General features: G+C 41.6%; 1 protein-coding gene across 10 annotated transcripts; it reads left to right on the top strand.

Moving 5' to 3' along the window:
- The first annotated feature begins 32097 nt into the window (after positions 1-32097).
- CHD7 (chromodomain helicase DNA binding protein 7) lies at positions 32098-215223 on the top strand. 10 transcript variants are annotated; one of them, XM_070630536.1, is made up of 40 exons: positions 32133-32449; positions 40883-41097; positions 88525-89341; positions 90155-90360; positions 130915-131345; positions 145000-145141; positions 150790-150927; positions 151979-152044; positions 157864-157919; positions 164917-165031; positions 168231-168314; positions 169802-169939; positions 170036-170157; positions 170531-170774; positions 171947-172123; positions 176784-176927; positions 178109-178364; positions 184327-184537; positions 185068-185263; positions 185566-185733; positions 186236-186415; positions 189357-189467; positions 189557-189762; positions 193037-193236; positions 193407-193566; positions 197676-197765; positions 198222-198325; positions 199666-199795; positions 200190-200262; positions 200417-200474; positions 201398-201626; positions 201865-202073; positions 202196-202867; positions 203742-203902; positions 206311-206538; positions 206773-207216; positions 210223-210444; positions 211486-211626; positions 211857-211961; positions 213252-215223. In XM_070630536.1, the coding sequence occupies exons 3-40, from the start codon at positions 88699-88701 to the stop codon at positions 214164-214166; spliced, it is 8175 nt and encodes a 2724-aa protein (XP_070486637.1). In that variant the 5' UTR covers positions 32133-32449; positions 40883-41097; positions 88525-88698; the 3' UTR covers positions 214167-215223. The 10 variants fall into 10 exon arrangements, with proteins under 10 accessions (XP_070486636.1, XP_070486634.1, XP_070486635.1 ...); XM_070630531.1 differs by lacking the exon at positions 40883-41097 and adding an exon at positions 86304-86530 and having other exon boundaries at positions 32119-32449; positions 88525-90360; XM_070630530.1 differs by having other exon boundaries at positions 32124-32449; positions 88525-90360.
- Positions 215224-225391: the final 10168 nt, after the last annotated feature.

Here is a 225391-nt window from a genome sequence, read left to right as displayed (position 1 = left end):
GTCATTATGCACTTGTCAAAACCCACAGAATGGACAACACAAAGTGCAAACCCTGAGGGAAACCACTGACTTCAGTTAATAATAATGTATCGATATGTATTCATAAGTTGTAACAAATTATCACACTAATGCAAGATGTCAATATTAGGAGGAATGGGGATGGGTGAAGGGATATATGAAAACTTTTCTATAAACCTAAAACTGCTAAAAAAAAAATAGCTATTAACTTTTTTAAAAACAAATCAAAATGCCTGAAGATTGAGGATCATGCTTCTCAGTTAATCTCCTGATGGGCGAACCCTGGGCAGAGCCTCAGTACTTTATCACAGCTCAGCTGCTGCTCCGGCTCAGAGGCGTGCCCAGAACCTTGGAGAAGGGAGGAAGCATTCAAAGGGCAGACAGCTTTAGCTGGTTTCTTTGCCTGAACAGAAACCCCATCAAAAAATTTAAAATTACTCTCTTCTCTGCTCCTCGATATTCCCTCCACACACATCCTTGCCACGCATCTCTTGCATTTTTACTCACACCTGGACCAAATTCTACTGTCACACTCTGCTTCTCTAGTCCTGTTCAGACCCGGGCACAAAGACCTTCAGTGAGTCCTACCGGCCCAACCACTGATCAGTCCTGGGCGAGGCAGGTGGGCTGTTTCTAAACTCATGCCCGTGTTCGTATCCCATGTGCCTGGAGTACAACTGAGTAACTCCCAGCCCACTGAGGCATCCTCTTCCTTTAGCTTCTGTCGGCTTTTCCCAGTTCATTTACCTGGACTTCTGCATCCCAATATCACATTCAGTTCCCACAAGAATGTAAAGTCCAAGAGGGCAGGGAACAGTGTTCTCACTGTTTCGTTCTCTGCTGTAACTCCTGCTCCTAAAATAATGCCTCATTTATAAAAGGAGTGTAAAAAATACTTGTAGAAAATAAATGGACGAATAAAGAAAGGAAAAATATATACATAAAATTTTCCCAACTATTCTATTTTTGGAAAAGGCTTTTTCTCTAAGATTAAGTCCTTCCTACTTTGGTGTTAAAAATGGCTTTTCTTGGGCCAGCGGGTGGCGCAGCAGTTAAGTGCGCATGTTCCACTTTGGCAGCCTGGGGTTTGCCAGTTGGGATCCCGGGGACAGACATGGCACTGCTTGGCAAGCCATGCTGTGGCAGGTGTCCCACATAAAATAGAGGATGATGGACACTGATATTAGCTCAGGGCCAGTCTTCCTCAGCAAAAGGAGGAGGACTGGCAGCAGATGTTAGCTCAGGGCTAATCTTCCTCAAATAAATAAATAAAAATGGCTTTTCTCCAGTAATAGTGGTTGCCTCTGTGAGAGGGACATTTACTTTTCACTGTCATCCTTCATATCTTTTGCTATTACTTATTCAAAAATAAATAAATAGGAATTCAAAATAAAATAATTTAAGTGTTTGCTTTTATGATGACTTTTTTTTAAATGTCCATAACTGCCAAAATAAAAAAATGTTAATTGCAATCTTATATTTATTTCCTAAGTTTATTTGTTTTGTTCTGGTTTGTTACTAATAGCAAAACCTCCAAATACCAAGCACTGAGTACAATGTTTTGCACATCCTTGGCACTCAAATATTTGATGAGTGAATAAACCACCTCTAGTTTGAAATGCTTGAGGTTGTATATGGACTTCACAACAATGAAAGTGTCCCTCATGACACCGTTAAGGGCCCTTGTCACCTGTCTCTGTACTCTAACAGCAAACTCCTAATTGCTTTCTCCACGACTTTGTGCTCTCTGCTGGATCCATTCTCACACTGCCCGCATGGGCCACAAGCACACTCGGGGGCCACTCCGGCAGGGTGCAGGCGCAGGCTGGGAGGGATAGAGACCTCCGCAGCCATCCTGATGCCTATGACAGTGGGTTGCAAGGAAGATTGTGTCTGCCTGTGTCAGAATCCCTTGGGGCTTGTTACAAACACAGGTTCCAGGGCCATGGAATCAATGGGAGTGGGAGGTGGCCCAGAGTCTGCTTGGAAAGACACCCTGAAAGCCCCTCCTGCTGCTACACCCTCCCCCTGACTTGGATCCCCTCCAGAGGCCACGTCTTCCTCATCTTAGGATCCCCAGGTCTAGCAGAATGCGACCTTATTTGGAGATAACATCGTTGCATGTGAGGTCATACTGGAGTTGGGGGGAGAGGGGACTTCATCTGATATGACTGGTTTCTTCACAAGAGGAAGAAAACACCATGTGAAGAGGCAGACACCCAGGGAGAGTGCCATGTGCTGCCACGGCAGAGACTGGAGCGCTGCAGCTGCGGATGCAGGACCCACAGAGCTAGGAAGGGGCAGGAAAGAGTTCTCTCCGGGGTCTCAGAGGGAGTGTGGCCCTGCCGACACCTGGATTTCAGATGTGGAGGCTGCAGAACGAGAGAATGAACTTCTGCTGTCCCCAGTCTGTGGTACTTTGTTAGGACGGCCCTTAGAAAACTATATAGACAGAAAATACAAGACTTCACTGAAGGACAATCACCCCCACTATAGTTTTTCGTTTTATTGTGTTTTGTTTTTACCTTGAAGGTGATATTATTTGAACTACATGTATTGACTCAGCTCTGTGAGGTAATACTCCTTTTTGATTCCCCCCCCCCCCCCAAATCTTCCACTCCCTGGAAACTTATGCTAAAATGATATACACAATACACAAGGCGGTTCCCAATTCAGCTGCTGTGGGCGCTCCTGCTGCATCTTAATCTGGACGTTCTAAGCCAGGCTTCTCATGCCATGTGAGCCCACAGTGCCTGAGGACCTTGTTAAGATGCAGATCAGATTCCAGAGGTCCAGGTACAGCCTGAGCATCTGCATTTCCAATACGGCCTTTGGACACCTGGCTGCTGCTGGACCTCAGACACACTAGGAGCAGTGAGGCTATTGGTTCACAGCCCATCCAGGTCCTGCGGAAACAGGGGGCTCTTTTAGAAGAGAACGAGGTCCGGATTCGGCGAAAGGAGGAAACTGGCTTTCCAAGCCTGGGGTGTGAAACAGGGCCTAGACCCTGGCCAGCTCTGGGATGGTCGCTTTCCCAGTGACGCAGGGATTACAGCCCTTCTCCAGGGTATTTATTTTTTACTGCCAAGGTCTTATCTTCTGGTTTCCAGTTTCCTGATGAAGAAACAGTTAAAATGCCTTGCGTGAAATCATGGAACTTTTGTCATCAGCTCCACAGTCACCTGCTTCTCAGTGCCTCTGACTTCTCTCTGGGATTTTAAAGCTCTTCCTAAGTCCGGGTGCTCTCAACATTTAGGGAAACTTTAATAAGAACAATCATAATATTTAAATTAAGTAATAATTTAAAGGGAAGTCTGAATTTTTTTTCACTTGTCAAACATCTAATTATTAAAGCAGAGAAATTTATTGTTGGGACCCTTTACCGCCTTCTTAGGAGTGATGGTGGGGTAGGATAAAACATAAGCTAACGTTGCTTTTTTATGTTAACCTTTGACAATGTGAGAAATGGATTTCCTCAGATCAAGAACAGCCTTGCCGATACATGAGAAGCATGTACCTCGAATAAGCTTTTGTTCCCTCTGAGGACACAGCATTAAATTCAACCATAACCTCCCACTTACATCACTAGTGAGGAGTGCTGGCCGCGGAGATGGCCACACTGTCCTGGGACGGCCTCTGTGCAGATAAGGCTCGCTGTGCAAGCCATCGATTGCATTTCTTCAGTGGGTTTTATTACTGTGAAGAAAACCTTTTTATTTCTACCACATGATTTGACACTAAAAATTATGAAAAAGAACTTAATGAAACCAAAGCCACAACAAGAAAGCAATGTGTTGTGTATGTATCACTTTTATGCTTGGGACTGGTTTTATTATTTTTGGAACTAGTACAAGACTTCTGTTAAACATGTTGAATGGTAAGAGGAAACAGACTCTTGGCAAATGTGGAAAACCAATTACAGAAAACGTCTCTGCTAGAGCTCGAGAAACACAAGGGAGGGCCCGGAGAAGCCTGTTCTCCCTTCTCTGACCGGTGAAGACACGGACGGCGGAGTCGCCTTGAACAAAAAGACAACTGTTACATCGTTGTCTTTATTTTTATATTTACAGGCAAAAGACAGTAAAATGATACTTCTTGGTTAAATCTACTTATAATATAGTAGAGTACAACATAGAATTACTTTCCTTAAGACAAATCTGATGAAAGAAAAGTAGTATTTCCGAAATAACCTAAAGAATGACTATTTGCTATACAAAAAAAAAAAGCTTCACCACAAATAAAGACATCAAAAGACATCAAATTACCTCAAATTTTAAGCACTTGAATTAGAAATATTACTCAATTTTTGAGAGCATATCTGTTGTATACAGTGTGGTAAAAGCATGCTATCATGTAAATATTAATTAAATGATATAATTTTATCTGTGTAAATACTGACAAGATGGGGATAAATGAAACTTCAATTTGGAACTGATTAAATTTTGAAAAACTAGAAAGTTGGGGGTCAGCCGGGGGCTGAGGGATTAAATTCACACGCTCTTCTTCAGGGGCCTGAGGTTCACTGGTTCAAGTCCTGGGCACAGACCTAGCACCACTGATCAAACCATGCTGTGTTGGTGCCCCAAATAGAAGAACTAGAATGACTTACAACTAGAATGTGCAACTATGTACTGGGGCTTTGGGGAGAAGAAAAAAAAAAAAGAGGAAGTTGGCAACAGGTGTTGGCTCAGGGTCAATCTTCCTCACCAAAACAAACAAACAAACAAAATCTAGAAAGTTGATCTAGAAAAAGAATCAATAGAGGAAATAAAACTTATTTTCAATTATTATTTAGCTATTATTTCGTGATGTTTTCCCATGTGTGAGGCACTGTGCTAAGCACCAAGACGTACAGCCGAATAAGACATGACCTTTGACCTCAAGGAACTTCTGGTTTGAGAAAGCAAAGCAGCAATTCAAATACAATGTGGTAAATGCAATAAACGAGGCAGCCCATGTGGAAGGAGCCCGGGGAAGTCTTCATGCAGTCTTCTTGACAGAAAGGACAGCATCCTCAAGGGTCAAAGTGTATGAGGCGGAAGGGAGGAGTCTGCTGCATGAGAGAACAAGGAGGCAGAATGGAAAGGCCACAGCCTGACCTGGAGGTGTGGGTGGGAGCCAGATCAGGATGGGTGTCTGAGGCAGGTGCCACAGAGGAGGAAAGGAGAGGCACATTCACCTGGGCTTTTCAAAAAGACTTTTAAGAAGCGTAGGCAAAGTGAAAGGAATCAACAAAATAAGGCATCCGAGGACCAGCCAGCGTGGGAAGCCACCACCACTGCGGGGCTGAGGATTAGAGGGAAGATGGCATTACCAGAATCTGGTGGCCTGCTGGAGCCAAGGAGAAGAGGTGGCCACCTTTTGAGTACAAAGATAAACAAGAGTAGGTGCTTATCATTAAAGTATTTTTACACATTTGTAAAATCTTTTAATATTTGGATTTGAGAAATATTAGATGGTAAAAGCTCTATTATGGAACTTGGTAAAACAAAATAAAAAGACAACCACTGGTTAACAAGAGGCCATGTAGTTCTCTTTAGTCGGGCCTGCCTCTCTGGGCCCCTCGGGTGTTGAGACACCGCGCAGCCAGGGCTGTCACCCACTGATGGCAGTGGGACTGAGTCAGGCTTGCCAGATGCTGTCCTGTCCTCCACGCTGCTCTGGGGGCTTCCCTGCCAGTGTTTCACGCGATGGAGAACCACTTGTTGGCCAAGGACAGAGCACTCAGTGCTAGCGGCGGGTGTGGGTGGGAGTGGGAGGATGGCCGAACACAATCCTTTTATTTCTCTCAGCCCCCAGAACATCAAATCCTAACGCTGATCCTTAATCACAAAAGTTAAACAGACTTAGCCAACTCAATTTTCAGTGATAATGAGCATCAGAAATCACATGGATTAATGAGTCACAAATGATCCTCTTCAGAATAATTTTATTTCTAATTTCTTAACCCTCCTGATTCTGGCACTGCGAACCAGCAGTGACAGGGATGGATTTGAGACTGACTGCCCTCTTGCCCCTCTCTGGCAGAACTACAGATGAGCATGATAAGGGCCACCAACTACAGAAACAATGGCTAAAGGGACCAAGGTCAATATGAGGGCAGCAACCTTTACCCTTGATCGTCATTAAGGGTACGCCGCTTCTCAGCCGAAGGTACAGACTGAAGAAGAAAAGCAAAAAAAATGTGTGAAGGGCACAGTCCTTTGTCTCAGCTTTATGCTACTGAATCCCCAAAATTCCTGTCTTGCATTCTTGGTCCCTCCTCCCTTCTCGATCTTCTGATGGACCGGGTCTTGTAAGCCTTCAGCCAATAACTGAATGACTGAGTACGCCAGCACCTCTTCTGGGACTGACACTGAATAGATGTAGAAAACACGGCCAGCAGGTATTATAAAAGTCCTATGCAGCGATGTGTCTGAAAGAAGACAAAGAGGGAAAGAGAAAAGACGGAAGAGCGGAGGGCCAGAGGACCCACGCAGCGCTCTGTCCGTGTGCGTGTCTGTTTAAAAGAGAACAGAAGATGTAAATTTAAGGGAGTGTTTCTGTTAAAAAATTATAGGCACGCTTGACTTTCTGTAGCAAAATAAACACAGACAGCAACCTCATATCCACATGGCCACCTGAAATGGAAATGAATGAAAGGGCGAATGCAAAAATATGTAAATTTGCAACTGTCGAAAAGATCCGATCAAAAATGGATTAATAATCACATCCATAGAAATAAGTAAGTCTGCTTAGTGAGTGATCAAGAACCCAGACACAGGGCTGGCCCCGTGGCCGAGTGGTTAAGTTCGCACGCTCCACTGCAGGCGGCCCAGTGTTTCGTTGGTTCGAATCCTGGGTGTGGACATGGCCACTGCTCGTCAGGCCACGCTGAGGCAGCGTCCCACATGCCACAGCTGGAGGAACCCACAACGATGAATGTGCAACTATGTACCGGGGGGCTTTGGGGAGAAAAAGGAAAAAAATAAAATCTTAAAAAGAAAACAAAAAACACAGAAACATGGCTTTGAACAGAGTCAGACAGAATTAAAGGCCTGATTCCCAGCTCTACACCCATCAACTGCCTGACCTTGAGCAAGCTACCTAACCTTTAGAGCTTCAGCATCTGACTTTAAAATGGGGATGAAAATTGTGCCTGCTCCCTCGGATACTTGTGACTCTAGAAGATACTGAGAATGATATTTGGCATATACCGAGAGTTCCATAACTCTATACAGATTAATACACAGCAATTTATTAATACAGTTCCATTACTCTGTATAGATTAATCTATAGTTATAGTATACTGAATACCAACGCAAAAATCCTAAGGAAAAGACTTGCTGGAAAAGTCTCAAACTTCTCTGGCAAGACATTTCCTACCTTATAGACTATATTAGATCACCTGCTGCTCATATTTACTATCAATAACACTTTTAGTTCCCTCAGCTTAATCTCTAAGTTTTAATCATTTATTCAATAACTTTTAAGTAAAATCCGTTGAACGGTAAAAATCAACAATTTAAACGCTAAAAGTTTAAATAATCAAAACTAAATTTGCTTCACTCACAGACATCCACACAACTATGCACGTTTCCCTTCCAGAGACAGCTGGAACCTGTCTGCTGATGACTTCTGCTTTTTACTCCTATATTATGCTGGGCGAAGACGAGGAGCCTGGAACCACCGTCATTTGAGGAAGCTGCAACAATGTTTTAAAATTTTCCTTGTATCCCTTCCCTTTTTCATACCCCCCTACCAAAAGGACATATCAAATTAGTATAATTTTGAGGAAAGTCTGTAAGATAAATTTATTTAACATCAAATCTGGTTTAGTGGAAATCCCTCTAATAAGGAGTGAGGTCATGTCTCTTGCAATGAATCATGTCCATTAAATTTATCTTCTTTTCTGGATGCTTTCCTTCCTTCATTTATTTGTCATTTCCAAGTCTCTAATTCTTGTTGATTGCTCAATTAAATGAAATCACTGATTTTTTTTTTTTAATTTTGAAGAGGGCATGAAACTGAAGCCACAAAATATTATCTATAGCAACACAAGTCTGCTTTTAACTCCACAATACTTTCTCCTACCCAATTTTTTAAAAAGCAAATGCCAACTTTATTTTATTCAAAACGCTCCCAATATTTGCATTTGTATATCTCTTATTTCATACGCGTCTTCTCTCCTTTGCCATCTTCCTACCCCTTTGATACTGGGAACAAAATAGGAAAGATGGCTATTCTTTATTATAATATTCCACTACCTGGAAAACTTCTTTAGGATGAAAGAAAACCCTCCTCTCCACATTGACTAATTACTGATTGATCTTAGATTTCTCTACTGCTCTCATTTTCCTTTACTCCAAAATTATACACTACAAGATCACAACTCTACTCAACTCCCACATATTTGCAAAGACAATCTGAGGAGATCTATAATCTCCTCAAGGGCTCTTTAAAAAGTCTCATCTATTCCAGGGCCTTGAGATACGATCCGATATAGGATATATCAGGATTTGAAGTCTAGAATCAGAATCAGAGTGAATTTAACAATGGAAGCAAACTTGGACAGCTCTCCAGTCCAGCGTCCTCCTTTTACACACGTGGAAACTAAGACCAGAGGGGCTGGACTGTCTAGGACGTTATTTTACTTAAAATTTCATAAAGGATATTCAAACGAACAATCATAGATCCTAATTAAAGAAATCTTGAAGACAAAAGGTAAGCCGTGTTTATAACAGTTGGCCTTTTTCAATTACTTTAAAATATTTCTCATCTCAGAGGAAACCTTTAAGTCAAACACAATGATTTCATTTCCTCGTTGAGAATGATTTCGTATTTTGAAACTGCACCTTTATGCCCTTCTCAGCATCCGTGATCTGTAAAAGTTACGCTCTCCCACCGCGGTGTGCCCACCGTGGACAAGACCCCCGGGCCGGGGGAGCGGGCGGGCCCGGGCCCTCGCTCCGCACCCATTTTGATCCGTGCGAGGGTGGCGGGCAGGGACAGAGACGGCCGCGACCAGACAATGTCCTGCATTCACGGCGGCCTCGGCCAATCACAGGCCGGCGCCTCCAGGCCCCGCGCGGCGCCACCGGCCACGGCTCGGGCCAGAGGAAAACCTGGCCTCTGGGCGGCCATCTGCGGCCATCCGGGGGAGGGCGCGCCGCGCTCCGATGACGCCCGGCCCTGAAGAGGGGGCTCGGGGCGGCGGCGCAGCGGCCCCTCGGGGCAGGGGTCGCGCACGGAGGGCAGAACGCAGCGCCCCCTCTGCCTCGAACGGGGCGCTGTCCCTTTAAGACAAGCCTCCTCCCGGGGCCGAGAAGCGCGTCGGCGGCCCCGCCGCGGGGGGCAGCGACATCCGGGCTACCGGGCTGGCGACGACGACGGCCCTCGGGCAGCTCCCAGTCCTCGCGGGACGCCCAGCTGGCCGCGGCTGGGGAGCGCCGCCGAGGCCGTGGCAAGAGGGGGTCCTCGGCGGCACGCGACCCCTCAGCCTGGGGGCGCCCAGCCGCCGCCTGCCCCCACCTCGCGGACGCCCGGGCCGGGACGCCGAGGCTGGCACGCGGGTCACGGACGCTCCGCCCGCGGGCCCGCGCCGCGCGCGCCTGCCTCGGGCCCGCCCCGCCTCCTGCGCGTGCACAGGGGCGGGGCGCCGAGGAGGCAGCCAATCAGCGCTAGCCGGCCTGGGACCGCCCCTAAAGTCCTCGCGGGGGGCGGTGCGGGAGGGAGAACTTCGTTGGGGGCGCGGCGGGGTGAGGCGGGCGGGGAAAAGCTGGGGTGCCCGAGGGGCTGGGCAGCTGGGCGCGGGGCGGACCGGCCCCGACTCTGAAGCTCCGCGGAAGTGAAAGGGGCGGGAGCGGCGGGGAGGGGCGCGGGCCGCGCGTGAGAACCGGCGCGGGCGGGCAGGCGGGAGGAGGGGGGAGGCGCCGGGAGCAGGTGGTGCGGCTGGAGGGGGGCGGGGAGGAGGGGGAGGAGGGGGAGGGCCGGCAGGGGCGAGCAGGCGAGTCCTGGAGATAGGAAAACCAGGGATGGACAGGCCGAGTTAATGAGCGTAAAGCCAGAATCTGTCAAGGTTAATTTATGCAGCACAGAGAACTTAAAGAAGTTCTATGCTTACTGGTAGAGATTTATTCTAAGATTTTCGTCTGTCCAAGTGGTTTTTTTTTTTCTTTAAAGGAGAGTGGTTACATATTTTTAATGTCTGGTGATATGTATTAAAATTGAAAGTTGATCACTTAAAATTTTTCGTGAGGCTTGGAGAAAGAGGAACAAAAGGCATTTAAAAAGCGAAATCCATTTCTGTGCTCTACCAAATATATGTTTCAGCTATCGGGTATATTGAGTTAATTTGTAGGGAGTAGGGGGTGTATTGGCTGGGAGACGAGTTCAAGATTCACTGCCGGGTGATCATGAACAACCCCCAAAGTCTCATTTTCCCCACCTGCAAAATTAGATCAATGAATTCCCCTACCTACCTCGCAGCATGTTTTGTGATTCAATGGATATTTGAAGAAAAGTGGAATATAAGCATTGTCTCGCCATATGGGTAGGGTTCCCTGGGGAACTGTCCTGGGCCGCCTTCTCCTCTGTGCACGCTCTGGATGGTCTCGACCACTCGCAGAGCGTCATCCTGCTTTCCAGACCACCCTGCCCTGAGGTCCAGGCATATTTAACTTGAATGCCACAGAAATCTCATAATTTGTGTGTCTTAAACGGAACTCTGCACCTTCCCTCCAAACTTCCCGGGTTTCCCCTCTCAGTAACTGCATCACTACACTTAGCCATCAGCCTCCCACCCCATCCTCCAGTCATTAAGCCCAGGATCAATTTTACTTCCACAGTTCTTGTCTGTTGTCGCTCCTGCCACTCTCTGACTACCCGAGTGCAGGCCACCAGCGTCTTCCACCTGGATTAACGCAGTTACCTGCTCACTGGTCTCTCGGCCTTGGGTTTTGCCCCTCCCCCATCTCGACATTGCAACCAGATAGATTATTTTAAAGTAAATCCGATCATGTTACTCCCGTTTAAAATCTTTTAGGGGATCTCTGTTGCCCTCAAGATAAAATCCTCTCTCTTTAATTTTGCTTTATAAAGCCCTGCTAATCCTGTTTCCGTTTACGTCTCCAGCTGGGTCTTGTACCACGGGCCACTCCTCCCTGAGTTCCAGTCTACCTGATTGCTTTCACTTCTCTAAACGTGCCGAATCCTCTAACTTCTGCAACACTGCCCTGTCTCCTTTCCTGAGAGGTGACTTCCTTCCTTTCCCTCGCCTCTCTCTCCAAAGTGGGGATGAGGGGCGCCCATTGCATTCCTTCCTCTACAATGCACCCTTGCCTTGCACCGCGGTCGCCTGTCATCCTGCCTGGGTGTTACATCCCACGCCTTCGGAGGAAGCAGGGACTGCATCCTGCTCACCCTTGTTCCCAGTTCCCACGATGGTCCTGACGATGTTGGTTGGAGCCCAATAACCCCCTTTTAGAATACACATTCCTGGGTGCAGGAAGCCAAAAATAACAAGCAGCCTTAGATGTCTACTGAGAGTCATTTTATGTATTGCTGTACTTTTCAGTTTTGTATTCCTCCTCTCTTAGTTACGTTTCTCTATAAGAATAATGTATTTTAAATATATATTTATAAAATAAATTTTACTTAAACCAATCTGGTGTTTTTGTCACAATTAACTATAAATCTCTTTTTAGCAGAAATAGTGTGTGTGGTTTGTGAAGCGAAATTCTGGAACAGTGGCTGGCTGTTCAATGCAAATGGGCAGAAATGTGCATTTTAAGCTCAGACTCTCAAACTTTAAAACTGAGCTGAAACTAATGCCCCAATAACGACTGAGGGAAAGAGTGGAAGGAAAGAGTATTAAGCCAAGAGTTCCGATTCCTTGTTTATTATTATTAATTTTTAGGGTGGCAATTATCAATATGTTAAGAAATTGCTCTGATACGGACTTTGAAAAAATCCTGATACTCTTGATATTTTTCTTTTGTTTTTCTTAATGTTATTCTTTGTTTACATGAGATGTCAGTGTAACAAATTGAAATTCTCATTTTCCTTGTGGTCACTCACGGCTAGCAGTCCTAACATATGTACATTTAGATCTGTAGTATTTCTAAACACCACTCTTTCCAATAAAGTTAAACAAGAATTCTTTGTTGAGAGATGTAATATTTAGAGGGGAGGATAGGGGAATAAATCTTAACTACTACAAATTGTTTCCCTTCAGCCTCACTCTGAAGGAGATCCTTGTTGGTTTTCTCATTACTGTACAACCAGTGTGTTGACTTTGTTACACTTTGGTGGAAGGGAGTAGAATTTAGTAAGAAATAAAAATTTTTGAAAAGAAGGGAGGGAAAGTTTGTTTATCTAGCAAAATAAGCAAAAGCTAGATGAGATTATATAAAAGTAAAAGCAAGTAATGTGTTTAAAGTATTTAAAGCAAAATATATGCATTATAATTACTTACTGTTTCTACAGAGAAGTATTCTCCCAGTGTGTATCACATCTGTTTACAGGACCTGCCAAATGATTATTATAAACAAATGATAAGGGAAAAATAAATGCTGGAGAAATGGTTCCTCTTGTGTATGTAGGCTTGGATAATTTCGAGTTTAGAAAATATTTTAGGAACTGTGATTAGGATAAAGTCCTATTGTACACTTTACTTACATTTTAGCTAACTGTATTTCAGTTTTTAAAGCTTTTTCAAAATCTTATTTCCAAAGTTTATGGAGTGGTAAAGGATTTTTCAAAAAGTTTTAGTAAACATTTTTTTAAATAGTTGATTTTAAGAGTATGTCTACAATGAAATACATTTCAGCCTTAATTAAACCCGTTTAGGTGGCCACTTGAAAGAAACACACATTTAAGATGAGATCTAAGATTGCCGTTTGCTACATTTGTTGGTTTTAGCGGAGATTTCGGGTTAATTGGGCATTGAAAATAAACTGCCAGTCTAGTAGAGATATGCAGATAGTGATGACGAGCACATTGTAGAGTGGAAAGAGGGTGAGATTTAGAATTAAAAGACTCATGTCTAAATCAGCTAGGTTTATACCTTCTCCAAGTTATATCTGAGACTACGTTTCCACATTTATGAATTGGTCCACTATTTGCCATCTTAACCACCTCGCAGTGCTGAAGTGAGCATCAAATGAGGATAATGTATATACTGCCAACCTTAAAGTGTTGGACAAAGAATAGCTATCAGTACTCTTCCACACATTCTGCTTTGGACTTGGAGACATTTGGTTTTCATGGAAATCATAAAAATAATATCTATATATATAAATAATATGCATATAAAATATAAGCAGTATGAAAAAAAATCTAAGAAGTTATTTCCTTCTTCATAGTTATTACGTTTTCATATTCTGATTCCCTAAGGGGGATTCATATGGACTTGCTTTTGTTCATAGGTAATAGCTGATGTTAGAGACAGTAAATGCACTCTCTATAAAAAATAATCATTGTAGTAAGTTTACAGAGGATTCTGGGATAGTCTAGATTTTGTTATGCTCTACGTGTTATACAAGAGCAAGGTGACATTTGTGTGCGTATAAAACTAATAAAAGTGGATATAGAAAAATAAGGCAAATATTTCATGAAGGATATCTTGTTCAGTGCTCACTGTAGAAGGTTGAGAGTTGAAGATATTCTTCAATGACAATATTTGTTTGTTATTATTGACCAAGGATAAATCTGAAGGATAAAGTAGCAAAGTAGCAACAAAAGCACTTCTATCATCCTTGACTCCTTCACCCAAGTTTGAAGTATTTGGCCAGCAGCTTTTCACCCTCCCAGGTTTGACTGAGAACTGTATTACGTGCAGAAAGCTTTGGTGCACGCTGTATGGATGGTAAAATAAATACAAGATGCATTTTCTCTCAAGGAAGCTAAAATCGAGTTCTGAGAAAGAAAAAAACACAAAGCCCTAATACGTTTGTGAGCAAGCCTTCAGTCTGCAAGAGGAGGAGAGCTTGGGGGATGGGGGACAGGGGGCAGGGAGGCAATTCCCCAGCTGCCTCTGTTTGCAGCCTTCTAACAAACCCCACCAGCAAGCAGAGGAGGTGACTCCTGCCTGAACATCACCCCACCCTCTGCCATTCTACCATTAGAGTCTCATTCTCTGAGGTCCTAAAGTTTTCAATTTTCTAAAGTTGCCCCTTAATATATAAATCTCCCTGGAGGGGGTGTAATGTGGTACTTTAAGCTAAGACCTGAATAATCTTTTTACCTGCTCAGCAGAGACTGTTCTTATCCTGCTGAGATGAAGAAAGGGAGCAAGATGGATACGTAAGAGAAGAGAATGTGAACAGCAAAGGGAGAAAGGGAGAAAGGATCAATGACTCCGTGAGGAAGGACCCACAAACGCTTACACAGTTTTGCCTGGAAACAGTCTCTCCAGCTCCATTTCGGTGTCCGTGTGGCATCATGCCGTGGGATTCCAGCCTCTGCTCTCAGGCTTCCAGGAGCTCTTCGTCTGGCCCTACCCATATTCCTTGTGTGTTGTGGAATTCAGTTGAATTCAGACTAGCCTGGTGAGGAACATGGTACTAGAAGGAAAAACCCTCCAAAGGTTAGTAGACTTGAGTTCTTTGTGAACTGAGCCATTCAGACCTTCTACAGACTTCCATTTTCACACTTGTAAAAGAAGAGGGTGGATTACATTTCTATTTTGCTCTGAGTTTCTCCCTTTGCCTGCTAACTTCTCTCCCAACTCTTTCTGGGATAATTAAGCCTCCACCACAGGTGATAAAAAACATGGCAGCTCCCAAAAGGTGGAAACCACCCAAATGTCCATGGAATGAATACATGGAGTGAATACACAAAATGTGGTATAGACATACAATGGAATATTATTCAGCCTTGAAAAGGAGAAATTCTGACACATGCTACAACATAGATGAACTTTGAAAACATTGTGCTAAGTGAAATAAGCCAGACACAAAAGGACAAATACTGCATGATCCCACGTATATGAGGTACATCAAGTAGTCAAATTCGCAGAGACAGAAAGTGCAGCAGAGGTTGCTGGGGCTAAGGGGGCGAGGGAATGGGGAGTTAGTGTTTAATGGGGACAGAGTTTTAGCATGGGATGATGAAAAAGTTCTGGAGATGGACAATCGTGATAGTTGCACAACAATGTAAATATAATTAATGTCACTAAACTGTACACTTAAAAATGGTTAAAATAGTACATTTTATATTATATATATTTTACCACAAAAAATATTTTACGCAAACAAACCTGAAAGTCCACTGTGGGAACCCTGGCTGAAGACCTGTTTTGTGTGGTCTGCCTAATGCCTTGCTTTACCTGACTTTTCCGTGCAGCTGTTTGAGTTATGACTCATCCTCAGTGTCTCCCTGTGTGACAGGATGCCCTCCATGGTCCTCTGCAGAGAATGCTCCTCGTTCTCCCTCCACATACACCCTCCAGAACCTGGTCTAGTATCTGCATGCCCCCAGCTTTTCTCAAGCAAAACTCTCTGCTATGGCCCTCTGCTGCCCCTCTGGAGCTGTCGTTCCAACCCTATGTCTTGCTCTCCCACGTTCCCTAGGGAGAGTGCCTGGAACTGCCCCACTTCTGAGGTGCATCCATGTGCAGCCTATACCCACAGCTTCCAGCCTTCCCCATGACTCTGATTTTGTTACACCTGCTCTCCAGCCTCACAGGGACCCCATTCCTTCAGCCTCTCCCTAGGACCTGCCCTGTCCTGCTTCCCCACCATTTACTCCTCCCTTCTCTGTCCAGCCTCTTTTTGCTCCTAAACGCTACAAAGTGGTCACACAGTTGTGTGCACTGGCGCCCCTGCACATGTCTTATTGTCTGCAACCCAGACTAAACCCAAAGTGAAGTTAGCAGTCCTTTTCTGTAAGTCTAGTGGTCACTTCCTCTTATGTTCTTTAAAACTTCACTTCCTTTAAGCCTTATTCCCTATCGCTTTAGGCTGCTACGAATGCCATGTAATAATAGCACACCGGTTTGTCGTGTTCCAGCATAGTTCTGCTTGAACAAACCTTGTTTCTAATTGTCTTTCTTGCAGCCCTCCAAAAGGACTATGCTTCTCTGTTCCAAGTTTCTGCACCAGCAGATCCCACTGCCTGGCATGCTGCTTCTCTCCTCTTCTTTTTCTGACAAACTCCTATTTGTGATTCAGGTCTCAGCTGGGACCTCCTCTCTGAGAAAGTATTCCCTGGTCCCTACCTCAGCCTGCAGGAGGAGGGGACGTGTGCCCGTAGCACCCTCTGCTTCTTCCTACTAATTGTCTTACAATTTCCCCAGATGTGAGATTCCTACTAATTGTCTTACAATTTCCCCAGATGTGAGATTCATGAGAGCAGGGGCTGTGGCTTACTCCTCATGGCATCCTCAGAGTCTGATACAAGGCCTGATGCAGCAAAATAGGTTCAATAAGTCGCTGAATTTACTTTTAAGAATGCATTGTTATAGATTTGGTCTAATTGATGATAATTTGGCTTACAATTTTACTTCTGTGATTTTATTATATTCTTATAAACATCAAGTCATTACCTTTTATCTTATCTCTTTTTTGTTTTTACCAACAGCTAGTTAATTTTACTACTTTGTACATCAATTAGGATTAGGTTTGGCTGCACATAACAGAAAATCTTCAAATGGCATTGGCATAAAGAAACCCGAAGTTTTATCCCAATCTTGTGCAAGTTCAAGGACAGACAGTGTTAGGCTAAAGTGTGTCTCACTCCAAATCTTCAGGGATCAATTCTCTTTCAGCTTCACTTCCCCATCTCGAAGCTGTGCTACCGTCTTTGTGGCCTAAGATGAAAGCTAGACTTGAATTCCAGGCAACAGGGTGGAGGGAGGAAGAAAGGGTAAAGGGCAAGCACGAACTGTCTTTCTGGAAGTTCCTCAGAAGCTCACATCCAGCATTTTTGCTCACGTACTATTGGGCTGACTTAATCACACCCGTCTGCGAGCGAGGCTGAGACACACAGTCTTTCTTCAGAGCAGCCACATACCCAGGGAAAGATTCTATTAATGTCAAAGAAGAGGAGCAATGAATACTGGGGAGCAAAAAGAAGGCAGGCCATAGCTAAGTTGAAAAAGAGATATATATGTGTCACCACCATAATCCAGATGAATCTAGATTTCACGTGTATTCTTCCCAACTCTTAAGCTCCTTTGTCAGAATGTTATGACATTTAGACTCAGGAGTTTTTATACCAAGCAAGTCACTAAATTTCCAGGTTTTTTCCTATTATCAGATAATGTAAGAAATAACTAGTCCTTAGGATGAGGCTCAGAGATGAGGTGATGGGCAGTGGAGGTGGAGGTGCAAGCAGGGTGAAGGGCTCAGTAATGGCAAAGAAGGATTTGACATTTGTGTACTTCTAGTGTGACAACCCTTGAGACTCGCTGGCTGGGTTTGCTTTGTCCTGTGTTTTTCCCTGGCTCTCTGGGGAGTGGTCATATCTCTTCTCTTCATCTAGCACCTGCAGTTCCACCCCGGGAAGCTGGAGGTCTCTATTCCACCACGGGCCACTGGGGATGCAGATTCAGCACCGGGTGTCAGTCGATGCCCTTCTCTGATCACCGAGAGGAGGTGTCATCCAGGCTACAGAACAACCTCTGCAACAGCACAGAGTGCAGGTGCTGCCTGCTCAGGACCCCAGGCTGCACCCCATCATCTTGCTCCTGATTAAACCAGCCTCGTCGTCCTTATCATCCTCAGCCACGAGCCCAAATGTCAAGGCCTTTACTCACCCATTCTCTCTTTTCCCCTCCTTCCCATACTTCTCTGTGCTTCTCCCTTCCCCATCTGATCTTTTTTCCTTCCGTTATTTTTCCTCCTTCACAATCCCTTCCAGTGTTCTCGGAAACCCTGATTCCTCTCGTGGCTTTGTCCTGTTTTTATTCTCTAAAGCTATTCCACTGTGCATCAACTTCCCCAAATCTCTAGCCTCACCACAGAGCTGGCCCTCCATCTCTCTTCCTCAGCTGAGGACACTCTCCTCCTGGCTAGCGTCCCCCATCGCCCCCTCTCCATGGCTTCCTGCTCTCTCCCTGCAGACTTGCGAGAGCTCCCTTACTTTGAGAAAGGGCTCCTGTGTCTCTGCTGCTCTATCCCTGTCCTTTCTTTCATTGCCAAATAAGGAAGTACACAGTATCCCCTGCTCCCATTGCTTCACCACCGCTCCTAGCTCATCCTGGTCATCGGGTTGCACTCGTCTCATCTTTATGAAACTAGCATGTTGACATCGTCATTGACCTCCAAATTACCTAATCTGGTGAAGGCATCAGATTCCTTGATAATAATGTGACATGTGACACCATTGTCCTTTTATCAAACTTTTCTCTTGCCTTCTGTCACGCTACATGCTCTGGTTCTTTTCTTACCTTTTATGACCACTCTGACCAATAATAAAACAACAGTGCTAATAGCTAATGTTTAATGAGCACTTTTGTGCCAGGCAGAATGTAAGGTGCTTTATATGCATTATTTCACTTAACCCTTGTATTAACTCTATGAGGCTGATGCAATTATTATCGCCACTTTACTGATGAGGAAACCGAGGTTTGTAGGCTTACAGAGGTAAATGATGTGCTCAAAACGACAAAGCTAGTAAGAATTAGAGCTGGACTCAAAGCCAGGCTTGTTGAATTCCAAACCAGTGCTTTTTTGCCAGCAGAGCATACTGCTTCCACTCTCCCTGCTGTTCCTCTTTTCGTGATTTCACCTTAAACATGAGGCCTTCCAAGGATCCTCTTCTGCACTACCTGCTCACCCGTCTATAGACATTTGCTTTCACAAGAAAGTGTTTGACTTTCATTGGGTAAACTCCCTCCTTTATTTCTTTCTTTATTTCACCTATTTATTATGTAACATTTTAAACATACTCAAAGGTAGAGAGAATTGTGTAATGACCCTTCCTCGCCCCAGAACCATCACTCAAGCCCAGCAACCATCCATTTATGGCCACTGTTGTTTCATCTGTACCCCGCGATTCCTCATGCCCCAGCCCCTCTGGATTATGTTGAAGCAAATCTCAAAAATCATATCAGTTTATCTATAAATATTCCAGTATGCATTTTTTAAAAAAGAACTCTTTTTTTTAAAAAAAGGCTTAACCACAAAAACATTAGTATGTCTAAAAATGAAAAAGAACCCTTAATATCAGCAGGCATCCAATCAGATCAAATTTCTTCAATTGTCTCATAAATTTTTTAAAGAATTGGTTTGTTCAGATGAGAATCTAAATAAGGTCCACAAATTGCACTTGTTGACGTTACTTTTTAAATTGCTTTTAAACTTTAGATTCTCTTTCCCTCTTTTTTTCCCTTGCAATTTATTTACTGAAAACACCAGCTCCCTTGTCCTGTGTAATACTCCATATTCTGGATTTTGCTGATCACATCTCCACGGTGTTGTTTAAGGCATTTGTTTCCCCTCCCCACCAAATTTCCAGTCAACTATAGTTAGATCTAGAGGTGTGATCTGATTTAAGTTCATTTTTTGGTAAGAAGATTTCATAGGTGAAATTATATATTTCCATAAGAAATCTTGTTTATTTAGATCGCTTCTAAGTCTGTATTCAGCTTCATTCCTTTATCTTTAGCTAACTGCTAGATCATTTCGCTTCTGCCATCATCTCAAAATCAAAACGTCTAAAAACAAATTTATCTTCCCCTACACAAGCTCTCCCTCTTGACACCTTCTCTGTTTCTGCCATTTCTATTGTCCTTCTTAATCACTTGCGCTCCAGATCTCAGAGCCATCCTCCACTTTTCCTCAGCTCCCATATTCAATCAGGAAGACCAGTTCTCTCTCTATGGTTTAGCATCCTTTCCTTTTGATTCTCACACCTGTTACCCTAGTACAGGCTTTAAAAGTATTGTAATACTCTCCCCACACTGGTCTCTTTTTCCTCAGTTCCACTCTGTAAACTGCAACTGGATTAACTACCGATACATCGTGTGCTCCTTTTTATATGCTTTCTACTCACAAGCCTTCAGTGGTTACCCATTATTTATGGAATAAAGTCAAACTTCTGAGAGTATTCCAGCACAATCTGGTCCCAACCTACGTTTCCAGCCTGCCTCACACAGTTCATATTGCTCAGCATTAGATGTTTTCTCATAGCTGTGGAAACCAATTGACTTGAAGATGTTTAGAGCAAAGTCATATCTGATGTCCACTTTTAGTGTTGAATATTTAAGAGTCAAATGAACAGTTATCTAAGCACTGGAATAAGGCAAAACTTCTGAGATAATCCTGGATTTGTGTCAAGGGACACCTGTGGTCTCACACTGGAGGAAGGGGAAATTGCCTGTCACCCTGGCAAAACACGGTTTGCTAGCTTTCTCAATGTTCCTAGTGAGATGTTCACACATCTACCTGTTTGGTCCTAAACGTGTGACTGGCCCTCAACCAGTAATACAGAACGTCAGCCACCAAGGCTCTGCCCTCAGGTCATCTGCTCTCTGGCTCTCATGATAAGCCAACTACACCAACACCCAACAACACAAAGCACTCTCAGCTGGGAGACATGATATTCATCCACTCTTTCAATAACTTTGCTAAAGTAGATCAGTGAACATGAGCATCCTGGATGACCTTCATCTAAGATGCCCTTGAATGTTATCCTGGCTTACACTGATCCTGCCCAGCGCCATAACTCACTGTCTCCTATGTGAATTCCCATGCGACACTTTCTTACAAGATTTTACAGAAAGGACTGGTACTCAAAGAGCTGGTCTGCCAACCCTTATTTCACAGGAAAAAACTATGTATTTCTAGTTTTCCTTTTTACTCTGGCCATCAGGAGGGTCAGATACAACTGCAAAGCTCAGTAATTGGTTAATCCTTTTGGATAGAAATTTTATATTTTCCCATAGGTCCTGATTTCAGGTTCTATTTCTACTTTAATAATTTTGTGTTGTTATTCATCTTATAAACTTCTTTAAATGCATTTTGGAATGAGCTGGTGTATACATTAAGCAAATAAAATACTACTACATTCCTCCACCCAGGCAAAGGTCAATTGATTTACCCCATACGACTCCAAGTTTGCTTATTCTGTGCCTTCTACTTGGAATACTGTCTGGCCCTCTCTCCCACCAGCCCTCCCTCTCCTCAGAGGCACCCAATCTGTATAGCTCAGTTCGAAGGCTCCCTCCTTCTCCATGAACCCTCCTGACTGCCCCAGCCTAGAGCAAGCCTTCCTTTCTCTGAGAGCCTTTCATGTTGTTTGTATACTATTCATTTACCACTTCCCACACACTGTCTTTTACTGTTAGTTTTATAAACATTGTTTAAATTTGAAAGTAATGTGTGCACACAGTAGAAAATTTAAACTGTACAAGAGTGCTTGCACAGGAAAATGTTCTGTCATCCACAATTGCCTCAGAGGCAACTGCTATTGCTAGTTCTTTGTGTATTATTCCATACATACCTATGCATTTACACACACACACACACACATGAATACACATATAATACATCATTAAAACATATACATGTAGATACATGTGTGTGTACTTGTAAATCCTTCCATCTTTTTTTTCCACAACTATCAACATACTGTATACATTCTTCTGCAACTAGATTTTTTAAAATATATATGACAGTATAACTTGGAGATTATAGCACATTAGTACATAAATATCTACTTCATTCTTTCTAATACCTGTATAGCTTCTATTGTAAAGATAAGCAATAATTTATTTGGTTAGTTATGCCATCATGGTCCACATCTCTCTGATTAAATATGCTCTTCTGAGGGCAATGGAGGGACTGTGTCTAAATTTAGCACATTCTCCCACAAACCCATAGTGCTATAGACTACAGTACTTCCCACATAGGAAAAGCTTGAGAGATAACTAATTGTCAATTTTTGTCAGTAAATAGTCAAGTAATTCTATTTTATAAAAGTATTTTAGGAGTAACTGGAGGAAGTCTTCTAGCTTGTCTAATCAGCCATGTCTGTCTTTCACTGGAATTCCCCAGGTTATAATGTATCTTTGTTATTATGCACAGCACGTTTCGAAGGGCTCGACAAAGTTTCAGCTCATGAAGACGAGGGCTGAGGGGGCCCGATCCTGTGGCAGTGGCTCCTAGGGAAGACACTGGGTCCAGCCAAGTTCCCACAGCTAGAGACAGGAGCAGAGGATGTGCAGGACCAAGAGACCCCCTCCAAGGAGAGAGCACAGCAGCGCACAAGGAAGCTGGCCTCAGTTCTGCCTACAGGAGGTGAGGCCTTCACCATGGAGTGGGCAAAGGGACAAGGGGAGCTGGTGTGGACCCGTCTCAGGGAAGGAGGTGTTATGAAGTGCCAGGACCTTGGTTGGATGGGTCCTAGTCTTTGAAAGGATGAGGCTACATCCATATGCATAGCAGCATTATTCATAGTAGCTACACGGTGGAAACAGTCCAAGTTTCCATCAACAGATGAATAGATAAAGAAAGTGTAGTATATAAAGGAAGGAAATTCTGACACATGCTACAACATGGATGAACTTTGAAAACATTGTGGTAAGTGAAATAAGCCAGATACAAAAGGGTAAATATTAAGTGATTCCATCTACATGAGGTACCTAGAGTTAGCAAATTGATAGAGACAAATGGTAAAATAGAGATTACCAGGGGCTGGAGGGAGGGGAGAATGGGGAGTTCATGTTTAGGGGGTACCGAGTTTTTGTTTGGGATGATGGAAAAAGTTGTGGAGATGGACAGTGGTGATGGTTGCACAACCTTGTGAATGTACTTAATGCCACTGACTTGTGCACTTAAAACTGGTTATAATGGTATTTTTATACCATGTATATTTTATCACAATAAAAAAAGAGAAGGCAAGGGAAATATGTACACTCCAGAACGTGGTGTTGTTCCCCCAAATCCAGTCATTCTTGTTCTACTACTGTGATTGGTGCCATCTCTGAGCCCATATGTACTGTTTTACCCTTGGTGACTCAGGTCTGGTAATATTACTTTTTTTTCCCCCTGAGAGAGGTACCAAATAGGCTCTTGGCGAAACATGTGAAACCATACTGAATCAACTTGAGACCCAGGTGACTTAGGAGTGCCTCAAGGTCAATGGCTTGTGAGGGCCCCACAAAGCACTGTGAGGACAGGAATGGGAACAGGGTGGACAGTGGGCAGCTCTGCATCCAGCCAGCCTGTGTCTTTCTGATCCCATGCAGCTCCACGCTATGAACCGAAGTTAGCAGCAGCATTCCATCCTGGAGAAACTCCAGAGAGGAGCTTAGGAGATGGGTTAATATGAATTCTTGCTAGCTTTCTAAATGAAGAGCCCCAGGATAGCAGCTCAATCATATTATAAACACATTATAAACATATTAAAAAGTAATTACTTTGGAGGAAGTTAACTGTGTTAAAATACAAATGAAGATAAAATTAAGAATGTTTCTCCTTCCAGATTCAAGTACGCAGAATAGTTTTTAAAAATTATTTTTGCCTTTCTGTATCCCGTCATCGAGTGTCTTAAATACAACACTCATTCCACGGCCGTTTGCCTCCTATATGCCAGGCGCTGCTGGCGTGGAACCAACCACTCGCGGATCTGCGTGGTGTGCTGAATAGGTGGGCCGTGTGACTCCCATATTTCAACGTGGAGCAGCCAGGCAGAGTGGAGTTAGTGTTTCCACCCAGGAGAAGGGATTAACCATAAATGGTTGCATAATTCTCAAGTCAGTCTCATCCAGAGCTGCAGCCTAAGGCAAGATCTTATGAAAATCAGGGTGCAGACTTGTCAGTCAAATGTGACTCTTTCCCCTTTAATGCAGAGGAGAGTGTAAACAATTGGATGTAAGGGAGTTCAGTTCCCAGTGGATCCTGAGAAAGACAGCTAGCCTTTTGGCAGTTAGTAGATTTCCTTTTGGGGAATAGCACTGATCAGGGGTTGAGAAGACCTCGGTTGAGATCCCATCTCTGTCACTCACAGCAGGGCCCCATCTCAAGCCTCAGATTCCTCATCTGTAAATGAGGGTTGTATGTACACGATCTGCAAAAACCACATCTACTATTCTATCTCCTGTGAATATTTTGACTACGGAGGAAGAGGACTGGAGTATCACCTGCTAGCAGTCGTTATTGGCAAATACCTAAACCAGAGTTAAGTGTAGGAGCATCATGAGTTCTCCCGCATGAGATATGGAATTAGGCAACCTTAGATTATGACCTGTGCTCTTTTTACATATCGAAGTGCAACTTTGAGTTTGATATAGTTTAGCGTAGAACTGTCCAAGAACTTGCAATGATGATAGTCTGTCCCACCGTATGACACTGACCCTACTAAGATCACCAGAAGAAAAACAGCACCCAAAGCCTTGGCCTGGTTAACCCGGGAATCCAACCAAATGAGCCAACCAGCCACCTAGGGATCTAATGGAATAGAAGGAACAGGAGACATGCTTAGTTACTTCTTTCTTGTTGCTGACATATTTATTTCCAAAAAAAAAAAGGATGTAAGATGGCCAGAAATCTCTATATATCATGTTATATCCACATACAACTCATGTCCTGCATTTAAATAAAGAACCTGTGATTGTGGCTACTTCGTGGCTCCAGGTAACAACACAGCCTGATCTTGCCTGGTCCCTGGCCAACGATGCTTCTGTGTCTCCCCAGAAGTGAATGACTCCCCTGGGTGAATCTGGTAATTCACCATTTGTACCCCTTTTTCCCAGGGGTGAACATCACTTAAGAAAGTTGCATAACGGGCCGGCCCAGTGACACAGCGGTTAAGTTTGCACATTCTGCTTCAGCAGCCTGGGGTTTGGATCCAGGGTGTGGACCTACGCACTGCTTGTGAAGCCACACTATGGCAGGCGTCCCACATATAAAGTAGAGGAAGATGGGCACAGATGTTAGCTCAGGGCCAGTCTTCCTCAGCAGAAGGAGGAGGATTGGCGGCCAATGTTAGCTCAGGGCTAATCTTCCTCAAAAAGAAAAAAAGAAAGAAAGTCGCATAATGACTTAGTGCTGCTACAATCTCAGCTTAGGACTCCAGGAGTCTCAGGACTCAGTGTGAGTTCTTTCACTTTCTTTTTGCAGCTTCTTTCTTCCTCAGGGGGACTATTCCAAAACTTGAACACTTTCCTCAAAACTCTTGACCATCCATGAACATTTCAATCTCAGTTGATGATTAACTGCTGAATTAATAAGAAAAATAGAAGCTATTATAAATGAGTTTGCTTAACTTTCTGTCATCTCTCTCTACCTCAACCTATAAATTGACTGCCATCTTCACCAGCCTCTCCTGGGTTTCAGAAAAGCAGGTGTCACTCCCATCAACCCTGTGCTTGACCACGTCCTCGCCCAAGCCTCGCTCTCCTGTGAAGCTACCCTCTTCCTCTCCCAGCTCCTGTCTCTTACTCTAAAGCAATGCCTATCACCCTATTTTTTTAAAAAAACAACTACTACCCCCTCTTTAATGTGAGTTCTCCTCTAGATATTACACCATCTCTTTCATTTCATAACCAGCTTCTAATAAAAGTGTCTGAAGTCGACACCAGCTGCTTACACTTCCTCAACTCCCATTAACTTTCTCACCCTGTGCGTCCCAGCTTTGACCCTCAACACTTGAAACTGAAAAGGTTAACAAAGAGCAAATCCAATAACCACTGTTCATTCCTTCCCTACTTGTTCTCTCTGTGACATTTGACACCGTTGCCCCTTCTTTCTGGAAACTCTTCTCCCTTGATGTCTTACTTTTCCTTTCCGACTGATCTTCGTGAGTTTTCTTCAATGGCTTCTCTTTGGATATCTCCCTTTATTATTTTTTCCGCCTATCTCTTAAACTTGTGTTTTACATGGATAAGTAATGTTCCCCATTGAATCATTCCTCTGGGCAGTCATGCAGTTTCCTGCTCCTGTCACATTGATTCTGGGCTTGACCATGTGACTTGCTTTGGCCAGTCGAAGATGAGCAAACATGAAGCCAGCAGAGTCTTGATAAGTGCTTGTGTTTTGGGGCTTGCCTTGTTGGAATGCTCCTCAGCGTTTGCTATGTCATCCGGATGACTAAGATGAAAGACCAAGTGGAGAGAGAGAGAGAGAGTCAACTAACCCAGGTTTTCCAACTGAGCCCCACATCCAGGCAACCCACCATATGAATAATAAATTTTTGCTTTAAATGACTAAGTTTTGGGGTGGTTTGGTATACAGTAATAAATAACTGAGAAAACATGGTATTTTAAGGATTCCTGTTATCAGCCTGCTTTCGTTTCATGTTGCATGTTTTCCCAAGCAAGGTCATCCATTCCAATGGATTTAAGTACCATTCATACCTGTAACTCTTACACCTACATTTCTAGACTAGATCAATCTTCTAAGTTCCCATCTTACTTAATGGGCATCCCCAATGAATATTCCACAGACCACCTCGAATTTCCCCACCAAAGCACTGTGTTCTTCCACAAACTGGTCCTGCCCTTTATTCCTTATCTTGGTTAATAATGCAACTAGTTAACAGTCACTCAAGGAGGAAACTTAGAAATGAATCTTCACTCCTTCCTTCCATTCACTTACCAACAATTAATCATTCACCAAATCTTATCAAATATGTCACCTAAATATCTCTCATTTTTATTCCTTTTATCTCCATCACCTCGAATGCTGCACTGGTCAAGAGCCCTGCCTGTCATGTTGTCCTTTGACCATCACTCATGTCTATTCACTGTCTCCTTGCTCTGAGGTTTGGTCCACACAGCCAACACATCCATATTTGTCTTGATCATTTTCTTGCTGGCTATCTTTTCGGGGCTCCTTATCACCTATGGAATAAGGTGAAGGTTTCTTAATATGCCACAAACCCTTCCTGACTTGGCGATACTTACATGTCCATCCTCATTTCCTGCCCTTTCCCTGTGTATGCTGTGTTCTGGGTCAAATTACTTACAGTGCGGACACTAACCATCTGCCCCATGGGTGTCTGGGACAGTTTTCCTGCCTGGTATACCTCCCCACCTCTGCCATCTGCAGAGTCCTTGAAGACTCAGTTTAAATGTTACATCCTCTGTGAAGCTTCCCCGTCTATCTGGGAAGGAGCAAAATTAGTAGTCCCTTTTTCAGAGATATCACTGTAGCCAATAATACCTCTCTTGTCAATATGTCAATGTAATCATGTGCTTAAATGTCCGTCACCCATAATGAGCTCACAGGTCTCCACCAGGACAGGGGTTTGCTTCAGTTTTGTTTTTGTAGCACCCAGCACAGTGTGTGGTGCACAGCAATTGCTCAATAATTATCGAATGAATGAGACACTATATTTTCCCACTTTAAATGTCTTGTAAAAGCATCTTATTGTAATTAACTAAGTTAGCACTATGAATTTCCATTTATTAGTCTAGAAATGGAGAAAATGAGAGATTTTAGGTATTGCCTAATATTACTCAGGATAAGTTTGGTGACAACAAGTCATGGAATATTGGAGCTGGGAACTGAGGGGAGAAGAGGCGAAGTGGCTGTTTCAGGTTGGCAACAGGGCCACGTTGGAACCATGCCTTTCCATCCCCATCTGTCCTCCTTCCAGATGGAGCACTGCCTTCCTCCACCACAGGGCAGAGTGGTTCTTCAGTTCTGCCTTGTCTTCCCTGTGGGATGACAGGCCACGTGACAAGCATTTAGTAGTGTCTTGAGTCTGAACAGTACAAAGAAGTGGTAATTGCTTTTGTAGCCGCCTTTTTCTTCTCTTAGGAGGTTCTCCTCACCCCTCTCTGCTTCAGGCCTAGTTTCCCACACTGTTCACCTTATCACAGAGCTTTCTAAGTACACATCTGACTTGTCACTGTCTTGCTGAACTCTTCAAGGACTCTCCAAAACCTTTGGGGTGAAGTCTAGAACTTTCCTTATCTCTATCTACTTCTTCAGTCTAATCTACTATCTCTCCACCCTCACCATTTATATAAGTATGGAAGCATTTACCAAGCATCTTATCCATGGAAGGCTCTACACCAACTGGAGGTACTAAAAGACAAGACACAGTCATTGTCCCCAAGTAGTTCACAACCTAATGAGACGATAGGACAGGACTTAATTATAATTTAATGTAAACCAGTACAGATGGAGATGAGCACCTTTGGGAGGACAAGGGAGGGACAGCCAACTTATTCTGGGGGGAATCAGAGAAGACTGAGGAGAGAGATTGGCTCATCCTCCACGTTCCACTCAGGGGGTACTCACCAGGCTTCGAAACCATGGACCTCTTTGTTGTGTGTCGGGAATGCCTCTGGCCCTTCCTGTTCTCATGAACTCCTGTGCCTCAAGATCCAACTTAAGGCTCCCTTCTTCTAGGAAGCTTGCTCTGCTGTCCCAGGCAGCAAGAATCACTCCTTTCTTTATGATGTCACAAACCATGAGCTCCTTGAAGACAGGGAGCTAACCTTGTCCTCCAACGCTAACAGAGAGCCTAACACTTAGTAGGCATTCAATAAATGTCGCCTGAAGAGAAGTAGGCATTCAACAAAATGTTTGCTAAACCTTAGCTAAACATGCTGTCTTTGGGAGGGGTGGCCTAACTGTAGCCCTAGTGGCTGTTTTTTCACCTGATAACTTGACCTTACCAATCCTGACAGTTGCCAGCAAAAGCTCACGGCAAGCGGTTCCATTACAAGTGGAAAATGGAGGGTGAGCTTACATATCGAACTGGATTCCTTCCATTATGAAAAAATTACAGAGGAAGGTTATGCTTTTATTCCATCGATGGAGGAAATGCTTTTTAGACTTTTCTTTCTGGTGCTTTCTTCAGCATTTATAGCCCACTAAATGTCTATACATTTCTTTTCTAATATTTTCAATGGCAGTAAATCTTCATCAGTTAAAGGCAAAATATATTGTTTGGAGCATGCTAAAATGATTTGGATGCAATTGGTAAATGACAAAGTAGGATAATACAGGTTTTAGTGGAAAAAAAGAGATATGGCTCTAAAGAGAGTTATTTTCTGACTTGCGAACTGATTCTGAACACAGTTTCAAAAGATGAGTTCCAAAAATGCATCAAAGTACAATCTCAACACTGGAATTAGTGTAATTTATGTAATATTTTTAAGTTCATAACATTTGGAAGAACAGATAGGGCTCCAGTTTTAAATAGGAGGTATTCTAAAGTTTGGGTAATTTTCGGTTATGTTGGATGTACAACTTATCCTCCCCTTTCCTCTTCCCTCTCCCCTCATGGAGTATTCTAGGTTGATACATTTTGGCTGTGTTCCCAAACAGAGACAAATATTTATTTGTCCAGGCAGTAATGTAGCTGAACTATAGGTCAGTTAGCATTAGTTTGAGTTCTTGGAAGAGACTGTTTTCATTCATTTCATGGCGCCTAGAAAACCTGTCTGTAACAGATCAAGTTATCTTTGGTATTTTTCTCAATTGCTTTCTGCTGGCGCCCCCTCCAGCCTTTAATGCCCCACCTCTCAGGTCCCTATTACCTTTCCATGGCCCTCTGGCTACAATGAACTCAGACCTATCCTGTTTCCCAAGGGCTCAGACTCCAAAATTACCATTTTCTCTTATTACTAAACCAAAACTAAACCAAAACTACAGTAGACTGTAAACTCCAAGAGGGCAGGAATTTTGGTTTGTTTTGTTCTCTACTGTATCTCCAGCATCTAGAGCAATGCCTGAAACCCCTTAGGCACTCAGTGTTGAATGAATGAATAAATCTCTAAATTTGTTAGTTTCAGCTAGGTGTTGGGAGGAAAACAATCCATTGAACTAATTTACACTCATCTGTGAATGACCAGGAGCCCCTTATCTCTCTCTAAGGTATTTACATACTTAAAGGGAAAGCTTGTGAATTCAAATTATTCTCATTTAGGAAAACTTCAATAGTGAAGCAAATGGAGAGAAAACATTGGAGGCTAATGGGTTGTGGGGGCTGGGAGTTAGGACTTAAGGAGGCCAGAGCCGCCCAGGAGTTTGCCCCTTGGCTTTCTGCTTTTCAAGGCCCCTCAAGCTCTGCACTGGTACGGTACAACTTCTAAAGGCTTACAGACTTCTCCATCATGGCCGTCAGGACAGTGGTGGGGATAGGGAGGGAGAAGGAATCAGAGAGGGGCTGCAGGACTGTTTGTTTCCACTTGGAGTTTTATCTGTATTATTTTACCATTTCTCATATGTTTCAAAGGGAAGTGTCCTAACTTTCCAGTTAAATATACAAGGGCACAGGGGAACCTCCTCATAGTCACTTAATACTATTTGTTGATTAAAGGTTAACTAGTATACTTTCACTATATGTAGATGTCATTGTTTTAGATCATAAATTGCCTTGAAATATATGCACATCTGACAATGAGCTGGGCTATACTGCAAAAGATAAGAAATAATTCCTTTTATGCCACTTTTACCTCCTCTAATATAGTCAGGTGCTAGTGATTTCTTTGTAGACATCGTGTCCTGTCTTGAATATCTGTCTTTCTCTCTCTCTCATACACCCCCCCTCCCCGGTATGCTTTCATTGAGAGATATAAACTTAATGGAAATGTAAACCTAATGTCAGAGTTCTGATTCTTGGTTCATGATAGGGGACTACAAAAAAAGGTAAAAGTTGATTTTAGTGTTTTCCAATTTTTTCATGTCAGAATTTTCTGTAGTGTCAATCTTCTTTCTGCTGTTTATCTGTAAATCCCTTGAATGAAACATTTATCTCTTTTAAAACACCATTCAAATATATGAGGAAAGAAAGTCAAAACCAGTGCATTTCAATAGACGACAATATAACGTAACAAATATTTACAAAATTATTACTGATATTAGGAAATGTTTTAGTGATTAAGTCCAGGATAATAAACAGTTATTGAATAGTTGTAGAAGTTAAATAAAATATTTCTGATTAATCTTTTGTTCAAATATAAATATTGTGATTATAGTCTTAGCACTACAGGAGGCGAGTGTGGAGAAAATACAATTTGCATAGTTTTGCAATTCTCTCAGTTTATTTTGGAGTCCAGTAATAGCAAGTAGCTTTACTCTGTATCTATTATAGGACTATCCTTGGTTCATATAATTTCCTTCCTCGATTTAAAAATAAACGTAATCTTTAACTTAATGAAATCATCATAAAGTGTACAATTATTGATGGGTTAAAGGAATTACAATTGCTCAATATTTTGCACATAGAAGGTGCTTGATAAATATTTGTAGATTTCTCTCCTAAAAGGAAAATTAGTAAAAAACCAATCTCTCCATGTTTAATATTCCTATTTGTACCGGGAAGAGAAATAGAATAAGAGGCTGGGATATTTAAGGCTAGGATATATAAAAGTGCCATTTTGGCCAAAGAATGATTAAAACATTCTAGTCCTGACACGTTTAATAATGGGCACACAATCTATTTCTTTGTTTCATAACCATTGCGCTCTCTCCCTTTTTTGGCACGGGAACAAATTCAACACGATCAACGCCATCTAGTCAAACTTTTTGATTTAGTAGTGGATCCGGCTGTCCTGTCAACGCGGAGGTAGGAAAAGCAGTGTGGACAGGCAGGAGAAATCTATTTGAAATGGAACGTGTCCATTCGAAATAATTTCATGTGGGAAAATCATTCCAAGTTGAAGGATAATTACAGAACAGACATCCAGCCCCTTCGAGCCGCTGCCGTCCGCGTCGCGTTGGAAGCCCTCGCCGCGGCCGAGGGGACCGCAGCCGGCTCCGAGCCGCCGCTTCCTGCCCCGGGGCGGCGCACCCTGACTCCGGGAGGGCGCTGCGCGGGGAAACGTGGCACCCTCTCCAGCCTGCGCCCCGGGCGCTGCCGCGGCGGCCGAGCGCTCCGATCCGCCCTGCCACAGAGGCGGCGCGGCGGCCGCGCACCGGCCGGCGGCGAGTACCGCCCGCAGAGCCGGCGCCCGCCCGGGGACGGGAAGTGGCGCCCGGCCCGCCCTCCGCGGCCCGCGGCCCCGCAGCCCCGCGCCGCCCCCTTTCTCTCGGCCTCTCCCTCGGCCTCCGCCACCCCGGCCGAATTCTTGCATAAATTATGCCAGGCGCGCCTGACGTCAGGTGGCGGCGCGCGGGCGCGGGCGCGGCGCGCAGGGAGCCGGCGGCGGGCGCGCGCGGCCCCGCGGCCTCGGGCGCGCGCGGCGTGCCGGGCGCGCGCAAGCGCTGGCGTGCTGGGGCCGCGGCGGCGGCGGCGGCGGCGGCGGCAGCGGTGGCGGCGGCGGCGGCGGCGCGGGGGTTGAGCCGTGGTAGTGCGGACGCGCTCGTGCTCGGGAACTATCGGATTAAACTTGAATCGAGTGAAATTACACAAAGGAGCGCCGCTGAGGAGGCGGCCCGGGGACCTGGAGACCCTGAAACTCGCCAGAGCCCCGTTCGCCCCCGGCCAACTCCGCGCCCGTGGATTCAGCCCCCTGGCCGCGGCCGCCGAGCCAACTCCGGAGCCCGCTCTGCGTTTTGTTTTCCCCTCGGCACAGGGCAGCGGAGGAGCCCGACCGACCGACCCGGTGAGCGCGAGAGTTCGCCGGGCGCCTCCGGGAGGGGCGGCGGCGGCAGGAAATCGCTCCGGGCCGGGGCCGGGGCCGCGCGAGGAGTTGGGAGCGAGGAGTTGGGCGTGTGCGGGGCGCGGGGCGAGGGGCGAAGGCGGGCGGGGGCCCCGGCCGGCGCAGGAGCGCAGCGCCGCCCGTGCCGTGTCGCCGGCGTCGCCGCCCGCGGGGCCCGAACCCGCGCCCCGAGCGCCGCCCGGCGCCCCAACTTTTGCCTGCGTCCGCGGGGCCGGCGGCGGCGGGGGCGCGCGGTCCGGCCGAGGGTCACTTCCTCGCATGTAAATGGCTTTTTGTTGTGCTGCCGGCGTGGGGGGGGACGGGGGACAGGAGGGAGCGTGTCTGCGCGCAGGGGAGCGCGAGCGCGTTTCCTCCCGCCGGCGCCGAGCACGAGTTGCCGGCTCCATTCGAAAGAAAAAGGAAAGAGGAAAAGTTGGGCTCCAACTCAAGAGCGAGTGGGCGATGGGCGCGCGGGCGCGGGGCGGCTGAGCGGCGGCGGCGGCGGCGGCTCGGGGACGGCGGCGACCCCCGCCTCCCGCCCCCGCCCCCCGCTCCGGACCGACCACGCCGCGCTCGCCGGGAGCGGCGGCCGCACCGGCGCGAACAAAGTGCGTCCCTCCTGGCGCGGCGGCGCCGGCCCGCGCGGGGACGGCCACCGAGCGAGGTGGGTCGGCGGCGGGGAAAGTGCGCGGGGCGCCGCGTGGGGCGGGGGCGGCGCGAACACGCGGCGCGGGGGGCGTCCCGAGCCTAGCCCGTGCCGGCGGCGGGCGCGGAGTTGCGAGCCCGGCGCCGGGGGCTCCCGGGGCTCCCCGGCGGCTCCCAAGTGCGCGAGGACGAGAAGAAAGGGAGCGGGGCCGGGGAGAGCGCGGGGAGGCGCGGCGAGGAGGGGACCCCACCTTGCCGAGCTGGCCGGCCAACGGCGGCGTCGGCTGCATAATAAAGACTTTAACCCCCCGGAGGCAACTCGGCTTCCCCGCCCCCGAGGCCGCCGGGGGTCAGCGCCGCGGGGGGAGAGTCACCAGGTGGCCCCCGAGGTGGCCCGGGTGCGCTCTGCCCCCGCAGGGCTCCGCGGTTCGGAGCGTGAACGGCCGAGGTGGCTGGAGGCCAAGCGGTCAGCGGGGAGAGGAAGGAGGGCGGCGGGGGACGCCTTGTTTGTTTGGTTCGCACCGGGGCTGGGCTCGTCGGGGTGCGGGGGCGCGGGCACCCTGTGGGCTGCGGTGCGGGGCGGCTGCGTCCGCGCGGGGCGAGCGCGGCCCCGGGAAGGGGGGCCGGCGGATCACAGGCGGGCGGGGTGGGGGGGGGGGTGTCGGGAGGCTCCGGGGAAGGAGCCGCCGGCCCCGAGCAGCCATCATTACCGAGCCGCCTTTCTCCGGATGGCTCTGCCTCGAGGAGCCCCGCGCCGTGGGAGCGCACCCCAAACTCGCGGCCGGCCGCCCGCTTTGTGAGCGCCCCCGTAGAGCGGGCGGCGCGGGGAGTGCTCCTGCAGTGGGTCGGACGGTTTTCCCGGAGGTCACTTTTAGAGACTGTTCACGCCTCGGTTTTAAACTAGTTTTTTTTCCCCCCTCTTCTGAACAGACAATGGACAAAAGAAAAGTAGCAACCCACATGGAGAGTTTCCTTTTGAATTGCTAGAATTAGATACACTATCCAGCTCTCCACTTGCGAAGTATACTTTTTAGTTTCCCATTGTACATTATCCAGCAATCGATTTAAATAACTTATCTTGAAATGTGTCCATCCTCTGGGCTTGGTTTCTGGGATATATTAAACATTTTAATTTGTTTTTAAGGGATTCTGTGAAGGCCTTGCTTTTTATTTTCTAAAAATACTAATTTAAGCCGTCTTTGCCGTGGGCAATACCTTTCGAAGAGGTTGAGTGTATTTCCCCCGAATTCTCTCCCCATAAGGGTGGGGGGAGTACTCACTATACGTAATAATCAGATAGAGAAAAGAAACTTCCCTTTATTTCCTTACACATCTTTTCTAACGATGACAAAAAAATCTTAGTGACGATGACCTTAGCAGCATGGGAACCTGATTTATCACAGTTATAATTCCATTTAGATTGTAGTAATGTGTAAGTAGTAGCAATTCTTATTTCAGAAATAACTTGAGCCGTGATTTTATGAAGTTGAATCCGTCTCCCAGCCCCCGGAGTACATCTGTCGCAGAGTGTTTTTGTCTTGCTGTTGCACAACAGAAGCCCTCCAGTCTTTACCCTAAAATGGCAGCTTTCATTTGACTGGGGCCCATTCATTGACAATGATAATAAAGAGGCTGAAAGCTAGATGCTTGGGGCACCGAGCAGGACTCGGTTTGCCTTTCTAGGTGATAATAAGTAGGAGACATTTTATGTCTTCCAGATTTACTCGGGAAAAGTTTATTTTTCCTGAAAAATCTGTGCTGTAGAAAAAGTTACAAAGTAAACAGCATTTGGAAGTAGAAAGGGGCTTGCAGCAAATTTTAGGCACTAAATTTTCTTATTTTGGGTAACAGTGGAAAAATAGCATTCCCCCCTTTTTGGTAACCCGATAGAGGGACATAATGGATTTTTGTGAAGCTTGTAACAGGTGAATTTCCTCACCGTAGCACTCAAGAATTGTTTCTAGCCCTATGAGTTTTATTATTTATATTCTCTTGATATTTTCTATTTTTTTCTGCCTCTGTGCAAGCCAGTAAATTGAAGCTTGATGAATTCTCTTCTGAGGTTTCCAAGATTCAAATGAGTTTCTAGATAGGAAATGATTAATAATGAAAAAGACTGGCATGTGAATTCCAAACTCTAGTTAAATTGGTTTAATCAGTGGATTTATTTTTAAATTAATTTTAAAAGTTACTTCCTTTTCTATCAATGTGGAAGTCAGGATAGAGAAATGATACAGGATGTACAGGTGACAGTGATGGTTAAAAACTCAAACATTATTTTCCTCTTTTGAGGAAAAATTACACTTTTTTCTCAAGTTGAAAATATAGAAGTCAAGTTTAAAATAACGCCTCTAGTAACTTAGTTTTAAAATGGTGCTTTTATAGGTTCACCTGTACTCAGTCTAGTTTTTAATCAGTTTGACTTATCGGACCATTTCCAAAACTTTTTTCATGAGAGTCTTAACTTTTATTGCATTAAAATGAATACCATGAAGAGGACCTTTATAGTACTGTAGCAAAGAAATGTGACAACTTTTTTTCATACAGATGCAGTCAATAATGTAATATGTATAGCATAGTTTTTAAGCCATTAGGTAAAAAAAAGAATATTTTCATTTATGTGAGAATACAATCTGAGTGTTTCTCTGTACATGCTGTGTAACCCACATGAACAACGTAAGTGCCAAGTTTCGAGTAATTTCAAACCTGGGCTTACTGCACTTTATTCCCTGTGCTTGAGAAAGTTTGCTTTCCATACAGTTACCATGCCTTTAGTTACTTTTGATTCAGCAGTCTTTGGCAAGCACTCAGTGTGTAAAATGACCAATAAGAGGCAGTGCTTTCCCTCAGTTTACCAGCTAGTAGGAGAGAGAGTTCTTTTCGTAACTAAATACTCACATTTAACTTCTAAGATTAACTTTGGAGGTAATGGTTGTCTTTCTTCTTTTATTATCCATGTATGGCCTTTCAGGTTTGATAGTAGACACCATGGCTAGCTTATAAACATCTCCTATAAATAAGGCATTGCAAGAACAAAAATGCTTAGTCAGGCCTGGGCGAAGTGTGTGACTACAAAAAATGGCCCTTAAAACTTCAGCTTTGTAATAAAGTGAATCACTTCCAGTATTCAAATGGTTTCTAGATGTAAACAAACAAACGCTTAAGTAGATTTAGGTCACGTGGCTAAATCCACTAAAAAGATGTGGAGGAGGAACATTTTGGGTGATGTTGCGATGATGTCCGGAACATGTTGGCCCTGGGTGACTCTTTGTCTTCATCATTCACTTGGACACATTTATGTACTTTTTTTAAAAAGCTATTTTTTTATGCCATAGAAATTCAGAATTTAGTATTTTTATATCTTAGGTTTGTGAAACCATTATAGCTTTATTGGTTTGATAGAGAAAATTTTCCTTTTTCTCTAGAAAACTATTATTTTGTCTTAGTTCTAAAACAAACCTTTGACATTCAAAGGTGGTAGATGATGTTAAAATATAAGCGGGATTGAAAGTAACCAATCACTTAATTTTTCTACAAAAAATATGAACATGTAATGATTTATTTTAATTTGGATATTCACAGGTTGGGTTGCAATTATGGCAGAAGTCCATAACTGATTATGATGGTAGTTAAGAGCGGGGAAGGTAATTAAAAACATTACTACTGCCCTTTTATATTTTACTTTTATCAATATATTAAAATTTTTAAGTGAAACCACACTTGTGTGATAAAAATAATAAGTAGAAATAGGAAATCATAATGGTATTGTCAAGTTGAAATTCATCTTACAGTCATTATTGAATCTTTGGCTATTTAGAGCGTGAGGACCTTAGAGAGCTAGTCTAACTTTCTCATTTTGCAGCTTAAGAAACTAAAGCCCAGAGAGATTAATTAAGTGAGCTCCCTCTGGCTGGTCACCCGGTTATCGCAGAGCTGTCTTGGTCATGACTGTCTCCTTGGTGCCTAGCTCGGTGTGGCTGTGTGGGAGTTACTGGGTTTGTCTCTGTTGGAGGACTGAGCTGGCTCTGGAAGGGTCTAGCTCTCCCTCTTATGTTCTGACTCAAAAGTGTCTTTTGGCTTAAGAATCCTACAGCATATGCTCACATAGCTCTTAAAGGTGTTCTTAAGCCAACAATAATTTATTTGCCTCTACTGTGTAATGGTTTGGAGGTTTTTTTGCGGGGAGTGGGGAGCTATGATTATCCATCTAGAAAAATGCAGAGATAATTATTCCAAGATTTGATTACTGTTTTCATTTTGGAAGCATGTATTCATTACCATAGCTAGATTCCTGTGCTTTTTAACTAATGTTAGGTGACTGCAAACATGATTGTTTTCCCAGTGAAGTACTTTTGGAGCGTTCTGTTTTGTTTTTACTTTGAAAATTAAAAAGTGTCTTTTAAAAAGTAGAAATAACGTAGAATAGTGATGAAGAAGCATGACTTGTAGTAAAAGGCTGCTTGGTCCTTGGGCTTGTTTGCTCATGCCAATATGGAATCACAGACACCTTCCTAGTGGCCCTTTTATTTTAGCCTCACACTACTGCTGTCGGTGTCAGGCTTGGCTCTAGTGCAAGTGACTCTGGACTGCGATCACTTTCTTGTTTCATCTGTTTTCTTGTTCATCGATTCAAGTATTTATTGGGTACCTGCTACCTGAAAGGTGCTGTGCTGTGTATGAGTTAGGAATACAGTGGTGCCATGAGAAGACAGGGTAGACCCATACAAAAAAATAAACAGCTTTTGCAGTGTCGTAGGTGCTATGTGGTGGGTACCGGTAGGACTGAGAATGGCTTGGAGATTCAACCAGTGGTGTGGCACATCACCTCTTAGGAAGTGGCCTTAGCACTGCCATCCAAATAATGGTAGAAGAAGGGGCAGCAGTAGCCAGCCTGGAGGGAGGCAGCACATTTGAGGTCTACAGAGAGCAGCTAGATGAGAGTCAAGAGGCAGGCAGAGGCAGGGCTTACAGGATATGGAATTTGGGCTTTTTAAAAAAGCAGCAGAGCCACTGAGGAGTGTTAAGCAGGGCTTGACATGAGTAGACTTGTGTTTTGAAGAACGTTGAATTGGTGGGTGAGGACGAGGAGCGAGAACAGGTTGGGAACAGCATCCTGCCTGCTGCTGTTGTGGTCCAGGGATGGGGAGATAACATGGTTTGGACTAGATTGGTGGCCATGGGGATGGAGAAGAGTGGACAGATTTGAGAAGTATTTACGAAGTTCAATGAATAGAACTTGAGGATAGATTAGTTCTCAGGGAGAGGAAGGTGTCAGGGAATGTAGGTTTCTAGTGTATTCCCTGCCTGGCTGGCTGGTGATGCTGTTCACTGAGGCAAGGAGCATCTGACAGGGACCAGGTTTGAGGAGGAGGTTCATAAGTTCTTGTAGCATGTGACTGAAGTAGCTGATAAGGGACCCTGATACCATTGTTTCAGCCTTCTTTCCATTGCTAGTGGTATTCCAGAACTTTCCAAAATAATCTGCTAGCTTCCCCCAAAAGATATTGGTGTATGGTGAGCCCACCAAGGATTGCTTGCTGCTGCTGGTGGTGGAGGTCAATGAAATGGAAGAGGGAGGGAACGTTTGTTTCTTGCCTAATATGTAGCACTTTGTATGAGTTTGTTCATTTTAGACTGAGAAGAGAATGCCGTAGTAAGCAGACTCTGCCACGTTTTGTTCTTCTGGATCTCCACATTCCCGACGCTTCTTTCTGTTGCTAGTTATGTACTGAGACAAGGTCCTTCAGCTCCCAGCAGATAGCTGGTGAGTCCCCTGTGCTCTCAGTGGAGGGAGTTAGCTGTATTTTGGGAGCTGGGTGCAGTCATACGTGGGTGTGGTAGAAATGAATACATTACTGAAATAGTTGTGGAGAAAAATACCATCATTGGTCAGAATACTTACCTGTTTTTTAGTGGAGTGTGTGTAAACTAGTTTAATATGTAAATTATCTTAAAAATCACCTTGTTCAATTATTATAAAAAGTGGTTTATATAGCATGGTTGGGAGCAAATGAGAATGCTAACTGATAAATCCAGAAAAGCTTTTAAGTTCCTCACTTTAATAGTATATGAGATCAATTATGAAAACCCTGAACATTTATCTTGAAACAGTTTTGGGGGAGAAGTATTTGTATTTTTGTTTTTTGCCAGTTGATAGAGGTAATGATATCATCCGTTTATTTTTGTTATAGGTCAGGCTTTGATCTTGGTGTGCGTAAAGATATTCTTCTGGGGCCTCGTTGTCTTTGGTTAGGGGGTCTGTTCAAAGGTGCTTTTATTGACGTTGTTCCTCATAGGCCTTTCTGGTGGCCATTGTGTCTTGGTCAAGTCCACCAGGGTCCTTCCTGTCTCCTTCAGGGTAGGCAGGAATGTGTGGCTTTACAGGTTAATTCAGGGACTTCCATTGGCCGGAGGTTCATCTGAAAGTCTTGCTCTCACCTCTAGTGGTTTTGAGGGATTATGTGGATAAACTGAAAATTCAGGAGTTCCCATGTGGTGCCAACTACTCTGGCAATTTGCTTCTAATACTGTTTCTTCAACTTGCTAGTTTTAAAAATATGTTCTCTTGTTTGGCCCTATCAACAGTATATTCTTCGGTTTAGGAAATCATTGCCTGCTCAGAGGTGTAGACACTAAGTGGAAAGCTGCTTGCAGGTTCCTGTGATGTGGGTTTTAGTGGAAGAATAAAGAGGATGTTTATTTGCCCCCCTCCCCCACCTCAGCAGTGGCCTGTGAGGAAGCAGATTTGAGTTTTCCACCATGTATCTCATCAACATGGGGGGCAGGGGCGGCGAAGAGCCGCTCTTGCTGAGCACATGGGACCTGGGTTGCCACACCAAGCCTTTGTGTAGGGAAAGGCAGGGAATCAGACACGTGTGTTAGTTTTGATATGTCTCGTACTCTCCCTGGTATCCACCACTTAGAAGAGGTTTCTACACTGTATTTGCAGTACGTCTAATAAAGGGTACATGGTGCCTCGGTGATTAATTTTTCCCCTAGTTCTGCAACAAGTTGGGGGGACTACTTTAACCAATTGAAGAGTCCGCTTTGTTTTCTTTTTATCCTTCTGAAAGAAACCATAAACATTTTAGAATCTGTTCCGTTGATATTTAAAACATAACTAGCAGATATACGTATTATTGCAACACACCTAAAAACTATCGTCTTTAACATGATACTAGGCAGACAAATAGTGAGAAGTCCCTTGTAGAGTTATGAACATGCCTTTAGTTTCCAAGGCAGCGCCTGCCATGGCACTAAGTGAATAATAAAATCAATTTGAGCACAGTTAGGTGTACAATCAAAAATATGCCTCAGTTGGTGAGTATTTTAAAGTGAGTGGGTCCAGAAATTACTTTATTTATGGATGGGGCTAACAGAATATTGAAACAGTTAAGCCTAGATCCTCAAGGTGAACTTTTTTTTAAACATCTCTATTGCAGTATTTTATAGTCTTGTATATTTGACCTTGTTTGTGCTTGAAATTTTGCTTTGGCCAATTGCAGGTGTATTGATCTTGTCAGAAAAATTATGCAGACTCATCTTGAGAGTTTAAAGTCTTGATTAGATTTAGAAAGGGTTTATTTTCTCTATTAGGTGTATGTTAGGGCAGTCAACTAAAATAGTGCAGAAATAACACAACGTTAAAAATAATGGTAATAGCCATAATGCCTGACAGTTAGTTATTGAGCATTTCCAGTCAGGTAGGTGTTAAACTAAGTGTTGTGATGGGTTGTTTCATTCACTCCTCAGAACGACTCCAGGACGCAGTAGACTTATCAGCCCCGTTTTGCAGATGAGGAGACTTGGGCTGAGAGGTGAAATTGCCAGGGCCGTACAACTCTCGCAAGTGGTGGAGGAGGAATTTGACTCCAGATTGGCCAGTCTCCGGAATCTGCCTGCATAACCCCTGTGCTACCTCACCACCTAGAGCAGCTCTCAGGCTTGCATCATTGCTGTCTTAATAGGTAAAGGTCCATTAAAAATACTGGCAACACCCTGCAACCCTATTTCACACTCTCTTACTATATCTCTCAGCCCTGGTTATTTCTGTCTGCACCTCCTTGTTTGCGCCTGCTGTATTTGTGGGACCTTATGTCTTGGGATGTCTTCCACCTAAGATGACCAGGTTCCATACCTTTCGCTCTTAATGCCCTTTCTCTTCCATCGAGATGAGAACAGTTGTTCTTGTGGAAGTTTTCTTCTGTGGTGGCTGAGAACTTGAGTTGTGACATCAGACAGATCAACAAGTGAATCCTAAAAATGGAAATAATAATACCATCAACTACCCAGGGTTGTGGCGAAGAGTGAGTGAGATATTCCACCTAAAGCATGCAGTGTAGCATTTGGTATCATATTTGAGTAGTTGTTATGATTATTAGCTCACTCTTAATCATTGAACTTGCCAAACCAGGTATCTTAATTTTATTTTTAATTAAAAGTGTTTCCATAATCCTAAATTATGACTAGGAAAGGATGAGTGGCCTGAAATGGTGATTGGCTACACAATTTCCACTTTTTCTCAGGCGTAGACATCAAAATGAATGTCTGTATGTGCGTTTGTCCAGGTGTAGATGTGAATTATCTAATCTGCTTGTTGCTTATGCAGAAGTCATTCAGATATCCCAGATACTAAAAATGACAAATTTCAGGGAGCACTTCTTCATTTCTAGCTGTAAAGATATTCGTCTGCTAACTGAATTATGGCTGTCTTGCTGGTGGACCAGTCATTCCTTCTTTTCTCCAGACCTGCAATTTTCCAAAAATGGTGGGTGCTGTTATCCTAGGTGATCACTGGTGGGGCATATTCAATCAGTTCTGGAATATTAGAACTTTCCTGTATAGATCAGAGAGGCACAGAGTGTTCTGAAAATCTGTAACTGTAGGTCCTCAAACCTCTGAACGTTGGATTTCGTCCTTTCCTCCCAAATTCCATTTACTGCTTGAGGAAGAGACAAGATGGGATCAAAGTGAGAGTAGGTGTGGGGTTGGATCTGGGATATGAGGAGCAACTAGAAGATGAGAAGGTGCCCTTCCTCTGGAAAGTTGAGACTCTGGGGTACCTTCTTTGGAACTTCGCCTCCATCCAGATTGGCATGAAAATGGAAGAGAGGAAGTGTGGACAACTTTCATCTTATTTTATTATATTTTATTTTCACTTAAAAGTGACTTTAAGGGGAAAAAAATGGGGCACAGTGTAAACAGTTGATAAATATGGATATATGAGATTTTCTTGTACTGTTCTATCTTTACTCCAAGTTTAAAAAATTGTGTCAAAATCAAAAATTTCTTAAACAACAGTGACTGAGGGCTTGATCTCAATAGCTAACATTTATGGAGCATAGACTTTATGTGAATTTGCATTTTGCTAAACTGGTTATTTACATGAACTGTTTTCACTGAATACCAAAGTAAGATTAATCAAAATGCTGAAGTAGGAGCAATAATTGATATTTTATAGGTGAGGAAATGGAGTTTTAGAAATTGTTTAATAAATTTACCCAAGATCACAGCTATTAATGGTGGAGTCAGGACTCAAATCAGGACAGGCTCGTTTAATAGCCTGTAGCATTAAACTCTGCAGAAACTGCTTTGGATGGTCTCATCAAAATGACCTAGGCCTTAGAAGGGTAGGAAGAGCATATATCAAGATCTTACACACCTGTGCTTTCAAGGGCTCGCTCCTGGGGAGAAACTGAGAAGCTCAAAGGGGTCTATTAATGGATTATAGTCCAAGAGGCTTCTTTTCCTCATATGTTGTATCTTATCCAGTGCAAACATTTTCAACCTAAAAGACACAAGACTTACTGTGTTCCAGCGCTGTTTTCGTTTGTCAATCCAAGGAATAGCCAACATCAAAATAGCTTGCTACAGAATTGGCTTTCCTCGAAGTTTCTTTCTAGTTTTTATTCACTTAGCATCTTTTTCTCACTACACAGGACTTGAGTTGCCCAGGAAAGAACCCAAGATGGTGCTTAAGGTCACAGTCATAGCACTCGTTCTGCATAGATACAGTAACTTGGGTGAACATGCAGCCTCTAGGAAGTACTTGCAAACTGCTGCTGCTGAGGCGAGGCTGCAGGCCCCCTTCCACAGCCATGCTCGATGTGCTTTAAGTAGTGTAAAATCTGAAGTATAAATCAGTAGACTTACATGTTATGGGGTGGACATATCCTTTTTCAGAGGCTTTAAAAAAATGATAACATCCCACCTCCTAGTACTACTTTGCCTCATAGAAATATTCTGTAGTGTCTAGAATTTGTATATGTTTATGGTTTTTCCCTTTACAATTGAATAAGCTGTCAACTAGCCTGAGTACAGTGAGCTTCTAGTTAAAACTTCAGTTTTGCTATTTTTGGCACTAAGAATTTTAGTTTTTCTTTTGATTTAGAGCTAGGTTTATCACCAGAATTAGCATTTTAAGTTTTCCATTTTCCCTCTCATTAGAAAACAAAAATAAAAATCTGGGCTGGTGTTTGTAACAAACTTCAAGTTTATGAAGAACTTCGTGGCTAATATGGGCTGCTGAGAGCCATTGCATTTAGGATCCAGCAGGATAAGGACAACTCTGTCCTATGTGCTGTCAGATACTTTCATCAGGACTCGATACAATAACGTAGTCAGGTAACTTCCCCACAGGTGCTGACACTGCTATAACTGAATTGCTGGCTGGCAGGCTGTGCCACCATGCTACAGCTGGAAAATATGTCGCAGTGTTGTTGACTGTCTCGGTGTGGTGGACGAAAGGCAGTGTACCGTCTGAGTTGCTGCACAGAAACCCAGGCTTTTGCTGGCAGAATGGTTGACATTGAGGACGGGCTGTCGTCCTCTGCAGCTCAGGCTTTCAGGGCTTCGGGAGATGCGCACATCAACGGCATTATCCTCTATGGGTCACTGCCATGATAATAATAACATTAATAATAATATCTTCACTTGGCAAGCCTGAAAATGACTCTTTACTACCCTCACCTCCTCTAAGAAAGACTGCTTGGGCTGGCTGTTGAGTTTCGTGAATGATTTGATTTGTTTCACCTACCAGCTCTAAACTAGAGCTGAGAAAATGGGTCTTTGATTCAAAGAATTACAGCGCTAATTCGTATCCTTATGAAATTTTTTTGTATATATCTCTTACTCTTCCAGTATTCTTTTTTCTGAAAGGAACTCCAGCTTCCCCTTTTCTCTCTGTTGTGAGACAGTAGCATAGAAAATGCTTGTCCGTCATTCCCGGGGAAGAGAAGCTAGGGGAATAGTGGCTGCTTGTTGCTGGGGGAGGAAGGAGCAGCCGGCGAGCTGGGGCGTCTCCCTTGATCTGCAGCTTTTCAGCAATGTTCTTATCCCTCTCCCTTCCATCTCACCAGGATTCAGTAGGTTCAAGGGGGTTTTGCAGATATAATGCATCCATTGGTCTTTAAGGAAGAATAGAATGGTGAGCTGAACTCAGATAGCTTTTTCATCTGTTGTCTCTGAGGGACCTGTAAAATGGGTCTGTTTAGATGCCTTTAAGGATCTTATGTAATTATTTAAAAAGTTCATTTGGTAAAATTAGAGTAACTAATAAAATAGATATTTATTGGGCCTTAGACTTAACATAGTCAGCTGGGGTACTTGTTAAAAATGTAGATTCCTCAACTCTGCACCAGGTTTGCTCTGTGGGCCATCTAGAATCTGAATTTTCATCTAGGTGCTTCTCATGTACTCTAAAGTTTAAAAAGCCAGATGTTTAGACCAATATGTTGGTTATATGATAAGCATACTCCGGAAATACAGAACAATTTAGAAAAATGGTAATTCATATTTTTGCAATATTTCTTGGAATTTTGCAAGTAATGTTATTCTTTTACATTGTAAATGAGTGAAATGTAGCTGCTATTTGGCATGCCAATTAATGTAAAAGGTAAAAATGGACAAACGGTTAAGAGTTTGAAAGCATAGTCCACTTTAAAGGTGGTGTTAAAAGGGATGGAGAATAGCATGTTTTGTATTTATTAAATTTTATTTTCATTTCTGCCACAGAATAATTAAAAACTTGTTTTATGTGTAGTTCTAGTTTATGTGGTGTGAAAAACGAGTAGATTTAACATGCAGCAGTAACTGTTTTCGGGCCACTCATTTCAAGCCGATATTCCTTCCAAGGGCATGTCATAAATTTAAAATGAGAGTCGTCTCAAAGGTAATTTGGTGAGGGGGTTAGTGCTGTCTTTGAAGACTTGGTAGCATAATTCTCTGTAAGAGACAGGATGCTCCTGTGGAAGGTAAAAGGAAGCATTTACGCGGAGCTCTTTTCTCAGCTCTCCTTCTCCCTCCCTTTCTGATTTATTCCTCATCACCACCCCATCCTCGTGACACTCGTCTCCCTGGACCTTGGCACCAGGCACTGTTAGGGTCCTGTGCCCTCCCTCCGATGCTCTCTCAGTTGCTCATTCCTCTTCCTAATCACTAAATGCAGCCTTGACTCAGGGTTGTGATCTCGGCCTTGTCTGGGGTCTAGTTCGGGCTCACAGCCTCAGCTCCTGTTTCCATGTGGTTAACTCCTAAATCTGTATTTTCATTTCCAGTATCTCCCCCGCACTTCTATCCTTAACGTTCGCAACCTAAAACCCAAGTCTTCCTAGCACCTCCTCCTTCCTGCCAAAGCGTAACAAAAGCCGGAACCGCCAAGCCCAGCTCTGTCTCTTGAACCTCGGCTCTGCTTCTCAAGCCTGCACTGATGTCGTCGCTTCCTGGCTCCCTGGGTTCTGGCTGTTGCTGGTCTGTTGCAGGCTCCTTCTCTCCACTGGACACCACATCCTTGTGTCCTGGCTTCCTTGCTCCTTCCATTACATTGCACCCTCCCTGACACCCGCTTGGCTACTAGAACGCAGTCCCAGGCCTTCTGGGCCATTGCTGTCATTGTTATTTGCACTGGAGGAGAGTGGAGCAGTGACCAGTGTCTGGGGCAACCTCCCGTCCCTCCCTCCCTGCTCTTCTGTGTCCTCCTTCAGTGCCTGGGCAGTCACTACCTCCCCACCCTGACTGTGAGTTTAGAGGGACCCGAGCTCCTGCACCGCAGCCCCTGTTGGACGCGCTACTGCTTGTGGGGCAGCCTCCGGGAGCGGGGCCTTCGCCTGCCGCTGAGCCTGACCAGGTTAATGTTGAGGCTCTGTCTTGGGCAGTGCAAGGTTGCCCCGTGCCTGAGGCCTGCTCCTCTCCCTGGCTTCCTCAGTGACGGGTCCAACTCCTACTTGGCTGTCTCCCAGTTAGTTCAGAATGTGGGTGGGAAAGAGGAGGTGAAAGTTTTTCTGGCCTTCTCAAACCCCATTACCATGTTCCTGGCATTCGAGGCGAACGTATTTTCCCATGGTAGCATTGTTTTGATAAGGTACTTAAGATGTACTGTGGCTTAATCCACTGCTTTTGTAGGTTAGCACAGTAATGTCTATATTATAATATTGTGTTGGACGGCAAAGTATTAACTTGCAACTGAAATCCTTTTGGGAGGGAATCACTTGCTGAAGAAAGCATGACCTAAGGAACCGTTTGGTGACACTGGAATTGGGGCAGATGCCTGCCTTACAAGCCCGCTGTAGTCCAGCAGGTTTTCAGGAAACTGGACCTATCCAAAGTCATGTCAGAGTGAGCTTTTCAGAAAGGGCCATACCCAAGGCAGCCCCAGGAAGGACTTTGTGAATGCAAAGACATGGCCTGTAATGACAAGGAAAAGATTCGATGATGTTTTCAGATTTACATCTCTAAGGAGTAAATGGCATTCAGTGTGTGAGACTTATAATAAAATCTTTTTGGTATTTGGAAACGTGGATGTGCCTGGTGAAAGCTGTTATTTTATTAACTCCTTTCAAAGATAGGCAAGAATTAAGAGTGTGCTGATCTTTAGAATATTCTTGCTAACTTTTGGGTATGACTTTAATGTTTGTGATGTTGTGCTTGTGTAAAACTATAGCTGCTAAGTTCTGTGGCAGATACTAAAAATGTTACCACAGCTGGGAGATGCAGGTTAATACACGTGACTGTGGAATAGGGCAGCACAGTATGTCATCAGTGCTGAAAAGGGCGATGCTCTCAGTATGTTGCAGCAGGGCTGGGTATTAGAGAAAGAAATCAGGAAGTATGACTTACACTCTCTTTTGATAGGTGGGAGAAACTGAAAAATAACATGAACAAAATTATGGAGATACTGTGGGCTGAGGGTCCTGGTAGGAAACAGATGGCCAGGCCAGAGCAAACTGCGGGGCCAGGACAGGGACCTTCTTCTGCAGTGCCCTCCCAAGGAGAGCGGGAGCTGGGGGAGAGGCACTCAGCCACTGCCACACACTCGCCCCTGCCTCCTCTCAGCCTCCTGGGACAATCAGCCTGGGCTCAGGCAGGATCAGAATTGGCTGGGAGGCAAGGGGCAGGAGTTGGAAAAACAAGAGAGGGTGGGCTATGGTGAAATTGGAAGTTCAGACAGTGATATCCTGACTTACATTACGTGATAGAAATGGAGTTGAAAGGTTAGTTTGGCAACGTGTGATGAATTGCAGTTGAAGAGGCAAAAAGTCAGAGGCTGTTGAAGGAGCCCAGCCAGCAGGCAGGGAAAGTTGAAGAAGAGAGGGAGAGACTCATGGAGAGCGTGGGGAGACGGGATCAGGAACAGGTCATTCTCAGGGGCCCGGCATGGCGCTGGGAATGGTTTCGAAAACTCTTTTCAGGAGAACTAAGGTCTGATATTTTGAACTTAGATTAGATCCAAAAATAGAACACATCTGAGGAGGGTAAGATGGGTAAAAAGATAAAAAGATCACTTTAGAAAGGTTCCAAAATAAATCTACTTCACTGATGAATTTGTGCAACTTGCAAGTCAAGAAATAGCAAAACATTAAACTCTTAAAAAAAGATAAAGTCAGGATCTTTTAGAAATGATTTTGGAACTCTTTGAAAATGTAGTTTTACTTTATTTTTATAAATATCCTCAGAACACGGTCACAGTCAGAATAGTTTGACAGAATTCTGTAGAATATTAACATTACTCTTTTGGAATCAAAACAGCATAGTAGTGACCAGATTGGGAGTATGTATGAGGGCTTTAGAAATACAGTTTCTACAGAGTTTATCAGTTTATTACAGTTCAACTTTCTTTTAAATGTGCGTATTCTGATATTAGGAAGACGTGTCTCCTGTTTTATACTTCAGCCACTCTCCTGTGTGCATGTGGGTCTTTTAAAAAGACACATCTACATGTTCTGTGAGAGAATACAGTCGAGAAACAGTTGCCACCCAATAGAAAAGCAGGAAAGGATATAGGTAGATAATGTATAGAAAGAAAATTTAATTGCCAATAAACATGAAAACTTACAGATTATGGAATAATAAAAGAAATGAGAATTAAAATGAGACACTTTTTTTACCTTATCAAATTAGCAAAGATTTAAAAAAAAAATTTTTTTTTGAGGAAGATTAGTCCTGAGCTAACATCTGCCACCAATCCTCCTCTTTTTGCTGAGGAAGACTGGCCCTGAGGTAAGATCTGTGCCCACCTTCCTCCACTGTATATGTGGGACGCCTGCCACAGCGTGGCTCAACAAGCAGTGCGAAGCTCTGTCCCTGGGATCCGAACTGGCGAACCCTGGGCCGCTGAAGTGGAATGTGTGAACTTCACTGCTGTGCCACCGGGCTGGCCCCTTAAAAAATATTCTTGGTACTGACAGAATATGATGAGACTTGTCCATTCACTGGTGTCTGAAGTTCAATAAGTGCAAACATTTTGGGAAGAAGTTGGAGATAATATGTATCAGGATCTTTATAAATAGTTATTCCAGTTGTATCAGTCATCTGTGCTAAGGAAAAATCTGAAATCTAATCAGCTATTATGAATAAGAGGTCACAGCCTTTTTTCTGACAGTGAAAAATTGAGAATGGTTAAATTTGTGCTATATTCATATCGTATGTTAGAATATTTTGCAGGCATTACAAATCATGTTTTTTAAAAATATAAAGCTTAAAAGAATAGAGGACAAAATAATATATTAACTATGGTCTCAATTTTATGCAAATTAAGTCATAAGCCCAGGAAAGGACTAGGGAAAAATACACCAGTTTTAAAAATGAGTAGTTTCAGGGATTAGCATTTTCACTTAGTTAAAAGCTCTGCTTTCAGAGTTAAACAGATCTGGTTTGAATCCCTGCCCAACCACTTACTGGCCATGTGACTTTGGACAAGGGTTTCCCAGCTCTGTGACCACTGGCCAGTGTTTTAACTTCTCTGAGCTGTAACGGGGATGATAACAGTCCGATGTCTCGGGCTTATTTGGATTAATGCAGCAAGGCATCTGACTACTTCACCCAGTGCTTGTGGCATGTTAGCACTCAGTAAGTGTTAGTTATTTAGATTTCAGGTCGTTTTTATTTTAATCTTTTTTTAAACAGTATTTTGTAAACGTCACACTGGAAGGTACTTTTACAATCAGGAACACCCCCACCCCCGAAGCTCTCTGGTACCTTATGTGGAAGGAAGGACTCTGACAGTTTTCCAGTATTTTGTAAGAACAGGGTCATCTTTTTAAAAAAGTGTTCTTAACTAGTTCTATTTCTGAAACAAATACTCTCAACTTTTACCTCTTAGGATTTTCTTTTTTCTGGATCACTTAGCAGTTCTGGCTTCTTTTTTCTGTGCCAAAGAAATTTTGTTCTACAGTAGGTTGAATTTAAAAGACACCCCCCCTTTTGCTTAAGTTTTCTGAAGTCAAAGAAAACAAGAATCGTCTTTTTAAAGATTTCTGTAGATGAAATCTGAATTTGGTTAATATTAACTGCACATTTAGCACTCAAATTTCAGACATATTTAGTGCTAGCTTCTGTACATCTCACCTAATTGTTTAAATATGTGAGCATGATTTTGATATTTGGGAGGTAGGAGAAAACCCCGTGAGACTTTCGAGCTTGAGTTAAAAGGCTTATTGTGTCTTGGAGTGAGTTGATGTAAGCTGGTAGGAAGACTTTAGCATCTGGAACTCTTTCACCTTGGAAGTGTGTCTTTCTCATAGAAGAAACACATTTGGGCTGCATACAGCCTGGAGAGACTTTCAGGCTATATTTTCTTCACAGGAGGGTAACAGCTTTGCACTTATAATAAAATAGCTTCAAAGCTTTTGTTTCCTTGAAGTTATGTTACCTTTCATTTTTCTCAAACATTCTTTATTATATCTTCTATGGCAAACAGAGGAGGATAAGGAAAGGAAAAACAGAGATGAGCTGTTAACGTTGTCCCCTAAATCAATTATGAATGAATGGATTGATGGTAGTATAAAACTTGGAAACCATAGAATCCAGATTACATGTAACTACATTATTATATTTCTTCAAATCTAAGATGATATCAGTTGTAACATAGATCCTTTTAATGATATATTGAAATGTGAGAAAAGTATGTCTTAGAATCGATAACATATAGTAATGAGTAAAAAATCAAGAAACCTTCAGTTTGCAGTCACTTGTGTTTTTCAGTTTTGTTTACTGAACAAAAAGGAAAATCACCAGAATGCACCTGAAATTGGAACTTAAGCCTTTAATCTTTATAGAAAAGATTTCACAGCTGTGTGTCACTTTAATCACACCCAGTGCCACCCCTTACACACCTTGCTCCATACCTGGTGAACTGCACGTAGAATACAGCGTAGATGGACTCATGAATCAGGAATTTCAGCATTGGACCTAATGTAAGCAGACAGTGGGCAACTTTAATAGTGTTAATCTGCCAGACTGCTGTCAACACACTGGGTGCCGTAAAGCAGTGTCACCAAGACTGTTTCACAAGAGTCATGCCAAAATCTATTAAAACTCATAGTAAAACGAGAAATGTACTGTAGCCACTGAGAACCTGGTGACAAACAATCAAGTATTTGAGTGTAGATTCTGAATTTAGTACCATGCTAATGTGTACATTGTCCACGTGCAAAAGCAGTGAAACGGATGGTTCTTGTTTATAAGGAGTTTAAAACCTGATTACTCAGTGATACAAAGCAAGCAAGGGTCCCCTTTGTTTATTTGTATCCAGGATAATTTGAGAGGATTTTGCATCAGATAGTGTGAGGCCAGTATGGAAAGAGTACAGGGTAAGTAGGCTTCTCCAGACCCGAACGTGGACCTCTTATAATGAACTCAGAGATTCCTCCTCCACCAGCCATAGAAGGAAAAATTTCAGATAAAATGATAGAAATTTAAAGAATCCTTAAATAGAGAGAGTCAGAAAGGTAGCATGGTGTAAAGGTGAAAGCCAGGAGCTCTGGAGTCAGATGGCCTGCGTTTAAAGCTGAGTTGCAACACTTCGGGACCTTGTCAAGTGAATTAACCTCTGTCCCTCAATCTCCTCACTTATGACATGGGTTAATAATAGTGCCTTCTTCAGTGCCTGGCACATAGCAGTCACTCATTAAAATGAGCAATTATTAATACTGTTATGGCTTGCCTTGTTTCTTGGTAAAGAGAATATGAAAGTGAGAGGTGTCAAGATTTGAGCGCCTTGCTGACTATTAGTATGACTGTGGCGGTTTCAAATAAAGATGGTAGATAACGCCTTTCTTGGCGTCATGGTGAGCATTGTGCAACTTGAGAGCAATTAGTTATTAACATCTTTAAAAGAAAAGGTGGAAAGTATGATTGTGGCAACTACCTGTAGAACATTTTGCTGGTAATATCTTGGTCAGTGTATTCTGGATTTCCTCGTGTGTCGTGTAGTTAAACAAGGAATGGTTTTAGCATGGCAGTGTGGATTTAGGTTATGATGATGTGTAGGAATTGCCCTTCGTACAACATAATGGGCTTCTCTGTTTTATCCCATAGATTCCTAAATATATCTTAGGTCATATAAGCAAATATTTTAATATAGCCAAAAACTTATGGAAGAAAAGTCAAGAAGAACTGAGATGATTTGAAAATTGCCAAGTATTGGTATTTCAGTTGTTTTGTTTCTAGTCACCTAGAGTCAGCCAGGGTTATGTAATAGGTCCTGTTTTATGAAAAAAGCCTAGGATAGCCTGTTCTGCTGTAGCCAGCACAGTGTCTCCTTCCTTGCTGTGGAATATGTCCCAGCTCCTCTGTTTCCTTCCCAAGAGCCTCGTCTCCCTTATTGGATGGGGGGAGGGCAGAAGAGGGAGAGCATAGAAAACTAGAATAAGAAATAGGGCAAGACTTTAAGGAGCTTATGGTTGGGTTAGCTTTCATCTCCTCTTTACTCCTGTGCTCCACTAACTTCTAGGATCGTCTCTCACATTAGACTCAGCCACATCATGGGTTACATGAAGTGTTGTTTTTTTTTTCTTGTTTGCTGTTGTTTCATAGCTAGAGATTGTTTCTGTGGAAATATTTAGATATCGAACAGCCAGATTTGAAAAGAATAAAACTAAATACTAAACTGATACTTGGTGATTGCTTGCTTTAGGCTCTTTCCAGCCATACCAGCAGTTTTTCACCTTCACAAATTGAAGCTAGGACATTTCTAGAAGCTTAGCATCTTACAGTAATTATAACAGTTAATGGCCATTCCATAGTAGATATGTGCTATCTAACAGGTTATGGACCTTTTCACTTAATGCTGTATGAGACTGGATAGTGACCTGACGAGAACCAAGGGTCCATGTATATCTCAATCCAAACTAGATGAAGACAGCATTAAACCCAAAGGAATCAGAAGCATAGAATTAGGAGAATACTGTGTTTGACCTAACATGGTGAGCTGATGCCACATGAGGTGACTGAATAGTTGTAGAAACTTAAGAATATTGCCAGCTTTGGTGCTGGCTAGGTACCCATTTAAACCAATCAAATGGTCTGTGAATACAAGAGTTTCAGACACTAGGTCTGCTGTCGATAACCATTGGAGGCAGTATAACCTAACAGTTAAGAGCGTGGGTTCTGGAGTTAGAACCTGGTTCTAATTTAGACTCCTCGCTGTACCATGTGACCTTGGGAAAGCTACTTACACTCTCCAGGCTCCGTTTCTGAGGAGAGGCCAGTGCCTGACGTATGCGCTCCAAGCAGAGCCACGGGGATGATGACGATGAGGATGACGGAGTTGCAGTTTTGGCAAGTCTGTCATTGCCTCAGAAGGCAGTGCTTTCCGGAAATGGTGGGCTGGTTTCACAGATTAGAACAATCTGTTCATTTGAATCTTGAGCTGAGTGAGGCTTGTGAATAATGTATGTTTGGGCTGGAAAATAATCTGATGGAAAGTGAGCACACATATGCATGCAGACATAAACCTGAGGTAATTCAGAATATCTTCTGTGATAGGACCAGATATATAGCTGCCGTTCACCAAGTCGGCAGACTGTAGGTAAAATTTAAAAAGTCACAGTTATGCATCTGTATAAGCAGCAACCATGGTTTAGTCCCTGTATGTGGGACAGCATGTGTACGATGTCCATGAGAGTATCCAGCCCCAAGGACTCGATAAAGTGCTCGGGAAACGGTAGTCACGGTGGAAAAGATGGGCCTAGAGAGCCAGGCTTTTCAGCATGGATTCATTAACCTGGAGGAAGTCTTACCTTCTCAGTATCTGCAAATACCTAAAGAAAAAATAAAAGGGATAACTGTCCCTTTTATTTCCTCAAATAAGTGTAAGTCCCTTAAGGTGAAGTGGGTTATTTTTTCCTTCTTCTATTTCTCTGTGTAGTTATATTTGGGTAGGTGGTTGGGAATGAATGGGATTTGCTAGTTAGGATGGGGCAAGTGCTTTTCACCCAAAGATGATATTGTGGCTGCTCCACATATACAGTCATTACAGTATGGACTATATTATTGTATCATAGTTCTTTCTTTTGTGTAGCTGTCTACACTATATAATGGGACTGTTTCTTAATATAGTGATTCTTGGAACAACTTTTTATAGGTAATTACAACTTTTAAAGAGTGGGTTTTATTTGGAAAGGTGGGTTTGGGTGAGAAAAAAACTCTTCTCCTTTGAAAGGTATTTTGTTTAAAACAGCTCCCTGGGAACGTATGAGATATTTTTAACATTCCTTGGGATTTTACAAGCTGCCCCCACCCCCACTCTTTGGAGAGGAGGCGCCCATCACCACGGTGGCTTGTTTGGCTTCTCTGTAGAGGATGTTTACCCTCCCGTAGGGTTGTTTTCTGCTTGTGCAAATCCTTCAGCCGCTGGTGTAGGGCTCTGCACGGAGTCAATGGGAGCAAAGACTTGTGCTTTCCCCCCTGTGATGTGGGTTTTGGAGACAGGATAAAATAAAGGAAAAAGCAGCTCCTCCACTCCCTAGTTTTGTGGTTTGGAAATTGCTTTACTTGCTTTGATTTTGTTTTCCTCACCTACAAAGTATGGGCAGATAATACTTCAGAGGTAGTGTGAGGATTATATGGGTGGGGGGGGGGTGTGGTGTGTAAAGCACTCAGTGAGCTTAGTGCTTGGGCCATAGTGAGCACTTAATAAATGGTAGTTACTTTTTTCACCTGCTTTAATGCTAATTTTCCATATGTGGTGGGTGTATAATCCGGGAAATATAGGATTTTTTAATTCAAATATTAGGCTTTTTTTTAGACTAGGTATTCCTCCTGATTTCTACACAGATAAACATGGTTATTGTATCCATATTATACCTCGCCGCTTGTAGCTCTTACTTTGGTTTCCTTTTCAACTTGACTGTCCATTCTAACTTTATGGAATAGCTGGAATCTGTTTAGTCCCCTAACTAAAGGAAGCTTTTTATAATAAGACTTCCCAGCCACAAGCTTGTGAGAAGGTGGAAACTGTGGTTTTAGTTGTAAACTTAAAATCTCCTATGTGTGTCCTTTCTCCTTGAAAGCTTTTCATTTGTTGTGAACAAAACGTGAAAGTGGCAAGGAATTAGCTTATCCTCTTAGATGCCTCTAACTCGAGTCTCATAGTGAACCTGTCAGTATCCTCCCCCATGGCCAGGCAGTGTGGGAGGGACTACTCAAGGGAGGTGTGAACAAATTGGGGCCATCACTGCAATTATCTTCCACAGTGAATGTGTATATCTCTTAATTCTTTTATAAAATGCCTTTGGCCAATTGACTGGTGATAATACTGAAATGAAAGGACTAGAGGAGAATGTGCTAGAATTTCATTGCTTTCTCTTCCTCTCTCATTGGTCAAGGTAGGGTTATGGGTAGGAAGCAAAAGAAGAAAAAACAAGAACAGGAGGCTGTTTGTGCTTTCATCACCACCTCCCCCCAACCCCCGGCCCTCCATTTTACTTAAATCCTAGAAGCTGTTTTAGGATAAGTTCTTGAAATCCTATTTGGTTAAAACTCTTGTCAATTCAAATTACAGTCTCTACTCCATTTCCCCCAAGGAAAAAGATAAATTCAGGATGCTTTAGTAACTGAAACCACTGCTTCAGCTCTCATTTTGTTTAGCTGTGTCATAAAATTTATAGTGTGAACTGAATATTGTATTGTTCCACCCCTCCTAGAAAGGCTGTCCCACCGTCCTGGTGCCATGTTGGACAACTTCAGATTTTGATCTCCCAAGCTGCTCTCCTTCCTTACATTTGGCCAGTTGTTGAGCGAGGTCTCTTGTTGTTCTGCCTCATCTCTGCAATAGCTCATGACTCCTACCCCTTCCTGTATCTGACTTCATTCTGCCAAATTAGTCTTGATTTAAGCATGTCTCAGCTCCTGGATCTACAGTGTAAATTTTCACTTACTCTTTCAAGGCCCTCCTCTTCTGTCCTTCCTTCTGTTCCGTTCTCCCTTTCCTTGCCTGCACGGCCCCACTCCACTCGCCACTCATGCTGTTCTCTGAACTGTGCCCAGCCTTAGGGCCTTTGTTCCTGATGCTTGTCTCCCCTCCCCCCCCTTTTTTTATTTATTAAACCCACTCATAGTGAAAGTTCTCCCTTGTCCGAGTTTCTGCAGTACTCATGTACTTGATTGTATGTTTTATTTCACTCTCCCTAAGGTACTGGCTATAGAATTAGTTGTTTCATGTTTATTTACTGATCCAAAAAGTGATTATGCGTCTTTGAGGGCTGGGCACCATGCTGAGTGCTGGGATAGGGAGGTGAGCAAAACTATACTAGGTGCCCGAGGCTAGTGAGATAGGTGGATATTAGTCAGATGATCATACGAACATGTAAAAGTGCAACTGTAACAATTGTTTTAAAAAAGGAGCAGAATGTGATGCTATGGAGTGGGTAACAGGCATTTTACTTAGATGCAGAAAGACTGACTCACCTGAGGAAGGTAAGCTTGAGTTGGGGTCCTCCTGCCTGAAGACTCAGTGGCCGCACTGGGGAGAGCTTGGTCTGTACCCCAAGAACAATGGGGAGCAGTTACGTGCACATGGATTAGAAGGGCTGGAGGTGGTGGGGAAGACTACTACCTAGTCCACTGAGAGGGAATAGTGATTCGATCTAGTGTGGTGGTCATGGACATGGACAGAGGTGGATGAGTCTGAGAAAGATTTAGCTGATAAAATCAGTATGATTTGATGACAGCTTGGATGTGGGGAGCCGTAGGAGGAAGAAGGTGTCCTGGAAGACTCTTGGGTTTCTGGTTTGCCTAAATGGCTAGCTGGGTGACTGATATTCATGGGGCCACTCCTAGCTAGCCTACAGGGTGCCTGCGCAAACTAATAAGAGATGCCCTTTCTCTAGGACATGTGGCTTGGCTAGTGGAGTATTGGCTAGAATTTTACATCCACTTGCTTCCCCAAGTCCCTTCTCTGGTCAAAGGACTGTACAATATCACACCTGACTGTCGCAACCCCTGGCCAGTTAACAAGAGACAGGCTCACGAGCTTTTTTCTCCCCTCCAAACTACTTTTTCTTTTTTTGATCAAATAGCAGAGACTTAAGTGTGTAAAAGCAAGTGGGAAGGACCCAATTGAGAGATGGGCTATGTGGGTCTGTATGGGAGAGCAAAGGATAATTGATGGAATAAGATTCTTGAGAGGGGGAGAAGGGAAGAGTCCAAAGGTAGAGGGACAGGCCTTAACTGGGAAGAGCATAGCTGCTCTGTGGTGGCAGGAAGGCAGGAGCAGTGGGTGGGTATAGATGTTAGGGGGCATATTTAGCCTTTGGAGGGCTTCTATTTTCCCTGTGAAGTAGGAAGTGAGACTGCTTATTTATGCCTTGCCCCTCCACCCAGAGTGTAAATTTGTTGAGGAAAAGAGGCATTTATGTATAAACATGCTTATTTGTTTCTTTTGTAGCACGCAGGTTGGTAGTTAAAATTGTTGAGTTTCACTGAAAAATTGGACTTCCTGAAAATTTAGACTTGTTACTTAGGGTTAAATATGAAATTATATGTGAAAGATAACTCATTATTTTATCAAATTTGCAAAAATATTAAATCTGTAAAGATATGCCGTACTACATTATTCTTAACTACTTCTGAATGTTGCCAACTTAGTTTCTAATAAGGTATCCGTGAATAAACCTCATAGAGTAAAAATGGCAGGATCTTGCTAATGGTTTGATGCCTGGACTGTAGAGAAATTCACACCACCCACTCTCTGAGATTTAGATATAAAGTACAAAGATAATGGGGACACATGTAGAAGAGACAAGTTACATGGGATAATCGTTCTTTGCTGGAACCCCTACGCACTGATCAACATCATATAGTAAAGTGAATCACATTTGTACCATGTTGTATTGCTTACCAGGCACTTTAACACTCATTGGCACTGTAATCCATGTGTCATTTTATAGAAGAAATTTAGGATTTCTCCAAAGCCATATGCATAGTCAATGGATGAGATATACTTGATTCCAGTCTTTATGACTCCAAAACAGAATCAAATGCCTTTCCACCATGGGCATCCTGAAAGGATGAATTACCCTTTTTCTTTGTAGACTCTAGCTGTGCAGTTCCAAATATCATAGAGTATCTAATACACACACACACACCTTTTTATACTGTGGTGATTATGCTCATTTGGTCTCATTGCTGTTGAGTGATGGAGCAAGTTTTCTGATTATTTTCTAATTATGCCTGTGCAGAATTATTTAAAATGGTTAAAATTTGAATTCAAATTAGGTTGCTGAGCTATTATGAATTGTTTAAATTGGTAACATTCAGGAAGTAGTGGGAACAATTTAGTATGGCACATATGTATAGTTTTTAATATTTTTAAACATTTGGTAAAATAGTTTTATGATACCAGGGAGTATTTTTGTGCTTGACTAGAATTTCACATATAATTCTATAGAAATAATTTAAACAGTATGCTAAAATGAATGCTGAGCAATATAGGTGATGGAAGAATAAAGAGTGATAGATCACTTGCTATGTGACTGCATGTTCTGGAACTTCTTGTTAATAGAGGGTCTTACTTTAATTGTTGAATAGTCATAATAAAAAGTCAGAATTAGAGTTGTAACATGTGAAAAGATAAATTAGAGAGGTAAAGATTTATCTTCAAATTATGAGGACAAAAGTATAGTAATTTAGCTATGATTTGATGATTTAAGAAGTTTTAAATGTATCAGTTAAAATATTTTGCCCTTTACAAAAAGTCAACATGCCAAAAGTTAATCTTCATATATGAAGAAGAGAGAAGTTCTTTTTTTTGAGGAGGATTAGCCCTGAGCTAACATCTACTGACAATCCTCCTCTTTTTGCTGAGGAAAACTGGCGCTGAACTAACATCCGTGGCCATCTTCCTCTACTTTATATGTGGGATGCCTGCCACAGCATGGCTTGCCAAGTGGTGCCATGTCCGCACCTGAGATCTGAACCGGCGAACCCCAGGCCGCTGAAGTGGAATGTGCAAACTTAACTGCTGCCCCACTGGGCCGGCCCGGAGAGAAGTTCTTTTAATATTGTTTACTAATCTACAAAGATCTTTAAAAGTACATATTAATATATTAGGATTCTGTATAGGAGCTCTGAGTCTATGATATAGAATCTGGTAAATGTTAATAAAAAACACCTTTGATGCTGTCTAGTATCATCTTGGAACTTGATTATTCCTGCATCCACACAGGCTGAAATATGCAAATATTGACAAAACTAGATTTATCGATAGTGATTTCAATTACAATATTGTGAGTCTGTGCCTCCAGGAGTCTCCCTTGACTGGCAGCTCTCTCTATGGAAAGAAATTTGACTGCTTTCCCCGAGTGACTCTTCTCTAGTCCTGCTAAATTTGAAGATTGTGATTTACTGTCTTAGTGTTATGTCAAACACTTGTTCCCCCTGACGTGGTGCAACTTAGATACATCTTTCACCATAATGGCTGTCTCATAGACTGATTAATGTATTAGATTAATGAAAAAAGTTTCCAAGTTACCCTTCTATAAGAGTTCGCTTTGGGGGATTTTAATAGGAATCATGAAGAGTTGATTATCGGAATTGGGTATCTATTGATAGATAACTCACCCAGTACTTATTGACAGCCTGCTGTGGCAAGGCCAGGTGTATACCAATTCATATTTGAATTAGACACTAAGGGTATAGTCCGTCAAAGCATTAAGACCTTAAATGTTTATAATGTTTAACCAGTTAAAGTGTTGGGGAGAGGTCCTGGAGGAATTAGCTTTTGTGCAGCATTTAAAGAATGGATGGTAACTGGGGAGAGTGGTGGTGGAAAGGGGAGGAAGAAAAACGTGAGGAAAGCTGCAAAGCATTGTATTTAGGACACAGGAAGAGTTTGGTCTGGAGGAAGTAGAGGAGATGTGAAGATTAGCTTAAGGAGGGCTTTTTGAGTGAGCCTGGCTTTATTTCATAGAGGGATCCCTCCAAGTTCTTCACACTAGGGTGGAGGACGTCAGACCTGTGCTTTGGGTCAGAATCACGTCTGGCTGAACCCCCAGTGTGCTCTGAGTCATCCAGGAATACTGTCTGCCTTTCGCTTTCTTCCACTTTGACTTTGTCCTTGCAATCCTCCTTGTGCAGAACGTTGGCAAAGTTTGTGGATTTGTAGATTCTATCTCCCTGACATGGCTTCTCAGACCCTGCCCATATTTCAGTGTCTCCTGGCCTTCTGTGTCGGACTATTGGAAAGACTTCTTACATGAATTCTTTGCCTGTGCATGCTCCGGAAGGCTCTCTAATGCCCACATCTCCTCACTTCACTCTTCTGTATACGCTTCTTTGTGTTTCCCCCTTGAAAACCAAATTGACTGCCTCCGCCTGGCACTCAGATCTTCGATTCTTAATGCCAACCTAACTTTCTAACCATAGTATCTACTCTTCTTTAAATGTATCCTGTAATCAGACTTAACTGGATTGCTCATGGTCCCTAAACACCCAGTAGTTTCCCTCTTCAGTGCCTCTGCTCTTGCTTGCCCTATTTCGAGTACCTTTTTGTCCATTCAAACCCTTTTTGCCTCTCAAAATCCTGCTCATCTTCAGATTCAAAGTTTCAAATGTTACCTCTTCTGTAAAGCCATTTCTAGTTCTTTTCAACTGAATGCAACTTCCTTACTTTATATTGTCTTCTCTTTCTAGTTATTTGGGGCGCATGTCCCCCTTGTAGGCTATTCAGTCAGCAAACACACAAGTGAGGTGCAAAGGTAAATATGGCAACATTTTGCCCCCGTGTCACCAGGGTGTCCTTGTGGAGTCTTTGCTGGCACTTTCTTCTCCTGGCAGGACTCCTAGGCATTGCTCTATCCTTGGTGCTCTGTCTCTGCCAGCAGCAGAATTCTACTGCTTTTGCAGAATTTCTAAGATTATATTGCCCTTAAGTATCTACATTCTTAATTTCTTCTTTTACATCATAAGCCCTTGAAGGCGTTCTAGGGCTATTTTAATATTTCTTGTTGGTATTTTCCGGATTATGCCTATTAAGGGTTAGGGTCTGATTTCTGAAATGGGTAGTCATATAGTACATTCTCTAATAGATAACCAAGGAGCTTTTGTATAGCTTGTAATATTTTAACTTGGTAAAATGGTGGATTCCTTTAAAGGAGGGAACCCTGTGTATGCTTGACTAGAATTTAGCGTAAAGTTAGAGGAAGGTGGGCAAGGTCAGTATAGTGTGAAAATCACCAAAGCTTATTCCTTATTTTTGTATCCTCATAGCAGCCAGCAGGCAGCCTCTAGGAGTAGATTTACAGATTTTGGTGTAATGAAAAGTTAAATAAAAACTCTTAGGTGGCAGGTGTTATCTTATAATTCAGTTATTCTGGTGCTAAGTCACATTGTGTCACTGTTATTTTCTCTTGTTTGTGCTTTTGATGAGATTGAGTGCATCAAGATATTCTTCCTTCCTTTTTATTCATAGGGCCTAGAACAGTGTCTCTCGCATCCTATACACATTTGAGTTTTTAAATAGAAATTGAAACTGTATTTAAGGGTGAAAGGAACCTGATTACAATTCTTGTGTCTAATAGCAAGGATAATAGAAATTGACACTTAAAGATGTAATTTTTTTATAGAGGAGTTTAAAAGGTGTCTCATAGTAATCATTTGTATAAATTCAAGTATTTTAAATTTGTTATTAGTAGTAAGGTATTTAAGACTGGAAATTCATAAATAAAGGTTGGTAGAAATTGTTTTGGAGATTCTTTTAAATCTCAGGTTTTAATTCCCTTAGTAACGTTGCTTATGGTAGTTCTTGAAGTGATTACAGAAATTCACTCTTTAGTTTTTGTGAGAGAATTCTCCAAATAGCAAAACAAGGTTCTTCTTTACATCTTGTGTAGATGAAAGGTTCTCTTATGTTCATAAAATGGAGGGAGAGGTGAGATCCTTGAAAGAAATTTTAGATATCAGAATACATGTTCTTTATTCGTTATAACCACATAGACGTTTTAATTGTTAAAATTTATCTTTGTCTTACTGATGATGTTAGTTCCAGCAGCAAGATTCTTTTCAGTAACACAAAACAGCACTCATCCTTGAAGCGCTAACCTGGTGGAGGGCTGGTGCCATGCCTGCCACGTGGTTAGCCAAGTGATGAGTTAACTGCACTCCAGATGCACCGCGGAGCTCCTTCGCTGCCTTGTGGAAAATGACGTCTTGTCTTTCTTCACGGCACCAACTGCACTAAAGTTGGTGAATTACCGTTCTAACATACAGTTGATTTTGTCAAGTTTAACATCAAGTTCTAATGAAGACTCAGAAACTCAGTGTCTTCTTTTGTTGAGAACATAGATTTGTTTTTATCTGTTCTCCACTCTTCTTGACATTGTTTTAAGAATCATATAATGCCATACCTAAATCCTTAATCTTGAGGTATTTTAAATGGGAATATTTGTGTCATGGATGATTAGCCCAAAACTTTCAGGATTTAAGTGGTGCATTTTTCTAAGACTAGAATGAAATATGTCCCTCAAAGAACGGTGTGGTTGCAAGAAGGCGACACTAAAACTTCACTCAGAAACGGCTCCTTCTGAGATGTTAGTAGATGTCTCTCATGTCCACCTCCTAGATTCCTGCTTAAAAAAGGTTGGAAAAGTATGTGATGTGTGCAGACACATCTGTGTGTGCTCATGTAGACGGGAAAGGATACATAAGAAACTATTCGGTTGATAATCTTTGGAGAATGAGACTAGGGTTGATGATGGAAGAGAGAAATAAAAACTCATTTTTCAGTTTTTACTCTTCTCTGCATAGCATAGGTTATTTTTACACTAAATAAAACCAGTTCACCTCTGGTGAAAATGATCAGTGATAGCGCAGTGTCTCTTCAGTTCCGCTCCATGTAGTCCCTCCAAATTCTTGTCAACAAAGGGGAACTGTGAAAAGGCTGCTACTGTTGAGCTTTATGGTAAGGTGTAAAAATTGAATGCTGTTTACGTTGCATTAAGGACTTACTCATAGACTTATGTACAGTCCCACATAACAATTTTAAAGGAAAAAAAGGTAGCTCCTGGGGAAAGCATCTCTGAGGCTTGCCGAATTCCGTTTACGTGTGGCTGAGACGAGGAGGTTATAATGGAGTCCAAAGCAGTTTCAAGGCAAAGTGTGGCAGCCTCATCAGATACAGCTTTGTGGCCTAGTGACTTATAATGAGGGTGGCATGTAATTAGAAATTGTCCCTGTCTTTTCTGAGTGCTGATGAAAACCATGGCGCAGAGGTTAATTCAAATAATAATTAATATTGGTCTCTGTCAGCACAGGGTGGTAATGAAATCTTTCGTTATTTGATGACTTTGACTTTAAATGTTGGGCGAGGAGTGGAAATGGTTTCATTCCTCACATTAATTGTGGGGAAGCTCCAACAACTGAACACAGGATGGTAAAGTACGCTGTTGGGAAGGTGTTGAGCACAAAATTTCTTTTTAGCCTGTAATTGCCTACAATAGAAGCGCTAACATGACCCAGAGATATTGGCGTTATTTTATTTCCTAAAGTGATAATTATTGAGAGTGAGATATTAGGAAGGCACCAGTAACTGATCTGCCACCGTGGGCTGAGGATGCTTTCCTGGGCCTTCACATTTCCGACTGTATGGAGTGTACGTGGAATGCAGAATTAAATCACCTACTAAATCTTAACAGATTACATATGCACGTTAATCTAAAGACAAGAACATCAAGTGGCTGGTTGACTAGAGAACCTCAAATGTCCTTTTCAGCCTTGAAAGTCAATGATTCCATAAGTCGGTGCACCACATTTACTGAACATTTTTCATATTTCCGGTTGGGAGTCACAAATGAAGTAGAAGATATATTGTTGATGTAAGAAGATTATTTGGAAATGGGTAAATATCTGTGAACACAAATCAATGGTAGCTTACAAAGCTGTAAATGCCAAGTAGAATTATTTGACTGAAATAATTTTGGTGGAAGGAAGATGTTTAGGCAGGACTGTTTTTAAAAAATAATTACAAGTGCTTCATTGAGCACCTTGTCTAAAATCTGAGTTTTCTTTTTTGAAACGTTTGTTGATGAATAACTCTAGCCTAATCTCTGAGGGTTCTGTTTGGCATCATTCTAAGCAGCAGCATCTTTTATACGGAAAAGTCACGGAACAAAGGAAGAGAACTTTATACAAAGTTTGGGGGCTCTGAGATGCTTCAGCTGCCCGGGTAGTAGAACCTTTCTGCTAACACTGTCTGTCACACAGAGGTGGACAGAATAGTGGAAGCAGCCGTCGTGGACCCTTCACCGGCTTCATGAACTCACAGCCTGTCGTGTTTCATTCCCATGCTCGCCAGCCTCCGCCATGTTCTGTATTATTTAGAAACAAATTCCAACATGTTATTTTATTTTGAAATATTTCAATATGTATCACTAAAAGGAAATGATTCTTTCCAAATTAAACAGCTATAGAAGTTTGTGTGAACATTTTAAGCCAGTTTTTTTTGTTTTAATTTAAAGGCAGTGCTCTATTTGAGGAGCGATTTGTAAGGATGTTTTCTTAGCTAGAATATAGTGGGTGATAGGCAATTGTTGTACGGTTAGTAGGTTTAATTTGGTTTCAGGAGCAATCACAATTCTGAAATGAAAACGACAGGGTCAAAGCCTTGTTTTGTTTATAAAGGCAGTGTTACAGAGGGTGTGGGAGGCCAGGGGCTCTGGGGGAGCTGCTGAGAGTTGAAGGGGAGCTATTCTGGGGCTGTCGCTATGTGGGGTAAACCAGCAGAGGTTCTAGGAGGGGGAATCCAAGAAGGGGCATCACACTATCATCAAAGTGACCTTTCCCAGAAAACCCTGATCTTACCTCTTCTTTGCTTGATGCCCTATGTCAGCTCCTCATTGCCTTCATACAGACCAGGAATTTTGACGTGATTTCTAAGGCGCTCTCACTCTTAGCCCCTCCAGGACCCTCGTCTTGTCCCTTGGCCTTTCTGGTTAGCTGCACTGCCCTCTTTTCTCATTCTGCTGTCTCTCTGCCTCAGGTGCTATACAGGGCACTTCTTCCGCTTAGAGCCCTGCCCCCTGCCTTCCCTCACCTGCTGGCTCCTGCCCCTCCTTCTCACCTGGTCATGGCTCAGGGAGAGCCGCCCTGGCTGCAGCCTGGTTAGGCCCCCTTCTCTCAGCCTCAGCTGTCATAGTCCTCATCCCGCTTGTAACTATGTTTTCCATGTCTGCCTGAGGGGAGACGGAAATCTCAGTGCCTAGAACGGGCTTCGCTTGTCAGAGATACGCTCAATAAATGAAGGAATGGAAGGACTTAACAGGCTGGTAAGGGTGGTGAGGGTGCAGGTTGCACAGTTTTGGGGAAGGGAAGGCAAATTCTTCTGGCAGCAACAAAAGAGTCAAATATTCTGTCTAAAGCATTTGTTTTTTGTGTTTTTGGGATAGCTAAATGCATTTCTTACGTGATCAGTGAGAAATGTGACTGGAGGAAGACATTAGAGTTTTTTTACAGGTGTTAAGAAACAGAAGCAACATTGACGTGATTTGCCTCCGAAAAGAGATCAGGGTGAACAGCGGACAGCTTGCGGCTAAACTTTGGAGTGCTTTTCTGATTAATAGGGATGGACGAACCGTTACTGTTCTTCTAGTTGAGTGTTTCCGTTATAGAATCAACTAGTCTCCAGCCGAGTGAGAGAACTCCTCAGCATACAGATGGCCCCACAATGACCAGCTTCTGTCTGGTAAAGGGAGCTTTCCAACCCCTGGCTGCAGATGAGTTCACATTCCAAGCTCTTGGGAGCAAGGTAGCCTTTGTAACACCCTAGAAAAAGGCTTCTGCATTTTCTCTATATGGGAACCCTCTATCTTACGAAAATAAATGGAAAACAAAAAAACAGCCATATGATATAATGGAAAAAACCCTAAACCTGGGAGGGAACCTAGGCTCCCGTTTTGTTTCAAACACTACTGCATGTGGACAAAACACTTACCCCTTCAAGCGTCCTTCCTGTGTTTGTGAAAGGTGGGAACACTGACCCTTCACGCGTCTCGCAGGACCGCAGTGCAAAGTGAGGTGGCGTCGGATAAAGTGCTTTCCGACGTCAGCATTGCTCTCAGAACCTTCTCACACTGCAGGCCTAGATGGAAACCTTGGGACCTCTTTGGCACCTCTCTTTCTCTCACGTGCTGCATCAAATTTGTCCTCAGATCCTATTGGCTCTACCTTCAAAGTATGTCCAGAATGCAACAACTTCTCCCTCCACTTCTACCACCCTGTCCGGTGGCCTGCTGGTTTGCCTTGCTGGTCTTGCCGCGGTAGGTCCCTCGTTGGTCTCCCCACCTGCCCTTGCTCCCTTCAGCTTTCCAACGGAGCAAGGTGTTGAAGCTGAGTCAGATCGTGCCCCTCCTCTCAAAGTGCCTCTGGAGACCTGCTCCCTCAGGGAAAGCCTCAGGCCTCCCAGAAGAGGCCCTTCCTGCACCCTCTGCCCCTGCCGCCCTCGGGGACACTCCTGTGGGTCCTTGGGATATGGGAGCAAGCTGTCCCCTGGTCTCTGCACTCACTATTCTCCGGGAACGTTCCTCCCGGGCCTCCCTGCTCAGCTCCTTCCATGGCTTTGGAAGAGCCTTTCCCCTGGGAGCCTTCCCCGAACCACCCACTTTAAAATCGCATCCCTTCCTTCAAACTTCCTGTCCTCCTTTCGTGCTGTAGTTTTTCTCCTGTTTTATGTTCTAGTTACTTATATTTTACTTATTTACTCTCTTTGACTCTCTCCTCACTAGAATGCACTTCAACTCCAGGAAGGAGGGCGTTGTTGTCTGTGATGGTTACTGATGCATCCCCAGTGCCCAGAACAGTGTTTGACACGTGGCAGATGCTCAGTAAATATTTGTTGCATGAGAGTATATGGAAGTTAATCATTGGGAAAACATCATCAGTTTGCTTCTTTCTGGTACATATCCTTTGGCAAGGTACAGCAGATGAAACTTTATGAAGGAAATTAAATACTGTTATACGATAGTGGCTTTCAGAAATTAGACATCTTTTCTCTTTGAGATGGTCAAAATAGCAACCTAATTAGCAAATTAGACTTTTCTCCCTCCTGTCTTGCTTTAGGTTAAGCCTTTTCTTGCCTGAGTGATGCACAGGTGATGGTGTGTCTTTCTTCCGGGCAGCATCTCGGGGTGCATGACGTCTCTGTCCCGTTGACTGGTGATGTTTAGTTTGATCATTTGGTGAAGGTGACACATTCTGCCTTGAAAAGGAAATTGTTAGAATTTCACTCATAACTTTATTGTCAAATTAGAATTCTGGTGATTTGCCTGCTTGAAAATCAAAGTGTATCATTCTGATATTTTCATTTAGCTACTTGTTGGACATAATGTAAATGGTTTGGTTAGTTATTAGACTTGGCAGTATCTTTGTGTAGAACTTTTTCAAGAGCTCAAAATTATTTCACGTTTGTTATTTCACTGTATATTTTTTGTTTCTCTAGAGAGAGAGTTACTATGGTCTTGATATACATGGGGTCTTGGCAATCGTACAGGAATTAGCCCCAACTTCTTCTCTTGGTCATGCTGTCATTCATGTGGTTATGTAGTTAAGTCTTAGCTATGTTGGCGATGGGTGGGTTGGATGAGTTGAAAAGTGTAAAGTAACTAGGTGTAAAAGTTGACTGATTTAGGTTTGATCTTATGTTCATGTATAGCATCTTGCATTCTGCACTGTCACTTGAGTAATGCATACCACTATTTGGATATGGGAAAGAATTTGTCACCCATGGGGTAGGGAACTTTAGAGATGACAGACTTCCTTTTTGATTCAAATAAGTCTGAATTATTATTTCAGATGAGTGGACTGGAAAATATGGACATCTTTCATTTTGAACTTCCACAGTTGTTAGGAAATTTAGGTAGGTAGATCGATTTTATACCTTTGAAATATTTGGAATGTGTGTGGGGTTTCAAAGATTCATAAACTTTTTTCCAAAATTCCCTTGAAAGACAAATATATATCAACGTTGTCTGACACATTATTGTATTGATTAAGTATGCTAGCTATAGATTGTCTTGTTCATAAATTACTTGATCAACTCTCTGTACTAGGCACTCTGGGGGGCCCTGGGATAATGAGGGTGCACAGGGCACAAAGCCCCGCCCTCAGGGAGCCCCCATCCCTGCAGAGCCTAATCACAGCATGCAGGGTGTGAGTGCAGCTCGGGTGAGCGCTGTGAAGGAAAGCAGAGAATACATTCCAAGAGCAGACAACAGGCGTCCTCCTCCCATGGTTGCTCCTGCTTACCTTTAAGGAAATCGAGGCTTTGTGAAATTTCATCACCCGGCCAGCGTTACCAGCTAGCAGAACTTGGATGGAAGCTAGATAGTTTGACATAGGAAAAAAAAATTGCGATAAATTATTTTTCTGACATCTGGCTGATTGTAAGTATGCTTATTCCAAAACATTCATACTGTAAAACGTGTATAAAGTGGGAAGTGAAAGCTCTCATCCCCAACAAACTCTGGAACATTAATTATTCCTCTAAGCTTTTTAGCGGGAGAAATGTTTTCAGAGGGCGAACATATACGTATGTAACTCCCCTTTTTCAGAATACTGTGGCTGATCTTTTCATATCAATACATAGAGCTCTATGTTACATTATCTTTTCAAATACCTCAAACAATGACATCTTGTTTCCTATAACGTCACTAACCTGTCCTCCTTTAACAGACATTTAGGTCATTTCCAGTGTTTCACTATTGAAGACGGTGCTGCCGTAAAGGTTAGCCCTTTAAATACATCTCCTTGGGCCTTTAGGATACATTTCTAGAAAGGGGTACTATGAGTCACAAGCTGTGTTTGTTTTCTGTATGGTGCATGTTCCTGGAGTGTCCTGAAAGGCCATATCAGTTCACAGTTCTTTCAGTGGGGTGGGAGTTGCCCCTTTTTTCTGGACTTGCCAGCTTGAGACATTATTGTCCTTCGCCAATTTGGTAGGTGCCCTAATTTCGTTCTCAGTGAAATCGAATATCTTTCCAAGTATGCGTTGGTCTCCTGTGTTTCCTTAACTCCTGTCCTCTACAGCATTGTGCTGTCTGGCCTCCAGCGCCTGGAATTGCTTGCTCTCTGTGATGGAGGGTTGACATGAGCTTGTGCTCCTCTTCTCTCCCTTCTGGTAGAGAGTAGAGGTTAAGACGGTGGCTCTGAAAGCAGTCTCGGAGATTATTCCCATTGCTGCCGCTTGCCAGCAGTGGCTCCTTGGCAGGCCACTTAACCTTTAAATTCTTCGTTTCCATTCCTGTAATGGGGGTAACAAGGGTTAAACGAAAGAGTGCATTTGAAGCCTTAGCACAGGGCCTGGCACAGGAGGAAATGCTCAGTGTTTGCCACTCTCAGCATCAGACACCAGTGTGGGAAGTGACTTTCCCTCCTTCCTCTTCCTGTGGGAATCTCCTCAGTCCTGCTCAGCTTCTTTGGATCCCTGTCCGTGCTGGAATTCCCTTGACAGAGGGGGAATTCCCTTTCTCTTTGACCCTCCATGTCATGGGTTCTGCAGGTAAGGTCCTGGACCAGCAGCAGCAGCCTTGACGTGGGGCCTGAGCATTTTCCTTCTGAAGTTGGTTAGGGACAGTGTTCCACCAAATTCCTATGTTGAAGCCCTCATCCCACTGTGACTGTATTTGGAGATAGGGCCTTTATGAAGATAATTAAGGTTAAATGAGGTCATATGGGTGGGGCCTTAATCCCATAAGATTGATGGCTTTATAAGAAGAGGAAGAGAAAGGTTCTTTTCCTCCCCCCTTGTGTGCACAGTAAGGTCCTGTGAGCACACAATGAGATGGTGGCCAGTACAAGCCAAGAGAAGAGGCCTCAGAATGAAACCTACTTTGCTACTTCCTTGATCTTGGACTTCTAACCTCCAGAACTGTGAGAAAGAAATTTCTGTTGTTTGAGCCACGCAGTCTGTGGTGTTTTGTTATGACAGCTTTAGCAGACCAATTAGTTGTCTTGGTGGATGGGTGCCTGCCTGGGGTATCATTATTTCTAGGCCAATGGTTCATACATCAAAATGACGTGGAGGGCTTGGTAAAACACAGATTGCTGGGGTTCACCCCAAGAATTTCGAATTTAGTAGGTCTAGGTTGGCCTGGGGAGTCACATTTCTAATAAGTTGCCCCGTGGTGCTGATGCTGTAGCAGCACACCAGGAGAAACTGCTGTCTAAGTAGTGTGTGGAAGAGGTTTCAAACAGGAGCCCAGAAGACTTGGGTTAGGGGTATTGGTTCTCCCACCCAGCAGTGGAAATCTTTGAAACACTTAGAGACTGTTTTGCCATCTGTACAATGGGAATAATATTTATACTGCTTGTCTCATCAGGTTATTCAAGTTCAGATACAGAAATAAAAGCTGTTGAGTTTTCCTCTGATCTTCATACAAAGTGGTGAGAGTGGGGATGGGGTGGGGGATGTGGCATTCTCCTAAAAAGAGAAGAACAAATGGGTGGATAGCAAAGTATTTTAATAGTAAACTACAAAGCAAAGCAAAAGTAAGCTATTCCCTTACTTTCTCCACTGAACACTGCCTGGCCATTTGATTTGCTGGCTGCTGGAACTTTTTCTTTACCCACTTCTCTTCTGTTTGTTCCCCACCCCAACTTCTTTTGGAAGCCAGATGTTTTAGCCAAGTAGCCTTTATCATAGAGTCGGTGGCTCCTTAGAATGGCTCTCCCCGTCAAGGGTGTCTGTGGCTTTTTTGGTGGTTGCGGCAGTGGAAATGACTGAGTTTCTTGTTCTTCATGGGTAACTTGTGGCCCTGTTTTCGTGTCCAGGGTAATGTGTTTTTTGGTTTTATTTTTTTAGTTTTATTTTTTGTTTTGCCATGTTTAAAATGTTTTATGATGTAAAAGTTTTAAGCATATATATAATTATAGATATATTACATTTTCAGCAATGTTGTCAACCAATAATCAGGATGCTAATCATTTAGAGCTATGGTTCTCAAATTTTGTGATCCCAGGGCCACTTTATACTCTTATTGAGAACCCCAAAGAACTTTTGTTTATGTGGGTTATATCTATTGCTATTTACTGTATTAGAAATTAAAACTGTTTAAAAATTTATATAAAAATAACATTAAGTCCATTAATGTTAATATAAATAATGTAACTTTTATGAAAAATAAATATTTTCCAAAACAAAAGTTTAGTGAGAATGAAGGGTATTACTTTTACATTTTTGTAAATCTTTTTAATGCCTGGCTCAAGGGAAGACAGATTCTGATAGCTGCTCTGCCTTCCATCTGTTGTAATATGTTGTTTTGGTTGAAGAATGTGAAGAAAATCTGGCATGCAAATTTATAATTGAAAAGGGAAGAATATTTGAATAGCCTTTTCAGATAATTTGATACTGCAGGGAAACTGTAAGGACTAGTTTCTTAAAGGTTAGTTGCAATGTGGAATCTGAAATCATAGCAGTAAAATTTTTGTACTTGGTTTCATTAAAATTCATTGTGTATCTTGCACTTTGAATGGATCTTTTCTCCATGCATTGTTTTGTAACATCATGCATTGATAATTTGGAAAATATTAGTTCAGTGAGTTACATAAATCTTTCAAATGTTGACACATTTCATTATACAATATGTTAAAAAATCACAGTTGTGAATATTACCTCTTATCTAATCAGAAAAATCTTTTAAGTATTGTCACGTTCATGATGGATTCAGATTTTCCAAAATTGTGATTTTTGCTTGAAAGCTCAAATTTCATTATTGGCAACAAAACTGTCAATTGTTTTCCTTGAAGTGACAGACTTATTTTGTTCATTTTTGAGAAAATGCCTGCCAAATGCTCAAGTCTGAATAACCATAGCTTGTTGGTCGTTTTTTTTCCCCCAAGTAAATATGGTGTTCTTTGAAAAAAGTTTGCAATTCAGTTGCACAGCCTGTTGCTCCATTTACCTTGAATCAAATGGTTTCTGACATTAACCACCATCTAAAAGGATGCAGGCATAGAGGAATGATGGCAGAAAGGGCATCTTTGTGTGTAGAAGGGCTACTCAGAGACATTTTGGGGAAGCAAGTACTCTGCTGGTTAAAAGAAAAAAATTTTCATAACATAGTTGACTTAATACACCAGAAATTATGCAAATGAATGTTGTTTCCTTCAGCATAGTGACCTTGGAGACAGAACACCACATTCAGTGATAACACCAACGGTTAGAATGTTTTCAGAATGCCACCTTATTTGGAACTGCTTCAAGTTGTGACTTTTGCTTACTCCATAGATTGTTTTTGGATGGTACTGTTTTAAAATTGTATTGCTTCAAATATCTGTTAACATTTTCCCAGTGATAAATAAATACAGTTGTCTAGTCTGAGAGGATGCTGTTGCCTAACTGAGAACAAGTAAGATACATTCTTTAGCAGTTTCGGGTATTTATTACAGTAGGACCCGGTACTAGTCTTGAAGTCTGAGACGTGTGGCTGAGTCTTTGCTGGAGACGTGTGGCCGAGTCTTTGCTCTCTCTCTGACTAGCTGGATAACCTTGAACAAAGCATTTACCTTCTCACTGTTTGTCTGTAAGGTCAAGTACTTGGATTAGGTCTTGAGTCTTTTAGTGCTCATGTTCTGTAATTCCCAGATTGTGGAGGCATGAAAGCAAGATTCCCCTCATTGTCCTGGAAGGTGGCTGCTGAGGGACTGGCTCTGCACTCTTCCCATCCCTTCCTGCTAGCTGTGTCTCTGCCCTAGCAAGGTAGCAGGCTTCCTATGGTTGTGAATTTTAAAAGGAGTTTTGATTGTTAGTAGGGCAGAAGAGTCAGACCTTGGTATAACACCCTTTGGGTTTTGTACTGTCAGCTCCTGTAGTGATGTGCAGTATATTTGGTGAGTGAAACTGGGAGCAAGGAAAACTAGATGACTGGGTTGAGGTCAGTGCAGAATGGGGGGGAGAACAACTGACGTTACCCTCTGTCTTCTGTGTGCAAGGCATTCTGTAATGGCCCCTGGTAACAGTTAGATGAAATCACTATTAAGCAGCCCTTTGAGGGAGGTGATGGGTTACTTATTTTCGTAGGTGAGGAAACTGAAGTTCGGAGAGTTGCTTTAATTTGCCTGAGGTGGAATGTTTGAGCCAGGTCTAGCCGGCTTCGTCACTGTCCCCACGTTTCTAGATGCTGTTCTCTTCTACCCTCCTCCCCATCATGATGTTTCTTTCTTCATTTTTTCTCTATGACCATTGTAAGCTTTTCTAAAGTGTTGAAGAGATGTCACAATTAGACATTAATCTTTGATGAGAGGTGGTGACTTTATAAATAAACTTTTAACTTTTATAAACTTAATTTTTGATATTGGTCAATAAAAGATAAAGAGGAGAAAATGCTGATGTGACATCGTAAGCTTGTGTTGAAATAGGGTCTGCACAGGCTTTGTGTAAAATTGAGGGCAAATAAGCTTTGGGGTGAGTTCAGAACAAATGTGCAAATACAGTAATCACGTATGTCCAATTTGCCTTTCCAGAACTGGAAACTCAAATTTTTATGGATTATTTATTGAAAAAGAACTCTTATTTTTTATTCCTTCAGCAAGCGTGTTCATGCACCTGCTTTATCTTAGCCACAGCGAGAAGTACTGGTGATAAAAAGTGGAGGTGTGAGCAGACCTCGAGGTGCACAGAGCCCAGGGGCAGCGGGCACAGGGTCTTGTTGGCGGTGGCAGAGGTCTCCCAGCTCCTCGCCGTCTCCAGGGAGGCCCTCTCCCGTGGGCTTGCGTGCGGAATCCTGCAAACCACAGATGCGGGCTCTGCATTCCACATAGGGGGTGATGTGCTGATGGTGGGTTGTTAGGGAGGGAGATGTTTTAAAGAAATGTTCTGTGATCTCTTCTGAAAGTTTTTAAAATTGTGGAAGCCTAGATCAAGGACGGTTTGAAGATGAAGTGTTTTGTGGTTTCTGATGAGAGAGCTCTTCATCTGCACAGTCAGGAAGTCTGAGGAAAGAAGAGTCCTAAGCTAGACCTTCAAGACTAATCATAGTGGAGGGTAAAAAATTTATATATATATTTTTTATGTTACGAAGCATATTTTTAGTAGGAATTAGAAGTAGTTAAGTCATCCTCACAGCATCCCTGAAGATGACAGTTGACATTAACCTATCATGTTGTTGGAAAAGGAAATAAAAGAGATTACTTCCCACTCCAGTTTGTTCGGCAAATAAATGGGAAATGGAAAGAGTATGTTTAGCGTCCAGTTCTTACTTCGGAGCTTTATAGGATGCCTTGTAGCTATGTTCTGAACTCTTCAATTGTGAATTTAATGGAACGATTCTAGTTGTGTGGCCAGGAGCTTGTATTGTTGGTGATTAAGGAGAGATTGTTCACTGCCAGTCCTGTTTAGGAGCAAAGGTAGCATGAGGTTTTGCTCTTCTGAGAAAGTTGCGTCAGGTGACTGCTTGGTCTTGGACCACCGCTCCCGACATTGAGGAAAGGGCCTGGGAGGCGTCTGAGGCCTGTTTCATAGAGGTGGTGCCTGCAGGTGTCCCACTGCCCTGACTTCTTTCTCGGTGGGCTGAAGCAGAGGGATTTCCTGTGATGCCCCTTCGTAGCGTTACAAATGAACACGTTCTGAGGAATGATGGTTTCATCATCTGTGTAAACCAGGTGCTCATTTACCTTTCTGAAGAACAGTTACTTTACACTTACCAGCGGTTCCTTGGTAATTTTACACTTAAAACTGAAGCTTCACTGAATTATTTATGTGCTATATGTGTTCAGTTTGTGTAATCACTTTTTATCAATTATCTCTGCTACTTGAAATTGTGGTTATTTTTCTGTCATTAGAAGTGTGGATTCCAGAAGAGGACAGGTATACTTTGCATACTTCTAAGTGCAGAGCTACTTAGGTTAGTGTCCTAGAGTGGAGGGATATTCGCCATTTTGTGCAGCCTTCTCTCCACCTCCTCACTCTACAGATGAGAAACCAAGACCCAGAGAGGCTGAGTAACTGCATCAAGGCCTCACAATCTGGTCGACATATTTGGCATATTTAAATTTCTCAGGTTAAAGGAAAAAAGTGTTTAGTCATCTGCATTGTGTACTAATTATGTGCCAGGTGCTGTGTTTAGTGCTTTATCTATATCTAAATCTAATTTAGTCCTCATGAATTAGAAGTGGATGGTATTATCTGTATTTTACAAATGAGAAAAGGACATTCTAGAACAGGATGCCATTTCAGAGTTGGTCTCGGACCTTAGTGGGTTCATAGTGCCCTCTGTTTATGCCACTTTGTTCTGTTGATTCTTGGGGTCTTTTGTGGTTTTATACAAATTTTAGGGTAGTTCTATTTCTGTGAAAAATGCTGTTTTTCTTATCTTGGAAAGATAGAGGATGCTTTTATCTTCTTTCTCTATAGCGTTTGAACTTGTTGATCACTTCCTTCTTAAAGCTCTTTCTTAGTATTTGCTTCTGTCTTGCTGGCTGACTCTTCTGCCTGCCCTCTGTGCTGGTATTCTTCAGGATTCTGTCCTTGTTCTTTTCTCTTGTCACTCTAATTGTATTCTCTGGGTGATCACATCTACTCCAAGACTTTGCCTTCCTTCTGTTTATCAATGAGTTTAATAGCCATATCTTCAGCTCAGCTTTCTCTCTTGAGCTCTTCACTTTTATATTGTACTGCTTAGTGGATATGTCTATGTGGATTTTCTCTACAACTCTCCTCCACCCCTCATAAACTCTACTGCTCTTCTCCATGTTTCAGTGAATGGTGTTACCATCTGCTCAGTTACCCAAGCCAGAGTCTTATCATCCTAGACTCTTCTTTATCCTCCAATATCCAATCAGAAACCAAGTCAGATAGTTGGGTAGTTCTGTTTCTTGAGGGCCATATCTCTGCCTTCTTCTTTGCTGTACCACTGTCTCTTACTCGAATTCTTGTAAGAGTCTTCAAACTGGTCTTCTTGGCCCTAGTCTTGTACCATTCCCACCCCTCCCAATCTGTGATCAGTATTTTAGAAGGGGAAATTCTTTCTAAAATGTACATCTTTCTAAACAGCATAGCTTAGACTCTTTACGGTTACTTCTCCATGAGTTCAGAGTGAATTATAAGGCCTTTGATGAGCTGACCTCCACTTAAACCATATTGAAGTATTTGCAGACATCTGAGTATGTTCTGCTTCCCAGAGCCTCAGGATTGGATTTTTCAGTCCTCTCTGCTTCCCTCTTGCCTAGATCCTCTACCTGCCAGTCTCCTATTTGCCCTTTAGGTCTCAGCTTAGACAGAGTCCTCTAGAACAGCATGGCCTGTGAATTTTCTGTCATGATGAAAATTTAACTGAGCTCTGTATTTGCTGCATTGGGTTCAGTAGCCACTAGACACATAAGGCTGTTGAGCACTTGAATGTGGCTAGTGTGACAGAGGAACTGGATTTTAACATTTATATAATATTAACTGATTTAAATAGCCACATGGGGCTAATGGCTCTGGTACTGGACGCATGGGGACTGTTGGGAGGGGTGCCTGTGTGCTTCTCGGCATTCTGTTATCTCCGCCAAAGCACTTTCCCCACGAACAACAAAACAGCTGATAGTATTGGAGGGGCCAGAAAAAACTCACAAAAAGCAAACTGAAGAACTCAAAGCGTATTTATATGAGGACCTAACAATATTATAATGCAGAAAAATAATCTTACTGAAAAATGATTTTGATTTATCAAGAACTGTTATTTTCAGCATATTCATGGTTACTTGTTTTATACTGAATTTACATCTGAAATGCTTAAATTTAAGCTGTGAACCAAAGGAGCCAGGTGAAATTAACAATCAAAATTTATTTCAAACATTTAATTGTGGATGCCAGATAACATTATACTTGATATTGATACTTGATATTGGATTGTTAGCAAATATTAATGGAACCTAAAATAGGCAAGAAAGCAGTGTTTAGAGAACTTTGGACTTTTTGGAGAAAGGGTGTTCAAGTATAAGTAATAAATAGCATTAATGCATTTCTTTCTGTGCAGCAGAGTATAGATAAAACGTAAAGTGGGGAGAAGACCTTGCTGGGTTCTTTGGACCCTGTTGTGATGGGAAGTGCCCCAGGCCACATTGCTCTGGGAGGTTCTCTCTGAAGGCTGGAGTGACTCATTACACAAACAAGGAGTTATAAAGCTAGACAATTGTCCCCAGTATGCTGTTCTCCTTGTTAATGGCACAGGATCAGTGGAACGATGGAAAGTGCTTTAATTCCCCATCGCAACCCAAGCCCCTCTCCTCTCTCCTGTGAATAAGTCTTGGGGAGGCAGTGCAGTTTACTGACTCTCCCATGTCTATGTGGCTGGAAGAGGGGCATTAGTAAGAATACTGAGATATTATGTAATGGCTAATTCCTTAAATATTTTTGAGGCACTGGGTCTGGCATTGTGGATACAAAGTGATAGACTTAAATTGCAGGGTCTTCCTTGGTGCCCTCAGCTCTCTGGGCACATGGGGCGTATTTTTGGAGTTGTACTAGGGGAACATTTAAATGGTTCATGAGGAGAGAAATACTGAAATACAGTCTAAATTCGTAAGTTAACCTTTCAACAGGATTTCATTTATTCCAAGAAAAATTGGAAAAATGGAAAGAATTCTTTCAAAAGTAAAGTAACAGAAAATTTAAATTCATCCTACAAAAAAGTTATAAATGATTCTGAGCTACTAATGACCTAGTTTATACACCACCAGTAAAAATTATTCGGATACTGATTTGGATACTGATCTAAACAATTTCAAGTACCATATGGCATTTGAAAACTTTTACCTTTCCCACTGTGAGAAGAAAACGTTATTCTTGCCGTTGTAGGATGGCAGAGTTAGTGCCCAGGAGCCTCGGCAGCCGAATGTGCAGAGCTCTTGACAAGTGACCAAACCCGAGCAGAGGGCTTGTAGGTATATTTTTGAGTAGAAACTTGAGATACGTGGTCTGTCAGAACATTTTTTGCTCTTTCTAGGTGTAAGATCCAGTCTGGAAGATGTAGTGTAGGCAGTAAAGTTTTCTATTTAATGGGGCACCTTGATTTGCACACAGTATCTTTAAGGCTGTTTTAGAAAATTTGAGGTATGTTTGTCATAGCCACTGGGCTTTAAAGGCACTAAACTCTTGGTAGCATAGTTAGGAATCTGTATTTGTATTCTTCAGGATTGTTTTATAGGAAAAATTGTGACTACTTTCAAATCCTCTCTGAGAAATGGGCATAAAGTAGAGGATTTGTTATGTTCAGAGATGTAATAGATATGGAGAGGAAACTTGAAAAGTGTGGTTAAGTATTATATGGTGTAAATATTATCACAGATGAGACTTAATTATTTAGATATCCTTGTTTGATCGTAATTTTGTTGGTAACTGAGACGTAGTGGGTAAGTTCATTAAAATCTCACGAATGGGTGGCTGTGGCAGTCTGAGGCTTTAGTAAGCCCTGTATTTTAAAGCTGAGCAGGTGTCTGGTTCTTTTTGTATTCTTTGATTAAACCGAGTACAAAATTCAATTATAAGCCTTCATGGGTAGCCTTAAATTATCTTGAGCATCCTCATAATGCAGAATAAATGTTGCACCTGGAGTAGCTCATCTTCTCACTTTGCCTTTTCTTATTTTACAAGCTCTTTTACTTGCTAACTTGAGGTGAACTTAATATTGATCTATGAGCAAAATGGACACAATGTAGAAGTTTATAACTACATAAGTAGGATCCCTTTTCAAACTGAAATAGAAAGTTTACCTGCAAGTTAGATTGATATTCTAATAACAGTAATCTTGTACACTCATGTAAAAAGTACTTAAAATTAGAATTGGCTAATTAGTGATTTTTAGGGGAAATATTTGAGGCAGAAACAGATCATTACAATCAGCTTTCAATGCTGTAGAATAGTATGGTTGTGCAGTAAAATAATATAAGAATTTGTTATAGAATGCACTGTCGATTTTTTTTGAAACAGATTTAGGTTATGAATTAATTTACTTAGTATAAAAGGTATTTCATAAAGTTAGTTTTCCCCATGGAGCACAGCTGACTGGGGGAAGGAAGCTCTGCAGATTTTCAGGTAGCGAGGAGAGGGGCCGGTTGAGGGCTCAGCCTTTGCTGTGGATGCAGGAAAATGGAAAAGTTAAACATACAGAGTTTGTGGATAAAACTTTTGTCTTTTACCCTATGCTAATATGAATGAAGACATTTAATTTGGCTAAAAGATATATTAGGCTTATTTAGCTGCATGAAATTGATAGTTTTGATTATTAGTAGTTATTTTAATAGTTTTTGATAATAGTTTTGATTATGGTCACGTTGTAGAACCTACTGGCATTTATGATAAGTGTAGGTATAGAAAAAGTGTTTCCAACTGTGTTATAAGTCAGAATGATTGTGAAATAATGGATGTGAAACTGTTTACTGTATATTCCAGCCTTAATTCCATTTCCTTTGTCAAGTATAATTTATTTGAAATAGAAGTTTGGTACTGTAGTCACTGAATACATTACATTTGTTCCCTTTTTTTCCCTGTGGATTTACCTTTTTCATACTATGTGCAGTTTTCCAAAATACTTTCTCTAATACTCTTCTAAAGACTTCCTCAATCTTCCTTTACAGTTCTGTTTCGCTTTTATATTGCTTGCTTTCTTGATGGAAATTTGCATTTTTATAATTCCCGTGTATTTCTCTTTTGCATTAAATATGGCTTCTTAGAAAATTGTCCAGGTTACTGTGTGACCTCTGCCCTTGGTGTCCTGTGACACTTTGCCTGTCTTTATGCTCAGGTTTATTCATGATGAATAAGGCTCCCTTCTCATCTCCTGTGCTCTGCTCTAGCAGAGAAAATAGAAAAATTATTTTCAGCTCTGGTGTTGCTGAAGGTTTTTTTTTCTTTAAGGAAAAGAATATTGGTAGTGTGTTATCAGAGAAGACTCAGAGGAGTCTTCTCTCCCTGCATTTCAAACCAGGCAGAATTTGGTAGAGTTTAAACTCCCCTTGGAATATGAGACAAGATCCCCTTTTCTGCTTTCCGGAACCTTTAAAATACAAAAGAATGTAGGAAATTGCCAGATCAGTTATTCAGTGACAACTGTAGTAAGTATACAAAAAGGATGATTCTTACAAGAGCAGTTGACTGCTGTTTCCTCAACTCCTCAGCATGTTGCTCTTGTCCCACCTTCGCATCCTTCCGTGGTTTAGGGTCACCTTTATAGGAGTTTGTGGTCGCCAGGGTGTCCCTAGACAGAGGGTGGCCCTGGGCAACCCCTTCCTTCCCTCCTACTAGCCTTTCTCACTTTTTGTAGGCTTTGACAGTCACCCGAGACGTGTGTGTGTGTGTGTGTGTCAAGTCAGTAGCTTGAAATAGGTCTAGAGTGAGTGGGAAAATATATTTTCAAATGATGATTTTTATTAGGCTAATAAACATGTGGTGTCATTTGCCTTTGTAGACCAACCAAGTTTTGTTTGTTTAAACTATCCCAGGATATTTTACACTGTTAAGCAGGATATACTAGCAATCACCAAATTTTGTAAAATTTATGTTACTCTTCCATTAGTCTGCATTATAAACATCCTTGCCAGGTGGGTTGAAATACATTTCTGAAGTTTAATTTTTCCCTGTCTTAAATAAATTACACTAAAAATAATTTCCATTATTTCTGGACCTGTCTTCATTTGCTTTCCCCTCATCTAAAATAAAATTTATTAGGATAGCATTAAAAGATATGGGATAGATCCACATATTTTACATAGATACGTATCTTATTTACATATATAGATATGGTATTACAGATGTGTATGTAGATGTTTGTCCTCATTTCTCTTCTGCCACGTAATACTGAGTACTTTCTGTGTTATTAGAACGTGTCCTGGTCTATTGCTGAGCCATGCTAAGTTGTGGATGGGAAGATCATCGCCCTGATGTGTTTTCCTAGTGTCTCTAGGGGGATAAACAGGTCAGCTGTCTGCTGCCTGACTTCTCAGTGGGCTTAGTCTTTGAAGGAGTTAATTTCAGTGTTGAATTGCAGAGTGTAAAGGTTGTTTCCTAAAGGATGTTGATTTCCATGATTCTTCTGCTTTAGTGGCACCATTTACTTATAGGACAATATGCGTCTTTTGATCAATTTAGAAAAAAATTAGTGCTGTGGCCATGCACTTGGTATAAACTGTTAGCTGAATGCTAATACTCAATTTCCTAAGTTGCCTTGGAAGAAAACATATTAGCCCCAGCACTTTTATGTAGAAAAAACTTGTCTTTATCTGAAAGGCAGCTCAGAATATTCAACTCCTCAAAGTTATGTAGAAATAACTGAAAGATTTCTGCAAGAAACCTGTGAAATAGTGTGTTATGTAACATGGCATTAGATATTAATGTTAACTGCATCTTTTTTTTGTCTTGCAAAAATGATTGGCAAGCAGATGGTCGTATCTTTAAAATTAAACCATTTTTAGATGTCTACTCCTTGTGAACCGTTACAAGTGAAAATTCGTCACTAGGGTTATTCATATTTCTATGGATGAAGTCATTATTTCTTTATCAGTCACAAATGTCAAGACTACCTTTGCTTAAAATAAGATAGCATAGGGGCTGGCCCCGTGGTTGAGTGGTTAAGTTCGCGCGCTCTGCTGCAGGCGGCCCAGTGTTTCGTTGGTTCGAATCCTGGGCGCGGACATGGCACTGCTCATCAAAACACGCTGAGGCAGCGTCCCATATGCCACAACTAGAAGGACCCACAACGAAGAATATACAACTATGTACTGGGGGGCTTTGGGGAGAAAAAGGAAAAAATAAAATCTTTAAAAAAAAAAAAAAAATAAGATAGCATATCTTTGTATTACTTGCTTTGTAATTCTTTGGGACAAGTTATTTGTTGTCAGTTATTCATTCTTAGGTTGACTGAGGAGTAGTTGGAGCTATGGTGCAAGAGGAGCTCAGAGGCAGAGCAGGACTTGCACTTCCACGTGGGCAGGAATCACCGGAGGTCTTTGCTAATAAAATGCGGATTCTGGGTCAGGAGGTCTGCAGTGGGCTCTGGATTCTACGTCTCTCACCTAGGGTTTGCCATTAGTCCCAGGACCCGTGTTCAAGTGGCAAAGCTCTTGTCTGCAGGGAGAGGCAGGTAAACAGACAAGAACAACAATGCGCTTGGTGCTTTGGTAGCTCTTGCCCCTAGTGCAGTGGATATGCTAGTGAGGGCTTCTGAATCAGCCCGAGGGTCAGGAACCCTCACCAGATGGGCGGTGACAAAGGAAAAGAGAGAAAAGAGGCCAGACTTGCACAGTCAGGGGTTGAGGAGGCAGGTGTAGGCAGGGAGGGTGTGAGGAAGTGAATGGATGATTGTTGGTAAACTTCCAGTGGTTTGACAGACCTGGCCTGGGTATTTGTGAATGTTTCAGGGGGCAGACGGAGGGAACTTGGGGAGGTGAGAATGGAGAGGTTGACCAGGACCTGATTACAAAGTGCCTTCCACCCTGCTGAATGGAGCATTGGGACTTGATCCTGAAAGCTGTGAGAACTCCTTTCAGGATTTTAATCAGGGGAGAGACATGATGTGTCTTGTGTTTTAGAAGATCATTGAGTCAGCTGTGTGAACGTGTTGAGACTGGACTGGGGAGAACTATTCAGCCTTTAATGTTTGTCCTGCACTAAACCCTGAAGCCCAGACCACTTCAGAGACAGTCTGAATCCCCAGGAGGAGGAGACTTGTGAGATACTTAGGAGGCAGAATTAGCAGTTTGGTCCACGGGTTGAATATGCTGGATATCCGAGGGGGATTTATTAGAACGGCAAGCTGCACAGGGCAGGGGCCACGTCTGTTCTGTTCGACTCTACACCCAGTGTCTGTTAAATGCCTTATGCAAAGTAGGCACTCATTAAATACTCTTTAAGTGAATTATTGTCGGGAAGAGGGTTATTTTCCATCATTTGACTGGGTTGAAGGGGTGGGTGGAGATAGCATTAGCTGCTATAGGGACTGCTGACTTACAACATCGGTTCCAAGCATAGTTTTCCCTGTAAAAAATATATAGCTCTTCAGTTACTATGAGCAGAATTCGAGGTTAGTTAGTGATGTAAGTGGAAGCTCACTATAAATGCAGTTCTTATGACTTTTGTAACTTTTTGTATTGTACCTGGACTGCCATAGACCTTCGGGAGGTCTTCACATCCTGTTTGGTTCTGTCTACATACTTTTCTTCCAGTAAAATAGTGAATGAAAATAATGCACAAAGCCTATAAGAAAAATAGTGGCCTTACTATAACTATGTAAATTTTTGGTTGTAAAAATTAAACTTAAAAATACTTTATTAAAGGGCAATCGTAATGTGGCAGTTATAAGGGAAAAGGTTTGAAATTAATTATTCTGAAGTGTCAAAACTTTGTATAGTTGACAATCATTCCTAACATAAGAATTATTTATTAAGAAATAGAAATATATGTTGGGAGATATTACAGAAAGGATAAATTTTATAGGTTGAAAATATAGTTAATTAACATAAAATATGATATATGGAAAGACTACTCTAAATTTCATCACCAGGGGTAAGTATGGACCTTTAAAAGAATACTAATCTCTGAGCAGGAGAAATATTTTTCATCAAAGAGAATTGCTACTATTTAATATTGTCTTTGTCTAAAAACGTTACTTGTAAGAAGAAATATATAGCAGCACTGTCTATAGAAGTTTCTGCACGGAAATGTTCCATATATGTGCTGTCCATATATGCACAGTAGCTGCCAGCCACATGTGGCTGTTGGACACTTGAAATGTAGCTTGTGCGACTGGGCATCTGAATTTTAAATTTTATTTCGTTTTAATTAATTTAAATAGCAACAAGTGGCTAGTGGCTGCTGTGTGGGACAGCACAGTCATAGTGTTTCGGTACTGCCTTGCTGTACTAATGAGGAAGAAAATGTGGTCTTGTTCGGGGGCCGGGGCAGGAGGTGGTGGTGGTGAGGGGGTGTCCAAGAAGGGCATCATTCAGTCCATGAGGCAGATCTGGAAGTGACTCATGTTGGTAACTTGGAGGCATTTCCTGATTCTTTATCTGGGTCGTTGTCCATTGGATTGATGCCTTCTTCCACAGCAAGCATTGGCCTGGCTAGACTTACCTCTTTCCCAAGTGGCTCTTGGGGGCCTTTGGTGGGGATCGGTGTCCAGAGGTCTCATGATCTAACTGAAAGGACTTTCACTGTGAATAGAAGCCCAGCAGTGCTGAGCCCTTTATCTTCTCTGTATTCACTTAGCAGCTTGTGAATCCTTCCCTCTCTTGATATGATTTGTGACCTTGATGATGGACAGGCGTCTTCATCGGGTGTGCTGAGGGCGGTGATGTGTGTTTTTCCCACTGCTAGACGCTCCCTTGGAAATGCTGACACATGCTTCCCGCAATCCCAAGATCATTGTCACGGTTATGTTGTATACCCCAGGCTCTTTGGAGCAGGAGGAAAGAGATTTAAAGAGAACAGTTGCAAATCCAGCTATATAACAGTAAAATAGTCTCCAGCATCTAAAAGGCAGTCATCCTTTCACTTCATACTCGCCCATATTTATTGGATATTTATGGAAAAAGTCTCTTTAGATGGCCTCCTGCTTAGACAACTGGATAAAAAGTGGTTGACTCTAGAAGTATTTTGCACGTGAAAGGTGTTTTGTCTTCACCTATCTCCTTGCTAGCGGTCCAGGTAACTGTGATACCAGGTCAAAACTTGGCTACACCTATGCCTTCCTACTTTGAGGAGAGCACAGTAGTTAAGCATTGTTTATGCAAGTTTTGAGAGGTCAGAAATTCACTTCAAAGTATTCTTAGATATTTTACACAACTCCTTTCTTCCGTCTCAGTTTGGGTGCACTCTTTGCGGTTGTCCCTGATTCTCTGTGTGCCATTTACCTGTTTTTTGGATCTACCTATTTTTCATCCTGCTTATTCCCAATAAAATTAACCAGTAGCCTCAATATAGTGCTAATATGTGCTTGGTTCCCAAAAGTTACAAATAGTATAAATAAATGTTTTAGAAAGGAAACTCTCTTCTCTTTGCTGGTCTCAGTAATTGTTTTAGTGACTTATCTCTAAGTAAAATGAGCCCAGTTTGGGCCTTTCATATTTTGCCACCACTAGTAAGCTGCCGTTTCATCTGTACATTTCTCTTTCATCTTTGGGAATTGTTCGTCATTAACGTATTTTGTGGAAGAGGTTTACTCCTCTCACTCTCTAAAAGAGTTGTTTTCATCTCTTAAATGAAGAGGGTGTTGGATTAGAGAGTCTCCGAAGTGCTCGCCAGCTCTGAAGTTTCCGTCATGGGTTTCACAGTGAGTCTCTGCATTGTTGATGATTCTCTTCCTTGAGCTGCCCGCTTGTGCCCCTCCTCACCCTCAAACACAGGCACCTTCTGAGTGTCCTCCTCTCAGAAAATACTTGCCAGTGGGGCACTGAACAAAAACTTAAATTACTGTCTCTTCATGTGTATCTGTACTGTTTATAGTATCACAGTTAAAACAGTTGTCATCATAAATTATCAATATTTTGTAAAATGGTATCCTAAATTTTCATCTTTCTTCTTTTTAACAATCTATGACTGTGTTGTCCAGTATGGTAGTCACTACCCCCATGTACACATTCTTGACTTGCAGTGTGGCCCATAGGAATTGAGATATGCTGTAAATGTGAAATACCTGGAGGGTTTACATTTTTTGGTACTATCTAATTCATTTTTAAATATTGATTGCATGTTAAAGTGATAATATTTTGCATATATTGGGTTAAGTAAAAATTATTAAAATTAATTTCACTTTTTGGGGGGATACTTTTACATATGGCTATTAGAAAATTTAAAATTACATCTACAGCTCTGATTCGATGGCTCATTGAACAGTTGCTGATCTAGACATAGAAAGTGTGGATACTGAATGTAGAGAAGAGGCAAATTTCCAAAAGGAGTTTTAAATGAATATCTTTGATAGAAATAAAATTATATATTGCAGCTGTGACTTGGGAAAGTGGGTATTCAAATGGTCTTGATCAAATTAAAAAAGACCAAAATAAATTAATTAGATTAGCTTAGATCAGAAATATGAAATCCAGCTACCAGATGGATTCCTAGCATTGTCGCCAGCTAGTCTTGAGGTCAGATAAGGGGCAGGAAGGCAGGGGTGGCGGTCTGAGCAAGAGTGAGTGGTCACTAGTGACAGACGAAAGCCATAGTTTTTGAACTTCTCTGCCCGGGTTCACCTGATTGTGGTTGCAGTTGTGATGGGGGACGTCTTCACTTGATACCAGGTAGTGCTGTCGTTTTTCGTGCTGCTGGGCGATGGACTGAGTGGGAAGGAGTAGGGGACTGGAATCCCAAGTGTCAGACAGGATTCCTCTGAGTGAGTGTTCTGTTTTGTCCCTTCCCCTGCCTTCGGCAAGTTCTTTTCCCCCTTCTGCTCAGCCTTAAGCTGATAGAAAGTAAGCCTCAACTCTATCTCTGCTTCTCCAGGCTGCCTATGCCTCTGCCTCCCGGCTCAGAGGACAAGCTGTGTCCCCTCTCTGGGCTCCTTCTCCCAACCCCGCTGGAGCTGGCTGGGAACCCCATCCAGTCAGTAGCATTTCCTCTCGTGACATGTGGTGGAACCTAGTGGATGACGCCGTTATCCTGTAAGACACGGCCATCCAGGACATACAAGTAGACGCTACCTTCCTAAGCTAATCGGAAAGGTTATTTTGGTAAGTGGTTAGTCTGCACGGCTGGTTTAAGCTATTATCAAGTCCATTCCAGTAGTTATTTCTTTGAAAGCTAGAATGAGCCTTGAGTAAATGAAGATTGACTGCTTAGGCTTTTGGGGATTAAATTCAATTTATAAATATTTGTTTCATTTGGCACTGGAGAGTTCTCCTTCTCTGTATTTTGGATTTTAAAGGAGTTGTGTAGTAAAGCAGCATGTCTGTAAATAAAGCGGCTTTCATGCTCACCTTATTTTCACCCATCTGACCTCTGTTTTCGGAGAAAGTCGATCAGAAAATTCATGGCAGTTAGCGGTGGAGTGAGGAGACCTTTGACTCTAGCTGACAGCTGTCACCTGAAAACTACAGACCTAGAGACCCTCTCAGGTGTTATGTCTGTAGTTCTGACAGCGAACAGGAATGTTGTTTATATTTTCTGTAAGCAAAATTCTCCCCTTGTTAGGAATATATTAGAACAGAGCAGACAGAAACTGAGTTTTTATCTGTCTTAAGTTCTCAGCAGTGTTGGTTGGCCCATTGTTCGTTCCCATGCTCATATAGACGTGTGTCAGTAGAATTTATGACTGAGCCTGTTTATAACATCACTCTGGAAATTCTTCAACAAGACATTGTTTTTTCAAGTTGGGCAGTATCACACAATGCTTAATGTGCTTATGAAAGAGAAAAAATGAGTTAAATTCCAAAGATGTTTAAGATTTCAGACATTTTTCCTATGTGAATTAGTTCTTTATTAGGTTGTTGATTTAATTAGCATTCAACAAAACCACTTTTCTGTTTTGATTGTCAAAACAGTCTTTAAATTGGTTATTTTAATCTGATACCAAATCTGTTAGAAACTGTTTGAATAAAATGCGAAGCATTAGGTAGGGTATACTATGTTCCGTAAACAGGATGCTGACGAATATGTCTACCCATTGTCCCCCCACCTGCCTATGTCCTGCTTTTTCCCAAAAGAGGTTAAGGCAAAGGTGAGGGCTGCATGGATATTTTGAACTTGATTCTGTTAAAATAATTTTCAGTTTTGACCGGTTTGAGGGAAAGTTTTCTGCTCGTACTGATAAGAATAATTATCATCTAGAAACTGCCCATCCAGCCAGAGTCTCTGTAAGTGGTCACATGGGCTCCTGGTCCATCACCAGAGCCCGGCCGGCATCTGTGGGTGAATAATGAACCTGTGATTGGACTTCCTGTGCCGGCAGCGCAGACAGGGTCTGCGGTGGGCCCAGAGCCATGAGTGAAATTGGTCCTCTTAGAGAATGAACGCTTTCTTCTGGTCCCTTTCTGAGTCTTGTATATTCCTGCCATTAAACATAATGAAATTATGAATTTATTATACTGTTTGTGAGCTTGCTTTCCAGCAGCGTTATGGATGCTTTCTTGTTCGACGCCTCTGTTGCCGTTACATAGTTATACGTGGGCCGTAAATATCTAATTTGTACGAAATGACTGATTTTGGTATTTGTATAATCCTCTAGTCAATTTAACTAAGTTGGGCTTTTCACAGCCCTCTGTGCTGCGGCTGCTCATCTGATTACACTGCTCAGGGGAATAAGGTTAAGGGCGGGCTGTTGGTAACCAGAGCATTTCCAGGGCTTTAGTTCAGCAGATGGGCTGCTTGGCTATATTCATACATCTGCTTGCCTGCTGTGGCAGCTGCTGCTGCTTCATGTTGTGTTCTTTTGTTCTGTTCCATCCAAGAACGGAACGCTAGGAAGTGTAGTGAATGGATTAATTTAAGGTTAAGGTTAGTGTTTTGCTTGCTTTCTAAGTAACCGATCATAATAATGCTTCTGGTAGAAGCTAATGAGTTTCTCTTAAAGTGAACTAGATTTATAAAATACAGCTCAGCGAGGGGGCTAGATTAGTATTGTTGATGGAAACCAAATTCACATGCATAAAATACTGGCAGTTTTTATCGTTTGTTCCTAATTCTTTGTTTTCTTCCTTCCTCCTCCCCACCTCCCACTCCCTTCTAGGACCTCTATCCAGACTTTGCCTGACACTGCAGGGTCCAAGAGAATTAAAGAAATATGGAATGACATGAAGAAGATTAGTTAAGGATTATAGGCTTTGAGGACACACACCTCAGTGAAGTGAAGCACAGACAAGCTCCTGAGCTGTAGTTTGGAGGAGCCGTGTGTTGGAAGAAGATGGCGGATCCAGGAATGATGAGTCTTTTTGGCGAGGATGGGAATATTTTCAGTGAAGGCCTTGAGGGTCTTGGAGAATGTGGTTACCCTGAAAATCCAGTGAATCCCATGGGTCAGCAAATGCCGATAGACCAAGGCTTTGCCTCCTTACAGCCATCCCTTCATCATCCCTCCACTAATCAAAATCAAACAAAGTTGACCCATTTCGATCACTATAATCAGTATGAACAGCAGAAGATGCATCTGATGGATCAGCCGAACAGAATGATGAGTAATGCCCCTGGGAACGGACTCGCGTCTCCTCACTCGCAGTATCACACCCCTCCCGTTCCTCAGGTCCCTCATGGTGGCAGTGGCGGCGGTCAGATGGGAGTCTACCCTGGCATGCAGAATGAAAGGCACGGGCAATCTTTTGTGGACAGTGGCTCCATGTGGGGCCCCCGGGCTGTTCAGGTACCAGACCAGATCCGAGCCCCCTACCAGCAGCAGCAGCCGCCGCAGCAGCCCCAGCCGGCTCCGTCGGGGCCCCCTGCACAGGGCCACCCTCAGCACATGCAGCAGATGGGCAGCTATATGGCACGTGGGGATTTTTCCATGCAGCAGCACGGTCAGCCACAGCAGAGGATGAGCCAGTTTTCCCAAGGTCAAGAGGGCCTCAATCAGGGAAATCCTTTCATTGCCACCTCAGGACCTGGCCACTTGTCCCATGTGCCCCAGCAGAGTCCCAGCATGGCACCTTCCTTACGTCACTCAGTGCAGCAGTTCCACCACCACCCCCCTACTGCTCTCCATGGAGAATCCGTTGCCCACAGTCCCAGATTCTCCCCTAATCCTCCTCAACAAGGGGCTGTTAGGCCACAAACCCTTAACTTTAGTTCTCGGAGCCAGACAGTCCCCTCACCTACTATAAACAACTCAGGGCAGTATTCTCGATATCCTTACAGTAACCTAAATCAGGGATTAGTTAACAATACAGGGATGAATCAAAATTTAGGCCTTACAAATAATACTCCAATGAATCAGTCCGTACCAAGATACCCCAATGCTGTAGGATTCCCATCAAGCAGTGGTCAAGGACTAATGCACCAGCAGCCCATCCACCCCAGTGGCTCACTTAACCAAATGAACACACAAACTATGCATCCTTCACAGCCTCAGGGAACTTATGCCTCTCCACCTCCCATGTCACCCATGAAAGCAATGAGTAATCCAGCAGGTACTCCTCCTCCGCAAGTCAGGCCCGGAAGTGCTGGGATACCAATGGAAGTTGGCAGTTATCCAAATATGCCCCACCCTCAGCCATCTCATCAGCCCCCTGGTGCCATGGGAATTGGACAGAGGAATATGGGCCCCAGAAACATGCAGCAGTCTCGTCCGTTTATGGGCATGTCCTCAGCACCGAGGGAGTTGGCCGGGCACATGAGACCAAATGGTTGTCCTGGTGTTGGCCTTGCAGATCCACAAGCAATCCAGGAACGACTGCTACCTGGCCAACAGCATCCTGGTCAGCAGCCGTCTTTTCAGCAGTTGCCAACCTGTCCTCCTATGCAGCCCCACCCGGGCTTGCACCGTCAGTCTTCACCTCCACACCCGCATCACCAGCCTTGGGCACAGCTCCACCCTTCACCCCAGAGCACCCCGCAGAAAGTGCCTGTGCCTCAGGTAAGGGAACCCGGATCCTCCCTGCTTTACAGGATAAGTGTAACATTGTGAATTTACCTAGAAGGATTTTCCTTCAGACTTCATGAAAAGCTTTCTCATTATGAGTTCCTTAGTTTTTATTTTGTAAACTGCCCCAGAGTCTCACTTGTTTCTATTACTCCCTTTATTTACTCTGTCACTTATTGGCTTCTGTGTTTATTCACTTTTTCAAAAGTCTTGCATGCTGCTGTCTCAGGAGTTGTGCTAGGTGCTGAGGGTGCGTAGCTAACTGAGCTCGAGCCCCTGTCTGCAAGGAGCTCTGTTGTCACTGCCAGAGGAAGATGGACTTTGGACTCAGAGGAATCGTTTTTTCCTTCTCTTTCTTCTTCTTTTCTTTCTCTTTTTCTCTTCCTCTCTTTGTTTTAAATACACACTGAAACTTGGCTTCCAGCAAAGTTTTATGTTGGTGGTAGTCTTTCCCACCACTTCTAGAAAATTATAATTTTTTTCTTTGGGAAGTTGCAAAATGTGTTCTTCTGTAATATTTATTTTACCAACTCTTGAATGTTACTGTGAACTTCAATTTCAAACTGTGGAAAATCACGGTAAATAACCCACAGAAAGTGTTTGGTCTCTAAGAGGTTTTGGTACCCAGCACTGAAACAGGAATCTTCCTTTACATAAGCTGAGATTTTCGTTATCCTGCAGAATTTATAAGCAAACAGATTTAAGTTTTAAGCTCTCGTATTCACAGAGACATCTTTCCATTATAAGTGTTGGTGTTTGTGCCCTAGGTCTAGGAAAAATAAATTAATACCTGTATGTCCAGATTATTCTGGTGGTTATTCAAAAACACGTATTGATCTTACACTCTGAGTTTGGGTGGCACAGTTGGTGATTTTAGAGCTATAAGGCACCAGTCTTGTTTTTAATGAGCTTTCAGTCAGTTTGGGGAAACGTGACCAATATGTGAAAATATAAAGCAGAGTAAAAGACCACGCTTGGTGATGTGACAAATGTCCAGAGACAGGAAGTACCCGTGGATGAGGGTGCTTGGAATTTGGCTGGGGCTTAGCCAGGAAAAGTGAACCAGGGATGAGGACGACATCTCAGGTTGGGGGATAGTTCCTTAAATGGGGCACGGGATGCTGAGCTTGCTGCAGGACAGGGCCAGATGGTAGAGGTCTTGTATTCTCTTTTAAGGAATTTGGACTTCAATGGGGAGTCTGTGATATTGATTAGACAGTCTACAGGATGGCTCGGGAACCAGAAGATGAATTGTGAGCCAGTGGTCCAGGCCTGTGAGGACAGTTTGGACCAGGGATTGGGGAGTGGGAACAGAAGGGATTGAAGCAGTGTGAAAACAAAGGGTTTGGTCAGGAGACAAAGCCGTTGGGGGCATCCCCAGTGGAGAGGCATTTAGAACAGAGACTCAGACACTTCAGCCTTGGTGGGACAGGGGAAGTGGAGGTCAGGAAGCCTCCTGGGAACCTCAGGACACAGGACATGTAGGGATTTGTAGGCGTTTTGGGGAAGCTGCCCTCAGCAGTCCAGGACACTTGGAGATTCTCAGGAGGGAGAGGAAGGGATGGAGGGAGGAAGGGAGGGGCCGGTGGAGAGACACCCTGACCCCTCCCGGGGTCTAATCTGCAGCCAACAGGATGGAACCTGTGATTCCCAGACCATGAGAAAGGGGAGGTGAGAAAGGCAATCTGACAAGATGCTGGAGAGCAGAGGGCCTGGGGGAAACTTAGGCAAAGGCGTGAGTGGAGATCAAACCCAGCTAATTTGTTTTCCCTGCTATAACTTCAAGGCAAAATGCTCCCCCTCAGAATTGACCAAAGGTGCTGTCCACAAGCCCGGCCGACCTGGGGGGTTCTAGGGCAGAATTAAATGTGGCTTAGTTCCCAGAAATTATTTTTTTCTTATTCCGTAGAAAGTTTCTTATTAAACAAGGCATCTTTTCAGAACAGTGGTTCTCAGACTTCTCCTTGCCCAGCATCTTCTGTCTTCAGTGGAGGGTAAGCCCAGTTTGAGGGAGACGCCTGTGATTATAATCTGGTCCCTGGATGGGAATTCGTGGTCCCCTCTAGCTTCCCCTAGTGTTAAGAGTGGATCCCAGTATATCTCAAGGGCATTTCAGAGGACGTGTATGACTATGTGGCGTTTGAATCACTGAATGCTGGATGGCTCCGTATGTGCCGTCTCCTGGCTAGACGGTGGGGATACCAGGTACATTTCTACTTTGCTCCAGCTTCCTGAGTGTGCCGTTATAGACAAACTTGGAGTCGGTTAAGGGAAATGAGGTACTTTCATCATAAATACAGTTGCGTTTTTTTATTTCACTCATGGTATTTGATTTCTTATTTCTTCTTAAGTTTGCATCCTCTTCAGATTTTGAAGCACTCAGTTTTGAAGATAATACTAGGGAGGTGTAAAGTCTTGGGAATAGCATGGACTTTAAGGTCAGAAAAGTGTCTGAATCCCAGCTCTATACTTATTAGCTTGGTATCCTTGGGCGACTTACTTAACTTCTCTGAACCTCAGATTCTTCATCAGTAAAACAGGAAAAATAGTACCCATCCTAAAGAGTGTTGAAATTCAGTTGGGTAATATATACAAAGTGCGAAGTATACTGTTCAGCCCATGGTGTACGCTCCTATGTTCATTCTCTTCTAGGTTTCAGTTTCTCATCTCCTGAAATGCAAACCTTGCTTTCTAGTTGTGTCATTTAACGTGTAAACATAGTGTAAAATTATTTTAAGGAACAGGTAGATATTATGAAATATAGCCCTAGTTATGAAACTAAATTTCATTTGTGCAAACACTGCCCCCTTTTAGCCCATATTGCAGTGTGTGATGAGGATAATCGTATGGGTGATTCAAAATGCTGTCTCAGAATCCTAGAGATCTCTCTCCCTCTGGATGACTCACCTGCTACTCTAGCAAATATATCTATCTAATCATGTTTTGCCTTAGAATTACTAAAATTATTTTGCATTTCTTGTATGATAGAATGTTGGTTCAAAACCATGCTGTGTAACAGAACTACCAGATTAAGTCGAAATATTGATGTGATTTGCTGAGTTATCACCATTCAGATAGGTTTGCTGACTTTTGTCTTGAATTTTTCACTTTTTAACAATAGATGTTATGCTTTTTAAATGTTTCATAGGTTCTGAACAGATACTTCTAAATTATATAACACATTTAAGTATCTTTAAAGATAAGTATATTGAAGAGTCAACGAAGGAAAATATCAGGAAGGCCAGAGTTCATCAGACCTTAGTGCTCATTGTGGTGTGTGGACATATTCTTTAATGGAAGCTCTGGACCATCCTGATTATTTGATAAAACTTACAGGGAGAGAAAAACCCTTGCTTATATTTCTTTCCAGTAGCTGATTAGAACAGTTGTTCTTGAACTTTTTCATCTCAGACCCACTCTTAGAAATTATTGAGGACTCCAGAGATCCTTGTGTGGGTTATATGTGTTGATATTTACTGTCTTGGAATTTTAAACTGAGGGCAGTTTGAAATATTTATTTGTTAATCATTTAAAAATAATAAACCATTATATGTTAACATAAATAACATTTTTAAATGAAAAATTACTGTTTTCCAAAACAAAAAAATGTAGTGGCATTGTTTTACATTTTCTCGAACGTCAGGTTCTCACGTCTACGTCTGCATACAGTGTGCACACAAGTCCTGAGCCTCTGGAAAAGCCAGCCGTACCTTTGGAGAGCATGAGAGGGAAAAGCAAATCGCATCTCAGTGTCATTATAAAAACAGTTCTGGGGGCCGGCCCGGTGGCATTGTGGTTAATTTTGCACATTCCACTTCGGTGGCCCAGAGTTTGCTGGTTCAGATCCTGGGTGCAGACCTACGCACCGCTTGTGAAGCCATGCTGTGGCAGGTGTCCCACATAAAATAGAGGAGGATGGGCATGGATGTTAGCTCAGGGCCAGTCTTCCTCAGCAAAAAGAGAAGGAATGGTAGCAGATGTTAGCTCAGGGCTAACCTTCCTCAAAACAAAAAAACAAAAAACAGTTCTGACCGCCCAGAGCCCAGGGCCCTGGACTCCTCTCCTTTAGAACCGCTGGTACGAGGGGAAGAGTGCAGGCTTTGGAGTCTGTAGCTTTTGAGTAGAAGCACCACCAACTGGTTACTGACTCTGTGACTGTGGGCAGGTTACTTAACCTCAGGGCCTCGATGGCCTTATCTCTAAAATGAGGGTTCATACACCTTCCTGGCTAGAGGCATAGTGAGATTAACGGTAACGTCTTTTCTTTTAAATACCTAATGTGGTGTCAGACGCATGGTGGGGACTCAAAAATGATATGTTATCATGGGGGAAATGTACAAAATTGCCTGTTGCAAAATTTTAAAAAATAATCTCAAGCACTTATTTTAATGTTAGCTATTGTCAGAGTTGTTTAGCTTCATTTCTTTGGTGTTAGGGAACAGTTATTAAATATTGAGGCTCCCTGTATGCTACTCATCAGGAGAGAGAGAAAGATCTTGCTGGGGGCAGGGGAGGTGGTGCAGGCCAGGATCTGCCGTGGAAAGCACAGCTCAGAGAGAAGCACTGCAGACTTTGGGGGCAGCTCCTAATCCAGTCTTAGGGTGGGCGAGGCTGGGGTCTGGGAGGGTGTTCTGGGGGGAAGTGATGTCTTTGCGGAGGTGTGAAGGATCAGTCCAAGTTGAGAGGAGGATGGGTAAAGGCGGAGGGATAAGAATTTAAAGCTTAGGAGATAATGAGTGTGAAGCTGAGAGAGCCCGTGGGCCCCGAGTTCTCCTCAGTGTTATTGAAACGTAGGAGCTTGGGCATGGGAGAGAGAAAGTCACGCAGTCCCCCTGCGGGACCTTGTCATCATGGTGTCAAGCTTCGGCTGTGTCCCATGTCCATGGGCTGCGCTGGGTGGTTTTCGGCGGGGACATGGCACTGGCAGGGTGCTCTGCAGCACCTTAGGCATGGGGAGAGAGCAGAGAATAGAGCATTTCTCATACATGCTGGACGTAGGTGAGAACAACCTAGAAGGAGAGCACACTGTCAATTTTGTTCTCTTAAAGAGCTTATCTATGAAAGACTGTGGTTAAGTGTATTGTCCTTCAGGTTATAGGCAAATCTCCGAGTTTCTGAATAATTTATACTGCACACATCTACGCAGCTATCTCTGTGTTCATGGATAACGCTCTCAGATGGGCAAATTCTGATGGAATTTTTAGGATCTGCAGCATTGTATCATTAGAATAAGTATGTTTTGGATACATTTGTGCCCCATTCATTAATTTGGTCCTGAAATATAGTCATGGTGAAAAAGAGCAGAGCAGAAAAAATTTTTAAAGTACAGCTAAGATCGAGGTGATGGGTAATAATTTCTCTGTGTCCTAATTTTCCCTTGGGAGATTAAGAAAAAAAATAACCTAGAAGAATCAATGGTGCAACTTTTCCAGTTCTTTCTCTTTAAATAGCCTTTCTGGGAAAACCTTTTCCTGGTAAATCTCAACCAGAGTCAATATTCTACTGAAATTCTCTCAGTTCCCCCAGTAAATACAGAATTCCAGACGTTAGCAGAGCATTTGGCAACTACTAAATAAATTTTTAGGGAAAAAGTGGCCATGCATCTCAAGCCTCAATTATGCAAATTGTGATCAGAGGTGGAGAAAAACGCCTTTTTAATAGAGAGTGGATGTATCCATATGAATACTCCTCTTGATGTACTTTCACACCCCTGAAGATGTCTGGGAGAGACGGGGAAACAATCTCCCTAAAGAAAGCCCAGCTTTGACCTCAGTGGCATTCCAGAGCTGTTCTAAGTGTACCCACGTTCAGAGAACAGGCACCCTACTTGGACCTCGTTGGAATAGGCTGCCCCTCCAGTGCTCCCAGAGGAAGGTCAGAGGAGTTACCACTTTCCCCTGTGCTCATGGCTCACTGGTTATTTCTCCACGACACCTTTGGTTGAAGCCAGCCATCCAGCCCTGACTGCTCTCTCCTTTACTGGTCGATGGGCAGCCAGGGGTTTTTCATGAAGACTGTAATATGTTTCTTCTGATCACCTTAATTTGTATATACACAGCTTAATGAGCACCTCCCTGCATTTTCCTTCAGTGTATCTGGTTTATCCCAGAGATCAGAGCCTCAGTGGGTTAAAATGGAAAATACCAAGTGTGTAGTGTTAAAGTAAAGGAAAAATTTCTACTCCATCTATTTTTTCACCCCAGGATCTGAAAGCATGAATGAGCCATGTACTACATGGTAGCCTTGCCTCTTAGTGGATTTTATTTTGTAAAAGAGTGTTGTTTTCTATGACTATTGGAAATATGTGGGCAGCAAGAAGTTAGTTTTTAAATTTGCTTTCAAAGCCTGGATATTAGCCAGCTACTAAGTGTCCCAAGTAGCTAATGGATTTTCTTAACTTTTAAAAAGCCACTTTTAGATACTACATTTTAATCTTGTATCTTGGTTGCCTCCATTCAACTACAGTCAGGAATTATTTATTGCCTGTTATGTGCCAAACACTATATTAGGGACAAAGATTGGTGACATGGTGGAAGGTGGTGAGGAGATCAAGACCTTCACTAAGGTGGGTAGGGAATTTTGTTAAGTGTAATCTTCTGGCCATCATGTCTTTGTTTACCTACTATGTTCTGGACCAGTGCTGTCCAATTCAAATATAAGGGGAGCTGCAAATACAAGCTACATTTGTTGTTTTAAATTTTCTAGTAGCCACATTAAAAAGAAAAAGAAATGGGTGAAATTAATTTTAGTAATATGTTTAACCCAGTATATCCAAGATATTGTTCTGACACATAATCAGTATAAAATATTACTTATGAGATATTTGACACAAGTATTTGGAATCTAGCGTGTATTTTACATGCAGAGCCCATCTCAGTTTTGTTGAGCTGCGTTTCGGGCATTCAGTGGCACTGTGTGGCTGGCTGGTGGCTGCCATATTGAACAGCACTGTGCTGGACTCTTTCCTTAGCAGTTGCTTCAAATTCTTTTTGAAAACAAGTCAGAGTATAAATTTATGCACCTATAAATAAATTAAAAATTGCTTAGTCTAATTATGACAGTGAACCTCCCAGATAGGTGTTAGCACCCTCATTTTGAGGTTGGGAAAGGAGTAGCATTTTTTTAGGTATCAACAATACATGTAGTGTTGGAGGTGTGTGTGTAGTATCAGTATCAGCTCATGAAAAGACAGATTACTGAAGTGAAATTTCATTTGTTTGGGTTTCTTAGAAGCCTGTCTGAATGTCTTTCTATTCTATATGGGGAAAAAAATGAGTTTCTGTGAAAGGTGGATTATAACCATTTTCAAGATTTTAATTTCAGGTTGTTTTTGGATACTTTTAGTAGTTATGTAGTAGTTATTTTTTCCCCCTAACTCAGAATCTCTCTTTGCTTCTGTCACTAATGCTTGTTTCTTTATGAGATTGATTCTCTGAGGATAAGGGAGAAAGCCTTCATTTTTGTTATTATGCATGCAGGGGCCTCCCCCTGCGTTTTTCCGTTTCACCTCTTTCTTCTCTGCTGCTTTCTTCTTCGTTTTATCACTCATTCAGAAGAGCCATGTCTGGCACTGCGGGCAGTCGTTGTCTGGGGAAGGAGATTGGGAAGCGGGTCAGGGGACTAGGGGAGAAGCTTCACTAGACCTCATGTGGAAAACTCACCACAATCTTGACATCTGCATATTAATCTCCCTTCTTGGTAGTTACAGCTGTCAATCTACAGATAATCTCTAAGTAACCAGAGAGATGGCCCTTGCTCTTCCTTTGTCATTGAACGCAGCCACTTGTTCTTGTAGCAACTTGTACTTGTGCTTTTGCCTTGCAAAACTAGTCAGTCGGAGCATCAGCATGAGTGAGGTGTTGTGTTTTCTTCACTTAGTGTAAAAATTATAGGAGAACCTTCTAGGGGCTGGGGCATGGCCTGGAGGTGGCGGTGCTGGTGGAGAATTTAAAGGAGGTTGGCAAAAGCCAAGAAATTGGCGCCATTTAAAAAAGTCAAAAGTCAACATACATAGAGGAGAGGCAACCCGTTATCCTGCTTGCTTTTTTCCTGGTTTGGATTGGATCGTACAAGTGATGGTCAGGTAAGGCTGGAAGGTGTTTCCTTCTGTCCTCTTTTAGTGATTGAATCAGAATCATCACCCAGGCAGTTATTTGAAGGAAACATGCCATTTCGATGCTCCTTCATGAAGAGCATAGTATTTCTGATCTGCTCTGTAGTGTATTTGGCCTGTTCTCCTCCACTCCCTTCTGTGTTTAATTCTAAATAGTTCTCTACCACAGATTTCAGGAGAACTGTTAGACTTTAACGCTGTGTGAAAGCAAAAACAGTTGTTTTCAGCTGGAAGTAAGAGGCCTTAATCTCGAAGGCATTTTCGTTTTGTTCGTTTCCTTTAGCCATGGGCATAAAGTGTGGGAGAACATTTTAGAGGTGCAAGTAGGGATGTTGGAAACCTGTTGAGAGTTTCTCAAATGATGTTCTGCTTAACTTGTGCCCCTGCTTTCTCTTCCTGGGATGGCTGGAGCAGGTTTGCAGCATTAGCATAAGAATTCCCCCCTCCCCCGTGAGGTGGGGACTTACTGTAGGGTTAGGGGCGGGGCCGGGGCTTTCCCTGCCAGTGAAGAGGCAAGGACTTTCAGACCATCCTTTCTCTGAAACTTTTTTTGAAGTTTCTTTTCTGAATGTACTTTTTAATGAAGGGGCAGTGTATATAGACTTAAAGTTCTTATTGAGTATGGGAATCTTTGAAATTAAAGTTTAATTTTTAGATCATGCTTTTTGATGGACTCATAGCCTGAACATTCTCTTTACCTTAAAAAAAATCAGACAATTGTGGGATTATTCAGTTATGATATACTTTTACTGTTAATGTTAAAAATAGCTCAAAATGTCAGTCTGAAGAGATGGCCAAACTTTAATAGCACTGTGGAGGTTGGCAGAAATGGACAGTGGGGACTAATGGAGAATTTACCTTAATCTTGGCATTTTATTGTTACTGTCCATTCTCTCTAGTTACAGCAGTGAATTTACAGATAATCGGTAAGTAACCACAGGCAGGGGTGGAACTGGGGCAATAACCAAATAGGATGTGCTGACGATGCTTTAAATTGGCCCATTTCTAAGCTGGCTGCTCCAACAACGCAAAGGTATTTTCACAAAGGAGAGCTTTGTGAACTGCATGGAGGCATAGCTTGGATTAAAGCAGGTAAGTGAGAAATCTTTGGCGGAAAAGTTTGATGATATAGGAAGGAGTTATTTAGTAAGTCGTATTTCATTTTTATCAGCTACATCTCTGAATGTTTTCTCTTCTCACTTTAACTGTATTCAGCTGAACAATGGGAATGTTAATTCACCCTCCAGGCTCTTGTCCTCAGTGTCGCTTATAACCCAACTTCTGATTCAACCAGGTGTCCCTCTTACTTTGAAAGAATGATGGAAGACTTAGCTTAAGGAAATATTCCAGGATCTAATTTGGGAGCCGAGCTTAAAGCTTACTCACAGCTTTAGTATTTGCGAAAAAGTTAAAAACCAGTATTTACATATAAATAAGGTCTCTAAGATAGAGTATCGTTGTTGAGGGGGAAAAAACCAGTAAGAGACTAGTCGTTCGTAGAGCAAAAATGATCAGTTTTAATAGGTTTCCCTCGTTGAAGACTTAAGTGAGAATACTTTAAATGCCATGCCATGTTAGGAGCTAGGTTAGTTAGTATTTCATATCAAATAGAAATGTAATTTCGAGAATAAGTTAATGGGAAGAGGTGAGTGTCAGTTTACTTTCTCATTTAGTGTTTTTCTTGTCATTTTTTAAACATCTCACACCCCTGCTATTCTGTCTGTGGGCACACACGGGGTGCTGTGGCCAGGGCTCAGCCCCTTGCCGCTGGCAGGAAGAGTGCTGGGGAGACAGGAGCGCAGAGCTGGGAAGGCCCTCAAGACCTGCATTTGAATCTCACTGTTTTGACTTAGGAAAAAATTGGACGCTTACTGAACTTCTCTAAACCTTAGTTTCCTGAGGATAGTAATTATACCAATTGCACAAGATTGTTATGAGAATTAAATGAGATAATGGCTGTAAAGTTTGTAGCACAGCATGTAGCATGTGCTGAGTCCCCAGGGAATGTTAAATATTTTATTATAACTGTTGTTAATGTGGTTGTTGAAATGAGCTCTTGGAATTCCCCCCTGCCACTTTCTACTCTTGTATCTTAAAATAGAAAAACTTTCTCTTATTTTGTAAAACAGAACATTATGTATCAATGCCTTAAAAATCAAATTATTAGAATCTCCATAAAGCAAACAGAAATTCATAATATTTTTGGGGAGAGGCTAAAATTGCTACCACACTACTGTATTTCTTCTTAATTGAGTCTCTAGGAAATGGGATACAACGTATAAAATATCAGCTTGTTTCTCAGTGTTTAACTTCTCACTTTCAACCAAAGTGAAAAGCATCATTTAGTTTTTAGAAACTTCTAGTGGCAGAGGTGAAGTTGGCATCCTGTTTTGTATTGTGAGGGAGGTTTGCTAGTATTCCCTCCAGCATCCAAGAGGTTAACCCACTGAACTATATATGCACCTATATATAGTAAGTCTTGACGTTGTTAAATATAAGTTTAAGCTTACAGCTGTTAACCACAAATTCAGTGATCGTTGTTTTTGCTAGCATCTTCCTGTATGTTCAGGGTGTGCTCTCGCACACCTTGAGGTGGTGGTACAATTTTATTTAGTACGTGTGTTCCTGCTAAGTAGCACTGAGGGCAGTTTTGAACTCTGTTGGTTTGTGAGGGCCATACCACTTAGGATCATTGTAATGTTTCTTTATCCTAACCTATTTTTTCTTTAAAAAATAACTTTTTATGTTTTAAAGTGAGACAATCACAAAAGAAAATAAAAGGATTGTTGCAGTTAGATTTTAAAAATTTTAAACATATTGCTAAGGAAGGTGATTCACATTTTGAGTATGTGAGGTTTACAATTTTGTAGATAATTTTTATCCAACTCGTAACACTGTTACCACTTTCTAAAGTTTACTATTTAGAGCTGTAGAATTTTAGAGCTAGAAGAGGCTGGCGTTAGAATTGAACCTGGAGCCCACAGTTTTGTTCTTCTGGAAGGATCACAGTTATGTCTTTGCTCCAATTTGAATATAAGGGAAAAGGCCCTTTGCTTATCATCTTCTAAACACTCAAGTTTTTTCCTTTTTATAAAAATACTGATGAAGAAAACGAGATTAAAAAAAGTAAATGGAAAACCTGTTATTGTCTAACGTCCACAAGATATAATGTTTACCAAATACCATGTATAATGTTTATATATGTTACTTAATTGAACCATAATCGATAGCCATCTGTGTACAAAATTAAATGCTCCCTTCGTATTATGGACATACCACAGAAGGTTGCATTCCAGGCCTGTTGTATACTTTCATTTAATTCAAAGTTTAGGGGAAGAATCTTTCTAAATATACTTAACTGTAACTGAAGTTTGTCAGAAAGTATCTAATGTTTTCCAAACTATTTTTCAAAGAAAGTGTGCATGTTCTTTATATCACACAAATAGTGTGTTTGTGGAAGATGTATGACCCCTTACTGTCCGTGAACTTTCTGTGATGATGAGCAGGTTCTGTATTGGCTCTGTCCAGGGCAGTAGCCACTAGCCACGTGTGGCTGTTGAACACCTGAAGTGAGGTAGTGAGTCTGAGGAACTGTAATTTTCCTTTTATTTGATTTTAGTTAATTTAAATTTAAATAAGTATATGTGGCTAGTGACTTACATATTGGGTAGCTCAGGTATAACCAAACAAGACAAATGATTGAAATCACCAGAACATAAGATGTTGACCCCAACTAGAACTAGACAAGAGAGTGTTTTGTTGTCCGTGTAATCAGTGCACACTTTGTGTTTCTACTCTTATTCTCTCTCACCTCTGGCCAGATGGCCTTACAACCATGCGTATTCCGTATTTTTGGCCCTGACAGAAAGTGATAGGATATAGGGGCCATACATGGCAATGCTGACACAATTCACTTTGTTATTTTGGGAATAAATCTTTGCTGTGTACCAGCCAGTTGTTGCTAAACACAGCTACTATTTTAAGTAATGTGAATAGAGTCTCTTGTTTTAAAGTATGTGATATTTCAGAAACTTATTGTTTAAATTTTTCTTCCCAAAGAAGTCCTAGTCACAAATGCTTTATATAAAACATTTATTATTATTTGGTTTCATAAGTTAAAAGCTATCACAGTTGGTAAAATAGTTTTTTTCCTTGAAAAAGATTTCTCACAATTTGGTATTAAATTCAATCTCCTCAGTCCTCGAAGAAAAAATTTTAAAATATTTTCTCAAGTGCTTATGGCTGACAGCTGTATCTTCTTTAGTGGTCTCCTAAGCTACACTTTTCGTATTTCTGGGTCAGTGTGTATACCTGTGTGGATGGATCTCTTTAGATCAGAAGGTGTTAGTGTCTTTATTTAGCATTGAAGACAAGCAGAGAAATATTAGTTGTTCTAAGACGGTACTTTAGGGTGAATTAATTAGTCCTATACTAAGACTGATGTTGTTGTCCCCAAGTATATGACTAGTGGCAGAAGGTAAATGGAATTAATAAAAATCTAGGTTATACTCCTTAGTTGATAGTTTTCACAAAGGATTTGAGAGAGAGAGAGAGAGAAAGAGAAAGTGCGTGTGTGTTAAAAGAAACAGGAAATTGGGTCCTGGAATGGAAGAGCAAGGCATATACTAATGATGGCCTTGGTTACTAGGACTGAGCATCGAATTATATTCTGAGATTCCTGGTGAGTGTGCACAGTGAAACATGGCAAGGTTTATAATTCTAATCATCAAAAAGAAGAAAAACTTTTTTCTGAGAGCAGTGTGTTCTTTTTTCTGGCATCAAATCCTAGAAGAAATTGTGTGTGGTATATTTTATATGTAGGAGCTATTGGCTGGCATCACAAATACTTTTCTTGACAAGAGTAGTTTTACAACAAATGTAGAAACAGTTGTGGGTTTTTTTTTCATATGACAGTTCCTTCTGTGCCACTCGATGAGTCCATCTGAGGGTGTATCACTCAGGGCTACATGATGATGGCCGTCCTGTGAGGGTTGCATTGATCCGGTCTAGGGTGCATCCCAGAGATCCTGCTTCGTAAAATAAGTGGACTGAAGATGCTTGAGGTGGATGCATTGCATGCCTTAGGCAATCTCCCCTAGATTTTTGGTTTACTAATTAGGTCATGGGTAGAACCTCAGTAGAAGAGGATTTGACAAGTTCTTTAGGTCATCAAGAGTCTAAATTATTGTGAATACATTAAATACCACTGAAGTGTTCCCTTTAAAATGGTTAATTTTATATTATGTGAATCAACTCATAAAAAAAGTCTAAAGTACTAATGTGGTATCTTATGACTTGTGTTGGTTGTTAGTATCTTCTGCACACCAGGGTCACCGAAATGTTATCTCTCCAAAGATGCCTAAGCAGCTGGGTTGGGCCTCATGGTTTGTGTTGTGAAGAAGCTTCTTCGGGACTCGGGTGTGCCTCAGCTGGGAAGGGCTGCCTTAGGGTACAGTCAAGAGAGTTTGGGCCTGAAAAAACTTCAGAGCAGGTTTTACCACCCACTGTGCGTCTGTGTAGAAAATCTTTCGTAATTTTCCCCTAGATTGTTGAGTAGTATAGCCTGCTAGTACATCTACTAGGTGAATTAATAGAAACTAGACCCAGGTAACTGAACAAGTTGATTTACTGTATAGACTTATTTGGTACAGAATTATTACCTTTAGAAAATAGATACCAAGGATGTCAGTGTTAGTTCTGGTAGAATGTATTTTGAACTATTCTCTTTTGATGTTTAGATTTCAGTATTATTGTAAATCATAAAACATGGTATGAGCATAAGAAAGAACACTTATCTTCCTGTTGCCGAGGCAGGAGGCCATTCATCCAGATCATCCAATAAATGATACAGATATCTACAGGTAACTGCTCATCTATTTACAGCTCTGTTTTGTTTAAAGTAACACTCTTAAATATTGAGAACCTCAAAGAGCTTTTGTTTATGAGGGTTTTTTTAAAAGATTTTATTTATTTATTTATGTATTTATTTATTTTCCTTTTTCTCCCCAAAGCCCCCGGTACATAGTTGTATATTCTTCGTTGTGGGTCCTTCTAGTTGTGGTATGTGGGACGCTGCCTCAGCGTGGTTTGATGAGCAGTGCCATGTCCGCGCCCAGGATTCGAACCAACGAAACACTGGGCCACCTGCAGCGGAGCACGCAAACTTAACCACTCAGCCACGGGGCCAGCCCCTATGAGGGTTTTTTCTATGCATCTTTAAGACATCAGAAATTAAAATTTGGAAATTTAAAAATCTTTATTAGTTCGTTAAAAAATAATCATAAACCCATTACATTAACATAAATAACATATTTTTTTAAATAAAAAATAATTATTTTCCAGTAAAAAAGTTAGAAAGAGCAGTGGCATTGTTTTGTATTATTTCTAATGTTTAATGTCTAGTGTAATAGAAAACAGCTGGATCCTGTGTCTGCTGCTGAATTCAGTCTGTGGCAGTCTGTTGTTTTGCTTGAAGTATGGCAAGATAATCTGTCCTCACACGTATACATAGTAGGAAAAGAAGGAGTATTTTAATACCATTTTAGATAATTATGGATATTCTTTAATACTACACCGAAATTCAGCAAGTGGTAGTTTCTTAAAGGTTAGTTGGAATGTGGGATCTGCAGCTTTGTCGGTTAGCTTTTCACACACTGTTACATTAGAATCCATGTACTTCAGATAGCTCTTTTAACCGTGCATGATTTTGTAACATCGTACATTGATCATTTAGAAAATATTGGTTTGTTGAATTACGCCTATCTTCCAAATATCGACACATTCTGGTATGCAGTATTAAAAATCACATTTGTTAATCACTGCCATCATATCAGAAGTCTTTAAAGATTGGGAAGTTGTCAAGTTTATTGCTGTGGTCACAGGTTTTCAAAATTCTGGATTTTGCTTGAAAGCTCATATTTTAGCATTGGAAATAAACACTGTCAGTTACTTTCTTTGAAGTGACAGGCTCAGTTTATTAACTTCAAGAAAATTACTGGCAGATACCTGCCTCTGAATAACTATGGTTTGTCTTTCATTTGTTCTTTCAAATAAAAATAGTTCTTTCAAAAAAATATGTCGGGTCACAACTCAGAACCATTGCACGGTGCTTTCCTGGTGATAGCCTTGGAGCTTCGCTGTGCGGCAGAAACCTTCACCTGTGCTTGCCGTTCCTCTAGAAGATGGAAAAGATGTGTACTCAGGGTCAAGAATAATAAAGATCAGTTTTTGCTGTTTCATTCAGGACTTTCTTAAATGAACTGCTCTTTTTTTAAATGTGAGTTTGTGGCCATGAAGTAATAATGATTACTAGTACACTTTGCTGTCACTGCCTTGATTGTGTTGATCCCATCAGTGTAAATGTCAACACAATGAAAAAGGCAAAGAATGTCTTAGTATGAAATAGTTTTGACTTTGCAGATGTCCTGAAAGGGTCTTGGGGATTCACAAGGCACCAGGGTCCACACTTTGAGTATATCTGGTTTTAAGGCAAATTCCAAATATCAGCTTTTCCTTATAAAATTGAAAGTCTTTTTATCCAGAAATAAATCTAAACTGTGTTTGGGAGTGGGAAGGTAAAGCGGCATCAGGGTACTGACCGTCACTCCCAGGTCGTGTCTTGAGCTGGAGTGCGTCTGGTGCCTGCGAGAGAAGGGAACAGATGGGTGGATCTTTGCCTTCGAGGGACCCGCGGTCTCTAGCGCTCTTAGCTTGTTTTTTACAGCCTTTTGGTGAGAGAGCATTTATGTTGGACGCTCACTTTAAACTGGGGCCTGGCCGAGCAGTTGGAGAGCATTTCTATTCCAAGGTAGAGATGAGCCCTTCAGTGACGCAAGCACCCCTGCTGCCCCGGGGAAGTAGAAGACTCTATAGCTGCCTCTGTTCTTAAGTCTTTAGCATGGAGTTAAAGATTCTTCTTGTGAAAACCGAGTGTTTAATAGCTTGTTTAAGCTAGAGTGTGAAGAAATATGGCTGTTGAGAAAGGAGGATGATTGCCCAGGTGGGCCTCAGAGGATGGCTGAGTGTCAGTGGGTCATTGGCTTGTTCATTTGTTCATTCATTCATCACATGTTTAGCAACTGCCTAGTATGTGATAAATGCTGAGAATGTGAGGATGAATGATTCCTTTTTCTTGCCTCCGAAGACCTCAGTTGTAGCTAGCACCAAGTGGTAAGTGTGCCTGTATTGTATGTAGTAAATGTTGGTGAAGAGCGAGTGCCAGGTTGAGTTATGGCACACGGATAAACCATTCTGTTTGGGTTAGACAGGGCTTCACAGAGGTTTCCAGCTTTGGCAATCTGGAATGCATCTACATCCAGCGTTGATTAGCTTCTTTGGGATTGACTCGATAAGACAGTGCTAGGACCTGATGTATGAAGACAGTGGATGCCTCTTTTTGCTGTCAAGTTACACGACCGCCCAAATTCATAATTAGACCTTGTTTTATGAGAATACAGTAGGAACTGAGGGCGTTGATTTTCTTGAGGTTTATTTTATCTGGGACTTTCATGCAGGCTTCCGTGTTTCTCTGTCCACACAACAGAGCTCTTCTGGGTTGACATTTTTCTTGTATCCTCTGGACTCTGTTGGCTAAATGGCTAAATTAATGTTCTTTGGGCCCCTGGCAGACTATCCTCCTCCTGATAATACCATCTTTCTCTTTTTTTGGTTTGATAAAAGTGATTATTTGTGCAACTTTTAATTTATTTTTCTTGAGTGCACTTGCCGGTTGGTGTTTCAGAAACTCATTTAGGTACCTTGTTACTATTCTTTAGGGTATGTTGCTTTGGCAGATATTTCTATCATCTATTTGTTTTTATTATTTCAATAACAGCAAATATTTATTAACTGCCCATTCTTTGCCAAGAGTTGTTCTAGGCATAGCCGTGATCATGGAGCTAACGTTCTAGCGAGAGAGGCAACCAGCCAACTAATGAAAGTTGTGTGTGCATGTGTAATATTAAGTAATATGAGTTATGAAAAAATAAAACTGAACGAGGGGATAGAAAGTGATATTTTGAGTAAGTTGGTTAAGGAATGACACCTTGGGAGGTGACACAAGCAGAAAATCTAAATAAAGTCAAGGGAGCAAGTCATGCAAACATCTAGGGGAAGACAGTATAGTCTGTGCAAAGGGCGTGAGGCAAGAGTGTATTTGTTATGTTTGGGGGCCGCAAGGAGGCCCATGTATTGGAGTGTAGTGAGTGAGGGGGAGAGTGGTGGGAGCTTTGGTTAGAGGACTAGCTGGGCGTCAGCTCAAGTAGGATATTGTAAGCTATAGTAAAGAGTTTGAATTTTACTGTGAGTGAGGTGGACGACTATGGAAGATTTTAAGCATAGAAGTGACATGATGTAGTGTGTATTTTAGCAGGCTCTCTGCTCTTCTATGTGAGGAATAGGTGGGAGGGTGAATGTGGTGGCACAAGGGGACAACTTGTGGTAGCACAAGTTCATCAGGCAAGATATATAATGGCTTAGACTAGGGTGGTGGTAGCAGGAAGTGGTCAAGGTAGCGCTGACAGGATTTGCTGGTGGATTAGGAATGGATTTTGAGAGAATGAGAGCTGTCAAGGTGTTGGCTTGAGCAGTCACAAGATCTGGAACACTGGGAGAAGCAGATTAGGGTAGAAGACTCAAGTTTGGTTAATATGTGTTAATTTGGAGTTGCTTATTAGACTCAAGTGGAGATTTCAGACAGGCAATTGGCTATAGGAATTTAGGAGAGAAGTTGGGCTGGAAGTATGAATTTAAGAGTTCTCATCGTATAGATGGTATGTTCTACCGTAGTCCCGAATGAGGTCATTTAGAGCGGATGGGTGACAGAGAAATGTGTGTGCAGTCCATCCTTTTGTGCTCTAGACTAGAGGATTCAGGAAAGCATGGTGAGAAGAGCAGTCAGGAGGAAGACCACCGTGAGGTTCCCGGAACCCAAGTGAGGAAAGAGGTGCAAGGAAGGAGTGATCGATTGTGTCAGAAGATGCTACTGTGAGGTCGAATAAGGTGAAGACTGAATCTCACCAGTTTCGGTCTCAAAGGTTAACCTTTTTCATGTTCTTACATGCTTCCCTACATCATAACAAATTTACTCTTTTTTTAGTTGTTGAATTTTAGAGGAATTCTGAATTGGAGATAGCAGTTCACCAAGAGATAGTTGTAATAGCAGTTAGCATCTACCGTGTACCAGGCTGTGTTGGCGCCTGAGATACAAAGGCGAACGAGAAAACCCTTGTAAACTTCCCACACTTGTAATCTTAGAGAGAGAGCATTGAAGTTTTCAGTGCAATGCTTGGCATGATAAATATGTGAAGACTGAGTGAACACTGTGGAGAAGCCAACGCTGAAACAGTTGCAGCTAGTTGGTGGCGAGACCAGTATTAGAACCAAGTCATTGACTTTCAGCTCCACTCTCCTTCCTCCAGCTGGCACCATCTTTACATGTGTGAAAAATAACCAGTCTTAAAGCTTATGAAGATATTTACGGGAGGATGTCCACTTGAAAAACAAAGTTACTGCACTTCCAAAGTACCGTGCTTCAGTAGATATCTTTCAAGTCAGGATAAGAAACCAGATTCTCAGGAGGGTCATGGATAGGGGATCGTATTTGTTTTTATGTCTTGTTTGTCCCACATTCCTACCATGTGCCACCACTAAAACTAAAAGCAAAGAAAAATGAACCAGTGTGTGGGTGTGGGTGGGGGGGCGGGGGCGGTGTCTGTGGTGTTCCTTGAATTGGCAAAGTAAGCATTTCTTTTAAATCCCGCGTTTCATCTGACGTTCAGGATAAGTCCTGCTGGAGGAGGTGCCTTCTGGGCTGACTTGTACCTGGTAGGTGGACTAAGGGTCCCTGGGCAGCAGCCTGGAGGTCTCTGGGGAAGGTGGACAGAGAAGATGAGACTGCAGAGGTGAGGCCAGCAAAGAAACCGAAAGTTGTCCTGGGCAGTGCCGTCCAGTGGGAACAGGTGTGAGCCATATGTGTCAGGTAAAATTGTCTAGTTGTCACATTAAAACAAAAAGAAACAGTGAAATTGGTTTCAATATATTTTATTTAATGTAATATATTTAAAATACTGTTCCAGCATGTAGTATTTTAATATTCCTTCAACAAACAATATTTAGTATAAAAGTAATAAGATAGTTGACTTTTTTTTCTTTTGGTACTAAGTCTTTGAGATCTGGTGTGATTTTACGATTCCAGCACATCTCAGTTCAGACTGGCCACACTTCAAGTGCTCCGTAGCCACATGTGGCTGATAGCTGCCACATAGACAGCACAGCCCTTGGGAAAAGACAGTTGGGAGGTAATGGGTCTTGAATTAAGGCAGCAACAGTGTGGAAGGAGAGAGATCGAGGAGATCAAGTTGGACCACCGTGTTTCTCAGTTGGTTGCTAGGCGAATGATGGCCTCTCAGGTAGAAGGATTCAGGAAACAGAGCACGAGGTTTTCTTGTTTTGTTTCAGGAATAGAGTGGCAGGAGGCAAGGTGGTGAATTAAGCTTTGGAGTTTGAGGTTTAGGTGGATGGAGGTAGGACATTGGGCTTCACAGATGCGGAGCTTGGTCGGGGCTTTATGATCTTGGGGCCTGGGAAGTGGGACTGAAGCTCCTTAGACCCAGCACGGACCCCTAGGCTGTGGATTCCCCTGCCAGCTGACTGCCCGCTCAGGAATCCTCTCTCTGGCTCCCACCCTTTCTCTGGTTCCAGCGTAAGATAGATAATCATCCCTCCACCCCCCCAGCAGATGGGCTGTGGTCAGAGCAAAAAGGAGAGGCTTGCATGCGTCAACATTTGCAAGCGTGCCTTAACCTTCCATCTCAAGTCACTGAATATCTCACAGTTCATATGCCAATAGAATTTTAAAGTTTATTTTAAAATTTACCTATGGTAAAATCATAAGCCATTTTGATAAAAATATATCATTATTGTAGTTTAACAGTTACTGGAAAATGTCTTTCTTTATTTTTGGAGGTCAAATTCTGAGAACTTTTTCTAGGTGTCTTTCCAGGGAGTGCTTTTGCTCTCCAGTGGGAATGAGATGAGTGAGGGTAAGTAGCTCATGGTAGATAGGCAGCATTTGTTGCCTGCTGAGTCTTATTTAGGATATTCAAAGATGAGGTGAGGCCCTCATCCTTGCATTCATTCATTCATCCATCCATCTATCAACATTTTGTTTTTTTATTTTTTTGAGGAAGATCAGCTCTGAGCTAACATCCACTGCCAATCCTCCTCTTTTTGCTGAGGAAGATTGGTCCTGAGCTAACATCTGTGCCCATCTTCCTCTACTTTTTATGTGGGGTGCCTGCCACAGCATGGCTTGCCAAGCGGTGCCAGGTCCGCACCCAGGATCTGAACCGGTGAACCCCAGGCCGCTAAAGCGGAACGCACGAATTTAACCACCAGGCCGGCCCCCAGTCAACATTGTTGAGTATTTACAGTGTGCCTGTCACTTTGTGAGGTTGTGAAGGTATAAATATGAGCTATTCTCCCCTTAAAAAAATCCCAGTTATAGTGATGTAACTGCAGTGAAAAGTGAGGGCTTGTATGGGAGGAGACATGCAACTTAATTATTTGCAGGGCCAGGTAGACAGGCGATACCTGAGTCAGGGAAAAGGGGTGATGAAGGGGAAATTTGTGCGGGCACAATGCAGAACATGGTCGTTGGGAAGGCTGGCAGATGTTTCACCCTTGCCTTGGACCAGTCAGCAAAATGTGCGTTCGTTTACTTATGCGTTCATTAGTTCCGCAATGGTTTAAGGCCCTCTTCTGGACCCCTGGGAGGTGCAGCTGCTGCAAGGTGTACGTGAATGAGGCAGCAGGCGTGCCCAGAGAGGACAGGTGTGAGCAGGACATAGGGTGGAAATGTGACATGCCCGGTAACATTTGAAGGAAGCTTGGGGAAATTCTCATGTTTGACCAATGACTACTAAGCCCACAGTATGTATAGTCCCTGCTTTAGGTGTTGGAGATTCACACGCACACAAATATACATATTCCTGTATAATTATACTCCAGTATATATATAAACAGGAGTCTGATGTGCGGCTGTCCTCCTAGGGCCTCATGGACCAGGGGACTAGAAGGATCTAATAATAAACAGTCGAGCAGTGTGGTAAATGTTACCTGTCCTTGTGAGCGTATGTGATTCTGCCTGGAGCAATCAGGGAAGGCCTCAGGAAGAGGTTCCGTTGTAACTGAGTTTGAAGATTGAGTAGGGTTTAACTGGGAGGAGAGAGTAGGAGGGGACATTCCAGGCAGGAGGAGTGACATGTCCACAGACACTGAGTTGGGAAAGAGCAAAGCGCCTTTATGTGACTGCGGTCCTTAGGCTGTGGGCCAGCGTGTGTGGTGGAGAGAGGCAGGAGGACGGACGGCTGGCACGGTAGGCCCGGGAAGACCCGGAGCAGCCACGCCGGGAGCCTCAGTTTTCAGTGTAGTTGGTGAGGAAGCATTGACAGATCGTGCGAAGGAAAGCAGCACAGGCGATGTGCGTTTTAGAATGATCTCTTTGCTACGATATAGGAAGTAGCCTGAAGAAGGCGAGCCCAGTGGTAGGAGGGCCAGCAGAGAAGCCCTTTGGCACAGGCCTGCACTAGAGAAGCAGTCTTAACCACCAGTCGGATGTGGCCAGTTAGGGGGAGGAAGAAACAAGGTTGGGTGACTGGGAATCGCGGTGACGTGAAACAAGATGGGAAAGCAAGGTTGCTAGTGCAGGAAGGAGATTTGACGTTGGGGCTGCTGACCCTAAGGTGCCGGGAGAAATATCCCATCTCAGGTGGAAACAAGCATCTGGGTCTGCTGGACTATGTCATGCGGAGGATGGAGTCCTGAGGAACACCAAAACCTAGGGGAGGACATAGAGGAAGAGAGTCAGAAAGGGGCGGATGAGGGAAGACTGGTCAGAGACAGGGTACAAAAGAGAATAATGCTGTGGTAGCAAAGAGGTTTTCCGCCTCCAACTTTGATTTTTGAATCTACAGAAAAGTGGAATAATGCAATGAACACCTGTTTATCCTTCACCCCAAATCATCAATTGTTAGCATTTTGTCACGTTTGCTTTAATCTGTTGCTGCCTAAGCCTTCTTGAAGGAAGCAAGGGAGGCAGCCCTGGAGGTATTTGGGTGAAAAACTCTAAGGGCAGAGGCAGCCTGTGCAAAGGCCCTGAGGTAGAAGGGCCTTTGCCCTTTGTTGTTTGGCAATAAGCAGGAATCACTGTGGTTGGAGTGGAAAAGAGCAAGGGGGAGATTTGTAGATGAAATTAGGGAGGTGGTAGGAGTCTGGATCATTTAAGGCCTTCTAGGCCATGGTGAGGACTTTATATTTTACTATAAATGAAGTGAGAACGTACTGGAGGTATTTGAATAGAGATATGACATGATCTGATTTACATTTTTAAAGGATCATTTAGACTGGGGTGGAAGGCAAGGATGGAAATCAAGGATCAGTCATAGGGGTTGTGGCAGTAGTCCAGGCAAGGTCTTACGGTGCTTGGACCAGGATAGTAGTGGGAGAGGTCCTCAGAGGGTATTTCCTATCTATAGTGAAGGAGGAGCCAGCAGGATTTACAGATTGGATTGAAGGTGGCATGTGAGACTAAATGCAAAGGTAGGGATGACTCCATGTTTTTGGCTTCTCCTGCTGGTGGAGTAACAATTTATATAGATGGTGTTTGGTGGAGAAATCAAGAATTCATTTTAGAATGCATTAAGATGCCTATTGGGACATCCAAATGGATATATCAAGTGACAGCTGGCTAGAGAAGTATCGAGTTCAAGAGTGTGGTCTGGGCTTGAGAAGGAACTTTGGGATCCACCAGCCTGTAGGTAGGTAGTATTTAGAGCCGTGATACTCGCTGAGGGAGGAAGCATAGAGCTGAGATCCAAACAGGAAGGCTTGGAGCACCTCAGAAGTTATAGGTCGAGAAGTTGATGAGGAACCAGCAAAGAGTCTGCAAGGCAGGAGAGGGAGTTGTCCTGGAGGCCACTTGAAGAAGCAAGGCGTGCCCAGCTGTGTCAGATCATGTTGATAAGTCAGGAGCAGCGAGAGGGAGAGAGGCGGCCATACAGGTGGGCTTAAGGACAGCCATTTTTGTAGACTATTGGTGTGGTTGGATAGAACAGATTCCAGAGTGAATGGGAGGAGGAGAAAGAGAGCAAATATTGTCACTCTTTCAAGCATTCTGCTCTAAAGTGGAGCAAAAAAAGGTGTCAAGAGCTAGGGGAAGAAGTGGACGTCAAGAAAGTCTCGAATATTTGAAACACAATGAGGATGGAAGTGGCATTGTAGGTGGAGAGAACTGTGGAGAGGCAGGAGGCAAATCCAAGAGTAAGTTGGTAGATAAATTTGGAGGATATCGCTATTTAAACCATTCCGTGGGGTAGACTTGTTTTAAATTGCTGTCTTAAAGAGTGTTGCTACAAGGGTGTCATTTGTGGAGTGATTTGAAGCCAGTGAAGGGTCTGCTGTGGCTGGTGCTCCTCGGCACCGAAGCTCATCGCACTGTGCTGGTGAGTGTGGTGAGTGTCTCTGCACTGCAGCCCTCGCTCTCAGCTGTGCCGGGAGGAACTTGGGTCTCCTGAAGATTCTCTGTCCTCGCCTCCCTGAGTTCAACACTGCCCCACTCGAGAAGTCTCAGCAGACCTCTTCTGGCTGAGACAGTTCCCTGTCCAGTGGGTCTCGTGTGTGATTTCTCATGGTCCTGGGGCTCGTGCTGAATGACTTCTGTTTTCTGTTCTTCTTGCCTTTCCTTTGTTCTTCCCCCTACCCCCTCACCTCGCTGTCATCTATTTGGTATGGATCTGCAACTTCAGAGGCTCACAGACATGAATGAATTTTGTATACCTAAGCATTATTATTGTGTGCATCCTAAGATGTTGAGTAAATAGTATGACACATCCTTTTGAGCAGAGACTGAACTTACTGTGAGAAAATCTAGTAGATGATAGTTATGTATCTGCGAAATGAGATGATGTGCCTTTGGACTGCTGTTCTGAAAGTGCTCCTGTTTTTAATGGGGAAAGTAAATTGTGTATTTTAAGATTTTATTTAGATTTCTAATTCTGGTATATCTTATTTAATTTGGGGCTCTCTATTGTAGGTTTTCAAGTCAGTTTTATTTTTTTGTGTTTATCTGAGAAATTTCCTTAATACTTCTCTCTCAAGTACTTCCCCACTCCACCTTACAAGCGCTCATTTCTATTAATTGTGTGGGGTAGTTAACATTTGAGGAGGACTGAAGCCAGATTTTTTTTTCTATTTTTATATTTACTTTGTCAGTTATTTGACTGAGGTCATATTGGTTTATAATGTGTAATTTCAGATGTACATTATTATATATCAGTTTCTGTGTAGACTGCATCGAGCTCCAGCAGTAGTCTAATTTTTATCCATCACCATACATATGTGCCCCTTTACCCCTTTCTGGGATAACTGAATCACATGGTATTTCTATCTTTAATTTTTTGAGAAATCTCCATCTTGTTTTCTGTAGTGGTTGCATCAGTTTGCCTTTCCACCAGCAGTATATGAGGGTTCCCTTTTCTCCACATCCTCTCCATCATTTGTTATTTTTTATCTTGATAATTACAGCCATTCTGACAGGTATAAGGTGATATGTCATTGTAGTTTTGATTTGCATTTCCCTCATAACTAGTGATGTTGAACATCTTTTCATATGCCTGTTGGCCGTCTTTTTGGAAAAATGTTGTATCCTCAGCCGATTTTTTGATCAGATTGCTTTTTTGTTGTTGAGTTTTATGAGTTCTTTTTATATTTTGGAAATTAACCGCTTGTTGGATATATGATTTGCAAATGATGTCTCCCAGTTGGTAGGTTGTCTTTTCGTTTTGTTCATGTTTTCCTTTGCCTTGCAGAAGCTTTTTAGTCTGACGTAGTCCCATTTATTTTTTCTTTTGTTTCCCTTGCCTGAGTAGACATGGTATTCGAAAAGATGCTGCTAAGACTGATGTCAGTTTACTACCTATATTTTCTTCTAGGACTTTTATGGTTGCAGTTCTTATATTCAAGTCTCTAATCCATTTTGAGTTAATTTTTTGTATATGGTGTAAGATAAGGGTCTACTTTCGTTCTTTTGCATGTGACTGTCCAGTTTTCTCAACACCATTTGTTGAAGAGACTTTCCTTTCTCTGTTGTATGTTCTTGGCTCCTTTGTCGAAGATTAGCTGTCCATAGATGTGTGATTTTATTTCTGGGCTTTCAGTTCTGTTCCATTGATTTCTGTGTCTGTTTTTCTGCCAGGAAGTACCGTGCTGTTTTGATTACTATAGCTTTGTAGTATATTTTGAAGTCAGGGATTGTGATGCCTCCAGCTTTGTTCTTTTTTCTGGGAATTGCTTTGGCTCTTTGGGGTCTTTTGTTGTTGCATTTAAATTTTAGGATTCTTTATTCTGTTTCCATGAAGAATATCATTAGGATTCTGATGGGGATTGCATTAAATCTGTAGTTGCTTTTGGTAGTATGGACATTTTAACTATGTTTATTCTTCCAATCCATGAGCATATAATATCTTTCCATTTCTTTATGTCTTTGATTTCCTTCAATAATGTCTTATAGTTTTCAGTGTATAGGTCTCAGTTAAGTTTATTCCTAGATGTTTTACTCTTTTTGTTGCGATTGTAAATGGAATTGTGTTCTTGATTTCTCTTTTCTGCTACTTTGTTATTATTCTATAGAAATGCAACTGATTTTTGTAAATTGGTTTTGTACCCTGCAACTTTGCTGCAGTTCATTATTTCTAATAGTTTTCTGGTGGATTCTTTAGGGTTTTCTATATATAGAATCATGTCGTCCACAAACAGCGAGAGTTTCTGTTCTTCCTTTCCAATTTGGATACCTTTTATTTCTTTTTCTTGTGTAATTGCTCTGGCCAAAACCTCCAGTTCTATGTTGAATAGGAGTGGTGAGAGTGGGCACCCTTGTCTTGTTTGTGTTCTCAGAGGGATGGCTTTCAGTTTTTCACCATTAGGTAGGATGTTGGCTGTGGGTTTGTCATATATGCCCTTTGTTATGTTGAGGTACTTTCCTTCTATACCCGTTTTATTGAGACCTCTTTTCATAAATGGATGTTGAATCTTGTCAAGTGCTTTCTCTGCATCTATTGAGATGATCATGTAATTTTTATTCCTCATTTTGTTGATGCAGTGTATCACATTGATTTGCAGATGTTGAACTCTCCGTGCATCCCACTTGATCAGGGTATGTGGTCCTTTTAATGTATTGCTGTATTCGGTTTGTCAATATTTTATTGAGGATTTTTGCATCTATGTGCATCAACGATACTGGCCTGTAGTTTTCCTTCTTTGTGCTGTCCTTGTCTGGTTTTGGTATCAGGGTGATACTGGCCTCATAGAATGAGTTAGGAAGCTTTCTGTCTTCTTCAATTTTTTGAAATAGCTTGAGAAGGATATATATTAAAAATCTTCTTTGAATGTTTGGTAGAATTCTCCAGAGGTTCTGCACTTTTAGTTTTTCGGAGGTTTTTGATTACTGTTTCAATTTCTTGTGATTGGTCTATTTAGATTCTCTATTTCTTCTTCGTTCAGTTTTGGGAGCTTGTATGAGTCTAAGAATTTATCCATTTCTTCTGGGTTATCCAATTTGTTGGCACATAGGTTTTCATAGTATTCTCTTTTTTTCGGGGGTGGGGTGGGGGAGGAAGATTAGCCCTGAGCTAACATCTGCTGCCAATCCTCCTCTTTTTTGCTGAGGAAGACTGGCCCTGAGCTAACATCTGTGCCCATCTTCCTCTACTTTATATGTGGGATGCCTCCCACAGCATGGCTTGACAAGCAGTGCATAGGTCCACATCCGGGATCTGAACTGGCGAACCCTGGGTCACCGAAGTGGAACGTGTGAACTTCACTGCTGTGCCACCAGGCCAGCCCCCATACTATTCTCTTTTAATCCTTTGTATTTCTGCAGTATCCATTGTAATTTCTCCTCTTTCATTTCTAGTTGTATTTATGTGAGCCTTCTCTCTTTTTTTCTTAGTGTGTCTGGCTAAGGGTTTGTCAGTTTGTTTATCTTCTCAAAGAAGCAGCTCTTGGTTTCATTGATCCTTTCTACTTCTTTTTAGTCTCTATTTCATTTATTTCTGCTCTGATTTTTATTATTTCCCTCTTTCTGCTGACTTTGGGCTTTGGCCTTCTTTTTCTAGTTCTGTTATGTGTAGTTTAAGATTGCTTACTTGAGATTTTTCTTGTTTGTTGGGTTGGGCCTGTATTGCTATTAATTTTCCTCTTACAACCACTTTTGCTGCATCCCATGAGTTGGTATGTTATTAAACAACATGTTCCTGAATAACCATTGAATCAGTGAAGAAATCAAAGGAGAAGTCAAAAAAAATACCTGGAGACAAATGAAGCCAGATTTTAACAATAGAGACTTAGAGTCTTAGAGTTAAAAGGGCGTTTGGAGATCAGCTCATCCAACTTCCTTATCTTACCACTGAGGAAGTTGAGGCATCTTGAGATGATTGTCTTCCCACTTGATTGTTAAAGCTCCTATAGAGTAAATGGTTGGAACCAACCCTAATAGTGAATGCTCTAGTCCATTGTCCTCTTCTTCCATTTGACAGCTTATCTAAAAAGAGCTGTCAGCACCTAGAGGAATATATCCAAGTGAGTGTCTGGTGCTCTCCATCTAATGCTAGTGTACTCATTGGGAGCCGCAGACCCACAGAACTCTTAAGAGTTGGAGACCTGGGCTGCCTTGGTACCATTGGGCCAAGGCTGCTCTGTGGCTGCCTCCCATCCCTGTTAGTCTGGTCCTTCCTGGTGGGAGGTAAATCTATTCTTCATGTTGCTTCCTGTTTGCCAGCTGTCCTGGGGATGGTGATGGTAAGAGATACAAAAATTTGTGAGATTATTACCATGATAATTTCTGTTTACATTTCTGAATTTGCTAGAATAGAAGCTAAAGAAAACATCTTTAGGTTCTTGGAATTAGAGAAGTGATTAGTGTTGGACTAGACGTTAGATGATTATTAAATGTTGCAACTACAGAGCTTATTATCCTAATACTTTTGAATAATAATGTTAAACTATCCTGAAAAAGCCCCCTCCTTTGTTTTCTGATATTCATTTAAATATTCCTGAAATACACCATTTATTGTGAATAATTACATTCTTATTCGTCCCCCCCTAAATCATATGTCAAAAGAGAATAGGCACAAACGATGATGTTTTGTCAGGAGTCACCTTAAGTTATGCATTTTCAAAATGGATAAAATTTTTGATATAAATATTATAATAGAAACAAATTACTTAAATACAAATCACTACATAGTAGTGTCTTTGTAGCATTTTCAAATTGTTCACATATTTTCAAACAAACACAAGTATCTAAGAACTGTAAAGAAGCCTGCCCGAGAGGGTGTCGACGTTAAGGCGCAGGGTAAATCACGCAGCCGTTTAAGCTAAAACAGCTCAGTTCAGAGGCTGCTGCTGTTTTATAACCATATTTAAAAATCTGTTCCTCTTACTCCCTCAAACTGAGTTCAGGGATATAATGGATCCCATTATGGGTAAAAGGTCTGTGACTCAGCCATCGAGCTACTCAAACTCTTGGCTGTTTTAATTGCCACCATTAAAGCTTTAGTAGTTTTATCTCATAAAAATAGATATCATTGATGTAAAATGTGTGCCTGTTGAAGATACATCTGTATCTCTGCCCTGATGGTTAGCTAATCACCCATTTGTGTTTGAAGTTAGTTAGGTTTTATGCATGCAAGAACTTGACATCAATCGCAAATATGTTCTGATTTAGTGATTTAATTAAGAAAAAATTTCATGTAATAATAAGGGTAACATCTAGCTAGAATATCTTCCAAAAAGAAACTTACTTTGTTTTGGTTTGCATTTTAACTACATTTAATTGATAGAAGGATGGTGGATTTTTACCAAGCTCATTCTTGAACCGGAGTAAGTAATAATATTTCTGATTCTAGTACTGTGACTTCAACAATTTAAAGGAAATATAGGAATCACTCTTTTGTCCCTCTGTGACACATCATTGTAAACTTAAGTATGGAAATTGGCGGTGTTTCTCTGCCTGTTTTCTGCAGAGGGGAAAATACCAAGGTGTGAAGGAAACTCCAAGAACATAGTGGGAGCTAAATGTTAAAACGTGAAAAGCTACTTTGTTCTGGGCTTTGCCCACCAGAGTGCTAGCGAGTCAGTCATTCATTATTCATGTCGCAGTGCACAAGGTAAAATGTCTCTAGAAGAGATCTAAAATGAGTTCATCTCAACAAAGTTTGACTTCCTAGCCACCATGTACACATTTATTTCTCTGTAGTAAAAATGGAATAGCAAATAATTGGTGGAGTAGTTCATTAAGTTATTTTCTGTTCTGCAGTTGTAATTGTGGAGTTGTATTCAGATAAGAGGAAAAAAATCTGACTATAAAAGGGACTCAAATCTGAAACAGTTCTAAAACTAAAACCTACCCACACTAAGCATTGTGAACTAATATACATAACCAGGCTTCTATTCTTGCCCAGCTGTGTAGATTCAATTATAATAATTTTCTCAGTTGCATAACATTGCTGTTTGTTTATTACTGCGTTATTAGTCAGTGAATGAACCTCCCTCTTTTTTGACCCCTCAGCAGTGTTTATATTAATTGCTTTGGTATCTTCTGTTTCATGTGTAATTCCAGCTGGAAGGAGTCATGGGGACACAATCCCCTTTAAGTGTAACTGACTGTTTCTAATGTACAGTAAGCTTACTTTTAAAATAAGTATCAGGAACCTTTAATATTGCTTATAGTGCAGTTTCTTTCTTTCTTTCTTTTTTTACGTGAAAATGAAAAGATTTTGTTTTAAAAATCCTCTCCCTGTCTAACAATGTCAGGCTCCAGCTTTCCTGTAACATCCACACCCTTTAATTCATCTGGTCTCACTGTCTGAATGGGTCCCACTTCCGTCCAGTTGTTGCCTTACACCCCGCTTTCTTTGTCGGCACATCTTCCTCCTCTTTGTAGAAGCTGCAAGAGGAGTGCATGAGCTAAGCAATTAGCTGGTAGGCATAATGGTTGAGAATGTGGTCTCTGCTGAGGGGTTGGCTGGGTTGAATCCTGACTCTTATTATAACCAGCTTTTTGTGACTTTGGAAAAATTTATAAACCTTTGTGTGCCTTAGTTTTCCCGTTTATAAAATGGAGATAATTTCATAAGGTCATTGTGAACCTGGAACAGTGCTTGGCACAGAAGTGCTCAATGTTACCAGCAGCAGCAGCAGCATTACGAACATATGAGGAAATACTCTTGTGCTGTCTGTGTCTATGTGGAAGGATAAATGTCTAGCATGGAAAGGAAGATCCTGGATGAAAAGAAAGACTGAACAAATTTCAGATGAGAGTTTCAGAGGATTTTAAGGTATGCAAGTTGTTTATTGCTGTGTAACAAATTACCAGATTTTGTGGCTTAAAACAGCGTCCCTTTCTTATGTCCTGGTTTCTGTGAGTCAGGGTTTGAGCACAGCCTGGCTGGGTCCTCTACTCAGGGTGTTGCAAGCCTACAATCAGGTGTCAGGACTGCATTGTCATCTGGGGTCTGGACTGGGGAAGAATCTACTTCCAAGTTCATTCGGGTGTGGACAGAATTCATTTCTTGGGTCTGTATGATTCATGGCTTTAGTTGTCACTGGCTGTTGCTCAGGGCCACCCTTTGCTCCTGCAGTCTACCCACAGTTCCTTACCATGGGGGCTTCCCCACTGCAGTCGTTTGCTTCCTCACAGCCAGCAACAAAGAGAGACTCTCTGGCCCTTGAGAAGGGCCCACACCCTCTCTGCAAGTCCCCTTGATTAAGTCAGGCCCACCCAGGAAAATCTCCCCTTTGAGTAACTTAAAACCAACTGACTTAGGACCTCACACTCGTGAAACCCTTTCACTTTTGCCATGTTCCGTTGGCTAGAAGTCACAGGTACCCCACAGTCAGGAAGGAGGCACAGATCATGGGGCCATCTCAGATTTCTGCTTCCTATAAGACGTGAATGAGTCTTTATAGGACCAAAGTAGTCCATCAATAAGCACTTATTGCTAACTAAATTTGCTGGACTCAGGGTTGCCGAGTCCTGGAGAACTTGCCTAGAGTGTGTAAATTAGCTTTATCACTAAGCTCCTTATAAATGAATTTTTTTCCCCCTCAAAGATTGTTCTATTTCCATTTCTACACAACCCCCTGGGACTGTTCAGTGTTAAAGGCACAGCTTCTTTTCAGTCTATCGAAGTTTGACTTTTAAATTCATAGGAATGGCATTGTAACTTACTTTTAATGTTGACCTTTTTAAAATAGTGGAAACCTAAATGCAAACTTGGTATCAATTGCTTTTCCAGAGCCAGACTCCATGCGTTGTACCTTCCCAACTGAAGAATCAGATTTGCTCTTAGGTGTGCTAGTGATAGCAAATACAGTGTAAGTGTACGGTAAAAAATGGTTGAATTGAGCTAAGTTATTTTTAGTATGTAAATTTGGTCTTTGTCTTTAGTGTCTTTGAATAGGATCTATTTATGTGAAACATTTTGACTGGCCTGGAAGCACTGCTGTCTCGTGTTTTGCTGAGTTTGTTCCCTGGTAAGCTGGGTAGCTTCAGGTCTGGATGTCTGCTGCCAAATTCAAGCGTCCAGACACCCCTTGAGAGCGATATGAACCTTAGAGCTAACTTGAAGTAAGCCAGACAAATGCCTGTGAGCTGGGAATTGGTTCTATAGATTCTCATTCGCTGCTCTTTCTTGAGTGGAGCCTACTAAGGGAATGGCACCATATGCAACCTTATGTGGTGAAGAAAAGAAAGAAAAAAGAGAGAAGGAGAGAATAAAAATGACTTTGTTGAGGCTCCTGAGTGTATTCATTATCTTGTCTGTTTTTACTTCTAGAAAGTAATGTCTGGTAAAAGATAGCACTTGATGATTTACTGCCTTAAGGAACTAAGAAATTCAGAACAGAAGGGTGAAAGTATGACTGTATCTCAGATTCCTCTAAGGAGTTCATATTTTAATTTGCTTATTGTAAGTCAGAGGCACGATGACATCCACATTGCAGACCCTGCTTTTTCGTGGGAGGCTGCTGTTGGAAGAGAATGGGGGTGTGGTGTTTATAGCTAGGCGGGCCTGCTGCCTACAGGGGGCCACCCATCTGCTGGTGGCCCAGGAGACCGGAGAAGTTATTCACTGTTACTGTGATAGGCTTTGAATTGTGTTAAATTTGTGGTTGTTTCTGTTTCTCCCCTCCCAGAAGTAGTGATGGGTTCTCGTGGCCTCTCTACATTTCTCTTCCGTCTACTTAAAGTTCTTCAGGAATAGGAGATTCTCCAGATCAGGAACACAGTCTGATTACCTGCATGTGCTTTTTGGAAAACTAACACATACGTGTAAAAGCATCATTCAAGTCTTGTATAAACAATCAAGCTAATTTTTCTAGGCACTTATGGAAAAACATCAAAAGTATGTTCAATTTAGCCTCAGTTCAGCTCTGTGCCCTGGGGGTGTGTGTGTGTGTGTGTGTGTGCGTGCGCGCATGTGCGCGCGTGCGCAAACACATCATTTCACAACATGGACCTTAAATGTGTGCCTTCTACTTCATCTGGTGCTCAGAAGTAGAATTGATCTGTTACCCAACTGGAGAAAAGGACTGACTATGTTAGATTCCTTAAAATAGAGTAGATCGCATTAGAAAAAATCATCTAAGCTGTTCTTTTTAGGTGGTTTTGGGAGAGTTTTCAAGGTAGGGCAGGAAGTGGGCTTATCTTTTTCTGGTTCTGGAAGACTCAGTTCAGTTCCTGGAACAAAGCAGATTGATTGATTTGAATTCTACTTCTATCAAAAAGGGTGATTTTGAGTCAAACTGGATAACATTTGCTAGCCGCAAAGCACTATATGAATACCAGTTCTTACCCACATTTTTATGTTTCAGTGAAAAGTTAGTGATTTGTCACAGCTTTAGTTTGGAATTAAACTAGAGTTCTCCTGTAACCCTTCAAAGGTAAAAATTCTAGATTTATATTCAATTAAAAGCCATTTAAAGCTGTAGATTAGGGTTAGGGTCTTAGAACTAAGGCCTTTCTGGTTTTGGAGAAAGACTGCAGGCTGCTCCCCTGGCTTGTGCTGTGACCACAGCTGGGCCTGGAGGACGCCTTGCCATCCCTCTGCAGCATGGATCATGGCTCTGGGTGCCTGATCACATTCACACTGATGCTGTAGCTTCATCTCTTGGGTTAGGGTTCCAGGTTTGCCGTTTTCTAGCTGTATAACTTTGGGTGGGTTCATCTTAAATCTTCAGTTTCCTCAATTATAATGCGGCAATAATATCAGCCACCTCACCACCCTCATGGGGTTATTATAAAGACTTGAAGGTATGTAAAATGCTTAGCAGAGCACACGGCACATCTAACTGTACAATACGTGGTTTAAAAACATCCTTCAGTACTGTGTCGCAGGGTTGCCTCTGGACTTCGTGCAGGTGGTGGTGTCGCCTCCCTAACACCAGGGCTGTTCGCTGCACCCTCTTCACCCTTGCCGAGAGTGGGGCCAGGCTGGGGGCAGCCTTGCAGGCTCTGTAGCCCGCAGAGCTGCACCTTCTGGCTGGCACCTCCCATGGCTGCAGGGTAGCACCCAGCCCAGGGTGACAGGTGGGTAGAACAGAGACAGGGAAAGGCAGAGAGTGAGGGACAGTGGACAGATGCCTGTTCTCCTCCACAGGGATCCACTTAGGATTTCTCAGACACTTAGAAAAGGGTTTGGCATTGGTGGAGTTTCACTGCTGTGTTGTTCTAGTCAGACTGACTGTAGGAACACCACACCACCACAATAGTGTTTCACACATGAAACATGTTGTATAACAGTTCCTGTGACATAGTTCTACTTCTGAATATGTAGAAGATGGTCAGCATTCAATATCTGATGTGAAAGTGTTTAACATTAAATTTAACATTACCAGTTGGTTCATTATTTTGGACTCGACTAGTTAAAAATGTGTATAATTTAGATGCCATGAAAGTGGCTTGTATTAATTTGTAGCTGTTTAAGATTTTGTTTGTATGGCACATCTATTCTAAAACACAAGCAGAAAACCACAGGTTCAAATATGCCTTCAGATGATTGTTTTTAAGTCTTCAGCTCTAAAATTTAATAATTCTGAGGTACACACTAACATAAATTATGTCATGATATTTCAAAGTATATTTTATTTATCTTGGTAATTATCTTGGCTATATTATAACAAATTGTGTAAGTCACTGTTATATGATTATACTAATATTCCTATTTGTTGCTACACATGAGCATAAAAGAAACTGCCAATTCAGTAAGCTCTTTCAGTGCATTTTACATAAAATTATATTTGTTCATAGTCATACGCTGTCTTTTAAAGCATTTGATAACCACTGCTTTGAGACAGTCTCTCTCTTTTTCTCTCTCTCCTGTCATCCCCCTCCACAGAGGTGATGGATTTGCCCTGCTTTACCTCTGTCACTATCCATAATCCAGAGTATATTTTGAAGAACATTTTTATTCAAGAGATTCTTGGAAAAAGGATGCTGTGGCTAAGTACCTGTAGGGCACACTGTGTACCGTCCCCCTCAGAGTGCAGTAAGGGCTTAGAGCTTTTGGCAGTAAACAATACTGTTTAACTTTGGTTAGCCTTGAATTCTCAAAATTCATGTGACCCAAGTCCTCTTTTCATGTAACACCTTTTAAAATCCTAAACTTAAAAAATGTTGTTCTATACTTTTTGCCTTCTCAAGTCGTATAAGCAACAAGCCTGATATCGTTATTTTTGTTTGTCTTCATAAATATATTCATTCAATAAATAATTTTTCCTCAAAATTATTAAGATCGAGCTGAATAAAACTAACAGGCATAGAAAAGGCTTGGACTTGAGGCCCTGACTCTAATGCAGTAGTCCCCCCTTCTCCTTGGGGGACACCTGCCAAGACCCCCAGTGGATGCCTGAAACTGAGGATAGTACTGAACCCTATATATACTGTTTTTTTGTATACATACATACCTATGATGAAGTTTAATTCAAAAATTAGGCACAGTAAAAAATTAACAATAAATAATAAAATAGAACAATTAGTACACTGTCATAAAAGTTACTGTAGATCTTAGCAACCTCAGCGTATGATTTTTTTTCTTCCGTATGTTGAGAACTTTCACCTTTTCTCTTGAAGCACTTTGCAGCTTCTCTTTGGCATATTTGAAATGCCAGCATCACTTCTCTTGTGCTTTGGGGACTGTTATTAAGTAAAGTAAGGGGTACTTGAACACAAGCATTGCGATACCACGACAGTCCCATCTAATAACTGAGACGGCTACTAAGTGAGAACGGGTAGGCCACGTCCACTGTGGATACACTGGACAGAGGCATGATTCACCTCTGGTGAGACAGAGCAGGACAGCGCGAGACTTCGTCACACTACTCAAGAGTGGTGTGCAATTTAAAACTTAGAAATTGTTTATTTCTGGAATTTTCCATTTACTGTTTTGGGACCACAGTTGCCTGTGGGTGACTGAAACCGTGGAAAGTGAAACTTTGGACAAGGGGGAACTACTGTACCAAGCAGCAATGTTAGTCAAGCAGAAGATAATTCAGCCCTTGATTCTCTTCTTAAGAATGTTTCTTTGCTTACTATTTTATATCAAAGAATCAAAGTTAAAAATTATTTCAATTGACCATTCAAACTCATATCTCCTGATCTGGATCTACTCTCCCACAAAGAGTGTTTTAAAAGCTTGCCTGTAATGTGTTTTTATGCCTCTGTAACCCATTGTCAGGATGATTTGTTGTTCAGACTTGGCCCATTGAGGAAGGGACCCCCTGGCCAGCACCTGCCTCCCCAGCAGTCCAAGACTGGCTGACTTTTTTCAGGAAGCTTCCTTCGTGTTAGCCTGGATTAGGTGCTCTGATCTCTCTTGGCAGGTACTGTGGCTGCCTTGTTTTACTATTATATCCTCAAATATTTATTGAATGAATAAATGAATTTGGCACCAAATTGAATGCATCTTCTTTTTATCAATGTCATTGACAAGAAAAGATTGTTACAATCTGAATAGGACTTAATTGAACCTTTGCTAAATGCTCTTTGACCCCTTGTACACTCTTCTGAATGAAGATTGAGCTTCAATTGTCATACTTGAATTCCTTTTTAAAAGAGTGTAGATGGATCACAAACCTGGGGAATACTGGAAAAATAAAAGTGAAGAATGTCAGTAAGAGAGATATGTCTCCAAAACTGTTACAAAACCAAAACACAAGTAGTACTTTTCAGTCTTACTACTTAATATTTGTATTTTTACAGGCCATTTAAATCCTGGTTTAGTGTGTTTTAAGCTTGTGTTTGTTGTTACTTGTGTCTTAGTTGGCCTGCCACTTTTCCACCAGAATCTTACTTTCCCCGAGAGCACAGGTGCCTGTTGAGCTTAATTTGTGGGGAGGGCATGTCTCCCAGAGTTACCATGTTACTCTTGTCCAGTTGGCAGTATCTTTTCTTTATTATAAAGAAGTATTTTGATTTTAGACTTGTTTGTATCACTCAATAAAATAAAATGTTTGCCCATAAATGTCTTATGTTACAAAATGTTGGTTTTGCAGAGACTACACACATTGGAAACATTGCACACTCTTCTCATTAGGTTGCTCGCTTACATTACTCGACATTGCCAACAGGTTGAGGCTTCAATGATATAATTAAGGCAAAATGTGATTAAATAAGATAACTTTTTAAGCCAGAAAATACTGATGAATGTTGGAGGGAAAGCATGCTTCAGATAAATGGTGTTCCTTTTTACATACTTTTCATTTTCTTTTGATGAATGCTCCTGAGCATTTTGGGTCGCATTTGCTTAAAGATAACACAGAGATTGCCCTTACTTCCCCCACCCCAGCTCTCCTTTGGTTAAATTTGCATCCTGTCTATTCTCTGCTGTTTTATACAAGATAACTTGTTTGTGTGTTTGTTTAATTTATGTTATGAACAGTGAAGTTAAGGATAAAAACAATTATCTTTAGTTTATGGTAATTTTTTTGACAAGGTACACTCATTGAATCATTTTTATTTATAGTTTAAATATCAGTCATTCTCTTGTAATTCCAAAAGTCCGTGGCACACTCCTTATATACTCCATAATGATCCAGAAGGCATATGGAATTATGATAGAAAATGTGTCAAGCAGAAAGTCCTATAGGGTGTATTTCAAAATACCTTTGGTGTCTAACATTCTCCACGTTTGCTCTAATAAATGAGAGGTTTTAGGAATGCCCTATATGGTAATATCAGATGCTAATGGCATTGATTACCTGCCAGGCAGTGGGAATTGATGGGAAAATGTCCGCTGTAAAATTAAATAGCATTAGAGGAGACTGTACCACGAGTGGTGGGGGGCACGCGGGGCCTGGGAGACTGTCAGGGTATTACTGTGAGCTCCAGGTTTTTCCCCCACATGATTAAGGCAGGCCATCTGTTCTTTGTTAAATGTTTACAAAAACAGCTTTTCTCTAAAAGATTTAAGGAGATGTGGGTCTGGTAAACACTATAATATTTCTGAGCACCTTTTTCACCCTATTCCAAATAGTAGCAAAACATAATTCTGTGTATCAAACAGGATTAATATCTTTTTTGTATTTAATCTTTACTTTTTTTCTTCTTATGGAAGATTAAATTTTTAAGGGATACTAATTTATGGCTTCATTTATTACTGAAAGGAGCATCTAAAATGATTTGTATGCTAAAGTGTGTAGATAAATTTTCAGTCATTTTGTATTACGTGTTATATGCTTTTTCTAAGTCCTAAACGTGTGCCAGGTATCTCTCATTAGGACCTGGCACTTTGTGACTGGAGTTAATGCCATGCAGATTAAAGAAAGGTGCACGTACCTGGAATTAATTCACTGTTCTAAGCTTTAAGCATTGTTTACTGGTAGCCTTCCTTCCCATTCCAGGAAATCCTTTTTCTTTCATTTCCTGAAAAATAACTTGTCCCAAATAAGTTTGATCTCTGTGTCCCTCATAAAAAGATATAGCTTTTTCCTACATTAGGAAAATGTAACAATTAACTTGAATTCAGCAACTTAAATATAATAAAACAGTTAAATCAGACCCCATTAATTCTCAGGAAATGATAATTTGGACAGCGCCTGTTGACTTTTTTTTTAAATTGAGGTTGTGATAGTTTACAGCATTGTGAAATTTCAGTTAAACAGTGTTATTTGTCAGTCATCTTATAGGTGCGCCCCTTCACCCTTCGTGCCCAACCTCCTCATCCCTTCCCCCTGGTAACCACTAACCTGTTCTCTTTGTCCATGTCTTTATCTTCCACGTGTGAGTGGAGTCTGTTGGCATTTTTTAAGAGAAATTTTGAGGGAAAAATAGAGGGTGGGTGCGAAACTTTTTTCGGGGTTTGGTTAACTGTGTTGTCCCTGTGTGGAAACCTGCTCGTGAAGATGTACATCCCTGTGTTCTTCCTCAAACTTCTGCCCTTGCTTCTCTCTCTTCTTGTGTATCCTTACTTCTTGCAGGTTTTTCTCTCTCAGCTATCACTAAGAAAGGCCAATATATATTTTAAGATTTTCTAATAGCCTAGGATTTTGGAAGAGAATTTGGAAATCATGTAGCCCAAACCCTTCATTTTGCAGATGAAGAAAGTGAACCCTGGATGAGTAAAATGACTTTCCCCAGATAATATAGCTAATGGCAGGGCTGGAACTAGAATTTTTATCTCATACCTCATAGTCCTGGCCTCTTTCTTGGCTCTTTATCACAAGTACTAGTATTTGAACTAGTGCAGATGAAGAACTGAATGTACAGACAGTGATTTTTTGAACACTTTGGAAATCAAATGAAACCCATGGAGCCTTTCTCAGCAGGATGCCCATGTGTAAGATTTCAGGAGATGGTCAGGGCCAGAAAAGGACTGGATTTAGGAAACCTAGATTCAAATGTCAGCTCCGTCCCCTCCTCTGTGGTCCCACAACCTCCTCACACTTCACTTTCTTCCAGAAAGATGGGGGCTTATTGTCACACTTTGGTAGTGCGAGTCAGGTGAAGCAGTCCTGAGAGCACCTGGCATGAAGCAGGTGCTCAATCAGTGTTGGCGGTGCTGGAATCTAATTTACAGTACTTTGCTGATGGTGAGCCATGGCTTCTGGGTTACTCTTGAGTCCTCTGCAGACCTGGACCTGGGCTCTCCTGCCTGTTCTGCTTTTGGAGGTGGTGTGATGAGGGGCATGGGCTCTGCAGCCATCAGCCAGGATGTCAGTCTCTGTTCTGTCACTTAACCATCTGTAACTCCCTGGGCACCTGACTGCATCTTAGAGTATCAGTGTTCATACCTACCTCTTAGGGCTGGAGTGCAGATTGAATGGTGTCAGGGTTGTTAGCACATGCCTAGCACATAATAAGAATGTTCAGTAAACGCTAGCAGCTGTTATTGTTGTTGCTGTTTATATTATAGTTACTGTTAAGTGTCTGGAGAAGCATGTGAAAAGGCAGAAATGATTGACATTTACAGATAAAACATTTTCAGGTATTGTGTTGAAATGTAAAGGTACATTAGACGTCATAATTTCTAGTGAAGAGGATATGCCAGCCCTGCTCTGGTTTGGATCTTGAGCTGCAAGGCTGAGTTACTGGCTCAGTCGTTCAGCATCCCATCCCAATTGTTGGTATTCTCTACTGTATTTAAGACATCTCTGGGTATAGTCCTAGTGAGTGTCAAAAATCTCCTGCAAGACATGTCAGCTTGACTATTTGACTTCTCTCTTCCTTGGTGAAATTTGGAAATGTGGAGGTTTAATATCTTAAAACACTATATGCATTTCATATCAGTACAAGAAATTTAACCAATCCACAGTCAATAAGTTTGGTATCTGCTTTTAATCTGATGTTTTGATCTCACTTAAATCAGAAATGACTTGTATTGTGTAAGATTTATTTGTTTACACTTTGATTCCCAACTTTCGCAGTACTTCAATCTTACAATGCTGAGTACTTGTTCTTTTTAAAAGTGCCTTGATTATCTATCTTTAATTTGAGTTCCTCTTCCCTCATGGGGAAAAGAATTCCACTTAAATTCATTCCTTGTGGTTTAGCTTTTGCTGTTGTTCTGTCGTTCACTGTTTCCTACACAGGCTGCTAAGAAAATGGACAGTGTCTTCAGCTAAATGACAATTTTTTCCTTCTTGAGTGGAACTTTTTACTGTATTACTAAGTTGTCCTTTTTAACTCTGTTTATTTAAAAGCTTTCTTGTTAAAGTCATATTTTTTTTGGATGAGAGAATGATATATTTTACCAACTATTCAGTTGTAAAATCTTTGCTACCTTTAGTATAGGGTAAGTTTCAGAAACATCAGCCACTAACTTTCAGTTCCTTTCTTCACTACGAAGAATGGTAAACTAATTTCAATTCCTATTTGTGTCTCTTAGCATTCTCCATCGGAGCCCTTTCTAGAGAAACCAGTGCCGGATATGACTCAGGTTAGTGGACCGAATGCTCAGCTAGTGAAGAGTGATGATTACCTGCCGTCAATTGAGCAGCAGCCACAGCAGAAGAAGAAGAAAAAGAAAAACAACCACATTGTTGCAGAGGATCCCAGTAAAAGTTTTGGTAAAGACGACTTCCCTGGTGGGGTTGATAACCAAGAACTTAATAGGAACTCACTGGATGGGTCCCAAGAAGAAAAAAAGAAAAAGAAAAGGCCGAAGGCAAAAAAAGATCCGAAGGAACCGAAAGAACCCAAGGAGAAGAAAGAGCCCAAGGAACCCAAGACCCCGAAAACCCCCAAGATTCCCAAAGAGCCAAAGGAAAAGAAATCAAAAACTGCCACACCAAAACCCAAATCCAGCAAGAAGTCAAGGTAGGCTGTGGGCAGAAACAGCTGCCAACATCTGCAGTACAGAAGTGAGCACTGCACAGTTACAGCCCGTGAAGTGGGGGTGGGGGGAGCACTTGGATTTTTGTCATCATTGTTGGGCTTCTTTCTCTAATATCCAAACTAAAAAGTTAGGGTTTTTATGCATTTTGAAATTTAGGACTTAGTTATTATAAACCATTGACTTAGATGGTAGATTTTAGAGCCTTACTAGGTAAAAATTATTTATTATTTTAAACCTCTTTCTTGTATTTTTGTGAGAATTTGTCATTTAACAAACAGAACCAAGTTACCAGCATAATTATTTGTAAGCATAGACCAGCAACCTCATCTTCTGTGACAATGCGAAACTGGGGAAGAAGGATTATAGAAGCAAGACAGGTCACTATATTTCACTAAGCTTTTCAGTCCTGTTTCCCAGAAGTTGAAACAGGAGAATTAATTCTCTCCACTTGGCGTAGTAAGACTTCCAGGGGAAGGGTTGAAGTGCCATGGGCTCTGCGGGAGAAATCAGTGGCCCTTATCTATTAGATATGCAAGAATAGCATGAGTTTTGGGTTCTAGGAAATAGCCTCCTCCACTCCATATTTCCCCTCCGAACTTCCCCCACCAACTCTCTGGCCTCCCAGAAGGCATATTTACTCAGTAAGAAAAGCTGAGAGGAGAAGACATTGAAGACTAATTTTTTTTCATTTGTACTGAACATTTCTTACAACTGTTCTGAACCAGTTCCAAACATCTGAATCTGTTTTTCAGAATATGGCTCATGTTAGAAAATATAGTTTCCAGATGGAAATATGGTCAGACTTGGTTAATCTGAACCTGTTTGCAAACTCCATTAGAAAACATGCTCCACCTCCTGCCCTCATGTGCATATGCACACACGTGTGTGCACACATGCATGCTCAGTTCTGCAGTTGACATGCTCAGTGTGAACTTTCTGAGCTTGCTGGCCTGTAAACCTTTCGCTTGTAGCCTTTTCTGTGTGTGCATGTGCAGGTACGCAAAGAGAGGACATGATTTCTGTGACTAGAGAGACGCTGCTGCAAAGCGAAAGAACCAACTTGGATTTTCAACTTCCTGCTAAAAATATCTAAAGAACCCCAAATATGTTTTTCTGTAGTGTTTTGAAAATTTGAATCATAGTCATTTAAAAATGTTTACCATCAGTACTTTTTATGATCCCAAAATAACTGAATTATATTCAATGACTCAATCTTACAGGTGACTTAATATTTGCATTTACTTATGAACATTCTCTGACATGTCAGAGTGTGGTCTCCTAACTGAAAATCATTCCTTTTTTCTCCTTATAAAAACTCTTTTAAACCTACAACCCATTGTAAATTCTGTCTTCATCTATTTAAAAGGTATTTTATTAGGTGCTTACTTAGGGATGTAAGCAAGGAGGACATGGTTAGAAGTTCAGTCTGACTTATGAGGGGTTTTAAAAATATGTACTTGCCTAAATCGAGATATTGTGCTAAATCTAAGTATTTTGGTAGGAGGAAACAGGTACGTACTTCTCCCAAGGAGAAAGAAATCAAAGTAAAATTTAAACAATATATTCTTTTTTTAAAACTTAAAATGGAAGAGTCTCTGTTCTAAGAAAGCTTTCTAGAGCTCAGAAAATACATCACCAAGACTAATTTTAGCCTCAAGATATATCTGTCTTCAGTTTCTACCTTAATTTTTTGAGTCTATCGCCTAATGATAAAAATTGATAAAAAACAGAAAAAAACACCACACTATCTTGGATCTTGTCATGAATTTCCAACTATATTCTTTTAAGTTCTGAGTCTACATCAAACTTGCCCTATCTTTAAAAATGTTCTTTAGCATTCCCTACCTCCTGTAGAATGCATCAGGGGCAGACATTAAAATACTGTATTTAACAATGAAACTTGCTAAAATTTCTCTAACAACCATAAACAGTAAACTGTAAATTATTAGGAACTTGGGGCATCAAATCCACCCAGTCTTGGGCGCCCCATGCCTTCTTGGTACAGATACAGACCCTGTCTTTACCTGCTAGGGCAACCTTCAGCTCAAGCCTCGTCTCCATGCTCTCAGCTGCCCATGCTGCAGCCTGAACCTTCTCTGCAGACTGAGCATTTGGCATTGCTGAGTCTGAGTAATGGCTTTGCACTAGAGTCACACGCTTTTGGCAGGAGGATGATGTGTAATTATTTTCTCCCAGGAAGAAAGTCCAATACTTTTTTCCCTTCTCTGTTGCTTTTGATTCATAGTCTCAGTTGATGCCTCCTATGGTGATAGTTGTTTGTCCCCAAGTGGTGTGCAAATAATTGAATGGAACACTTGTGTTGAATATGGAGATGCAAGTGAAAAGGGAGCTGATGTAACGTGGCCTGGAGACTTGGGAGCTCATGCTGAAGGGGCACCGAGAGTGTTTGTGGCACCTGTTGCCTCTGGTCACTTGACCACTCGTAGGGCCTCTGGCTGGTTTATGGTGAAGTGTAGCAAGGACATTCCTGAGAGGCTTTTCTGTCGTTGGTGGTCAGATGGGATGGCTGTCCAAGAATACGGTAATTGAATAGAGATTTTAGGTAAATTAACAAACCAATCCATTATTTTGTTGAGCCACAGTGTTTCTGTTGGTCAGATGAATTGAGTCTGTCGAGCTCTGGTCTCATTGTTCTGCTAAGTCTAGAAGGGAAATAGCGTCCCCGAAGCAAAGATAAGTAGAATGCATACAACTACATGTAAATTCTGAATAGCATCGCAGAATAATTATGTAAATTGAATACGTAGTGATGAAGGTAATAGGGGGTTTGGGTTGTGTTAGTACTAGAGTTGAATTGCCGTAGCAGTTTGCGTTTAAGCACTGGAATACAGCAGTGGCAATTTTGTTTGGCAAAATGTTATGTGATACCAGTTATTTCCATCCTTGAATAAGTTAACTTGATGAATTTGTTTATACAGAAAATAATTTTTCCACAGAGGGCTGAAATAGAGGGAATAAACAGAAATGAAATGAAAAATTAGTGTAGAACTACGCACGTCTTTCCTGTTCAGCCTCATCATTGGTGAGGTTCTACAAACAAACGTGCTGTCCTTTGAGCGGGTGGTGACGGAGGTGACCCCCCGGCGGTCTGGGCTTGTTTTGCATTGTATCTGTGGCGGGGAGACAGCTTGTTCTGTGTCATTCACTCTCAGTAATAAAGGACATGAGAAAAGAAAGGACGTGCTGTCGTCAGTGGGACCAGTTTTCCTTGTTTGCCTTTATGGTGTCCTCCTCACTATGTGTCATCCCACCTTGTTCCATAAAGTGGCTGAGGCTTGAATTTGTGGCCATTCCCAGAAAACTGGCCCTTTTGACAACCAAAATATAATTACGTTTGTCTTGCCCATGCAGGAGAACCTAAAAGAATCTGCCCAGAGGCTGTTACATAGAATGCATGTGAAACAGAAAAAGGTATTCAGCATTTCAGAAAAAGATGTTTAAAATCTTAAAGATAGAGGCCGGCCCCGTGGCCGAGTGGTTAATTTTGCACTCTCCGCTTCGGTGGCCCAGGGTCTCGCCAGTTCAGATCCTGAGCGCGGACATGGCACTGCTCGTCAGGCCATGCTGAGGTGACGTCTCACATGCCACAACTAGAAGGACCCACAACTAAAAATAGACAACTCTGTACCGGGGGCTTTGGCGAGAAAAAGAAAAAATAAAATCTTTAAAAGAAAAAATCTTAAACATGAAAAAAAATGGGCCACCTGCTTCTTTTCTATTAGAACTGCATCTTTTTCCCCCCTTTCGCTTTAAGTTAAATATTTCTACCTGTTTTTCTAGTGCTATTCCCAAATGTCCTTATAGCTTTCAAATATTGGCAGTTAATATTGAAAATAAAAGCTAAGGCATTTCTGGGCTGGAGAGGATGCCATTTTGCATATGGAAGGATTCGTGGAGCTGAAATATGAGGATTTGCATTCTCCTTTTCAATGTGTTTTCTGTTGTGTTTGCACGGGCCTTGTGAAATGAGAGAGAATTCGGAGGAAGTGCTTCCTTTGAATGGCTCTTGAAGGATTTAGTGGTCCATTTAGCTATATAAAGATTCTTTGAATGTACATAAAGAAGGGAACTTGGCCAAAGATTGTGACTTGACTACTGAAGCGTCAGTTGAATGAAGCCATGGAGACTTGCTTCCAATGTAGTTTTTGGGAACACATCTTGTTCCTCGCTCTGTTCTCCACCCTCACTATTAAAGTTAGTAGAAAACTAAAATGCTGCTTCTCAATTAAGAGTGAGGACATTCTATTTTAAACTGGAAAATAAGCACACTCCTCTTACTTTAAAAAACATATAAGGTACTGAAAACATATAAAGTATACTTTTTGCACACACATTATTATCATTAGTATTTATGTGGCAACTTTCTTTTGAGGAACTTAGCTTTTCAGGTATTGTTTTCTCAATTATGATATAAGTGAGTAGCAGCATTTACCTGAGAAATACTTTCATTCAGCCGGCAAGCCCAATGGTGGTGCATGTTGGTACACTAATGCATGTTTTATAATGTGCTCTTATATATGTAAGACTTGTCGGTAGAGATTAGACACAAAAGCAAACCATTAAACTAGTTTTGCTAATAAGTACAGAAAACCCAGATAGTCAGCTATCTCCCTATCAGGTACACAGGTAATAAATTAAACCCACAGCTTTTCCTCTTTCTATTTTCTTCTTCTTTCTTTTATCACATGCTATGATTTAGTCTTGACCCAAGACACTGGATAATTGGAAGGACCGAACTAAGTATTTTGGACACTGTGCCTGCAGAAGAGGGTATAGATTTCTTTAACGTGTGGTCATAAAATGGACTTTTGAGACCTTTCAGTGTTGGAGAGGAAGAGGGAAGAAAAAGCTCCCATGAACATTGTGTGTCTTTCCCATTGGTCTGCCCTGCCCGGTCTCTGTTCATTAAATGGAAGCTCCAGGTCAGGGATGGGACCACGTGCCACCTTTCCTGCTGGTCTCAAAGGTTATCTTCTCTTTGACGAAGGGGCCATGGGGTCTTTTTAATCCCAAATCCTTTCCTCAGGATAACCACCTTAGAGCCTTTCCATTGCCAGTGACAGGCCACATTGTGACCCTTCCTCTGTCTGATTTGTCTTAAATCAGCTGAATGAGCAGGGGGGTCATCATCAGTCACTTTTTAGTACAGAACCCGGTATCTTTGACAACATGTGGTTCAATTTATACTCATTGGGAAAGGAATGCCTAATAACATTTGCCCTTAAAAACAAGTTTTGCTAATTCATGCTCTGTGCTAGACACAGGAGTGGACCACACTGGTCCTGCTAGGAATTTGTTTCTGCCTGTCCAGTGAGCGGCAGTGGATTTCAAAGCAGCGGCCTGCTGCCACTTCGGTTTGTGTGGGAGAGGGTGATGCAGAACCCACTTTCAACTCTCACTGCCCCCCTCAAATGAGAGTTGAGAGGTGATGAGGCCATGGGCAGCAGTGGGATTTTAACGGGGGGAGACATGTTTCTCTGAAGTCTTTCTTAAGAGGAATTTTAGGTGGAGCATATGTGCCGTAGGAGATGTGGTTGTGATGTTAGAGTTGGAAGATAAAGACCAGAAATCATAGACTGATTTTTAAAATTATTATGATAAACGTCTATATATATGAAAATGCTTTGGGAAAGTATGAATTTCTGTATAAATGCAAAATTTGTCACGTGACATATAAAGCTCTTTTTGCTAGTTGTCTTCTGCCTAGATAAAGGCCCTTTTGTATCATTGGATGCTTGTGCAAAGCCCCACTGTAAGAGCATCAGTCATCTGGAATGCCGGCCCCCAGTTCAGCCACCTTTACATAGAAGTCTATGTGGCTTAGCTTTAAAATGTTAAATAAGGAAATAGTGTGAATTAAGAAAAGATACACTGTTCTTTTTTTTAGTGTTAGAAAGACAGCACCGGGCCGGCCCACTGGTGCAGTGGTTAAGTTTGCACATTCTGCTTCGGTGGCCCGGGGTTTGCCGGTTCAGATCCCGGGTGCAGACATGGCACCACTTGGCACGCCATGCTGTGGTAGGCGTCCCACATATAAAAAAAAGAGGAAGATGGCATGGATGTTAGCTCAGGGCCAGTCTTCCTCAGCAAAGAGGAGGATTGGCAGCACTTAGCTTAGGGCTAATCTTCCTCAAAAAAACAAAAAAGAAAAAAGAAAAAAAAGAAAGACAACACCCTTGAACTTCCATTAGAGTACTAATTTTGTATGTAGCCCTGATTCCTGTAGGAACAATATAATTTCCTGGGAGTTAGGCTTCACCTGTTAGGGTGAATGGTGATATGTTCTCCTTGTTGCTTTTATCATTTGCTCTGCCTAATTCTCCACCTACCCATAGCACCTGATGAGTGTGTGGATGGGCAGCATGCCTCATTTGTTGTATTAGCTACCTGGAGGATCGGAGAGGATAATGATGAGTCTAGGGAGTGGGGTTCTGACTGCCACAGTCACCCTTGCTTGTCCCCCTTTCTGGGTCCTGGGAGTGCGTAAATAAGAGTGGCATCGTAGAATTTGGCACAAGCAGCCAAATATTTGCCCTACTGTTTGGCACTTAGAAGAATGTGCGATGGTAAAAGGGCATGGAAAGGCATATGTTGTGCATCCGTTTTGTAGGGTCTACTTTATTCAGTTCTTTATGTTGCATTACAGTGCCAGGCAGTGCCATGTAGTCAAAGGGTCTAATGTTTGTGTTGAGCTTCTGTGATAGATAACATTGGATAACGTTCGCTAACTAGGCTTCTTTTCCATCTTGCTTCTGGCAGATCTTAATTCAATCCATAAAACTCAATAACCTTTATATTTTCAGTAATAATTCTTGACTGCGTGATCAGTCTTTTTTTTCCTCTAGAATATATTTGACTCTTTCAAGAGCGCTTTCTACTGTACTTTCTCTTTCTTTCATCTTTTGATCATCATTCTATAGAAAATGGTCAACATTGTAGCTATCTAATCTTATTGAAAGGCTACCCAGGGATGATCCCAAGTAACAGAAGACATTCATCAGGAAAGCTTTCTGAAGCCTGAAGGACACTGCACAAGGCCAACTAGCACTGGACTCCTCACGAGCTCTCCACGAGGAGGGTGGACACCTACAGGCTAGTCCCAGGACTCGAACGTGGGCCCTGCACCCAGGCAGGTTCCGGCTCCCGTCCGAAGACTGCCACTTCTTGGGCTGAGCATGTAATCTCTTTGACCTCAGCTTCCTTTTCCTTAGAAAGTTTGATTACAAAATGTAAAGGTGAGGCATGTTCTTTTAAAATATACATTTTATATGAAAGCGAATTAAATTTCTCTATCTTTTCTAACTTTCTTTGCTATTCCTTTCCTAAAGATTTACCGTAGTTAATGTATGTAGGGAATAGTTGATGCCATAACAGCTACTTAAGGTAACAATTTAGATTAAATTATTTGTCTTAGAGGTGTTCCATCCAGTGATTTTCAGAGAACTTAAAAAAAAGGTCTACTAAGAATAGATTTTCAATTTGTCATTGAAATCATACATTTGTTGTTCAGATGTAAAATAGAATCCCCACCCCTTCTCTCTCTCTCTCTCTTCCTCTTCTCAACTCTTCTGCTTTCTCTTTCTCAACTAGAAGAGTAGGGTGAAGCATTTGTGGGTGGAGTTTAGGAGTTGGGGGTGGCAAGACACCTGCTTGGAGCGAAGCATGTGGGCGCCAGGCTGGGCAACTCGGAACACCCAAAGGCTGCCTGTGCCTGGAGCAGGTAGAGCATGAAGGGATCTGGCCAAGGGTTGTGCCCCTGTCCCCCCCATCCTGCTCAGGTGGCCTTGTGGAGAATGTCAAATGTTCGGGCAGTCTGCTGAGCACTCCTGGGGCTGTTGCCTAAGGAGCTCTGATTGTCTTGGTGTGAAGGTGCTGGCCTTTGGTTTTATTATCTGGCATGCAGAGTTTGTTTTGTCTCTTTCCTTATTAGTTTATTGTGTCACTTGCCTTTTATTACATTCTAGTTTAGCTATTAAATAAATTTAGTCTTAGGATTTTATTTAAGATTTTTATTTTATTTTGTTGGGTTAATTTTACTTGATGATGTATCACATTTTGTGTTGCCTTAACTGATCCTTTTAAACTTCTAGTACTTTATCTTGTCCCATTTTAGTTTGCCTCTTTATCTTAATTTTCTTTTTTATTGTTTAAAAACTTAGAGGAAAATCTTGTACTCTTAAGTTGAGAGGCTAGATGCTTTTCTCTCTACCAGCATTGGGCCCTTGACCCTAAATGCTTATTCTGTGGTTTATTATGGCTGGCTAGATCTTTTAGAACTTCAGTATGCCACACACATCTCTCTCACTTCTCACCCAGTAGGTTAATACTTTATTAAAAAGCCTTTGAGCATATGAAATATAAGGGTATGTTTTAATACCTTTGCTCTACTTCTAAAAGATTATAGTGTGACACTTTGGCTTGAGTCCCTGAAAACAAATCTATTTAATCTTCATGACCCAAGCCTCAAGGTTGGTTTTCCCTAGTGTGATGAGAATGGTTAATAACTATCCCATCTGAACGGTGTGTGTGACTGAGAACTCCCTCCCATTGTCCAGACATCCATTAACTGTGGCCATATTCTTATCGTCAAATTTGGTTCCACAATATGGTTCCTTTTCAGACTTCTTTCTTTTGAGGAATTAGTTACTTAGGCTGATGCTAATAGATATTTAACTGCTTTCTATTTTGTAATAAATCAGGGCAGCTAGCTGGCTTTCTAGTAAGTTCTGCCCTTTGTATAAAGCTTTGTTTAAAAATCCTGCACTCTTTCTCACCAAAAAGAATGTTATCTATCTGCTGGATCTTAGCTGGGATGAATTCATCCAATCCCATTTCAGTTAATATCACTCAGCCCATCATTGTGGACTCTTACAGCCAGAAGCTGAATATGAATCTTTCCATAAGGGTGGATTCCTTAGAATGTTCCTCCATATGACAAATATTCCTCTCTGAATACAAAGTTTGTCTTCTCCTGATGCTTCTTTCTCAGAGTTCTCATCAAGGTGGTATTTACTTTGATCATATTGGGGACAATCGCAGAACTTTAGAGCTTGATCTGGCAGAGGTGACCTAAGTGTCACTTTGCTAAGCAGATCTGACTGCCCACCAGTAGTGACCTCCTCTCATGACAAAATGTGAATGTAAGTAAAGCTGGTGGAAGGACAGTGGCCCTTCAAACAGCCAGCAGCATCCCCAGAAAAATGTGCTCCTTCCTGGGTTACAAGGGCTTGTGTGGCTTCAGGAGTGAGTGGCTCTGCATGTCAGTCGCACCAGCAATGATGGGAGATAAGGATCAGAAAAAGAAAGAGCTTTGTGAGTAGGGAGGAGAAGTAGATAGATGTGCAGGTTTGGAAAAATTACTAAGTTTCACTCTATTTTGGTAGTACTTGAGCCCCATTTTACTGAGTTTCATGGTGTTTCATCATAAAGATAGTATCTGTGTGGGGTTTTCTTAAACGAGTTAATGAAAAAAGCACTTTGAGTAGTGCCTAGCACTGTATATGTGCTGTCTGTGCATTTGTTGTTGTCACTGTTAACAGGATAGTTGGAGAAAGATACACATTTACACACAACGTTGGTTACATTACATTGCGGTAATGTTACCAATGAATTCTGTGTATTTTAAATATCCCTTGTGTGGGGTGCATCCTGTGGCATGGAGGTGGAGGGAGATCTTACTAATCCAGACTGTGGTGGCCAGAAAATGCTTCTGTGAATGAATGATGTCCAAGTTGAGTCTTGCAGATGAGTAGACTAGGGGGAAGTGGAGGTAGTTCTGTATGTCTGCAGTGTAAGGGGTGAAGGGTTTGGGATGTGAGAAAAGTAGAAAAATAAAGTTAATGTTGCCTGTGGCAAAAGTTGCAGAGGGCCCTGTATGCCAATACAGAAAATCTCAGATGCTAATATACATGGAATTAGACTTTAAGCAGAATGATCCAGTCACATTTGCATTTTAGCTGGTTACTCTCGTGACACGTGGAGGCAGGGTTTGTCGGGTGATGTTTCGGTGGCAGGATCGTGTTGCTGAGCTAGGGCATGTGTGAGGCAAAGCAGGTCCAGGAGAGGAGAAGGGCAGACATGCTTTCTCCAGGGCCGAGGCGGTTCAGAGCTAGAATTAGAAAGTGTTGCCCACGCACGCCTGCTCTCTCTCACGATGCTCACTCGGAGGTCGCTTTGCAGGGCCAGCGTTGGCTAAGCCTGTGAGTAGCCATTGCAGCAGCTCTTGGAGGTGTGTTGAGATTCACTCTGCACCGAGTAGCTCAACAGCCTCATCCTCAATGTTGTGGTGTTGGTTTAAGCGATATTCCTTATTAATAACATTCTCTCATTCCCAACTGAAGAGCTGCCCTCTTTGTGCATTCCAGCTTTCCAAATTATAGTGTGAAAGAGGACTGTCTGTATGGTGGCTATGTTTTGGCTTTGACATTATAAAAGACTAGCTTTGAATCTTAAAGATTTAAATAATGACTATGGATTTACAATATGTGTCCTTTCTCCAGCCATTTAATAGTAGGTAACCCTGCCCATGGATTGTGAGGATGATGAGGCAGTGGGGAGGCAGTTGTAATAGTCAAAGTGGGAAACGATACTTGTCCCAACTAAAGCAGTGGTTGTGGCCATGGGGAGGAGAGGCCTTTGGGATTGGTTGGTTGTTTTTACAGCTTGTGTTGAGAACTGTCGATAAAGGAGTTATGTTCATGTTGCTTAGATGAAGTGGTCATGATGAAGAGGGGTCCTGTCCATAAGTCTCTGCGGTTGATTCAGCCCAAGTGAGTCTGAGCCACAGCCAGAGGATATGTTTTCAGACTTCCCAGAATATGTTCCCAGCTGCTTGCCTTCCAGATGTGTGTGAATACTGGCCATTTGTCCTGGATACGCCAAGGTTTTCATCCATTATCTCATTTAAACCTTGTAATGCATCTTGGAGGAAGATATAATTACTAAACTCATTTTATAGCTGAGCAAACTGAGGCTCAGGGAGATTGGCTTATCCAAGGTCATGGACAGGTTATAAATGGCAGAGTTGGAGCTTGGACAAGGTCTGTCTGACTTAAATCAATGCTCTTAACCACACTTCTGCATTACTCTCATTTGTTGAAAGAAACATTCTGACGTTGGCTTTTTTTGGGCAAAGGAGTTTTAATGTAACAGTTGAAAATCCAGATTAGCTTATTGCAAAATAGTAGCAAAGGCAATTTAATTTAAATAACTATATCATAATGTCTTTGGGTTGACCTTGAAGATTTTGTAGCTTTTCTGACTTAGTATGTTTTTGGTTTGTATATTGATGTCATGAGAAGATGTTAGCATGGAAGTGCTCAGCTGTCTCTGAGCAACATTAATAGTGCAAGGTCTAATAAGTTTAGAAGTCTTTCAGTAATCAGATCTGGGATGAGTGCTTCCCTTGGCTACAGGCTTTGTGTCTAAGCATTTGGAGAGGTCCTGTCTGAGTTTTAGCTGTCTTGGATGTTCCACACAGTTCATTCTTGGGAAGGGCAGATGGAAAATCATTAGCACTTCTCTCCTTCGGCAAATTGGTATTTCATCAAACTTGGCCTCTGGTGGGCTTCAAGACAGTCAGCCTTTTCCTCGTATAGGATAGTTCACACAGGGTGCAGTAACCCCACTAGATTAAATTGTGTACGCTGCTCTGGTGCAGAGAGGTCACTGTGAAAAGCACTAGCTGCCAACTTACTTTACCTGGCAGTGGTTCAACTCTGTGACAGGCCTACCTCTGATTTAAACAAATTTGAGAAATATGTAAAGTTTTGGAAGCAGTTTTGCACTGATTTGATAAAAGAAACCACAAAACACTGCAGCGCAGGTGTTGAGAATGTTTGAAAGCTGATTGAGGGAAGCAGATGGCTTTAGTCAGTGGCATCCAGCCAAAAGAGCAGGTGCTGGTCATGTGACCGCTGGTTACCAGGGTAATCTGATTGCTCTTGGCGTGCAGATGAAAGGAAAGGGGCCCAGCGTTCAGCTGTAGTATTGTATAATTTGTGGCAGTTAGAGCGGAAATAAATGCTGGAAATGGAGCCTCATAGTAGGGGAGACTTCTGTCCATGTGTAGCGTAAACACTGGGACAGTTGGATGAGGAACTGTTGTATGGATTTTTTTTTTAATTTAAAAAATATTATTCTTTCCATGGATCTTTTGAGGACTTAAAGTTTTTAGGACACTACTTTTTTTAAAAAAATAAAAAGAACTCTTTAACCCTAACTGACATTGGCTATAAACTTGAATTGTTTTAAGTTGTTTCCTTATGTGGCTATTTACTGTGCTAAAATGTTAACAAAACAAAGCAAAAACAAGCTGTGAGTATTTAACTGGTTTAAGATGATCAAATATTTTATTTATTCACTCCAAAAATATATTTTAGGTGTGTGATGGATACTATATTATCTTAAAAAAATACTTCTGAAATATTTTACATGACACATGCTTTACTTAAAAACATATAGATATCTTGGCCTCTTTTCCTTTTGTAGTAACTGAGGCTGAAAAGAATGCTGTTTTAATGCATTCTTTCAGCATAGTTTTCTGGCAATTTAAAAACTTCAATAAATAAATTTTTAAAGGTTTTTGAAATGTATCTTTTGTTTTCAGAATTTATTAGAATTTTAGGCTCTCTAGAAATAGTAAATATAGTCATTACTGAGGTTGGAGTATAATAAATGTTGGATAAGAAATGATAATTGATAGTAGAAAACCTTGGGGCCGGTTTGGAAATTGGAATGGAAAGTAGCACCAAGTGTACATTCTCAAAGAACGTCGAGTGGAGGTTCGAAAGGTGATGCTAAACTTAAATTTAAAACATTTTTTCGTCAGAGTTTATTCATGTCTTGTGACGTATGTAACATTCAAATCCTATTAACATTTGACAGAACTATACTATGGAACATGTACTTTAACTGTTGGGGTTGCTTTGCTATCTTTTTGTATTTCAGAGACCTAGCTTTTAAAAAAGAGCTTGACATGATTACCTCAGCAAATGCCTAACACTAAAATAAAGCTTATTTTTAGTTAAGAACACAGCATTAAGTAGAATTATGTAGAACAGGAAATTGCTATATATTTTGTTATATTTTAAAAGATTACAAATTGGATAAAAATGTAGCTGGATGATAGAAAAGAGGACACCTGGTAGTACTGGTCAAAAAAAGGACTTCCATAGGAGCATTTAAAACTATCTTCGAGAGACATGAAGAAATGATCGTTATATTCTACTTTTCCCTGACAGTTTTTTAAAAACATACTCTGCACCTTAAAAACTTGATGGCAAAAGTACTGCTGAGTCTGATTTTTCATTTTTATTTGGTGTTTTGGCAGGGATTTCGCGTTGCTTAGATGAACTAATGTACTCTCTGTGGTATTAGGAGTTTTTGCATGCAATTTCTTTTTAATTAGGTCAGATATTTGCTAAAGGTCATCAATATGGGGTTTTGCCATAAAAACTTAATTGAGAGTGCCATTTAACTATAAATGGCCAACGTGCATTGATTTATCAATTGTCATTGTATTTTAGGGATATTAATGTGGGAAATATAAGGCATGGGGCATGTGGAAAACCTCATTAAAAAGTGATCACTAAGTGGATCCACTTTGAATTCTAGTAATAAGAAACCTGATTCAGAAGCAAGTGCTTTGAAGAAAAAGGTCAACAAGGGAAAAACAGAAGGTTCTGAAAATTCAGACCTGGACAAAACGCCGCCACCATCTCCTCTTCCTGAAGAAGACGAGGACCCAGGTGTTCAGGTAATGCCGTTCTTCTGGTCCCGAGCCGTGCTTGTTTAGCGTGGGTAACTTTAGCCGCATGTCAAGTGCACCGACCTGCCCTGTCTTTGTCGTAGAGCTGCTTTCGAGATGGCTTTATTGTTGCCTGGAACATTAGATCCAGAGCGATGAGCGCTGGGGGGCCAACACGGAATTAAACTCCTGACTTCTCGGTTTTGCCATCTTTGACTCTGTGATATATAAAACTGAGAATCTTCATGTATTTCTGTAAATGTATCTTTTGCTGTTTCTGTATATGTTACCGTTAGTATATTGTTAATGCGTCGGTTCATTTAAAGCTTCATTCACATTTCTAATTTTCTCTGAAGTTTGGTGGCTTGTCACTTCTTTTATTTTGCAGAGCAAAAAATCAAGATGTAATCTGTAGCCTGTCTTAAGCTTTCTAACACTGATGGTCAGAGTTAGGATGTATTCATGTAATACTAAAGTTTCAGTGAACAGGTCACTAACTTTCTGGATGACGATGCTGCAAAATTTTCCAGTGTTAGATTCTCCTGAGTTTTGGAGAATTTTTTAGGAATCAGTTTGAAAAACTAGCCCTAAAATAAACGTTAGGAATTACGTTCTTCTGTGTAAACCACACTGCCTTCTCTGATTGGACTGTAAGGTAAGGGACCCTTCCATGTGATCACTAAAAATTGTTTTCTTGTTACATTCTCTGGAAGCATGCCAATGTGGTCCACTGGGATGGCTGGGAACGTAGCTTCTTGAATGACATCTAGGTTATTATGGAGCAGTTACCAAGGGGTCCTGCTAAAATAGGAAGTCAGCCCCTACAAATTTGCTTGACTTTTCTAATCATTAGTGCACACTGAGTACTTTCTACTGATACCCCCTACCAATTTGCTTAAAAGTTAGAACAAAATATTTGCAATATACCATTCTATTCTAAAGAATTTAAGATGGGTTTGTGTGTGGGGGTGTTTAACTGCCTGATATCTGTAACTTCACAGAATGGCCTAACCTAAGAGGACCTAAAAGGGAGAGGAGAAAGAGAGAGTGTGAATGAATGTGTTTTGGTTTGGTTTGATTCTATAACTAGCATAGTGATAGCTCTGGTAGTTTGGGTTAATTTTGTAATTTCCTTTTATTTTACATGTCAGTGAAAAGATACTGGGAAGGTAAGTAGATATCTATTTTTATTGCTTAGGGAGTTTTAAACTAAAGTTTTTTTTAATGATTTTGAATTTCATTTTTCTACTCTACGGTGTTTTTTCCTGAACCATGTTTGTTTTGACTAGGACCTTTATGACAATAGTATTTGGATAGTATTGAGAAGATTTATTCACACAAGTCAAGAAAATTCTGTTCTCTCACAAATGCTGCTGCTGTTTTTAAAAGTCTCGCTGTATTAACGCAGACTCAAATGGACTTTATGAAATACCGGTGTTTTTTTCTTCTACATTTCAATTATAGAAGAATGCTAATCAATTCAAATGAACATCGCTGCATCCTCTCTGATTGGCAGTGCTTAACTCTTATGGGTTGAATAGCTCATATAAGTAACCGCACAAGCAGATCTGACTCTGAAGGCACGCCTTTCTCAGTGTCTCTGACACAGGAAGTGATGTGACTGCTTGTTTACTGTGTTTCTTCCTGTAGCACACGCATGAAGGGCTTGCAGTTACAGTTCTTGAGTCTTGCTATTGATTTGTTTAAGCTTTAGTAAATGCCATGTAATTTTAACAAACTCAAAATTGTGTCACAAAGTACTGCAATGGTGAGACCATGGAAACACGTTTAAATCTTCTCTTCAGTATGCTATTTTTAACTATAAGTAACTTTTCTAAAGCGACCCAAGTTTAACAAATTGACCTATTATTTTAGTGTCAGTTCAGAAGTTTTGAGTTATGGTCTAAATGCAATGCTTACGTTTCATTTTGATTCATAACAATCTTTCAAATAATAATAGTTTAACAGACTATAGAAGTTTAGTATGGTAAGCCGTAATAGAAGTATATTATGTAGTAATTGTATTTTATATTGTGAAATTATAAAAGGAACCTTTGTTTTCTTTTACACGTGCCCTTTTACCCCTTTCACCCTCCCCCAAGCCCCCTTCTTTGGTAACTGCCGATCTGTTCTCTATATCTATGTGTGTGTTTGTTGTTCTTGTTGTTTTGTTTTTAATCTTCCACATATGAGTGAAATCATACGGTATTTGGCTTTCTGCATCTGACTTATTCTAAAAGGAACCTTGATGCCCAAAATAAGTGAAATTAAGATCACTTCTTACTTAGAAGGTAGAGAAGCCGTATAACATTTAAAAATTTCAGAAAGTTGAGTTTTAATTGTATTTTGGGGTTTTTTACTCTTAAGAAGTGACTTCGTATCCACTACTAACTCACTCCATCACTGTTGCACAGATTCATAACACAAATTGATATGAGGAGAAATTTGTGTTATATGTTATATCCACCAGTGCATAAATTTCTATTTAAAAAAAGAAAAGCCCCCTGATTTATTGTACTGGAACATTTCTTTAACATCAGAGTGGGGTTTAGTGTAAAGTGGATTTGTCTGAAACTCTGTCCAAGGGTGTTTAGTTACCTATGCTGGAAAAATACTGTGACAGTGTGGCCTCAACCATGGGAGCCTGATAAAACATCACAGATTGTATCATTAGTAGCACTTTCCTCCTTATAGTAGTGACATAAAGATGCAAATGTAGATTAATCCATTTCACTTTAGTTAAATCAATACATCAAATGAAATACAGATATGCTAAATTTCACAAAATTAAAATATTGTTCCCGATGATAGCCTTTTATGTCTTAAAGAAATTGACATTCAAGAATGAGGGATGGTAAAGTGGGCACAAGAGGAAGAGCTGTGTAGATCAGCTTTGGGAAGAGAGAACGGAAACTGTACACAGTAGTCAGGCCTTGCAGCCTTATTGCTTTCTGATTTTTCTTTGGAAAGGTGGAGCTAAGTAATGATGGGTTTAATCCTACTGACTGCATTTGGCATTAATACGTACCATGCACTCTTCTGAATGCTTTAAATGAATTCCCGTATATGATCTTCACGGTATATTTATCATGCAGTTACTATCATTAATCCCATTCTACAGAACAGGAAACTGAAGTCCACAGAACAACTTGGCCAAGGTCACATAGTAATAGTCTAACTGAAACACAAGCAAGTCAGCTCCAGGGTTCACAAGGTCAAACTACCTCCAGTGATGTGAGGAAGGGTTGAAGATGGCAGAACCCCTGCTGCTTTCTGTACCACCTTGACCTGGACTTGGTTATTCTGGGCAAGGCTGAAGAGGAGAGGAAGGGCGCCGGCCCTGTGGCCAAGTGGTTACCTTTGCGTGCTCCGCTGTGGTGGCCCAGGGTTTCACCGGTTCGGATCCTGGGTGCAGACGTGGCACCACTCATCAAGCCACGTTGAGGTGGCGACCCATATGCCACAACTAGTAGGACCTGCAGCTAAGATATACAACTGTGTACCAGGGGGATTTGGGGAGATAAAGCAGAAAAAAAAAAAAGATTGGTAACAGTTGTTAGCTTAGGTGCCAGTCTTAAAAAAAAAAAAAGAGAGAGAGAGGATGGTCAGAGGAGGGACCTCTGGCCCATATTGCTACTCCCTCTGGTCTAAGCCACTAGAACGTCTGTTAATAAGATGTTAGCCTGAGTACCTCATGTCTGAAAGGTGCTGTGTGCCTCTGCAGCCATGACTGTGTAGGGCTAAGAGCTCACAGTCTTGAACAACCCACTTGATGGTCATATTATACCGAGTTGGTATTGTGAGCTGCCTCAAATCTGCTTTTTTTCTTTTTGAGGAAGATTTAGCCCTGAGCTAACATCTCCCAATCCTCCTCTTTTTGCTGAGGAAGACTGGCCCTGAGCTAACATCGTGCTCATCTTCCTCTCCTTTATATGTAGGATGCCTACCACAGCATGGCTTGCCAAGCAGTGCCATGTCCGCACCCGGGATCTGAACCGGTGAACCCCAGGCCGCCGAAGTGGAATGTGCAAACTTAACCGCTGCACCACCGGGCCAGCCCCTCAAATCCGCTTTTGAGAACAGAGAGAGCAAACTTAATAAAATAAAAATCAGTCAGTCCCACTCTTTGAGACAACGTGCTGGGGTTTATTGTCCTGACTTGAGCCATGTAGGTGCCGTGCCTGTCACTCCTTAGGGCCACGTGGTGGGTAATCTGCCTCTCTCTGCCTTACTGTCCCAACTTTAAAATTCACGAGGCTCTTTTAAAAGTTTTATTTCATAATTCTTAGAAAAAAGTTCATGAAAGTGTTGCTTTTGTTGGCATCCTTTTATTTCTCCTGTGTGCTTTGTGAAGTCATCTGTAGGTTGTAACCTTGCATTTATCAGTGATTTAAAACTTACGTGTGTCATTATAGAGTTACCCTAGTTTTATCATATACACATATTAATGAAAGATTATTTTTCCCTGTTTTTAATTAACTGACAAAACCAATTCTTTATTAATTTTGAACAAAAGGTGCAAAATGTCTCCTTCTGCTCTGTTCACTTCAGTCCCCAGAGTTAACAGCTATCAATGTGCTTTGTGTTTTTTCAGATTTTTTTCTGTTATTGAAAACATGCATTCATTTTTTTAGCAAATATTCATTGAGTCATAGAGAAGTAAACAAGACGTACAGTGTCTTTCTCTTGAGTTCATATGTTGGTGATCCACACATACAAACATATCCACAAGGTTTTTTGTTATCTTAAATAGAATTATAAGCTACTTATTGTTATGTGACTCGCTTTTCTTTTTATTTCACAATTTATCTTGCAGATAATTCCCAAGATGCACCATGTACTAGAAGTATAATTGCTGGGTCAAAGGGTGGGCATGTTTTAAATTTTGATAGATATGACCATATTGTCCTGCAAAGGTGTATTGAATTCTGTTTTGACCACTGGGGTGGGAGAGGACCCATTTTGCCAATAATCCTAATACTAGTTACTGTCAGTCTTTTACATTTTAGTCAGCATGGTAAAAATTAAATTAAAAAAGTAAAATTACTTTTCTTTGCCATTTATTATAAATTCAGCCATTCAATCTTTCTTAAAAAATGTTCAGACTGTTTATTTTAGGGCCAAGATTAAAATGCAAACCTAATTAAATGGCCCTCTGAAATATTATTGATACCTTAGATAATATTATACCAGTATTTATATAGATGTTATATAGAACTTTATGATTTACAGATTATCTTCTAATGCATTCTCTCTTTTGGACTTTTTATTATGGGAAAAATTTTAAAACATGCACAGGTAGAGGGAATAGTATAATGAACCCCTATATACCCATCACCCAGCTTTAATATTGCCTTCACTTTTGAGTGACGCACTGGCCGGGTGAAGAATAAAACTTGTTGTTATTTCCATTTCCCAGTTGAAGGTCACATAGCTGGGAGTGGCAGAGCCACAGCCGTCCCAAACGTCTGACTTCAGATTTCCCCCCATTTCCATTATATTTGTTACCACTATGATCTCTTGTGTGATTTACAGGGTTAAAGCTATCAGCTTTTCTTTAAGATAATTTAAAAAGATATATACCTTACCATTCTGAGAAGTTATAAAGAGCGTCAGCAATTGCTTTCGAAACTCACTTTGTTCGGTTTTTGTTTCAGAAGAGACGTTCCAGCAGGCAGGTGAAGAGAAAGCGATACACTGAAGACTTGGAGTTCAAGATTTCTGATGAGGAGGCGGATGATGCGGACGCTGCTGGGGGAGACTCCCCCTCCAACACCTCGCAGTCAGAGCAGCAGGTGAGCGGCCAGATGTGTGTGGTTCTCGCATGTATTTTGACAGAGGGACTGGAAATTTTATAGCCAGAATCTGAAAAGTTCAGTTCAAGCGCTGGACTTTGAGCCGGGAACATTCATCTAGCGTTGGCTAACGTGCTATAGGAAATCAGTTGTTTAGCAGTATCTTTTAAAAAGCCCTGTTCAGTGCAGTTTATTTTTATATGTGCCTGTGCTATGTAATTTGACACAATTTTGGAGAATTAATGGTCTATGTTGAGGAAGAGTGAGAGCTAGGATGCAAGGAGGCTGAATTCACCTTAGAGAATTCAGTGCTGTAGCTTCCGGGACTTTAATAAACCACTCAAGCTTGTCTCCTGCTGTTAGGCACCGTAAGAACCCCTTTATGAAATTACTGCCTTGTAGTACCCGGCAGGGCACACTTTATTCTCGGTGCAATGTAAATGATGGATAAAATAGTTTGTATAAAATATGGGTAGTAATGTAGGATTGATTATTGTAAAGGTCTTTTTTTTTTAAATGCCCTTTTCTTAGCATTACTGTACTTTAGTTAACAAACTGGTAACCCCTTGAAAAGTATATTAAATGCAGTTTTGTATTTTATTTGGTAATTTGTGCTATGTTAAGTTGTGATAAAGCGTTTTATGTGACCTCCGTAGATGAAAGCTGCCTACAGTAACAGGATGATGAGTGTATTTACCCCATGGGTGTAGATGAGGGAGCGTGGTATTTTTGACTGCATCATGCAGAGATTATTTTCTCTTGGCAGCTGGAGTTTCTGAATGCTCTCTAGCTTTAGGGACCCATGCTAGTCCACATAATTAAACCACATAATCATGAAGTGATAAACACAGATCTTCCTTTTGCCTTTCTGTGGAGTGAGATTTTTGCTGTTTTCAGTGGTATTTCCTACTGGTGACTTTGTACCCAGTGACTTAAAGGGTATGAATCTAAAGGGTATGGATGTAAATGCAAAAGGGAATAATTTCTTGCTTTTATGGCTCAGAGTGAAATGTTTTCCTTTTGGGTTGATTTGCTCTACTTTATTTTTTAGGAATCTGTTGATGCAGAAGGTCCAGTAGTAGAAAAAATCATGAGTAGTCGTTCAGTGAAAAAACAGGTAAGCACCATTTGGAGAGATCAAAACCTATGGTGTATGTATGACTCTTACATTATTTTTTGTTCTATAATTTCCTTTAGAAATTTCACTGTTGTAAAGTAAAACTTGTGGTGAGATTTCTAATCCTGTCTGATTTATTAGCCTAATATAAATCTTTGGGATAGCCAGCCCCAAATGAAACTAAAATATATCAAATATCAATACTTTATTACACTATTTAAAGTAGGCAAGAAACTCAAAAGTCTCCGAAGAAATGTGTGGAACTTTTAGAGTTATAGGCTGCCTTTTTCATAAAAATCGTGAACATTTAGCTCTCGTCTCTCTTAGGAAGGCCCCCTCACCCATGGAAGGTTTAGCTAGTAGGTGTTTTCTCATACTTTTCGTAACATTTTTTCATACACAATTGAAATGATCGTTAATATCTTTGTTGTCAGTGCAGAGGTGAAATACAGAGGTATTTTCAGTGTAATTTTTTAAGATGATATGACTTATTTTTCAAAGATTTTCAGAATTCACGTTGATCTGCAAAAGTGAGCTCTATGTACCTGTCAGTAGCCCGATGACCTTGTCATTGAGGAACACATATACTTTGTGACAAAGAATTCCAGTGACACTGTATTTTCTTTTACTGATGGAGATCCCCTTTTTCATCCCAACCATTTCCCTTCTTGCTGAATTTGAGATTCCAGGTGCGTTTACATATTCTAGCGTACAATTTGCAGTGTCTCTAGAAAGTGGTCTTCTTTAGATGTAGGTGTCTGTCTTCCAGCTTGAATCATTCTCAAAGGCACGGTTCTTTCTTTTTACTTGCTTTCAAGGTGGGTGGAAATACAACCTCATTGTTTTGACATGTAAAGTAAGCTTTTATTTTTTTTAATAGTAAATTATATACCAAGTGTAACTTCCCAGTGAGAGAGATGAGGAATGGAGGAATTATGGGACTTAAAGTGAGATCCCAGGCTTATCAAATAGGAAACTTTTACTATTCAAATACTGCTATCTAGAGATCCTTGGAAATGGTATTGCACCAGCAGTAAACTTCTCTTTACCTTTGTTGCAATACTGTTTACTTTTCTGTTGTGTTATTCAAAGTGTGGATTTTTATCAGGATGTACAACTCTAGTTCATATGAAAATAATCACGAACAAGATGTCAAGATATTTTCAAATTGAGTGTAGGGCGTGGGGGATGTATGGAGTAGCTGTCTGGTGACTCTTTGAGGATTCCCTCTCTGATGAATTAAATGATAAAATCTCAATCAAATTTCCCACCTGTTCAAGCAGAAATGAGCACTATTTAACTCATTAGAAAGGTTGCATTTTTGTCCTACTAATGACTCTAGAACTGTTAATTTGTAAATTGTAGATATATGGTAAAATTTAGATACTTGACATGCTTTAAAGAGTAATCCCCTTCACTGAATTGAAGTGACTTGTTTGAGTAAATAGCATGTGGTTTGGAGGGGATATATTAATGTTCATTCAATTGATAGTGCTTCAGCAGGCATACTCAGCAGGTTTGGGGTTGCAAATTATAATTAGTTCTATTATTCAGAGCTACTTAGACTGTGTATTATTAGGACGTTGCTTTTTCCTTCTCTTTGCCCACTTTAGGGCTGGGTTTTTTTTCCCTTTACTACCCTTTAAAGATAGGTACCCATGATCTAGGAAATAGGTATACTACCATTTACAGACGACCAGGTTTATCTTATAGGAGATTAAAAATCACTATAATTGTACATGAGGATGGAGTATTTGTTGAATTGGTGAATTTTAGGATAGAGAAAATTAATGGAAAAATTTCTCTGTAAGAGGAGATATGCCTTGAGGTATGATTTAAAGTAAGGAAGAGAGGTGGAGCTCATTGAATTGCTTGCAGGTCACTGTGTTTGATAAAGGGCAATGAAAAACCATCAGGAGGTTGTCGGCATTAGCAGGTATTAACTTTTTAAGCTGTTGATGTTCTTGAAATAGTTACTTTAGTTATCACCTTTAATAACATTGGAGGAAAGTGTGACAAACAGAAACAAAAGGAAATTTGAGCTTTTACTGTGGATTCTAGCTATGCCTGCTGGTCTGTTTCCTATTACCATGAATAATTGAAGAAGTGGCTGTGAGAGGTGCCCTTATCTCCCACTGGCCACACCATAGAGATTGGCTGTGAGCTCTCCGAGCCTCCCCTGCACGGTGCTGACACATAGTGGGGACTCAGTTAATGGTGTGCAAAGTCAGTTGGCCTCGTCACTGTAGCCAAGAAGGAAATCTGTTTTGATGGGGTCGTGCAAACTAACAGAACTCCTGGCAGAGCCTCCCCAATTCAGCATCTCATGTTAAATAGGGAGGGCTCAGGCATTTATGTTGTTCTAAACCCAGAATGACATGCGTGAGACCCAGTGGCAGGGACATGGTTGATACTGGTGTTTGACTTTTGAGGTAGATTTAAGAATGGATTTTTGAATTGTGTAAAGGTTCATTCTTTCATTGTCCACATTTAGGCATCATGTCATCTTTCGGCTCTGAGCTGTCTGTTTTTGGGGAACAATTCAAATCCTTTTTGTATTGGTCAAAATAGTTTTAAAAGAGAATTCTGACTATATTCCCTGGAATTCTTTATTTTTCTTTAAGTTAACTACATGTAAATTTCCTTTTTAAGAGCTCATTTAAAATTTCAGTGTTTGTTTTAATCCTCTTTAGCTGAACCCAGTAACAACAAAAAATACAATGTAAGGAAGGCAAAACTCTTCATCTCATTTGTTATTGTCCTTCTTTTCTCCCTAAGTGAACTATGATTTGGTATCTCTCGTACAGTGTACAGTAGGTTGGGCCAGAACAGGAAGGGATTCATACCTTTGCCTTATTGATATCTTTATTGAGGTGCTTTCTTGTTTTCTTGTGCATTAACAGAATTTTCCATTTTTTACACTGTAATTTAGCTTTGTTTCTCCAGTGTGACTGCTTAATTTAGTAATAGAATGCTTGGGAAAGATCATTCTTTCAGGCTACAGGATTGTCATTTGCTGGATGGCAAATCTAGGTGACTGGAGGAGTCTATTTATGGACTGATAAAGGTTTCTGGTTCATATGAACAGTTGGACAAGTATGGCTTAATGTGTTTGAAACTTTAAATATTGTATGAATAATAAGGGTTTTGATAGACTGGTTTTGGAGTCTAATGAAAAAATATACACATTTCTAAAATTATTCTGTTGAACACATAAAATTACTTTAGAGGGCTATCAAATTTAATGATAGCTATCCCAGAAATAAATTTGAGTAGATTTTTTGCATAGGTAGAAGTAATGTGTCTTGACTCAGTTATTCATTGTATATGCCTATTATAGAATGGATTCTGAAAACTGGGGCATAGGGTGTAAGGGTTGGTACTGTTTTCAACTATCACCAGAGGCTGGTCAAACTGACTGCCATTTAGTGGATAATTAAATTGATGCTCCTGAGGGCTTATGAATTCACACACTTTTGTTAATTATTTTGCTATTAGTAAAGCAGAAGAGGTCAGCATGATCATATTTATGTGAAATGGAAGGGTGCAAAACAACTCTACTTAAAATTCTGGGGGCAAGAAGGTGATCTGATATGTGTAGTCAGTTAAACAAAGGACAGGCTTATAGTTTGGGACATCCAAAAAGGGCCTGGGACAATTCTTCAGCAGCTCCAGGTGCTGCTAAATGAGGTCCCGGAACCTAATGGCTTCCTCCCAGACAGCTCTAGACCCCCCTGTTAGGCATCTCCACAGCAGGCTCCCAGAGGAATAGCTGATCATGACAAGAAAATGGGTATTCATGAGAGTCAGGGACAGACAGTCGATGGCTGTAAGAGTCAGAGCTTTCTAGGAACAGAACTGAGACAGAATGAAAACTGTCTCTATTGTTCAAGAGTTGATCCTGTGTGCTTTGGTGCCCACTTAGAAATTGTGTGATGGTGAGACCACTTAGAATGAAATGGAAAGGACAGTACAGGAGGACAAATTGGGGAAAAAGGAAATCAGGGAATAATAAAGCATAGAAATGATAAAGCTTATCTTTTTGCCACCTCAAAGATAATATAATTTTGAAAAACTCTTTCATAACTGAAAGAAATATACTTAGCAGTGAAGGAGTAACAACAGTAGATCAGACGTCTGAATTCCATTGTAGGTTTGAGTTTCATGATGTGCTGTGGGAAGCATCAGAAGATCTAGGCTCATCCTGGTTTCCATTTTCACTGGTCATGTACTGTCTTGTCTTTGCCTTTCTACCGGAACCTCCAGTTCTATACAAAGATAATGTATCTTGGAATAACTGTTGAAATGTGGGAGTAGATTGGGGTAATATTGGGGTTAGAAAAAAGTAAGTTGGGTCCTGGGGATTGTCTCCTGAATTGACTAGAATTTATTTCTAAATTAATTCCAGGTTTATGTTACTGGCTCTTAAAGGCATCCAGCAAACATTTCTTTCCATTTTGGACAGCTGAAAATCTGGGACATGGATGGTGTTCTGAATACATTGGTTTAAGAAGCTGCTTTTTGCTTATGACCGTTCATAGATCCATTAGGGCAGAACCAGATATTAATGGGTTTTGACCACACTCCTGAGTGTCCTGCATTCTTATCGGTGATCTCTAGGCAGGTGGAAAAACTGTTTAAAATTTAGGTTTACTGATACACGTGAGAGTTTTGAAGAAAAGTTTAAGTTCACAATCTTTGACAGTAGTTTGAAGATTAAGGATTGAGGGAAAGTGGTGTTTCCTTGAGCAGAGCCTGTGCCAATCAGCCATGCATTGGAAGTCTTTGCTCCTTTGTCTCTCCTCTGCCGTGTTCCCACTTGCCTTCATGTTCTTTGCAGCATCTCTGAGGCGGCTTAGCAGCCAAATATGACCCTCCAGGCAGGCTTGGGTGCTCTTGTAGGAGCGTAAAAGCAATCCCTAAACATCTGTAAGTGGTGTTTATGTTTTACATCCCTGATTTATCTGATCAAATGTTTCAGAAGAAAATTACATATTACAACTTGTTTAACCGCCTAAAACCAAAAAGGAAAAAAAAATATTGAAAGAGATGCTTAACATCATACGAGCGGTGTCTTCTGCATACACTGCAGTCGGTAGGACCAACGGAAGTGCTATGGAGACTCTCACCACTGAGCTCTTGATTTGGCTGACGTGCATCACAATTTTAACCTCACCCAATGTAGTATTTGGAGTGGGAATTTTATTTGGCTGCTATGCGTGTGAGACATCTTGTCTGAGAGATTTTAATTGTACCATTGAGTAAAAATAAAACTGTGAATAGTGATGCACTGAAATTACAGCGTAAGAACAAGGTTTAGTTTTATATGGTTTCTTGTTTAGAGTTATTAACTATATGGAGGAATAAATGTCTTTTAAATATTTTAAAACATTACAAAACCCACAATGTAAAGTTGCCATGAGGCAGCCAAAAATAATACATATGGCATTCAGGAGAGCAGTTGCTAATTGGCTGCTGCCTGAGAAAATGGTACACTTGGCGTCTACTTAACACTGTGGGTTTGGCAGAAAGCCAAATTTGGGGTCAGGTTGTTGTGAATGAAGCTGCATGTGGTTAGGGAGGAGTTAAAATGATTCATGTCTTAGAAGCTGTAGCACGTTGAGTAGCATGCATGGGCCTAAGGATGTAGTCTTCATCTCACTGGCCGCCTACCAGCTCCCACCGTGGTCATCTTTACAAGAATGTCCTGTGCTGCTTTTGTCATCCCTATTTTGTGTTCATATGGGAGTAAATCATTACTTTTGGAATATTCTCATAAATGCTTTTAAGTATGTGCCTGAAATTTTCTTTTGTTGCAGAAGGAATCTGGAGAGGAGGTGGAAGTTGAGGAATTCTATGTGAAATACAAAAACTTGTAAGTAGATTGCGATCTTTTTAAAATCAGGGATTATGTTTTTAAAGTACTAAACAATGATTTACAAAATAATTGGGAACATAAAAAAATAATTGGGTATTGGGAAATTTTGGTCTGGTTTATTTAGTGCTTTGGAGGCCTACTAACTTTTGTAGCTTCGATGTTTTATGAATTCAGTTTTTCTGGAAAATGTGTAATTGGTGTAAAAGTTGACTTTCACGTATAACCAAAAACTTCTTTTTAGAAGGGATAAAAACTCATACAATAATAGAGAAGCGCGTAAATTTGCCTTTGCCTCCCCTCTGAGAGTGAATTTTACTCTGTGGGCCGCTCTCCCTCCCCTCATCCATGTGAGGGATGCCGGGCACTTGAGTGGAGAACTCCGCTAGGAGCTGAAGGCTCTGGGGAATCGTGACATCACTCACATTTTGAAATGCAGTGAGCTATGATTTTGTTTGTCTGCTTTTGTTTCTAATTTTTGTCTAGTGAATTTGAATTGCATATCTTTTAAAAAACAGAATTGAGAAACATGGTGCATTGTTGTTCTGCATTGCAGATGTAGGCAGTATCCTAGGACCAAACACACACGTTGATGAAGCAGCATAGTTTTAGGGATCACTAGTCATCCTACTGAAGAAGAGGCTGTTTTCTAACCTAAATAACAGTCACAGAGCAAGGTCAAAAATACTCGATAACATAAAAATTAAATTTACTTTAAACTTTTTAAGGCAATGAACTCAAGTACCATATTAGTAAATTCTAGGGTGTAAAGAGAAGCTTTTGGGAGTTGTTGCCAAAACTGCCTAAGAAAGTTTACCCTCCCCTAGAAAAGAAAAGCATCAGGCCTCGTGGTTTCTGTCGTTCTCCCTTGTTGCAGTCGACACTGTGTTAATAAATTGATGCACTTCTGAAGTTTTGTGAGCAAAACCTTTTACCAAGTTAAAAAGATGAAGCAGTTTCTTATTTGTGTTATTGTGGAGTTTAATGAAACACAGAGTCTGGCAATGAAAATGCTTGGTAAATATTAGATATCATCTTCATTTTATACTCAGAGCATGATGAATTGACATGTGGAGTGATGCCTGTGACATGATTTCATGTCATTGTATAAGGAGAGTGGTAAGGATAAGTAAGGAGATAGCTAAGTAAGCCGGAGAGAGAGTGCTCTGGGAGATTTATCAGACTTAGAGCAAAAAAGTTTAAATACAGATTGCCAAAAAATGGCACTACTAGATAGGCACCCATCTAATCCAGCATGTGGCAGTGGGGTCTGAGGTGCTTGATCCATGGAAACATCTGGTCCGCCTGCACCCGCCCCCCAGAGGAGGGCACAGTGTTCCTGACCAGGTACCGCGGCCAAGCCAGGAGCCGCCGGTCATCCTTCGTCAGTCAGTGAGATAAGACAGAGGTAGGTCTTAAAAATAGCTTTCCTGTCTGATATTATTGAGACCTAAGATCTAAGGGAAATAAAAATTTCTGTAAAATTAACAGGTTTTGTAACCTTTTATTTTGATGTAATTTCAGATTTACAGAAAAATTGCAAAAGTAATACAAAGAATTCCTGTTTTTCTTTTTGTAATTGAAAAGTATCTTGTGGAAAGATATTTGGAGACTATTAAGTATGAAGATGGCTGCTAAGTGGTGATTTGCTAATTCCATCACTCGTTCTAAATGTATTAGTTGGGTTTCTACTGTAAGGAAGAGCTTTACCTTCTTACCTATTTGCTTGTTTATGGCTGTGTAGACTTGTGGAGTGTTATTTTGTTCAATGGGTCATAATTCTTTACTATCATATCATTATTTACTTTGCTCACATTCTCCCAGATTTGGCCAGTGGGGGCCTTCAAGCTGGTCCCTCTCTCCTTTTGCCTTGTCGCCATCCTTCTTTAAACTCTTCCTCACTTTTTGGCACCAGAGGATGTTCCAGACGCCTCTTGTAATTTCCCTGCTTTAGGTGGAATCAGTTATTTCTCCAAGGAGCTTTGGTTGTTTTTACCAGAGAAGAGCATTTAGAAACCAAGATTTGAGTACCAGGTGTGCTCATTGCTGCTGGGGAGTCATTGTTCCTAGGCCGTCTCAGTGGGTAGGGCTAGGAGGGGCATGTTCACTGTGCATATATGTAGGCACACATGCACACACATGTGTGTGTATATATGATACATGCACACGTGTTACACACACATATGTATTACATATATGCATGCCCTTCTACCTACCTACCTACCTAACAACAACAGTGAAAAACAATGCCTTTAGGGACTGGCCTTGTGGCATAGTGGTTAAGTTTGGTAGACACTGCTTCAGCAGCCTGGGGTTCGAGTTCAGATCCCAACCACAGACCTACACCACTCATCAAGTCATCAAGCCATGCTGTGATGGCAACTCACAAAGTAGAGGAAGATGGGCACAGATTTTCGTTCAGGGCCACTCTTCCTCAAGCAAAAAGAGGAAGATTGGCAACAGGTGTTAGCTCAGGGCCAGTCTTCTTCACCAAAAAAAACCCCAATGCCGGGGCTGGCCCCGTGGCCAAGTGGTTAAGTTCGCACACTCCGCTGCAGGTGGCCCAGTGTTTCGTTGGTTCGAATCCTGGGCGCGAACATGGCACTGCTCATCAAACCACGCTGAGGCAGTGTCCCACATGCCACAACTAGAAGGACCCACAAGGAAGAATATACAACTATGTACTGGGGGGCTTTGGGGAGAAAAAGGAAAAAAATAAAAAATCTTAAAAACAACCAAATAAAAACCCAATGCCTTTGTATTGATACTTCCAATTTTATTTCAGCACCACAGGGTTCATTCTGTCCTTTCCCCTTCCAATAGTAATAACTCCCTTCTTCGACTACAAGAAACCTGGCTCTTATTATCCATAATATATTTGCTTCTTTGTCAATCCTAGAATATACAGGAAGTGGTTTCAGAATTACCAGACCATATTCCTGTGAAAAAGATGCCTACTCACTAGAATTCCTTCAGTCAGTATTTGTTTAGAGTTTTTTGTCTTTAGCCTGAGGGTATAGAAGCTAAATACTTTGTTCCAAATTTCCTTGGGTGGGTTCTTCTCTTCCCCGTACCCTTTCAGTATGGTTGTGTTATTTATTTGATACTCAGTTTGGTTCATTGGTTTCTTTTTGTATCTGTATTCCGTTTTAGTTCCTCTTCATCCTCGTTGACTTTCTTTTTTTCAAGTTCATTGGATATTCACATGGTTTAAAAGTCAGAACTGTATGCAAAAGGATACTCAAACAAGAAGTGTCCTTCTGCCTTCCTTTCCACCCCATTCCTACGTACCTTCTCATTGATCCTAGATTTATCTTTTCTGAAATTTTACCATGAAAACACACATATACACAGACAGACACATTATACATATATAAATTTTACATATATAAAATGTAATATATCTTATTTCTCCTTCTTTTTTACAAAACAATAGCATACTATTAGTGCATGTTTCCACTTTGCTTTTTTCGCCATACTACATCCTGGAACTTATTCGTTGAAAAAAGTTCATAGGCTCTTGCTCGCCTTTGTTACGGTGGCACAGTGCTCCATTGTGTGGCTGCACAGCATATCCAACCAATTTCCTATGTATGTGGGCATGTAAATGGCTTCTGATATTTTACAGTTACAGATAATGCTGCAATAAATATTCTCATGCCTATATATTTTCAAATTGTTAGAAGCGTAGCTTCAGGGTGAGTTCCTAGAAGTGGGATTGTGAGATCAAAATGCAAACATATATGTAGTTCTGTTACATGTTGCCACATTCCCTTCCATAACGGTTGTGGAGGTTTGTGTTCTTTCCAGCCGTGTATGAGAGCACCTATTTCCTCACAACCTTTCCAGTACAGTGTGGCATTTTACTTTGTGTGAGAAATCGTATTTCAGTCTAATCTTAATTAGCGTTTTCTTTTACTGTGAATGAGGTAGAACATCTTTTCATAAGTTTAATGACCATTTTTATGTCCTGTTTTGTCAATTGGGTATTCATGTCTTTTGCCCATTCTTCTGTTGTGCTTCCCTCAGTTTTTCAGAGTCCTTTATAGACGTGGGTTATTCGTCTTTAATCTGTGTTGTGCTTTGCAAGTGTCTTTTCCCAGTTTTGGGTGGCTTTTGACTTTATGTTGTTTATTGCATCGGGTATTTAAAAAATTGTTTTATATAGTTAGATTTATTCATCTTTTCTCTTATTGGATCTAGTTGGATTAGATGAGTCATGTCGAAGGCTTTTTCCCACACCAAGGTGAAAGAGGAATTTGCCATGTTTTCCTCTAGTGATTTCGTGGTTTTGTTTTCTGTGTTTAGGTGGCCGATCCACTTGCTGTTTACTCTTGTGAATGGTGTAAAGCAGGGGTCTAATTTTATTCTCTTCAAAATTTTGTTGTTCCAACATTATTATTAGAAAGTCTGTCTTTGCCTCAGTGATTTGAAATGCATCTTTTATCATATACTACAGTTACATGTTTATTTGCATCTATATCTGTACTTTATTCTAATTCTTTGATCTGTCTATTCATAAGCCAGTAGCATACTATTTTACTTAGAGAGGCTTTCTAATGTATATCTGATGTATGTAGGTTCCCTTAAGAGCTTTTCCTTTTTAATGTTTCCTGGATATTCTTGCATGTTTGTTGTTGTTGTTTTGGTGAGGAAGATCAGTCCTGAGCTAACACCTGTTGCCAATCTTCGTCTTTTTGCTTGAGGAAGATGGTCCCTGAGCTAACATCTGTGCCAGTCTTCCTCCACTTTGCATATGGACACCACCACAGTGTGGCTTGACGAGCAGTACATAGGTCTGTGCCTGGGATCTGACCACATGAACCCTAGCCCGCTGAAGTGGATTGCGCAAACCCAGCCACTCTGCCACTGGGCTAGCCCCACATGTTTATTTTTATCTATAAGTCCAGTGTTAACTTGACTAGCTCCATAGAAATGTTTGTTTATATTTTTATTTACATTGTGTTAAATTTACAGATTTAGGATTTATGTTGTCATGCCATCCAAAAACAAGGATGTCTTTCCAGTTGGTTCAATTTGATTTTTGTGTCTTTTAAGAGGGTTTTAAGTATTTCCTTATATAAGTTTCACACATTTCTTATGAAATTTATTGCTAAGTGTTTTATCTTTGTTGATATTGTGAAAGAGGCATTCTCTAATATCTTCTAACTGGTTATTGTTTGAGTGGAGACTATTGACTTCTGTATGTTAATTTTATATCCTGCTACATTACTGAATTATTTTATTTTATTGCTTGATTTAGTTGTCTGATTGATTCCTTAGGGTTTTCCAGTTATGCAGTCTTATCTGCCAATAGACATAGTTTTACTTCTTATTTTCCAATTATTACTCCTCCTGTTGCCTTCTCTTGTTGGATAGCATTGGCTAATGCCTTGAATATGATATTGAATGATAGTGAGAAAGTGGGCATCCTTGCCTTGTTTCTGATCTTGGTGGAAAAGCTAGTGGTTTTTCTCCATTTAGTAGTTTTTCTCCATTTAGTAAAGCAGAATCACCCACCGGAAATTTCAGCCCAGGTTATGAGGGAGAACAAGCCTGGATCCACTCGCTAAAGCACCTGTGTCTACCTCACGGCCACGATAGTGGTGCTTTAAAGGCGTGTGCACCTCAGTCAAGTACTACTGCACGTGGGCCTTTTTCTATTCAATAATTAGGAGACTCAAATAGGTTATTTTTATAATATTTGTTTCTGATTATAACAGTATTGAGTATTATTCATTGAAAACTTGGAAAATACAAGTTGAAAATAGAAAATACAATAGTTGCAATCTTGCCACCCAGAAATGATCATTATTAACATTTTGATTCATTTTTATCTTGCCTGTTTTCTATATGTATGTGTATACAGGGTTTATATCAATTCATATCTGTATAAGGCACATGTATTTAAAGTTCTTATCTCCCTCAGTTAATTGTAGGACTAAGTCAGTCCTACCTTTGAAAATGCATGTTAGACATTACATAAATATAAGTGATATGATGCTTAATATCATGAGCCTTTTCCATATCATTGCAAATTTCCATATCATTGCCCAATTTCTAAGAGTAGTAGTACTTTGGTTTTGAAAGAGTTATGTATTCAAGCATCTCATTTCTTTTTAATGTCATCACCAGAAAGAGAAGTAAGAGTTACTCGAGGCTATCGGGGTCAGGGAGAGGATGATGGTACAAAAAAACATTGAAATACCAAACAAAAGAATGTCAAAGGTACCATAAAACATTAACTATATAACTGTGAGTCTCAGGGAGAAAGGGAGAGTAGAGAGCATTCAGTTTAAGGTTGGAGAAGACACAACATGTGCTCACAACAGGCAGCTGGTGAGCCCGAAGGGGAGGAGACTTGCCCAGCGCAAGGACAAGGTAGATTTTAAGGAGTGAAGAATTCACAAGGGACCAAGGGACATCATTTCAGAGCTTCTGGAAGCACCAGGCCGGGAGAGCAGGAACTGGTTAGGAGCGGGGGGGTGAGGCGTGGCTGTTCAGAGCGTGGATGCTGGTCCTTTTCTCCCCAGTTGCTCTAGAAGGATTAAGTTAGGTTTACCTTTGCTATTTTAAGTTTGAATTCTTTTAACTTAGTAAGAACCTTTTATTTCTCTATTAATGATAAAAGACTCAGAACATAAATTCGTAATTAAGACCTCCCTGTTGTGCTAATTGTTTTATAGTGAAGTGTACTCCATTCACTTATGAAAACAGCTTGTTATCAGTTCTTTCTCTTTTTTTTAATGGCAAGCGGGTAAGAGAGCTGGAGGCTCAGGACAGCAGGCAAATTTTAGGCACTATTATTGATTTTCTTATTCTCAAATATTAGTAATTTTGTTGCTCAGCAGCCAATTAATTCATTTAATTAATGAATAATTAAACAGGTTATTTTGTTAAATATTTGTTTAGTTAATTTTTTTGGAATGATAAAGGACATATATAATGAAGGATTAATTATTTCCCACGTTTCAAGTATATTATTTTATTCTTTTAGCTCTTATCTTCATTGTCAATGGGCGTCTGTAGAAGATCTGGAAAAAGATAAGAGAATTCAGCAAAAGATTAAACGATTTAAGGCAAAGCAGGGCCAGAACAAATTCCTTTCAGAGGTATGAAATACCTGGTTAATTTTCTAAAGTATTTACTTTGTTAAAATGTTCTGAATTTTGAATTTTAGTTCAGTAAATTATTAAGAAAAACTAGTTTTCCTCATTTGGTGCTGTTACTTGCATATTGGTTACTGGTTATTGCTAAAAAAATTTGTAAACAGGAAATTTCTCATTCTTCCTGTTGCTTAGTCTAGAAGACACTGGTCCTTATGATATTATGTGGAAATATGATGGTATGATTAAAATCTTGTCATGAAAGTACAATTAGTAGATGGTGAAAAAAATAAGTAGACGAAAGTTCTGTTAAGATTTAGAACGTTAAAAACTCTAAGTATTAAGTTACATGTAAGTTCTAGGATATAAAAGTTTATTTCTATTGGGGAAGATATGTGGCAAGTTTCTTTTGTTCAAGTCAATGCCTGATTACAGAGAGTTCGTGAAACTCATTTTCACAAATGATGTGCTGTGGTGTAGAAGTTGGTACCAATATCTTTGCCTGTCCACCTTTATCCTCGGTTATCAATGATGATGAAAAGGTAACCATACCTAGCTCAGGAAGGAAAATCTGCATTTTTTTAAGTGCCGGTTTCCCCTCCAGCATAGCCAATTACATTAAAAAAATGCTTTCACAAACTGCTTACTGGAGTCTCTGGACTTTCGATCACCAATTTGGTTTTACTTACAGCCTCACGTGGAAAGATTAAACTTGCCAATTTATTAGTTTTCCTCTCCATAAAGGAGTTCACAGAATGTAAACTGTAAAGAAGTGTGAAATTTGATGCAAAATAATCCCTGTTTAACAACCTACTTCACACCCCCCAGCCGTTTTTGGAGGCGGAGGGTGGAGACAGAAGAGTATCCACTACTTTTTTGTCATAAAATCCTTATAATCCCAGGTGACAAGTCTGTGTTCTCCTGGAATCTGATTTCCATGCTCCCAACAGGCAGACTGTAAAGTCTGTGTTAGACGGACGATCAGGTGGTGGTTTTTACTAGACACATGTCTGTATCACCACCTCTGTTATTCCAAGTAGTCAGCGTCTTTGCAGTGCGGTAGTTAGCACTGAGGGGAATGGAGTTACTCGAACGTGACTCACTCTTTACATCTTGGAGAATATTTAGGTGATTTCTTTGAAAGGACAATTTCTAAGAAAATACTGGGAAGTTCAGATTTTTGTGCCCTTCTTAGTGAAACTACAGTTAAATGTGACATTGGGCAAGTTGAAATCATTAGCTTCCTTTTAGAGAGACATACCATATGTTCTGCTGACCTTTCCTCTGGATCAGTGGCAGGGAAAAGGGAAGGGCGCAGTGGTGGGGCCTCCAACCCCAATCCTGAAATCCTCGTTCTGTTTATTACATGTATCTGGAGACTGTTTCCTGGAGTCAGATGCACTGTAGGGACTGTGTCTGGCTCTAGCTCTGTAGCCTGTCTATCTGGGTCTATCTGTGTGAATCACCTGTTCCACGGTTGAAATATATTATCTTGCTGGTAACTTGGCAACTAGAAATCTTAAGTTTTTTCCTTAATGGAAGTAGCATAAACTTGAGTCTGAAAAGAAGATTCAGGGTTAGCAGGATACCAATTACCTTCTTCTCTTTCTCTTTTTACACACACACACCCCCACACCCCCACCCCCACCCACCCCACCCCCCGTCTGTCATAGCCCATAGATGGTCCTGTGAGATATTTCGTGGTTCTGCTACTTTGGGATTTTCACTTGTGACCACTTTTGCATTCTTTTTTTCACCTTGGGCTTCCTTATAAGTTTGCTGCAACTAAAATCTGTATTCAAAAAGGTCATTGAAACTGGAAATTCTATCACATGCATGATGGCGTGGCCTACTCACTTTAAGGATGGAAGTGTTTAGGAGTAAAGTTAAGGATTTTAATTCAGCAATGAAAACTTCTGTTTCAGAAAAAGTTATCTTAAAGAGCGCTTTTATCATCAAAACCTAGTTTATGAAAAATTTTAGTTTTATGCTGTATATGAGTAGTACATACATATTGTATACCTAAATCTAGATGCTCTTGACGCAACCAGTGCACTAGTATAAAATGTTAATATAGTAAAGCACTGAACAATAAACATTTCAATGAGTTTCTTGACTTACTAATCAACCCTTAAAGGCCTGAGGCAGTTGAAACACATTTTTGAATTTCTGATTTTTGTTTCACAATTCACATTTCAAAGCATCCAAACCAGGCATTTTAGATGGGCACAGCAGCCCAGAGAATGTTTGTGGTCCTTGAGCTGGCTGTGACTGAACACCGTTTCAACCTGCATTTCAGGGGATACAAATGGTGTCTAAGTGACTTCTAATATGTCTTTGCAAAGCATTTTAAGGCAGTTATATGGCTGATAAATTAATCTATAAGAACACAATAATGTGTCTTTTGTTTTCTAACTTTCGTGACTCTAGCTTCTTTAAAGTATGGCTTAGTCTATAACTTCCCTTTGAGCCATATTCTGTCCTTTTATATGAGATAACTTTGGAAGTAAGCACTGTTACTTTGCTTTTGTAAAGATTGTTAATATATTGGCTAAATAATCCAATTATTTAAGCCTCATTTCTTTATTCTTAATACTTTTAGCCAAATGCCCTATGTTCAGTACAAATAAATCATTAGAACACTTAGATTAACGACCACACCATATTCAAATAAGGTACTAACATTGATTGGCAAAGATGACCAAACGTCATAAACTTTGTTCACATTAAAATACGAAATTCAGTGTTTTTAGCTTTTGAATAACATTCTGTAAATGATGCTATAAGGCATCAGACAAATCCAGTAGTTATGAGTCTCTAATAGCACTCACTGTGCATGGCTCTGATTCTTTATTGCACGCTGTAGTTTCAAGAATGCTAAATGCATTGCATGCTGTAAGGCTTTTGGATTGCTCATTAGTGAATTGTAATTTCACACTTCATTTAAAATATTCTTAAACATTCTCTCACAGTAAAAAGGTTTCACACAGTAATTAAAAGACCCAGTTAACAAAGTCTGAGAAGTTTGATTTCCTCATGGGGAATGGTTTTGCTAAATTGTAGCATTTCAATTAATATAATAGAATTTGCCAAATATAAATTTTGTATTGCTATGACCCAAAATATTATTGCCTGGCGAAAAGTGAAATAGTGTTTACTCTCAGGAATTAAACAAACATTTTAACTTTTTTCTCCTTTGGTTCAGATTGAAGATGAGCTTTTTAATCCAGATTATGTGGAGGTTGACCGGATAATGGACTTTGCACGTAGCACAGATGACCGGGGAGAGGTAACAGAAGATCATTTGTATTAGGGGGCAGTGACTCAGACAGCTTATGTGTGTTTACGGAGAACGATTGTGGAATCCTAAATCTGGTCCTGGTTGGAGCCTTGGATCTGGACACACTTGGTCTAAATTTAACTGAAACGTATGGACTTACTGTTAGTTTTATGACTTAATAATAGCTCAAGATATGTTTTATGTTTAGTCTGAGAGCTTTTTACAGGAAATCAATTTTCAATATGAAACAAATACATTGACATTTTGCGTAATTCCAGAATATGATTAATAAAGAATTCACTAGATTTTGGTATAAATCTATTATGTAGCACTAATTTCCCTTGTATAATTAAGAGTGTTTTTGTAGCAGAGTGGAGTTTAATGTTGTTTAACATTGAACATCCTTAGTGAAGTTGATGAACTTTATTTAATGTGGTGCACAGAGGATAATATAAAATATTTCTCTTTCTGAGACCCCCGTCTTGGCATTCTTATGTTGCTTTGCAAAACCATATGAAGTTGTAAAGCACGGTTGATGGGGCAGTGAAGAGTAAAGACAAGTCTGGTGACTTTCCTGGGCTTTGTGTCTTAGTAGTAATCTGCCCACTCATCGTGAGTTCTGTCATTCTTAGCTTCTTTGTGTAAATAAATTTTATAGGAAGTGTGTGGGTGTTGCTTGTCTAGTGAGTCTGCTGTGAACTCCCATTTTACTCCAAACGTCCATATCGTGAAGTTTGTGATGTTTCAAAGGCCGTATCTGTTAATGGGATGTTTACTTTCGTAGTTTTGCTTTAGTTGTACTTAAAATTGTTTCATAGCATATTTACATAGTACAGCAAATGTTTTTAACATGACAACCAGGTCAGTGTACCTTGTTCCTGAAATGAAGGTCACCAAACCTAAGCGTTTTCCAGAAGAAAGACAGAGGAAATCCTATTGATCTGCATGACCCAAAATATTTTGCTCTCTAATCTTCTAGAGCTCAAACACATTATTTTAAAGTGATTTGGATACAAAGAGTATCTCTCCCTTTAAGAAAAACCTGGAGATCCTAATAAATTCAAACCTATTTCTCATTATTTAAGAAACTAGCCAATTATGTAAATATGTAAATACACTAAGATGATTTACCAGCTAAGTCTGAATAGACACCTGATGAATGATTTGCACAGATAAGAGTAAGGCTCAAATTCAGCTTTGTTATTTACTAGCTATTTCTTTATACTTTTTGGCTTTTGAACGTTAAGTTACCAATGACTTAGATAAAAATTAATTTATTCTGATAATACTCAGTAATACTATTTCCAGTTTAGACTTGAGACTCAATAACTGGGGACTACTGTTCAGTGGTCATAGTCTTCAAACTTATACCAACTCAGCCTTACTATTGCTGGGGTAGTGTCTATCAATAAATGAAGGAGAGCACGTGTTTTTCCTTTATATATATATATGTTGGTCAAATGAATCCAACTCTGATTTGTTTTCACCTGGCCCAGCCCGTGACTCACTATCTGGTGAAGTGGTGTTCACTGCCTTATGAAGACAGCACGTGGGAGCTGAGGCAGGACATAGATCAGGCAAAAATTGAAGAGTTTGAGAAACTGATGTCCAGGGAGCCGGAAACCGAGCGTGTGGTAAGGATTGGCTAACAGTAGAGGATTTAATTTGAAAATAGCATAGCAGTGTGGTCTTTGAGAAACCACTAACAGGATTTACTGTATTTGAAACAGGAGCGACCTCCTGCAGAGGATTGGAAGAAATCAGAGCGTTCCAGGGAGTATAAAAACAATAACAAACTCAGGGAATACCAGTTGGAGGGAGTAAACTGGCTGCTTTTCAATTGGTACAACATGTATGTAAAACATGTGTTTCTTCACTTTTAAAAAAGTCTACAGCTCTTTTCCTTTGTAGTTAGTGAAAATATTAATCAAATGTAGCCTACTATTTTAACTCTCTAGTAAGAATTATAAAAAACAGCAAGCACTGGAAGTATGCTTAATACTTGTTTAGTCAACAGATATTAATACAGAGATTGATAGCAGTGCATAGAAATAATTTTTATATCTTAGAGGATTTTGTTTGAAAACATATTTTATTGAATCTAAGAGAACATCTAAGATATACATTATACATTTGTGAGTGCAATAGTATATATTTTGTGAAAAGAAAGCAGTATCTAATATCTGTACTTACTAAACTTCCCTTGTTTTATTTCCTTTCCAAAGGCGAAACTGCATTTTAGCAGATGAAATGGGTTTGGGAAAAACTATCCAGTCCATTACATTTCTCTATGAGATATATTTGAAAGGAATCCATGGCCCTTTTTTAGTAATTGCCCCATTGTCCACAATCCCCAACTGGGAAAGGGAATTCCGTACCTGGACAGAGTTGAACGTGGTTGTGTATCATGGGAGTCAAGCTAGTCGTCGGACCATTCAGTTGTATGAAATGTACTTCAAAGATCCCCAGGTAAAGTGACACAGGTGCTATTCGTTATGCTTATTATGTGCATTTTAAGTCATTTGGTATTAAAATGGTCTCAGACATTTGGGGGGGGTAACGCCTAGATTTTGCAAAACTGAGAAATTTGCTTTAGATTTCTTACCCATTTTTGCTTGTATTATGTTTCCGTATCTTATGATTATAGCTCTTTATTTTTAAAACTGGTCATTCTCATTGTTAGAGTAGGACAAATGAAATTTTTTTTACTGTGAATGACTACTGAAAATCATTTACTGTGTTGATATGCTAATTGGTTTTATTTTGCAAGCCTTAGAGAAAGCTAAACAAAAAGTGGCATTATTAAATGTGAATAGAAAGAAAGTTTTGTTATATTGTTACTAGAAGTGAAAAATATTAGGCATGTAATATTGAATGACACATTGAATGAAATACACCCAAAGGGAAGAATTTATTCTTTGTCCCTTAGTAGCAATTACTATGATTTTTTACTTATTCTAGTTGCCTGTCTGCAGTCATTCTGATATTGACAGAGAAGCATTATAAATGACAAAGAAGGAAGGATAGTGTGTGCTAAAATAGTTGTAAGCTCTCAGTGGTAAATGGAAGTCCTGTAACTGGAAAATAGGACTGAGTTTTGTTTTACATGTTTGTTTGCTTTAAGTGTAAAATCTGACCTACAAGCAAATACTTAAAGGGAAAATGTTGAAATTTATTTTGGTATTTATCTTTAGATTAGGAAAATTATTGTAAGTTCTCTCCTAAGTGTATGTTTTTTCATTTTAGCACTTTAAAAGTACAAAATAAGTTACAAGAGTAAAAAATTTTTTAAAAAGTTAGCTTAGTACATAATCCCTTTGGCCTTTCGCCTTTTGGAGTCTGTAGGGTGTAACTAGGATGGACACATTTAGTGGCACTTTACTGCATGTGATCTGTAAGGAAATTGGACCAGAAATTTTACTAACAATTTTCAAACTTCCTTTAAAAAAGAAAGATTTTAAAACACTGTTACACAATAATAGCTTAAAGCCTCCAGAATACCTTGAAAACAAAATATGGGCTACCTAAAATAAAGATGTCCCCAAACAGATAAATACATATGTGTTAATGCTATTTATTCATCCTCAAAGTTATTAATGTAATACTTAATGCTAAATAGTAATTCAGAGTTGTTTTTGTAGGGTCGAGTGATAAAGGGGTCCTATAAGTTTCATGCCATCATCACTACGTTTGAGATGATTTTGACTGATTGCCCTGAGCTGCGGAATATTCCATGGCGCTGTGTAGTCATTGATGAAGCCCACAGGCTGAAGAATAGGAACTGCAAGCTGTTGGAGGGACTCAAGATGATGGACTTGGTCAGTGATCATATCGGTGATTCCATTGAAGCCCTAATAGATTTGTTACTGACTCAGTATTCCTGCTGCTCTGAATTTGACTGATACCTGTGAAGGATGTTTGCAAAGCCTGTCAAATATTGTGATATATCCTCCTAAGCTTTCAGTCACTCAAAAGTTGCTGCTGTCTTCCTGATTCTTACATTGCTGGCTGGTCTCTTTGCGCAGTTGGATCACAGCAAAGTGTAGTCATGGTGTTGTCACTGAAATGAGTTTCAAGTATTTGCTTTTCCATTTTGTTTATAAATACTGGCATTTCATAAGCTGTTGGGCCCAGCGTTAGCTCAGTGATGATAATCCAGTTATATTCTAGGGCTCACAGGTTTTGGCATACTGGAGCCAGTAGAGTAAGACTTATAAATGCAAGTGCTCAGTAAGTTGAGTCACTATCTGGAATTGGTCCAGTCTGCACAGACACTTAGAAGTTTGGAGCATTACATGATCTTGAATTTGATCTGGAGTTTTAGATCACACCGATCCCATACCTTCCAGCTTCCTAAGAGAAGCTCAGTCTTCCTGATTATACTTTTCTAGATTGTTTTTCAGTAGACGCGTCATAGGATAACATGTTGTAGAAGTGGTAGCATTTGATTGATCCTCCGTTCCATACTGTTGTGTGTATGGTTTCCTAGTGGAAATTACTACATGACTTCGGTCATCCTCATTCTTTTCACTCTGTAGTTTACAGGGTGGGTTTTGATCACTTGTTTTCATTTTTAACATACATTTTAAAAGCAAATTATTGTCATTTAGTGTGTCTTGAATGTTTTGATGAGGTTTTTTAAAGTACTAAAAAAGATTTTAAAAATGCCTTTAGTGTTGACTTCTGTAGATTAATTTGATCTCGTTAATTGAGAGTTTGAGATGGGAAGGAGTATTCTATGTTCATGGCTATAGACTTTATACTGAAGCCTGGTACTACCAAAAGAACACTTAAAAGCTTTCTGTTGCAGCTGGTTCCTTGAAGCAGCTTCTTTTATTCTTAAATTAATGGGATTGGATTAGCTAACTATTCTTTTAATTAAAAACAAATCTAGTTTTGTTTAGAGGAAAAAGTCTGAATTATCCTATTTAGGGTGGGATTTCCCATCCAAAGACCTTTCTCAAAGCAGTTTATGGTATTTGGTGGCCAATCCACAAAACAAATTAGAGCACCTAGAAATGGTGAGGAGGTTTGAAGACGTGGGTAAACGTATGGAAGAGAGAAACTCTGTGGCTGTGTTTGGTTTCTCCAGGTAATACTTTAGCATTACATTGAAGTAAACCTGTATTTGCGGGTAAACACTCATGCTCATGAAATGTCTAACTACATCTTCTGAGCAGGGACCCATCTTCGCAGTGGTCCACGAAGGAGACAGTTATAGCACCATTTCCTGAAGGCTTAACTAGTCACCTGATGGAGTTTATCTAAGTTGTTTTCTATTGTTGGTTCATATGTTCCCAGATAGTAGATTCTTACTGTAAGATAGTCCTCCGTTGGTGAGTACAGATTAGTTTAACTCAGTCAGCATCAAATAGTCTAATTGTCATTGGGAGACTTCAGAGGATTTTCTATTTTTTTGTAGTAACATTTCATTAATGGATTAGAATCTGTTATCCAGGTAATTTTTCTGTTATATATTGCAGTGTTTTCTAACCTTTTTCACGTAATGGCACATATAAAAAATGATAGTATTTGTCACACTAGGGTAAGCAGAGAAGGCTGCCCACTGCCACAGGTCACCAGTCCTGGGATCCTGACTGTCACAGCCCTGCTGGCTGCCCCAAGGACTTGGCGTGTCTGTAACTCATTCATGGCTTACCAGCTGGGAAGCTCCGATTAGCAAATGAACACGATAATTGTTTTTCTGATGATCAGGAATCTTTATCTCAGAAGAAATGTTTTCAAGATGGAACACATTATCTTTGTTCAGAATCAGAATATGATTGTATTTATCCAGTTCTGAACAGCTCATTGCCTGCTCTTTACATCCTTACTTAAAATAAACAGCATGAGAACTTATACACTGGCCACTTTTTATTCTTCATTCTTAAATTAAGTCATGGTGAAAACGGCAAATAACTATATCCAACTACAGAGCAGGTCACAGGGAACTGCTGTTGCCTGCACTAGACTCAGTTGTGATGAAATTGCACTTCGTGAGGATTATCTTCAAGTGCATTCTCAGAAAGGAAAGACCAGTGAGTGTCTCCAGCTCTCCCATCACAAAGGAAATACTTGTGAGGATGCTATGTTGAGGGACATTTATGGTCTGCACTGTCCTCCAGAGGACCTCTGGAAAGCAAAGCTGTCTCCTTGTCCCTCATCGACAAGGAGGGGATTCTCTGGAGGTGTGGTCGTAGTTCTTCATTGATTCTGTTATCTCATCTTTCATGGTCAGGAGGCCTCACACAAAGGGTCTGGTGAAATGAAATTAAATGGACATCACTCCATCAGAGCTAAAAAGAATGGTAACATTTTCAAGCCAAAAGCCTGTCTGTTGGCATAGTTGAGCTTGATAAGCTCGAAAGCCCGAGTCTCTCACATGACGTTTTGTGATGCTGTGTCCATTAATCATATGTTATATAATAGTTACTTTCAAATGGAAACCTAGTTTTATTCCACTGCTCATATGCAACCTTATAAAAGGGTTGTAATCATTTGGTATAATTGGCTTTAAACAGCCCTTGAGGGACTGCAGCATAAAGAAGGAGTTCCTTCCCTTTTTTCAAGTAAGTTTATTTTGAAATAAGTTAAAAGGCTATTTCTGAAGTATTTGGCTAGAGGCTCAGGATTTAACTCAGTCATGAAGGATATGAAGAAACTGAGAGACATTATTTAGTATCTCCGCAGCTCTCTTCCACCGCAGTAACGCTTTTCCTGAATCTATGACAGTATTTTTAAAAATTCTTGGATAAAGGGGCTGGCCCCGTGGCCGAGTGGTTAAGTTCGCGCGCTCTGCTGCAGGCAGCCCAGTGTTTCGTTGGTTCGAATCCTGGGCGCGGACATGGCACTGCTCATCAAACCACGCTGAGGCAGCGTCCCATATGCCACAACTAGAAGGACCCACAACAAAGAATATACAACTATGTACTGGGGGGCTTTGGGGAGAAAAAGGAAAAAATAAAATCTTTAAAAAAAAAAAAAATTCTTGGATAAAGTAATTCAGAACTTGAGTATGTCAGGGATTGGGGCCCACGTTACCCACCAGTATGGTTTTACGTTAGAAAATCTTGAATGGATGTGCAGACTCCTTACTCTTTATGAATTTAATGAGTCTGAAGATGATGGTGGTCTGCGTATCTTCCTGAATCAAAGGGAGAAGAGGAGGAATAAAAGCAAATTCAACTGCTCCACCTTGCCTTCGAAGAGCTTCATTGACAGATAAGACGTTGGTAGATATTTAGAAATTAGCCTGCCCTTAGTTCTGTCATTCATCTTGTATTTGCTGAGCATGTACTGTCTGCTTGGCAACCAAGTCTTGTCAGATTCCAAGTTAAGTCAGAATATTGCTTTTAAACCTACTGGTGGTATAATTACTTTCTCAATTAGTTTTATTAGCTATGCTATATGTCAAATAGCCAAATTAAAGTTGAAAATAATAAGGCCCTTAAGATTAATAAACTGACTATTGTTAAGACTGGTCACTGCAAAACAGCTTCTTCATGTTGGACATGTAGAAGTAGGACATGGTGCTGGACCCGGGGACAAGTGGTTAAGTTCACGTGCTCCTCTTCGTCCGGCCCAGGGTTTCGCCGGTTCAAATCCTGGTTGTGGACATGGCACTGCTCCTCAGGCCATGCCGAGGTGGCATCCTACATAGTAGAACCAGAAGGACCTACAACTAGAATATACAACTGTGTACTGGCGGACTTCGGGGAGAAGAAGAAGGAAAAAAAGAAGACTGGCAACAGATGTTAGCTCAGGTGCCAATCTTAAAAAGCAAAAAAAAAGAAGGACAAGTGTGCAAATACATAAGGAAAGCTGGAGAAAAAGCTTGTAAACAGGAAGAATTATTTTAAAGAAATACCTAATTTGGTTTAAAGAGACAAAGTTAGAAATAGCATCTGTTAAAAAAAAATGATTGTGGTATTTAAAACCAAGCTGACCTCTTTGCTAGTTTGAAATTTTTGCAGAACAAAATCGTTTTTCATATGCTGCTGCATGTAGAAGAACTTCTTTTGTCTCTAAAGTGAGTCATGCAGGAAGCAGATGGGGAGACGAGGGCACTGTCGATGTAGAGAAAAGAAAGAAGCATGTAAGCTTTATAGGAGTCTAGGGATTTTAGGAACAATCTTAAACTTTGGTGGAGAAAAAAGCATGGAGACTTAGGGGACTTGCGAAGCCATGGCACTAAAATGTTGACCTAATGATCCCAGGAAGACATGAAATGGCAAGACACATTTACAGGGTCTGCAGAATTCCAGTGAGGCCCTTGCATGTTATCTGTCTGAAGCGGGGACCGTGTTTTTCTTGCATCTTCACTTTTGTGCCTAATTCCTGTAGTTTACATAGAGTGCATGCTGCGTTAATGTTAGTGAGTAAAAGTAGGAACATGGGTATCTATCTAGAGAGAGGCTTTGGTTTCAAGAAACTGATTTTGTTGGGACTTGCTGAGTTGCTTTCCTTGTATTCCTGCAGGAGCATAAAGTGCTGCTGACGGGGACCCCCCTCCAGAACACTGTGGAAGAGCTCTTCAGCTTGCTTCATTTCCTGGAACCGAGTCGTTTCCCTTCAGAAACCACCTTTATGCAAGAATTTGGTGATCTGAAAACAGAAGAACAGGTACTTATGTCTACTTTGTATTTTAGTCATATAATTGAAGATTAACCCATGAAATGGCAAAGCATTAATATTCAACTACTTAAAAGTATAAATTATATCAGTTGTTTCCCACCTAGTAGACAAGTGAGCTTTCTGTCTCCTTTCCTTGCACATTCTGAGTCTTCACTGTGGAGGTTTTCTTGGTTGGTTGTCTGTCTGCCCTCGTGAAGGGCTGTGAGATTTGTAGAGAGGCTGCGTACCTGTTCCTGTAATTTTCAGAGACTGCCGTGCTGTTCAGGGTTGTGGGTTTGCTCTGTATACTTTTGGGGATAATGTCAGAAGCCACTGGCATTTGTGGAGCTGTTTGCCTCCCAGAGTTGAGGTTCTAGTCTTATTTCTTAACTGTATACCTGGTCATATTGCTTACTGTTCTGAGTCTACATATTTTCCTTTAGAAACTTGGGTCATAACTACCCCACATGATTTCTGTGAGAAATAAATGAAGTATTGTGTATGAAAAGGGATTGGTTATTTTATGCATTGTAAGAGTTATATGTTGTTTGTTGTCATGCTGTATTTGAAATAAGTATGGAGATATGCCTGAAATCTTGGTCTTTATGTCCCTCTTCCCTCAACTTACTGTCTGCAACCTCTTAGTTTAGTTCAAAGTGAAGTCTTTGTTTTGTTTTGCTTTTCTTAAAAACTATCTGGTGCGCTGTGTCCTATTTCCAGTCAGCAGAAAAGAGAACCACAGAGACGTCTCTGCTTGCTCGCTGGTGCAGGGACTCGATGACTCCTGTCTTACTCATTCTGTGAGCTCTTTCTAGAAAGGACGAGAACTGAAGCGTAGCACTCCCAGGGCACCGTCTCCTCCCTCTCCCTCATCGTCCCCATGGCTTAAGACAAACAGAAGGGAAAGCTAAATGAATAAATTGGGTTCTTTTCTGCTGTGTATTTTTCAAGCCTTCTGGCTGTTCAGGACTCCTGGATAGATGAAATAAGTCCATTCGAAATGGAATCATTCAACCTTCATGCGCTTCTGTTTTGAAAGTTGAAAGATTAGTGCCTTCATACCCTGACTGGGTTTTGACAAATGAAAATGAACGGTAAATAAATAAGATAATCCTGATTTTTCATGTTAGGATATGTTTTGACATGCAAGCAAATCACGATACCAGTATTTACTTAAGGTCCTTTTTTAGGTGCAAAAACTCCAGGCTATTCTAAAGCCAATGATGTTGAGACGTCTCAAGGAGGATGTAGAAAAGAACTTGGCCCCCAAAGAAGAAACTATTATTGAAGTTGAGCTAACAAACATTCAGAAGAAATATTACCGAGCCATCCTTGAGAAGAATTTTACATTTCTTTCCAAAGGTGGTGGTCAAGCTAACGTCCCTAACCTTTTAAACACTATGATGGAATTACGGAAGTGCTGCAATCATCCGTACCTTATTAATGGTAAGCCTGCGCACTCGCGAGCTTGTCTAAGTGACCCTCAGAGCATCAGACATCCCTTTCTCCCAGGAGACTGAGAATTTTATGGTTTGTAGTCATTCCTGTATCCTGTCATGTCAATGTTGCGTTTCACCGGCTTCCTATGCTTTATGATTTGCCTTCTGTGGTGGTTGAAGGCCAAGGACCACTGCCCCTGCCGCTTCCTGAATTCGGACCTCACCTCGCCGTCCTCTTCCTTCCAAATAGCCATGTCTCACCCTGTGAAAAGAAATGTTAGTGCTCCGTGGCCAGAAATCATCGAAGGTGCAAACAGCTGAAGAGAAGCTAGCCCCTGACTGAGGTTTTCTTGCTCTGTGTGTTTAAATCAGAGAAGTCAGAGGGGAACTGTGGTGTGAGAAGGCAGCTGTTAGCTGTCTCACGACTTCGATAGGAGGAAATTTCTCTCAGTCTAGAGGCCTGTAGTACCTAGTCCCTAAGAATGAGAGATTAACTTAAAGCTTTGATGATAGTTTGTCCCTTTTATTGATGACTACTTCACGGTCTTCCTATTTTCCTAACTAAATTGATAGTGTTATGTAACTGATACTAGTAAAAACCTCTATTAAATACTTACAGGAATCATTAGAGGAACAAATATTTCACGCCTATGATGTGTAAGATACTCTGGAGAATACAAGACCTTCAGCTTGTCAGGGATTGGGATTAAAAAGGCCGTTAGAAAGCGGTGGCCTCGAGACAGGCCTACAGGGGCAAGAAAGATTTTGCCAGTCAGGTTAGAAAAAGAAAGGGCATTTAGGCTGATGTAGTATCATGAACAAAGAGAAGGAGGCAGGAAAGCAGAGGGGAATGTGCCCAAAGTATAAAGCACATGTGAGGCAGTGGGACACCAAGCCTCGGACCCTCTGGTCCGTGCTCTGGAAAGCCCTCAGTGTGGGATATGGGATTTTGGCTTTCGTCTGTAGGCAGTGGAAAACCTTTGGTTAGTGTTTGAGCTGAGAAATGATTAGAACTGTGATTCAGGATGATTGATCTGGCAACATCATCTAAACAGATGGAGTAGGGAAAGACAGGACAAGCAGAAAGACCAGTGAGGAGGCTATTGCTGTCGTCCAGGCCAAAGTTAATATGGGGTAAAGAAAGGTGATGGCTGGCTAACTTGGAATGCTGGTGTGCAATTGTAATTGGCCAGTAGTGCGATTAGGTTCCCTTCCAGGGGAGAAGGAACAAAGCCTGGTTTTGTCTTCATCACAATCTGTGAGGTTCAAGGGCAGCTAATTTAAAGAGTTCCTCATCTTTTTCCCTTTCGTAACTTACCTGTCAGCCACCTCAGATCCAGAAGTTCCTGGTACTAAATGACGAAGTGGCCCACGCCTGGAAGACAGTCTCAGCATAGCACCTGAGGTCATTGCTGTGGTGAGACATCAGTGAATTTCCGTTCCAAACTGTGTGCTTTTAGCTTTGTCTTCCAGAGCATCGTGTGTGATTATTATATCTTTACTGCTGCCAACCTGATAGTCACCGTGCATTTAGGAGCCTGTAAGGCTCTGATGGTGAGTGTCAGCCAGCCTGTTCCGGACTTGGAGAGATGGAGTTGAGGATCAGGGTGATTGATGGTATAAGTAAGGCACGCATTGTGTGTGTGGTGTTTGTGTACATGTACTCGTGTGACACATGCACACTTTTGCATTTACTATCTGGTAGAAAGAAAATGAAGAATAGTAGCCTCCAAGGGGAAAGAAAAGACACTCACAGAAGAGCTCGAACGCTGTAGCAGGATGTGTGTGAAAGGGATGACTTCAGTGACGGTCGTTAGACATCCGCTCTGGGTCCCATCAAGTTTACCTTGTTTGGTTACATGCTAGTTATGTGCATTGAGCATTGCAGGTGGGAGGTCCCCCCAAAACACAGCTAGTGGGTCTCTTCCCTGGCTGGCTGCTCTTCAGGGTCATCCTATATAATTCGTTGTTCGCCGGGAGGACAAAGGCTTGCATTTGTGGCTGTGTTCTAATTGGTCACACCTTGAGCTCGGCTTTTCTGTCCTGATGACAAGTTGTGAAGTGTCTGTTAAGTGGGTATCCTTATATGCCTTTATATTGGGAAATTGTAGTAAAAAAAAATACACATATATAGACACACACACACATTAGGCGTTACAAGCACCCAGATAACTTATGTAGATGTTGTGTTGCCCAGAGCTTGCTCCAGGGCCGGTACTGCCCATTCTCATCCACAGTCTAGAGTAGAAAGTGTACTGAGATGATGCTGACTGTACACATGTTTATTGAGCAGTTACAAGTTCATTTTCAATTTTGGAGGTTAAATTGAAATTTGCCTTGGGTGTGGCAGAGGAAAGCAGCCCCAATCAAATGGAAGTTCAATACAACAGTGCACATTTCTAATTGTGGAAAATAGAAGCAACTATATGTATAAATTGAGAGTGGTTACGTAAGCAAAGCAGATGAAAATAAATTAGAGGTGATGGTAGAACAAACTATGTAAATGAGAATTTTTTTTTAATTTTATTTTTTGTTTTTTGTGTTTTTTTTTTGCTGAGGAAGATTAGTTCTTTGCTGAGGAAGATTAGCCCTGAGCTAACATCTGTGCCAGTCTTCCTCTATTTTGTGTGTGGGCCAACTCCACAACATGGCCTGATGAGTGGAGTAGGTCTGTGCCTGGGATCCGAACCCAAGCCACTGAAGCAGAGTATGTGGAACTTTAACCACTTGGCCATGAGGCCAGCCCCGCTGAGAAATGTTTTTAATGTGTGTTAATATTTTTCCTGAAGTGCTTAGAACAGTGTTTGGTGCACTGTAAGCACTTGGTCAGTTTGCTAGTTGTTTTTCTTGCTAAAAGGTAAGCAGGTAACTGCATAACATAAGTGGAATTACTGTTATTGGCCCAAGCTTTATTAGAATGGAATGTCCAATTTTAGTTTCCCTAGTGAGAGTAAAAATAATGTTGAAACTTGGTCCAGGTCGCCTCATGATTAGGCGTGACCCGAGAGTCATCTGTTGTTGTTGGGCAGCAGGAGTGTGGGGAATAGTGGGCAGAAAGGAAGCGAGGCTGAAGCCGACACGATGGGATGAATTTCAGAGAGAAAGTAACAACTTGTTTTTTTCTGGTAATCTTCAAAAGAAAATAATTTCTTGTCTGTGGCTAATATAGCTAGGTAACATTGCAGTTACTGCCCTCACAATGAGCATCTGTGGGAGTGAAAAGACTTCCACTCTTATTTCAAGTGAATACACACATTTCAAATTGTCTTTGATACATATGCACACACACGCCTACCTTTTTAAATGTAGTACAAACAGTACTTTAACTAAGAGCAGTGCCAACAACGTATCATGGTTTGTCATAACCTATTTCTAGTTCATTTTCTGATTGATATTTACAAATCTGACATCAAGGTAAATCATTCATTGGTAAACTTGAAAATTTGGGACATTAGACATTGCTTTTCTCCCCAACACCTTTCCATCCCTTCAGTATTGCCGTAATAAATACAGTGCTAAAGGGATCATGTAGGAAATATGTTTGCTGGGTTTTGGGGGGTTTTTTTGAGGAAGATTAGCCCTGAGCTAACATCTGCTGCCAATCCTCCTCTTTTTGCTGAGGAAGACTGGCCCTGAGCTAACATCCATGCCCATCTTCCTCTACTTTATACATGGGACGCCTACCACAGCATGGCTTGCCAAGCAGTGCCATGTCCACAGCCGGGATCTGAACCGGCAAACCCCAGGCTGCTGAAGCGGAGCGTGCGAACTTAACCACTGTGCTACTGGGCCGGCCCCTGTTTGCTGGTATTTTTAAATGAAGTGTTTCTAGTATAAACTGCCTGCCACTTTAAGAACCTGAATTCATAACAAAGAGCTGAACTGATTAATTCAGCAGTAGCTTTTGTCACGTAAGAAAGAATTTACTTTTATTTTTGGCTGTTCTTTATAAGATGAGAAATTATTGGTAGCATTGAAAAAGCAGGAAAGTTATTTTTCTTGTCTCTGAATAAATATAAAGTTAAAAAAATGTCTCCCATTTGACTGAATTATTTATATTTTCAAGTATTTTGCTAAAATAATTCAAACATGTCTGATATTTATTTTATCAAAATGATTATTTCATTTTGAAAACTCCTCATTGACCATTAACTTGTTTTAAACTAAAATAGTATATTTTATTTTGATTATGGATTATAATCTTAATATGGATAAAAAATATCCAAATATTGTAAGTAAAATCTGTCTATTTCTGAGTTGGAAAGAGCCGATAGTATATTGCACAGCAGGAGCAAACTTTTCAAAAAGACCTCATGTAATATGTGGAATTCTTGTCCCGAATCTAGAACCTAGATTTCTAAATTTCATGTTTTGGAAAATATTATTCAAGAACATTCCTGCTAATACTCGTAAACAGCATTTTGTTTTTTACCTTTTCCTAGTAAAACCTTTGCTTTTTTTTCCACTTAGAGAAAAGTCCTGAATCTTATTAGCCTTTTATTCACGTGGAAGAGGAAGTGAGAGCCTAGCAGTTCTGGCCCAGCTGGTGTTTTCTGCCAGTCCCCTTCCGAGCAGTAACAGTGTGCTGTGCAGAAGGCCTTAGTGCTTGGGGAAGACGCTGAGTGACTTTAATCTGTTCTTAGTAAGGTTCTTTGTTGATTAATAATTAACAAGCTGTATTTCTGTGTATGACCATGTCATAAGTTAATTTCCACAGTGCCCTTAAAGTGGAAGTAGGATGGCACTTTTGTTACATCTGCTGCTGCTTGCAGAAGTACTGTCTGAATGGCTGTGGTGGCCTAACTAACCTGATCTTTAAAAACCTTTTTGAGGTTTATATATCCCCATCTTGTATATAGTTAGTTCACATTTAAAACCAGTGGCAGAAAGAGTAGTTCAAAGTTTCTGGCCCAGTTTAGGGCTGGAACCTATCCCATTAGATGGATTTGTTTGTTCATATTTTCTAAAGGATAGGTGACCATATCCCCTGTCCTCAGGGAGAGGCACTGAGCACAGCAGCCATGCCCTGATTAACCCCAGCGATGGGAGGAGGCCAGACTGATGCTGCGTAATTCCAGTTAAGCCACCTAAGCAGTCGTAGGAAGCTTAGCCTGCTGCTTCCTGAGTAGGCGTGTGTTTGGGGTCAGGGGAGGAAGCGGTCAGGACTTCGTTCCTTAGGAAGATGAGGCTTCTCTGCAGCACCCAGGTCTCTGAACAAGCAGAAATTCCTGTGGGGCTGTGAGATAAAGAGGGTTAGGCGTAGAGGTCTCACATGAAACACTTAGAGATTGTTTTGTTTTTAAACCTTTGGATAATTTAAGATAGAATTTTAGTACCTTAGGAAATTCTCAGATGGGAATGAATATGGAGGGAGATTTAGAGAGTGCAATAGAAGATGTGTGCTCAAGTTCCCCACAAAAATATCTAAAAATTATCCTGAAGACGGAATTGGCTTTCCTTGCAGTCGTTTTGGCTGCATTAATATGTGATTATACACACAGACTCCTGCCCTTGCCTTGGAATGGTGAGAGCTCCACTCCCTTGTTTCTTAGTTTCTGAACAGATTTTGTTGTTTTTGTTTATATTCAGCTAGTAAACAGTTCTTCATTTCTTTAGCAATTTAGGTTCCAAATTTTCTGTAGGTATCTGGCCCTTGGCTTGTTTCTGCCACTTCTGGCTTGACAGTCTGTTGTTGAAATTCAGTTTCTACAGACAGCAAACATTTGTTTGCTGGAAAATGTGGTCCCCCCCAAAATGCCTAAATGTGTTGTGCTTAAAACTTTGATCCCTTTTGTATCGTCATAATTTTGTGTAGACCTAACTTTGAGTAAGTGGATGGATTCATGTTCATAAACGTGAGTATGGTGTTCTGGTTCCTACAGTTTGCAGTGGGTTTTGAAAGCAAGTTCATTGTTTTAAGTAACAAAACCCTTTTACAGTATTCACGTTATGCTGTCCAATCTCTGCAGGTGCTGAAGAGAAAATTTTGGAAGAGTTTAAAGAAACACACAATGCAGACTCTCCAGATTTTCAGCTCCAGGCGATGATCCAGGCTGCTGGCAAGCTAGTGCTGATTGACAAGCTGCTGCCAAAACTGAAGGCTGGTGGCCACAGGGTGCTTATCTTTTCCCAGATGGTGCGCTGCTTGGACATACTGGAAGACTACCTCATTCAAAGACGGTGAGGGCCACTGTACCGTAAGAATAAAAAGGAAATTAAAAAATGACCTTTTACTGGGCTCCAAGAGCTTTACCTCGAAGTGACATTTATGATAAAGGGGATGAAGTGGGCAAAATGTGTCACATCTCTTTTTAAAAGCTGTAGATGTACACGACAGTTATTCTATGTGATGACTACAGTAGGATGCTGCATACTTTTGTGGGCAATTTTGTTTCCCGTTTCTTTCTTTTCACTAGGTGGGAATAGTTCTTACCTAAAATTGAAATTGTTATTTTACTGTTAAGAGGTGTCAGCTATTTTTAGAGTTTAGATATTTCACTGGAAAGGAAGTAAAATAAAATTTAATCTTTGGGTGTTTAACCAATTGTATAAAAAGCTACAAAACATATTTGCTTTGAAATTATTTCTGATAAATAATATCATTCTGTTAATATATGTCCCATATTGTAGTACTTTCTTAAAAATAAAAAAAGGAGCAAGTATACTGTAGCCATTTGTTAGGCCTCCTTGTTAATACTGACATTTTCTAGGTACCCGTATGAAAGGATCGACGGCCGAGTAAGAGGCAACCTCCGTCAGGCAGCTATTGACAGATTCTCCAAACCTGATTCGGATCGGTTTGTTTTCCTCCTGTGTACACGGGCAGGAGGGTTAGGCATTAATCTTACTGCTGCTGATACCTGCATCATCTTTGATTCTGACTGGAATCCCCAAAATGATCTCCAGGTAAACAAGAAAATCTTCCTGGTGCCTTCTTTCTTTTCTTTTCTTTTTTTTTTAAGTCATTCTTCTATGACAGAGAATTGCTGGTCAAACCAATACATTAAAGTCATGTGGTCACTCAGGCAGTGTCCTATGATCGGGGCAAATGAACCAACCAGTAATCAATTCATTAGTAATGTAAAAGCAATTTCTTAGTATGTTAACCCTCTTCTAAACTGCACCTCTAGTTATTGGAACAGATGCTCCTACACTGACAGTTGAGTCTTTTCTTTCTTTGGTAGCCATTAATTTTCTTTTTCTTCCAGGCTCAGGCTAGATGTCATAGAATAGGACAGAGCAAATCTGTGAAAATCTACAGGCTGATTACAAGAAATTCTTATGAGAGAGAAATGTTCGACAAGGCTAGTTTAAAGCTCGGTCTGGACAAAGCTGTGCTGCAGTCCATGAGCGGGAGAGAGAATGCCACCAATGGGGTAAGCCACACTTGCCCAGATCTTTCATTCATTCTGCCTCCTGACTTCATTTAGCTGATAGTGAGAAATTATCCAGCATCTGATTATTATTTTTTTTTAAAGATTGGCACCTGAGCTAACAACTGTTGCCAAACTTCTTTTTTTTTTTTTCCTCCTGCTTTTTCTCCCCAAATCCCCCCAGTACATAGTTGTATATTTCAGTTGTGGGTCCTTCTAGTTGTGGCATGTGGAATGCCACCTCAGCATGGCCTGATGAGTGGTGCCATGTCTGCACCCAGGATCCAAACCAGCGAAACCCTGGGCCACCGAAGCACAGCGCGTGAACTTAACCACTTGGCTACGGGACTGGCCCCTGATTATTTTTTGACATCAGTATTTTAAGCATATTTTGTCACATTTCCCTTTGTTATAACTCAGGTTTACCCTCTTGAGAAAAATAAAACATTTGTGTAGTCTACAAATATTTCAGTTCTAAATTATTTTGAATATTTCTCTAAAACAGGTACAACAGCTTTCCAAGAAAGAAATAGAGGATCTTCTACGAAAAGGGGCCTATGGTGCCCTCATGGATGAGGAGGATGAAGGGTCTAAATTCTGCGAGGAAGATATTGATCAGATTCTCCTACGGCGAACTCATACCATCACCATTGAGTCTGAAGGAAAAGGTTCCACATTTGCTAAGGTGGGAATTGATCTGAAGAGGCAGGTTATCTACGGACATGTAATAGAGTTTCCTACAGAAGTGTAATAGTGTGTTGTTCATCTTGTAAAGTGCTCATAAGATGCATGCATAATGTTTACTTTATATTGCAAATTAAGAAATTAATTATTACCTCCCTATGGAGCCCCTAATGCACAAGACATTCTTTCTTTGTGCTTTGGGTTCTCTTCTGTGTGTATGGCACCAGTCAGGGCCCTCACCTTGTCCTCATCCCTGCTGCCCAGCTCCCCAGCTAATCCTTTACCTGTGTTCTCGACCCCATCCTCTCCATTTCTTGTGCTCCTACGCCCTCATCATCTTCCTTTGTTCCTGAGATCCTGATTCTGGCAGAGCCTCTAAGAACAGTCAAGTCACTCCTATCCTTAAAAAGTCTTTCATCTGTTTTCCCCTCTAGTTACAACTCCATAACTCTCCTTTGGTAGCTAAAATCCACACAAGTGTTATTTACACCAGCTGTCTTCTCCACTGCCTCCCTTTCTACTTAATTTTCAGCTTCCAGCTTGTACCCCTCCCTGACCTCTCTATCAGACCAGCTCTGGCCAAGATGGCCACTGAGCACCAGGCCACTCTACTGAGAGCCCCTTCTGAGGTTTCACCTAAATGTTTTTCCACCCATTCACACCCAGGCCCACTCTACACTTTTATTTTTAACAGCTTTATTGAAATGTAATTTACTTACCATAAAATTCACCTATTTTAAGTGTACAATTCACTGCCTTTACCATATTTATAGACTTGTGCAGCTATCATCACATCTAAGTTTAGAACATTTCCATCATCCCCAAAAGATCCGCTTTCCCATTAACAGTCAGTCTTTCCCTCCCTCCCCTCCTCTTCTCCTCCCTCCCCTCCCTCGCTTTTCCTCTTCACCCCTCTCCCCTCCCCCTATAAGGCCTTGGCAACCACTAATCTGTTTTCTGTCTCTATAGATTTGCCTACTCTGGACATTTCATATAATTGGAATCATACAACACATAGTCTTTTGTTTCTGGCTTCATTCACTTAGCATAATGTTTTTGAGGTTCATCCATGTTGTAGCATGTATCAGTAATTCCTTCCTTTTTATTGCTGAACAATCTTCCGTTATATGGCTATGTCTCATTTACCAGTTGATAATGGACATTGGAGTTGTTTATCCATTCACTAGTTGTTAATGAGACTTGAGTTCTTTCCACTTTTGGTTATTATGAATAATGTTATGAGTATTTGTGTGCAAGTTTTTGTGTGAAAATATGTTTTTATTTCTCTTGCATATATACCAGGAAGGGAATTGCTATTAACTGCATGTTAAACCCTTTAAGGAACTGCCATACTGTTCTAAAGTGACTGTACTATTTTCCCTTCCCACCAGCAGTGTTTTTGGGTTCCAGTTTCTCCACATCCTCACCAACACTTTTTATTGGCTGTCTTTTTGATTATAGCCTGTTAGTGTGAAGTGCTGTATCGTTTTTGGAAAAATGTTCAAATCCTTTATTCGTCTTTTGAGTTGTCTTTTTATTATTGAATTTTAAGAATTCTTTATATATTCTGGATAAAAATTCCTCATCAGATAATATAATTCACAAATATTTTCTCCTAGTCTTTTCTTAACAGTGTTTAATTTTAATGAAGTCCAGTTTACCCATTTTTTCTTTTATTGTTTGTGCTTTTGGTGAATTGTTTAACCTAAGGTTACAAAGATTTGCTCCTGTGTTTTCTTCTAAGAGTTTTATGGTTTTCACTCTTACCTTTAGGCCTGTGATCCTTTTTGAGTGAATTCTTGTGTGTGGTGTGAGGTAGGGATCCACCTCCCTCCTTTGCATGTGGGCATCCAATTGTCCCAGCTACTTCAGTCCTGAAAGCTCTCCTCCTCTGGACGCTGTGGCCCAACACCTTCTCCCTCAGCTCTTTCAGCCTCTTTTCGGGTTTTTTCCTCAGTCGGCACTTCAGATTCAGTATGTGCAAAACCAAATTCATCACCCTTGTCCCTCCACCCTCTGTGTGCGCACACACACCCCTGTTTGTTAACACTAGTTGGATGCCAAAGTTGGATGCTGAGGTTTTTCCTAGCTTCCTCCTCCTCTGTCCTGCTTCACATCCACCCGGATTCTAACTCCTTTAAAATACCTTTTAAAGTATATCTTTCTTGACTATCTCCTGTTTTCCATTTCTGCTATACCTATTCTCAGTCTTCCTTATTTCCTCCCTAAACTACTACAGTAGCCTGTTCTACTCTGTTCTACCCTCCATGCTCCAAGACATCAGTGTGATCTAACAGGTGACTTTGGATATGGTCATATCCATCTTGACATTATTCCCATTTTCAAAGAGTTGACTCATGTTAGAGTTTGGACTCTGTTAACAGGACATGCAGGGCCCTGCTTTACCTGGCTTCTGCCTGCCTCGCCAGCTTGATCTTTGACTACTCCCCCGACTGCCCTTGTCCCTGGCCATGTGACATGATTGCCTTTCTTCTCCTCTCTACCTTTGCACATGCTGCGCTGTGAACATTTCCATGTGCTTTCCTGTTCCATGAGCTTTTAACATTCTGGTCCAGGCATTATATTCTGGAAAGCCTGTTCTCTCTTCCCAGCAATGCCCTCCCTCCACCCCTACCCCACCCCAACCTGCACCCTGCCTGACGGTAATTAGGGCCCTCTTCTGTATATCAGTTGCGTCTGATCAGACCTTTCTGGCCTACCATTTATTACGCTGCACTGTCATCTTTAGTTTCCCGATCCATCTCAGCCCCTGGATGGTGAACTACCTGAGGGACAGTCTTTCATCCCAGTCTGTCAGCTGCAGCGTCTGGCTCACAGTGGAAGAATGCGTACATGTTTGAGTGAATGAATAAACGAAAGCTGCTTTGCATTTTGCCTCTGAGGAAAGCATCTCAAAGTAATGCATGTTTTTTCCCCTTTAGGCCAGTTTTGTTGCATCTGGAAATAGGACAGACATTTCCTTGGATGATCCAAATTTCTGGCAAAAGTGGGCCAAGAAGGCCGAATTGGATATTGATGCCTTAAATGGGAGGGTGAGTGAGAGGTCCCATTCAGACCCTCTCTGATCTAACCCAAAGGTCCCCTTTTCAGAAGTTCCAAATGTATCTGCTGTCTTTTTTAGAACAACCTGGTTATTGACACTCCAAGAGTGAGGAAGCAAACCAGGCTGTACAGTGCAGTGAAAGAGGATGAGCTGATGGAATTTTCAGACTTGGAAAGTGATTCTGAAGAGAAGCCTTGCACAAAGCCTCGGCGGCCCCAGGACAGGTCCCAGGGTTATGCGAGGAGTGAGTGCTTTCGAGTTGAGAAGAATCTGCTTGTCTATGGGTAAGTCTGACTCATATGAAAGATGGAACTTTATTTTAAAAATAGTTAGACTTGCACTTGATGTAGGAGCGCTATATCTGTGTGTGTGTTTCTGTGACTCCCCATGGCACAGTCAAGCAAATGGTTTTGCAGCATCTCTGATGCGGCCCAGGGTTGTTTGGTTAAAGTGCTCAAAGTTGTTCAGATCCTCTTGGATTTGAAGGGGTACAAGTTTGTCCCTTAAGGAATTAGGTCAGATCCAAATTCACTTGTTGATTATAACTCAGAATAAAGTCTCAAAATTACAGAATCTTTTTCTACTTTGCCTTCACATAAAATTTACAACTCTAGTAATCTTTTAATATTTTTCCGTTATAAAAATTTGTTAAAGGCAATCATCTGACTTGTAAAGCTCTTCCAACTCTTCTGAAACATGAATTGATTGTCATTTCAGTTCTGAATGTGTTGTATTTCCTCTGCTGGACTACAAGTCCGTGAAAGGCAGGGTCCACATCTAAGTCATGTCTGCCTCTCCATGGTGCTCCCCATGGTGCTTTGGATGGCAAGATGCTCAGTAAATATCTGAATCTAAATAAGAGTTCTCTAGCATATTGTGAGACTGTAGGCAAATTCCATTCAAATAAAAAACTGCCATCCAGGGGCTGGCCCCGTGGCCGAGTGGTTAAGTTTGCGTGCTCCGCTGCAGGCGGCCCAGTGTTTCGTTGGTTCGAATCCTGGGCGCGGACATGGCACTGCTCATCAAACCACGCTGAGGCAGCGTCCCACATGCCACAACTAGAAGGACCCACAACGAAGAATATACAACTATGTACTGGGGGGCTTTGGGGAGAAAAAGGAAAAAACTAAAATCTTTAAAAAAAAAAAAAAAACTGCCACCCAAATAATATTTCTGTAGATCTGATGATATCCTGTCTTTGATTATTTCTTCCAATGGATCATCATTAGTTTCAGAATAAATATGAATATTCTGTTAACATGGCATACAGGGCTCTTATCTGGCCCTTGTCTGTCTTGTCCTTTCCATGGGGAGTCCAGGCTTCCCCTTTAATCTATCGTACTCCATCTCATCTGTGTCTTTCCACAAACTCTACCCACCACCTAGAGCAACCCCCTCCCCCACAAGCCACTTTTCGCCCACACACACCCAACACTCAGACTTGATCTGGGCACCATCTCCTGTCCTTAGACATCCAGGGCAGGCGTCACCTTGGCACCCTGTGCCAGAGAGTCTGGCCTGCACTTTCCATCACACTTATCACGTGGTGTCTTGACTTTGAGTAGTCAGCCTCTCCTGCTTGAGACCCAGTTAGCAGCTCCTTGGGGACCGGGGCTCTTTCTTTGTGTCCTGAGGGCAGAGTGCAGTGCCAGCAGACGCACAGTGAGTGCTGAATCACCGAGTGTTGATGGAGTAAATGAAGTTCAACTGAAGCCCATCTCACGTCTCAGCAGCTGTGTCACCTCCGCTAATTATCTCTGGAAGCTGGGCCATCTTTTCTGTCTGTTCTCACGTGGCAGAGAGGCTCTCCCCACCTAAGCCCTTTGCTACTTGCACCTGCTTCCATGTTTCAACCTAATGATCAACGTGGGTAACTTTAGAAACGCAACATACTAACTCCAGAAGGGAAGAAGCATGCGTAGGGCACACCGTCTTTCAGCAAAGCCCTTCCCTCCTGCCATGGGTATCACTCCGTATGGAACACCTACTGTTTGCTGGCACTGTGTTGGGATGCTCTCAGACACCAGATGCAGCTGTGAGCGGGGCTGTCACAGTGCCCACCTCAAGGCAGGCAGGGTAGCAAGTCAAGGTGGCACTAAGCTGTGACGATACTATGGCAGGGAGGCACTATGCAAATGGAGCACAGAAGCATGTCTCCTTTAAGACCCAGCTCGGGTATTATCTCCCCACTTCCGGGGCTAGAGGGAATAAAGGAAGGAATCACAGAAGGTGACATGTATGGTCTGCGATTCGATGGAAATCATGAATTGGCCAGGGTAAGAGGGAGTGTCGGGAGTTGCGTAGGGAAGAGAAGAGAGTTCCTGGCAGGGAGAACAGAGTGTACAAAGGCCTAGAGGCGAGGGCCAGCCTTGCGATTTGAGGAACTGAGAGAAGTTCATAGAAGCCAGAAAGGACCAGGCCGGAGCCAATGACAGGGCCTGCTGGGGCGTGTGCTGTGCTGCTTGCAGCCGAGGCCTCCCAGCTGAGCACAGCTCTCAGTCCTCGAAGCAGGCAGTGGAGGGGCCGTTCCTAGCCGGAGTGCCGCCCTGGTGGCCCAGTCGGCCATAACCTGGGGCAACATCTGCCTAGCTGCTGCGTGCTCTCGCTGCACAACAGCCAGATGCAAGAACACAACACTGTGTTTACCTGGGTTGTAACCCTAAGTAGACGGTTGAGGCTCAGCAGTGTGCTGTTTGGTTCTGCCCACAGTCTGTTCTCCCGCCCATTTTCCATGAGGACCTGGCAGTTGGCTGAACGTTTTTCCTCTCAGTGCTGTTGGAATTGGGATTTAGCACTCCCTGTTATAAAAGGAAACTCAAACCTGTTGACAGTCTTTGATTAACTATCATGGCGTCCCTTTGAGGTGGATTAAGGCAGCTGTCCTCGGTACTGCATCCTTGATTTGGGGACAGTCACACCCCCTTGAGTCACTGTTCATCTCAAATGGTTGGTCATCATCAAAACATACAAACCATGACAGAGAAGCAGAGTATGAAACGTCCAGGTGCCGGCTTGCTCTCATATCCTAAAAATTGCTGCCATTATCTGACTCTGACTGGGAAAGCCTGTGTCAGCCCTGTGGGTGTTACTTCAGTGGCAGTTCAACCGCTGCTAGGGGAGCAGCGGCCTTATGGCCTACTCTGTAACGGGTGTTTTTAACTCTTGCACCATAGATTGCCTTCCCATCACCTGTTGTAAAATATTGCTAGTTTTTTTTGTTTTTTAAAGCTTTTATTTTTCCTTTTTCTCCCCAAAGCTGCCCAGTACCTATACCAGTTGTATATTTTTAGTTGTGGGTCCTTCTAGTTGTGGCGTGTGGGACACTGCCTCAGCATGGCCTGATGAGCCGTGCCATGTCCACGCCCAAGATCCAAACTGGAGAAACCCTGGGCCACCACAGCAGAGTGTGCAAACTTAACCACTCGGCCATGGGGCCAGCCCCTCAAAATATTGCTAGTTTTGACCCAAGATTTCCTAACACTGTGGCCTGACTGTGAAAGTAAAGCCCCAAATCTAAACTGAAGGACACCATCTGCATGCTGAATATTTGCTTTGCAGCTGGGGACGATGGACGGACATCCTTTCCCATGGACGCTACAAGCGTCAACTCACTGAGCAGGACGTCGAGACCATCTGCAGGACCATCCTCGTGTATTGTCTCAACCATTACAAGGGGGATGAGAACATCAAAAGCTTCATCTGGGACCTGATCACGCCCACTGCTGATGGCCAGACACGTGCCTTGGTCAATCATTCGGGTAGGTCTGCTTCATGCTCTTCGTGCTGCAGGGTCACAGAGAGCCACCGGGGACCCTGGGGATACAACCGAGACCCCGTATTTCCCTGCCTCGTATGTCAAAATATCTAACTCTGGTACTATAGTTGGGATTGTGAAAAGCTTCTGTCATTATTATTATTACGATTCTAGGTTTATCAGCCCCCGTGCCGAGGGGAAGGAAGGGGAAGAAGGTGAAAGCCCAGAGTGCACACCCGGTGGTGCAGGATGCTGACTGGCTGGCCAGCTGCAACCCAGATGCCCTGTTCCAGGAGGACAGCTACAAGAAGCACTTGAAGCACCACTGCAACAAGTGCGTCCTGAAAGGGCCGGCGTACGGAGCTGGCTTCCCTCTGTGTTCATGCGTATAACTAAGGCCATTCAACTGTGCTGGCTGTCTTTGCACAGGCGTGGCCCAGTCACATGACAGCACACCTTTAGATGACTGATACTGTTTTTTATTGTGGTAAAAGATACACAACATAATTTTACCACTTTAACCATTTGTTAGTGTACAAGTCATTGGCATTAATTACATTCATAATGCTGTGTACCCATACCGCTGTCTATACCCAAAACCTTTTCACTGACCCCAATATAAACTCTGTACCTATTAAGCAATAACTTTCCCCCTCCCACCCCCCCCAAGGCCCTGGCAACCACCATTCTACTTTCTGTCTATGAATTTACCTATTTTGGATGCAATCATACAAAATCTGTCTTGGTATGTCTGGCTTATTTCACTTAGCATAATGTTTTCAAGGTTCATCCATGTTGTAGCTTGTACCAGAATTTCGTTCCTTGTTATGGCTGAATAATATTCCATTGTGTGTGTATACCACACTTTGTGTATCCATTCATCTGTCAGTGGACAGTTGGGTTGAGGGACACGTTTTGGCTGTTGTGAATAATGCTGCCATGAACATTGTGGACAGCTAAGTTTTAACCAGTGTGTCTGAGAGAATTATAGGTAGCTTTCTATGATCCTGCCTTCAACTGAGTGCTTTCGGTGGAAGGACTGGGGAGTTTACATGCTGTTTTTTACTTAATACCTCAGTTGCTAGGTCCTTTTTTTTCTACTTAAGAGCTTAGAATCATATTCCATACCTTTATTTTTAGGACTGATTATATATAATTGAAGAATATTGAATCTATCAATTTATTTCATTGCTTGGTGCTCTTTTATCTACATCTTAAACAAACATTTACACGTTGATTCCTTCCTTGCTCTGTGCCTGTGTTTTTCAGTGTCAGTAGTACCAGCAGCCCTGCCTCTGACCAGCTGTATCACTTCCTAGCTTTGTGTGACCTTGGGCAAGTTCCTCAAGCTCTTTAAGACCCACTTCCTTCTTAGTCACACAGAGCTCTGCAGCAACTGAATGAGCAATTGAATGAGGCCGCATATAAATAAATGAATGTGTATCTCTCTCTGAAAAGTAGCAACAGAAGTCTGCACAGAGAACGCTGGCAGCGTGCCAGGCGCTTCCTGTGGCTCGTCTGTTTGAGGTGTCGAAGATAAAGGGTGCCGTTGTATCCCCATTCACCTGACAGGGAAGCTGAGACTTGGGCTGAGTGATGGCTAGTTGAGGAACAGAGTAGATTGGAAGCCCAGACCAGGTGAGGGCAGGGCCCTTGCTCTCAAGCACCCTGCCACTCGGAATCCTCCTTCCTCCTCAGGACTGCCACATGCCTCACATGAAATGACGCCTGGAGAACACCTGGTCCCCCGGGTTGCACTGACTAATGGTTCTCATCCCTTTTTTAGTCACGATGGTGCTTTGACTGACAAATTTTTTTCCTTTTTGAGTCTTCAAAACCATTGCCTCAAACTATTGGTGCCTCAGAAACTTGTTAGTGTTGTAGCATAGTAGTTTTCCCTAAAATCCTGCCTTGCTTGTAGCTATTAGAAAACTTCTGTTTCCTTGTGGTCTCTGTGAACTTTGGGTCAATAGCCTTTTGAGTTTTGGAGTCAAACAAGCTGGAAGTGAAGTGGTTTAGCGTGGGAACAATGCCTCCTGTTCCCGATCCCCGTGCCATTGTGGTGGGTTTTAATTTCCCGTACTAATGTCAGTAATAGACTTCCATAGGGTACCCTCTCTAATTAGTATGTGAGAAGAAACTAGTGTTCTTCACATCTTTCTGTTCGGTCTCAGAAGACTGGCAATGCCTTCCATCTCCTCTGTGGGACAAGAAAGTAGTCCACTCGGTCTTCCTAATAGATCATGCCCTGAGAATTCTTGGCATCTAAAGTGAGGAAATATTTATGCCTGGTAAGTTAGAAATGAGAGCCAAATAGGGGGACCTCTTAGAAAATCATTGGCCACTTCTCTTCAAATGTTTCAAGATCGTGAGAGACAAAGACAGAGGAACTGTCTCGGGTTAAAGGAGATGAAGGAGCAGGACGGTTCAATGCCATGTATGATTCTGGACTGGGTGCTGGTCTAGAAAGTGATCTCTAGTGGGACAGCCAATGAAATGTAGCTGAGGCTGAGGGACTTGTTAGTAGTCACGTCTGTCTGACCTACCAAGTGCAAATTCCTTAGGGTCAGAGGCCACCTCCTGTCCATGTCGTTATCCTCCGGGTACCAACTGTGCCTTCCACAGCAGTGAGTGCTCAGCTTACCAGTTGCATGGGTTTGAATTTTTCCTCTAGAAGAAAGGTGACATTTACTGTTAGTTCATAAAACTTTCCACTTAACTAAAGTTCCTCTCGAAGAAGAAAACTTTGTCTTCTACCAAAAAGGAGAGAAACCATTAGGATCACTACCACTATATGAGTTTTGCTGTGAATAAAAGAGAATTCAGCCGAAGATGAAGAATATTTCCTTTGAAACTACGCTTTCTGAGCATCCTTTTTGTATAGAGATCCTGGCCAGCAAGTTCTTCTTTAACGAGAGAAGAAACAAGATACCAGCCACAGAGGCCTATGCTGTCATTTTTCTTTAGTCAGTTCAGTGCAGCACAGGCAATTTTTAATCTTATCAAAAGAAAGAAATCTGAAAAAATTAAAATGAGTTATCCAAAATGATTGCTTACCTTGGAGCATTTTCAGATATTTATAGCCTCACACCTTGCCCATCTAGAACCCACACTCGCCAGGAGCAGACCCCTGGTGGAGAGGGAGGTGTGTCATGGGGTACGTATTCATGTATTATCAGGACTATCCTGTTTTGGCGAAGCTGCCCCAGTTGTCATTTTGATGTTTTCAAGGATAATTGCCATGTCCTGGAAAGACAACGTGAAGTGGTGGAGTCAGAAGGCCTAATTCCAAGGACTCTGTGACCTTATGTATGTCACTTGTCTTCTATTACCCCAGTTTTCACATTTGTAAAGTGGAAATTATAACTTGCCCACTTCGTGACAGGGTTATGGTGAAGATCAAAGAAACTAGTTTCTGTCAATATGGTGCATTGCTTGTGAAGTATTCTGTTTAAGTCTATCATGGGATTATCTAGCTTGGGAAGTAGCACTCGGTATATCAGCTACTCACGGCCGAGGAGGTAGGCTTCAGCTGTCAGGCCTGAGTGTGCACCAGGGGCTACTCCGCAGGAGATGCTGGACTCGGAGTAGACGCAGGCCTTCGGGACTTACCGGGGGGCTGTATTGAAAGAATTATGTCTTAAGCCATTGAGGCAATCCAAGTGAGATTGAAAGTCTGGCTCCTAGAATTCTAAGAATATTTAAAAACTGATTCCTTGAAAATAGTTAAGAACTTCAGTGAATTAGGCACGTTTTAATCTCCTTTGGAGTGTTTTATTGTTATTTTTTAAGCTACAACTTAGGCTTCCAGATAATATAAACTAGAAGGAATAAAATATGCCTTCTATTCCTTAAAGGAGAAGAGCAAGGACCCACCCCTGTCCCAGCCCCATCGCCATCTTCCTTTCTCGGAAGCAAAGTTGTATAATCTGAACAACCTGACATTCCATATTGAGGGTTTATTGTAAGGTAGTAAAACCAGATTTTATATCTCGTTTATTCCTACAACTTCTGATGTGCTTCCAAAAATGGTATTAAGGCAGCAGCTGAGGAAATTTTATGAGATAATGAAGCAGAACAGTTACTGAAAGCCATCTGCTCGGTTGTTTACAAACTTGCTTCAATACTTCAGAGGCAGTGGTAGGGTACGTGTCTAAACTTCACAAGCTGCACTAGGTAGAACTAAATGAAGTGCGCCTGGGCCGGGCTGAGCTCGGTCCCTCTCTGTGCAGTGGGAGCGGTTGCCAGGCAGGCCTGTTGGAAGCCAGCAGAAAGCACCACACAGAGGTGATTATGTGCCACCATCTGTCACGCTTCAAGCCTACCATACAGCATGGCTAATCAGCCTTGGCAGGATGACGGATGAGCAGCAGCAGCTGCCAGAAGCCACTGTTGGCAAACAGTCCTGAAGTTAAGAACTTTCCCCCCTGTCTTCCTCTCCAGGGTCCTGCTGCGTGTCCGCATGCTGTACTACCTAAGACAAGAAGTTATAGGAGACCAGGCAGATAAGATCTTAGAGGGTGCTGACTCAAGGTTAGTGCAAGCGCACGTTTGTTCTGTACCTCCCTGCAATAATCCGGGTAGTCGGCAAACATCATGGATTGTGTTTCAAACCTTCATAAACCATGAGTAGCACATCTCCTTCTTTGTATCTTGAATGCACTGTTTGTCTATGAGCTTGGGGATGTGATGAGAATCGGGAAAAGCCTCTTTATATGTATGTGTGCACAGATAAGAAGGTGTGAACTAAATTGCTGGTGTTCTGAGATGACCTTTGAAATGGGACACTGTGTGATGAAGTTCATTTCCGGTCACGGTAGAAAGTGACTGACTTGTGCCCTTTCTTTTAACCTTTGCTCATTCCTCCACGATGCTCAGGTGCTTATCGTGGGAAACGGGCATGTGAGCACATGGATCATGTTGGTCACTTGGAATTCTTTTTTAATACCGGTATTTGTTTGAACTATTCTGTACACGGTGTCTTTCTAGTGAAGCCGATGTGTGGATACCTGAACCTTTCCATGCTGAAGTCCCCGCCGACTGGTGGGATAAGGAAGCAGATAAGTCCCTCCTAATTGGAGTGTTCAAACATGGTAAGTGACATTTCTGTTTGACCACATCTTGACTGTGTGGCTTTGTCTTTATTTACAGCTTTTTGCATACTCTTTTCCAAAGTCATAATATTAATGAGGATAGTTCCAAAGGGCTCTTGGCGTCTACCATTTTCCTGTACTAAAAATCTAAGATGAACTGTAAATATCAGATGCTGTTTTTGAATGTTTGTTGAGTATTTGAGAAGAAAACATTTCTCTCTTGGCTGTAAATAAAGCCAAAACCATATTTGTTTTAATAATAGCCAAGTTGTCCTATAGCTCTCCCTGAACTTTGCTTCCAGCACGGCTCCCCTTGCTAGCTCTGCCAACCTGTGTCAAAGTGGACGGTGGGCTTAACCTCTGCTATTAATCTGTACAAGTGCCTCCTGGGCTTTGTTCCAAGCAATATTTCACAAATGTCAGTGCTGAGAACTCGCGGCTCCCCTGAGTGGGATGCAGCCTTGTTAACTTTGAAAGGCTGGGGATGCAGAACTGGCATGATATATACAGTGAGCGATTCCTGATTATAATCCCAATTCTCTGGAGGTCGCGGAGGTATTCTCAGCAGCCCCGCCTGACTAAAGGGGAGAATGATGGCTTATAAAACCTTTCATGATTACAGCTTGGCTTACGGCTCTACAGCAGTTAGGAGCGGTGTGTTGTAGTGCACATCGTAATTGAATTGTGCTGTTCTACCTGTGTACTGCAGCCGCGTTTTGTGAGCTCAGCCTAAAAATCATTTTCCCGCAGTGCACTGTTGGGATCTGCCATTTTCCATCTAGTCAACTTGGGCAGTCAAAAAGCAAATTGCAGTTTGAAAACCATAGAGGGAACAGTGTCATCTTACTGACATGCATCATCCTAAACCTAATAAGACAGGTTCGCTGGCCTTACGTAGACGGGGATTTTTCAGCCAGCGGTGCAAGTTCCTGCAGGACTGAAGCTGTTCACAAGGAAGATGGGGTGGACGCGGAGTACCCCCGCAGAGGACATAAAGGAGCATTACAAAGCCTTTTAAATGTCAAGCAAAATTAGATCTTGGGGAAAACAGGGTCAAAATCTTCTCAGGCGTCTTGCAGTTACTCCGAACCTGTTTTTCTGTTAGTATTTGTGATCGTTCAGGTGCTATCCCTGAAATGTAACTTGGTGCCCCAAATCTGCCCTGGAGTGAGTGTGCCGTAGAATGCTCTACTAAGGCAAGGTTGGTTTGAATACATCATAAGTGATAACCTCGATTAAGAAATGAAGTTCGCGTGGTGCAGTAGTGCTGTGATTTTGTCAGTGACGGGCCTTCCATTGTTTCTGTGTGTGTCCTCCTTGGGCTGGTGGGGATGGCGCAGGCTATGAGAAGTACAATTCTATGCGAGCTGACCCCGCGCTGTGCTTCCTGGAACGAGTCGGTATGCCCGATGCCAAGGCCATAGCTGCTGAGCAAAGAGGAACAGACATGCTAGCAGATGGTGGTGACGGGTAAGAAGGACATTGTACAATTTTAATAAACTCTATGTCAGTATCACATCTATTGGCAGGGTTCAGTTCCTATACTGCACTGTGCACTACATTGCGTCCCATTGGAACTTAAGTGATTTTTACCAGTATAGTCTGTTTATGTATTGTAATGACTAAGCACAATATGTTATCTAAATAATCTGAAACTTATTTGTCTTTTCCAAATGATGACACTCTCCTGCCCACCCAACACCCTCCTCCTTCCACGGCTGTACATTTTAAACACTGATAGAGTTGCTTTTGATGTCAGACCCAGAATTAAAAGTAGCACTAGGCAGATTGTTACTCTTTCCCAAGCCCCCTTCAGTCTCTTGCTTATCAGTATGATTTAAACATTTTTAAAAATTTTATATAGGGGAGAATTTGATAGAGAAGATGAAGACCCAGAATATAAACCAACCAGAACGCCATTCAAGGATGAAATAGATGTAAGAACTTGAGTATATTGACTTTTACAGCACCCGTAAAATATTATACGCCCGTATAAGACTTGTTAAACTTTATAGATAAAAGATATCTTAAAAGATAAAGCAAAAGGAAACCCCAAATTAAGATAATTCTGTTTCTCTCTTTGCTTTCAAGGAATTTGCAAATTCTCCTCCGGAAGATAAGGAAGAGTCCTTGGAAATACGCACCACAGGTAGGGCTCCGTGAAGCCCCTGGGGCAGAGCGAACAAGTGCTCTGCAGGCACCACTCCCCGTTCAGGGACTTCCGCTGCTTGAGGATAGTAGTATCTTAACACGGTGTTTCGTCTACACTGACTCAGCTCTTTTGTAAATAATTTAAATTCTTGTTTATTGTTGGTTTTTCATTACATTGAATTTCTTTGATAAAATCATTTTTTTGATTATGGTCATTTATATACTTATGTTTTACACCAGTTAGTGAAAACTTTTAAGCATCTTAAGAAATATATCTCTTGGGAGTAGAGCGTTTGTTAAGTATCTGAAATATTGCCAGTTTATAGAGAATACTGACATTTTGCCTAACGTAAAATTGTTAGCTAACAATTATGTGGTTATTTTTTATGTTCACGATTGTTAATCTAAGTACCTTACTGGAGATTACCCTTATAATGTAGTTCATGGAGTAAAGTATGTTTCTTTACGTAGGATTGATAGATAAATTTTCTTTTCCTCTAAGGAATTAAAACATATATAGTTTAGGGGCCAACCCCGTGGCCGAGTGGTTAAGTTCACGTGCTCCTCGTTGGTGGCCCGGGGTTTCACCCGTTCGGATCCTGAGCGCGGATATGGCACTGCTCAGCAGGCCATAGTGAGGCGGCGTCCCACATGCCACAACTAGAAGGACCCACAACTAAAAAAATATACAACTATATACTGGGGGGATTTGGGGAGAAAAAAGCAGAAAAAAAATATATATATAGTTTATAAGTTCCATACTAATATTATTCCTTATTTATATTTTAAAAATGAGGGCTTACAATTCCCTTTCCCACACTGTCATTTGAATGTTAATGAGTCATCTTGTTTTGATGGAAAATCCAGTGTATTGCAAGATTGCAGCTACACATTTCAAAAATATTCTTTCCACTTCCCCAGGCAAGCACAGTGAGAGTAATGCTGAGTTAGGCCAACTCTACTGGCCTAACACCTCAACCCTGACTACCCGTCTGCGCCGGCTCATTACTGCCTATCAGCGCAGCTATAAAAGGCAACAAATGAGGCAAGAGGCTCTAATGAAGACTGACCGGCGGAGACGGCGGCCTCGGGAGGAAGTGAGAGCACTAGAAGCGGAAAGGGAAGCTATAATATCTGAGAAACGGCAAAAGTGAGTTTCAGGGTTTTACTCAACTCCTGGTACATTCCTCTCTTCTGTGCTCTTCTAGGCCTACAAAACAGGAATCACCTCCAAGATAATGCCCACCAAAAAAAGCCTCACCACATCAAAGCAGTCTGTGCCCCAGCCCCAAAATAAGTACCATGCATTAAGTTTAGGGCAGAAGAAATGATAAACTTTAAGCCTTTTTACTCAAGTACAGTTCAAGCTAATGTCTTCTTTCTAATAGGTGGACAAGAAGAGAAGAGGCAGATTTCTACCGTGTGGTATCCACTTTTGGAGTTATTTTTGACCCCATGAAACAGCAGTTTGACTGGAACCAGTTTCGAGCCTTTGCCAGACTTGACAAGAAGTCTGATGAGAGTTTGGAGAAGTACTTCAGCTGTTTTGTGGCCATGTGTAGGCGTGTATGTCGAATGCCCACTAAGCCAGATGATGGTAGGTTCGCTCAGTAACAACAGGTCCATTCCAAAGGCCAATCAAGTGAAGAATAAGAGAGTGAACAATTTAAAGCATAGTTGGGTCTTTCCCAAGTAAATACAGTTGTTTTCCTGTTACAGAACCACCCGACCTCTCCTCCATGATCGAGCCAATCACAGAAGAGCGTGCCTCCAGAACGCTCTACCGCATCGAACTGCTGCGGAAAATCCGAGAGCAGGTTCTTCATCACCCTCAGTTGGGAGAGAGGCTGAAGCTCTGCCAGCCGAGTTTGGATTTGCCTGAGTGGTGGGAATGTGGAAGGCATGACCGAGACTTGCTGGTCGGTGCTGCTAAACATGGGGTCAGTCGGACAGATTATCACATCCTCAATGACCCCGAGTTGTCCTTCTTGGAGGCACACAAAAACTTTGCTCAGAACAGAGGGGCGGGTAACATATCTTCCTTGAACCCGCTGGGAGTTGGATTTGGCCAGACTCCTGCTGTCACCTCATCCGCTCACGTTCAGGATGAAAAGGCGGTGGGACAAGCTGAGGGCAAAGCGGAGGAGTCAGAAAACACGGCTGCCCAAGAGAAAGCTGAGGGGAAAGAAGAGGAAGAAGAAACCGACGGTGGGGAAAAGGACAGTAAGCGGGAATGTGGGGCCGAGGCCAGCTCTGTAAAAACTGAACTGAAAGGTATGGAGGTCAGTGCAGATACAGGGCCCAAGTCTATTTCAGAAAAAGGTTCTGAAGAGGACGAGGAAGAAAAGCTGGAGGATGATGATAAGTCAGAAGAGTCTTCCCAGCCGGAAGGTAATGCCTCGCCCTTCAGGCCCCTCTCCTGGTTCCTCGAGGGCAGTTGTGATGTGCAGTGTTCTCATGTCACATGACAGGGCTCTTTTTTTTTTTAAAGGGTAATTAATGTATTATTTTCTTCTACGAAGGGATAAGTTCAGGATATGCTTAGATGTATGTTCTGCTCTCATGTGGCGAACATGATATTTCGACAACTTAAACTCTCAGAAGAGTTTTACAGGCACATAACAATTTCTGCCTTAAGGATGGGGGTTAACTTGACAGTAGTGTATTAAGAATTCCAAGTGATTTTAATTCAGACAGTTAAATGTGAGAAAGAAGAGTGATTCACTGAGTAAATATTGGTAATTATTTTAAATGATGCTTCTTTTATTTAATTTTAATTCAGACGTAAAGGGCAGGAGTAGAATCTGAAAATAGCCAGTTTTCTCTCTAAGTCACAGTTAGGTTGCTGAGGCCGGCACAGAGTCAAAATAAAGCTCCTTGTTGTACTGTTCTGGTGGAGCTGCCGCTTTGAACTTTAGCCAGCACGTTAGCCCTCTTGCCTGTGTGGAGGGACATAGGCTCTTTTGGGTCAGAGACTTGATTGTCATTCAGCCCCCCTCCAAGATACATGCACACTGACTAGCGATGTGACCTCCCTAAGCCTCTGCAGCTTCATCTGTAAGATGAGAATAACACCATCTGCGTGAAAGGGCCATCGCAAGCTTGAAACGAAAGATTTGTAAAATGCCTAATACCATTCTAGCCATATAGTAGGTACTCAATAAAATGGAGCCGATTGGGATTCAAATTTTAAATTGCGTCCTTTCTGAACTTGGTTTTCAGTGACTTTCTGGTTGTGAGTAATCCACATTAACTCATCTCTCAGCAGGAGCTGTCTCTAGAGGGAAGAATTTTGATGAAGAGAGCAATGCTTCCATGAGCACTGCTAGGGATGAAACCCGAGATGGATTCTACATGGAGGATGGAGACCCCGCAGTAGCTCAGCTCCTTCATGAGAGAACATTTGCCTTCTCATTTTGGCCTAAGGTTCGTGGGGTTTTTTATTTTGTTTGTTTTGTTGTCCAAAAAAGAGTGGGGTGGAGGAAATCGTTCTAGCTTGATTTTTCAAATAAGTTTAAGGTAAACTTTAACACAGTGTATGAAGACTGTAGATTTTTCTCATGTTTTTAAAAAATGTTCTGGAAAAGTCCAAAGAAAAAATTCTGTACAATACTTTTGTGATAGGGTAGGAAAGGTGACATGGAGGAATGATAAGAAATAGGACTGTGTGTATGGATCTTTAGCTCCTTGAGATTTTTTAGGTTAGTAATCATATTGTCCAGTATAGTCTCTGGGTTATTCTTTCAACAGACTCACCGTTTGGCAAAATAAAATGTGTGGATCTTTTTAAAAAATATTTTTATTGTGGTAAAAAACATAAAATTTAGGATCGTAACCATTTTTAAGTGTTTAATTCAGTAGTGTTAAGTATATTCACATTGTTGTGAAACAGATCTCCTGAACTTGTCCATCTTGCATGACTGAAACTCTGTACCCATTAAACAGACCCCCTTTCGCCCTCCCCCCAGCTCCTGGCAACCGCTATTCTACTTTCTGTTTCTGTGAATTTGACTACTTTAGATATCTTACATAAATGGAATCATACAGTATTTGTCCTTTTGTGACTGGTTTGTTTCACTTAGCGTAATGTCCGCAAGGTTTATCTGTGTGGTAGCATGTGACAGGATTTCCTTCGTTTTTAAGTCTGAATAATATTCCATTGTGTGTATTTATACACATACGTTTGTGTACATTTTCTTTATCCATTCATCCATCCTTGGGACATTTGGGTTCTTTCCACCTCTTGGCTTATTATAGTGCTACTGTGAACATGAATATACTCGTATCTCTTTGAAATCCTGCTTTCAGTCTTTTGGATATATACCCAGAAATGGGTGGATTCCTGGAGCATATGGTAGTTCCATTTTTAATTTTTTGAGGAACCTTCATACTATTTTCCATAGCACTTGCTCCATTTTACAATCCCACCAACAATGCACAGGGAAAAATGTGTGGACTTTTAAAACTGTGTTGTAGGGGGCTGGCCCCGTGGCCAAGTGGTTAAGTTCACACGCTCTGCTTCAGTGGGCCAGGATTTCGCTGGTTCAGATCCTGGGCACAGATATGGTACGGCTCATCAAGCCATGCTGAGGCAGCATCCCATATGCCACAACTAGAAGGACCCACAACTAAAAATATACAACTATGTACCAGGGGACCTTTGGGGAGAAAAAGGAAAAATAAAATCTTTAAAACAAAAAAACAACTGTGTTTTATTTAGTTTTTTAATCCGAAGCAAAGCTTTCAAATTTAAGACAACTCTATGTATGTGGAAACCTATAGTCTTTTTAACTCAGGAGATGGTGTGCTGTTGACCCATTTGCTCCAATACATTATGAAATAATTCCAAATGTAGTTATCTGTAACCAAAAACAACATGGAAATTACTTTTTTGCCTAACTAGGATAATTTTATAATACATCCCTATGTAATTTGGGTCTGGTTTTCAGGGTAGGGAAATAATCATCCTAATCACCATAACAGGGCTGTCTGGTTCAAAACAAACAACACAAAAATGGCTTCAGTCAGCTCATCCTCAGGCTGGTCTTCCATGGTGTTAGTTGTGTAAGAAACGCTGTGAAATTTTTAACTGAAGAGTGTACTATCAAAGAGGTTTTTTTTTTTTTGTATACCCCGGGTTCCCTCGTTATGCTAATCTCCCTTATTGAGTATAGAAGGGAGTTTCCCAGATCACTCAAAAGGTCTATAGTGGCAGGCACTTTTAATCTATGGAAACTGGGTCTAAGAGCTGTAATTAGAAATTTTTAATGTACACGCTTCAATGAAATTTGAAGTGATAATAGGTGGGGAATGCAAATTGACATTCCTTAGGTGTTCCTGGGTTGGTGCCCATTTCGTAATGCTGAGCTTTATTAATAGTGACGCTAATGGTGTCCACTTCCTGGGACAGACTGCAGTCCAGCCTGTGGATCTGAAGCACCAGCGCATCGAGCAGCTAAATGCAGGGTTCCATTGTTATCTGCTGACATTCGCCAGCAGTTCTTTAGCTTGAATAAAAGTTACTTTTAAGATATGGGGACATTTTAGAGGTGGTGGTTATGTAATGTTTTCTAATTTATGTGATTCAGTGTTTGTCATTGAAAAATATTAAGTTTTCTGGATTGGAGCCACCTTAGGACCTTAAACCAGAGCAAAGCAGTTTTGGTGGATTTTGTTTATTTACTTGTTTATTTGTCTTTTGTTTTCATTTACTTTTTGTCCACTGATTGACTTTGAAACCTTTTATACTCTTTAGCCTCTTGATGGAAATATTTATCTAGTAATTTTCACCAGGTCTTTGTTACGGTTTCGTGTGACTTTTCCTCCCCCTCCAGGATCGAGTAATGATAAACCGATTAGACAACATCTGTGAAGCAGTGTTGAAAGGCAAATGGCCAGTAAATAGGCGCCAGATGTTTGATTTCCAGGGCCTCATCCCTGGTTACACGCCACCCACCGTGGACAGTCCCCTGCAGAAGAGGAGCTTTGCCGAGCTCTCCATGGTCGGCCAGGCTAGCATTAGTGGGAGCGAGGACCTCACGACTTCTCCTCAGTTGTCAAAGGTAAGTTAGAGCAGTTTGTTTTTGCATTTTAAAGGTGCGCTGTCTAAATCTTAACTTAGTTCGAAAGCCATGTTTTGCTAGTTATGCTTAGAAGTAAGATGGCCGCTGTTTCCTGAGCTGTTTTCAAGAGTCATGAATGTTTAATTTCTTAAGCTTCTAGTTCTTTATTTCTGAAAGCCAGCCGGTACAGCAGATACAGTTTTGGCTCATTATTTTGTTGGAAATTTTCAATAGGAAGATGCCCTCAACCTCTCTGTCCCTCGCCAGCGGAGAAGGAGAAGGAGAAAAATTGAAATTGAGGCCGAAAGAGCTGCCAAGCGGCGAAACCTCATGGAGATGGTTGCCCAGCTGCGGGAGTCTCAGGTGGTCTCAGAAAATGGACAAGAAAAAGTTGTAGATTTATCAAAGGCCTCAAGAGAGGCAACAAGCTCTACCTCAAATTTTTCATCTCTTACTTCAAAGTTTATCTTGCCTAACGTCGCGACACCAGTGTCTGATGCCTTTAAGACTCAAATGGAACTGCTCCAGGCAGGTCTGTCACGCACACCCACGAGGCATCTGCTTAATGGCTCCCTGGTGGATGGAGAGCCTCCCATGAAGAGGAGGCGGGGAAGGAGGAAAAACGTGGAGGGCCTTGATCTGCTTTTCCTGAGCCACAAACGGACGTCATTGAGTGCAGTAAGTTGAGGAGCTCACTCCCATTGTGTCTGCCCACATCGACAGCCGGGGTCCCTGCACTGCTGACGAGGCTGGGCTGTGTCCCTCTCAGTGAGGTGCCGTTAAAGCTGGCTTCTTCCACTAAAAAGTAGCATTACAGTGCACGAGTCAAGGTTCTGAGCTGGAAAATTGTGTTGAACATTGATACAGATCACTCGGCCTGAACCAAATGTAGCTAGAGGATCGATTCTTCCCAAGATTCTGATGTATTGATATTCTCAGAAGACTAGCCCAAAACAAAAACATGTTCTTCTGAGCCTATGATCATTATCTCTGAATTCTTGAGGTGGAAAAAGCTTCTGCTCTTAAAAATATTGATATGTTTTGGGCCTGCCGTTTATTAGATTAGTATAAGTGTTTAGTTTCAGACTTAAGATTTATGTTTGTATGCACAACCCAGTGATTGCAAATTCTCCTCTCTCCATGGCTAGATATTTAAAAAATCTCAACCTGGCTGTGCGTGTTTAGGCTTGAATGCAATGTATGTGCCAATGAATTTTGACATTTTCTTTTTCAATTCAAAGGCAATGAGTGCAGTGTAATCAAAATACCCCTCTTCTCTAATCTGCTTCAACCACACCACCTAGAAATGTGCCACCTAACTGATGACGAGGTTTTTACCCACAGAACCTGATTACGTGCAGTCCCTTTTTAAAGGGCTAATTAGTACTAGATATCATAAGCCTGTCGATTTGAAACCCTAATCAGCGTAGTAATGCTGGGGCTCGCTGTCTGCGCCTGAGGAGCCGGCGCCCCAGGGACCGTGGGCCTTTCCCCTGGGCAGTGGGACACAGTTTAGGAAGCACTGAAATTTCAAGCCGAGGGGAGACATTTGTTTCGGTATGTTTTTCCTTATTCCATCCCTATTACTATTTATTCATTTTCTATTTCTTGAACCTAGAGAAGGCTTGATAACTCAAAAGGGTAAGAAAAGGTGTGGTTGAGTTAAAGTCTGGAAATGACAAAATAGCATGCACTGGAGTTTGCCACCTGGTGGGATCTGATTAAAACAGAAGCATCCAGGTGGCTAAAAGTTAATATGCCGGATTCGTTATCAGTGCATCAGTCATAATAAGGGTCATTTTTGATGAGCATGTCATTACTTTTAGAATCCTGTGAAAATACACTTTGTAGTGCGTCAGCTGTGACTGGTTGTTCCAGAAGTTAAAAAGCCGTCTCTGGAGTGTGGTCCTCAAAGTCGCATCACCAGTGATTAGCCTTCCTGCTTAAAACCACCTTAACACTTTGATAGATTTTGTTCACTGGAAATCCTTTCTCCATAAACAGCAACAAATTGGGGAGTTTCTGCAGCTCACACCTCTTTTCATTTACTATTGTGTTTAATATTTGAATCACGGCACGTACTTGTCTGCGGACCAAGTGTCAGGAATTGTTAGTGTGACCCACGTGCTGTTTTCCTATTGCAAGTACACGTCCTGTATTAAACTTAAGACTGCACATTCATTTCACGTATTTTAAGCCATTGCCAAGAATTTATTGATATTTTTCTTTTACCAAAGTCACATTGAGCAGCCCAGCTCAAGTCTGAGAGAACTCCTAATAGATGGAGAATGTATTTTTAAGTTTTTGGTGTTTTTTGTTTTTTGCTGTCAAATGTTGAAATTTGGGGATTCCTCATTTGGTGTTGTGGAGGGTTATGTGTGTGCACATAAATACAAGGAAAACGCTGGTTGCTTTATAAATAACCTGAGTAGTGAGGAGGTAAAAGGGTTGGGAGTGTTACTTGTTTAGAACAAGACAAATCCTAAAATCTTGTATTATGGTGAGCACTCAAACTGGAGACCACTTTGTGCTGCCATGAAAAGTAAGGGTGCAGTCATCATGCATTCTGCAACATCGTAGGAGTTGTCCCTGCCCCCTGTGCCAGGCACTAGGATGCGAAGAATAAAGGCCTGACAGGTGCTTGCACTAGAGAACTCAGTGTTTAAGATGGGTGACAGATAAATAATAATATATCATAGTTGTGGGGCATGCCTGGTGTACTTTGTGAGCCCAAAGGGGGAATGGGAATGGAGGGAGGAGGATATGGGGAGAAACAGATGAGGAAGTTTCCCTAGAGATGGTAGTACTTCAGTTAAGTTTTGAAGATTGTGTAGGAGTTGGTCATTTGAAAAGAGGAGGCAGGGAGAGCATGCGCAAAGGGACTGAGGCCAGAGAGAGCCTATCATGTTCCATGAACTAAAATTATTGGCCAGGGAATTTGGTGAGAAGGCGAGGTTCAGCAGAGATGAGCTTGGAGACAAGGTAGGATGCAAATTGTGGAGGGCTTTGACTACTGTGCTAAAGAACTTGGATTTTATCCTGAAGGTGATAAGGATTCAATTATCCAGATAGTTTAAGTAGGGTAGCGATGTGACCTAATTTTTTGAACTAGGAAGAGTGTATTTTAGAAACAGACTGCAGGATAGCAGTGTGGAGGTTGGATTAAAGCAGCATGGAACTGGAATAAGGGAGAGCGTTCGGAAATACTGCAGTGATGTGGGTGGGCAGTGATGAAGACCTGAACCAAAGCTGCAGCAGCAGGTCTGGACAGATGACTGACAGAGAAGATGTCTGGAGGTTGAACTAATAGAGTTTTGAGGACCAGTAGCTGGATGATGGTAGAGTCTAGACTTCAGTTAGACTTGATCTTTTTGGTGTTGCCACACATCCCTAATACAGAATATTGTACTACCAAACTACTAACAAAATTGTACTGTTCAGTGCCAAAAAGCTACGTATAAACTGGCTTTTGGAACAGCCCAATTACTAATTCTACAGTGTGAAGAATGATATTAAAGTTTCATTTTCTGCTTTGATAGATGTTCCAAAGCTGACATTGTTTCAAGTAATTTTTTTCCCTTTTTCATCAAAGATCCATTGTGCTAGGATAGCATTTTCTTGGGCTAGGACATTGTCAGAATCTCTCTTCATGTGAGAATTCAGACCCTTGTCAACTTTCTGCAGGAAGATGCTGAGGTGACCAAAGCTTTTGAAGAAGATATAGAGACCCCACCAACGAGAAACATTCCTTCTCCTGGACAGCTAGACCCAGACACGCGGATCCCTGTTATAAATCTTGAAGATGGGACTAGGCTGGTGGGGGAAGATGCTCCTAAAAATAAGGATTTAGTTGAGTGGCTGAAGCTGCATCCTACTTACACTGTTGATATGCCAAGTTATGTACCAGTAAGTATTACAAAGTTTAGAATTGGGGGAATCTTGCTAGGATAGTCCATTACATTCTCCCATACGACGTAGAAAATCCTCGGTCCCTCTGCCTGTTGCTTGAATGTCTCCTCATCTCAAACATTTCCCAGTTTTTGTCATTGTATATTCTTCATGCAAGAACCTGACTCCAGGTCTCTCCTACATGAAGGGCAGCCTTGTAGTCATCGGAAGATGCTTTTTGCCTATCATGCATTTCCTTACCTTGTCTTTCTACCACCAAATAGACATGATTTCTTCAGTTAATCGTTACATGACACGATTTCCAGGTGATCTCATTTTTAAGATAATACTCATGAATGCACTTTAGTTGGTCTCCAGACCAGGTCTCACCAGCAGAGAATACTATGAAGCTGTTACTTGCAGAGATTTGACCAGCTAATGCAGCCCAAGACTTTACTAGTTTCTTTTTTAAGCAACTGCACTTATGCCTTATATTAAACGTTAGACAATATCTCCAGATGATTTGTTACATAAACTGTTTGCTAGCTGGCAATGCAAATCTTGTACTTCCTATACGTAAGGAAAACTTAAATGTAAGATTTTACATGTTATTTTGTTGAGTTCAGCCTGAGTTGAGTTCCTGCCACTGAGGATGCCACCTTCTGCAGAGGTCCTTGTATGCCTTGGGTCGGTTCTTCTCGTGTACAGTCTTGTGTCACCAGATGTGATTTCATTCATTCAAGTCACTGACTAGAAATTAGCAAAGGTATTAGAAAAAGTTTCCTTAAAAAATACCAAGACTTGGTTAAACACTTGAAGAAAAGACTTGAAGTGGGTTATTGATAGACAAAAGAAAAGCAAATTCTCAGCTTACGTGTTCTTTTAGTTCCTTAATGTATAGGAAAAAAATAGGAGTTTTTCCTTACTAAGAAAAGTATGGTTTCTAATAATTAAAACGATTTTTGAAATTTCCATAGTAATTAAACATTACTTGACTGTCCTTTTTGTCATTTATATAGGAAAGGGTAAGTACTAAATATGTATTTTTCTTTTTTGCAGAAGAATGCAGATGTGTTGTTTTCCTCATTTCAGAAACCGAAACAGAAACGACACAGATGTCGAAACCCTAATAAATTGGATATAAACACTTTGACCGGAGAAGAAAGGGTGCCTGTTGTCAATAAACGAAATGGGAAGAAGGTAAACTTTAGGAAAGAGAATTGATCGCTTTGTGATTTCTTATCCCAGAGAGAAGTGTTTTATCCTGACATCTTTTATGGGGAAAAAGAATCATATTTTTTCCAAACTATATGTATATGTGTGTGTGTGTGTGTGTGTGTGTGTGTGTGTGTGTATAGATATATGGATTGGGGAGGGAAAGAGGAAGAATTTGTATATTTTTAAGTCATTTCTCAAATGCCTCTCCCCAGATGGGTGGAGCTATGGCGCCTCCAATGAAGGATCTGCCCAGGTGGCTGGAAGAAAATCCTGAATTTGCAGTTGCTCCAGACTGGACTGATATAGTTAAGCAGTCTGTAAGTACAAACTCTGCATTTCTGTCAAGAAAGATATCTATAGAAAACTGTTTTCCTGAATTTTTCTGTATTTTTCTATTGGTTATTAATTATTCAGTTCGAACTTATTCTTAGCTTAAAGGAATTGACATAATACATCATTTTCAAACATCATTAATACATCATCATTTCTTGTGTCAATACATCATTAATCTAAAGTGGATTAATTTGGCAGCTCTGATTTAAAAGGATTGTATGGCAGTGTACATTCCCAGTCTTGGAGGTAGGCTTCCTATGGGTGGAATGCCCTAGGTAAACCCAGTTAACAGCCCATCTCTGGAATGGAGTTTATGGTGGTTGAGATAATTAAGATTAACTGTAATTCTGATTTTAAAATACAATATATAACAATTCTGCCCAAAATATTTTTTTGTGATCAGTTTCTTTTTAAAATTAATTTGTTAATGATGTGTTGATTCTTTTTTGTTTGTTTAAATTATGCAGTGAAATTGCTTATTTTTCTTTGGGTGTGTAGTTCTACCAGTCTTAACCAGTCTTAACACATGTAGTTTTGTGAACTGCCACCATAATCGGAATGCAGACAGTCTCTTCACTGCCCCGAATCCCATTGTATTCTTCTCTTCCACTACCTCCAGCCCCTGGCAATAGTAGAGTTTTGTCCTTCTGAGGATGTCAGATAAACAGAGGCATAAAGTACGTCACTTTTTTGAGATGACTTCTTTCACTCATCCTTCGGAGATGCATCCAAGTGGTTGCATGTGTCAAAACCCTGCTCTTTCTCATCCCTGAGCAGTCCTCCACTGCATGGGTGTCCGCCCGGGTGTAGTTACTCATCACCTGTGGAAGGACATCTGGGCTGTTTCCAGATTTGGGAAGTTATGAGTAGAATGCTATAAACATTCATGTACAGCTTTTGGTGTGAACATAAATTTTTGTTTCTCTAGGGTAGATACTAAAATGTAACTTAATTAATTAAATTTTCCATGTTTTCAACCACCCTGATATATTATTTCTCAAGTTAGTTATAGATGCAGATAACTTGACATTTACCTCACTGATAGAGTAGCCTTTAACAATTTTTCTGCAATTCACCATAGTTCAATGAGCTAATGTAATGCTAAAATACAGAATTTTTGCTTTCATAAGCTTTATCATTAAGCCTTTAGAATGGAAGTAATTCTATATTTCCATTGACAATGTTAATTTTCAGATTATCCCAAAGGCCCACACTGAAATTTAGTTTCCCTTAGCAACTTTTATAGCCACTGCTTGCGTCTGCGTTTCCCTCAGGGTTTTGTTCCCGAGTCGATGTTTGACCGGCTTCTCACTGGACCCGTGGTGAGGGGGGAAGGAGCGAGCAGAAGAGGCAGAAGGCCCAAAAGCGAAATCGCCAGGGCGGCCGCCGCTGCCGCTGTGGCCTCCACTGCAGGAATCAACCCTCTGCTGGTGAACAGCCTGTTTGCTGGAATGGACCTGACAAGCCTTCAGAATCTCCAGAATCTCCAGTCTCTCCAGCTGGCAGGTCTCATGGGCTTCCCTCCAGGACTGGCAACAGCTGCCGCTGCCGGAGGCGACGCGAAGAACCCTGCTGCCGTGCTGCCCCTGATGCTGCCGGGCGTGGCGGGCCTGCCCAACATGTTTGGATTGGGTGGGCTGTTGAATAGCCCTCTCTCCGCTGCTACTGGAAACACCACTACTGCTTCGAGTCAAGGAGAACCGGAAGACGGCACTTCAAAAGTAGAAGAGAAAGGCAATGAGAACGAGGAAGAGAACAAAGACTCTGAAAAAAGCACAGACGCTGTTTCGGCTACTGACTCTGCGAATGGATCTGTTGGTGCTGCTACTGCCTCGGCCGGATTGCCCTCCAACCCGCTCGCCTTCAACCCCTTCCTCCTGTCCACCATGGCTCCAGGCCTCTTCTACCCATCCATGTTTCTACCTCCAGGACTGGGAGGGTTGACACTGCCTGGGTTCCCCGCATTGGCAGGACTTCAGAATGCTGTGGGCTCCAGCGAAGAAAAGGCTCCCGATAAGGCCGAGGGGGGCACCTTTCAGGAAGAAGAGAACCTGGAAGGCAGTGATGCCGAGGAGAACCTGGATAAGACTGCAGAGTCCTCCATCTTAGAAGACGAAATAGCACAGGGTGAAGAGCTAGACTCACTTGATGGGGGGGATGAAATAGAAAACAATGAAAATGATGAATAACCAGTACCAGTTCCAGTTAAAGTGTTTAAAACTTTTGACAAGTGGTAGTCCTACTGTTTACACTCACAGTTAATGTTCATACCTAGTTTTATAAGCTGTTCTGTAACATAGTGTAGCAAAAAAAAAAAGTCCAAGTCATGTTATACAGGTGTGTCAAAAGGTATCTTGGTCATTAAGTATTGTGCAGTGCATTATTTATTATCCCTAGGAGAGATGAAATTTGAGAGGTGATCATGTCTTTTTAAGGAAACTTACATAATGCTCTGCTTTTTTTTTTCTTTTTCTTTTGGTACCATTGGTATTATAATACAGAGCAATTTGTAACTGAGCGGCACTAATGGAAGGAGGTGCTGCTCAAAGGAAGTATGAAGTTATATATTTAATTTTTTAATTTTAATTTTTTTGCTGTGAAGGTCAAGATGAAATTTGCCGTACATATCATACTTGCTCATTTGTTTCCCTTTTTGACTGTATGGGGTTCCCACACTTGTGCATACACACACATCCATACACTCTGACAATCTCCACGTTAGTGTGAACGTCTCTGTCTCGAGGCGCAGCAATAATAAGGCAGCTGTTGAATGTGAAGGGTCCCTTTGGAAATTAACCTACTGGAAGGGTTCTTGCCAGACAGAACTACAGTTCCATTGTCTCGTGGTCTTGTAATGCACTGGTATAAACAAAATAAATAGATGAATGAATAAAGAGTGAGAGAAGAGAGAATCAGGTACCTTTTTTAAATTAAAGGACTTTGTTACTTTAGCCACAAAGCTAAAACAGCATTACCTCAGCTCTAAACTAGCCTTGAAGTTTACAGACATGACTTTGTAAATGTATTGTTTTTCTTTGTTGTGATGTCCTTTTATTTTTTTCTTTGAAAACTGCTATCATGTAAGATAAAATGTAAATTGCTGCCAACTGTAGTAATGATGCTTTTAATAAAAGTGACCCATGATATGCAGAGATGTAATTATAGAATGTAGTATGTAGGGGAACTGGTGTTCACTCTATTTTTTGTATTCGCAATAGATGCAAATACAGCATTCTGGCCTTTGTACGGTTTCTTGATATATCCTCTTGTACTAGATTAGCTGTTAGTAATACGCTAAACTGATTGTCTTCAGACTAGACGGGAAGAAAAACCTTAAATTACCTTCACATAATTCCACTCCAGATATCTCAACAGAACCACACACAGAAACCTCCTATTTAACTCCCTCGAAAGGGCATCTGAGACTGAGAATACTTAGAAATGTGTGCAGCGTCTGATAATGTGGTACACTAAAGAACAAAAGGGCAAAAGAAAAATGAGGCTTTAATAGGCACAATATCTGGGTCATTTATCCTTGGTTAATGGGTAGAAAAACACAATGCCGGAGTGTCAGCAAGGGACACAAAGGCACTCTGGTGTCCTGCAGACCAGTGCTTGATGCCAGAAACTGTCTGTGGAAAACCCGTGTGGAATTAAAAGGGACCCACTTAAGCGTGCGCGTGCGCACATGCATACACAGGCCTGGGAGCTGCTGGTTTGTGCACCCCTTTATGACCTTTGATATTTGAGGTAAAATATCATTTGAGATACACTGTATTCACCTTTTTATGTCACCTGGACAAAGCCACGTTTCCAGGCTGTTTAAGGGGAGAGGGAGAGATGTGGATGGCGTTGTTGTGTGTATGCTGCTTCCCTCCGCGCCCTCCCCCTGTACACATGCAATCCATCCCTCACCCAGGTGTTATGACACAGGTTGTCTAAATTTGTCTTAGACAGTGAGATTCAGTTAATTTATATCCCAAGATAAAAATGTACCCATTATGATCCCATTATGAAAGGAGCAACTTGAAGCTTCCACTCTGGCCAACCTATGGCAGCTTTTATCCATTGTCTTTACTATTATCTCTTGAAAGTTAACAAATGGGTGGTGTGCATTGTAGGGAAGTGCCTTTAAGAGAATATCTTCTGAAATGGAATTCTTTGAATGGAGTTCCAGATCTGCGCAAAGTATAGGGAATTTAAGTATTTAAATAACCAAGATATTTTAAGCCTTAAAATAAGACTTTAGGTAGGGAGAATGTGTTTAATAAAATGAGTCATAAAAGGGTCTTTTTCTAAAATTCTTTATGGTATTGGAAGTTTTCCTATGACCTGTGAGTTGAGCATACCACATGACTCTGTCTCTGTTAGAAGAAAATGCTGAGAGCAATGATCTTCAGAGCGAAGGCCTCGCTTGCTTGTGGCCAGAAGGAACCCTGAGTAGACAGATGGATCAGTGGGCAGCTCTGCACTGTCTGGGTTCATTGGTCAACCCGGCTTTAAAGTCACTCAGATTTCCATGTTGGAAACTGCATTTTCTTTTCTGCTAATGGAATGAATTCTTGATGTTAGGTCTTGAGTTTACTTAAGTAGGAAATATTTTAATCTAGTCTGCTACTTAATAACGAGTGTTCACTGTGTGTTGGTGTAAAGTAAGCCCTGAGGTGCTAGGGCTGCTCCTGTCTCTTCTCTGGCTCCTCTGTCAGACGGGCTGGTCTTCCAGGAGGAAGCGGAGACCTGGGGGGTTGAGTAACTGGCCAACAGGAAATACAGGAACTGGCTTTGAACCCAGGCAGTCTGACCTCAGAGCCTACTGACAGTCTCCTAAAATACTGCACTTGTAGTCTCTCGCAGAAAATTAGTATATAACGATGATTTCAAGTGTTTGGGGCTTCTATATTTTTACGTTTTTTTTTCCCCCTCAACCCTCTATAAGGGATCTGAAGTTTCAGGTTGGAATTGAGAGAAAGTCCATATGAAGTAGAGCCTGGAACAGTATGAGCTTTGCCTGGGGAAACTTGAGTCCCAGTTACCTCATTTATATTAGGTTTATCTTGCCCCATGAATATTTCTGTATTCGTTTCTATAAAGAAATGAAGTCTTTAAAAAAGATGAGCTTACTCAAATAAGCCTCAGAGCTAGTAAATTGCAAACTAGGTGTTGAACCAGAGCGATGGAACTCCGAGACCAGGCCCTTAACCGTGGCGCTGGTGTACTTCACATTCATCAAGAAACATTTGTTGAGTGCCCTGCGAGAATATAGCAAAGAAAACAAAGCAAAAATAGACTAGTTCCCTGATGTCATGGAGCTTATCTTCTAGGAGGAAGAGACAGGTGGTAAACAGATTATAAATAAAATATTTGTAGATGGTGGTGGAGTGGTCAGGGAGGAGCTCTCTGCGGAGGGGCATCTCTGCTTACCCCTGAGTGATGAGAAGCAGTCGCCAGATGAAGAGCTGGCTGGAGAATGTTCCAGGCAAAGGAAAGAGCTAATGCAAAGATCCTGAATAGAGAGCTTGGAAGAAGGGAGGGCAGAGAGCATCTGCCTAGAAGAATTGGGAGGCAAGGAACCAGGATGGCCCTGGTGGAAGGTTTGGATTTCCAGGTAAGGGCCGTAGAAAGTCCTTGGAAGGTTTTATGGAGGAAAGCGATATGATTATATTCTTGTTTTTAAAATAAATAATCACTATGGCTCCAGTGAGAAAGAAAATGGTTTGTAAAGAGGAGTCAGGAATTCCAGCTGGGAGACGACTGCGGCAGCCTTAGGTCAAGGTCGTGTGGGTAGTAACGGAGATGGAAAGCAGTGGGTGGGTTTGGGATTTATTTTAAAGAAATAGAACCTGCAATTTAAATTGTGTGAATAATTTGAATTAACCCTTCAAGATTACTCCTACTGATAATACATCCAAAGGTAAAAACAACAGATGAGAAATGTTTGCTGTTTTTTGGTTTTTGGTTTTTTTTTTAAGAATTCCATGATTAGTGTTACAAGGAAAGATACTGGGAACAGAAATTTGTCCTTCCATTCCCTGTTACAAAATTAGCTGTTTAGTTCAATGAAAAGTATTTGTTAATTATCTTTGGGAAGACGTGTTAGAAATTACTTCTAACCTCAGGTAGCGGAGATAAGAACACGTGTGCGTTGCTGAAGTGATTGTGTGTGGTGACCATCACTGGGTCTCTACAGCCGTGAATAAATTTAAATTAGGAAGCAAAACAAGGTAAATGACTTCTAACAAGCACTTAAAAGTTAGAATATATCTTATTCGTTCAACTTGGCGCTCTAATGAGCAATTTTATGTATTTTTCTTAGCACAAATAAGATTTACCACCGTTTTATGGACGTTTTATAGTAAAGTAAACTACATTTGGCAAAATAGATGAATAAATTGCCTTTTAGAATATTTAATCTAATGTAAGACTCCTTCAGTGAAAAGTTTTTCATCACTGAATTTTTTGTTGGAAGAGTCACCCAATTTGGAGACTTTTTTGGTTGGGGGTTAGGATGGGGATTTTCAAAGTATTTTGGACTATTAAGTCATTTTTATGTTTAAGGTTTCTGCTCAACTTTTCTATTGCTCCCATTCTCATTTCTGAGTCTCTAAACCAAAAATTCCTTGTATGTATGTGTTGGCAATGGAGACCACCCTCCTAATGGGTCTGTTGGTCTGTAGATCATACTTTGGATCTACCAATGTCGAGTTGAATTTTAATTTGCATTTCCATAATCAATGAATGCATACCATGTAATTTGAATGAAATTGAAGAATAGGGTCATGACAGAATTTCAAATATTCTTTCATCTGACATCTTTATCTTCAGAACAGTTTACTCTTATAACTTGTTTAGCTCCTAGGCAGGTTGAAATTTTCATCAACTGAACAAAGATGGCAGAATCTGTCTTCAAAAGCTAGCAGACATGTTATTTAAGTGTAGTGGAGCCTCTTGTCAGTAGGTTTCTTCCTGTGAGCCTTTCTTAGTCCTGAGGTCTTCCCTGGGCTCCGAGATGAATCTCTCATGGTGCATTTTGAGTTATAGCTGAAGGACAGCACAATAGATTTCTAACGTGTCATAAACAGAAACTAAGTCAAAACGTTGCTCAAGAAACACTTAATATTCTGCTTTGGGTGGCTTCTTCCATTGTCATTTGACCACCTCTGCATTTTGATCTGAAAGCTCGGTTTGAAAATTACAAATAAGAGAAAGCTGCTGCTTTTCTGTGCCTGGAGCCGGGTACTGCAGTGGCTTCACATCTTTGCAACCCAAAACCATCTCAGTCGTCAGCCACAGTTCAAGAAACTTCAACTTGGATGGGGGCTGAATAACTGAAACCGAAGCTGGCTGTAAATTTAATAGTTTTGGGAGAACACACCACATTTTAGAAGAGAACATGCATCCTGTTCAACATGTTTCACCATGTTTCACTTAGTCAGGAAGCTCAATATTTTAGAATTCAGCATTTTTATTTGTTAATAGGCACTTGTGAGTTAATCCACACCACACCCAGTGAGTTAGGTCCGTGTTCTCGCCACCACTCCTTTACCTGGTGAGGCAGGGTCACTTGCCCAAGGCCACGTGGTAAGACAAGTGTGGTGGAGAGAACTAGAATTTCGATTTCTCCAGTGTAAGCTGTGTCTAGTGGTGAGCTGTCTTTAAGTATAAACCTGCCATTCACCTTGATTCCAGTCTACAATCTTAAACAGAAACCCAAAACCTAAAATAGAGTACACTACACACTTTTTTAATGACAACCTTTGTTAAAATTTGAAGAACAAACCAGAAGGTTCCAGAATCTCATGCTACAAGACAAAAGCACTAATGAAGGGTGGTTGAGAGATATTCAAATTTAAAAAGTTTAAGCAATTACAAGCATGCTTTACATCCATGCTGATTTTATGATATAACCTGTGCCACTGATAGTCTCAATAATTTCGTACATTATTGAAGGTTATTCTCTAGGATTTTTAGATAGTGAATCTTGTTTCTGAACAGCCCTAAAAGGCACTACTAAGTCTGGAACTCAAAGTTCCTGCAGGAATGGGAAATAGCCCCAGCAGAACAGTGTTGCTTCATCAGTCTCCACCCACAGGGCTTTTCTGGGCTATGGTTGCGCTCAAGCCAGATTTGCATATCTGTAGCTGCGGAGCAACGTTCTCTCCCTGGGCTTGGGGGCCCTGTGAGGCAATTCCAGGATCCCTTCCATCTTATTGTAAGAGTTTCTGGAAAATGAGAGGCGGCCACTGTGTTGACTGTGGAGGCATTGTTCTTCCCTAGAGGAAGCTGGCCTATTTCTCAGCTCCTGTGTGTCTGCTGCTTTAGCCATAGCTAGCTCCTGAGGAGCAGCTGGCCTGACTCAACAGCCTGAAGGGTTACATAAAACCATTTAGAAATCTCCCTTTCCCCCTTTCTCTCCAACATGTAAAGTTACAAACCCCCAACCCCCTTTTCTTTGGAGTCCCATTTTGTACAGAACCTGTGTGTTCTCAGAGATGAAACAGAGAGTAATGCAGCAGTGGCAACTTAATGCCGGCGTGCAGGGCTCTGCCCCTCGGCCCCCAGCCCACTCCTGAGGAAAGAGCTCCATTGCCCATCAGAATACATGGCAGCGGGCAGGGTGAATACCATCACAGCTGAAAATGTTCCTTTGCCTTTCAGCCAAAAAGCTGTGCATTGATAGGAGATGTAGAGTTATCAATTGTTTATTACCATTAATATCCTCCTGTTGGGGATAGTTAGTGCAAAAACCTGAATACTGTTTTTGAGGTCAGGGAAATAAAAGCTTTTGCATTTATGTTGTTTTTCAACGTGGTTTGGGAGTAGGCCAAATGAGCAAAACCACGCTGACCCAGGAAAGGTGGCAAGGACTAGGAGACCAAGGTGTAAAATACATGCAAGAAGAAAAGCAACTTGGAGAACCATTTGTTGTTTCTCCTTGTCTTTAGAGCTCAAATGACTAAATAGCTAAAAACTCATCTCCAGTTGACGTCCTTCGAACACGCCTGTCCTTATTTCTCTATGTATGTTCGCGTGTATCAGAAGGCCTACTTGAGGCAGTTTCCCATTGTACTTTGTGGTCTGGTGTAGCATCGGGCATCAAGGAGAGGAGTGCCGGGATGAGAGGACGGATGGCAGCGCCCTGCTACTGGACCCGCCCCCAGGTCGCAAACGCACATCGATGTGGCACAGTCATTCTCACAGAGTGTACGGAGCCTGATGCCCCTCGCTGCCCTCAAGGAGATGCTGAAATCCCCCAGAACTTGAGGCTCTAGACAGACTTCCAGTTTTAATAGCTGTTACAAGTACAAATTATCCCAGGCAGATGCTTGTCAGTTGTGGCTAAATGTACTGAATAATTAAGAAGGCCTTGAGACTATAGATCCTGGGAGAGGGCAATGACATGATCGGTTGTCATCGGCTCCAGGCAGTCTTCACTCCCTGCACCTGACAACCTCATCCAGAGCACCAACAGCTTAAACTAATCTTGTTTTACTTGAAGGCAAGGCCATGTAGGCTTCTGAGCTATTGTCCCCAAAAAAGTGTAGAAACTTGAGTTAAATGACTCATACATCAGCCTCTCCTACATGAATATGGTCATGATGCCACTTCTCTTGAATGTGCCACCAACAGTGATCTAAAAATGGCAGCAGAAATAGCATCCCTGCTGCCAATGTCCACAAGTTGATTTCCTTCTGGGCTTGGACACTCTTGATGGATTCAAGGCAGCCATTTTGTGCTTTGGGCCTTCCTACATGAGGCCTCCTCTCTCTCAAGGACAAATGTCAAGGAGTCTTTTTGTGTATTAAGGACACTTTTTTTCAAGCTCGCTAGAGAAAGAGAATAATAGGCATCATTCTTGTCCTGAAGCAGCCATCAATTGGCAAATATTTACTGTGCAGCTGGAGGGTATGCTGGGGGGTGGGGGTGAGGAACAAAGAACGTAGTCAGGGTCTTTGCTTTCAAGGGCCGTAGCATGTTGCTGATGTACTTTATATAAATAACACATATCTGCCTGCAGTTTACAGATTTCAAAGCATTTATGCATGCATTATCTCCACTGATACAACCTTGAAACCGCAAGTTAGTTGTGACTTTAGAGATGAAAGATATTGAGGCTCAGCCATCCAAGGTTAGCCAGTGGCCTAGTTGGGTCTTGCGGGCAGCTCTCTGGATTCAACCCAGAGATCTTTCTATCACATTATGGCACCAAACAGGCAACTCCCTGCACACAGTGTGGCAGCCCTGTACACTATTCTCTGAGCCTCCCCTTCCTCATTTGTAAATTTGGAATGATAATAATTAATAATACCAATCATGATAATGCCTTGTGTGAGGCATTAGAAATAGTGGATATGAATAGAGGATTGGAAATAGTGAAAATGCAAAGTCCTTATCATCTGCTACTGAATTAACACTCAAGGAATGATGACTTTAAAACCATCATCAGCGAACGAGTTCCGGCGCGGTGGCTAGGAGAACGCGGTCTAAGAGCCTGAGGAAGTGGCTGGGGTGATCTGTTCTGTAAGGCACGTTCTACAGACATGAGGCTGGCGCCAGTCCTGAAAACAGAGAGCTCTCTGTTGACGAGAGCAATGCAGAGCCTGGAGGGGGAGTCAGGATGGGCATGAGGCTTCCCAGAGCACTGGTTCTTGAACTCTAACAGAAATACAGTTAGCCCTGGGACTGGTACGTATTCATATTTGGATATGAGTTTTTTTCAAAACTTGGTAAAATACAATATATTCTTACTCCCTTGAATACACTCTCATCTTTTCTACTGTAATCTATTTCATTAAAAAATGAATTATTCCCCTCTAGATTGATTTCATGATTCAATAATGGGGAGTGGCCTGCTCTTTGAAAAATAGTGCTTTAAAACAAGAATTCTTAACTTGGGTCCATGGATGGGCTTTATGGGAGGGAGATGAAGCTTGCCCCAAATCCCCTGGAGTTGGATGCACAATTGTGTGTGTATTTTTCTGGAAAGAGTCCCCCCCAAGTTTCATCTGGTCCTCAAAGCATCTATGACTGTGTCTTTGAGAGGATAGTAGGAAAGACAGTCAGAAAATTAGATTTGAGTTGATTGGGGATCGCTTTTAATGCCACTTAGAAATGGAAAACTGATGAAAGACTAGTTCCTGGAGAGGAAAAATCAGTTCACAGTTAAACTGAGTATTCCCCCAAATGCCTCCTAGACAGGGGACTCGTCTCTCCGCTGGATAACAGCCAGCAGTCATGGCTGCCTCCCTCTTCTCCTGCACACAAAGTGCGGATGGTAGTAGCAGCTACCATATAGGCCTGTTACGAAGACCGAATGAGACAATGCGTGAAGAACTACGGAGCAGAACTGGCGCAAAATAAACACTTTCACAATGCCAGCTATTGTGCATACTGTCCGAGCATGATGATGGTACCACAGAGAAGGTTGTCCCCATTGTATCTGCCCAGTCCTTGTCTGAGTGTATGTGTTTGTTTTTAGTGGATGAATTCTGTCCCTCATTCATAAGCATAGAAATTCAGGGCAATCCAACAAACCTCTGAGCCCCTCCCCTTGGTCCTCACACAAAGCTAGAAGGCAGAAATGACTCCTTTTCTCCCTGGCTGGCTTCTGGGAGCTGGCCCTGGGACCTGAATGGCATCCCTGCCAAGCTAACCCACGTTGCTGGTCGCCCAGGTGTGCCCGCCTCTGCCAGATGGCAGACAGCGCCGCGGTCACCACTCCCTCTGCGCCGGCACGCTCAGGCCCCGCACCGGTGTTCCTACTCGCCCTTCGGGATATAAGTCAAATCAGAACAAAATAGGCCCTGGCCAGTTGCCCTCAGCTTTCCATCCCCGTGAGGAAGAAGGTGAGGTGGAAGGAAAAAGGTCTTTCGGCGTTAGTTGCTTGCCTTCTGAGGAGTTTGCATTTCTGTCTTCTTATTTACGAAGTCCACCACGTTGTTTGCTACCACGCTGCTCAGTCTTGAGCGCTGGGCCCACCCAGCAGCGCCTCCTCCGGGCGCCGCAGCGACGGATGCAGCGGGCTCGGCTGTGCTGGGCGCGGCCGGAGCGTGGGATGCGGTCCCAGGCTCTGAGCAGAGGATGAAACCAAGCAGACAAGGCCTGCGCCAGGAACCAGCCCTTCTCCAAAGCTTGGTTTAAAAGGACACAGAGACAAAAGGTTTGCTGATGTTAACAGCTCACACCTGGTAAACAATGACGACTTATACACCTACAAGAACTAGCCTGTTTGTTTTTAACCAGGTGGGGTTCTTTGGGTTTTGTTTGTTTGTTTTTGCTTGAGGAAGATTAGCCCTGAGCTAACATCTGTGCCAATCCTCCTCTCTTTTTTGGTATGTGGGTCACTGCCACAGTTAATCAGGTGTTTTTATGTGTAGGTTTTCCACTAGAAAAAGGCATACTGTGTGTTACAGGCTGAATTGTGTGCCCCCGTCCCCCCATGTCTGTCCTCTCCCCGCCCCCCCTCCCCGACAAATCCCTGTATTGAAGCCCTAACCCCAGGCCCTCAGACTGTGACTGTATTTAGAGATAGGGTCTTTAAAGAGATATCTGAGGTAAAGGCGGTCCTGTGGGTGGGCCCTAATCTGATACAGCCAATGTCCTTATAAGAAGCCGAGATTAGGACACAGACCGAGGGAAGACCACGTGCAGACACAGGGATAAGGTGGCCATCTACAAGCCAAGGAGCGGGGCCTCAGGAGAAACCAACCCTGCCGACTCCTTGCTCTTGGACTTCTAGCCTCTAGGACTGTGAGAGAATAAATTTGTCTTTTTCAAGCCACCCAGTCTGTGGTGCTTTGTTACAGCACCCCTAGCAAACTAATGCCCTGTGTTTTTTATGAATTCGTATAGTAGTAGTTTACAAGTCTGGCCAACCACATCAGAAAAGGAAACAGTAAAAAACCGCCATGTGGAAGTAGAAAGCTGTCTAATGTCGTGGTTAGCCCGCTTGGCCAGTTACCAGTGGTGTGCCCCTGGGCAGGCTGCTCCGAAACCTGAGCCTGTTTCCCTTGGTGTAAAGTGGAAGCGATGATGCTGGCAATGGTGCCCACTGGAGGAGCCTGCAGAGAGGGTTCAACCAGGTAATGTGTCAGCCACGTAGCACTGTCCCCGCGCCTAGCAAACCGCTGCCTGAGCAGTTATTCTGTTATTATGACAAACCTGTAACACGGCTCCAAACCTGGAACCTCCTCTTCTCCAGATGGGTGACCTTGAGGAAGTCACCCCCTCCCTGGGGCTGCTTCATTTGCACAGTGAAGACTCAGTGACACCTGAGGGCCCTTTTAGCTTTAAAATTTGATTATTCTAATAAATGTTGATATGGACCATTTTGCGGAGAGTAGAGGAACATTTTGGTGACTTGCGAGAAGCATAACACTTTTTGGGGTTTCTATACTCCATGCGTTTGTGGTTGACA

This window comes from Equus przewalskii, chromosome 8 (assembly GCF_037783145.1).
Source record: "Equus przewalskii isolate Varuska chromosome 8, EquPr2, whole genome shotgun sequence".
In the NCBI taxonomy this organism is placed as follows: domain Eukaryota; kingdom Metazoa; phylum Chordata; class Mammalia; order Perissodactyla; family Equidae; genus Equus; species Equus przewalskii.
This window is presented reverse-complemented; position numbering and strand designations above follow the sequence as displayed.

What these genes read in the sequence shown, in the direction of transcription:
- CHD7 (XM_070630529.1), top strand. Translation starts at nt 88,699, where the DNA reads ATGGCGGATCCAGGAATGATGAGTCTTTTTGGCGAGGATGGGAATATT. An exon ending in ATCTGAAAACAGAAGAACAG is followed by an intron (nt 176,928 to 178,108) that starts GTACTTATGTCT and finishes GTCCTTTTTTAG; the next exon opens with GTGCAAAAACTCCAGGCTAT. An exon ending in CTAGCAGATGGTGGTGACGG is followed by an intron (nt 199,796 to 200,189) that starts GTAAGAAGGACA and finishes AATTTTATATAG; the next exon opens with GGGAGAATTTGATAGAGAAG.